Here is a 288,358-nt window from a genome sequence, read left to right on the forward strand (position 1 = left end):
ATAGGTTTAAAGACAATGAACACCCAAGGCAGAGACCTTTTCAGCCATCTGGAAAAGGTTGTCAAAACAGAAATGTCTTCAGTTGTTTATGAAAGGAAAAGATAGTGAGTGCCTGTTGTATCTCAGAAGAAAGGCTGTTCCACAGAACAGGGGCAGCCCTACTGAAAGCCCTGCTCTGAGTTACTATGGACTTCTGATATTTGGGGGACTTGAAAGAGAAGCTCTGCTGCATAGAGGGCTTCATATTTTTAGAACCAAAACTTGCCCAGGTAGCAGATTGGCAGCTGGTGCAAATCCCACAACCAAGGTGTTCTCTGCTGGTGGTAGTTTGCCACCACAAGTAACCTAGCCACTGCATTCTTTGCTAGATGGCACCTAATCTCCTAGTGGCTGCTCCCAATAGCCACTCCCAATGGTGTGTCAATCTGGTGCACCTTAGCAACCCATGGGCCCAAGGAGCAGTGGTATAGCATGGGTTGCCAGTGCCCGGGGCCATATGGAGGGGTGGGAGGAAAACAGATGGAGTATACATACACATTCAATATGCCTAATGGTGTCCACATCACCCAGGAGATTGCAGCCACAGAGATAAGAAAAGAATAATAATTCCATCGTCTGGAGAGGTCACTTCCTGGTTTGCATGGGGAAGCCATTTTCAATGGAGCCCAGTGACAGAAGCACACAACTGTCTTGAGGCAGCACCAGGTGTTGAAATTTTGCACCCCTAACAATTTTGTGCCTGAGGCAACTGCCCCTGTAGCCCCCAAACACTATGCTCTGCCAGGGAGTAAAACATAACCAAAGATAAGGGCCACAGACACCAGATTGTTACTGAAACAAATTGAAACACAATTCAGTAAATAATGCTGTTTTCATATAGAAAATAACATTGGGTTGCTCAACAGAACTTCCCCTTCCTCTCCTCTTCTCAAATGCCCCCATCTACTTAGCAGGATTGAGGCAACCCAAAAACAGATCTGGAGGAGGGGGGCATACAGGGAGGAGAGGGAAGGGAAATTCCACCTCTTGAGTTCAAATGGAAGTACTTTGTTGGATTCAGCCCATTATTTCATTTGAAGAAAGATGTAGGAACGACAAGGAAAATCAGCAGTATAATAGAAAATAATGTGGATTAAGAATGGCATGAGAATATCGTTATAACTGCCTTGATAAAGTGCTCAGAGTAATTTGAGTAAGAATCGTAGGCTTGCTTTTTCCTAGCCTTACTGAAGGTTTGGCCTCTTCGCAGATTCCTCAGTTCCCCCGCTCTGTTCCCCTAGTTTTCAAAAAGAATATCTGAGTTTCCAAGCATGACCTTTCATCTACCTTTCCTGACATTTTGGAATAAAGTTCGTAGTTACCCAGCCAGTGCTGTAGGTTAGGATTGTGTTCTTTTCAGATAGGTGAGAGCATATGAAAGAAAGTTGCATAGGAAGAATGGGTGTGTGTGAGAGAATGTATCTGAGCATCTTTTATATTGATCAGCAACTTGGTGGTACCACAGCCATCAGTTTTCCATCTTGCACCTACCTGGAAGAGATAATAGGAAAAAGAGAGAGAGATGTCTTTATGTCAGTGTGCACAACAAACCAAAAGAATACTCATTGAAGGAATTTATAATTTATAAGCAGTAATTTATAAGCAGTAATTTATAGTTTACCTCAGAAAGCGATTGATCTACTATTGTGGCTCCTCTCAAACAATGCAGATATTTTTTTCAGATTGCTCAGCAGGGAGTTGTTAAGGGCAACGGAAAGTGAAAGGAGATGTTTGATTTTTCTGGATACAACATTTTGACCTCTGTGATGCCAATAGGCACCCCAACCATGTAGGCATACATTGATGGCATAGTGATCCTATGGGAAATTGCAGTCAAATATAACTAGCAAGCTTAAGGCTAGTTAATGCATGATGGGGTTAAGACCACAGATCTGTATTCCTAGACTCAGCTAGGTCACACTCCTCACCTGGAAGGAGGAAAGTTAAGATTCCTCCTTTGTTTGTTCTTCTTTCACCACATGAAGTCACTGAGATAGGATGTGCCTGAGTTTGCTTGCTACAAGCTCAGACTGCGTAATATTCCACTATTTTGCTGTGTTTTATATCTCAGGAATTCTGCTTGTGTTTACTTGCTGTTGCATGGATAAATGCATGAATCTGACCTTTGGAAGTTTTGTAAGTAAAGCCGTTTTAAACTTATAAAACTGTATGAACTTTTCACTGTGAGATGGGTAGAAATGGGGAAGCTCTGGTAGCAACTAGAATGAGATATTTAAAAAGTCTAACAACCTATTATTCTCTTGCTACACTACTTTTGTGACTTTAAAGCTCTGCAGGGGCTTCCCTCTTACTTAGCCCCGTGTTTGAATGTAGGCCTTCAGCAAATTCTGTTTTTATTTAACCAAATATCGACAGATCCTTGAGTCTCTGTTGTGTAGCCCAAGAGGCAGGCACCCACTCTAGTTAGATACAGATTTGCCAAAAAGTACTTTAGAGGATTAACATTTTTTAATCTATTAGAACAAACAACCAAAAAGACTTTATATAAATTACAGTGGTACCTCTAGTTATGAACTTAATTCCTTCTGGAGGTCCGTTCTTAACCTGAAACTGTTCTTAACTAGAGGCATGCTTTCGCTAATGGGGCCTCTTGCTGCTGCTGCATTGCCGGCACACAATTTCTGTGCTCATCCTGGGGCGAAGTTCTCAACTCGAGGTTACTCTTCCAGGTTAACAGAGTTTGTAACCTGAAGCATTTGTAACTGTGATGTCAATTTAGTGGAAAACAAAGTTGCAAAAAAGTGTGATTTGAATAGTTCAAAATACTTAGGATTTGAAAAATGGTTCACTAGGGCGAATTTCTGAAACCAATTCCTAATTTTAAGAACAACCACAACAGAGAAGATCTTCAGTTCAAGTCACATTTCATTTCAATACCAAAGCTAATTGCAGGTGGGGAAATGAAAAGCCAAGAGTTACAGGCCATTGATGTGGAAAGTCACAGAGAACTCACGAGTCCTTTCTTTCCCTGCTTTCTTTGTTGAAGATGGTGACATCGATGATGGTAAAGTGATATGCTGAGGAACTTTTCCCTTCATCTCTGACCTTTCAATATAACTGGAGTAAGAATTCAGCACTAGCCATTCTGGAGAGCAGAACATAAGACAACACATAAGTAGCAGTAACAGATGGAGATCCTTATAAGCAAACCTTTGAAAAGAATAATCAACCTTTGAGCTTTTCTGTTTATTCAGTAATCTTCCTTAGGATATGTATGGGAACATATGGATTTTAATTATTTTTGTCAACAGATCACCTGACTCAGTTATCAGATCATTCCTGAGCAGGAACAAGAAAACTCTTCCCCCCCCCTTCCTCCTCCTCATCCTTCATAGATTTTATGAACGGCCTCGGTCCAGTATACCTGAAGGAGCGTCTCCACCCCCATCATTCTGCCCGGACGCTGAGGTCCAGCGCCGAGGGCCTTCTGGCGGTTCCCTCATTGCGAGAAGCAAAGCTACAGGGAACCAGGCAGAGGGCCTTCTCGGTAGTGGCGCCCGCCCTGTGGAACGCCCTTCCAGCAGATGTCAAAGCGATAAACAACTACCTGACATTCAGAAGACATCTTAAGGCAGCCCTGTTCAGGGAAGTTTTTAACGTGTGATATTTTACTGTATTTTTGCTTTCTATGGAAGCCGCCCAGAGTGGCTGGGGAGGCCCAGCCAGATGGGCGGGGTATAAATAATAAATTATTATTATTATTATTATTATTATTATTATTATTGGAATAAGAAAAAGGTATACAGAAATTTTTATCAAATATCTTTTTTGTCAAAGTAAAAAGTTACGTAATCTAGATAAAAGCACAAACCACAACAAAAGAAAAAGAAAGAAAAAACTTCCTGTTCCTCGTCTATCAGCTATTTGTAAATGTTATTCAACTCATCCATTCCAGTGTTACACCTAATAAAACCACTTTCTATAAACCAACATTACCTTCAGTCTTCAAACCCAAATGTCATTAGTTCATTTTCTTTTTCACACACAGAGTCTATAAGAGATTCCCAATCTTTAGTCAATGTTTCCCTGATTAAACATGTAAATTTCACCATCTCAGCTACGTCCAATAATTTTAACAACCGTTCTTCCATTGTTGGGAAACATGAGTTTTTCCATCTTTTTGTGTATAAAAGTCTCACCGCCAGAATCATGTCTTGGAATAAGGTCCTTTTTCTAATTGTTTGTCCATAAGTTCCAGCAGGAAGAGTTTTGGTTTCAATTGGAAGTTAACCTTCAAGATTCTCCGTATCATTGTTTGAATTTGTATCCATTTTTAATAGCTTTTTTACATCCCCCCCAAGCATGATAGAATGTCCCTTCATGTTCTTTAAAGGTAAAGGTAAAAGGTAAAGGGACCCCTGACCGTTAAAAGTCCAGTTGCAAACAACTCTGAGGTTGCAGTGCTCATCTCGCTTTACAGGCCAAGGGAGCCGGCGTTTGTCTGCTCCACAGACAGTTTTTCTGGGTCATGTGGCCAGCATGATTAAGCCGCTTCTGGCGCAATGGAACACCAACAACAGAGCAGCACACGGAAATGCCGTTTACCTTCCCGACGGAGCAGTACCTATAAATCTACTTGCACTTTTTGGCATGCTTTCGAACTGCTAGGTTGGCAGGAGCAGGGACTGAGCAACAGGAGCTCACCCCATCATGGGGATTCAAACTGCCGACCTTTTGATCTGCAAGCCCAAGGCTCAGTGGTTTAGACCACAGTGTCACACTTTAAACTTCCATCTTTAAACTTCCAGCAAGTATTTGGAATATTTTTATACATTCTAAATAACATCTGAGGGGTTAAATACCAATGGTACACCATTTTATTAAAATTTTCCTTTCAATCATATTTTAACCCTATAATCCCATATGCTCCCATTGTTCCATCTGTATATTATACCCAAAGTTATTTTGCCAATTTAATTAAACATTATTTAACTTGTTCTTTTTTGTATTTCAAATTTAAAGAGTAATTTGTACATTTTCACAATGACATGTTCATCATCTGTACACAACTATATTTCAAAGTCTATCTTTTTTTGTTCTGATACTGAAAGTCTTTTTATCTAACTTAAATCTCTCTGTAAGCTGTAAATAGCAAAAACTTTGGAGAATGTGACCTTCCCTTGCTAAGTAAGTGCACAAGAAAATTCTTCTGTCAGCAGTCAATAATTAGCTAGAAACTAAGTGGGAATTTTGATTATCTGTATTAAACAACTACCGTAGAGCTATAAAAGGTGGTTGTTAAACCATCTAGCTTTTATGGACTCCTCCTGTGGTATTTCAAGCAAATTACTGCATTTAGCAGTAAAATGACACAAAGTGCTATAAAGTTAACTACAATTTCATCAGATTCTATTATGATTTACTGATTTAAAAAATAAAAACCAAAATAAAATAAGGAAGACTTGTGGAAAACGTCACTGAAATTTATGCACATTCTCCCTGTTGCTTTTCATTGATCTTAGATCAAGCCTGCAAATACAGACACAGAAAGAACTATGAAAATGCCATTACAAACAAAAGCAAACCATCTAGTGGATGACTGTAGCTAAAGCAGGGATTAGTCAATGCCATGGCAAATGCAAACAGTGTACCTTTCTTGAACGAAGTAAGAAATCTGGCAAAGCAACGTGGAGATCACAGACTGTGCACAATCCACTGATAGAAAACAAGGGAAGGATAACATCCTGCAATATATACTTCACTGGTTTTTATTATTATCATTATTGTGCCGAGAGTAAATCATAAGTCACAATCAAAACAAATGCAAGGTACGTCAGGGTTTGTACCAGTGACTAGGCTTGACTGAAAGGATAGGACAAGCTATTTGAAATCCAGGTTCCAGTTGACAGACACAGACTAAGGGCAAAGAGTGGACTTAGGCAGAAACATAAGAGGCTGCAGAAAAAGTGTGGGAATCCATGCGGCATGGATGGAGATGGGACTACAAGTGTTGCTCAGTAGGATGTTGGAGAGATCTCAACAGGGAACAGAGAAAAGGCATTTGTTACAACTCAAGGGCCAAACCATTCAACTTGGTTGGACAGGCAGAAAGCCAAAGGTCTTAAAGCAGTCAGTTTTTGGAACATACGCGAAAGGTTGGTTTCTCATGCAATGCATTGGACAGAACTCCAGAAGAACACATGCTGATACCCCTGGAAAGCAACAGTCATTACTGCATAGATCAGATGCCCATTTCACTTCCCAGGAATATGTCTTTCTGAAAGTGCATTTCTCTTTTATAGATAGTATACAGATCATATCACAGCAGTGGGAAACCACAGATCCATGTACCAAATTCGGACCATCAGGCCTCCCCACGTGAGCCATGAAGTCATTTTGATCAAGCCATGGGAATAGAGGTATTCCGTTAAAGGGATCCATGAGGAGGTGCTTCTGTCTGGATGCCCACGCTAGGTCCATACCACTCCTTGAGATGGCACTCCACTGAGAGGTGGTGCCTATTTGATGTATACCGTAGGTCAACCTATGTAGCATCAAAATGTCGGTCTTTTATATTCTGCTGCCAACGTTAGTGGGCTTTACTGTTTTGTGCGCTTGTTGGCATCATAGTTAATGGATAGTTCCCCCCCCCCCCAAAAAAAAGCTCAACAACTTTTGCCTCTCTCCCTTAAAAAAAAGCTCCTCCCCCCTCCAATGACAATGGGTAGATCACTGCAGTCTTTTGGGAGTTGGATCATCCCACAGTCAGGCTGCTTGATATCTGTTGTAACCCAATGCCTTTGCCAAACAACTTGCATTTGTAATCGATTAAGGTGTGGTCTAATTTGAACCATATCATGTTGTCACATGTGGTCTTTGGTCAGCAGTAGCTCGTGAGGTGGAGAGCAACATGGCACCTGGACTTGCAAAAGATTGGCCAAGAGCCCGGGGGAAATTAAAGCAGGCTGGAACTCTATACATATGTACTAGGAAGTTCCCTGGAAATGAGCACATATTGGTTTCTTGAGCCAAGCATCACCTACTACAGCAACTCTCCAGCAAGGTATTTGCTAGCCCTGCTTACCTGAGATCTTTGAATCAGGAGATACTGTGAACTGAAAATGGGGCCTCCTATATCCAAAGCATGTGCTCAACTACTAGCTATGTTTCCTCAACACCACCCCAAATTCTGGTGCAGAACTCATGTGCAGTGATGAAAAGAATGCTGTGTTGGGATAAGCTGGGGTGAATAAACTTCTCTCTTAGCTCATGACTATCTACAAAATATTCACAGTGTGTTTAGTCAGGTGTTCAGACCCACTATGATCATGGAACTGCTTCCTGGTCAGTGTGCATAGGCTCAGCTTACAAACAATTTCTTTAAGGCTCCGGAGACTGCACAAGTGTGCAGAAGTGCAAAGAAATAACAAACCTTAATTGCAATGGCCTTGATGCTGATTAGCTTTATTCAAATGATGTGCAATGGAAATAAGTGGATGAGATTGGGCCCTGCAGCACATGTTCTGCTGAGCTGAAGAAAGTAAACTTTTTTTTCAAGTTTCAAGCATAGCCCTCCCATTCAGTGCTTTCCACCAGGAGCCGTCCTTGTCTTCTAGCTTCTTTGGGTATGTACCAAGACATTATCACCATCTAATTCCCACAGAAGTTCAGAAGCGAAAGCATTTGCACAGTTCACACACCAGCTTAATCATACAGAAAGGATAGCATTTGCATAGCTCATGCTGGTCCAAAGGACCATGTTACTCTCTAAGCCATTTTAACTCACTGTTGTATACTCAGTAAGGTGAATAGTCCTAGGAATAGTGCTACTTGAGTTTGGGTGTCCTTTATAGTGGGGGCAGAAGGAGGATTCTTCAGCCCAAGTGCCACATTCCCTCATCAGCAGTTTTTCCAGGAGCTACACATGTCTTCAGCAGTAGAGCATGATACTTTTAATCTCAAGATTGTGAGTTTGAGCCCCATGTTGGGCAAAAGATTCCTGCATTGCAGGGGGTTGAACCAGATGACCCTTATGGTCCCTTCCAGCTCCACAATTTTAAGATTCTACAATTCTAGGGTTAAAAGCAGGTGGTGCCAGGAACAAAAGTAGACAACAGAACAGATGTGACTCCTATCGCTGTATAGTAGGTGACATCACTGCCACCTAAAAGCCAGTTTTCTACTCCCCAGCACTGTTACATATCTTGCCATCCTCCACCCAGGCAAGTGAGAGGCATTATCACAGTTCAAGGTTACCGTATTTTTCACTCTATAAGACGTACCAGACCACAAGATGCACCTAGTTTTTGGAGGAGGAAAACAAGGAAAAAAAATATTCTGAATCTCAGAAGCCAGAACAGCAAGAGGGATCGCTGTGCAGTGAAAGCAGCAATCCCTCTTGCTGTTCTGGCTTCTGGGATAGCTGCGCAGCCTGCATTCGCTCCATAAGACGCACACATGTTTCCCCTTACTTTTTAGGAGGGAAAAAGTGAGTCTTATAGAGCAAAAATTACGGTACATTCCATCTGAGCAAATGCACTTGAGGAGACTCCTAGTCCTGATGGCTGACACTCAAGAGAGATCTCTACATAACCCCCAGCCATCAGTCAGTCACTGGGTTATTCAGAAGAGATACACCTAACAAAGGAAGGTTGCCTGACCATCTTAAGGTCACTCTTAAGTTTTGGGTGGAAGGGCCAAAGCAGAATGAAGCCTACAACTACAGCAGTTCCTTGCAACAGATGCCTTAAAAGATGTTTGAAGGTAAATGATCCTTCTAAGATACAGTTACACTGCAGGAAGCTTAGGGAGAATTGTTCTCTTCTTGTGTGAATTAATATTCTCTCAGTGTCTGTTGCTCTCTGCCTCTGGACACTGTAAATATGAGTGTCCCTGAGAAGGAGCCTAACTGCTTCAGCCCCTAGGTAGTTTCTCTTCACAGAATAAGTACTATGTCCCTGGGGTTTGCCAGCTGAGTCCTTCTGTTTCCTTTGCCAACTCCCATTTTCCCAAGTAGGTTATGATGAATGATGCCCTGAGGTACGCCATACGTTTGAGGGAGCCTTTAGAAGCAGATTTTCTGTTCAAAGATGGAGCAATAAACTGCAATGATTCTGGCACCTTGCACCTAGTGCATGCCAATTCAGATGCACAACTGACCCCACCAGAAAATACTCCCAAGTAGCTGTGTATATAGCACCTAGGCTGTGACCCAAAACACACTTACAGGAGAGCGTGTCCTATTGAAGAAAGAGTGATTTGCTCTTGAATAAATATGTATAAGAATAAGGTGCTCTAAAGTCTCTCCACATTTACTTAAGAATGAGCCCCAATTGTACATAGTGAGGTCTACTACAGAGTAAATGTGAGCCAGAAAGCAGACTTCATGTCAGCTTGCAGTGGCCCTGCAGCAACCATCACCTTTCCCCAAGAATGTTGTTCAGGAAAATTAGGAAGTTCCATAGCAAAAGTGTGATCAGTGATTCCAACCAATCAATAATACACCACCCATCTGGCTGGGTTGCCCCAGCCGCTCTGGGGAACTTCCAATAGAATAATATAATATAATATTATAATAATAATAATAATATAATATCAAACATTTAAAATTTCCTGATAAAGGGATGGCTTCAGATGTCTTTTAAAAGTTGTGTAGTTCTTATCACCTCAACATCTGACGGGAGGGTGTTCCACAGGTTGGGCACCACTACCGAGAAGGCCCTCTGCCTGGTTCCCTGTAACCTCACTTCTCGCAGTGAGGGAACCACCAGAAGGCCCTCGGCGCTGGATCTCAGTGTCCGGGCTGAACGATGGGGGTGGAGACGCTCCTTCAGGTACAAGGACCGAGGCTGCTTAGAGCTTTAAAGGTCAGCATCAACATTTTGAATTGTGCTCAGAAATGTACTGGGAACCAATGTAGATCCTTTAGGACTGGTGTTATATGGTTCCGGCAGCCGCTCCCAGCCACCAGTCTAGGTGCTGCATTCTTGATTAGTTTTAGTTAGTTACATCCTCACACATCCAAGAAGCATAGCAATTGCAATCACACACACACACAGACAAACATACTGTACCAAGATACCCTGCCTCCTCACAATGGTTAATAAGTTTGATGCACAGATCCCTTCCCTCCCCCGCTCCTTCCTTTTCGAATGCTGTTCCCATCATCTGCTCTCCAATATCCATAAGAATGCAAGTACTATTATTGATGGTGCATTGTGCCATGTTTGTGTACGGCAGCATTATGCTCCAGTACAATACATTCTCTTGGCTTTAACCTGAAATAGAAACCATTAATTGTGTCCACAGTATTTTGCTGTGTGCAACAACTTTTGTAAGGAAGCAAACGCTTTCATAGAAAACTTAAATTCCTCCTGTAGGGCACAAAATGAGATAGAAGGTAATAGAAAACAGACCATTATGGCAATATTTTAGCAACACCATCGAGGGAGGAAGGAAGGGAAGGAGAAGAGCAGCACTGGAAACTCAGTTTTACAATGTTGCCCTTTTGATGGCAGAAGGGACAGGCTAAACTGAATCAGAACTGCAGAGAGGTGTTTGCAGCAAGGAAGTTTGGGTCTTAAATGTCTTAGGATGCTCTCTGCACAGTTACTCTTCAATGGCACAAACCTTGATAGCAATTTCTCATTTCACCAGATATTTTTTTATGGAAGATACTGATGATTAGTAGTTGTGATTTATGGAACAACCCCCAAATGTTGAGTGGAAATCAGAATTCACAGGCACAGGAGGGCAGGGCCTTTTTGGTACTGGCCCCATGCTTGTTGAATTCTCTCCCTAGGGAAATTATAGAGAACTGGCTTTCAAGTAGACCCTGAAAACGTTTTTCACTCGCAACTTCTTCTTAATATGTAGCACTCTTGCATTGTTTTACTGCTGCTGTTTTAATGTGGGACTTATTCCCCATAAGAGGGTTTAAAATTGCAGCCACACAAAACCCCAAACTCTCATTAGATATGGTGGAATGGCTATCATGTCTAATAGTTGCCCAATCTGGGAGGTTGGTTACCACAGCATAGACAACAGTTAGGCTATCCCTGACCAGAAAGGGGCACAGCTGGGCCACCAGCCAAACTGGTAGAAGACACTCTACACCATCGAGGCCACCTGAGCCTCAAGTGAGAGTGAAGGATCCCAAAGTAACCCTAAGCAACATACCTGCTCCTTCAGAGGGAGTGTAACTCCACCAAGAGTAAGCCACCTCTCATCCACCCAGTCTAGGTAACCAACCCTCCCTAACTGTCCCTTAGTCTTATTGGGACTGAGTGTCACTTTATTTAGTAACATCTAGTCCATTACCAAGGCAAGACATCAGCCCAAGACATCACCACCACACCTGCGGATATAAATGAGAAGAGTCATAAAACGAGGGCTAGCAGCTGGGACTTCCAAGAGGCTGGGGGACTCTCTTGCTGTTCTTAAGTCTCCCCTGGATGAAAGATGATGGTAGTCTGCTGTGGATCACTTAGCCTGCAGAGAAGACCTCGCCCTCTCTGAACTGTATTTAGGTTATGCTGCAGAGTGTGGGAATGTTCAGGGAGGCAGGAGAGGATATGTTGTTTATTAATATCCTTCCTAACTTGCGCTAGCAAGTTCTTTTACTTAGCAGAGTTTACATTCCTCTTTTGACGCACAGCAGATAGCTGATTGCGGGCTTGTGTAAGCCTCTCACTGTCATACAATTCAGTATTGAATTGTATGTTCCTGGTAAGTTCTCTTTTATCCCTCTTAAAAGAATAAAGACACGACAAACATATTTAAAGTAAAAAAAAGTTTACTTACATTCAGTTCACAGTTGGATCCCTGAAGGCAGACTTAGTTACAAATGTGTACATTTAGATCTACCCCATATGGGGGAATAATTCCCAGCTAGCAGAACATTTCTAGCTAAGAAGCTGCTCCAACAAAGAAGGAAATGGAAAAGAGAGTGTGGCAGCATGCCTTGTTCTTTTGTTACCTGGACAGGTAAGGTCACGCCCACCTCTAGTCACATGCCAAAGGAAGGATGTTCCAGCCGAAGAGGAAACAGGAAGTTTTGACTGGCTGAACCAAACATCCCCTTGCATGTCCACTCTGGGAAAACAAGGAATGTTGGGTTTGACTGCTCTCAGTGGATTACATCCCTCACAGAGGCTCCTTGGTGTGCAGTAAGGCCAACAGCAGCAGCTGGGACTTAATTGTCTGTTAACTTTTTCTCCTTTTTGCTCTGTACTTATGTCTAAATCTAGATTATTTCTTTTGCAGTACTGAACTTCTTTCATTTGCTAAGTTGTTGGCCTTTTCCCTTGTCTCACTTCGTTGACATGCTTTGCAAACACTTTTCCTCTCCTCTTCCTCCACACACGCCTCTCAATGTTTTGTGGATGGGTGTTGTAAGCTGCTTTGGTGTCCAGCTCACAGTGGAAATGCAACATACAAAGAAACTCAACCAATTAATCAACACGTTTGGCTGTTCCAGCTGTGTGGGGGCAGTGGGAGAGGAATTTCAATGACGTCTCTTTCTTGCCAGTGGCGCATCTCATCTCCTGGGCTCCTGCCAAATCCTGTAGCTCCTCAGCAAGTGGCAGTGATAGAGTGGGAAAGTTCTCAGTGCTCTGTTTTTGTGCAGAACATTTTCCATTTCATATGTCCCTTGGTAACAATGAGTGCATGCCAAGTGCAAAATCAATTATTAGGCAACCTTGGCAGTTTTCAAGCTTTGTTTACTAAATACAAGTAAATTAAAGATGATAAATTAGATCACTCTCTGGGACATTAAAAAAAAATATCCAGTGCAAATGGAACTTCTACCTTACTTTGCATAAGATTTTTTTTTTGGGGGGGGAGAGGAATCCAACCGACATTTTTGCTCTAGAAAGTTCACATCTAAATGTCAACATGAGGGTGAACTGAGACTGTATGCCAGGGACCCTAGAGGAGCTGAAGCTGTATACCAGGAACAGGGAACCTGTGGTCCACTAGACATTGGTGGACTCCAACTTCCACCAGTCATGTTTTAGATATTGCTCTCTGTAGAGGGGAACCTGTGAATATATTGGCATCAAGTCATGAGAACAAAGAACATGTCACAAGGGGAGGGCACACACTTGAAAAGACCTTCCATTAAGTTGCTCACGTGCAAGCTTGGTCTGCAACCCACAGATGCGAATGGAATTCCACTGAGCCATGGTGAGTCACACTTGGTAGACTTCTGACCATTCTAATGGTCAGATGGAATTAATATGTAAGGGATGGGGAAATGAGCTCTCTACAAGAACACAGGAGTAGCCTGCTGGATCAAGCCAATGGCCCATTTAGTCCAGCCTGCTGTTCTCACAGTGGCCAACCAGATGCCTGTGGAAACCAGCAAGCAGGATTTGATCACAAGTGCACTCATCTCTCCTGTGGTTTCCAGCAACTGGTATTCAGAAGCATTGGTGAATCTGTTGTTGGACTACGAATCCCATCATCCCTGACTATTGGCCATGCTGCCAGGGGCTAATGGGAATTGGTCTCCATGAACACCAGGAGGGCCATACTTTCTCCAGCTTTGAATAAGGTAAACCCCAAGAAATGTAGTGTTTTTGCAATTAAAATGCCTTTCTGAGGATGCTGTGACCCTACAGTCATGAAAGTTTGTACCAAGGCCATGATAAGTCACCCTTTTTATCCTTCCCAACCACTGCTGTAAGCATTGTGTATTTGTGAGTTTCACTGGTAGTAGCGGTCATGGAACACAAAGCTGAGCTCTGAGGAGTCATGAATGTTGAATGGCACAGGTAGGTGGCCAACTGGATCAAGCCTCAAATACACATCGGGGAATGGGGCCTTCTTTCCTTGGCAAATTAAATTCCACATACCTGTATGTATCTAGCATCTGTTCCCACTGGTGGCAATCACAATTCAAGCTTTCGGCTGGTTTTTTTTTAAAAAAAAAACTGGAACATTAATTCTCTCTATTAACCGTAAGTTTGGAAAAGATGACATTTTGCAACTGACTATCAAATGTATTCTTTTATTTAAACATTAAGATAAAATTACAAAAGCTACTGAAGCAATGGGTCTATGCAGGGAAAAGAAAGTAAAAATAACTCAAATTACGCATGCAATCCTGAGGCTAGGCATGGTAATGCAGGAGTAGGTCCTGTTTAAATTCCATGGCACCTACTCCCAAGGAAGTGTGCAAAGGACTGCAGCCTGATGGTGTAAATCCTAGACATGTCTACTCAGAAGGAAGCCCCATGGACTTCAGTGGGACTTTCTCCCAGATCAATGTGTACAGGATTGCAGCCTTGATCATTCACCAATGAAGCAAAACATACTGGAAGCAATAGAAGTTTCCGAAAGGCATGATCCCCAACAAAATACTGATATAGCTATTGGAAACAGCTGGCTTTTTAAAAAAACAAACATAATTTCTCTCTCTCTCCCTCTCTGTCTTTTATTTATCAGAACATGACATCATTATACAATGCATTCTTTTTTCTCTCGAGAAGACATTCTAAATATGTTCGTATCACCCTAATGGAAATGAATACTAAGCGAATGAACAGTACGTTATATCTGGTGTAGCTGGTTCTAGTCTACTTTAAAAAATAAAAAAGTAATCTCATGCAATACATGTTTCGATTCTTCAACAATGATAATTAAGTGGTGGGGGTGGGGGGAATGTAGCTTGAATTTGAACAAAAGTATTTATTTCCCTGAAAGGCAAAATTCCTGTCACTTCTAATGAGCACGTAGGTAGTGGCTTTATTGTTCAAGTAATCAGTGAACCAGACTCTCAGCAAGCGCATATTAAAACTGGTCCGTGGGTTTCAAAATTCCTATGAGAATCTGGGTCAGTGGCATCATCTGTGCAATGAGAGATCTTCCACCAGGAACTTGCTACTGCATAAGTTCCACTGGAATGGGATAATGGGAATGGCTCTTGCACAACTCCCGTTTGTCAAGTTGCAGGTCCATGTGAAAAAGTCCCTGGAGTGACCAGTGTGAGTATATATGGCAAAATCATTGCTCAAAGCCCGATTTGTTGTCAACATGCTATTAGACTGGAAAACGGGTGGAATTTGGGGGGCTCAGCATTTCTGTCTACCTATAGGGTGTATGTTTTTATGTGTGCACATAATAAAAGTCAGAGTTCATCTATAATTTTAAATAGCCTTTAGGAAGCTGAAATGTTGGTAAACCATACTTTTTTCTGCCCCAAAGCCTTAAGACTAAGTATAAATATGGGCTGGATCTACACTGACCTGTATAGCGTTATTAGAACGATATTAGATATATCGTTCTAAAATGTCACAGGGCATATTTGTAAAATGAAGAACTTCTTACCTTTGTTTTTTGTTTTGCCAAAATGTTGTCCCTCCACTGCTGGTTGTTCTCTTGTCACATTGTAATGACACTTTATGAATGTTAAAAGTTGGACACCATGTGTCCATATGGTTATCGAAACCATTCCTTACCCCTTTCTTAACGTTAAAACCCATGAGTGTAAATCTGCCCAGGGTCTTGAGTTTCATTCAGCTGCTGACTATAGTTACATCTGTTCTTATGTTCTGTGCTACTATAATGGTCTTTAAATATAATACCAGTTTCAAAGTTGTCGAACTGGTTATGGATTGTGGGTTGTTGTGCGGTTTGGGGGAGGCATTTTAGTTTGAGTATTTGCAAGGAAGGGGAGGAGAAAACAAATTTATAAACAGTACAAATAAACAGCACAATAAATAGATTGTGGTCCCCAATAGTGCTGGGATCAAAAGTCGAACAAGATATACATTAAGGTAGCTAGCTAATTGAATTAGATTAGGGTTTACTTCCCTGATAAGGGCACTGCTTGATCTTGTTGCAGAATCTGGAATTTCTTGGAATGGTGGCAGGACAGTTCTGGACACACTGTAGGAGTGAGAAAAGGTGAATCTTGCAAGTGGGGGAACCACATTAGAAACAAGACCAGAGATGAGAAACCAATGTTTCTCCAGGGCTTGTTGGATTTCAACTCCCACCATGGCCTGTGGTCATGGACTAGACATTTGGAAAAGGTAATAAGCACAACTCAAAGTTCTTTCTGCCAGGTAGTGATAGGTGAACCTGTCAGTTCCAGTTTTTCTGTTTCTTGCTTCCCCCCAGCCTTAAGTTCCATTCTCCCCCATTTCCATATCAGTTTGAATCAAAATCACCAGCGTTTCAGTGCTTATTTTTCTTAATATACACGTTTTTGAATGCAATTTTGCCTAACATATACATCCTTTGCAAAGCAATTTCCCTAATACAATAATAATAGTAGTAATACTTTTATTTTTTATACCCCACCTGGGTATAAACACAATTAATTTAGGTCCCTTAATTTCACTGCACCCACTCTGAGCAGAACAACCCTCCTTTTCACTAATATGTGCATTTATATGCACGTTTTACTATAGTATATGCATTTTGGTACACTTTACTTGACTGGAGAACTGCATTGCAAAATTTGGAGAAGTGTGGATTTGAAAGCTGGCTGTGTTCTTATTGTGTTTCTGAAAGTGTGAAATAGGTAAATTTGCCTTTAAACATGAACTGAATCAAATTCTTCCCCATCCCTCCTGCAGGTGCCTGTTTACCATGAAAGCGGTGGGAAGCCATCTGCTTTAGGTGACACATTCCTGATGGGCACAACTTTCCTGCTTTCAATGAAGAATTAGCTGGTGGCCTTATTTTCACTGAAAAAGTGTATTAAGGCTACCAAGTCTTCTAAGTACCAGCCTTTGAAGCTGCCTAAGTCTTCTGAAGCTAGGAGGCAGCCACTAGATCATGGGTAGGCAAGCTAAGGACCGGGGGCTGGATCTGGCCCAATCGCCTTCTAAATCTGGCCCACAGACAGTCCAGGAATCAGCGTGTTTTTACATGAGTAGAATGTGTCCTTTTATTTAAAATGCATCTCTGGGTTATTTGTGGGGCCTGCCTGGTGTTTTTACATGAGTAGAATGTGTGCTTTTATTTAAAATGCATCTCTGGGTTATTTGTGGGACATAGGAATTCGTTCATTCCCCACCCCCTCAAAATATAGTCCAGCCCCCCACAAGGTCTGAGGGACAGTGGACCGGCCCCCTGCTGAAAAAGTTTGCTGACCCCTGTACTAGATATTTAGTGTGGCTTCATTCTTCCAGATAAATAGTTTGACATCATGGTCATAGGCTATAATCAAGAGGCTATTACCTATGTATGAAAAGAATCTAGACCTGGGTCTCTAAAACCTGCACAGCTCCACTATGTGAGAAAAATGAAGGCCGATCCAAGATGCATTCACTCTTCTCAATAACTAATCATTTCATACAGTGTTTCTCAAACTTGAGTCTCCAGCTGTTGCTGGACTACAACTCCCATCATCCCTGACCGCTTTTTCTGCTAGCTAGTCATGATGGGAGTTGTAGTCCAATGACAACTGGAGACCCAAGTATGAGAAACACTGATTTAATGACATAATCTAGAAATGGACTATGGATTGTGCTCACTGCAGGGATCAATATTCCCATGGTTAGTTTTCCAGAGGCACCAATAATATTTGGCACTGCTAACCATGAGGTCCAGGCATGGGGAACGTGTGGTTCCTCAGATGTTATTGGTGGACACCAACTCCCATCATCTTGACCACTGGTCATGCTGGCTGGGGCTGATGGAGGTTGGAGGATGACAACATCTGCTCTGCTGTTGTTCCCCATCCCCGAGGTAGGTAGAGCAATCACGTCGTACTTCACTCAAAAAGTACTGTGCTGTATGTCAGGAGTGTTACCTATTATGGCTGGGGTAAGGAGAAGCTTGCCACTGGGATGCCAGTCGCCACAGCACTCATAATCGAATGCCCGGCCCGGTTCTGAGATTTGCAGCTGAACATGTGAACTGCTTTTGCTGAAAAGGTCTGCCTTACCATGAAGCGATGTGAGGCAAGATGAAGCCTGTGGTCTCTGATCTGTGATAGGTGTCCCACTCAACCATGCACACGCAACCCAAGTGTACATATGTGGATCGCCACTAATCCAAAAACCTGCCAGGAGGAGCACAACACAAGAGATGGTGAACATCCACTTACATGTGCACAGCCAAGCTATGGGCCTGCAGGGTTCTGGATCCTAGTCAGAATACTCCAGAACTGACAAACTCCGAAATAACTTGTATGAACTTTTCTGCAACGGCAGAATCCACAGTCGCCACCGATATTTACATTCAAAGTATAAAAAACTGCAGATATGCAATATGCCCAAACAGTTTAAAAAATATACCCTATTTCATTTGTAAACTATCAATGCAAGTTACTCAGCAGCATAGAAGCCATGTCTCATGTCTTCTGTTGTCCTAGAAAGATTTGTGTCTGCTGCCGTTAATGTAATTGCCAGAAATATCTGAGGTTACATGTAGAAACAATCGAGGCAATGATATTTTTTTCTTTTTTCTTTTTGTACATATTGTTAAACATGCAAAAACTTCCTGAAGAATATTGCCCAAAGGTAGAAAGTCTTTTGGAACTCGAATTCTCCTTGGTAGAGTTTGTTTTTGCAAGTATGGCTAACACTTGATTCGAAAAGGTCCTTCCATTTATTTTGAAGAAGCATCTTTGATCACAGGCTCCCTGTTCAAATACGTAGCCCAATAGACTAAGTTAAAAGTTCCAAACAGGACCGGAAATACTATCCGGGACATCTTGTCAATCTTACTGATGCTGTTGTAGGTCTTTTTGTTTTCGGCTGGTTTTTCGGCGGGCTTGACTGGAATGGGAGCGGCGTTGGAGATTACTGCAGGGGCAGAGTCCTTTGGTAAGTTTAAGGTGGGGGTCATCCGTCCGGCAGGGTAAGTGTTCATGGCTCTGCTTGCCAACAATTCACGCTCTTTTTTCTGCAAAACAACAGAAAAACAGAACACTGGTGAAAAAAACAGAAATGCACACTTAGGACATGAAGAAAGATGAGGGCTGTATGCAGAGATTATGTATGCCTTAACACTGATAAAAGCAATTGAAGCGATTTAAAGAGGACTAAGCAGGTGTCTGTTTTGCATTCTTCTAGTGGATTCTTATCCTCGCTAAAACTGTAAGGGCACTTCAGATTCATAAACCAAGCAAAATAAATCCAGATTCTAAGAATACTTTCACAAATACACATTTGAAAACATGTAAGTGGGGGGGGGGTAGTGTTTCACCACATCAATCTGATTGTACGGCAAGCAAATATTTTAAAGCACAACTAATTCATCTTAATTCAGTTTGAGAATGCATCCTCTGGTTGGGTGTGTACAGAATTTATCTTAGCAAGAAGATACAGAGAGAATAAAAAAGGATTTTCTCCTTTACCATGCCTTAGGCTTGGAACTGGTCTCTTTCTTTCTTTTTTTCAAAAAAAGGAGAAAGAAACCCCATCCAGATATTTTTGGTCCAGGCCAAAAAAGTATAGCAAAAAGCAGTCTTGATCTCAGATATTTAGGGCCTGAGGTAGAGCAGCAAATCTGTCCCCCAGTCCCAATCCACTTGGCCATCTCATGCCTGTATAAGCATGCAAGGAAGGTCATGTTATTTTGGTAGAAATTCCCATGAGTTCCTTTCCCTCTCTAGCTATAACATACAATAACAGTAAATTACACCAGTAACCATTTCCTGCCCTTTACTGATGCTCAGAATCACCTGGTTGAGGCAGTTAGCTTACTCTATCAAATGGTAAAACTGGCCCCATGACATCCATTGTCTCACTGAAGACAAAGGGATAGTTCCTTTGCTTAAGTATCATTGTGAAATGTTAGGAGGACGATCCAGTGGAATGGCACTGTGGAAGATCACAGCAACAAGGACACTTCCTGTAGATTATGTTCGCACGATTTTTAACCAAGTCAGAGAGCTCCCACCTTCCTATTCAGGGTAACTATTCTATCTCTTCAAAGAAATGCATGTCATAGAATTGATATTGCTGGAAGTCCCTTGAAGATCATATAGTCCAATGCCCTCCAATACAGCAATATGCAACTGTCCCATACGGGGATCAAACCTGCAACCTTGACGTTATCAGCACCATGCTCTAACCAACCGAGCAATCCAGGCTACCTTCTTTTTTGCAGCCTCTAATGCCTTCTTGCCATCCCAGGCCCAGCTTCTTTTTGTGAAATAGTTGACTGTGGCGAATTCAATCAGTGCAGAAAACACAAAGGCGTAGCACACGGCTATGAACCAGTCCATCGCGGTAGCGTAGGCCACTTTTGGTAGAGAGTTGCGGGCGCTGATGCTTAAAGTTGTCATGGTAAGGACCGTAGTGACCCCTTGAAAAGAAAAGAAGGAGCAACTTTTAGAATTACCTGTAAGCTGTGCATGCCTTAGGTCAGCCTTCTCCAGCTGGGTGCCTTCCATATGTTTCAGACTCCCATCAACCCCAGCCAGCATGGTCAACAATCAGGAACGATGGGAGCTGCAATCAGGGGTGGACCTTGGTAATATGGCACCCTGTGCAAGGCCAAAATTTGATGCCCTCTCCAGCCCTCACAAGGGACGCGGGTGGCGCTGTGAGTTAAACCACAGAGCCTTGGACTTGCTGATCAGAAGGTCAGCGGTTTGAATCCCCGCAATGGGGTGAGCTCCCGTTGCTCGGTCCCTGCTCCTGCCAACCTAGCAGTTCAAAAGTATGTCAAAGTGCAAGTAGATAAATAGATACCGCTCCAGCGGGAAGGTAAACGGTGTTTCCGTGTGCTGCTCTGGTTCGCCAGATGCGGCTTAGTCATGCTGGCCACATGACCTGGAAGCTGTACGCCGGCTCCCTCGGCCAATAAAGCAAGATGAGTGCCGCAACCCCAGAGTCGTCCACGACTGGACCTAATGGTCAGGGGTCCCTTTACCTTTACCAGCCCTTACCCCACTTTCCCAAAGCTGGGTAAAAGGAACTGAGTTTTGGGAAGGAGGCAGAAGGGCTCTGGCAGGGTCCTAGAGCCCTCCTTCCTCCTCCTCAAAGCCTGGGAAGTTCTTGCCCCACTTTGGGAAGGTGGCAGGAGGACTCTGGGACTTGGCCCCTCGCCCCGGCCCCGGTGCTCCTACTCAAGGGAGTCAGGTTGAGGAAGGTTTGATTAGATGAACAGTGCTGGTTTTGAGCCTGGGACCCTGATATGAAGGAGGAACAGCTTTTCCCAAACATGTCCTCAGATCATCTTGGCAGGTCCTACTCCAAGTGTCCTCTCATCATGAAGTAGGGAGAGTGGCTCCAAGGGAAAGGACCTTCTCATCAGTAGCTTCCCATCTGCAGAATGCTCTCTGTAAAGAGGTTTTCCTGGTACAGTGGTACCTCGGGTTACATACGCTTCAGGTTACACACGCTTCAGGTTACACACTCCGCTAACCTAGAAATAGTGCTTCAGGTTAAGAACTTTGCTTCAGGATAAGAACAGAAATCGTGCTCCGCGGCAGCGCGGCAGCAGCAGGAGGCCCCATTAGCTAAAGTGGTGCTTCAGGTTAAGAACAGTTTCAGGTTAAGAACGGACCTCTGGAACAAATTAAGTACTTAACCCGAGGTACCACTGTAGCTACACTTTAGATTTTCCATCTTCTCCCAAACATTTCAACATCTTAAATACTGAACATCTTTTAGCATCTACCGACCTCACCAGCATTTCATATAAACACACCACTGGTTTTAGTTGCTGTGGGTTGATAGCAACTGATGAGTTTTTGCCTTGGAGGGGTGTTCTGCTGAAAAGCAAATTGTTGAATTGCAGGAATTGCAGTTTGATTTTGTTTTATCTTCCTTTGTATGCCCAATCCAATAAATATTTATTGCTTGTAGCCGCAGGCAATGGCAAATGCAGTAAAATGCCTATTAGCACAGGCCTAAAAACATGGATAAATGTACACCCTGACTTTCTATGTCACCTAGAGCCACATTTGCAATTAGGGGATGAAGAAATAAAATGAATAATTAATACTTCTAAAGATGGCGCTTGCTATTAAGCATTGATCGGCTCCTTGGAAATTGCAAAGCCTGATGCAGTGCGAGCGCCCCAATATATCAAATCTAGAGAAGTGCAATACCGAGGGAGGAAAATAGAAGTCATAATGTAGAATGAAGACCTAAAACTGGATACTAACAGCATGTGGATCAGCGGCAGACATATGCCTGCAGAGACCTTCCAGGGTATCCCCAGGGTGCCCTCCCCATGCTGAAAGCAGGATTGAAGGAAGCATTCAATTGCAGCCTGTAGAACAGGTTGTGATGTGTGCTTGGCAGCAGTGTGTGTGTGTGTGTGTGTGTGTGTGTGGTGTTAACAAGAGTTCCTCCATTAAACATATATGCCAACAAGTCCAAAGCGGTTGATGATCATTGGCCTACATGATCTGGGTGGTTCTGGCACTGAGGTTCCCCTGGCATGGTCAAAATCCATACAAAGTGAGTGGCAACTACTTCAATCAGGCAAGCTGCTATGATAAATGGGACACATGGTGTTTGGCTTCAGGAATAACTGTGTCCCCTTGCCCAAATCAGGCTGCAAGCTAGCTGAGATGTAGGAATGCAGCTTCCTGTCCGATGGCGGACTCTAATGTTACATTTCCTTGCTTCTGTGATTGAAGCTGCATGTAGGGCTGTGGCCCCCACTTCCTTCAGACCCTGATGGTGGGGCTGAGGGGGTGGAGAGAAAAGGCAAGGAACTGTCTGAGATAGAGGCATGCACAGGGGGAAACTGGTTGGCAGGGGAAGAGTTAAGCATTGCCTCCTACCCAATGATGGTTAGGTCACCAGAACACCTGGTTAGGGTTCTCCTTCCCCTGCCTTAGAGTAAAGGTCACTTAAAAAGAAACACCAGAGAGAAGTGAAATACTTGCCAAAGACTGTTCTAGCAGGGACAGATTCTCTGTTTAACCAAAATGATACTTGGGATAAGATCACCGTCATAATACAAGGAAGGTACGTCTGGATGACGAAATAGCCAATCTTCCTTTTCAGGTGAAAGTGTGCTCTCATTATTGTATATTCACCTACGGTGGCAGAAGAGGAGAAAACGACACACATAAGTTATCAACAAAAGCCAGAGCACCGGTTCACAAACAGCTGTCTTCTGTCTAGCAGTTCTTCCATATGACAATATTGGATGGTTCAAACAAAAGAAATGAACTGAGGACTTCTTTTTGTACTCATAAGCCACTGGCTGGGAACAAAAGCATACACACCATGCATTTAAAATGCTCCACTCCAAAGAATCCTCAGAAATTTTTACCCCTAGGAGAGTTACAATCCCCAGCACCCTTAACCACAGTCCCCAGGTCTTTGTGGTGGGGGGGGGGGCAGGCTGTGCTATAAAATAAGGTGAGGACAGAGTTAGAGCCAAGGAAGACCCATCTGCTTGAAGCTTATTTCTAAGCTGAGATGCTCCCTGGTACCCAAGCTTCGTAGACTTTGTTCATGATGTTTCAACTTGTGCTAGTACCCTGGCTACCTACCCAGTTGTTGGTGAAGAAGAGTGACCTTCCACGGTCCCGCTCAATCCATGTTGTGGCCCCACGTGGATGCTGCTGGAAAATGCTTCCCCATAAGTGTTTATTTATTTATTATGTGGAGCATTTATTCTGGAGCACTGCACAACTTATGGAGGAATCCTCATGCCTCTGCCACACATTTTCAGTGACAATTAGCACTGACAAGGATTCTCTCCCATTGTTGTGGAGGATCAATTAGTCTTTGTCCATCTAGTGCCCTCAAGAAGTTTTGGATTACAATGCCCATTGGAGGTGCCAATCACAAGATGTGCCGCACGCACACAATTTGAATGGCAAATTGTGGGGTGGGGTGGGCTCGACCCCCTCAAATATTTTATTGGGGCTGCTGAAGGGACCTAGGAGTTGGCTCCTATGATTGTGATCCGAAACATCTGGAGGGCACCAGGTTGGCAAAGGCTGCAGCATAGTTATTGTCACATGGAATCATTTCTGTGGCTTCCACTGGAGGACCTGGTCTCAAGGTCTGTATCATTTCCACGGAGAGTTCCTACCTCTTACAATTGTATAGCACGATGATCTACAGACTGAAGGCAATTACTGTGTCCCGAATTACTGTCTCCTTGTAGGTTTAGTGATGACATCACCAGGGCTGAACTCTGTGCAAATTTACTTTATGCAATCCACTACACACCTTAACACAGAATTTTCCTTTGATTCCAATAATCCATAAATATGTGGATCTATGCGCACCAGTAGAAAGGAGATGCCATAGTTTGCATAAAGGACTAATATGCTACCAATTTTTGCACCTGCTGAATACATGAAATGTTGTTCAGCTCTTAAAGAACATAGTAATTCCTACCAAGCACACTTAAGGAGCTCCAGACTGTAGAGAGATTGTATCTTGCAACAGGATTAACTCAAGGCAATATGTATATTTGCTGTGAGGAAAAACCTAGGTTAAAAGCTGAATATGCTGGCTGTAGTCTGGTTTAAAATAAATAAATCAAGTCACTCACTAAAACTTAGGGTCTCATTTAGGGGTAAGCAGGCACCAAATGGGAGCAAGAAATATATATATGAAAGTGTCGTCCCTTTTCTCAAAAAATACATCTGGCTTCCCAAAACTGGCAAGGCCTTAAAGTTCTGCATCCTTTGAGTCCAGGTCTTTCCATCTGAGATCCACTGCAGAATCTCTTCTTGAGATTGGTGTTTCCTAGCAAAGACCTGCAGTGGCTGTCCCAAAGGCTGGTTCCATGGAGCCTGGCCCCCCACCCCAAGTAAGCTGACCCACATGCAGAAGCAGCCCTCTGCATCATGCTCAGCCCACTGAAAGCAACACATTATTTCTTTATTGTCTTTCCTCCAAGGAGGCCAAGGTGGCATGCATAGTTCTCCCCACCCCCATATTATCCTCTCAACAACCCTGCAATGTAGGTTAAACTGAGAGTGAGCAATCGGCTTAAGATCACCCAACGAACTTCATGGCTATTCGAATCCCCGCCTCCCGGGTCTTAATCCAACACTCTGACCACCACACCACACTGGCTCCTTTGATTTCCAACAAACATATTGCAGGCAGTATCCATGCATGATGTGGTTTTGGATTTTGGACAAATCTGATTTCAGTCCCCAGTGAAGAGCAGAAGCAGCCCTCGCTGTGAGCACATCTGCTTCATATCACCCTGAACCTTCCACCTTCTCACCAATTGTTGCATGGTCTAAAATTAAATTGGCATATTATTTATAGGTTGTGTGGTGCTGTGTGTGGGGGGGGGTTGTTGTTTTTTCTTTTTAAGAAGCAATTGCAAAGGGGGGAAATGAGGCAGGAGCAAAATACGCAAACTGTGAAATTCTTTCACGGGTCTATGCTTGTTATTTTCAGATCCCACAGCTCTGTGGAAGGACAGAACATCTTGGAAATCCGTTCACAAGTAACCCCGATTACAGGCCTCCTGCGAGCTTGATGAAGCCCAGAAAATCCATAGCTGACTGATGCTTCCCCTGTGTAAAATCGGATTTTTGTATTTTGCTAATCCCTGGTTACAATCTGTGTCCTGCTCTTTGTGATCCACCCTGCAATCACAACCCAGCCCGCACAGATGTAACCTGGGACGTTAGCAAGGGGGGAAAGAAAGCAGAAGACGGGGAGGGGGAGAAAGAAAGGGAAAAAAGCAAACCTATTGATGTTGAAAACCAACATTTTATTTGCTTAAACCTTTGCAAACCTTAAGGGAGGCGGTGCCCCCGGGGCACTAACATTTTGATTTCTGCTACGAATCTTGCTGCTTCCTTGAGGCTGAAGCTGTTTGCCCCCCTTCGCAAGTGCCCTGCAGAGTAGTGGCCGAGTTGAGTCCCCTGGCACCCTGGAGCGCCCACCGCTCGCTTGGGATTGTGGTTTTGCTCCGAGGAGCCGCGCACGACCCTAGGAGATGCCTCGGCACGCGCTCTGGATCTTCCTCCTGGCGATTCTGAAGGCGAGAGGGGAGCTGCCTTTCATCGCAGAGAACAATGCCGCGATGATGGTGAACTGGTAAGAAACTCGGCCGCCTGCTGCTGCTGCTGCTACCTGCCCGCCCTGGTTCCATCGTACAGGTGCTCCTCTAACTTCCACCATCCCTCCTCCCCTGCCCCAAACAAAACGAAAGCTTTTTGACTTGTGGATCGGTGCGCGCTTGTTTTGTGGAGCTCTGGATGTGAGGTTTGGGGGGAATCGGTGCGAGCTTAGCTTTGATCAGACAATTGCCAGGTTTGTGGCGCTCCGTGCTAAGTTCCGTTCCGCCGCCGCCCCTTCCTCCTCGCCCACCCACCCCTTACTGTCGCCCTTTGGATTTCAAAAGCAGCCCGCTGGGCTCTCGACGGGTCGCCGCTTGGGAAGAGCTGCGGGCGCCTTTGCTGATGCGAACGAGGCAGCTTGGAGCTGTGCCATCGCTTCTCCTTCCCATTAGCCCCGTGTCTGCCTTTGTCTCCATGAAGGGATCCCTTAAAAATAGCCCTTCCCCTGATCGAACAGGCAGCTCCTCCGCCCCACCCCGGATCAGGCCCGGGGGACCCTGCTGGTTTTCCTTCGGAGGTCTGCGCCACCACTCCGGGGACAAAGGAGCCCCGCGTTTCCTTCGGCGGCGTCTCCCCGATGGGCGCAGCGTGCGGCCCCCTCGCTCCCTCCGCCCCGGGCGAGGTGCTTAGTTTCTAATTACCGCACAACGCCGTCCCCGCCTCGTTCCCAGCAGCGAAGGCGAGGCCGTTATGTAACCTGTTGCAGCCCCTCTGTCTGCCGCCCCCATGTGACTCCCGGGCCTCGGTCCGGGGCCGCGGCCCTCCCTCCTCCGCCCCCTCCGAACGCGCTGCAGCCAATCGCCGGCCAGGATTGCCCTGACATAGAACCCCGAGCCAGGCCGGGAGCGGGGGAGGGGGGGTCTCACGTGGGTGGCTGGGCGCGGGATTAAAGCTTCTTTAGTTCCCTAATGCTGCCACATCTGGCGCCTCCACTTCCAGTTAGGGAGGAAATGGGAGAATCCTTCGGGTTAGCGCCTCCTTTGCAGCCACGTGGTCCTTCGGACACGCTGCAAAGCCAGGCAACAGCTGCCACTTCCTCCCCCCCTCTTTCTACCCCGCCCGCCTCCAAATGCGTTTCATCAAACAAATCATTTTAAAGCTCGAGAGAGAGAGAGAGGGAGAGATCAAAACGCGTAGGCGGTTGTTCGCCTCCTGCAGGAGGGGAATAAGCCGGCACGAGCGAAAGCAGCCTCTGCAAAACGCGGGGGAAGCTGCGGGCGCCTCGTCCCCGGTTCCCCTCAAGGGCCTGCCTTTCCTTAGCGCCCAAGTGTCGGACTATGCTGCTGCTGCTGTTGCCGCAGAAGATTTGGCCTTTGGTGGAGCAGCTACACGAAGGCAGCCATCCAACAGGCGCAGCTTTCCCCTGGTTGTAGAGATGCGCCTCTTGGATTTGTGCTCATGCAGCTGTTAGAGACAGGGTGGAAAATATGGCAAGTTCAAGAGATATTCGAGGATTGATTTATGCTGCTTGCTAGGTGTGACCTGTATTCAGGACATGGACAAAGAATAGCATTTCCTTTGGATTGCTAGGTTGCTGTCACTTTTAGAGCAGGAGTGGGGAACTGTGGGGTCCTTCGGATGTTGCTGAACCCCAACTATCATCAGCTTCAGCTGATAGGGCCCGTGGGAACTGTAGTTCAACAGTATCTGGCAGGCCACAGGTTCCCCATCTCTGTGTTTCCCCCCACTGAACATAGTCCCATAGACTAAGCTCCTTTATCACCACAATACCTATAGCTGCCTTTGCGTACATACCCAAGCTTTTCATACCTTTTCACTCTGTATTAATTAAATGAGAATCACTACGGTCTCATGCACATGTGTAGCCAGGCACGGACTGTAGATTGGAATCCTCCTCCACACACCTAAAAGAGTGTGTGGTGTAGGCTAAGCGGCACATTCATCAGCCTAGATGTGTGATGGCCCAAATCGAACACAAGAAAAAGCATGCAAAATCAGGGAGTCTTTGCATGACACACTTGTGTCACACCTATGGTAGAGAAAGGCTGAAAATGCATGTGGCATTTTGGATCCTGGACGCTGTCCGAGCATGAATTGGGCATACCGCAACCTGACTGCATGCTCACAGTCATTAAAGCCACTGAATTGGTGGCGCACACATGCAGAGTTCTCACTTGAGCACTGCAGTATCCAGTGGTGACTTGCATGGGGGAACGAGGCATCACAGGTCAAGCGTTTCTGTATCAGCTTCTCCTCCTGCAGGGATGGGGAACATGTAGTTCTCTCTAGAGGCTGTTGAACTCTTGACTCTCATCAGCCCCAGGCAACATGGGGCTGGGAGTCTGGGATGATGGAAGCTGTTGTCCACCAAAATGGGAAGAGCTGCAGTTCCCTATTCCTGTCACTAGACTTTTCAGTGGGTTCTGCTCAAGCAAATGGTATACCGGTATATGCATGCTTCAGCAAGTATTGCCTCCTTTTCCAACCCACACCCGAACAAGGCAGCAGTGTGCAGTGGTTAGAATGCTGGGTTCTAATGCCCAGTTAGCCATGAAGCTTGCTGAGTCACCTTGGGGGCCTGTCACATCCTCTCAGCCTAACCCACCTCACAGGGTTGTTGTGAAAAATTAATGGCGAGGGGGAGAATGCTTGAGCTCCTTGGAGCAACGCTGGAATACAGATGCAATGATACATAAATATCATGGGCAAGGGAGCACCAATTATTTAATCCACACTCACTGTGAGAACAAAAGAGGGACCTTAAAAATGTGCCTGAAATTTCCAGAAGTAAGCTTCTCATTTTCCACATTGACTAAAACATCGGAGGTCCAGGTGGCTTCAGTGCTAGGAGTGCTTTCTACCAGCTTTGGCTGAGGTGCCACCCAAAGCCATTCATATAATTTAGGTACAGTGGTTCATGCCTTGGTATCCTCAATACTTGATTATTTCAATGCACTTCAGTCTGCCCTTGAAGTTGATCCTGAAGCTGCAGCTGGTGCTGAATGCAGCTGCTAGATTGCTGTGTGGAAAAGACTACTATTATCATGTAACACCTTTGTTCAGGGAATTGCAGTGGCTGCCAATATGCTACCAGGCCAAGCTCAATGTTTTATTTTTGGTATATGCAGTAACATCCTCTGCATCTCAAGACCAGGTAACCTGAGAGACCAGCTCTCACTCCACACCACTGTTAGACCACAACAGTCCACAACTGCTGACAGTATCCCATGGCTAAGTGGGTCAGTTGGCTTTCAGTGTCGTTGCACCATGTGTTTTTTTAATGGTGCAATACCAAGATAGGAAAAAAACCTGATTTTTTTCTAGCTTGGTATTGTTTTTGAATTTGTCCACAACCAGCATTTTGAATCTGCCTGACTCTTGTTTCATTCTGATATTCTAATGCTTCTGTGATGTGTTACTTAGATGTTTTGATGTTCAGGAATCTAAACTGTTTGCAAAAATAAACACATGAATTGCCAAAAACAGCATCCCTTCTCCCTCCTCACCTGTACTGGTACTGATGTTCTCAGAATCGACAGTTTGCCCCATCAAGTGATACTGGTTGAGCCTTGAACCATCTTCTGCTACTACCACGGATGCAGCTGGGCTGTGAGTCCACACATAGATCACTTCGGAATTGGGATAAGCATCTGGCAAAAAGAGCATGTGAGAAATTGAGTCTGGAGATTAATATTCATAGACTTGAAATCTTACTCGATAAGCAGGGCTTAATTCCAAAGCTCAGCTCCAGAATCTCTTGCTAGTGTCAGGATTCAGTCCTGCACACATTTTATTCTAACATCAATGGAGACTGAGAGCTTGGTATTTCCTCCCTCCCCACCTAGTCCTCACACATTCTAGATCTGTTGCATATTTTTGCTCTGAAAAACACTTTTTGAGCAACTGGTTTCTTTCTGAAAATAAAAGCTCATTATAGGTTTATTCTAGACAGCCCCATAGTGTGTCCATTCGAAAACGGGTGAAAACAGATGTAGGCAGTCCCAGCAATGGGGGCAGTATCCGCACCTGCCCAGTGACACTGTGGGTGGGTATATACCCAGATTGCAAGCACCACCATTCACCTGGAACATGTGCAGGGAGGAAAATGTGTGGATATCCTAATTGGGGAGGGTTTCTAAATGCATACCAAGTAACTGCCCCCACCTTTGCAGACAGCAGAATTTAGAATCAATCAAATGAAAACAGCTTATTAAAGACAAACATGGAAGATTCCAGGCTGAGGAAAACTACATATTTGTGCTACAAATGGGTTAGTGTGATGCATCCAAAGACTGAGGATATGCATGGTGACCAAAAGGGGATCTTGTATAGTGGCAGAGAGAGAAGGTTTTTGGGCAGAGTGTTTAGACACAAATCTCTCCCTTTATGGAAATTCAGCACCAGTTTTCAACTGTAATGGAAAATGCTCTTGTAAATGTATACCCTCTCTTATTCCTAGGCCTCGGGAACTATCATAATGTTTCCATATTTCATTACTCATTTAGCCTGCAAGGTAGTGACTACTATATCTTACAGATGGGAAGCGGGAGACTGGGAAACAGTCAATTTCACAGAGCCATTCATCAGCGAATGGCTGTGATGAGCCTCCAAGCATTTCAAAATTCCTGCGCAGAAGGCAATTCCATTAACATTCAAATGGTGAGCAGATCAGCACATGTCTTCTCCAAATTGCACAACAGGCTGCGACTTCAGAGCTTGTGCGCACCCTATTTATATGACAAAACAGCGGTGTGTGCGGTTGTCATGTGAGGTTGCCTATATGAATGAGATTTGCACGCCTGTTACAAAATTGATTGTAATTTTTCTTTTGCTCTGAAACAGTCAATCAGTATAAGGATTCACTAAACAGGAGTGGGGGTTTCTAAAATCCGTGTAGCTTTCAATATAGCATAGGGAAATATATATGTCAAGCCTCCATGGATTGTGACCAGAGCTGGCTCCGTTTTTTGTAGGTCCCAGGCAGTGGCTCAGCCATAGAGTATTTGCTTTGAATGCAGAAGGTCTCAGGCATCTCCAGGTAGGACTAGAAGGGACTCCTGTCTACAATCTTGGGAAGCTGCTGAGAAGGAGTAGGCACTATTACCCCTGACCATTGACCAGGATGGCTGGTTCTCATGAGGGTTGGAGTCCAACAATATCTGCAGGGCCACAAGTTTGGATTCTACTGTACACAGTACTGACCTTGATGGACCAATGGTTTGACTCAGTATCAGGTAGCTCAAGGAGTTCTATCTCCTCTAGGTTCCTACTCTGCCATATAATGACACAAGCAAATGAGCAGGGTGGCCTCTGAAGAAAGGAACCAGGTACCTGGGATATCATGTTCCCCCTGCCCGCTATATGCTATTGACATGCCAACTTGAGATCAGCAGCAGATGACCTGCAACTAGCTTTCTGTGGGGGGAAAGCAGCTGTGGAGGGCAGGACTTCGAGCCTGTTGCTTCAGAACCAGCCAGGTTGGTTGGCCTGGGGATTCTTCTCATTTCTTCTTCATCTTGTCTTCTTCTTCATTTTCTCCTCCTCCTCCTCCTCCTCTTCCTTCCATCACTCTGGTCATGGCACCACTGCTGTGCCCACCTGAGAGCGACTGCGTGACTTTCATAGCTTTATTTGAGCCTGTGCACAAGAAAGACCAAAGATGGCAAGTAGTTCCCTACAAGCAATGGTGGCCTTATTGTGCCAACCTCACTGCTGATAAGATGCCAGGCTAGCTGCTGCTACCCACCAGTCATATTCAGTAGTCCACCCACAGCCGGTACGCCTCTTGGGTTTTCTGTCTGCCTGGGGTTGCGAAGGCATAGGCATTGTCAGAATATATGGCTGGGGGCTATATTTGGCTTAGGACAGGGTGGGAGCAAACATTGTACAGGCCTGATTTAAATGCTGGAAGGAGGATATATATCAAGAAGAGCCTTATTGAGCAAATTAGGAGAATTAATTGCTACAAGAGCTGTATAAAACTTCAAGCTGTAGGAAGGTAATTGCATCACTCCTAAATAAGCAGCGCAGAATCTCTAAGGGAAAAAAATGATGCAGCTTTCAGCCTAGGAGTTAGTGTTTCCTTATGTGATTTTGAAGTATTTTAACAATGCAGCCTGTGTTATCTTGCACAATGTAAGGAAAAGAGAGAGGATGTTCAAACTTCATCATACTCTCTTAGCTTCCTTATGATTTTACGTCCATATAACTAACAATAGTACAACTGTAATTCAGGAAAACAAGTTTTTGGTACTAATTTGATATTTCGCAAAAGAGTTATTTGTACCAGCTGCAATTTTGATTTTATTTTAAAGGATATTCAAGGGACATAAAGAGGGGGTGCAATGTGTAATAGCCACAATATATAACAGCCAGATCCCTTGGTTTTTGCCTTCATGGTATTCTTCCCCTCCCCCCACCCCACAATAATAAATAAGTGAAGTGAGCACCTTAAGGTGAAAGGATTATGGCTATGAGGCAAAACGAGGCTATAACAATGTTCCCAAATGTCTAATTTATTAACAAATTAACAATTCCTGTTTTAAACCATTACAGTATAGGGAAACAAACATTGGGGAAGAAGAATACATAATTCCTACTCTTGTAACATGGAACACTTATTGGATGGATATGAAGTTGCCTGCAGGGAGTGGGGGAATAAGCATTTCAAATGGTAATAACATTGCCAAATTGGAACAGTCTTCCAATTTGACATATTTTGGCCTGAGTACCACTACTGGTGCAATTCGCACATCCAATGTGACTTTTACAATGCAGACTTGGCTTGCAAGAGTAGCCCCCTCCTCAGTTTTCCTGGATCTCCAGTACTTTCTGTCCCCCTTCCTTCCTTCCTCTTGCTCATTGATGTTAATATTTATAGTGGAATATTTATTTTTGGACGCAACATTTGATCTGGAATGAATCTGAAAATTGATTCTGAACTGCGCGTTGACAGTAGCTGCATAATTATCTCTCTAGGGGAAGCAGCCAGAATCGGTTATTTCGGCTGCTATTGTTTTTTCCTTTGTGCGCTCTCCTGCTACGCTTGCCGACTTATTGTCACTATAAATCTCGCTTTTTAAAAGGGCCCTAATGGCTGAGCATTGAAAGAGGGTGATTTTGAAGCCGTATCTTTAGAAACTGAAACTATACAGGGCAGTTTTAAATAGACTGGAGCTCTTGTAAGCATGACAACAGGGCAGTGACTTCCAAAGAACAATAAAGTATGGGAGCCCAATTGGGTGGAGTCCAGCATCCAAAATCATGTTACTTTGTTGCAGGTTTAACCACAAGTGTTGGTTCTAAATAAGGTTGCTCTTAAGTTGTGGGTGAACATATCAGACGACACAGCGATTCTTCAAACAGTTCTTGTTGATTCACAGGGCAGAACAGAACTGAACTGAAGGGTTCAGCCAGCCTGCTTATATAGAGCTCAACTACAAAACAACAGTAACTACTTTCTGTAACTATCCAATCACTGAACGTCACTTTTAATTCCTTATTTGCATATGCGGACCTGAGTGAAAACTATCTACAGTATCCCCCTGCTGGCCCAGGGTGAGAACCTCAGTACATAACAGTTGCCACCTTTGGTCAGGCAAAATATGGGACAGGTCAGGGGTAGGGATTGGGGGGCCCACCAAATCCTGCCCCCTTGTAGAGACGAGTTTCCCAAATTTGGCCTCCCTCACCACCCTGGCCCCACTCTTCCCCTTAACTCACATAGACAGGCAGGGGCCAGCTCCCATGGGAGACTTGAGCTACAGCTCTAGCCTCTTGCCCATGCTGGTGTCAGAAAAAGCTCGAGCATGGAGGAGGGAGGAGGAGAGGTCAGATCAGAGTGGCAGAGGGAGTCAAGTGAGAGCGGACTTGCACAGTGTTAAATCCTTTCCCCTTCTTTCTATTGTTGCTCACGCCAGGCTGGGCTCCTTGTCAGCTGCACCAACAGTGATGCAACCACCATTTTTGGCTGGCTGAACTCAAATACGGGAGGGAAAGGCATCCTGTTTGAAGTCCAAAGGGGACAGGAGACATTTTTGTCTCAAAACAGGGCAATCCCATTTTTTAGGGGCTGGTGGCAACCCTCATTCTAAAAAAGCTGCAATCAGGGCTGGGGAGAACTAAAGGTTGCATACACTTTCTAACAAATATGTAAATCCAAGTATCAAATTAAAATATAAGAGATTTATAAAAATAAATGTTATCAAGTTATTTTGTATAGTACTATGCATAATGGCTGCCACTGTTTTTGTGGAACAGCATCCATGCTGAAATATGACAGGCACGCACTGTGAATCCTATTCAAAGCTGGAGTTTCCAGCGGTGATAGTAAACCCCCATAAACCAGTTTGGCACAGTCAGTGACTGCGGATGAACAAGAGAAAGCATAGCATAGCAGACAGCTTCTGATAGTTCAGCTGAATGACCAAGCTCCAGCTTCTAGAAGAAGGCAAAATAAGCAAATCAATCTTATGATCTCCAGCCAAATGTGGGCTGAAGGAAAATGGTGTCGTTACCCAATTATTGTACGCAGTCAGAGCCGTGAAATCAAAGCCATCTCCAAACACTGCCAGTAGAGCATTTCATCTGTGTTATGTGGGGGATAGCCACCCCACCAGCCATTCTGATGTAGATCAATGTTTTTCACTTTCCCCCCATTGTGTGCCTTAGGAGGTTTTACTGTACATTGAAAGGCACAATATAATTCTCAAATAAATAAATAAGAAACGAAGATTGCTCTCACACGTGCTTACGATGGTGGCATAAGGCCTTGTATGTGCAAGAATCGTACGGTAAAAGAATGTCTATAGTCCTTGACTGTTTTCTTTGTTTACAAATTATTGGTTTGCTATTCACCTACAAAGGGGTTCAGTTTCCCTTTCTAGAAGACAATATCTTCTGCTAGGGACAAAGTGGTGTTTGGAAAACAAATGATTGATCAGTGGAGGCTGATTCATTTGAGTTTAGTGGGGCAGCAATCTACTTGCCCTTTCTGCCCTCAGTTAACTTTCTCTTGGCTGCCTTCTTTCTTACAGCTACAGTGGTACCTCGGGTTACATACGCTTCAGGTTTCAGACTCCACTAACCCAGAAATAGTGCTTCAGGTTAAGAACTTTGCTTCAGGATGAGAATAGAAATCGTGCTCCAGCGGCGCAGCAGCAGCAGGAGGCCCCATTAGCTAAAGTGGTGCTTCAGGTTAAGAACAGTTTCAGGTTAAGAACGGACCTCTGGAACGAATTAAGTACTTAACTGGAGGTACCACTGTACTCGGGAGATGCTTCTGCCTATCAGTGGCTCTGGCTCCACTTACTTTTTTGTTTGTTTGTTTGTTTGTCATCCTAGCAGTCCCAATGGGCACATCACCCCCTGTTTCTTTCAAGGGCAGCACAGTTTATGCTACTGCGGCTTTCACACTGCTAGCGCAACAGTGTTCCTCATATCAAATACATCAAGTGTGAACAATGTACCTGCATCTTTGAACACCCATGTATGTGTATCCAGTTCAGGTCAAGTTCCCACTACACAGGTGTGTATGCAGTGCATACTTTATATTTTTGTTGTTGTGGGAAACACTGGTTTACCTGCAGCGGTTGTACCTAAAAGCTGAGCTGAAACTGGGAGGGGAGAGACACATCATTATTTTTCTCATCCAATGGAAAAAGTGCCTCCCCCTTTACCCAATCATTAAGGTCCCTCAACAGTGACCGAAAACATCTGCAGAGTGCATTTCTGTTGTCAAGGCCCATGCTCTCTGTTTTGCCAATGCAGCATGGTTCCCTTGGCATGTGTGAGTTTCTTCCCCACACTAATTCATACCAGGGGCAAAGCGCCAGCTTCAATTGTCCATAGTGTTGTTAACACGTAGCCAGATCTGAATGCTGTCATCACATTCCCTGTGTGATCCCTGATTGTCTAGGATCACTCAGGGACGAAGAGACCCCAGAGGAAGGGGGAAAGCACTAAGTACAACCAGAAAAGGAAACCAATGAACGCACACCTCTGAAAAGCAGAGGGAAAAGGTACTGTTTGAGGGGAGCATTCTACAAACCCAATTGCCTCACATTCCCCACTGTATGTTTGTGGCAAAAAAAAATGGCACATCTCTTATCAACCATGCTAAAGATATTCTGGGTAGAGTTGACAGCAGTTCTGTTGTTCTTGCAAGAGTGTTTGACTTCTGCCCCCACTCCTGAAATTCCACAGCAGGATGCTCAACGTTGTGGGCTTTGGAAGTGGCAGATGCTGTGCCATGTCACGCTAACACATCTTGAGAGCTTACTTAATTTGATTTAAAAGCTTTATCTCTGCCCCAAGGCTGAGGGTCAGTAGCTTTCTCCTCTCTGACTATGGTCCTGCACAACACCAAAGAGGCACTAAAGTATTCAAGAAGACAAGGTTTTAAATGGCCTCAATTCTTGACTGGGTGGAAGTAAAAGCTACTCATTATAGAATGTGGATGACTGCTAAGTAACCAGTAATGCAGCAGCAATAGCTTCTTAACGTATACTGCAGTAGTAGAAGGAAATTGTTTTGAGTCTGCAGGCAAAATGCTGGGGTCACTGTTATCTCAGCATGGAGTACTTGGAATGCATGATACTATAAAATGCTTTTCAGACAGAGGGCTAATGTAATGTTTGGAGTTTGCAAATTCCAAACACTTTGTCATTAATAATGGAAATATTTTCAATGTAACAAAATGATACTTTTTTAAGAGGAGTGAAAGATGGGAAATGGTATAAAACAATACAGTGCACTGTACTTTAAACTGAGAACAATGCACATATGCAAAGTCAAAAATTCAAGTTTTGATTTGCAGTTTTTCCCACTGTTAATTACGTAATAATCACCGTCATTTTACTTCCTGCATCCCTCTGACCTCACTGTTAGCTGTCACTCCAAAGCCACACCTATCTCTTTAACTCAGAATTAACACTTCATGCATCTGATGATCACAGACTTTTATGCCTTAATAACACAGATAGTTTTTAAGCTGACACAATACACTTTTTTGTCTTTGCTGCAACAGATCAACTAGGGCTTGCATACATCTGGAATTTTCCAGACATTGCTGGGATTCTTCAAAAATGACATCTGGGCTGAATTTTCAGAATTCGGTTTAAATGTCTGGGAAAAGTCGGGTGTATGGCAGCCCATTTTGGAAGTGTTGATTTTTTTGGCAAATTTCCTATAAAAAGTTCAACAACTTTGGCAAAAAAAACTCGATGACTTTTTGTCCAAATTTTCTCTTGTGAAATATGACAAACCTAGTTCTGATCTTGCAAATGATTAACTCGGTTCAAATAAGCTCTCTGCAGATACATGTAAATAAGATGAACAGGCCTTATTACGGCAACTACTGAACAATACCAACACTATGTATTTTTTAAAAACAGTTTACCGTGGCCCTAAACACATCATTCTGCAAAGGATCCAAATATTTTTTCCGTTAAAACAGCCCTCACCGTTTTCAGTTATTTCTTAGCATGCAAGCGAGACTACATGAGATACAAATCAGAGATATAGAATATAATCAAAGTGACGTAGATGTGCACATTTTAACACCAAAACATGCAAGCTACAGAACCTTGTCTTGATAGGGTAGTTTCCTAGGAGAGTTGCATATACAACATTAAAGAAAATAAGGCAAAAGGCTTGCTGAATGTTGTCGTTAACTTCTTTGGAGCTCCTTCAGAGCCTTCCCATCCCCTGCCAGGCCCTCCTGGGCACGCAGAACTATGGCCAAACCAATGATTTGAATACATGTCCCATTACTATCCTTACAGCAGCATCAACAATAAAGACTTGCGTTTCAAATTCTAATTTCAGTGCATTTTTTATTTCACCCATGGAGATATTCAAGTGGAATGAAATATCCATGAGGGTTTTGCGAGAAAGATTCATAAGCAGGAGACAAAACTCCTGTGCAAGGACGTTTCCCTCAAGGCCCATCATGTATTCTCATGGAAACAAAGCTTTACAAGAGAGCTTTGTGACAGTTTCTTGCTTCGGTGGGCAAGACTTTTACATGTTCCACATTTTGGGAGTGGATCATTATAGCGTGCTTTGTGTAGGCCTGGCTTCCAAATGGAAGCTTTAGACCTGTCTCAGCACTTGTTTTCAGGAGGCTGACAACAGCTTACAGCTTTCTGTGCCCTGTATTGCTTCTTTTCTTCAGTAAGTGTAATTGCAAGTTTATACTAACAGCACATAAAGCCACGTCTTCTATTGTGTCTCCTACTAAAGCAAAGGCATACAGGTCTGTTTCTCGGAAATTTCTGTCATTCCTGTAACTCTAATAGTCATCTCTCAACTAAGATGATGGGCTTTTGATTAAAGGGGAAGTCTACCATCAATGTGAGCGCATTCAAACTGGAACCCAATACAAACATTTCTGTTGGCTTTTCATTGGCATGAGATTAAAGAAGTATATTTTTTGAATCTGAGGCTATTCAGTGAAGCAAACAAGCAGATGAGAGGAGCCACAGAGACAGGATGGGAGATAATACGATAAAACAGATTCATTGTTTAGAATTTCAGAGAATACAGGTACAAGAACAAGCAGGTACCTGATATCCGCTAACAACACAAACAGAAAAGTCCTCTTCAGGAGTTCAGTCTGAAGATACAGAGGCAAAAATTGTAGAAGAAGGTCCTTGGACAGAGGCAAGCATTGCCCCCCACAGCTATGCCAGCTTGACATCAGACTATGATGGTTTGAAGGGAACTTCTAAGCACATTTGGCTGGATACACTAAGAAGTTTCCTCATGACTGGGAATCCAGCCACTATCAGGCTTCCTGATTCCAAGAATGCTTTTACATATGTTCAGCTATATATGCTCACAAGCCCTTTTCAGACCTTCCCTCTCAGTGCTGGAAGACTAAAGCAGGAGGGTGTATGCTCAGTACATGTGGGGAGGTGGGGGGGGGGGGCTGCACAAGTGCCCCTGCCCCAGTTTTTGTCCTCCACATATTTATGCCAAAAGAGGGCTCTTGTCATTTTGTTCTGAATCTAACTGATGATATCATAGGGGAACCTTGGGCCAGTCACCATTTCTCAGCCTAATTTACCTCACAGAGTTGTTGCAAGGATCCAATAGGGAAGGGGAGAACCATAGAAGCAACCTTGAGCTTTTTGGATAAAAGACAGGAAATAAATATAACAACAAGAAAAACAGTAATTGTTCCTTATGCCCTTTGAAAGTCCTTCCCGCTTCTTCCTTGCTGCATTTTCTTTGTGGCTTTCAGCCCAGAAATATAACATTCCCTCTGACTAGTCTTAGGTCGAATCTACACACATATAAAAAATGTTGTGAAAATACTTAAGAAAAAACTTTTTGAAAAATATATTGAATTTGCAGTTCAGTCTGGAAAAGGGTTTCAAGTAAATTATAATGACCATTATTAGTTCTTCCTGTCAAGGTTCATATTTCCATTTAAAAAATTACTTTCTTTTCTGTTTGTTTTTTTAGATTTATATAGTAACTATAGGAAAGAATGGGAGAAATTCAATGTTACACTAAGTTCTTCAGCAGTTTACCAGTTGTGTTGCTGGAGTGACTTGTGCAAGAAGCCAGCATGGTTCTCGTAGCTGGTTGCACAACAAATTGCTGTAGCACCGACACTTCCAGTTGCACAAACAGCTTCTCCTAGCACAACTTTTGCACTGGATTTTGTACTACACAACCTTTATCTCACCCTTATGCCAGCGCAACAGCCCCTTGCATTGGCGGTCAGGGAATGCAAAATCCAGGCCAACAATCCTGTTTTCTTCTGGCTAGATAGTTGAACTCTATACACACACACACACACACACACACCAATTCTTGAAGCATTTTCAAAAAGTTATCAGGAAAAGTTCAAGCTTCTTCCAAAAGTTCTCTAAGAATAAAGGTAAGGTAAAAAGTTAAAGGACCCCTGGATGGTTAAATCCACTCAAAGGTGACTATGGGGTTGTCTTGCTTTCAGGCCAAGGGAGTCAGCATTTGTCCACAGCTTTCCAGGTCATGTGGTCAGCATGACTAAACCACTTCTGGTGCAACGGGACACCGTGACGGAAACCAGAGCGCATGGAAACACCGTTTAGCTTCCCGCCTCAGTGGTACCTATTTATCTACTTGCATGCTTTTGAACTGCTAGGTGGGCAGGAGCTGGGACAGAGCAACAGGAGCTCACCCTGTCATGCGGATTTGAACCGCCGACCTTCCGATTGGCAAGCCTAAGAGGCTCAGTGCTTTAGACCACAGCACCACCTGCGCCCCTCTTCTAAGAATAAACATCTGCCTCCTTCCAAACACTTCCCTGCCAACACTTTTGTTCCCACTCCTCTTTACAGCTGGCTTCCCTCCATGTGAGGCTCAAATGATAATTGGAGAAGGATACAAAATGGCAGCTGTCCCTTCTAAAATAGCAGAAAATGCAGCTTTAAAAGGGAGGAAAGAATGGATGCCATACCCAGGAGGAGTTTGAAGCACAACACATCTTATAAGCCATGATCATGGAAACCTGGAAGGAAGGAATGGCAGCTCTGGAAGCAAAGGCAAGTGTAACAGCAGAAAAGCTGGATGAAGCCACTGAAACTGCTTCTGTAACCATGGATTTAAGTTTGCAGCCAGAACAAAAAATAAATAAAAGGCTGCTTCAGGAAAATAAAGGCATTAAGTCTAAGCCTGAGGAAGCTGAAAACATTTAACAAAATGTTAATTTACATGTGTGCAGGTTTAAAGAAGGGGCAGAATGAGATAATATTACAGAATTTCCTGGGAATTATCCCCAGAAGATATGAAGAGAGTACACAGAGCACTGTCAGCATACCTGTGTGATGCAGGCCCCCCACAAACAATAAAGTTATGTGCTTCCACAGTTTTAAAAAGAAAGACAAGATCTGTACAGTTTTGAGAAATGTTGAAGAAATAATACACGGCAACAGTCCAGTCATGATCTTGCAGGATTTATTCTCAGATACTTTGAAAAAACGAAGCACAGAGTTGCGCTCCACAACACTCAATAACTGCAAGATGCAGGAAAAAGATACTATTGGGCTTTTCACTTTTGTTTAGTTAGTCCCTAAAGGAAACACCAAACTCTCAACCACCAACCACAAGGAAGCCACAGAGCTATTAACAACGCTAGAACTGGACTCTCCCACTTGAGCAGCAGGATAGTGAACCCGTTGGTAAAAATGACCCTGTTCAAGAGCCCAGGTGGGAGAGCTACAGCAAAGCCAAAAAACCATCGAAGAGAAAACTGGGACAAGGAAGAGGTGGCATTGCACATATTTCAGAAAGGTTACAAATGTCTAGAAAATAAGCTGGAACTAAGGCAGAACTATTGCAAGGCGAGAATGCAGTTTCAAAGGGGGGCAGAAAATGTTTTTATAGAAGCTGAAGCAATCAGACTGGAATGATCTGAAAACATAAACATCTTAAAAGTACCAGGGTGTTGGGACATGAGATTTAAAAGAAAATGCAGGCTTAAAACATCCTATCATTTACTTGATTAAAATGTTTCTTTTTTATGCTTGTGGTTTATTCTATACCCTTAGTGGTACTTGAGAATGTTGGGAATTTTATGCAGCCGATGCTGCTAGTGTGATTCGTATAAATCACATGAGATGTCTGAGAAGAGTGTGGGAACGGAAGATTGTCTTATCTCTTCCGTCTGAGCATGTTATTGTACTGTACTTTTACTTTTGCAGGACGCAACAGTTGTTCTGCCAGAGCTTGGAGAACAAAGACGTGATTACAGATTGTCTGTACAGAATGTAAATCAAATGTAGTTTAGATCTACGGATGTTTCTTTCTTCTTGCTGTATGCTGCTAGAAGACTTGTGTGCACTTTTCGTATGAAAAGTGTCTCAGAAAGGCACTCTGGAGATGAAGGAACATGCCATTCCAGAGACATGCCCACCGGGAGACGCTCAGAGGTCCTGAGGGGTCGCCGTTTCCCCAAGAGTGTTTTTCCAACAGAACCCTTTAATATTGAAAGAGGACCCATACCATGCTCTATGTTTTAAAGGTTTTTAAGGTAATAATTCAAATGTTTTTTTTGAATATTTCTCAGGGCAACCATGTTGAACAGTTTAAAGACGAAAAGGAATAAAAACTATGTTAGAAATAAAGAGAGAAAGATATAAGGGTGAATTTCATTCTTGAGCTGAACACCAACCCAAAGTTGGTGCACTCACTTAATTAAGACCTACTTAAACTTTCAAGCTCTGATCTATTAGAGGACTTAGTACACACACCCTTGTCCTAAGCTTCCTGCCTGTACATAGGTCAATATCAACTGAAAAGGTAGGTTAATCACCTAGGATCACTACACTTAAGGCTAATTAGTGTCACTAAGAAAGCAACAGATTTGTTAATTGATTCACAAAATACTGTTGTCAGATTTAGAAGGCCTTTATAAGCAATGGCAGATCTAACATTTATTTATTTGAAAGATTTCCATATAGGAAAATGTCCTCTGGATGGCTTACAAACTTTTTTAAAGAAAACAATTCAAACCCAGATTTCAACACTACTTATTCATTCTGGCTGACGTAGCAACATGCGTTTCTGCTTCAAAAATTTTTCTTTATCCAGAAAATTTGTCCAGATTATATACACTTTTGAATGAGAATTTTATAGCACAATTACTATTATTATTTAAAAAATGCCCTACTAGAGATTTTCGGTACTCAATCAAGAGTATAGAAAACTGGAAAACTTTACAGTAACAACTTTACCACAGCAAGTGTAGAATTATCACACTGTCAAAAGAGCGGCACACATTAGCAAATTCATCTTTGAGTGAGGTGAATGCAATATCATTAACACTATGTGCAAAATGTGATTTAGGAGCTAAGTCAATTGTCTGGGCAGGGGGGCTCCTTTGTCTGGATTAGACATTTGCTCAGTAGACCAAAGAACTGCGGTGAAATTCTCATTCTGACATTGCTTTGCTGGCATGACCTTGAAGGAAAGTCAATTAACCTCTTTCTGCTCCAAATATCTTGTTTGTATAAAATCATAATCATATTTACCTGCTTCTATTGAGCTGCTGGGATGCCTCACTCAATAACTGCACAATACCTATTGGGCCAGGGAAGGAGCTGAAGATTGCTACAGCAGACTGAAAGATAATCTTGTTGGAATTTCACCAGACTGGCAAAAAAGTATGGCCAAATATTATACGTAGAGGAGACCAGTCCAACTTCTGTTGGTGTAAGGCAGGGATGGAAAACTAGATCCTTATTAGGGCTGGGGAATATATTGCTAGATCACCCAAAACCGGTTTGAAGTCCATATTGTGAATCAGTTTCATAATTTTTGACTTGGCAATCCATGCAAAAATCACAATTTGGAGGAAAATGTGAAGCCAGCCTCTATGTAGCTCCATCCTTATTTCAGACATCCTGATACATCGTGTCAGGGAACTGACATCAGAGCGAGAAGCGGAGGCAGGGCTCCAGAGCGATGCCGGAGAGGGAACCAGCAAGGGGGAAGGAATTCAGCGTGACACCAATAGAGAGGAGAGGGAGATAGAGGAATCGGTGTCAGGGCTCCAAGACCCTTCAACCGAAACTAGCGGAGAGAGCGCTGGCACGCCCCTGCCTTCCCCTTACTTGCGCAGACGCGTTCCGCGCAGGGAACATAGGAGGAGACTTGGGGTCAAACAGCTTTTATGCTGGAAGAGATTCAAGAAACGCCCACTGACGGATTCTGCAAGTGACTAACAGGTCATGGAGGGCGAGCTCTAACCCTAAACATGATAGAGCAAGCAATCTAACTAATCTGAAGGCAATTTACGCACAAGTAACCCCCTCACAACCATTACACATCGGTATATTGCAATGTTTAGCTGATGATTTATTGCAATGTTGAAAACCAGATATTGCCCAGCCCTAAATCTACCCCATGGGACGCAGGTGGCGCTGTGGGTTAAAGCCTCAGCACCTAGGGCTTGCCGATCGAAAGGTCGGCGGTTCGAATCCCTGCGGCGGGGTGCGCTCCCGCTGCTCGGTCCCAGCGCCTGCCAACAAGCAGTTCGAAAGCACCTCCGGGTGCAAGTAGATAAATAGGGACCGCTTACCAGCGGGAAGGTAAACGGCGTTTCCGTGTGCGGCTCTGGCTCGCCAGAGCAGCGATGTCACGCTGGCCACGTGACCCGGAAGTGTCTCCGGACAGCGCTGGCCCCTGGCCTCTTAAGTGAGATGGGCGCACAACCCCAGAGTCTGTCAAGACTGGCCCGTACGGGCAGGGGTACCTTTACCTTTACCTTTAAATCTACCCCAATTCCTGTGGACAAAGTTTGACAGGTGTGCATGGCTGACCACTTGTCAGTCACTTGATATCACAATGACATCAGACCACCAGTTTATGGCCACGCCGCAATGTCTTTACCGTTCCACATTTGATGTCATATGTGACAGGATGTGTAGGGCAGGTGGGCATGGCTGGGCCAAAAGGGTCTTGCAGGCCAAATGGGGATGACCTATGAGCATAATTTGGCCCATGGTGCGGAGGTTCCCCACTTATGCTGTAGTGAGTATACAAACTTGCAAGTTGCATATAATTCCTCATGGGGATGGATAGGAAGACAGCTAAATCTGGAATGAGTCTTCTAAATCTTTGGTAGGCAATGTGCAAAGATTATGAAGACGAACCAAGAAAAGATACCATCTTCTTTCTTTTTGCATTGCTTGCTTGCTAACATCAACTTAGTAAAAAAGAAAAGAAAAAGAAAAGTAAAGGCAAAGGACCCCTGGATGGTTAAGTCCAGTCAAAGGCGACTCTGGGGTTGCAGCGTTCATTTCACTTCAGGCCTAGGGAGCTGGCCTTTGTCCACAGACAGCTTTCCGGGTCATGTGGGCAGCATGACTAAACCACTTCTGGCACAATGGAACATTGTGACGGAAACCAGAGCATATGAAAATGCTGTTTACCTTCCCGCCACAGCAGTACCTATTTATCTACTTGCACTGGTGTGCTTTCGAACTGCTAGGTTAGCAGAAGCTGGGACAGAGCAACAGGAGCTCACTCCACTGTGGGGATTCAAACTGCCAAACTTCTGATCAGCAAGCCCAAGAGGCTCAGTGGTTTAGGCCCCAGTGCCACCCGCATCCTGTTCTATCAACTTAGTAGTATCTGCTTGTCCTTGTACTGCTTGTCTGCTATCTAGGACATATGTGTAACTTCAGGGAAAGGTATCCTCAAAAGAGGCGGGTGGTAGTGTTTGTTTCCCTATCCCTGCCCCAGATATTCTAATATGAAAGGTAACATTTGTGGCTATCAAGAGTACACTTTCTAAAGAATACTATGTTCATGGTGACCCACTGGTCTGATGCTGTACACCAAGTTTCCATCTAGTCTTCCTTACATACTTTGGGTTATATGCAGTGTTATTCCTCCTCAGAGCAGACCCATTGAAACTGATGAATATAAATAATTTAGGGTTCTTAATTTCAATAGGTCTACTCTGAGTAAAATTGAGATAGATACAACCCATTACCTTGCATTGTCCTCCTGCTATTTGCCTGCCAATGGACTTTCTAGACTCCATCTCCCCACAAACTACTCTGCTGTTTAACTGTAAACCTGACTTCTACAACATGTCCCTCTGGCACACACACACGGTAAAGAGACTTTCACTAGGAAAGTCACTGTGAAGAAAATGAAGGTGAGGGAGAAAAAGGGCCAAAGAGCAAAGCCTCTGTTTTAGGAAGCTCAGATAAAATATTTTATATGAGAGCATGATACTCTTGAATTGGCTAATTAAATCCAAGTGTATCATGCTGTGGTTGTTTTTGTTTTCAAGCTGCCTGATTAACAAAGCAAAGGTTAAACATTTGCCGGTCCCTTCACGTTAGCATGCAGAGATCCCACTTCTGCTGTTGCACTTTATATTTGATCAACCCAGAAATCTGCAAGGCAGTGGGAGTTTCTGTCATCTGCATTTTTAAGAGCCAAGGTCGCCCAAAGGAAAACAGTCCTACATACAAAGTTGCTTAGTCAGAGCTTAGACGTGTTGGATTTTTTGAAATTTTTTTTTTTTTTTTGAAAGATGGCCTGCACTGGTTGAAAAGGAAACAAATTATATGGCTAAGGCTGAATTCATCAGCAGCTCAGAGTTGGAGGATCACTGAGCACATGAGTAATTTTATTGTCACCTTTGATTTTGTTTGACAAACTGAAAGCTCCTTATGAGCTCTAACCCACACCATTTGATGCTTTCAAAACACCACCCTGCATCCGAATAGGTTCTAAGAAACAGCACTTAGAGTTTATATTGGCTTTCTAAAACTCTTTATTGCAGGGCTATCCAAGGGCACCTCCAGACTGTTAGTGTTTTGTGGAAGGGATTCAAGGGCATGCTGGGAAATTTAGGTTTGTGCAATTAAGGTGGATCCAAGTGCTGTGTCTCCCTAATGCAACAAACCCACTATGTATATAAAAAAAGGACTTGTGGGGGTTAAAGAAAGAGATGGTGAAACACACTGAAAAGTGTGGCATGAACAAATGACTAACGAAAAGATGTATAAACACTACACAAGCCAATCAGGATAGATGTCTGATGTAGGTTCACTGCTGTATAAGCTCTTTGAACATAAATCAAAACAGATGCTCAATAAATACTGGATATAATCAAACCTTCCTGTATGCTATGCACAAACAAATTAGGACACAAGTTCAATAAATAGTACATCTGGAGGACCCCCAAGTATGAGATAGTCTACCAAAAGAATAAGGCTGTTGCAGTGGAGCCAAGCCTCTGGCTTTCAAAAGCAAAGCCATACCCTGCAAGTGTCCACATATTCCAGAGACATCCCCAGAATTATGAAAGCCATCCCGGCTTTTGTGTTGTATTTGAATGTCCCTATTTCCCCACTAGTGCCACTGCCACCAAGTTCGGGGATAAGGATGAGCTGGCCTGCTTGCTGTGCTGTGTCCCATTGGTGAAGTGGGGGGAGGGGCTGGGGGTTTCAGTTGGTGGGAAGTGATAAATGTTCCTATTTTCCTCTGAGGCGTGTTGGAGCGTATGCACAGCTCCTCCACTGTTGTAAAAGTACACTTTGAACTGTTCCTCTGATTTCTCTCTGTGGCAGCCAAGCATAGGAGTCAACTCCTAGGAGCCGAGGTCCCTTCAGCCCACCCAATATATATATGTGTGTGTGTGTGTGTGTGTGTGTGTGTGTATTTGAGGGGGCATCCCTCCAAGTTGATGGGGATTGTCATTCAAATGATGTGCGTACAACACATCTTGTGATTGATTATGTGGGGAAGGGCTTACCTGCCCCCCACAATATTTTATTCAAGTTTTCACCCCTGCAACCAAGACAGAGGGTTGCTGAAGAAGGGAGGCAATAGAAGAAGAAGAAGAGTTTGGATTTGATATCCCGCCTTTCACTCCCCTTCAGGAGTCTCAAAGCGGCTAACATTCTCCTTTCCCTTCCTCCCCCACAACAAACACTCTGTGAGGTGAGTGGGGCTGAGAGACTTCACAGAAGTGTGACTGGCCCAAGGTCACCCAGCAGCTGCATGTGGAGGAGCGGAGACTCAAACCCGGTTCCCCAGATTACAAGACTACCGCTCTTAACCACTACACCACACTGGCTCTCAATAGATTCCAAGTCTTGCTTTTTGAGCCCCAGTCCCCTGCAGAAGTATTTAGTGGCCTGCTGAAATGTAAACAGGTGATATTTCCATAGTTAGCTTTTAAAGGAAGGAGCCCTTGCTGCAGTTGCGAGATAAGGCCCAAATTTCTACCTGGATCCACCCCAAACCAAATTTGTCTTGGTTTCTACTGGAATAAGAGGCGAAATTCAGGCCGGCCCCACAATCAAGAGCAGAACAAATGGGTGCGGATCTTCTGCTTCGTTGCACTGACAAAAGGGCTGTGATTATGTTCACACTGCCACCTTTCTGGGTAAAGTATGCCAAGCAGGCAATGGCTGCTGTTGCCTCAAAGTACTTTGCCAAGATGGCTGTCAATCTGAATGGGGGGCTGCCATTTGCAACTGATGAGAAGGACATGCCTTGGTACTGCAATGTGGAAAGCATCATCAAAAGCAGCCCTTTGTGATGGCCAAAAATCAGTAATGTGCTTGGGTAGTTTGCCAAATAATGATCAGTTAAAAGCAGCCTTGTATTTTACCTGGTGGCAGTGAAGTTCTAAAGGGGAAGACCTGGGAAGCATCATGGCACAGGACCCAGGGAATATGGGGTGCTATGACATTAGTTTTTCCTGCTCTTATCCTTATCTGGTCATTTTGCTCTCTCTCTGTTCTTTCTCCCTGCTTTAGCAAGCAAACCTCTTGTTTTACTGTTCAACTGGCAGGAAGTGAGGGTGGGTGTAAAGTCTAGGGGAGGAGCAGGTCAGGATAATCTTCAAATATGTCACCTTCTATTGCTGCTATGGAATTGTTCAAGGGCTATGCATTTTCTTCCCATTGTCTCTTCTCTCTCTCTCTCTCTCTCTCTCGTTTTATTTGTCTGTGGTATCATTCTGGATGCTGTCAAGTGAGAACGTATAGACCATATGCCCAAAATATTGTGCTCTGGAACATAATGCAGCATAGATTCTCCTTAATCCCAGTCCTCTTTCTGGACCTGTGCATACCATATTGGATGGAAAAGGCGCATTATGGTTCTCCGCAAAGATAATTATTTGAATGTTTTGTGTCTCTGCTGGAAAAACTATAGAGAGCATTTCATAATAGTGCACATGTAAATACTAACACAATTTGAGACATAATGGAATGATCATTTCCACATAAATATAAAATCCCCAGGCACCTGCCGCACAGTGACTAGCTGCTCTGCTTGCAGCTCCTAATGAATAACTGTGCCACATGGCTGTTCTCTCATTTATGAAATAAAATGCATCCCAGGTCCCCTTTCTCACAGTCGTAACATGCAGTGAGTCGCAAGCCGAAGCACAGATATCGTGGCAATGTGTGGCACACTTACCAAAGGGAGTCTATTAACCTATTTTTATAGCACCTACAAAAATTTCCAAATGATGGTTGCTATTTTTAAAATAATTATTTTTATTCACTTTTAGTGGCTATGACCCTCAGCCGACTTTGCTTGTGGCTCACAGCACTACTGTTGACTGTGATCAATTTCTGTGAGATAAATCCCCCCCCCCCCGACTGCAAATGCCAAAGTTATCACAGTACAGTGGTACCTTGGGTTACATATGCTTCAGGTTACAGACTCCGCTAACCCAGAAATAGGGCTTCAGGTTAAGAACTTTGCTTCAGGATGAGAACAGAAATTGGGCTCCGGTGGCACAGCGGCAGCAGGAGGCCACATTAGCTAAAGAGGTGCTTCAGGTTAAGAACAGTTTCAGGTTAAGAACGGACTTCCAGAATGAATTAAGTACTTAACCCGAGGTACCATTGTATATAAAGCGAATGTGGTTTGCCATTGGAATGATTGCCTCTGGGGATTATCGGGAGTTAACTATGGAAGCTGGCCTGAGCCAGAAAAAAGTCCTTGCTAGTTCCAGTGCTTTTTCCCCCCTGGGGGTACTCAAGAGTACCATCACCTTTTAAAAAAAAAATGTTTAAAATGTGGAATAACTTCATGGTGAGTACTAGCCCCCTTTTTTCTTAAAAAAAAACACCCCAGCACTGACTAGATCAAATGTACAATGGTAAAGAACAGATGTAGGAAACCAAAGACAATGTCAGATCCTTCACATTTAGCTAAGTTACCCTTATGGTGCACAAAACCCCCATTAAAATAGGCTCCCTTGATCTCGCTCAAGGGACACTGAGGTCCACTTCCAGGGGCCATCTGGCAGTTCCCTCACTGCATGAAGTTACAGGGAACCAGGAAGAGGGCCTCCTTGGCAGTGGCGCCCTCCTTGTGGAACAACCTCCTATCAGATGTCAAGGAGATAAAGAACTACCCAACTTTTAGAAGACATCTAAAGACAGCCCTGTATCAGGAAGTTTTCAACGTTTGACATTTTATCCTGTTTATATATTTTTCTGGAAGCAGCCCCAAGATGGGTGGGGTATAAATTATTATCATTATTAAACACTTACAACTTCCAAATTTTAATGGGCAAGCATGTGCATCCATGGGGAAGTCTTCCAGCTGCATGGGACATTCAGCAGAGATGGTCAATCTGACAGAGAGAGAAAGAGAGACAATTAAGAGTTTGTTGGTTTGATTCACAGAGAAATATAGTTATGCCAGATAAACATGGATCCACATGGACCATTACACATTTAATAGATCATGCAGGAGGATTGCCAGGGCCATGTCACCCAACCTCACTCACTGCCATGTGGGCTGTCCCACCCATCACTGCCATGCTCCTCTGATGTCCATTCATTCATTTGTATGTGGGGAGACCTCCATCTGGTGACCGTTCCATGTGCAGAAGTCAGGGGAGCATGATGTGCTGGCATGGGGCAGCACTAGACCGCATGGCCCCTTGACTGCCTCCAATCATTCTTTCAACACATGGGTTGTATGAACCCCTTACTAATGTTGTGTGTGAGAGGTGGTGAAAGCACAGCCATATTTTCCACACCTTCTCGTGGGAATCAAATGATTTCTAAGTCACATACAGAAGCTTTAATAATGTATTGATGATGCAATAATTGTTTCCTTACCACCTTAAATTTTAACCAGTTTCTTAAAAACTTGGGGAAATAAAGTGTGGATAGCTCATTCTGTCCCCCACCCCCCCCAACGCTTTTGCTAAAGGCTTTTCTTTTGGCAAAGCAGCTGTTCTGCTAATCCGTAAGACTCCCTCCATATTTATAGTGGCTGCACCATTTCCAAGTACAGTAGAGGTAATGTTGATAATGACAACGTCAAATGAACACTTGAAGGTATGGAATCGTGAATGCCATTCAAATACTGCTAAGAGACTTTCAAAATCATAGCTGGGAAGCTATCAGGTAATGGGACTCTGAGAGACAGTCATGCTAGTGGAAGTTCGTGATAACTAGAGAAATATACCCTAAGAAGGATTTCCTAGTGCCACGTGGGGTGTTGCAATAAAATTTCAAGCTGAATCAGTGTTGGTTGATCAGAAACTCTGGTGGTACTTTAACTAATGGGGAGGGAGAGAAGATATTTTTCATATCATAACAACAGGATGGCTTGTTACTTTTAGACTGATTTATGTGTGTTCAGTTGATATGTGGCCATGTACACATGCATTGTGGTGACCCAGAAGTGGGCAGAAAAGGGGGCGGAATGGGGGAGAACAGGAGCAGGCAGAGGTGGAACAAGCTTATGTGCATGATGATCCAGAATGCAACTCCCATGCAAATCTGGAGTTGCCTGTACATCCAGGTACAAGTGTGAGCAAACCAAAAAAGCCAACAAGTTTAATGTTTCACTGTAACACTAAAACTATTCTCTCTGTTGTTCCCTGTGCTGGTCTAAACCGCACCATAATGACAGCATCTGAACTATAGTCTCGGGTTATTTCCCCCCAAATCTATTATTTGAAGAATTGACTTTCTGATCCAGGCCTGGTTAACAGCTATCCACTACAATCAAAAGAACACATTCTTGTGGGGCCTATATTAATTAGGTCCCATCATCTCATGGTAGTTCCAAAACAATCAATCGGTTTTCAAGTTGACTGTGAGTCTGTAAAGCAGGCATAGGCAAACTCTGGCCGTCCAGATGATTGGGACTACAATTCCCATCATCCCTAGCTAACATGACCAGTGGCCAGGGATGATGGGAAACATCTGGAGGGCCGGAGTTTGCCTATGCCTGCTGTAAAGGGTGGAAATAACATTTCTGAAGCCCACTTGCCATTCTACAACCATTTCCTTGCACCGTCTCCCCTCCCTCTTATTCAGTAGCCCATCCATCTATACAGTTGTCCTCATCTCTGTTCCCTCCATCCATCTATTCGGAGACAGCCCAAGACATGTCGCTTCCTGAGGCATAGCAGCAAATCGCCCAGCCCTCAAGTCAACATACATAGCACCCAAGGCCACACCCAAGCCCCTCTCCTCCTCCCTGGCAGTAAAAAATATACTGGTAATAGATTAGATAACTAGCCATTTGCTGCTCTTTCATGGAGCCCAAAATCAGCTTCCTAATGCATCCCCCTCACTCTGCATACTGGTACATAATCTATCTATTCTAGGTGAACTGGTAGCTTTATCTCACAACTAGTCAATATACCATTGGCAGAAACGCCTATTTCTGAAAAGTTATAAAAGCATAGCCTTGTAAAACAGCATTAATCTGCAGAAAGGAACAGTCGTCCCCTGAGCTTTCACACAAAACATTGTATGTGGCATGAAAACTTTTTTTAAAAAAAATAAGAATAAAAAATAAATCCATGGAAGAATTCTATATTCCCTAATCCAATCACTTTTCTCCAAATGTGTATAGTACTCTTAAAAAGATGTACGGCTGTAAAATATCTCTGTTAAAAAGAAACATAACCTAGAGAGTAACCAAGAATGTGTTAAAAAGGAGTTCAATGATCAGATTCCCAAAGCACTCAACTAACAAACCTGCATTCTTCTTTCCTCATCAACCCTAAATAGGAATTTAAAGAATACACAGGAGAGTAAAGTTTAGAGGACATAGGAGCCAATTCCTACAGGCCAGGGTCCCTTCACCCCCCAATCAAATATTTGAGGGGGCCACCAGCCCCAAGTTGATGGACCTTGCCATTCAAATAGTTTGTATGTGCCGTGTCTTGTGATCAATTATGTTGGGTGGGGCTTACCTGCCCCCCAATATTTTATTCAAGTTGGCATCCCTGGTAGAGGAGCTGTATCTGGTGCCTTCAACTCTGACCTTCCTGTGGTGAGCTGTCAGATCTGAAGAAACCTCGATTGTGTGGTGATCTTGTAGAGTATTCTCAGCGTGTTCAGATGACCATGCAAAGAATCCATTGTTGGATCTTTGACCTCATTGCACAAAGCTCAAGTAGGGGATAGGGGCAGCAGAAACAGGGACTTTGGGGACACCTAAATAGGACTTCTGCCACCTTAACTTCATGTCACTCGGTCATTATCATGACTTAGTATCAAGGTGCAACCACTATACAAGGGAGCTTTCATTTGTGTATATGGTGATGGATGATACTTGTTTCTGCTTGATGTTTTCTAAATTGCTTGAGATGCATATGAACCAGCCATGGAGAAGTGCCAGTCACATCCTTTTCACAGAGTCTCAGCTGATGTTACACACCCACAGCATGTGAGTGAATGAGGTGTTTCTAGCCTTTGGGAAAATTTCATGACAAAGTTTAGTGGTACCTTTTTTTTGTAAGGGTATGTAATAGGTTATACATTAAAGCCTCGTTCATTTATTTCCTATTCATTTATGCACAATCTAGAGAAACTGTACAGTGGGACCTCTAGTTGTGGACACGATCTGTTCAGGGTGCCTTTTGCACCCTGAAAAGTCTGCAACTATAGCGGTGCTTCTGCACAAGCATGATAGAGCACTTCTGCACATATGCAAAGCACGCAGAATGCTTCTGTGCATGCACAAAGTGTGCAGAACACTTCTGTGTGTGCGCGCACGGCGAAACCCGGAAGTGTAAGTTTGCCGTGTTCGCAAGCTGAAAAGACGTAACATGAACCTAATGCAACACGACGTATGACGCAACATGAACCTAACGCAACACGAGGTATAACACAACACGAGGTATGACATAGAAAAGAAATGCAACAGAATAAACTATGCTCTGTGGCTGTATTATGAGAAACCATGGTTTAGTGAAACATGCATAAGTTACAACAAGCCTCTCATCTCCTCCTTCTGCACAGCATAAAGAAATTGGGAAGCGTTCGTTTCTGTTTTTAGTCTACCATGGCTTCCCATGTCATCAAAACTGTGAACCATGGTTAACACAAACGACAGTTGATTTCAACCCAGCTTCAGAAACCATGGTTTGATGTTATCTAAAGTTTGTTGGGCCAGGCAACATGTCTGTTGCTAAAGAGAAAGCAGAAGTTTCTGAACTCCTCTTCCCAACCAGGCAAGAAGTTTAGAGGGAGGAAGCAAGCGAGCCCAGGACTTAACACAGCTTGTGAAAGTTATGCAAGCCATAGTGCCCCATACTGCAAGCAAGGGATTGTTGCATAATTTTTGCTGCCTTTCTGTAGGTCAGGGATTTTCATCACACCTTATCTATCCACGCAAAGGACAGCGAATGATTTAGTACAACAAAGAGGTCTTAAGATGTGACTAAAGATTTGGCTGCTGTACAACTATGTCAAAGAGAAGAAAACCCAAAAGTTGGCAATTGGCCAACAAAGTTGTAGACAATGAAGTTCAGAAACAAATGAGGCTGGGATATTTTAAAAACAACAACAGCAACATTTAACTTTTAAAAAATAAATAAAAATAAAGAGAAAACCATGCACTTTTTTAAAAAGGCAAACGAAAGATTGAACCATTAGTACCGTATATAGCTAAACTGATTGTCATTTATTTTTCTTTTTGTTCACTGTTCAGTTATTTTGGGTGTACCTGAAGTGATTCACTTTCCTCTAATTTGTTTTTTTAAAAATCCCCCTGGCTTGATCTCTCTCAGTGTTAAGTCCTTCTTAGAACTTAGGGGACTTCAGCTGTGCAAACCTTGCAGAGGCCATCTATAAGGAAATGCCTGCCACCCACTGGACTATATTTATCCACCCACCCTGTCTGTCTTCTAGCTTTCTGTTTCTCATACTCTGCAGCTCCTTTCTATGCCTTCTGTTGGTGGGCAGGAACAATCGCCACCCACCAGTGAATTTGTGATTCAGAAAATCTGGAGCCCCTGTTCATTTCCTACTCACGGTCACAGTCTGTGCCAATTTCCATGCTTGGGGGGGAAAAACCCGATCGTTACTATTTTGCTGTTGCAGAGCGGTGATGAAGCTTAATTACTATTTGTATGTTTTTTGTGTGAAGTGCTTTCAAAACTTCAAATGGCAAGGGCTGTGGAAGGGCACAAGTCTTGTCTTTATTATTGCTGGCAGGTGCCTTCTTCAGCACAGTGGGTAATTTAAGCCTTGGCGTTACAGAGAAACTTTATCACTGGCTTTACCTAATCAATGCAGAAGGGGAGCAGAGGCCCCTCCAGGCCTTATCTAAACAACAACAACAACAACAACAACAATTGAATAAAAAAAAAGAAATGTACAGATCATACTGGATCGCTCACTGTAGATCATAGAATCATAGAATCATAGAGTTGGAAGAGACCACAAGGACCATCGAGTCCAACCCCCTGCCAAGCAGGAAACATAAATGTTGACCCAGTGTGTGGCAGCTGTGAAAAAGGTGAATCCCATGTTAGGGATCATTAGGAAAGGGGTTACAAATAAAATGGGCAATATCCAAATGCTGTTACAGTGGTACCTTGGGTTACAGATGCTTCAGGTTACAGACGCTTCAGGTTACAGACTCCGCTAACCCAGAAATAGTACCTTGGGTTAAGAACTTTGCTTCAGGATGAGAACAGAAATCGGGTGGCGGTGGCGTAGCGGCAGTGGGAGGCCCCATTTGTTAAAGTGATGCTTCAAGTTAAGAACAGTTTCAGTTTAAGAATGGACCTCCGGAACGAATTAAGTTCTTAACCCGAGGTACCACTGTATACAAATTCATGGTATACTTCTGGTCTGTTGAAAACAATTTTGTTGATCTGGAAAAGGTTCAGAAAAGGATAACCAAAATTATTGGGCTTTGAGTGACTTCCTTATGAGGAAATATGGAGCTTTTTAGTTTGGGGGAAAGGCAAATAAGAAGGAACATGATCTTTAAAATTATGCAGAGTTTGGAGAAAATGGATAGGGAAAAGCTTTTCTCCATTTCTCATAACAAGGCTAGGAATTGGTGCCGATAAACTGAAGATCAATCCAGATAAGACTGAGGAACTGTTAGTGGGTGGTTTCCTAGACTGGATGGATGGGAGGGAGGTTGCCTGCTCTTGATGGGGTTACACACCCTCTGAAGGAGCACGTACGCAGCTTGGAGGTAACTCCTGGATCCATTGCTGTCGCTTGAGGCTTAGGTGGCCCAGGTGGCATGGAGTGTCTTCCATCAGCTTCGGCTGGTGCCCAGCTGCATCCTGGTCTGGACAGGCATAGCCTAACTTCTGGCGTCTATGCTCTGGTAACCTCTAGGGTAGATTACTGCAACACATTATATGTGGGGCTACCTCTGAAGATGGTTCGGAAACTTCAGCTACAGAATTCAGCGGCCAGGTTGCTCACCGGGGCAAGATGGTTTGAGAATATGACACCGATTCTGGTCCAACTGCACTGGCTACCAATTATTTTCCGGGCCTAATTCAAAGTGCCGGTTTTGACCTATAAAGCCTTAAATGGTTCATATATCTTTAGGCACCAGACAATAACTTTCTTCTATACCCAGGGCTTTGGCCATCAACTGTCCATGGCCTTTTAGAAGTGGGTGGGATGTTTTTAATGTGCATATTTCCTCCTTCTCACCCCCTTGGTTTTAATGTATCTATGTGGGGTGTTGTTGTTGTTTGCTTTTTTGTGTTTGGTTGCAAGTTGCTTTGGGTTGCTTGGGCAAGATAAAGGGAATGATTTTTCCCTTTACCACCTAACCAAATGTAATTTAAAATCTGTTTTTCCCACCACATCTTTTAGCTACTGTAAAAACCTTAGAAGCATCTATTATGTTGTGCATTTTGAGGTTTGTTTGTTTTTACTACCTAGAAGTCAATCATACATTTGACATATATTCAATCAAACAATTTAGGACCTTGGAAATTTAATGGAAAAGGCTGAGTGGGAAACATAATGTACCTCATTCCATACAGAAACAATTGGCACTGGATCATTAGCCTGCATGCAAAATACCCTTCCTTCCTTCCTTCCTTCCTTCCTTCCTTCCTTCTTTCCCTCCCTCCCTCCTTTCTCTCCCCCCCCTCCACACACACTCATGATCTTCAATTCATGCTACCACTTTTTAAATCCTTATAAGAAATCAAGCTGATACACAAAACAAGTCACATTGTTGTTTATGTTTGTGTGTGTGTGTGACAGCAGAATAAAAAATACTGGCCGATTTTCACATAATCTCTTAATCCTTTGCTGCCACACAAAATATTAAGCAACATGAGTCAAAAGTCATATTTTGGGGTGAGAGAGATTGGCAGATCCTATCTAGCCCATCTTTTAGTTCCTGATAGGCTCAAGTCCATCTCCCTTTCCTCGCGAGCCCCAAATATTGTCTCAGAGAGTGAGAGTTCAGTACCTAACAGGTTAATGGGACGCCTCTTTACCTCATGCTAGGTTTTTACTGCCTCGCGGGCCTTCTTATGCTTGTGTTTATGCGATTATATCAGGTGCTACCAAAACACTAATAACAAAGATGAGAAAAAGAAAAGGCTAACTCACCCCCCCATGCATTAAAATGAAAAAGCTTCTCTAGAAGCAGCTATTGATGGGAATAATGTCCGTACTTATTGAAGGGCAGCTGGGGTAGCCGCTGTTATACCCTACAAGGGATTACACAGCCGGGCTGGGAAAACATCTGGCATGCTAGTTTGTCTCTGCAGAGAACCAACCGATTTAAAAATTAAGGTAAGTTTGGTTTTTGTTTTTTTAAAGGAAGGGAAAAAATCAGCCGTGCTGCAGCAGCACTAAAAATAGCTCCTTAATTCCACACTAATTCGTTCTAATACCCAGTAAACATTACGGTGTCTATAAAGTTTCTGTTAAATGTATTTATGGGAGCCTAGAACCGAAGTGCACCTGATTCTGAACATCATACGCACATACATGAATGATGCACATGACACAGGCCTTGAAAATGTTCTTCTCCACTAACAAGCACAGCTACTGGGCCAGGACTTTGTGAGCAAAGTAATGCCTGTGGTGCCATCAAGTGGCTATTATACATATTGCACTCAGTTTCAGACAGTCCACATTTTACTTTATTTTATTTTGAAATGTACAATTAAGGCAGGTCGAATATTCCCATGTGCAAATGGCACCGACTGCTTGGTTATGGTTAATAAATTCAGCTTCCCTACAACCAAATTCAATGGCAAATAAATAACCAAGTAGTTTTGCAAAATGAACATTTAAAGCTAATCAGAGCATAGGTTTGCATCTTTGTTCTGCAATTCAACAAGCATAGTGGTTTTCTCTGAAAGAAAAGAATCCTGCTTATTTGCTCCCCACTTACATATCAGTAGAAATTTGTGTTTGTATCAATATTCTCATGCCCCCCCTTTCCTGTTTCATTTCTGATATGCTATGCAAATTAGCAATATCAGACAGAAATATTAATAAAAGCTCATTGCTGGTACTCTTCCTTTCTCTATGTGAAACCTTTAGGATGCCACAAAAACCAGAGCTGTTTCTGTTAGCATTTTGTATAGATTTTCCTCTTTGTGAAAGCCGCTTTTTCCAAATTTAGAAACGGACAATGCTCCCCTCTAGGGGCTGAAAAGAAAGATGCAATCTTAAATTCATGTTGCCAGTTTCCAAACACTTATTAGAAATCAAATTACTCCGCAAGTAACCATGCTGGTCACATTGTTTTACAATCAGCTTAGTATTTTTACTGTCCATTTGTCCAGCTAAATCAGATGTGTGGCTCAATTCTAAATATATTTACTTATTTCCCAGTAGTTAAACTAATACTTAGATTGCATTTTTATAATTAATTTTACTATCTCTTGGTTCATAAATGCTGAAGTAATCAAATAATGGGCATCTTAAGACCATTAAAAACATCTTAAACAGTTGCTTGGGTGGATGAACCAGGCATCATTGCTCAAACACAGGCAGGAAGAAAACCTCTAATATACTAAAAGATGCTTGGGTTAATAATATCTGGAGCACTGCTCTATCAGAATGCCCCACATAACACCAGCAAATAATCAAAGGCATGTAAAAAAATACATTTAACACAGTTTGGTCTCCTTTTTTCTCTTTTATGGAAGAACAGGATATTTTAATACTATAATAATCACAGAGGTATCTGTGGAGGGGCTATATTGATTGAAAATGTCTAGTAAACCAGATCGGTAGTTGGGTTCCTATTGAGAGTATTTGGCGAACCAACATGACAGGGATGAGGGATTGAGGATAGGAGTGATCATTCTGTGGTATTATGGCAGTGGGCAAAGCTGAAGTGTAACTTTTTAATAAGTATTTTTAATAATAATAACAACAACAACAACAACAACAACAACAACAACAACACATAGGCAGAACTGTCATAACCTCTCACCCAACACTTTCCCACGGAGCCAGCTCTCATGGGCAACTGTGTGTCTCTAAAGGCAGTGCAGCCCAGTCTGATTCTGAACTCGGGACGGGAAGGATTAGGGAACTTGATATCGATTCGGGGTTGGCACATGTCTTTTCCTGCCCTTTTGTCTGCTCAACACAGCAGATCATTCCAAAGCAGCCAAAGGGGCCAACCAAGATGTGTGCCTTTAGTTCTTGTGCGCATGTGTTTTTTGTTTTGTTTTGTTTTGTTTGTTTTGTTTTTGTTTTAAAAAGTGGGGGCACCAGATTGGCAGATGAACAGGGAGGTGTCCTGTCCTGTCTCAGCTCAATGGAAGCCTGCTGTATAGGGGCACTCACTCTTTGGGTACAGTCATGTTACATAAAGCAGAGTGGGGTCACAACAGGGGAGGCTGCTGTTGTCAGCACCTTGGACAGTGCCCTGCTAGTCTGAGCCTTATTATGCAGCCACTAGCTCTCACTTCCATACTATGAACTGCAAGAAGATCAAACCTCTCCATTTTGAAGGAAATCAGCCCTGAGTGCTCACTGGAAGGACAGATCATGAAGCTGAGGCTCCAATACTTTGGCCACCTCATGAGAAGAGAAGACTCCCTGGAAAAGACCCTGATGTTGGGAAAGATGGAGGGCACAAGGAGAAGGGGACGACAGAGAATGAGATGGTTGGACAGTGTTCTCAAAGCTACCAGCATGAGTCTGACCAAACTGCGGGAGGCAGTGGAAGACAGGAGTGCCTGGCGTGCTGTGGTCCATGGGGTCACGAAGAGTCGGACACGACTAAACGACTAAACAACAACAAAAAGCAACTATGCTGTGGTGTTTGTATAGAAACATATGAAGCTGCCTTGTATTCAATCAGGCAGACCATTGGTCCATGTTCCTTAGTGCTGTCTTTACTGTCTGGTAGTGGATCGTTTTCAGACTAGGAACATTCCCAGTGCTACCTGAAGATGCCAGGACTGAACCTGGAACCTTCTGCATGGAAAGCAGATGTTCTATTACTGAGCTACAGCCATTCTTTTATTAGTTATTATTATTATTATTCATTTGATTTATATACAGTCCTTCATTGAAAGATCTCAGGGCAGTTCACAGGATAAAAATACAAAAGCACAAATATATAGTTAAACCAGGTGCAACAAAACAATAACCTGTATACCACAAGATACATCTAAAAGGTTGTATAATATTAATCAGCTCAAGGCCTGGTTGAAGAGGAACATATTGGGAGTAATGTAGTACCTTCGTTCTCGAACTTAATCTGTTCCAAGAGTCTGTTTGACTCCTAAAAGTGTTCAAAAACCAAGGCACGGCTTCCGATTGGCTGCAGGAGCTTCCTGCACTCAAGCAGAAGCCGCGTTGAATGTTCGGCTTCTGAAAAACATTCAAAAGCCAGAACACTTACTTCCGGGTTTACAGCATTTGGGAGCCGATTTGTTTGTCAACTAAACCGTTCGAGAACGAAGGTAGCACTGTAGGTCTTCTGAGTCCAAGGACTACAGCAGGCAATGTATTCTGACCTGGTAGATCCCAGAGCAGTGGACAGTGACTCCTTGAGCAGCAATTCCACCTGACCTGAATCGTCCTCTGAGCTTGGGGAGGGGGTGATGGTTGAAGCCCAGGATGGTTGAAGCCCACACACATTTAAAGCAGATGACTTCAAAGGATCCTAGGAAGTTTAGTTTCCTCCTATGATTCCCAGTCGCAGGTGGCGCTGTGGGTTAAAGCCTCAGCGCCTAGGACTTGCCGATCGAAAGGTCGGCGGTTCGAATCCCTGCAGCGGGGTGCGCTCCCGCTGCTCAGTCCCAGCGCCTGCCAACCTAGCAGTTCGAAAGCACCTCCGGGTGCAAGTAGATAAATAGGGACCGCTTACCAGCGGGAAGGTAAACGGCGTTTCCGTGTGCGGCTCTGGCTCGCCAGAGCAGCGATGTCACGCTGGCCACGTGACCCGGAAGTGTCTCCGGACAGCGCTGGCCCCTGGCCTCTTAAGTGAGATGGGCGCACAACCCCATAGTCTGTCAAGACTGGCCCGTACGGGCAGGGGTACCTTTATGATTCCCAGTACACTTAGCAAACCACAGTTCCCAGGATTCTTTTGGGAAAACCATTGCTCTAGATGTGTACTGGATGTGCTTAAAATGTATTCTGTAGCGATACCCTTTAAGCCTTTACCTCCACCATGGTCCTAATCCAGATACCCATACAGTGGTACCTTGGTTGTCGAACTTAATCCATTCTGGGAATCTGTTCGACTTTTGGAACCATTTGAAAACCAAGGTGCGGCTTCTGATTGGCTGCAGGAGCTTCCTGCACTCAAGCGGAAGCTGTGGAAACCGCATCAGATGTTCGGCTTCCGAAAAACGTTCGCAAACCGGAACACTCACTTCTGGGTTTGCAGTGTTCAGAAGCCAATTTGTTCAGGGACCAAGCCATTCGACAACCAAGGTACCACTGTATTGATCTAGTCCCCCCTGCATTAATTTTTAAAGAGATCAGACACAGAAGGGTTAAATATGTGAATAATGTTGTATCTAATTTAGTGCTCATATCCCCAGTGGAGGGGTATTTCCAGCTCAAATTCAATCAAGAAAGGTACTACACAAAACTGACAGTCTATGAAAACTCCAACTTTGTGGCTATGGCTTTCTTTTCTTTTCTTTTCTTTTCTTTTCTTTTCTTTTCTTTTCTCTCTCTCTCTCTCTCTCTCTCTCTCTCCCTCCCTCTCTCTCTCTCTCTCTCTCTCTCTCTCTCAAAGTGACCATAATGGTTATGCAGAAAATTACAGCAATTGTGCATTATGGAATGGAAAATTTAAGTGCTGACCTTGTTACAAGTCTGCAATACTTGTATATGCTACTGAAATAGATGTTAGAAGAGGAGTGCTGAATTTAATTGAATGAACTCAGTTCATTTCACTTACATTAAATCTAAATTTTCAGTATCCTTACTGACTGGTGTCCAACATTATCTAGGCTTTACAATTTATTGAATGATTTTAATACCCCCACTCATATATTTCTATACGCATTTTAATTTTTATGTACATTTTAAAATGAAATGTGCGCGTACTTGCATCCACAGAAGCTGGAATTTCAATTCTGAATTGTAATGATCTCATAGAAATAACCTCCAGGGCTGCTAAACCATGTGGTTTGTCAAGCCCAAAACAGGTTTTGGGGGGTCACACTGAGCTTTATTATTGAACAAAGTCAGCCTGAATTTAAAAACAATGGAACAATTCTCAAGCATAACAAGGGCTTTCTCAATTTGCACCATGGTTACTAAATGTGAGGGAAAGTGACTTGCTAATATACACACAGAGAGAGACATTACACTTTGAAACCTGACATTTTACAGCTAGCAGCTATTTCTCTGAGGACAAACCCGTGCATGTTATCATTACTTTTTCTGCCAGTGAAAAATATCACAGGAACACTCATGATGAAAGGAGTGATGTTCTAAATGCAGCACAGCTCTGCAGAGGCATTTTGATATGATTATGTATTACTCAGGGATTTCCCAACCAAAAATGGAAGCAATAACACAAACGGCAGCCTGATACAACTCTTTAATTCTCATCTAGCACATAGATGAGATGTACACACATTGGGTTGTCCTCAAAACCCAAATCTGCCACATTCATTTCAGCACCCAAGATACCTAAACCCAACATTTCTGCTTTCTCAGGCTATCCTACCTCACAGGGTTGTTGTGAAAATAAGTTAGAAGCTGGAGGGAGCTCTTTGGATCCCCATCATCTGGGGATACAGATAAGATGAAGTAAGAATGAAATGAATAGGCTAGACGCTCTGTGATGGCCTGGGATTCAGACTCGGATGCTGTACCTGAGGAATCCCAGCCTGCACAGGATTCCCTGCCTCCATATCCAGCTGAGCCGGGGCTGGGGCCTGAGCCTGAAGGGTCCTCACCTGTGCTGGATCTTTAGGTGCAGACACCAGCTGAGTCTGCTCTGGCTCTTGAGGTGCTGCAGGACCCATTGCCTGCAGGTGCTCCACTCTCAGCCCCGTCAGGAGAGGCTGAGGTTGCCTCTGGGTCCAGTAACCCTCCAGCCTCTCCTGAGCTGCAGAGGCTCAGGGCAGAGAGGCGGAGGGAACTAAGTTCCTGCAGGAGGAGTGCTCGCCTCCAGGCCAGGAGAGGCGAGTCACCTGTAGACCAGGGCCGCCCTATGCCCTGGGGCATATAAAAGCCAGTCAGCACCAGTCCCAGGTTGCGGGAGCAACATTGTTGGTAGCCTGTTCCTGCCTGCACCCTGTCCTGCTCTTCTGCCAGAGTTCCTGACCTCACTCGACTCCCTGCCTTGGACCCAGCTTCAGCTTTGACGGACAACCTCCATACCGCACCCTCGACCTTGGACTGGACTTGGACATTGCTGCATGGTTAACCCTCGGGACCAGTACACTCTCACTCTCACAGAAGTTCTGTGAATGGCAGAGCCCTTTGTATTAGGGCAATTTTCTGCACTACAAAACTGAATATTTACAACAAATCTATCATTACATTGAAGGATTTTCAGAAGTTTTCGACAAGCTTTGGGCAATGGTTTAGGTAATGGATGGGAAACCATCACTTCCCAGTTCCCTTGCTGCATCTTCCCTCTGTGGTCTGCTACCACCACTGATTCCTCTTCCTCTACAAAATTTCAATCACCGTGACCCACAAAGCTACTCAGGAGGACTCACAACAAACCCAGCAACTACAGGTGCCACAGCAGCAGGATGCTGCAAAGGAGCCTCTTCCTACAGCCACTGTCGAAGAGTATCTATAGGACTGGCCAGCAGCATGGACCAGATACAGAGTGCAATGGCTAGAGTGGCCCTCTAGAACTCCGCTCTGGGCCTGCACTCTATGGCTTAGCGGCACACACACAAAAATGACTGCCTTCTAATCAGATGCATGTTTCTTCTTCCCATGGCATTGTGTCTTGCTGCTAAGTGGTGGCCCTTTTTCATCTGACTGCTGCTGTTGCTGCTTACTCTGTGCCCGGTACTGAGTCCTCGCAACTATGACACTTTGTCACAGAGCCAGAGTTTAATGAAGCACTTGCAGAGCTTCAGCTTTGAGGAGGGATGCATTTCAAGGCTACATTATGGCAGAAGACAATATTAAAAGAATTCAGAGACGCCGAGTTCTGCCTGACATGGGGGGTGGGGAAAAGGCTCATCACTTGTGCATGACATCATACATGCGACACACACATGTGAAGTCACGTGTGTTGGGAGGAAGCCATGGGGCCCAGCGAGACCCTCCACTACTGTGGTGAGGCCCTGCGAGGACTGCCACCACTGCGAGCAGGGCTGGCATACCCGACACCCACCTGTCAAAGTTGGCCTGTGAGGTGAGGGGAGTTAAAGATTTGGCTTGCCAAGTCAAAAAGGTGCCCCACTCCTCGGCCACTGCTTGATCTGGCAAGAGGCTGTATTTGAGAAAAGACTTTGTCTTCAGCTGCATGCCAAGGAAGAACTCCAGAGTGGAATTTTAATGGCAGAGAGTGGACGTGTAATCTGTGAGTTATTTATAGCCTCAACCTGCATGCAAATGGTGAACAGCGGGAGTTGGAATGTGACTTTGTAAACACTGTGAAGACTGAACAAAGGAAGATAAGAACTAACTCTCCCAGCACACCGGGTCTGAGACAGTAACGATTATGAAGGACTACACATTATGTATCTATCCGATTATGCTGGATTTACGTATAAGCTAAACAAGCTATAGCTTAGGGCTCCACTCTTTGGGGGGGGGGGCAAAAAAATTAAAGAAAAAAAACACTGGATGCACATTTCCAAAATATAAGATAAAAAACAAATAAAATAAAACCTACATACAGCAACAGCAAAATCATTTTAAGTTAAAGCTTAATAATTATTTCACTATTAACATACTTCTTCTTAATTGTATTTCAGTTCAACAATTACTTTGATAAAATACATATTTTGTTATGTGCAAATGGCTTTAGATACCTATTAGGTCCATAAATTACCATATAGCATATATTCAACACAAAAAGCAGCGACAATTTGTTGTTGACAAAGGACAGCTGGACATATAAAGGCCCCTATTACCTTCAGTAGCTTAGGGCCTCATCAAACCTAAATCCAGCCCTGACTACACACATGAAACACATTTTATATTTTTAAGAAATAACCGAGGTGCTGTCTGTAAGGAGGCAGTGATGGTCGGCTATAAGAATGGACAACAACAAGTGAAGGATAAAATGGATATTAATGAAGAGATGATGTGGCTACAGGAGGAAAAGATGGATATATGTTTACAACAGGAGCAGGAAACTATTAAAGAAATTGTATTAAATTAAAGTAATTTGGTTGGATTTGTAAGAATCTGGAAAACTAATAAAAAGAATTTGAAAGAAAAGGTGTCCCACCCCTAGCCTAGAGGCTAAGAACAGATTCAAGCACAGGGAAAAGAACCTGGCAGGAATGCTTCTGATTATCTGTGAATATATTCCCTCCGCTTCTGGAGCCAAGTGGAGTCAACCCTCTACTACAGCCTTTCTCAACCTGTGGGTACCCAGATGTTGTTGGACAACTCCCATCACCCGTAGCTAGCAAGGCCAGAGCTCAGGGATGATGGGAGTTGTAGTCCAACAACATCCGGGGATCCACAGGTTGAGAACCGCTGCTCTACTAGGAAGCAACACCTTTTGGCTTCCTCACTAGGAACCAGGGTTCTAGCGAAGCAGCGATCAGGCTCATAAAGGGTGGGGAAAGTCCTTCCCTGCTGCAAACCATGATAGGAATTGAGGAGGTGCTCTTAAACTATAATGGACTCAAAGGGTTCTAGGGCTCTGCTCTCTGAGGCAAGCATTCTCAGGTCACTGCACGACGATACTCTCTAGGATGTAGTGCCACAGCTAGAATTGCATCAGGTGATCTAAGTGCTCTTACAGATCTATACAGACAGAGATAGACTTTCAGGTAACTTGGTCCAGAGTTGTGAGTTGTCAGAGGAGGGAACTGGGAGAGCAGTTTGCTTAAGGCCACCTAGGAGGTTCATTGCAGGAGCTAGTTGTGAACTGGAGACTTCCTGAATCATAGCTCAGTCTCTTAGCCATGCTGTTACCAGCAATGAGAAAACTCTGATAGGTACAGAAACCTCACAGGAAGGTTTTTATTGTTGCTTCAGCCACTTCCAGATAAGTTTTGCAAAAGGATGTCTGCATCAGTAGAAATGTAATGGTGCTAGCAAAGTCACAATGAGCCAGGATGAAACTTTACTTGAGTTCCTAATGAGTTCAGGAGGTGGGAGAAGAACTCATAATAAGTTCACTATTACAAGCCCAGCCAATTCCAGAGTTTGCCACTATCATTTGTCATTAATCATATTTTACAGGCAGCTGTACATGATATGTAATGCATTAATTTTCCTATAGATTTTTGTCTGTGTGACCACACTTCTGATGCAATTGTTGCTCCTAAGTAACTATTACAGAACACTTATTTGCAATTAGAACAACAATAACAACAACAGTCAGGCAATAGTCAGGCTTAAATTCCATCCTATTTAAAAATAACCCTCCACCCCAGAAGGAAACAAGATCGTCGCATTTTTTAAGAATCATAAGCAGGATTTTAAGAACACTGTGGGGATGGATTACAACAGGAGAGAAGATTGGTGAACGGTGAGAATTTTTTATGATGCAGTTAAAAAATGGCGTTTCGCCAAGACAGGCTTGCCAGAGAAAGAAAGATGGGGGGAGGAGAATCAGGAATGTTGGAAAGAGAAGGAGTGTCGGAATTGAAAGTTTGACCTGAAAGAGCCCCCTGATCTATTTGATTTATTTGGCTAGCCTGGAAAAATAAAGGGCAGACCGAAGATTAACTTTGTTTACGGAAGAGTTGAACAGAGGCTGTCCCAGACTGATATAGCTTCTGAAGAGTACAAAACCCACGCAGAGATGCCAGCTTTCAGTCTGCTTGTGAGAATCATCAGAGATCGCAAAGAAAGGAATATATGACTACAACAAGATGAGAAAGAAAGTAATAAAGGACTATCCGGATTGAACTGGATAGAACTGATTAATTAATGCAGTAAAATGAGTGATGTCTGGACTTATCCGGAATTTTGGACTCATGCGGAGCTTGATATATGGGTACCTTCAAAAATTTAAAATTTGGCTTTATAATTCGGAACCAGTGTGATTTGAATAATGTGATGTGATTGGCCTGTTAATAAAAATTATTAAAAAAATAAATAAATAAATTCCATCCTATTTATTAGCAAGGAGAACAAAAAATAATAATAATCAGGCCACAGAGAGGCTTATAATCCATTCCACCACCTATACGAATTGCAGTGCAAAAGTATGTCTTTCCAATACCACTAGATCAGAAAGAACCAAAGCTATGAAAGATATGGATATTGATCTAACTCACAAAGACTTTTAAAAAGCACTCGCTTGATCTGAAAAAGGGCACCTGCTAAAATGAAGCCTCTCTCATGCACTCACCAAAGCTTTAACATCATGGTCTGTTAATTAGTAAAAGTCAAGGAAGAAAAGAAAAACCTAGTCTTTGATTGTTCAATAAGTACCAAACCAGTGACAGATTCAACTTTCTGGCTTAGATCAAAATCACAGCTACAAATACAATGGGAAAGTACCAGTCTTTTGGAAAGAAAGAAAGAAAGAAAGAAAGAAAGAAAGAGAAAGAAAAGTCTATTTTTCAGATTTTTTTTTAAAAAAAGATGGGCATTGTTCAGAAGCTGTATGTTAATTGCTAGTTATAAGGCATGATTATGCCTTCTGCTTTCTTTTGATGTTCTCATCAATGTATGCAAGAGAGTTTTTCCCCCTTGACTCTCCTGTGAAGAACACAGGGCAGCACAATTGGGGACCTATCACAGAACAAGCGTCAAAAGAAACCCACAATCTTCCTCCTCACCTCATTGTGTAGAGGAGAGTCCCATCATCCTCAAGGCGCAAAAGCTTGTTAGGAGTGGTCATGTTGTGGGCGATAGATTTTTTGCCATTGTGGAAAAAGGTGTCCGGAGTCCAGATCTTACTGGCAAGGAGGTTGTTCAGAGGCAGGCGTTGCATGGGACCTTTAAATTGAAGCCTTTCGTCTTTCCAACTTTGCCGGAAGAAAACATCAATAGTATATTCCTGGCGTAAAACAGAGACCATTGTATAAGTGCCGTAGCTGGTAAGAATGAACCAATCCTCCAGATTATTCTAGCAAATAGCAGCAGGGGACATTCAGAATCACAGCATTGCAACCTACCATTTCGGTGTCTGACACAGGGCCAAAACTGGTGACAAAGATGTCTGTTTTTACCTCTGTTATTCTCTCTACAACAAAGAAATGTAAACAATTAAGACTGCTCCATCAGTTGGCAATTTGCATCGAGGAACATCTAATCTTATAGAGATAGCAATGCAAAGAAGGGTTTTGCACTTCAGTGGCATCCTGACTCTTCCACTTAATGCTATGTGGCTTCTGGGCAATTACCATATTGTTTCTGTGTTGAGGGCAGCACTTAGCACTTTGTTAATGCTAAAGTTACATTGCAGAAGTAAGTACAGTGGTACCTGGGGTTAAGAACTTAATTTGTTCTGGAGGTCTGTTCTTAACCTGAAGCACCACTTTAGCTAATGGGGCCTCCTGCTGCCGCTGCACCGCTGGTGTGTGATTTCTGTTCTCATCCTGAAGCAAAGTTCTTAACCCGAGGTACTATTTCTGGGTTAGCGGAGTCTGTAACCTGAAGCGTCTGTAACCTGAAGCGTGTGTAACCCGAGGTACTACTGTAGCAGCAGTCGATCACCTTCGCCTACAAGACTAATGCAAGCGAGGAATTCGGCAATTCAGCAGACCTAAGTACATGTAACTAGGCACACGATGTGGCGCTCCTGAATGTGTGGGCTGCTTCAATAGATGTTCAAAGAGGGGTGCGGACACAGAGGTGCCCTTCCATTGAAAGAAAATGGGTCACTGTACACGCCATGTTTCTGCATGCCTGCATTAGCAGCCCAGTCCCCAGACACTGAGGTCCAGCTCCGAGGGCCTTCTGGCGGTTCCCTCACTGCGAGAGGCCAAGTTGCAGGGAACCAGGCAGAGGGCCTTCTCGGTGGTGGCGCCCACCCTGTGGAATGCCCTCCCATTGGATGTCAAGGCGATGGACAACTACCTGACATTCAGAAAACATCTGAAGGCAGCCCTGTTCAGGGAGGTTTTTAATATGTGACTTTTTAGTGTATTTTTCATCTCTGTTGGAAGCCGCCCAGAGTGGCTGGTGAAACCCAGCCAGATGGGCGGGGTACAAATAATAAATTATTATTTATTATTATTATAACCATCAGAAGAGTGAATGAAATGAGTGGTGTTTAGCTCTGGTACAAAGAGGACATTAATTATGTCTGCCCAGCTTTAAAAACAGCTGGACTGGTAAAATTAAATGATAACATTTAACAATGTCAAATTTCACAAGTGGCTGCATTTGTTAGTATTCACGTGGTTGTACTAAAAATGGATGCTCTGATCTTTTTCAACACTGCTTAAAGCTCATTTGGGGGGTTTTTTTCTCTCTCCCCTTAAGGATTCTATTCTATTCTTGCTTGCTTCGTGGAATGATAATGTCATAACAAAGCCTAGGTCATTAAGGCAAACGTGAGTTTTGCCAATTATTCAGCTTAGTAATTTAGATATGGTATATTGATTTTACATGACAAATCTTTTCAGATATCAGAAAATCCTAGAAATCTTGGTGATGTTTTCTTGGTAATGTGATATACATCACAACCTGGGGCTATAGTAACACTATCAGATATTTAGGTTATTGATTTACAAGATAGAGCATTCTGAGATTTGAGAGGCAACTGATTAGCAATTAACCAAAAACAGATACAGTGGTACCTCGGGTTACATATGCTTCAGGTTACATACGCTTCAGGTTACAGACTCCGCTAACCCAGAAATAGTACCTCAGAATAAGAACTTTGCTTCAGGATGAGAACAGAAATCGCGTGGTGGCAGCGGGAGGCCCTATTAGCTAAAGTGATGCTTCAGGTTAAGAACAGTTTCGGGTTAAGAATGGACCTCCAGAACGAATTAAGTTCTTAACCCGAGGTACCACTGTATAGGGAATATTCTATATGACTTCTATCCAGATATTGAAAGGAAGAACCTGTGATGACCCTGGGGTCAAACTCCACTTTTTCAGTGGATGAGGATCCTCTTCAAATGAAAAGGTATCTCTCACCGACGGCAGAGCTAGATATTGGGATAGATCAGTGCTTCCTATTTAAGGTTTATTCTGATTATGGTTGCTGCTAAAGAAGCATCTGAGCTTTTATGGAGTCTCCAGCCTGAGCCTATATATGGAGCTGTCCAGAGTATCTGAGTACTCAAACTATTGATGGGGTTGTGGGTGGTTGTGAGGGGCACGGCCTTGACAGTGGTGGCACCTTGACAGCTGAACTCACGTCCTGTTCCTGTTCCAATAATGCCTAATGGCCTTTAGAAAGTGATGGAAAGCATTCATTTATTGGGTCATTTTGCAACCCTTGACAAGTCATTCTATTACTTGGTCTCCACTACATTGTGGCTGGTGTTGTTTAATTGTTCAGTTTTTATTTTTTGTTGTTGCATTGCTTTAAATCTATATTGAAGCATCTCTGAAAATGTGGGATTTAAATAATAAACAGTATAGCAAGTGGCATTCATACAGTCTTGCAGCATAGCCACTATAACTTAAAATCAGTGTTCTCCTCCCACCCTCCCCAACTTCCTTGTCTGGTTGCAAGGCCGACGTACACACTGAGGAGGTGATCTGACTTCTCTGGGTCTGCCCTGAGAAGGATGCAACAGACTACAAACTCTGTGGGCCAGGGATGCTTTTTCTAACTTGAAAATGGGGAAATCTTTAACATACAACCAGTGAGAAAACAAAAGCACCAGGGGATTTTTGTGGCACTCTTCTGCTGCTTTCAGCACACTTTCTGGAAATCTCTTAACCATCTCCCACTGCTCCCTAAACACATCCTTGGTCATCTCTTACTGGGACATGGCGGCATGCTGTTTTAAGCATTTGTCCCTACAATGGCATGCTTGTAGGAACATCTGTTGTACCTCCCAGGCCTGGACGAAGCCTGTTATCATATCCATCCAGCAAACCGTCCAGAATCCTAGTGAAGATGGTGATGTTATCATTGGTATCATATTTTCCTGAGGCTGTTGGCATCTGTGAGAAGCTGCGAAAAGGGGGTGGGGGTGGGGATGGAGAAGACACATCAATAAAAACTGGGAGAGACAGCTAAAGAGTTAAAGGTTGTGTCATCGATCTCATAAGCATCTGAGAATGGATAGCTTAAACAAGGGCTGCAGGAAAATCCAATGGCTTGGTTGCTCTTGGACTTTGCTTGTCATGCACACAGGTGCCCCATAACATGCATAACACATGTGGATGCTGCATGGCAAAAAGCGTGATTCACCCTATTGTCAGGGCTTCTAGGTACAATTTGTTTCCTCTTTTCCAGGAGTAAATCAGAATCTACTGGCAGGTCTGGTGGTGCCTGGTGTCCATTGGAACTGATAGGGTGGAAGGCAGGGAGGCCAACAGTAGGTGGAGCCAGAGCCAATTACAGACAGAGCCATGCCCTGATTGGTTGTAAGTTCAAAGGCAGGCAGGTGGGGGCCAGCTGAGGATGCACTGAGATTGCTGGGGCAGTGTCGCCTTTGTTCAAATGGACCAGCCTCTGCTGGATAGATCAAGAAGTACTGTATTTTTTGCTCTATAAGACTCACTTTTCCCCTCCTAAAAAGTAAGGGGAAATGTGTGTGCGTCTTATGGAGCGAATGCAGGCTGCGCAGCTATCCCAGACGCCAGAACAGCAAGAGGGATTGCTGCTTTCACTGCGCAGCGATCCCTCTTGCTGTTCTGGCTTCTGGGATTCAGAATATTTTTTTTCTTGTTTCCCTCCTCCAAAAACTAGGTGCGTCTTGTGGTCTGGTGCATCTTATAGAGCGAAAAATACGGTAATTTGCAGCAGACTCCCAATTGTTTAACAACAGTGACAACAAAGCGTCTTCCCCTCCCTCCTTTTCTAAATTAAGCTGGTGATATCAGGGGTGGAAGTATAGGGGAAAACTGGAGAGGGGTTTTGTGTGAAAGGGCTGTGCATTCAGTTTTGGTATTGTAAACAAATTCAGTTTGCTCAGAAGCAACCTGCTCCTTAATTCTAAAAGTGTGTTGCACCACTCAGCCATTCTTTTCCACCTGGTTAGTAGATCTTGGGGTTCTAGCAAAAAAACAACTAAACACCACGAACCTGAGATTTGTTCACCCTTCTTTATCCATTCCCTTTTGGTCACCTTTCTTTGTTTCTCTAATAGTTCCATAAAGGCAGTGCTTTTTTTCTTAAAATATGTTTAGGGGTACTCTCGTTTTGACTCAGGAAAATGACCATTTTATAGTTCAAATTGGGGAAAATAAATACAGCAAATGGACAAAAGTACAAAGATTCACAAAATGTTTAGGGGTATGTGTAACCCCTGTGTCCCTCCAGAAAAAAGCACTGCATAAATGCATATGGTGTGGGAAACTGGCTTGTGGACTGTACCACTTCTGACTGTTGGTGGGCTCACAGGATTGAATGTTCCATTCACACATAGAGAGAGAACATAGGAAGCTGTGTCAGACCATTAACCTATCTAGCTCAATACTCTGCACTGGCTGGCAGTGACTTTCCAGGATATCAGGGAAGGAGTCTTTTCCAGCCCTTTCTGGGGATACTAGGGATTGAACCTGGGACCTTCAGCATTCAGAGGCTGGGTTAACAAATTGTTCCTCAACCTGATGAGGCTCATTTGACAAAAACAAGAAATGGAGCCTTTGGGGTCATCAGCCCGGTCCTGTGGGATTGTTATGCCAAAGCAATTCAGCAGGTTCCTTCTGATTAGACCAGGCATGGCCAAACTTGGCCCTCCATGTGTTTTGGGACTACAATTCCCATCATCACTGACCACTGGTCCTGTTAGCTAGGGATGATGGGAGTTGTAGTCCCAAAACAGCTGGAGGGCCAAGTTTGGACCATTAAATGCCAGCTGAAAGTATTTCTATTCCTCCAGGCTTCTGCGGGCAATTAAGAATACATCTTTCCATTAAGGCTGGTTTCTAATTTTATTATATATACAGTCATACCTCTGGCTGCAAATGTGATCGTGTGGGAGGCACGTTCGCAACCCCTAGCACTCGCAGCCTGAAGCACCGTGTCTGCACATGTGCATGATGCAATTTGGCGCTTCTGCGCATGCGCATGACATCATTTTGTGCTTCTGCACATGCGTGAGTTCCAAAACCCAGAAGTAACCCGTTCCAGTACTTCTGGGTTCAGTGCAGTCCGAAACCCAAAAAAGCGCAACCCGCAGCATTTGTAACCCGAGGTATTTTATTGTATGGTTTTATGTGTGACTGTTGGAAACTGCTCTGATATTTTTTTAATGAATAGTGGTATGTAATTTTTTTATATAAATAAATAAAATAAACCACTGGTCTTCAGCTGGTGGGTTGGAACCCACTAGTGGGACACGGCTTGATCTGAGGTGGAACTCAACAAGAGCACTACCACCATGCAAATGTATGGTAAAAGATTAAAAAATGGGTCCCCAAATGCTGGTTAGGATTAGAAGTACAGTATGTCCTGGGCCTGAAAATGTTGAGGACTACTGGAATAAACCAGCCCTTCTCCCTGATAAGAGGGTTTTCTATGTGCAGGGAATATTAGAGATACATTCAATCATATGAGTCCACACACATAGTTTGAAATAGTACAGTCTACAGACAGGTTTATCTCCCACAAGTGATATTTGTAAGCACCAGGCCTCAAATTCTAAGCCAGAGGGCAGGAACAGTCTTTCTATAATCTCTGTAAGGTGATGACAAGTCTCTTTCTCACCCCTACTCAGAACAACTTTAAAAACCGTCATTTTTTTCTGCTTTAGCATTACATTTCCCACCAAATTCCTAGACATTCTGCTGCACCCATTGCCTTCCTTTTCTGCTACTGCTGGACAGACTCCAGAATCTGAGATGAGTAAATGGAAAACATTTGCAGATATTTGCAGATAAGTAGCCGATGGGTCAAAGGCCTTCTTCCCTAAGTTGATCATGGTCACCGTCAACGCGCCGCTTTAATTAAGTTGCAGCCAGAGGATCAAATTCTGCCATCTGCTACACAGAGTCTTTAGCAACATTTTAATCCTATGAAATTGTTATTGCGAGCAGTGATGGCCACAATGTTGTGTAATGCCGAGCAAAACCATAATGGAAGCTAGATCTTCGGGGATCCAGTCCCATGGCCATTCTCACTTAACATGGACAATAAATGCCACTAGGATCGAGAACGGAACAGGGACTGCCCATAGCTCCTGTAGGCATGGAACTGCCACCCTGTCATAATTAGTGTTCTTAACAGAGGACGAGATGGTTGGACAGTGTTCTCAAAGCTACAAACATGAGTCTGACCAAACTGCGGGAGGCAGTGGAAGACAGGAGTGCCTGGCGTGCTCTGGTCCATGGGGTCATGAAGAGTTGGACACGACTAAACGACTAAACAACAACAACAAAATTACAAATGATTTGGAATAACAGTCACACTCTAGTGTTACGCATAATATAGTAAAGGTAAAGGGACCCCTGACCATTAGGTCCAGTCGTTGCTGACTCTGGGGTTGCGGCACGCATCTCGCTTTATTGGCCGAGGGAGCCGGCGTACAGCTTCCGGGTCATGTGGCCAGCATGACTAAGCCACATCTGGTGAACCAGAGCAGCACACGGAAACGCCGTTGACCTTCCCGCCGGAGCGGTACCTATTTATCTACTTGCACTGGTGTGCTTTCGAACTGCTAGGTTGGCAGGAGCAGGGACCGAGCAATGGGAGCTCACCCCGTCGCGGGGATTCGAACCGCCGACCTTGTGATCGGCAAGTCCTAGGCTCTGTGGTTTAACCCACAGTGCCACCCGCGTCCCTACACATAATATAATACTGCATTCACAGTCTCATTGAATACCAAGAACGATGGATCATATGGTCATCTTAAATTCTAACTGTTGTCAAAAGCATCTGCAAGATTTCTTTTGGCCATCATGGTAAAAGCTAGGGGTTTGCTTAGAAATTTAGAAACAGTCAATGCAGACCAGTGACAAAATCAGCTAATGTACTTACTGTTCCACTGGCCAGGCTGAAACACGGGGAAAGCTGAAACCCTTTGTGCAATTTCTCTTCTCTAAGGGCAGTAAAAGGACGCCATAAAGCATTTCCCCAATGGATTTTTAAAAAAACTGAAATGGTGTTTGTCTTCAAGGAGACATTAAGACTAGCAAAAGCCTATGATTCTTGTCTAATCCAACACTCTCATGCTCCCGGTATTTCCTGGAAGCAATTACATCCTATGTTATGTAATATAATATAGCACTACATTGAAAAACTATCTAAAAAGAAGGAATCCAATGAGCTTTCTAGAAGGGGAAGTCTGCATTGTTTGGTACCTGGATGGCTGACACTTCTTGGGAAGTGTGCCGGTGAATTCTCTTTCATTATACAAACTATTTGTGGTTTGAAAAGCTTTGGTGCAATTTTAATTCTGCCTAAAGCTGCTTATAAGGAAACAACTTTGAGAGAGAAACAGAATACGGAGAAGAACTGGAAGCCTAAAATGGTTTCTAGTGATTTCCAGTGCCCAACTGGACATCATATGCAAGCCTTGACAACAAGTAACCGCAGTCTGTCATTGTCTTCTCTCCCCCTCCCTGTCTCCCTGTCTCTCTCACACCTGTTTGTGTAATCTCATAGTAATAGGGATGGTGATGCTGAAAAATTGTGAATGATTTAGCCTACCATGTGAGTGATGTGAGCCTCCCTGCCACCCTGACATCAGATTTTATTTTGCTGGGCATTTCACCTGCCATTTTTGATGGTCTCAGTGAAGCTGAACTGATTGGACTATTAAATTGTTTTGGCAAGAGATGCAATTTGCTTGATTCAGCATATGTTTACCTGCATGAAATATGTGCTGTTTGCATTCTTTTTATTTATTTAAAATTCCAAGCTCAGAAGAAGAAAAGAGCTTGGCTCTGTCTAGAATCTGATTCCAATGTTCCATAACTATTATGGGTTTTCTCTGGGGGAAAGCATAGCTCCATTTGTGAGTGAGTCCCTGGAATGTGTTGATTGGTAGCCTGAAATCTCATCTCTTTGTCATGTTGGTTGGCAATAAAATGAAAGAGTACATTTTTTCTTATTGTGCCACTTGAAAAATCCACTCTGGGCCACTTTAACTGTTATCTAATTCTTTTACAGAAAGCCTTATTGCGTAAGACACAAGATGCAACTCGCATGCAGAGCATTACATAAAATGGTGTCTTTTTCACAGATGCCTTCCCCCGACTGGCTATGCTTCCCCAAGGATGACACCCCCTTTTGCACAGGGAGTGAAATGCATGCATGCATGTTATTGAAAAGCAACAACATGAATTTGGGAAACAACTTGCGATGGTGACTGTTGTAGTGAAGCCATCACAGGCTGTGTTTTGACATGTTATTAATCAGGAGGTTACTCTGGTGTCACAAGCAAGTGGCATGTTATGATCTGTGGTGTGTCAAAAGCTGGCAACTATCTTCAAAGGTCACACTATGGTAGCTTCACCACATTGGTCACCATCCCAATTGGGTGTCTATATCCACACTAAAACATCAACCAAGGTAGAGGCGAATCATTTTATCCAGAGTAGATTACTCATGGAATAGTGATGGATGTTTGATCTTTCGCAAAATGGGCTTACAACTGTTCCCCAAAAAAGTATTAGGCACATATGGTAAAGCAGATTCCAAAACTGACAAAGCAATCAGATGTCTCCATAATTTGGGAGCACTATGATAACACTGTATGCCAGAGCTCTCTCCCTGAGCAGGGAAGGCTCATCCAGAGTTGAGAACTCAAGGATCTGTTTAAGGACTTTCTAAGAACCTTCAGGATTCAGTGCTTAGCACTTCCTCAATACTTCACCATCCTTCATCCCACTGCCAATAGTTCCAAACAAGAAGAGTGAACCTACCATGTCTCCCAGTCTTGATGGCTATATAGTGCCTCTGTGATCAAAGGCACTATGAGTCTGAACATGGTGAGCAACAACTGCAGGAGAGGGCTATTGGGCTTGCATTCTGCTTTTGAGCACCCCATCTGACCGACCAATATGGGAGAGTATTCAGTCAAGCAAGAATTTGTGTTTGTCTGACTCAGGCTGGCAGCATATTGGTATGTTGGATTTGTGAAACTACAGAAAGGGATATGTATTATATCTGTATCCTCCAAGAAGCTCAGAGGGGCATTCTGCTGCACTATGACCCTAAAAGGTAGGTTGGGTTGAGCCCTCCAGGGATGATTGGGTATTAAAACCTAGCTTCCCCACATCCAAATCAAACACTCCAGGTACTGCACCAGACTAGTATGTGCCCTAGTTCCTTCTTTCCTTTAATACTTCTCTGTTCCACAACTTCAGAAGTACTGAAATAGAAAGCGATCACCAAAATTATTGGCGGGCGTGATTTATGTGGCTTGATCAGAAACAAAATATTGGGAGTTATTAGCTACTGGGAGAGTGTAGAGCTTTTCATCTGAAATATTAAAAAACAACAACCCACTGGTGAATGTTCTATGGGAAAGAATCTTACGTCAACGAAGTTAGCCCTTAATGAGCTCCTTCCATTTCTGTAATTAAAACCGATGGATTAGTTTTGACATTAAGTGAAATGTAGCTCCTGATACAAATTCTGCTTATCATTGATGACTCTGGGATGCATGGATCTCACCCGTGGAAATGGAGATCTCTGAGAGTGTCTCTTCACAACAGGGAGACTGAGTTTTTATGATTCAGTCCCTTTGTAAATTTATTTCCCAGGAAAAGAAGCAAATCTAATGAACAAGGAGGCAGAGAGAATACTTTACAATATCTTCATAAAGAAAGGGTACGGCATGAGGCAGAGAACCATTTTAAAGAAAGCTGAAAGTGCTTTCAGAGAGAACCATTAGCTGTCATGGTGTACAAATATCTCTTCCATTTGCCCCCGTTGCCTCAGGTCAAATAGTGTTTGCAGGTTTTTAAACAATACAAAACCCTTAATCAGGGGCCAAAGAGGAATGTGCAGTATACACCAAGCACAGCATCACTTTTCTAAAAACTCTGAAGAAAATGACTGTGGGAAGTCATTGACGAGTAGTGGTGCAAGGAGACTCACGATAAAATCCTTCCCTGACCCATGAAGCCTGTCACTGCCTCTCAGCTTAAGCTACCTCACAGGGTTGTTGTAAATATAAAATGGCAGGGGAGAACTGTGTATATTTCCTCCAACCCCTTGAAGGAAGAACACAATAACATATAATATATATCCCTGTTAACATCAGCAACTGTTCTCTGTCTTCAGCTTGCAAAAGTGACAAAAAAAGTACGAGTACAGTAAGGAGGGAGGGAGGGACACTTATATATGTCAAGTACTTTGAATGACTCATTCGGCTAGTGCCTTCCAGTTGGTTTGGATTACAGCTCCCATAACGCTTGACCACTGGTCATGCTGCCTGGGGCTCATGGGAGTTGTAGTCCAAAACAGCTGGAAGGCACCAGATTAGGGAAGGCTGTTCACCTCATCCACTGATGGAGGGAAGTGGCAGAGTATTGTCCTATTGCAGCATATTGTCTTTGCCAAAGACTGGCAGATGCCTCTCCCATGTTGAAGACTTTGAGCTATCCATCGCAATCAATCTCTTCAGAATGCCAGAATAATATTTGTTGCGTATCAGTGCAGAACACACACTTAAGAGCTTCCCTATCTACACAATGTCCAGCTCATGTCAGGGTGGAAAGTCCGTGATCTGAGTTGACATATTATAATACATTCACAAAACTGTCTTATATTTGAAGTAAGTGAGGGAATATGCAAAGTATCTTATCGGAGTATATCTGGAGCTCTCTGACTTTGGAAAACAGATATTAGGTTTCCTCAAACTTTTCTAGCAGAGATGAATGGTGGTGGTGGGGAGTTCCCCCCTCTCCCCAATTCTCAAACAATGTAGGTGCAGTTGCCACCACAATTTCATGTGTGTATGGATATTCACCACTTAAAACATTTATTGAAATGTATCAGTATAGCTTAGGGACCCTGGTGAGGCTGTGGGTTAAACCACAGAGCCTAGGACTTGCTGATCAGAAGGTTGGCGGTTCGAATCCCCACGACGGGGTGAGCTACCATTGCTTGGTCCCTGCTCCTGCCAACCTAGCAGTTGGAAAGCACACAGTGCAAGTAGATAAATAGGTACTGCTCCGGCAGGAAGGTAAACGGCGTTTCCGTGTGCTGCTCTGGTTCGCCAGAAGCAGCTTAGTCACGCTGGCCACATGACCCGGAAGCTGCACGCTGGCTCCCTCGGCCAATAAAGTGAGATGGGCACTGCAACCCCAGAATCGGCCACGACTGGACCTAATGGTCAGAGATCCCTTTACTTTTACCTTTATCAGTATAGGTTCATGAGTTTGAGGGGAGAGCAGCTTTGGGTGTACAGAAAAGGGGAGGGGGAAATAACCACCACACCTGCTTAAATTTGGATAGTTAGGTGTGGCTTTCAAGCATAGCCAGTGCATCACGCAGTAAATTTCTCTTCTTCAAAATTAAGAATTTTCAAGATATATATTTAGCAGCATTTTGAAGCTTCTGTCCTGATAACAAGATACATTGTGTATGTTTTGCTACAGTATTAAAAGCTGAAACTAATTTGGGAGGAACTTTCTCCATTGTTACAGCTTTGGATGGATGTTGCATTAAAAAAAAAAAAAGCCTTTTGAAGCATCACTATGCTGCAAATTTACAACAAACTTTCTTGTGGCTCTACTTCCTAAACGTTTATTTACCCCCAGGATTCATATTGTACTTCTTGGCCAAAAAATGCTATCCAAGTGGCTGGCAAATACTTTAGCTGCCTATGAATAAAAGAGGCCTCTCTGAATTCTACAGTGACTAGGAAGGCTATATATTGAATCTCTTATAGTACATTGGATTTTAGTTTACTGCTTTTACAAAATGCACTGTAAAACAAAAAGTAATTACAGAAGTGCCTGGTTGTGACAAACAACAACTCTAGGTGTCAAATGGCTTTGCTGAAAATGCTGCTTTAAATTATGGGACCCAGCCTTATGAAGATCTATAGGGCCTTTCTGAGGAATCCCCAAACATTTCACAAGCTAGTTACAAAACCGCAGCTAAACGAGGACAGAATTTCTGTGCTTTATTATGCACGTTTTCCACACATCCCTGCATTGCTGAAAGAATTGAGCATCAGGACAGTCTACAGCCAACATTGCAGTGAATTAGGAACTTCACCCCTGCAGTTGGTTACAGGGATTTGTTTGGTGAGTTTTACCAATTTTAAGAACTGCTTTACTGCAAGGATAAATGGCAGAATGCAGAAAGGCTGCCTATCCCTGCCGGGTTGGTCTTGTACTAAAACGCCTGATTTTGTTACTGTTCATTGGGAAAGCTTTATCCTGAATCATACATGAGGGCTAATTTTCCCGGTTCTGGCGTCTGCATCTGATTGTGTGTGGGTCTTTGTTTTTTTAATAGAATCAGAGAATGAAAGAAGATACAAGGCCAAATTTCATCTAGAAAATGTTGGCTTGCATTTAAGACTCATAATAGCTGAAAGGATGCAGATAGATAATTTAGTCCACTCTCCTGCTTTAAAATAGGATGAGCTATTCTGAAGGAGGAGGCTCCAAGTGGGAGCTTTGCAGATGAGCCACCAAGAGCTTTGCAAATGGGACAGCCTCTCTGGGATCACCTGAGGATTCTGGGTAGTGGTGCTCTAGCTGTTAGCCAGAATCAGGAACCACAGGCAATTCAAGGCGGACAGTCTAGCACCCTTACTGAGCATGCTCCTGGTCTCAGGTGACCCCAGAAAGCCAATCATTTGCCACTGCGTGTTCTAAAGCTCCAGATCTGCTGCATTCCTTCTCTTTGGGAAACTTGCTGCTGAGGGCAGCACACCAATCCACCCCAGTTCCTTGCCAGATCTTAAGAACTTGAGTGCCTAATGATGCTCACTCTTCAAAAGCACATGGAGAGGTGCAAGCTCCCTGTCTTGAGAAAGCTGATTCTATTCCTGAAGTGCCTTTAAAGGGGATTTGGATCAGCGGAGCTTGGTCCATTGGGGCAAATGGGGCACTGCACTTCCAGCCTCTGTCTTCCCTCAGCTAGTCTCCACCTTCATGCCTGTCATTGACTTAGCTCTACCTGCTGTTGGTCTCTCTGCCTTCTGCCCTGCCAGTCCGAATGGGCACCAGTGACCACTGATTTGCACATGGCCATGATATAGGCAGAGCAGGGTGTGTGAGAGTATTTCACATTTCCCTTTTCTGCACTTTCCCTGCCTTGCAGCAGCAACCTTTTCTCATGTTCTCCAGTGCAGAGATGCACAGCAGCCTGCATTTCTTTATATGGGAAAGACGTGGACCTTCTATTCTAAGTGGGCTGGAGAAACAAATAAGCAGAGATGTTAACTTTTTCTCATCCCTCTTATTCATCCTTTCTTCTTCTTCTTCTTCTTCTTCTTCTTCTTCTTCTTCTTCTTCTTCTTCGTCACCCTCCCCAAAGCTGCTATTTGGCTTAGTGAGATCTCATTTACTTCTCTTTTAATATATATATATATATATATATATATATATATATATATATATATTTATCATGAACCTTCCTTTCATCAACATACTAGGTTTGGAAACAGGGCACCCATTAAAACCACCTCCTAAATCATAAAATAGCAGTTAACAGATACCAAAATGCAACATCCAACAAAGGAAGAATCTTATAATAATAAAAAAAAAACCAGAGAGAGAGAGAGAAAACAGATTAAATACTCATCAATTTACAAAACTTCAAATACCCGGGCAAATAAATCTTAACTTGCCCCAGAAATGCTAACAGCATCAGTGCCTGTCATACTTGTAAGGGCACGTCCACAGACAGGGCACTACCAACTTTATTTCTTAATATCTAATTATATTAGTAGTCCAGCACTTTAACACTAAATGTGCCTGGTCCAAAGTCCCATGGCCAAGGTAAACAACTATTATTCCCTCTAGTTTCTGCTGTTCTTTTTTAAGAATTGGAAACTTCAGGCAAACCTCCCTTCCTCCCCCCGCCCCCAGCCCTCTTGGCTAAATAAGCCCCTAGCAATCATTTGCTCAGTACTCTGTTCAATATAATAATGAAGTTAAACAACACAAATACTGACAGACGCATGAACTGCAAAGCAGCAAAACCTGTGTCCTCACGTCTCTGGAACCTTATATAAAAGCAAAGACAGAGGGCCGATTTACAACTCATGTGACACGCACAAATCAGTTTTAGGCTTGTTTTGTTTGGCCTGACTTCCTACCAAGAGTCCTGGGGATTGCACTGCTACGTTCTACCTCCCCGGCTGGAGGCAGTATGACTGACTGCCAATTGCTGGGCATCACCAGTGGAGAAGGGGTTGTTGCTCTTAGGTCCTGCTTGCCAGACTGTAATGGAGGTGCTAAGATGGAAGCCCCTGCTAGATATCCCTAACCTTCCACACAGAACTACAACTACATGAATGTCCTGGGCAGATAAGCTTAATTGGTCTAGCCTTAGGGTGTTCATGCACCATACTTTACAGAGGACAGTCTCCTTTTAAAGAGCTGTCAGAGGACAAACCTCTATTTGAAGGCATCGTGTTTTTGAAAGCCCTGCCTGGGTCCAAGAACCATAAGCTGGGAGAAGAAGGACCTTGAAATTGCCCATCCACAATCAGCACCTGGACAGCACCCAGGTCACCTTGTCAGTCATCCTCACAATGGCAATGTGCATTTCTCTTTAAACTATAGGAATCACATGCATTTAAACATTATGCACAAATTTCTGTCCTTTTTATTGATGGTGTATCAATACAAACAGCCCCAAGCAAGAGTGCTAGAGGTTGGCTTCACCCTCACTCATTTTCCCTTTCACTCTTGTCTGCTGTGATCTTGGGAGCTATTGGAGAGGGCTTCCTTGGACAGTTCCTATCTTCCTTTCACATTTCTGCTCCGACAACCCTTATTCTTCACCACCCTGCTTCTTACACTACCAAGTAAGCAGAGATCAGTGTCCCAACTGCCCAGGCAACCAGAACAATATGTCACTTTCCTGTGAAGCCAGTGATCCAGCATAGCTCATCCCAATCCCTCCCAACTGGGATATACCCCACTATGAGTTTCTACTGTATTCTGGGCAATTGGCTGGTTTTGTCTACTTTGGTTTTCCATTTCTTTTGTGACTTCATCAAACAAAAATCTGAGGAGACAATCAAATACAAGGAAAACTTTTTGTTGTTCTCGTTCAAGACAAGGTCCTGAGGTCCAAGTATTTGCAACATCTGGCTTGGTTTGTTATCTAAAACATGAAACTTGACTAACCTATATTACATTGTTTTTTAAAAAATAAGATTCCTACAAAGCTCTGAGGAAAGGACAAGGGTGCATTAAAAAAAACAAAAAACTCCCCCACCCCGCAAAAAAAATCTCAGTACATTTCTGGTTAAAATTGATGTTCCACTAAAGTCCACTGGGGTTGCATTGTTAATTGCAAGAACACAAGAGTTTTCTCCTTTCCCTACAATAATCAAGTAAGAATGTAGCAACTCTGGATTTAACCTCAATGCTCACCTGTATAGAACATTACTAAAGCATTCCCCCAAGGGGTTCACCAAAAGTGTTGATTTGATTTCCCCCCCTCCACCCACCCAATTTTTCAAATGAAACTTTCAGATTCATTCAGTAGTAATTGTTCAGCATTTATATTGCACTTTTGAGTGGTTTTTCTTTCTTTCTGATCTTTGCAACCATTTTATAGGATGGGCCAGTATATTTCAATATTTCAAACAGAGAAGTGGGGGGTCAAAATAGACGTGCATCCAGTATGTAGCAGGCAGCTGTGTACCTTGCTTTTCCTTAACTAATCATCGAGGGAGAAGAGTCTGATTCCAGTGATGAAGACAGCTTTCACTCTCCCACCAAGAACTCAACGGAGATCAGGTCTCTTCGCTGCCCAAGAAAACACCCCCCCCCCATTGCTTTGCACACCTAGTTTGGCCCTGAGTCTGGAAGAGTGGCTTGCCTAAGGCCACCCTAGTGAATTCATATTTCCAGAAGTACACAGGAAAGAGTTAAGCAAATATAGATAGAAAGCAAGCCATTGCCCTAACAGTATTCCCACTTCCTTCAGCTAACCAGGGGCTTGCAACCTATGGGCACGCTTCCTTTCTGTTGATTTACAGCGATGCTGACTTTTGTGATCCCAGAGCGCTGAAATGCTGGAACACAAGCCTGGCTCTTCTTATGGAGGAGAGGGCAAGACCCCGGCTGCTCAGCTCATAAATCAGATCGGCTGCTTGGCTATATGAATCAAACAATCCTGAAGCTTGGGTTTCTCTCTTTTTTTGCCCTGAACAGGGCCAGCCCTCAGCATTAGGCAGAGGAAAGTGTCCACTGCAGGCAGCAATTGCTGGGGGGGGGGGAGAGGAGGGGGGCTGTAGCAGCAGTCCCCCCCCCCACCTACACAAATAATTAATCTTCATTCTCTCTCTCCCCCACCAAAAATAATAAAAGCATGAAGAGGATAAGGCTACACTAGTAATCCTCTATGGATAAAGACTACAAAATTATGGGGGAGGGGTGGAATTGTTCATAAACATAGGATATATTGCAACTTATGAAAAAATACTTATCCCTGCCCCCAGAGGAGGCAGACCTCTGTACCTGCGGGAAGGGCAAGCAGCAGAGTTGCACTAGCTATTTGCTGCATTTACTTATCTGAAATAAAACATTCCTTTAAAGCTAATTCTGCATATGTCCAGGAGCAGTGCTATTTTTCTAGGAAAAGAGGTGCTGGAGCTCACCATGAACCTCTTATAATGGCAATGGCACCCATCTGAGAGGTGCTGGAATTGAGTTTGGCTGGAAAAAAGCCCTGTCCAGGAGTACTGTGGACCTTGACTTGGAAAAGTGCTATTTGCTGCTGCTCGGGGGGGGGGATGTCTGGGACTGCCCTTGATGGTTGTTTAACCTTCTTTTCCCAAGCATCTTACTCTTTCCATCAGCCACCAACCACAAGGGGAAGTGGAGAAGGTGCCTTCAGGCAGAGGTCGGGAAACCAGGGATCTATGGGGCTTGCAGACAAGCCCCATAACCCAATGGGAAATGATGCACTGAGAGTGTCATTTGCCAGTGACGAGGGGACTTGCTCTCTGATTCACCATCTTTTGTAGGAAGGGAAGGGAACAGAGGAAGAAGGAGGGCCCAGGGCATTTGAGTCTCGCCCTGTGTGTAGGAGGACTAGACCAAAGTCCAGAAGGGGTGATCCATTCGAGTAGAAGGAAGGCTGACATTTCTGAGCTTCCGCCTCCCATATTGTCTACTTGCCACATCCCTGTTCCTAATGCAATCACTGTAGCAGTAAACTCAGGCCACGAAACATGCTCAGAAGAGTTAAAACAATGTGCTTAGGCATGATATAATGGGTCAATAGCCTGGGGAACTGAAGGTTGCTTTGCCCATTTCCAGAAGGGACAGAAAGCAGGTGTGTAAGTGACGCCCCCTTCAAGCCGATCCACGAAGTAGGGACTTGTGCATCTGCCTTGCTGCCTTTCGGTGTGATGCACAAGTTTTGAATACACATGGAGCATGTGCACTTCACTAATGCTTTAATTCCCCTTTCTGGAGGGTTCAAGCAGTAACAGGGAAAGCTAATGAGCAAGTTACTCATGCAATTATTTTGCTTGCTTTATCGTGTTTTCAGGCACACAGTGAACTGACTGGCTCACATCCCTGTCCCTTACAACTACATATATTGAAGAAGAAATAACAATGATGGCGACAGTAAAACACTCTGCATGTTGTGTGTCTGGTATTTTACATGAGCTCAGAAATATCCTTATATATTAGGTCCATATTGTTGCTATTTTACACATGGGGGAATTGAGGCTGGCAAAACCACAATCCTGATCACTCCAAATCCAGCATTCTCTCATTGTACCACATCCATTTCTTGGTATCAAGTATGCATTAGGATGCTTCTCTTAACTCCTTAGAACCAATTGTTTCCATTCATTTAAATAATAATAATAATAATAATAATAATAATAATAAGCATGTTACATATGGTAACTTACCCAAAATGACTGGCTAAACTCATAGAAATGCTGAGCAGAAAGCAGTTTTTGATCATGATAAAACCAGAGAACATCCCATTGTCCATTCCCAGTGAAATTATTAATAGAAGCAGCTGATTTTGCAGGGGTATACCTTTCGCCACCTTTGTTCTGAAACTGCAGAGGACAAGAGAGGCAGAAATGCACATAAGTGTTAACTTAAAGACAGTAACTAGGTCAGATATCAAGCAATACACCGCACATCATTTGTCTAACCCATTGGGGAGATATTCGAAACATTCCTCAAAGACCCCAAATTCGTTGAGAAGTGGAATTTACATAAGGTTGTGTGAGCATCTCTCTCTACATGAAGGATGTCCAAGTGTATTCGGTTACCCTGAGCTGCTTGGATAATGAGGACCCCAGCGTATTCGGGATCTTTTGAGGTTGCAACCAGTTCCTATAATTAAGTGCCTTTCCATAGATGTATTGATATAGCGATAGATCTGATCTGTGAGTCGCAAATCAGGCAAGGAAGTACTTGCCCTGCTCACAATGGAACATCCATGGCAAAACAAATGTGTGAAAACTACAAAATAGGCACTTAACCTTTCCTCTTTTTAATTATTATGATATGCTAGTGTGTGTGTGTGTGTGTGTGTGTGTGTGTGTTTACACACAGACACACTTCCCTCAGATGCCCTTTGTCTCACCTGGCTATGTTCTTAACCGCAAGAAGCTAGCTGATAACACCCTGGAAGTCAGAGTACACACATAAAGAACGGTACATAGAAAGCAAAGGCCTCATTTGCTTTGAAAGCCCCTTAACGACACACTAAGGAGTTGGGGAAATGGGGAGGGGGGCTGGCATGGCAACAAAATACCTGCTTGCAGGACTGACTGGTATTCCTTTATTTGCCTGCCTGCATACCTGCCTGTCTCCCCGTCCCCCCAAATATTAAAAAATCTCCTTATGACTGTATGCGAGGGAAGCATCTCTCCCTTCTCTTCCTGATCTGTCTGATCGGGATGCAGAGGTGACAAAACAAAGCAGCCTTTCAACTCTGGGCTCCTTTCCTCCCCCCCCACCCCACCCCCCGCACCTGAGACTAAAATAACCCTGCACTCCACCGAGCCATGCAATGGAAGCTGCGAAGGGAGGTTCTCCTCCGTTTTTCAAAGTGCTGTGGCGACCACCGAGCCCTAAGCAGAATTCAGGTGACCAGCGAAAGACACCAGGAGTGGAGATACGACCTGGCCCTAAGTATAGATGATTTTTTTTAAAAAAAAATTATTTTTTTGAATCCTCCTGGTGGAAAAGAGGGTTCCTTGCCTCCTCCATCGAACTGGTCCAGATCTGGACCAGCGGATGTCTCTCCCGCTTCACCTCCCTCGCTTGGCCAGAGAAAGAGGGCACTGCAGAGCCGCAGCAGTCCCCCTTACTTCTCAGCAAAGCCTCTCTGCCACTGATCTCTTGCCCGGGGATTCACACGCAGACCCGCGCAAACAGCCTCATCCCACTTTCCCACCACCACCATCACGGCCACCACCATCCCCACCCCAAATCCTATTACTCTCTGCCTAGATCTCCCTGCCAAGTGTGCATGCACCCCCCCCTCCATCTTCTGACCCAAGGAAATGGCTGTGTACCCGTGGCCGGATCCACGCAGGACAGGGTGCCTTGCAGCCCTTGTTGCTGCTCCCGCTCCCGCTGCTGCTGCTGCTGCTGCTGCTACTGCCTCTGCCGCCGCTGCTGCAATGAAGCCGATGGAGCGCCCGGTTCTCCTCTCGCGCCTCGCCGCGCTCTCCAACTCCCGCAAACTCCGGCGAAAGAGCACAAGTGCGGCTCTGCCTCCGGCTCCATCGCTCTGGCCAGCCGGGACAGAGGCGGGGGAAACCCTCCCCGTCCCGACCCCCCACCTTCAACCGGCGTCCGCTGAGCGATCCAAGCGGACGGATGGAGCGCAGCTGCGCCAGAGCAGCCAGGCCAGCCAGCAAAGTTTGCCTCCCTTCCCGACCTGCTGGCGGGCTTGAGGAACTGGGGGGTCGCCTCCCCCGAGCAGATCCACCCTCCCTTGCTCCCTTCCCTAGGTTCTCCTCGCCCACCATCCCTGCTCTCCTGCGGATCTCGCCTGCTCCGTGGAGAAGCGCTCACCCAACCGCGAGTTCGCCGTGCAGCCAAGAAAAGCTTACCAGCGCTGGTCCACCGCGTGGATTTCGCCTCCCTTGCTGCTCTGCTTTTGAGCTGGGGTTGCCGCGGTGATCCAGGCTTCTCTCTTAACAGAGCATCTTCCACCTCGGCGCCCAAAAAGCGTGGTGGTGGTGGTGGTGGTAGCGGCGGGGGGAGTCTAGAGGGGAGTCAAAGGTAAAGATCCAAGTAACAACCCCCGTTTCCAAGATTGCTTGGATGGCTGGGGGGTGTCTCTTTGCTCCCCCTCGATCTCCCCTGGTCCCCTCCGTCACCCCTAGTCTTCCCCTCGTAAAATCCACATGGCTTCTCGCTCGGCTTGTAGTCGAACGGCTGCCAAGCAGACGCGCGCCAGCAGAGGCCGCTGCACGCATGGCAGAAATAGCCCAGATTAATCACCGAGTCCCTTTCCTTACACAGGAGAACTCGAGACTGCTAAGGCAAGCGCTTCCTAAATTGTGCTGTTTCGAAGGAAGGGGATTCCGAAGGCAAGGGATGGCTTCTTGCGTGCTGAACTGGGGCTTTTCGGTTTGGGGAAACTTGAATGCAGCGTAGAGAGGGAGAGATCTTTCATTTTGTCCATGCGCGCACACACAGGAGAGAGGGCATTTTCAGTATGCAAAATGATTTCCAGCCTTTTTTTGTTCTAAAAAGTGCTTGCTTAAAACTGATGACATATTTGTTGCATTTTGTAGTGGTAGATATGTGTTGCCGCTGCTAGGATGGCAACCCTGCTCAATTTACTTCTGAGTAAACATGATTAGGATGAGGCTTCAAATGCACGTGCAACTTCACCATAGTTAATCAAGGTTTCTTGGCAACGGGGTCTATATAATACATATGTTTACATGTGAACATAAATGTATACATGCAAGCAATGCAATGGGTGGAACAACCTTGAGATGCAAACACAAGATGATAAAGGTGATTTAAACAGATACTGGTTTTGATCCATACTTAGTCATGCTTAGAGTGGGCCCACTGAAATCAATGGGTTTTGTGTTAGTCATGGCTAATGTAAGAACCATTTATTTCAATGAGCCTACTCTAAGCAAGATTAAGTTGGGAGCCAACCTAATATTTACTAATAGCAAAAGGATGGTGTTTTCTGAAACCCTGTAAGAGGTGAGAATGTCCTTCGCTTCAGTGGATTGAGCTGTAGGTCAGACAGCTGATTCTCACCACCTCACCCCACCCAATAATAATAATAATAATAATAATAATAATAATTTTGTACCCCGCCCATCTGACTGGGTTTCCCCAGCCACTCTTGGCGGCTTCCAACAAAGATTGAAAATACATTAAAGTTGTTGCTACCATCAAGTTGCCTTGGGTGAGTTCCATTCTTCTTACAACTTCTTTACACAATTCCTCCCCTGCAAGCATTTTACAGAAGCAGATATCTGGACACCATCATGAGAAAAGGACATGATGAAGGCTGAGAGAAGAAGAAAATGGCACACAATGCAGGAAGTAATTTCAGCAAGGGAACTCAAACTTTGTATGTCCAATAACACAAGTAGAAACCACATCAGTGGCAGATGCTTCATTACAAGGGGTCTTAATCCTAAAGATGTAAGCCCAACCACACTTAACCAAGTCTCATTCAACCTAGTGAGCATGTTCATGGGTAAACATTGATAGGCTTAGGCTATAAATCACACCTGCACTTTCTGAAAAAGAAATCAGAATTATCTCTCACAAACGTCTGGATTTGTGCACATCTGTTGTTGTTTAGTCATTTAGTTGTGTCTGATTCTTCATGACCCCATGGACCAGAGCACGCCAGTGCACATCTAGATCCAAGCAAATTTGCGCTTGTTTTTTCCTTAGGTTGCAATGTTTTCACTGTTCCTGCCAACTGTGAGAAGGAGCAGAGAGATATGGCAAAGACTGAGCTCTGTTCCCTGAATGCATGCACACGAGTAAACACACACACAAATTGTGTTTCTGAGATTCCACCTTACATTAGGTTCATGTTTCCCAGTTTGGAATTATGTTGTTGTTGTTGTTGTTGTTTGCAGTTAATTGAGCCAGATGGTTGCTTTTGACAAGAATACAGTTGAGATTCTCAGAATGCAAAAGTCTGTGTCCGGTATTGAGCATCACATTTTGCAGTTCAGCTGCATGATACACAAAGCAGTAGCTTTGTCGTGGTTGCCCTTGCCCTCCTCTGGGCTTCATTCTTGCAGCTGTATGGCTTGGTTTCAGCACAGTGGAACGAAATGCCTGGCCCTGTTGCTGAGGCCTTTGGACTTTGTAAAACAACAACAACAACAACAGCAAAAGGAGTTCCTCTGTACGTGTACAGAGCATATTCCCTTGCTTCAACCACAATCTGCCTTCAACCATCACACATGTGGAATTAGAATACAAGCTAGCCTGGTTTTGCATTTCCCAGTGTCCCCACAGTCCTGGCCTCTGTTTCCTCTCTCAGCAGTCCTAACACAACACCTTCTAGCTGCTTCTCCTCCCCATCACTGCCGCTTTTGGCTCTTGTCAACTCTTCCATCCCTTGTTGCTTCCTCCTTTCTGGTCTTCTGCTGGTACCTGGTTCCTTCACTGCATCCCTAGACCTGACCTACAGTATCCAGAGGTCCTTCAAATGGAGCTCCTGCTACAGTGAATGCTGAATGCTCCCCAGATTTGGCTACCTTGTTGGCATCTCTAGGGCTTCTTCATATGTTCTTCAGCTCTTTCCATGTTGCACTCTCTCTCCAGATATGTAAGCTATGAACTGATCTCATTGTGTAGAAGGCCTCTGTGCTAGTGGCCAGGACCATAGCGCCATGTCACAGCATCTGCTTTGCATGGAGAAGGTCCCAGGTTCAAGCCCTGACATCTCCAGGTTGGACTTCGCCTGTTTGCCCTAATGGTATAATTTGGTATGAGGCAGCCTCCATTGTTCCTAGTGCTAGAAGAAGGCAGGAAAAGCTCATCCATGCTGGGGAAGTGCTGTAGCTCAGTGGTTGAGTAGATGCTTAAAGAATAATAATAATCAGGGCTTTTGTTTAGCTGGAACTCACCGGAACTCAGTTCCAGCATCTCTCAGGTGGGCGCCAATGCCATTCTAAGAGAACAAGGGAGGCATTCATGGTGAGTTCTGGCACCTCTTTTTCTAGGAAAATAGCACTGGTGATGATGATAATGATCTATCCCATCTTTCTTCTAAGGAGCTCAAGGTGGCATATATGGTTCTCCCTTCCCATTTTAACTCAGAACAAACCTGTGAGGTAGATTGGACAGAGAGATGGTGACTGGCCCAATGTCACCCAGTGAGCTTCATGGCCGAATGGGGACTTGAACCCTAGTATTCCAGATCCAACCACACTGACTCTACTGGTAGAAGTTCTCCACTTTAGTTACTGGCCTCAGCTCCTAGCGATAGGAAATTGCCCTGTCGGAAACTCTGAAGAGCCACTGCCAATCCATGTGGACAATAGTCAGCTTGATGAACCAATGGTCTGGCTCGATATAAGGTTGCTTCTTGAGAAGACCTTCCACGTGAAGAGCTGTTAATGGAACATAGGAAGTGGACCAAATATTCTGAGGCTGAGATAGTAAAGGCCTTTCAGAAATCTGTTCTTGTTTTTGTGGAGGGAGCTGCTTGTTCGACAAAAGTCTCCATGGACTGGGAATCATGCCCTATGTCAAAAGTAGCCTCTTGTCCGATGGTGTACATTTCAAACTCTTAGCAACCTCACAGCAGCAGGAGAAAATGTGTCTTCCTGAAAACCTGGAAACCCCAACTTAGGTTGACAGTGTGGATGGCATGCAAAGCTTTCTGATAGTCTCATTTTTATATCTATTATGCATTTTGTGTTTTTATATTGTGATTTTATGTTGTGAACCACCCTGAGACCTGCAGGTATAGGGCAGTATACAAATTTAATTAATTAATTAATTGATGATGATGATGATGCAAGCCTCATAGAGGTGTTAATGTTTCACTCCCAAGAACTCTTACTAAGGAGCAAGCCCCACTGAGCACAGGGGGGGGGAGGAATTACCTTTAAGTAAACATGTATAGGATTACGCTGTACAGTGGTACTTCGGGTTACAGACACTTCAGTTTAAAGACGCTTCAGGTTACAGACTCTGCTAACCCATAAATAGTACTTCGGGTTAAGAACTTTGCTTCAGGATGAGAACAGAAATCATGGCGCAGCAGCAGCAGCTGGAGGCCCCATTAGCTAAAGTGGTGCTTCAGGTTAAGAACAGTTTCAGGTTAAGAACGGACTGCAGAACAAATTAAGTTCTTAACCCGAGGTACCACTGTATTGTGGAAGGATGCCTGGAAGCGCACACACACAAAATGCCAGATCTCCTATTTGGCAGCCTTATGCACAGTTACTTGAAAGCAAGTTCTGTCAAACTCAATGGGGCATCTGCAGAAACACGTAGCGTTTCACTGCAGGAGTGGGGAAGGGGAATTTCTGCAGCTGATTTCTTTGTCAGCTCCTACACAACAAATTCCACCTCCTAAAAGAAAACCCCAATTCTATACAATTGTTTAAAAGTACAGGAGGCCTCCACTGTACATTTGCTAATAATGGCTCTATAATCAATGTATATGAAAACAGAAACAACAATAACATGAATTATTACTACTAGCAGGAGTATTAAAAACACCCTGTAATTTGTTGCTCTTTAAAGTGTCACAGGGCTAACATGGCTAGTCCTCTGGAAATTGTTACTTTTTCCACAGTAGACACACTACGGCCACTTCTTCATAATGATAAGACAGCCAAGGTCATCTCTTTCTGACAGCCTGTCCGTTCGCTCCAAGGAGAGTTGACTGATGAATATTATCCTTTCTGCACTAGCCACAGGATTCAGGCCATACCAATTTTCTCTTGGGAGTAAATGGGCTTTGCTTTGGTGCCTTCTGCTGCTCACAGATTCAGAAGGAAAACCAATGAATTTTGCCAGGTTAATGCCATGAGAGAGCATGCCTACCTATAAACTGCTAAATTCTCTATTGAGCTCCTAAAAAAATAAAAATAAAACTCTGCATAGTCTTCTATATGGATGAGGATATTATGCAGCAGCCCATATAAGAAAGCGAACCACTTTCTAAACAGCAAGTTTGTGTTACACATACAGAAGACATTGGCAGGGAGGATATTACAAAGCACCTCACTAATATACACAGTTGACATTCTTAATATAAATTGGAACTATGCAATGTTTAAAAAGAGGGAAAGAGGCAGATTTATATACTGACATTTCTTTTAAGGTGCTGAGTTGATTTCAGATGCCAAACTGTAAAGACAACTGTAAGACACCTTACCCGGAGAATAGGACAATGAAGAAATAATGCATTTATAAAGAAAGTGATGCGTTAAAGGTAACGTCAGAAACTTTATAGGATCCAGGAACTAGGTCAGGTATAACTGTGAATGAAAAACCACAAAGCAAGCACAGTTTGTGGCCCAATTCCATAGCATTCAGGTAAAGCTCACCTAGGTAGGATGACAGCTAGAGTTAAAATGATGAGTAACAGTCAGTTTAAGTATCCCAGCTATCCTTCCTTCTCCATTCCATTGTGACACAATCTCTTGATGTGGCCCAAAGTGATAGGGCAGTTTCACTTGCATGTGGATGCAAGGAAGTGATAGCTCCCATTTCATAGAATAATATAATTGTAAAGTTGGAAGGGGGCACAGGGGGTCATGTAGTCTAACCCCCGGCAATGCAGGAATCTTTCACTCAATGTGGGGCTCGAACCTGCAACCCTGAAATTAAGAGTCCCATGCTCTAATGACTGAGCTATCCAGCTAATCATTATAGTCTAGCCTAGAGTTGGGCAGGCTTGAACCCTTTAATATCCATTGATTGTTGTTGCTGTTTAGTCGTTTAGTCGTGTCCGACTCTTCGTGACCCCATGGACCAGAGCACGCCAGGCACTCCGGTCTTCCACTGCCTCCCGCACTTTGGTCAAACTCATGCTGGTAGATTCGACAACACTATCCAACCATCTCGTCCTCTGTCATCCCCTTCTCCTTGTGCCCTCCATCTTTCCCAACATCAGGGTCTTTTCCAGAGAGTCTTCTCTTCTCATGAGGTGGCCAATGTATTGGAGCCTCAGCTTCACAATCTGTCCTTCCAGTGAGCATCCTTCAGAATGGATAGGTTTGATCTTCTTGCAGTCCATGGGACTCTCAAGGGTCTCCTCCAGCACCATAATTCAAAAGCATCAATTCTTTGGTGAACAGCCTTCTTTATGGTCCATCTCTCACTTCCATACATCACTACTGGGGAAAACCATAGCTTTTACTATACGGACCTTTGTTGGCAAGGTGATGTCTCTGCTTTTTAGGATGCTGTCTAGGTTTGTCATCCATTGATTAAGCTCATCTAACTGAGCTGGATTCTAGCTGATATGTGAATGTACGATGCCTGTATCAGATTTCAGGCTATGCAAGCATAGGCTATGTGTGCATGTTTTAGAATAATAGAATTGTAGAGTTGGAAGCGACTGGGAGGGTCATCTATTCCAACCCCCTGCAATGCAGGGATCTTTTGCCCAACATGGGGCTCAAACCAACAACCCTGAAATTGAGAATTTCATGCTCTACCAACTGAACTATAATCTTGACAGGATTATGGCTTTGGCATCCATACTTTTATTGGGCAAGCTATGTCGATAAGGTGGCAGATATCTGGAGTTACTGGGAACGACTCTTCAGGCATGGCACAGGAAGAAAAGGAAGGCATCACCATCACAGCTGTCAACGTTTCCCATTTTCAAAGGGAAATTCCCTCATTCCGAATAGGATTCCTTGCAAGAAAAGGGAAAAGTTGACAGCTATGATCACCATGGAGTCAATCCTCTTTGGAAAACACTTGTTTTATGTTCTACAGCACCTGCCCAAAACAAACTGAGATAAGAATCTAGTTCTGGCCTTTGAAATTTCTTTCCTTTCAGAGATTTAAATCAGAGAGTTTATTTTACCCTAGATTTTTAATGTAGGTTAACTAAGCATAGAGATGAGATAGCAAAAAAAGGGGGGGGGGAGGAAAGAAAACCCTCATCATTAAATAAAAATTGCAAATAAGGACGCTGGCCTAGAATTTTTGTTTTTCAACTGTAATGGAGGGCCATTGTATAGTTCCCTGCTCCACTTTCAACTTTGATCTAATCTCACATTCACTTCTTTGAATGTGTCAGATCTTTCCCTCAGAGTGGCGTGGCTTAGAGATGAATATTCATTCAACAAAATCAAGAGAGAAGTCCTAATGAGAAAGGTTCTGGAAATTGGATAGCAGTCTAACGGCAAGGCGGCTGTCGATTTTTATTCTTTCTTTCTTTTTTTGTAAACTTCTCAGAAGAAAATGGAAAAGTGCATCCCGCTGCAAAAGGGAACATTTGATAAATATCAATTTAATTTTAGGAGATTGTGCTTGCCACGAGAAATACCAGCTTACAGGCACACGTTGCTAAACCCCATCTGTTCAGTCAGCATTTTCCTCCTGTTCTTTAAGAGGAAGCATGATGCATAAATAGGTGCAGTTGGCTACTGGGCCATTAGAGGGTACCATCATTCCATAGAAACCTGTGCTAAGCAGTTCTGATCAGCAGGCCTGAGGCTTGCTACCAGTAAGGCCATTTGAACTGATGGTGGAGCACTTGCTCTGCCTGTAGCGATGGCAGACTTTCTATGCAGAGGCTGGCAATTTGAGCCTTTGCATGCATCTCTCTCCCTCTCTCTCTCTAATTGTGACAATAAACCAGCAAAAGACAAAAAGCAATTTATCAGTGACAAAAACATGACATACATTTCATTGGATTTCATCCAATTATTGTTCCCAACACTGGAGATAAAATAAATATTCTGGTGTGTGGTTTTTTTATTTGGGCATTTATGGCTAAATACAGGCTGTCAGTTTTCACAAAGGTATTGGGGGGGGGGGGGCTAGGATGGCGGGGAGCAAGGTTCACACCTCCAAATCCTAGTCCACCTCAGCAACCACTTGCTTGTGGGGGAAATGTGTTCCTTGTGCTTTGGGAGGTGCGATGCTGCCAGCTTAACTAGAAAAAAACACACCTGGCCTCCTCATGTATCTTTAAATGCTAGCTTGATCTGTAGAAATCAGTAGGCGAACCTTTCATACAATAGACAGAAGCTAACTGAGGAAGCTGGTTTTATAGCTTCAGGAGCAATGCTGGTAATGGGGGGGGGGACAGAGGGAGAGAGTGAGCTATACAATATACAGAAAACCAGATCAGAATAATGATCATGATGGATGGGGGAGAAATGCAGCTGAGTTCACATTTAAATGTCGAGCTCACTTAATTTGCATTTTCCAACACGAAAACGCAGCTGTCCTTCAAAGTTTGTGCCTCTACAAATTTCGCGATGCGGTTCTCCAGCCATGTGAAAAACACATATACTTAAGTAACAGTTGCATAAAAATGCATATATTCGTGTAAATAACACACAAAACTGCATTGGATTAGGGGAAATTGCTGTGCAAAAATGTGCATATTAGGGTAAATTCATCCTAAAGTGCTGGTGAATTTTCTGAATGACTTGTTTTAATGCAAACTGATGTGGACTGAATTTAAGATTGGATAAATCTGAAAGTGAGAAAAATGAAAATTGGCAATTGGGATGCCAGAAATGTTTCCTTAAAAGGGGGGGCAGGTCCTGCTATATCAAAAATGTATTCAACATGAGGGAGTTCAGGCATTTCCTTTTGCTTCATCACAAGAAATAATTGTTGCTATTGAATTTTACCTATCACAAAATTTGTGTTGGGTTTGGAGAGTCCTGCTTCACTCAAACCATGGATTATGAGGGAAGTAGACAGACTTCTTGATAATATTAGCCCACTTTTCATTGCATTTCTGTTTCTGCACATCTGTAATAGCAAAGTCCACTAAACATACTTTTTGATTCCTGGTGCCTTCAGTTTGATAAGTTCTGTTGCCTCAATGTTTCGACAGCCAAGGGGCCTCCATTAATCTTGGTTGTGTTGTTTTTGATGCTATACTTTTGTTTATTGCATTGCTCTGTGCCGCTCGCTAAAACTTCACGCAGGCTACAATGTAAGGGTTTCTTATTTTCTGCTTCTGATCAGCGCTGTGAGCTAATAATGATTGGTGACCAAAATTATTTGTACAGATGAGATGTTCGGCATAAGCTTTAGTGCTGACCTGCCATGCTGTCTTTGGCTTCAACTGGGAAAAATAAGCCTTCAGAAAACTGCAGAGATGTTTATTCTAAAGTCTCTGAGACAGAGCTTCCCTTCTGCATTTATTGGCACGTGTTATGTGTTAAGATGAAATAAAGGCACTCTGCAATTCCAAATTCCACCAAGGCTTCGCAAATCGGACTGCTACAATTAATGTGGTTTTAAGGGGGAAAGAGTTTTCCGACAGATCAATCTATAATTACTTGTATTGAAACTGGCTATCTTCCCACTCACCAGCCCTCCAGAAAAGAAAAGAAAAAACTTGACCAGCTAGGTTGTAGCTTAAGGCAGTGTGACATTTTGGACTAGTTATTTCTTCAGCAGAAGAAACTGCTGTGGAGTAAATATCAACAGAATGGAAATATGTGTGTTAATCCATACACAAACACACACACACACACACACACACACACACACACACACACACAAAATGATTAATAATGGAACATTGCTCTGATACCTCTGTAGATGAAGGAAATCAGACTCTGCTAGCCTAGCCAGCATCAGATGTGGTCTACTTTTATTTTTAATAAAGTGGTTTTGGATTTTAAATCCTGTGAAAGTATCAAACCCTGGTCAGTTGTTCTACTTGCCAGAGGACCAGCTCATTCTTGAAGTCAGGATTGGGAAGCTAAAGTAGAGTATTCCATCTCTAGCAGGGGTCCTACTTTTTCATGCTTGGCAACTGGGAGGTCAACAGGAGGTCACAGTGAGTCAGATTTTGACTGTCCAATCTTGCCAGATGTGTAAAATGCACACTCCTCAAAATATAGGCTGAAATATGAGTACAGGCATGCTTGTTCTGCATGACAATGCTATTGTTAACAATACAAAATGCATTTGATATGTGGATGCAAAAATATTACTGGGGGTAGTACTGATGGACTATACACTGTTAAGACTCCTCTAAAGTAATTAGAGTCTGCAGTCTGCAGTCAAAGACTTCCCTACTTATTTTTAAGGCATCCCTTCCTTATTTTCAACCCACTGCCTCTCATCTCTGTGGATCTTGGTTCTCCCTATGACCACAACAATGTCTATAAATCTTGCATGCAATTTCCCCAGATATCCTGACCCCTTAGACCCTTCACTTCTTCTGTTTGTTTCTCACAATCAAGTCCTTCTATCTGTAAGCCCCATGTGAAATCTTGCCTCCAATCTAACTTCCTGCCTCCCTCAGAGCACCTGTGTCAATTCTATGTTCCATTTCCCCACCATCAAATGGAGCATGTAACATTCCATGACATCACAGCGGCCCAGCCAATAGCTTTGGATGGGGTGAGCTTGCAGGTGATAGGCAGGCGGGCTGCTTTAACTTACTTAACTATTAATAAAATGTATTGTCTTGAAATTGACCGGTAATAAACAGGGATGGACTCTTGCCAAGGTCAAAGGATTCTGCACTGCTACTTATTCTTGTGTGATATAAGGAGGCCTTCAGGCCCTTGCTCTTTTCTACAGAACAAAGTCTCTGTAATTTCATCCTTGCCACAAATCCTCGGATTGTCCAGAATGGCACTTCTGAGCATGTGTATGTGTCATATTTTATCTGTCTCAAACTGAGAAAAGAAATAAAAAACCCTGCTATTTTTGTTTGCGTTGGCAACACCATCATTCCCTGTCCTCATTTCGCACTCCTGCTTGTACCCAGGGCAACTGACTTGCATGCTCTCATCACCACACAGCAGCCTTATCTGGGTGCACAAATATGCTTATCTTCCTCTCCCCGTTCCCCATAACATCTTTTTGGAAAACAGTGGCTTTAACATTAATGCTTGCTTCAAAGCTACACTTCATTTGGAAGCTATATTAATAGATCAGTTTAGCTGTCAAAGAGACATAAGCAACCTGAGGCACTCAGAACAACAAAAGCAGAGAAGACCACAGCACTGCCCTGACGCTCCAATCAGACATTATCAGTAATAGATGAGCATATTGTTGCATTCTGGAGTTATTTTGCCTCCTTAGGAATAATTTTATTTCAGGAAGCTCACACCACCAAGACTGAAACCCTTGCAATATTCTCATCCTAAATTTTCTTGCAAATTCAAAATGACAGAATAGAACCTATCATTATTATTATTTGACTGTTGTTGTTGTTGTCATAGATTATTTTAACAGCAATGGCTTCGCCCTCAAAAAATTCTGGGAGTTGTAGTTTGTTAAGGGTGTTGAGATCCACAAGGAGACTCCTATTCCTGTCACAGAGCTGCAATTCCCCGAGAGAAATCAGTCAGATGTGTGGAAAAGCAGAAGTGAGATTTTGCTTAACTGAACGTCTAATTCAGAACGTAAGATCGGATTTTCGCAAGGCCCAGACACAGAACAAGGAGAAAACCTCTCAGACCTGAGAGAATTAATTGGTGCACAATACAATCAAGATATGGGTCAAGCAAAAATGTGGGTGAGCCCCTAGTCTGAAGTCACACAGGCTGTTGGTGAAAAGCAACAGACAAAATTTTGCTCATCAGCTTCACTGCATTTGGGTTACTGAGTTAAAGTTAACCTCTTGTTACTCTTACACCACATTGTAAGTCTGGTGTGGATGAGTGCTTTGGAGGAAAACAGAACTGGCGGCCTTTTTTCTCATTCAAGATAGCATGGGTAAGAATGCTTTATAAGAAAGTGATATTTCCAAGGCCACCAGCATGCCAAGAACCAAAAGAGTGATAACAAACAGTGGCTGCATCATTGCTGCTGTTTCTGTTTAATTTTACATGACTTTAACAGGATTTAAATGCTTTTTATTGGCCTGTAGCTTCTGAACTATCCCCATTGTGTTGGCTTCCTTCCTTTCACGTGCTCCTCCATTCCAGGAAATCATGGCAGCGGTGGTTTTATGGACAGGAGAGTTAGAGCTGTAAAAGAGGGCTGTTGCTGTGTTTGTGTTAGGGAGTCAGGTACTGCTGTGATGAGTGACCTTATAAAATTCTATACAAGCGAAAATATCAACTCTCATATTGCTGAGGGCACCTTCATGAGTGAAGCACTTTGTCCTTTGCTTTAACACACACCAGTCCACCCTTTTCCTGCTTCTGTCCTGTTTCTTAACGTACAAAAAGGTCACAGGCTCACTGAAGAGAAAGAAAGGGCATTTATATAAAAACGTAAGAGGAGGCCTGCTGGATCAGACCAAAGGCATATCTGGTCCAGCATTCGGTTCCCATACTGGTCAGCCTGATGTCTCTGGGAAGCTCCAAGTAGGATATGAAGGCAATAGTGTTGTCGTGCTTGTTGCCTCCAGCAAACAACAACAACAACAACAACAAATTTTATTTATACCCCGCCCTTCCCAGCCAAGACCGGGCTCAGGGTGGCTAACAACCGATATAAGAACAAACTGATTGAAATACAACTTAAAAACAAGATTAAAACACAACATTAAAACATTAAAATGCAGCCTCATTTCAATGGAAACTCAAATCAAAAATGTTTTTGGGTATGAAAACATCAAGTCTTCACCAAGGCTAACTATCCAGACTGGTCTGGATAGTGCCATTCATTAGAAGACTGTTTCTAATAATGAAAGCGAAAGAGAGCCATTATGATCACCAGCCATTGAGAGACTTGTCCCCCATGAATTTGTCTCATTCCACCTTGAAGATGCCTGCTTCGTAGTGGCCCAAGCAGGAGAGGCTGCATATCTCTCCCCAATGTGGTGGTAAAAAATGGGCAGGGGGGCATCCACAGGTACGGAGCATTCATAGAACATCATCAGTCAAACCTTTTACCTGTATTTAGTTTTGGGTTTTTTTATCATATTCATAACCTGATCGTCAACCCCAAAATTCCAAGGGGAGAAATACATAAAATTAAAACTAAAGTCAAACAATAATATCAAACCAGGCCAACATAAATCCCATACAAATGAAACGGCAACAGTGATAAAAAAAATCAAAACAAAACATTTTATAGCCATGTTTAGAGTGCTGGGATAGCATTATGGGCGTGAGTCACTGTCCTTGGTGCTGAAATAGTACAGCAAGGCATGGCAGCGTCACCCTTCTGAATGAACCCTAGTCAACTGAATCCAGCAGCCCATTGTGCACACAGGAGTTCTGGTATGCACATGCATCTCAGGCATGCAAGGCTTTCCCCATTCATTTCAATGGAGGGAAAGAGTTTCCTCTGAAGGTCGTAAGGAGATGTTTTCTATGTGCCCCAAGACAAAGCCAGTAGCTGCATGATTCACTAAAGGTTCATATCAGGCTCTTTTGGTTTTGAGTTGGGATTCCATATGCAGTTTGTTTGATTGCATTTACAGTGGTACCTCAGGTTAAGAACTTAATTCATTCTGGAGGTCTGTTCTTAACCTGAAACTGTTCTTAACCTGAAGCACCACTTTAGCTAATGGGGCCTCCTGCTGCCGCTGCGCCGCTGCTGCACGATTTCTGTTCTCATCCTGAAGCAAAGTTCTTAACCCGCGGTAATATTTCTGGGTTAGTGGAGTCTGTAACCTGAAGCGTATGTAACCTGAAGCATATGTAACCCGAGGTACCACTGTATATGCAATCCTTTTCTGTAAGGAACTCAAGGCAGCATACATTTAATCCCCTCTTCCCCATCTTATCTCCACAGTAAGCCTTTGAGGTAGGCTAGGCTGAGAGAGAGGGACGCGGGTGGCGCTGTGGGTAAAACCTCAGCGCCTAGGACTTGCCGATCGCATGGTCAGCGGTTCAAATCCCCACGGCGGGGTGAGCTCCTGTCGTTCGGTCCCAGCTCCTGCCCACTTAGCAGTTCAAAAGCACAATTAAGTGCAAGTAGATAAATAGGTACCGCTTTCTAGCGGGAAGGTAAACGGCGTTCCGTGTGCTGCTCTGGTGCCGGTTCGCCGGAGCAGCTTCGTCACGCTGGCCACGTGACCCGGAAGTGTCTGCGGACAGTGCTGGCTCCCGGCCTTTAGAGTGAGATGAGCGCATAACCCTAGAGTCTGTCAAGACTGGCCTGTATGGGCAGGGGTACCTTTACCTTTTACCTTTAGGCTGAGAGAGTGTCCCAAGATCACCCAGTGAACTTCATGGCTGAGTGGGAATTTGAACCCTGGTCTCATAGGTCCCTGTGTGACACTCTAACTATCTAGCCTGCCCTCTTCTGAGGTGGCTGCAAAGTCCATCTGGAGTGCCAGTCCATTTACTGTAAAGTGGATTAAAGCATTCTGCCATCGCCGCACAAAGAAAGGAGGGGAGAAGCACTTGAAACAGACTTTTTGCAGATTGTAAAGTGATGGATAAATGTATTGGAAAGTGTGCAATGCATGAAAGACTTATGGGAAGACTTGTAAACACCCCATAAACAAATTGGGATGTATGCCTGATGGATGCCCATTGTCATGTAACCTGTAAACAAAGCAGAATGAATGCTCAGTGGAGACTGGATATAGTCTAAAGGTTTGTGAAAGTAAATCAGAATGAATGCTGAAGAAGCATCTCATATGGCGGAGCATTGGAGCGACTCCATTGAATGGTGAAAGCACACAGGAGAGGGAGGCAAAACCTACCTAATTTGGGTTTTCCCCCCTACTACTTTTGCTGATCAATATACTGATGTTACCAGCTGTGAAAACTCTCACATATTCAGGATGTCTCTTCCTGATTCCTTTGGGAGGGAATAAAATAATAATAAATAATATTTAGTAATAAATATGACTGCCCTTAAACCCCATTTGAAAATTTCCCAGAAGCCTCTGTTTAGAGGAAACAAAATGGAGGATGACATAAATCTTTGGTTCAATCAGGAAGAACAGTCAGCACAATTTGCATCCAGCTCCAAGCCCGTTAGACACCTTGGGAATCCCTTGTGGTGTGGATAGGATACTTCCTGGGGCTGATTTTTGTTTACCTAAAGCATCAGACCCTCTGTTCATTGTTCAGCATCTTTCATCCGTCCTTCTGAAGCAGCAAGGATATGTGCATCAGTGCAGTGACTAGAAGTTTGCCCAGGAAACAGGAAATAGCATCCAGGAAAGAAGATTTTATTTATGAGCCCGCTTCTCGGCAGTAGCCCAGCTGAACACATCACAACTACGAATGAGTTCACCTCACGCCATGGGCTACAAAGCACCACAAGCTCATTTCACAGCTAGAGAAAGTGAGTCATAGTCTGAAGCTTCGATGAGAAGGTTGAAGGAAGTGAACCAAACTTTCCTAAGCGCTGAGCTGATGATACGTTAGCCAACAGACAATGTCTCTTTGGGGGCTTGTACATGATAGGATGAAATAAAAGAAGTAGGTTAAGCCATAGCTGAGGTCAGCAGTACCACAAAAAGGCCTTGTGTATGCCAGTCTTCTTAGCAGAATATGGAAATTGCACCATGTTTCTGGGAGTGGGGTGGAATGGCTGCAGCATCAGAATGTTACGCTTTTCCCTAGAAAGAGACAAAAAGTTGCTAGCCAGTCTAGCAAACCACAGGTTTTCTCTCACAGGTTGGGAGAACAGTAACAGCAGCAGCCTGGTTGTGACTTAGTGGAGTACTATGGTTGCTGAATCTGAGTTTTCATCTAGGAGAATTATGAATGCAAGAGGTGGTGATGGATGTAGAACTGTGCTGGACTTAATACTGAAATATGACCTGCTTTTCACTTACCCTTGAATCTGAGTTTCTAGTATACTGGCTGGGGTCCCAAACGGATTTCCACACAGCGGTAATTTAGTGAAGTCTCAAATTAATTTAGAAGTCCCAAATTAAAAGTTTTCACATTGAAAGGTACACTCCTAGTTTGCACTTGTTATAACACAACTGGTACAGGGAACCTGTGGCATTCTAGATGTTGCTGGGCTAAAACTCACATCTTCCCTGACCACTGGCCATGCTGACAACACTGGGGCACCAAATCCCCGATTCATGCCCAGTATATTGTGGTTTCCCAAGCCATATAGTGAACATGATCACTGCCACCAGAGTTACACAGGAACACATTGCAATATTATTTTTTGAAGTAGAAAAATGCATCTCCCTTTTTTCGATACGGGCAAAAAAGCTCTGCTCCAGGTAGAAAATCTTTTTGCCCTGTTTTCCATCTTCGAAGGTAAAGCAGATTTTCATTTGGTTCATTCCTCCAAAGGACTCGGGTACTATTTGAAAAGGTGCTAAATGCATCTCTGTGCAACTAAGAAGTTGTTTTGGGTCTAGGAGAAGTAAACTGAACCTCTTTTTTTGTTTTGCCAAAAAGTTATATCTAAAAGCAACATAATGGTATGGTGAAGAAGAAGAAGAAGAAGAAGAAGAAGAAGAAGAAGAAGAAGAGGAGGAGGAGGAGGAGGAGGAGGAGGAGGAAAGGGGAATGGCCTAACATGCCCCCAATTAAAATAGTACACTGTCAGATTTTCAGAGTCTCAAGGGCTCTGACTAAGTAATCTATCTTAAGAACACTTTTCACTTTTAGCTGGGATGTTTCATGACTGTCAACATACTAACGTATTAAAACATATTAAATCACTATCACTAACAAAAAAAATCCAGCTCCATAGGTAATGTGGATGTCATTGTTAATCACTATTGCATGTTTTGCAAATTTCCAAGTTTAAAGGCAATCTCAGTGACTTTTCTTGCTCTTCTTACAGTAACAGCTTTTTTAAATTTCTGCCGTCTGTTGAAAAATGCAATATGGTTTGCTTGCTCGAAGTCATCTAAATGTTAATGATGTTACTGTTCCACAACCACCTCTTCAGCCAGACTTCCCCAACCAGGTATCCTCAAGATGAGGATCCTCAAGATGAAAGTCCTCTGAGTCTCTTGTGGCAGGTAGTTCCACAAGCTGGGAGCTGCAACTGAGAAGGCCCTGTCCACATTAAAAAAATAAATTCCTATTTATTGACAGCATAAATACTTTAAAAATTCCTTTCATGGGTCAGGGAAAGCCCCGGCAAAAAGATAAGTCTTTATAAAACTTCTGAAGCAACTGATGGTTGCCACTTCACATTTTGGAGAGGAAAGGGGAGTTCCACAGAACAGGGATGACAGCAGAAAATGCCTGTTCAGTTTCCTTGCTCTGTTTCTATACATTTGCAGGCTGGACTAGGAGATAGCTGCTTGTGCAGCAGGAGGGAATCTGAGGACAAACCTTACTGTAGGTAAGGTAAAGGTAAAGGACCCCTCGATGGTTAAGTCCAGTCAAAGGTGACTATGGGGTTGTGACGCTCATCTCGCTTTCAGGCCATAGGAACCAGTGTTTGTCCACAGACAGCTTTCTGGGTCATGTGGCCAGCATGACTAAACTGCTTCTGGTGCAACGGGACACCGTTTTGGAAACCAGAGTGCACGGAAACGCCATTTACCTTCCCACTGCAGCGGTACCTATTTATCTACTTGCACTGGTGTATTTTCAAACTGCTAGGTTGGCAGGAGCTGGCACAGAGCAACGGGAGCTCACCCCTTCACGGGGATTCGAACCACCAGCCTTCTGATCGGCAAGCCCAAAATGCTCAGTGGTTTGGACCACGGCGCCACCTCCACTGCATAGAGTGCCAAATGAATAATATTGTGGTTTGGTTGTATTCATGGCAAGAGCAGTGTGCTTGGAAACTATGCAGAACCAGGGATTTGACCTATGTGCTAAAACACGAAGAAACTATAGTTTGCCAAATTAGATATGCAGTGTGATTTTATGAGAGACCACTATTTCTGCTGTCAGTCAAAGGATCTCTCTAAGACTAAATGGAAGTGGGTTTCCTCATCAATTTATATTCATGACCCACCAACATCTCTTTGTGCATCTGTCATTCAAAATCAAGACACACACACCCCCCCCGCCCAAGTGTTAGAAGTGCTATATAAATGTTTCATGTTAATAAATGGATTATACACACAGGGCTTCTTGGAAGCTGAGGAAGAGAAGCAGAACATGTAGTTGGAAGTTGTATTTATTATTTACAAGATTGATTAGACAGCTTTCCCGAAAGATCAAGGCAATATATGACAATTCAATAAAACAATCAGATTAGAAACAACCTTTAAAAATTAAAACATGAAAGGTTATGTGCAGCAAATGTCAAAAACATAAGCTTTCAAAGGAAGGACTTGAAAGACTCGAGTATCGTTCGCAGCAAAACAGACACACTGTCAAGTCTTGTTTATTCCTTGCATGCAGGATTAATTATACTGGACGGATAGCAAGTCATTTATGAAAGACGGCCTCTTATCCCAAAATGGTGTGTTAGATTTCTATTTTTTTTCCCTCTACAAAACTGTTTGTACATAAAGAGATACTTACACTGGAAGACGTACTGCAACATTAAGTTCAGCAATTAGATGTGGAACAGAGTCCCATGAGAGGTTGGGTGGCCATCTGTCATGGATGCTTTAGTTGAGATTCCTGCATTGCAAGGGTTGGACTAGATGACCCTTGGGGTCCCTCCCAACTATCCAATTCTATGATTCTAGGAGAGGAAATGACATGTTCAAAGTATGGTAGGGAAGGTTTTTAGTGTTATATTGTGTTTTTATATATGTTGGAAGCTGCCCAAAGTGGTTGGGAAAACCCAATCAGATGGATGTGGTACAAATAATAAATTATGGTGATGATAAAATCTCCCACATTAGCATGACTAAAAGAGGCTCTATCACAACAGAGCTCTGCTGTGTGGTTATTCCGAAGGGCCATAGCTCATTGGTAGAACTCATACTTTGCATGCAGAAGGTCCCTCTATGCGGGACCGATAGAAAATCCAAATCGTGTAAGCAATACTACGCCAAATAGCACAACGGTTTCACTTGACATAAGGCAAGTTCTTGAGAATGTGTAGATCAGATCTAAGATGCCACAAGCATGAGATTGCCCAGAAGCAGTTGCTGTGCATTGCTCACAGCTTGCAAGACTTGGAGGTCCTGGAAACCAGCAGGAAAGTCCATTTTGTGACCAACATTGTGCAATGTTGGTTGCTGTTTTAATGACATGTAAATAATCAGGCGATAGATTTCCACAAAGACACTCTAAGGACTCGGCTACATTAGTAAAAATAAAATGGTATAAATATGTTATAACACTGTGACACCAGATGGTGCTGTAGAGCTGAAATTGGAACTCGGTGAAATTTTTCCATTGTGAGCTTTAAAACGTTTTTTTTCCCCCAGAGCATTTTTTATAGCTGTGTAGATGCAGCCTAAATCCTCAGTCGGTGTTTTCTTCTCCTAAGCAAGCAGACCCCACAAAGGCTGATAGAAATCCATTCTACTTGAGAAAGGAGAGAAGTGATATTGGGCTGGATTACAATTCTGTTAGTTGGAATTAGTTCCTGTTGAAATCAATCAGAAGAACATGTGATCCAACAACTAACTTACACTGGATCCAGCCCATCGGGGTGCCAACTTGAATAAAATATGGGGGGGGCAGGTAAGCACCAACTCACATAATTAATCACATGACACAACACACACTATTTGAATGGCAATGCCCGTCAACTTGGGGGAGCCCTCAAATATATATTTGGGGGGGGGGTAAGACACCTTGGCCTCTAGGAGTTGGCTCTTAGGCAGACCATCGTTTCCTTACGTATATCTTTATAATGATTCAGACCAAAAAAAGTCATCATCCATCTACCTGAACACATTTTTCAGCATTTTTAAAAAAGATAAAAGTGGAACATCTCCACTCTGCCCATGGAGTTAAATATATTCCATTATATTCAGGCCCATTTAAATGCTCCTCACTCAATTATATATGCATGTGTATTTATATATATGTAAAATATAAATGGTGTTAGTTCTTCTGCATCACTTCTCCAACAAAGTGTTTCCTCACTTGTCCACACATTGCCAAAGGTTCACTCTGCAATTTCTCTGTACTCCAACACTTGATGTTAAGTAGAGGGGAGGAGGAGATAAATAATGCTGTTATTGACACAGTGCTGAGCTAGAGGATCTTTAGATCTGAACTTTTCTGATGTTTAAATAAGTGTTACAGACACAGAAGCACACCCCCTGTGGCTAAGATTTGAAGCTTTTAAGAGTTCCCAGAGGAAACAAATTCTAAATAGCTGAACTGCACTTAACTATGAAAAAGAGCATGTCGCTATGGTCATGTAAATGATGCTCTTTGAGTGCAGTGCGGAGCTAATATGGATGCAAACTAATTGTGAGAGGGGACCAATCCACATGCCAGGTTCCCTTGCTCCATTGGACACATGAATACTGAACCCAAGCTATGGTGAAACATGTTGAGAAAAGGCACATCTAACTACACGACTGTTATTCTTGGCACATCTAACTACACGTCTGTTATTCTTGTACAACCCAGTAATGACCTTTAAAGGCAATTGATGCCACAGGTGCATGATGTCCATGGCTGCTGCAGGGAGGACCGACAGAATGGACACAGGAGACTGGTATTGGGTTGAATTAGACCACAACTTTATCGATTACAGGATAGAGTAGGTTTGGCTAAGACACTGGGCATGTATTCTGCATCAAGTTGCCTAATAGCAGGCATAGGCAAACTCCAGCCCTCCAGATGTTTGGGACTATAATTCCCATCATCCCTGACCACTGGTCCTGTTAGCTAGGGATGGTGGGAATTGTAGTCCCAAAGATCTAGAGAGCCGGAGTTTGCCTATGCCTGCTAATAGGAACCAAGTGAGGTAGACCCTGTAATAGGGAGTCATCCCTGACATGGATTGGGTGCCATTGGGAGAGGTGTATTGGCCCATCAGTCCCCATGGGGACTCCCAGACAGCGTCGCCCCTCCTGGCCCCTCTAACAGGGTACCCCCGCGACTAAGGATCCAGCTGAATGCCTGCCAAAGTTGTGGCAGTTGCTACGAGGTAGGTGAAAACCTGCAAGATGGCCAATTTGCTTTCTCCCTGGCCACCCCCCCCCCCCAGTATTGCAGGAAGATGGAATGTCTCCTAACATTGTGATGCAATTCTCTGATCAAAGACATGGACAGAAATATGTGCATTAAGCATGCATATATATTTATGGAAATAACATACAAAAGTATTACGGAGAATTGTGGCTGAACTGTTAGGAGAAACTGTGTACAAAAGAATGTGTACATTAGGAGAAATGTGCAGTGAAATGCTGACAAATTTTTCACAAGGACTGTTTTGGTTTTTCTAAACTACAAACTGGAAATGTGCTGAACTGAATATTGTGTTTCATTTATCCCTTGTTGGGAGTCAACTGGCTGTTGAGTTAGCAGATGAACTGAATTTAAAAGTGAAGTGTTTACTAGTTATAATCACATACAAGTTGGAATGGATGCATATAAATCTGTAATATATATATATATATATATATGTGTGTGTGTGTGTGTGTGTGTGTGTGTGTGTGTGTGTGTGTATACACCCACAGCTGCATAAACCAAAAGCAAAAGACCAACCTTTAGAGGCAGTAAAGAAAGACACGACTATTTGCTTTTTTTTTTTTTTTTTTTTTTTGCTGCAGAACAGGCTTTAAATAATATACCAAGCTGTTGGTAACTGCTGTGGAAGTTAACAAGCCCTATTCCGTCTCCAAATACATTGGAGGGCTTTTCTAAATTCATGCAAATGTGAGTGTATATGCTTGAGAGAATATGCACAAATAAATCCACATGCTTAAGTTGAATATGGTGGATGAACTTTTATCCTATCTGGTTGAACCCTGAGGAACCAGATGGCTGGTCGGAATCTTCCAACAGGGCCAGCTGCTTTTAGATGCAGCTGGGCTTCAGCTAATGCCCTGCTGTCCCTGGACGAGGTTTTCCAGGGAGAGTAAAATAATGGTCTCTCAGGAGGGCATCAGCTGAAAAAAGAACAGTTGGCATGAGAGAGGAGGATGAGAGTAGAAGCAGCAGAGGGAGCGACTCATTCACATTATGCCAGTCAGCCAGAACTATCCTTACAAGGCATTTTCAATGTCAACGCAGCAGTGGGAAGTGTCACAAATTGAGAATAGACTTCAGACAGGATGGGGAATAAAGAACTAGCTTTATTTTCATGGCTGTGACTGTGAGCAATGCTAGATTACCCCAGAAAGGAATTATATTGAAAAACAGAATGAACTGGAGCCTCCATAGACATATTTTTGGCTGTTTCTGCATTGCACATTGACCAGATATATTAAAAAGTGACATTATGGTCTATATTTCTGTGGTGGTTGCAGTTGCACGCCCTGCGAAGGCTGAAATAACCAACCAACCGATCTTAAAAGGACTTTTTGTAAAGAATTTCTCTGTCTTCTATTTCCGAAGGACAGGGATCAGCAGGCTGAAGAGGGTTTTGGCTTTCCGGCAGCAGGATTGGAATAGAATCATCAAACTGAATCGTATAATTGTAGAGTTGGAAGGGACCCCCGAGGGACATCTAGTCCAACCCCCTGCAATGCATAGCTATCATCACATTAGAACTAGCTGGCAGCAAAACAGCACACACACACACACACACAACTAGAATCTCTGTTTCTCGTGACATAAATTATCAATTGTCTAATTGGAAATGTCCAGTTGTTCTGATACAAACCTTCACAGCTTCTTCCCTGAAGCAAGAGGTGTTGAGTGCCTTTATTCAGTAGGAACTGGTAACCTTTTTAAAATAAAAATAAAAATTGTAATGTTTCTCCCAAATATGTCATACTGATGGTTTTGTGATAGAATGTCAGATTATGTTTACCACTGTATTTATGGGGCTAGAGAATGTGGGTGGGAGAAGCTCTTTAGAAGTGCAATAAAGGACCCATGAACATTATTATATTATAATCCCATATAAGTTAAGCATCAAAATTACTTAAAAGCATACTGAATGCTTTTTGTGTACCCAATAGGGTTTTGTTTTTGTTTTTGTTTAAAAAAATGTTTAGTCAGAACCATAAGCTCCTCATACATAAACATTTCAGGAAACCTGATACACACATATATCCTTTATGCCTTAGAGAAAGAGAACTGTAAATTTGTATTAAATTTAAAACCTCTTCAATGTGATTTCAGCAACTTCCAGCGATAATTTAATCAGTGCCAGAGTGTTTTTAATATCCCAAAAGTTTTAAATGTAACTTGAATATTTTGCTTTGGGTATTGCAAGAGCTGATTCTCTGTAATGGGTCTTTGGGCTTCAAGGCTAATCTGCTTCTATCTGTTTGTAGAAGAAAGGAAACGTTTGCCTGAAATGCTGTAATCATATAGCTGGCATTGAACCTGTAGACACGAACAGCATTTAGTACATACTGGACTCTCAGTCCAAAGAATTACCAGTCTCTTCCATTTTGAAAGCAAAATGAGATGCATTTAAGCCTCTACTGGATTTCAGCCATACTCTACAGACTTTAGGATACTGTGCAGCAATATCAAACCATTGAAAGTGCCAAGATGGTTTCAGCTTAATTTATTGACTGTGTTCATTTCATGGATTGGAATATTAGGGCCACATTTATTTATCTATTTATTTCATAAAACGTATACAGCACTTGATTGAAAAGAAACCTCAAAGCAGTTTATATAAAAGAAAAGAAATTTAAAAATCAAGAAAAAAGTACAACAGTACTTTAAAACATACAGAATTTGAAATACTAAAACAGATTAAAATTACCTCAACTTGCTAAGCACCTGGGTAAAAGGTAAAGGTAACTAACAATTTTAGGTCTTACAAATGCAGATTAATTGGGGTGAATGCTATACTGGGCTTGGTTATGGAAAAGACAAGGGCAGACCGCTTTCCTGTGTTCTGATGAAATACCTCTTAGAAATGTCTAAGGAAATAAATGACAAATGGGTTAATCTACAATTTTATTTATTAATTTGGGAAATAAATGTTTAAGTTGTTCTGCGCCACAAGGCTGCTAAGGCAGAGCACACTTAAAAACTGTTAATTTACAGGCCATAACCCAATGAGAAAATCAGAAGACAGCAGGCTGGCATGCTGGAATGTATGGGCAAGTAAAGCATTGCTCAGCTGGCACCAATATGACATCAGGGTTGGAGCCAAGTGAGCTTCTCTGGGTAGGGCATTCCAGATACAAGTTACCACAAGTGAGAAATCCCTGCCAGCTGACTTCTTGTGCCAGGAGAACTCAGTAAAACATCTGCTGATGACCATGAGGTTTGGGCAGGAATGTGTGGTAGGAGACAGCGCTTCTGTGTCCCAGACATGAGCAGTGGCGGCCGATCCCCCAAAATGACATAGCTCTGTGTGCTTGTAAAGCTGACTGCAGAGCAGAGTTGGAAGGGGAATGGGAAAGAGTGACTGTAGAAAAGAAAAGAAAATAACCCATTTAGTGTTGCCCCCCTCCTCTACAAGGATACCATGAAAATTGATTGGCAGATAAAGAGGTACCTTGGAAAGCTACCCCTCCAGAGTGATTATCAATGCCCTTTCTAACAAGACCGAATTGCGGATATTTGTCTCTTCATAATGGAGAGAGACTACACTAACATGAGGCCACTGATATCCTTTAATTCAGCTCTGAATTAAAGCTGACTTTTCTGCAGCTGAAAAAGCTGCACTGTAATTAATGGTTTGCCTGAGGATCAGCCCTGATATAGCAAAAAATAATAATAATCACATCTTGTATTTTCTGGAAGGCAACCTGAAAGCATGTTTTGATACCGGTCCCAGCTTCCTGGGTGCTCAGTACAGGTTAAACACAGCAGAGTTCCCTGTATCACATTAGTAGTGTTTCATTTTATTCTCTAAAGTTGAATCTGTATCCTGAGTCATAAGCACAAATATAACCCATTAGCTTTCTCAGCAACACTGATGGCAGCAACAGCAAAACCATATGTTCTCCATTTGATTTACCATCAGCAGCAACTGCCTGGCTGCCCACAGTTATTCTCTGCTTAATAATATTGGCTCATAATAAGTGAATATCTGCTATTAACTAACATGTGAAGAATTTTTAATCGGAATCATGATGCCTCTGGTTTTGCGCTTCTATAAATCTCTTCCTCCAGTGCTGCACTGTTGGAAAACTAAAAGAATTTCCCCCAGTGTGTCAAAACAGAATAGCTTTGACTTCAAGTGATGTCAATTACTGAGCAAGCTTGAGGGTGTGTGGGGGGGGGGATGAAACAGAGCATCTAACTGCATGCACACACTCTTTGATTTTTGTGCAGTGATCAGTGATAGACTTTGCTAAGCTGCTTCTCTGGATTATTATTTTTTTGATGCTGCTACATCAATAAAAACTTCAGCTGTAATTTATCCACTTCATCTGTGTTGCACTGTGGTCAAAATGAATGTGTCATCTATGCCTTAGATTTTACCATCAGTTACTTTATGCTTGTCTTACTGCTATTACAGGCCAGTCTTCTGACTACTTTCCCATCTTTTTGCGTACTCTTCTCCAGTGTGGTGTAGTGGTTAAGAGCGGTAGTCTCGTAATCTGGGGAACCGGGTTCACGTCTCCGCTCCTCCACATGCAGCTGCTGGGTGACCTTGGGCCAGTCACACTTGTTTGAAGTCTCTCAGCCCCACTCACCTCACAGAGTGTTTGTTGTGGGGGAGGAAGGGAAAGGAGAATGTTAGCCTCTTTGAGACTGCTGAAGGGGAGTGAAAGGTGGGATATCAAATCCAAACTCTTCTTCTTCTAGTTCATCTTGTCTCAATACAAGCCTGCATTACCTAAATGTATTGAGTGTCCTGGCAAGCAGGGAACTGTGTACTTCAACAGCATGCCTATGTACCCACAGGCAAGCTAGGCCATATTTTAACTATATATGCCTGCGCTTTCTCGTGTACTCCCCTCTCCCCTCTTTTGGCACAGCTGTGAGATAAAAGGCATTTGCTTCCCGTTTCAACTAACCAAGGTTTGTTGTTGCATCCAAACCTAGACAAACTGTGGTTAGTGTTAAAAATGGTTTCTGGAACAAAGCCAACTTTGAATCATGGCCAGTGAAATACTACTGAATAAACTGACTTCTTCGTGAATGTTTCTGTTTTGTGGTTCTAGAAAAGGCTTTGGCGAATGAAAGGCAGAAACCTTTGCTCAGTGAGTGACTCCAGGTCTTGAAATGAGATCTGTGTGGGATGTTAGTAGGAAAATGGGGCAAAGAAAAGGCAACTCTGACGGGGTAGTGTGTCCTAGACCTGGACCTGTCTTAATTCTTTTATTGCCTTTTAACCTAATGTCCCGAGCCTATTTTGGGGCCATTATATGCTTTATATACATTCGCAGTAATATCGCTTTGAACTTTGTTTGGTTGTTTGTCTCTAGCATTTTTTATTTTTATTTTTTTTATCCTGCTATGGCTGTATGCTAATGCAATAAAGGTTTGATTGATTGGGGCAAAGAAAAGGCAACAGGAAAAAAATGGAAACATAGACTTAATGAATCATTTCTTTCTTATTTTTTAGGAATGCTGTGGAAGAAAACAAAAAACTCTATGCAATTTATGACACAAGGTAAGTCATAAAACTGTGCAAAAACAAAAAAGTGCAAAAAACAAAACTGAGATATTAAAGTTTGAGATTCTTTAGTCACTTGAGAAAAATCAATTCAATCATTTAATAATGCCAATGGTTCCAACTATTTTCAAATTTTGGGGCTCCGATTTGGAAGGCATTTAATGCTTCTCTTTTTTCAAAATATAATAAACAGATATTCTGAGGTCTAGAAGAACTGTGTGCATCTTTTCATCAAATATATATAGATATAAAACTAAATATTGCCTTGGAAATCTGCATGTCTGACTAAAGAAAGCTTGGAAGAAGGAGCTGATTTACCCTACCAAGGAACTTAAAGTATTTTATTCTGAGCTACTCTCCCCCACCCCACACACAGGTGAAATTATGGGTGGAAAAGTTGATGGAGGAAAAAATTTTGAGCAGAAAACTCAGAGAATAGCATTAAATAAATCCTGTCCACTTTGATTTTATTTGATTTACTGTATTTCTCAGTTACTTTTCATTCAAATGAATCTCAAAGTGGCTTACAAACACTGAATAACAATAACAGAATGAACATAATAGAACAAATACAGATAAATCATATGAAATAACTAACAAATCATCAATAAAACAATCACAATCTATTAAACACTATTAACAACACCGCAATTAAAAATAATCTGAACATCACAATCATAGCAACTCTAATTAAAAAATCAATGCAGCATTTATAAACTATCAAACAATATTAATATTAACAAAATAGCAGCTAAAAAAGACAATCTAAGCACTGTTCAGTTCATACACAGACTGTATTTTGAATTACTCAAGTTATTCCCTCTTCCTCTCCTTCAGCTCACAAACTCTGAAACTTCTTTCTAAGTTTAACTGGTTTATTGTTTTGTAGTGCCAAATAACAATAAAACCCACCCACTTTCTCCCGCCGCTTTTCATCTGCCCAAACTTTCAGACTCCCGAGGCAGCTTTTGATTAAAAACAAAACTGGGGAAAAGAAACGCACTACTGTATATCATGTCTAGTTTGGCCCAGAGAGAGAGGGGAAAAAATATTGAAAATGATGTATGGTTTTTGTTTTTTAATCAGAGCACATGGCTATTCATAGAAGCTGACATTTGCTTTCCTGAGAACTTGTATCTGTGACTGATAGGTTTTGGGCAACTTACCAAAATGGGGTTTATAACATACTGGCTTATCAGACATAGCAATGGGTATTGTTGCAGGAGTACCACACGTGTTCTGATGAAATACATTCTTTATTTGACCATAAAGTGCACACCTAGGCATAGTTCAGTTCTACAGGCACAGTAATATTCTACGTAATAAAGTTATGACACTGACACCTGTCATACCATATGCTCTAGAGAATATTAAGACTGCAGTGGAAAATTCCATTTATGATCTCAGTGTACAACTGCACTGATTAATTTCCCAGGCCTGAAAAGCAAATGCAGTCTTCATCAACAGCCATGAAATTACCGTAATGTAACAGAGTGCAGGGTTGGTGGGTGGGGGGAATCAAACCCAGCAAACTTAATACAAACAAAAAAACCCTGGTCAGCAACTGGTTTCCTTGGGGGGCGAGTTTGAGGTAGGAGTAACTGGTGAGGCAACATCTCTGCTAACATCTTTTAAAGCAGAGGTGGAAAGCCGCAGGCCTATTGTCAAAATGTGGCCCTCCAAGTCTTTCCATCTGGCCCTCAGAACTCTCACGAGGCCAGGCATAGGCAAACTCTGGCCCTCCAGATGTTTGGGACTACAATTCCCATCATACCTGACCACTGGCCCTGTTAGCTGGGGATGATGATAATTGTAGTCCCAAACATTTGGAGGGCCAGAGTTTGCCTATGCCTGTACTAGGCCATTTCCTCTTCCCAGGCCACACCCTTCACTGGCCCCATTCTGCACTATCCTTGGCCCATGCATTAGCACAACTCAGTTCATAGAATCATAGAATCATAGAGTTGGAAGAGACCACAAGGGCCATCGAGTCCAATCCCCTGCCAAGCAGGAAACAGTTCATTAGAGCATGGTGCTGATAATGCCAAGGTTGCAGGTTCAATCCCCATATGGGACACCTGCATATTCCTGCATTGCAAGGGGCTGGACTAGATGATCCTAAGGATCCCTTCCAACTCTATGAATGTTTCTAGCTGGTTGGGCTATGTCCTTGAATTGTGATACCTTAAGGGACAGATGCCAAAGAAGTCACGATTCCTTTTTTCAATACTTTCTTCACAGCAGTTGCATTTACTCACTACAGTAATATTGTAATGCAGCATTTTTATTTTATTTTTTAATCCCAATGCAGCTAAAGTAGTACCAGATTTTGCAATTATGCACATAACTGGAAGAAGCCCTAGAGCAGATTAAACAAGTGTTGTCCACTCTTTTCACTATATTAATCCAGCTTTGATGAGCACAGGTGGTCTTAAAATGATTAACAGAATTCCCTTATTAATAACCTGTATGTATCTTACAAGATAGTATTGCTGTTAAGTCTGGAGCACATCAGAGGAACAATCCAGCCAAAGTTAAGCTCTTTAACTCACCCTTTGAAACACGTGCTTAGCTCCCACACATTGAAATCATATTTAACTATGATTGCTTTTGTTGTATTATGCCCTATATAAAGAAAGTGTGAACACAGATATTACATTTTAAGCAATGAGGCTAGTCCATTTGGGGAAATTGGCCAAGGTCCCATCAATGTTATTCAGTTTCCACCTGCCTGCCTTTTTACTGACAAGCAGCCTGGGGGGGGCACAGCCTGTCAGCTTGCTCCTCCTTAGATTCAGTGTTTCCCTTATAAAACTCACCTAGGAGCAGAATGGGAACAAAACTATAATTAGTTGATTGTGCCTGTTATTGGCTGTGGCTCTACCTACTGTTCAGCTCCCTCCTTTCCATCCCACCAATACCAATAGCCACCAGTCTCCACTGATTTCAAGTGGAGCAGAAGCAGTCTGGTCGTGACATTGCTCACCTTGAAACCCTTGCCTTGAGATCATGCTCTGGGGGATGGAAAGATTTTGCATGCTTCAGGCCACAATGGAGGAAGACATGCAATTATGGTTATCTAGTATGGCTAGTGCCATGCAGGAGGCAGTGGAAGACAGCAGTGCTTGGCTTGTTCTGGTCCATGGGGTTACGAAGAGTCGGACATGACTAAACGACTAAACAACAACAAAGTGCCATGCTAGGACTATACTGACCATTTCTTCTGAATAGAACCAAGGTACGATTGTACTCTTACTGATCCAGTGTGTTCAATTTGCCAATGTCTTTGTAAGTCTGATTGCAAAGCCAAAAGTTCATTCCTTGCCCAAGAGTATTCACCTATCATGAATGCTCTTATTGAGAGTAACATATGCCTCTTTCAAATCCTGATGAACCAGCATACATTGGTTTACAGTATGGCAAGCTCACCATTTTTGCCCAAGAACATCCCCTCCCCACAATAGATGTGTACCAGCAGTGCCATTTAGGAAGGGCACACACCCCTGTACATTTTGAATGAAATGTGAATATTCCACAGAAGCATCTCTTTTTTTCCTGGAAAACTCACTGTTTTCGTGCACTCAGTTACTATTGTTATGATGCATGAAAACCGTGCAGTCCTAGGCACATTTACTCAGGAGCAAATTTCACTGATGTCAGCGGGACTTACTCTCAAATCCTTATAGGACCGCAACCTACAGTCGTACCTTGGTTGCCAAATGCCTTGGGACTTGTACATTTCGGCTCTGGAACAATTGAAAGCTGGAAGTGAGTGTTCTGGTTCTTGAACGATTTTTGGAAGCCAAACATCCGGTGTGGCTTCCATGGCTTCCAATCAGCTGCAAAAGCTTCCTGCAGCCAGTCAGAAGCCGCGCTTTGGTTTCAAAACATTTTGGAAGTCAAACGTACTTCCAGAACAGATTCCATTTGACTTCCAAGGTACAGCTGTATGTGTTTATAAAGCACATTGCCTTCTCCCCTGCAATTTAATGCTTAGCAAGCTTTTTGTTGTTTCTGATAATCCAGTCTTCTCCCACCAACCAATCAGAACCTGATACCTCTTTTCTCTTCACTAGTGAAATCTGTAATGGCACACACAATGTGTACCTCCTCTTTCTCAAATTGTTTTACATTGTTTCCTTGAAGAGAAAAGCACACATGCATGCCATTTTGCCAAAAGAGGATAGGCAAAGACCTGGAAATGAGAATTAGCCAGCTGAATTGATAAGAGTAACAAGATTCAGCTTCTACCAGAGGAAAACTCGCAAGTCTCTGGGTGGCTTCTGGTATTATTCCACCGCTTTTAAAAATTCCATCTAAAAAAACACATGCCATCTTATGTTTAAATAATATCAAATAACACATTATGATGGTTTCAAATTTGTAAAGGATCACATGGAAGTAAGAACCCAGAAAAGCAAACAAATGCTCTATATCCATAATAAAATAAACCTCTCCCCCCTAACAGACTATCAGCAAGCAAACAGAAATTTCACAGCAAAGCTAAATGGGAGAAATAACCTTATAATTATAACAGATTTTACACATCTTACACAAGTGTTGATTTGTTCACACCTCACATTTCCTTCCAATTTGCCTATATAGGGCATTACTCAGAAACACAATGTCCGATGATGATGTATATTCCCTTAATAAGAAACCTCGTTCTTTTTTTAAACAAGAAAAAAATATATCTTCCAATGCGTTATAGATTTCAAAGACAAAGCTGAATATGTATGAGTTGGAAACTATGTAGAAGGCTGGGTAAGTGGAGCCAAGATAGTCACGTCTCAGTTTAGCCTTATTCTAGGTCAGCAAGATAGGGCAGAACAGCTGCATTAGTAGGCATAATATCCCTGAAGTCAGGCAAATGTGTGATTATTTAATGTTATTGTTATATCTCAGAGAGCTGAGGCCCCAGGTCCCTTATGGGTTGCCAGGAGCTATGGCACAAAACTTGACAGTATCACAGATTATAGCGACCACAAGGAGAACTATCCAGCCTGTTAAGTATTCTTCCACTCTTTGTGGCCAAAGCTCAGTGGTGCCAATGGAAGCTTCCCTGCCTTGCCCAGATAGCAACTTGGAGGGAGGGCTTCGAGGGGACTATGGTGCAGGAGAAAAGAATTAAACCCACCTCCCCATGTGGTACAATCCTAATCCTGCCTGAGGCCACAAGAGTTGCTATTGACACTTCTGCAAAAAGAAAGAAAAAAAGAAAGGCAATTTCAAAGCTGTCTTTACATGTTAAACATGTGAAGGGGTTCCATGTAAGTCAGAGCAGAGCAGAGCAGAGATTCAGGCTTGTAGCAGGACCTTGGAGAGCTCCAAATAGAACCAAAGCCAAGTCTAGGCCTGGAGAGGAGTATAAAAGCAGGAACCATTGGTTGCTAGAGATGTCTTGTAAAGACAGGTCTTTGACCCAGCCTTTCCCTGACTGTATCCTGTTTTATATGTTTGAATCCCCTGAATCCCTGTTTTATTTGGTTTTATATACTTTTATATGTTTTCATGCCATCGTTTCATCGGCTTTATGTTGCAGTTTTGTTTTAATGATATTGTTTGCTTTGTATTGTATACAAATAGAGATTTCAAAAAATATTAAGCAGCTTATAAATGCTTTAAAATAAATTAAACTGGCTACAGTAAAAAAACCCACACACACCCAAAGAGGGCTACAGTGACAAATTGCTTTGCTCTCAAGGCTGGAAACTAGGGAGTTGTGCCAAGGGCTACTTGCAGCGGAGAGGGTTTTGAGAGGTGGCACCGTCCATAGAAGGAAGTGCCAAGCCTATGGGGCAAGAATGCAGAAAGGACAGAGCAGACAACCTTTGCAATGCCCAGGGTGGTGGAGCTAGAGAAGCAAAAATACCATAAAAAGGGATGTAACAGGCTACAAGATCAGAAAGCCCTGCAGGGCAAAGTCATGGGAGGGGGTTGAAGGTAAAGTGAAGGCAGAAGTGCCAACTTGGCCCTGTGACCGTGGGTGCATGGCCCTGGCACCGAAATCTGTGGGTGCCCAGGCCCTTCATGGGGAATTTTGTAAGAGCTCAGGCATCCAGAGGGAGTTGGCACCTATGAGTGAAGAAGCTTGCACTGCGTACAGGAAGAGGGCTGCTGCAAGAAGGGTTGCTGCTGGACTCACCTTTGGGCTGCTCTCCCACGGCTGCCATCACCTAGCGGTCTGTGGAGCATGTGAACCGACCTTTCATGTGGGGAAACCTGTGCCAAGAAAGGACACCTTCTTCCTGGCCCCAGGAAGGAAGGAAATGAAGGGCACCAGGACTGATGGATGGCGCATGAAGTCCTTGCTCTTTCACCTTGCGGGTTTATTTATTGTGCGCATGTGGGGAAAGCAGGGTATAAAAGAATAGAGCAGAAAGAAATCTCAGCACATAATTACAGAATGGCAAAGTCGGTCATCTAGTCAAACCCCCTGCAGTGCAGGACCCTTCACTATAGCATCCATTCCCTGGTGGTCTAGTGGTTAGGATTCGGCGCTCTCACAGTTGCGGCCTGAGTTTGATTCCCGGTCAGGGGAAAGAAAGAAAAACTGTAGCATCCATGACAGACAGACAGACAGACATACCCACACTGGAAGAATGGCAGATGCAACTGATAGACTATATGGAACTGGCGGAGATGACGGGCAGAATCCGAGACCTGGGAGAAGAACTGGTGGAGGAAGACTGGAAGAAATTCAAGGACTATCTACAAAAATATTGTAAATTGTATGATTGCTAAGAAAGATGTAAGATCAGCAAAAACATGGCTTCAACAAACTAGTTATAAAGAATATAAATTTAAATTTAATTGGAAGATGAAAAGATAAATTTGGGATAATTAATATTTTATGATTAAGCTTCAATAAGAGTATGTTAAATCCCAAAATTTGAGATATTAAATATTGGAAAATTATATTATATGATTTAAATCAAGTTAATAATTTGCTGGTAAAATTTATGTTTAGAAAGCAGGAACAAGAGATGTGAGGAAGTCCAAAGTTGAGACTGAAATGTGGATGATGGAAAATATTATGTTATTATGAATGTCTTTTATTGGTTATACAAAATTTAATAAATATTATTAAAAAAAAAAAAAGACAGACAGACAGACATCCAACCTCCAAGCAAGAAAAGTCCCCAACCTGCCAGCAGGAGCAGTTTATGAGGGGAAACTTCGTAGCCCAGCCCCTGAGGAAGCGGCCCAAACTTGGGCTGCTTTCCTAGGCGCTTGGAGGCCCACTAGCCGCTGGCAGCCAGCAAGGCCAAGAGGGGGCGAGTCTTGGGCGCCGAGGGCGGCTCTCCTCGGAGGGCCTAGCCCCTCGGCTCCCCGCCATGCCCTCGCTCCGTCCCCTCTAGGTGGCCCCGCGCTGCGCCTCGCGCCTCTGAGGAGAAGCTGCACCTGTGGCTGCCGCCGCCTGTCCCACGCCTGCTTTGGCGCGCGAGGCTCCACCCGGCTCGCGCCTGAAGGCGCGCCCGGCATTGGCGCGGTCGCCAGCCGCCGCGCCGCCGCCGCCGCCTGAGTGGAGGCAGCACTAAGCGGAGGAGGGCGGGAAGGCGGCGGCTGCTGCTGCTGCTGCTGGTTCCTACCGAGGTGGCCTCAGCTTGGCCCCAGGCGCCCGGCCACAAGGGCTCTCGGAGGGTGCCTGCGTGGCATGGACGGCGCCCAGAGGAGCCGAGCAGAGTCTCCTGGCGGGAGAAGGCGGCGGCGGTCCGAGCTCGGCGCCCTCAGCTCGCCGGTGCCCTGAGCGCCAAGTCCGAGCCGCGGCGAGGCGTGTGGGGAGTGGGGGGGGGGGGGGAGGAGGAGGACCGGGCGGCGCGGGGTGGGGGTGTTGGGGGGGGCAGCAGTTCTCCTCAGCTGCCTCTCTCTGGCTCTCCTCAGGAGCTTCGCCTCAGCCTCCTGCGCTGGGCGGGAGGGGTGGGCGGGGGGAGCGTCGGAGGAGCGCGAGAGAGGCAGGCGAGGGGACTGTCGCCTCCGCCTCTTCCTCGGCGGCTCTCGGGCAGCCGGAACCGCACGCGGCCGCGGCGGCAGCTGCTGCGGCGGGAAGGGAGCCCGGAGCGGAGGGATGTGGGGCTTGGGACGAGGCAGGATCTTCGGCGTCTTCTCCGCTCCGGTCCTGGTGGCCGTGGTCTGCTGCGCCCAGAGGTAGGAGCGGCGCCTGGCGGGGAGGGGAGGGAGGGGACGCCGCGGGGGGGGGGGGGGAGGGCTGCGGCTCCACCAGCCACCCGAACTGACCAGAGCTTCTTTTTCTGCCCCCCTTGCCGACCTCTCTCTCCTTCTCTCTCCTTCGCCTTTCTTTCCCTCACCCCTCCTCCCCTTAATCGCTTCACTTTTCCTCACCCCCCCCCTTTTTATTTATTTTTATTTTTATTTTTTTAAAAAACCCTTCGCATCTTTTCGGACTTTTCTTATCCCTCTCACCCTTTTCAATCTCTCAACCCCCTCCCCCCCTTTTTCAAATTTCTCCTCAAACTCCTCCTTTCCCCCACAGTGTGAGCGATCATGGAAACATGTCCTTCGTGAAAGAAACGGTGGATAAATTGCTGAAAGGCTACGACATTCGCCTCAGACCGGATTTTGGAGGTGAGTCTCTGGTTTGGTGTCTCTTGTTCTTGTCTGTCTCGGATTCTGTGCGGGTTTTTTTGTTTTTTGTTTTTCCTTGGGGAGGGGGGGGGAGGAATATTCTTGAGAGAGAGAGAAGGGGAAAAAAAACCCACATGTTTCTACCAAGTGTGGGGCCAAGTGACACTGTCTCCTGTTCTCCATTAGGCCCCCCAGTGAACGTGGGGATGAACATAGACATTGCCAGCATCGACATGGTGTCAGAAGTCAACATGGTGAGTAGGTCTCTGGTGACTTCGGCATGGACATGGCTGGGAACTTACTGTGTTGGATGTACAGCTTTTTCCATGGTCCTGAATCTCAGTTTTGGTGATCACGCTCAGAGGCAGAGGAATCATGGAACTGGAGAGTTGGATGGGACCCCAGGACCACCTGATCTAGTCTGCATCCCCCTCCAGGAAGCTGGAGTGTGCTTAGGAGGGGCAGTAGGTGGAAGGGTGTTGAATAAGAGGCCCTTTCAGCCAGAGAGCACCTGGGCTGAAAGTTTTGACAAGTGCCGGAAACAAGCAGCTGCTAATCTTCGGCATTTTCTGTCGGAGGTGACCCTGGCCCCTGTTATATATACATTGAGGTTTGTGATGCTACTCTTTGCTGCTTGGCGAGGACCGCTTGTTGATTTGAGAAGTTGTAATGCAGCAAAAGCCGGTCTAATGGCTGGCTTGGGTGTGTCATACGCAGTTAGTACTTGCATGTGGGGGTGTTCAGTTGATGGCAGCAGAGTAGACTGCATGCTGAAGGGGATAAAGCAGGATTTCAGAGTGCTGTCTCAGGTGCTGAAAGGGAACTTCTGTTGCACAGATGCATCTGTTGTTCCTGCTGCTTGCTGGGATTGCAGATGTCACCCTAATCAGAGTTTTAAAACTGCACTGCTTGTATTGTGTGTGAAGGAGGCATTGCACTGTCTAAATCATGACCTGGTTCCACTTAAAAAACCCATGCTGCTTGTCACCGCTGTAGAGCATGGAACATTTCAAATAATAAGTGCAAATAACTTTGAACCAAGTAACAAATGTGTGGCTTTGCCATGCGGCAAATGTTTTTGGCACATGAGAACTTACGCTGCATCCTATTCCCACTTTCCTGGGAGTAAACCCCAATGACGTTAATGAGGCTTACTTCTATGTGTACGTTTGCACTGTTAAAAGTAAAAGATATATCACAATAGAGCTGGGATCTCACTAATGAGCTGGTTAGGGAAACTTTCCCCCCAATATTAAATGGGATATATGTGCAAGCACTTTATCGTATTTTGCAGTCCTAAATATACCTTGTTGAAATGCTTCATTTGCAAAAAGAGATCTCTAGAAGACTTCTTGTAAAAACTATGGCATAAATATCAAACATATCTAAAAGTCTCAAGTTAGTATAAATATATTATACTAATTGGGGTTTTTACTTTTATTTATATGTTCTTTATAAACATGTTGGGTGCTATGCTGTTTGAAAATAAATAAAAGAGAATGTATCAACAGTGTTTTAAAGAATAAACAGAATAGAGGAAATATTAGAGAGAAAATATTTTAAGATGCTTTCTAATCCTCTACTAAACTAGATAAAGTAGTTTTTTTAAATCCCTTTTGTTGTGCTTCTTTGTATGTTTAGAATGTGTTGTTTAGATTGAAATTATTTGACCCAATAGATTACTGTATTCTTAATACAATTATGAGCAGAATAAATTACTTTTTTGTGTTTGGTTGTTTGGAAAATCTTAAAAGGTGTGGCTTCTGCAGAAGAAACAACTTGATTAAAATATGTTGATTAAAATATGTTGACATATTACTTGTTACTTATAAGTTAAAAACATCACAGTTATTTACTATTGAACCCAATACCTTTACAGTCACTAAATGATTTTGACTGACAGATTTATTAAGTTTAGAAGTTATTTGTGTTTCTATAGTTCTTTGGTGATTCATGATGGTCTCAGATAATACAAGAGGCAGGTTTGCTGATCTCAGATGGGACACTGGTTCTTAACACAATATTGAACGCATTACTTATCTGCCCTGGAAAATATCAATTGTGGTTTCTTCTTTTTTCTCTTATGCTGTTTTATATTTAGTACTCCAATCCTAACCAAATTTTCTGGGGAATAAGGTTACTTTTGGATGTGATAGAGAAGTGCAGTGAACAGGAAACACAAATTAAGTGTACTTCCTGTCTTTCTGTATATCATCAAATTAGAAACAGCTTCCCATTCCAATGGGTGCTTTCCAGTATTAATCGTGCTTAGATAAGAACTAGTGAAATCTCTATCTACTGTGAGTATGACTTATTTGGCTATCACCCATTGATTTTAATGGGCCTTGTTTCTAAGTACTTCTGTGTGGGACTGTATCCTAATGCTTTGACAGCTTAACCTATTATCTACACTTCTTTTTGAGTAGGTGTTTACTGTTTTTCAACTTCAGGAAATGCTGGTGGATATTTTCAGAGTATTTTCTTCAAAGGGTGTTGGCCAAAAATAGCTGAGGAAGCCTCAACTGAAATTAGAAGGAACAGAATACACAAGAGTAATTGTTTTGTGATACAATGCAAACTTAACACACGTGTTCTGTACCCTCAGTTGCTGTAAACTCAGGGCAGAGATGTGGTCCCAACTCTGTGTTTTGAGGTAATGAGGATTCTGGAGGAAGACCATCCAGAAGGTTAGCCAGGTTTGTCTTACAGCACCTTGAAGACTAACAATTTGATGATGGCATAAGCATTTGTAGACTACAGTACATTATCCAGAGTTACAGATACAGGTATACATAGTGGCAAGGAAGAGGATTGTAAACAGTGAGGTCAGAAGGAAATTAAATTCAGGGAAGTTCTGCAGTTCATTTCCTTAATTCTTAAGGTTTTTTGGTGCTGCAAGTCTCTTTGTTGTTTCTGGAACAAGAAGCCACTTGGAGCAACACCCTCCTAAGTACACCAATTCAAAGCTGCAGGTGCCTTGTCCATTGTCCTCCCCTCACCCTCACAACTGGGGAAATAATGGAAAGCTGTTAGGGCCAGGGTGGGATTTTCAGAGAAGACACTAGCTGCTCCTGCTAAATTTGTAAGCAGGATGTGATGAAAACATATATTGTATATCCTCAGCTCAATTAGATCTCCAATAAAAATAGTCGGGACTGGAGATTTTTTTCAGGTTGGCAAATTGGTATAGCCATAAGTTGAATTGGCTTTAAGTTGCCTGAACTTTGCTGCTGCAACTAGTTATAATAAAATGTCTATACTGCATTCCCTGCCTCCAGTATTTGCAGAGAGTGCATGGAAGAAAAGACCTCATTGCTCAATTATGGCCCTTCCCCATAGTAATTGGTAAACAACTCTGGAATCTATTGCTGTTTTATATAGTCTGCCACAAAGTACCTATAATTGGAAGAATATATTTAGTTTTAAATCTGTACCTCCGTATGCCCAGTACTTAATCACATTTATTCATCAGTGGGTCCTGAAACATTGCAGGGTTCTGATTTATTAGGCCACATCACATGATGAATGGGATGTTTAAAATAAACAGCTTAAGTAATGAATACAAGCATGACAGGGACAGAACATATATTCCATCTAGTCTGGTACCCAGTTAATTGATTATCCTAAGAATCCCTTGACAGCTACAGATGTAGGTTGAAACGTCTCGCGCAAATGGCTATCTACTTCATGTTATATGTCCTGATTCTTGAGACACAGATTTGAGCTCAGGGACTCACTTCAGAGCAGGGCTTATGTCCCCAAAGAAGCAATTGGTGACATTTAATTTCTGCAGTTGTGCACTCTGTTCTACATACAAGTGAGGTTAGTAATTTGTTTAGAAAATGGGAAAATGCCAGTCATGGTTGGGAGGTGGTTTATTGTGTAGTCTAAGTTGCTGTTGCTGGGTGAGAAGTGAATCTGAGCAATGCGATACAGGGTGTCGGGGTCTTCAAACCCATTCTGCTGTGAAAACCACCATATGAGGTTGTGGAAAGGGGGTACAGTGAGAGTTCCCCAGTCTATCTCCTGTTAAAGGTGTTTGGGACCATGGCTTTATAGAGAGAATTAAACCATGTGGAAATCTTAACTTACAGCTAGAGGGTGCAAAGAAGGGAGCCAGAAACTGACTTTTGTGATAGATGGGATGAATGTGAAAAAGTGGGGGGGGCATAACACAAGGACCCCAGCAATGAGATGTACAGTACTGTACATCCTTGTGTGATTCCTGTTACCGTTTTCGTTCCAACCACAATTGTGCTCCCTTCGCAAGTGTTGTACTTCTCTACACTGGAGTAAATGGTAACTAGGGGTGAAATCCAACAGTGCAATAAGTTTCAGCTGTGCAATGGAACTTCCTCGCACTCTCCTCTCCCTGTGTGCCCCCTGTGCCCCCTATAAATATGTTCCAATGGGTTGGGGAAACTTCCAGAATAGATTCAGGGGAAGCACAGAGAGGGGAAGTTCCACTGCACAGCTGAAACTCTGTGTGCTAGCAGAACTACTTCCCCATTTGCTTATATGGGAGAAAAGAAACAGTACAGATGGTAGCCCATTTCCTTTGCGGCATGGAACTTGATGGAAACTACTGGGAAACAGATCTGCTCCTTTCTGCATGCCCTCTGCCTCTTTGTATAATGCATAAGCCACTTGCAGGTACTTAAGTGTGATGGAACTCTGGGAGCTGCCATTTCTATGGCAGGGGTTCCCAAACTTTGGTTTCTGGACCACCAATGGTCTGCAAGCTTCATTCCTCTGGTCTGCAGCATATCTGTGTATTCGTGGTTGAAGATGGGAGACAGAACAGCCATTGCATTAAATATTCATAGAGGTTTTTTTCTAATTTGATTGCTTTTTTCATTACTTATATTGTATTGCAATTCAAATTCCATGGAATTCAAATTGCCCTGCAATAAAATACACTGTATAAGAAATAAAATAAGCAATTAAAATCATACAGCATCTAGCACAACACATTACAAATTCTACCACAGGCAGAAAAACCATTAAGAGGTCCAACAAGATGATCAGCAATTTTCAGGTGATCTGTGGCAGGAAAAGTTTTTGAACCACCGTTCTGTGGTATCTCTGGTAAATAAAATTTATTAATTACAGGCAATTTGATTTTACCAGAAACCTCGTTAAAATGTGCACCACTAATATTTACTGTGGCTTGTATTTGATGAAATCGTGCTCATGTTGGACCCTTTGAAATCATTCATCTTAAACATGACTAACTTAAATTCGTTGGTTTTAATGTGTCTAGATGAAGCTGTTTTCATAACTAAAGTGTGTTTCATCATCCTTTTGGGACTCTCTGCTTGTCAGACTATATTTTCATATAATTAAGCTTCAGGATACTCCAGAATGTAAAGATTAGTGCTTGATTTAAAACAACATCTTTTTTTTTTACATAACACAATTCTGAAATGAATATATAAGCGGTAGATCAACCATCATATTGGTTGTCCACGTTAGAATTATTAATTAGATGCATGTAATACCAAGATGATACTGTGGTTTTTAAATTTTTAACCTCAGTAATTATTAAAGCATTTCAGGCACACTCTTTAAACCTGGTAGTGGTAATGATACTAATTTATTTGATTTAAACCTAGACATTGGAATCAGCTTTTTGCATAATTGGTCTATTAAAACCTGAACTCTACCTTAAAGATAGAGGATTAATGTATTCAAATAAATCAAATTACTAGAACTGTTTTTACCATAGTACCTTAAAGGCAGCACACAATTTGACTGTCAATTATATTATAGGCTTTGTTACAAGTATTGTAGCACAGCATATATAATCAAATCCAATTCTTAGCATATATATATATATATATCACAGCCTATTATAAAGCTGCAAATGTAAACTTCAGTTAAGTAAAATGCTAGCTTATGGAGTTCTAGATGCTCAACAGGAGTTTATTTACATTTTAGAATTTTGCCTCCTTATGTTGAAATGGATAAAAATAGGACATTTTCTCTAAGGAATTGTCTGCTGCTAGATATGATTTATGGAATAAGAGAAGAGTGTTTTGAGTGGGCCTGTACTAAGTGTCTTCACTTGAGGTTTCTTTTCCCCGAAAAGATGTCCAGAGTTATGTTGAACATCTGCTAGGGATCAAAAGGTAGCTTTAAATAGCCTTCCAAGATCCTCTACAATGTATCTCAAGTTTCTATACCTCTCAGTAATGCTCTAACTACCGTATTAACTCAAGTCTAATGTGCCATCAAATCTAATGCGCACCTCAGTTTTCAGAACCTTGGAACCCCCAAAAGTATTTGCTGGTGAATGTAAATGCACCATCAAGTCTAATGTGCACCTTAATTTTTGCAATGTAATTTGGCCCAAAAAAGGTGAGCATTAGATTCGAGTAAATATGGTATATGTCAATCAGCTGATGGTTAGGGGGTCCAGCAGACTTGGCAGAGCTTTTGTTACATATCTAGCTCCATCATCAAAAAAGAACAGAATAGCACCTTATTACTTGCAGTTCTGTGCCCTGTTTTAACCTCCCCACTGAACCAAAATGATGTTCAGAGATTAGACTGTGTTTTTTAGATGTCTCCTTCCTTTTTTTCAGATTCGAGGCATTAAAGGATGGTGTTGAGCATGCTAATAATGTATCTATTTCTGAGTAAATGCAGTCTGATTCGTACATTCAATAACCAATGTAAAATTGAAAGTAATTAGGGTTTGCAAAAGTAAGGTTGATTTGCAGTTGAGAATCAATTCTTAGTAGCTGGCTTAATTTGTCTGTTCAACTTGCTTAGAATCCTTTGGAGACTGCACTTAGTCTAGAAGATGAATGTTTTTCCTGATCTATACCAGAGCGAGCATATAGGACACACATTTTATACAAGCATCTCTCAGCACACTAAAATGCAATAATAAGGTGGTGCTACTAATCTAGGCAATGGTGAAAATTTAAGATAATTTATATGGAAGTTTATCTTCAGCAAAAGAGTCTTAATTTGGTGAGTGGGGGAGACACTATGGGTTTTCCAAGATTTGCTAGCTTCTCCCAGGTCAGGTCATCTTGTTACAAAAGCCTGACAGTGAAGACTCAGGGGAGCTGTTCACAGCTATCCGAGTACATTTTTGCTATAAAGTTATTGAAGATGGTGAGGTTAAGTGTGCTTTGCTGCAGAAACAAAAACTGGCAAATCTAGATCAACCAGACTGTTTCAAAACTGGTGTAGCTATGTGTTTGTGAGAAACATATACTGTATGAGCAGCTTGCTTAAAGCTCCCCCATACTGTGCTTCTATTAAAACCAGAAAGAGTGAAGTAGCATAAGCTGTGACCCATGTTATTTATATATTTGTTTCAAGAATTTATATACTGCCCTTCACCTAGGAGTCACAGACATAATAAAATCCACGTCTTTAAAATGAAACATGCAGGTCCCACTATACAAACCTAATTCGTTCCTGGAAAAATAGTTCATAAGGCAACTGTTTGTAGAATGACCTGAACATTTCCATCATTTAAGGGGGAAATTCCATTGAGTTTCTGACCCAGAACAGTTTTGCATCCAAATTAAAAACAAACAAACTAAAAAGCATAGATTGGTGAAGGATGGCAGATTAGATTACAAGCAAACTTCTATTTCTCTCCATGTTGATTCAACTTGTTTCCAAGTTCAGCCATGTAACATGAATGTTCTCCTTACAAAGGATCAGCCAGACTGACTTCCTCTTTATTAGAATCATAGAATTTTAGAGTTGAAAGGGACCCAGATGGCCATCTAGTCCAACCTCCTGATTACTAGATTACACATATACAGATGGCCATCCAGCCTCTGCTTAAAAACCTCCAAGGAAGGAGAGTCTATAGCCTCTCATGGGAGTCTGTTCCACTGTCAAACATCTCTTACTGTCAGAAAGTTCTTCCCAGTGTTTAGCTGGAATCTCCTTTCTTGAATCTGTTGCTTTGGGTCCTAGCCTCTGGAGAAAACAAGCATTTGGCAGGCCACAGATTGCCCATGTCTGAGTTAAGGAATGCCTTCATTTGGTTACATGGATCCTGGTGTGAATTCACCTCTCTGGCATTTGGCTAGGACCTTAAGAAAAAAGTTATCGACCTTCATTTCCCCCCCCCAAAAAAAAACTTCAAGGTTCCCAGGAATTATTGCCCCAGCCTAAACGCAGCTCATTTCCTAATTACAGAGAGGGCGAGAAAGAGAATATCCCAGGATTAAAGTAAGAGAAGAAAATGTAGGATTAATTCTCACTCTCACATCCTTTCCAAATGTTTCAGCTTTAAGGCATCTCCAAAACATGTGAACTAAATTGGCAGAAAGTTCCTAGGCACACACAGGCCTCATTATCACTAAGTCCAAGATGGTACAATTTGACAGAGCACCAGTGTATTCTTAACAGAGTGTTTGTGTTCCAGAGCTGCACATGTAAGGTAGTTAAATTAATAGGGGGGAAATAGGGTTGGTTTTTTGGAATCTGAATACTTTAAATCCAAATTCTTGGATTTTATTTATTGGATTCTTGCAGTTTATTTATTTACTTTATATATAAGAGTAGTTATAAACCGCAAATTCAAGAAAAAATATCAAGATGTTATACAGTAAAAATAAAGTTCCAAGTTTACCAAGCCCTGGGTGTGTAATTCCAATTCCAAATGCTGTAACACTCATGATGGGATCACTTTGGTTCTGATACTGTATATTTCTCCATACATCTGTATGTTTCCTACCCAGTTTTATTTGGAATGTTAGAAACAGATTTAACCAAAGAAGTTAAACATGGTCTTAATAGAGAAAAGTTCATGTTTGTGAAGTGTGTGGTTGGCTTCAAAAGGGATGGATGAGAAGATTGCCAGATCCACAACTAATAGAATCATAGAATTGTGGAGTTGGAAGGGACCCTGAGGATCATCTAGTCCAACCCCTGCAGTGCAGGAATAGGCAGCTGTCCCATACGGCGATCGAACTTGCAGTCTTGACGTTATCAGCACCATGCTCTAACCAGCTGATCTATCATTTCTCTGAAGCATGGGAAGGGGAACGCAAGCACGGTCCCATTACATACCATACTTTTCTGTGTATAAGACGATGTTGGTTTTTTTACCTTAAAACAATGCTTAAAAATTGGGGTCATCTTATACATGGGTATTGCAGACGGGGGATGGTGGAAATGATTTCTGTCTTGAGTAGTAGATTGTCACTGGTGTTATTGCGGGTGATAGGCTACTGTGGCAATGTCCGCTTGCAATTGGGCACTGCTGCAGCAATGCCCACTTGAGATTGGTCGCTGCTGTGAGAATGTCCTCTGGCAACTGGTCACTGCAGCAGCAATGGCTGCTGGTGATTGGGCTCTGCTGCGGCAATTGGGTGCGTGATTGGCGGCTGCTGGTGTCGATAGGAAATAGGATAGGAGGTTTCTGCATTGCGTTCAATCGGAAGCATTTGGAATTTCGGCAAGCTTTTTTGACATTCCTCCCATTCTGGACAATCTCCCCCCATTTTCTTAATATTGAGTCCCCAAAATTAGGGGGCGTCTTATCCACAGGGGTGTCTTATAGACGGAAGAGTATGGTAAATGTAAAGCAAATTTGAGGATTCCTCCTCAAGGAAAATATCTGAGGAACTTTGAGGGAAGGCAAAAGGAGTTTGTATAAATCTAGCAACGTTTCCCTGTCCTGTTCCTAACCCTAGCCCCAATGTAGGAGTGTGTGAACTGAAACTTGTTTGCCATGAGTGCAGCCCATGTGTGATTATGTTAGTTACATGATGTCCATAAAGCATCTTCAACAGCATTTATTGTCACCCTAAGCTAGTATATTCATAAATCAATAGATCACCAGCTATTATTGTTTTAATATTTTAGTGCCAACAGTCTGCTAGATTTGGTACTGTATGTACATCATCATCTAATTGATATGTTAACACTCAACCTTGACAGCAACCTTAGCAATATTTTAGGAGTCTGTCTCCCTGTTGGTACAGCTGCTGAGATCTCTGCTCAAGCTTGGTGCCAGCTTAAATGTGTGATGGTGAGAAAATGTTTTGCATTTCCCTTTTTAATTTTGTTGTTCCCGCAAAGGTTGGTGCTGGATACTGATTCCAGAGGATAGTCTGCTAACAGTTTATGTTTACTGATAATTATGGATTCATTTAATTAAACGCCTACATTCCTGCATTTTCAGAAATAGTAAAGTCATTAAGGTTGAGCCAAATATAGAAGATCTAATAACATAGCTTAATAATTAGTATATTAGATATAGCGTGGTGATACAACTTTAAGAAAGTTGAGAGTTAATCACATCACACTGATAGATTACCCTGAATATTGGAGGGAATTGGGAGTTACATATGGGAATTAATAGGAGGCTGGTTAGTTTTTCACACTGGAGCAAGCTTACATGTCACTTCTCCTTCTGTTATGGTTTGTTTTGGGGGGTTTTTTTTGGCTCTAACTGTATTTTGTATCACTTATTACACAATACCACAGTAGCCTACATGAGAGGAGGAAAACAGAGTGCTTGATCTGAGTGTTTGAGTCTTGTGGCATTTCTCCTTCAGTAGTCGAACAGAACATCTATGTATTTCTGTACATGAACAATTTTTCCAGTGCTCTCATAAGAGTGCTCCACTTTGGGCCTTGGGGTTGTTGGAAATCCCACCAATGGTAGTTCAGCCTGCTTGAATATTTGGCGAATGGATTGGAGTGGTCTGTGCCAACCATTGCCCCTTTCCATCTCTGCCAAATCCATCTCTCTTTTCCAGTCCAGTGCAAGGGGATTTTATATTGCACTTCAAATCTTTTAAATGCTGGTGCCCCAGGGTTACTACATTTTAAAATGTTGGCCCAGGGAACATGATAACAGCCACCAGAAGCAGCAATTTAAAACATTCTCCATGGATAAGGTTCCTTGTTTGTTGACCGTCAGCACCAAATTCCTTAGTACTAATTCTCACCTGCATGACTTAGCCATGCTGATTTGAGAGTTGTAACCACCTCATGAGAAGAGAAGACTCGCTGGAAAAGACCCTGATGTTGGGAAAGATTGAGGGCACAAGGACAAGGGGACAACAGAGGACAAGATGGTTGGACAGTGTTCTCAAAGCTACCAGCATGAGTTTGACCAAACTGCAGGAGGCAGTGGAAGACAGGAAGACATGGTCCATGGGATCATGAAGAGTCAGACACAACTAAATGACTAAACAACAACAACAACAGGAGTTTCAGTCAGGTGGCAACAAAAGAATGGACTCTTGAAAGTGCATTCTTGCTCTTGAGATATTTGAGCATTATCTGAGCAGTTTTCTTTCTACAATTGAATGAGAGAGCAACAGAGAACTCTGGATAACTTTGGATAACTCTGGATATGATCTCAGACACAATCCTCTGTGTAGAATGTACATTAAGTAAATTTGGGCATATATTTCTTACTCTTTCAAGAATACCTAAGCTATATAGCTATTGCACATACAAATATAGCTTGTGATAATTTGAAGGGCACTACATTTTTGAAGGGCTCTTTATTGACGTTTATGTCTGATTGCTGATTTTGGTGTTTCACTGTAGAGTTTTTTTGGTGTGTGTTTTTGGAGGAATCTTTTATCCTTTGAAAACGTAATGATATTAGGAACCACTTAATGCTGCAAATTCTGATTTAGTAAAGAAGATTTCTTTTGCTGCAGCTTCTGTATAGGGTATATTTTATGCAGAATCATAGAATTGTAGAGTTAGAAGGGACTCTGTGGGTCATCTGGTCCAACCCTCTGCAGTACAGGAACCTCAGCTAGATCATTCGTGGTCATCCAAGCTATGCTTAAAAATCTCCAAGGATCTCCAAGGAAGGAGAGTCCACTGCCTCTCATGGGAGTCTATTCCACTGTTGAACAGCTCTTACTGCCAGAAAGTTCTTCCAGATGTATTTCACATTCACTATTCAGTGAATACAGCAGCCAATCTTTGTTGCAAATGAGGGCTGTGTATAGAGAATGGCACATTATTAATTTGCCGCTCTGTGATCTGAACTATTACAGAAAATGATCAGATCTTGTAAGGGTGAAGGAACACTAACAAAGTATGCCATCTCTGTTTCACTGCCATGTAGTCTGGCTGTCAGCCTGCCTGTCATTTGCCAGAATTATGCAGAAAGGGGAGAGAGAGAGAGAGAGAGAGAGAGAGAGAGAGAGAGAGATGAGTTAGGTATCCATATAAGAAGAGACTGTACAGATTATTGCAAGTCGCTGGTTGCTTTTTTGCCTTTAGGTATCAGATGTGGCGGTGATTGCGGAAGACACTAGAATCAAACAGGATTTTCTGAAACTCATAGAATTTGCAACACCAGTTCCAATGTAATATTTAGAACAGAACCAAGAGGGGTGGGGGGTCCCTAAAATGGTTGTTATCACTCAAAAAGTTACCACCTCAGAAAGGTTTTGCTAGCACTCTTTGTATTTGAATACCTCAAATAAACCCAAACTGTCTGTTCATCTGTAAAAAGGTAGCACCACACAGTGTTTAAGCATGGGTAGGCATAAAGAGTTTTAAATCCCTAGCCACATTATGCAATAGATAAAAATAGACTTATCCATTAGGATATTAGAATCACTAGGCATCCAGACGTAAAAGATAATAATGTATTTCTAAAACTGTCTGAGCTGTCTTTCTTTATCCTAAGAAGGTATGAAAAGACAAGGCATATACAGGGTGAGTCCTTTAAAAGAGGCCCTGTGGATACAGAGTACACATGTTCTACAGGGCCTCTTTTAAAAGACTCACCCTGTACTTGCATAGTTACCAATTCTTAGAAGTCCATTTCTTCCAAAGAGGCCTGGGAAGCAAGGGATCTGCATGGGGCCTGTGACTGGCAGCCAAAGAGAGCAAGAAATTACTTCACAGCAGGAAACTCCATCTCAGTCTGGATTCTGAATCTTCCAGGAAATAGGGATCCCAACACTTGGCCAAAGGGAGTCCATTGGAACATGAACCAATCAGCGCTGTAGTACAAGCCAGCAAGATTCCAGACCTTGTGAAAAGGAAATAGGAGCAGATTAAGGCATGAATGACACTGTGCAGCCCAACCTGTACAACTTCACTTCTATCCAGTAATGAAGCAGCTTTGTATTTAATTAAGGGGTGGGTGGGATGGAACAAACTGAGAGATAATATATGGCCGCAACTTGGAAAGACTTGGTTAGGGTCAAAGATTCAAACGGTCCTTTCCTGTGTGTGACAAAACACACCCATACTACTTCTCTGTTGTAAATGTTGTACTTGACTTTTTAAAACGGAAGACAGAATATTAAACAGGGCAGTAAATGTTGGTTACATGGGGGAACAGGGTCTAACTGCTATAGCCAGCATGTTCTTTCTTCTGTTTTAAATGCCGTTATTCAGGCAGGACAATTTTGTGTGTGCGTAGTTGTTTATTAATTTTAAATGAGTTCTGTCTGTAGCTACAAGTCATAGGAGCTGGAAATAATTTTTGTTTTTTAAATACTCCCTTCAGTTTTGTTTTGTGAGCAACAGAGTTCTGTGATTACCGTATTTTTCCATGTATAAGCCTAGGCTTTGCGCTAAAAAATAGGTTTAAAATTGGGCCTCGTCTTATACACGGATAGTTCTGAGGGGTGTTTTCTTAATTTGGAGTCCCCCAAAATTGGGGATGTCTTATACATGGGGATGTCTTATACACAGAAAAATATTGTAATTTAAGAACCCAAGTCCTGCTTCGGTTTCCTGTGAAAACAGTATTACAGAATTTCCAACATTGACAGATTTTTGTTGCTGGCTTCATGCACCCAGTAATGTGGAACTTTTACTTGTCTGGTGCTATGAGAGGTTTCATATTAGGGTTACTTGTATCTGATTGCAAGGGGAAGAATCAAACAGCACCCTCCCTCCTTTGAATATCTGACAGTCTCAGTTCTTCTCCTTTCTTGCCCAGGAGTCACTTAAGCTCATCATGCAACATGGGCATGCCTCATATCAGCATCCTGTAAGCCAAATACCAGGCCCCATTGGCCCAGCAACAGGATTTTTAAATTATTCATCCTTTCCAAACCTGGCTGTGGATACTAAGCCACTAGCAATGGAGGGAACCGGTGACACTTTGAGGAGCGCGCTGGATGCCGATTTTGGGGGCTTAAGGGGCATGCATGTGAGTAATGTGCTCCCCAAAGATTCCAGGGTGAACCTGGAGATCCAGAAGGTCTATGGTGCCTGAAAAGAGCCCCCCCCCCCGGCGATACAGTCTTGAAAGAGACAGTGTTGTCTTGGTGGGTAGAGCCTCAGCACAGGGAACAATCGTCCCAATGACAAGTTGCTCCAGAATCCCTCATTGGCTAAGCGGCAGGCTCCCCCCCCCCCCAAAAAAAGCCAAAATCTGAAAGAACCACTTCGAGAATATTGCAGAAAGAAAAAAAACCCAACTTTGGAGTTAAAAAAGGGAGTCCACTCCAGAATTGGTCTATATATTCAAGCTGCATGGGGGGGAAATCTGACTGAGAAAGACAAGGTAAAAAAATAAGGAGCCTGCTATGAAACCAAGTAATAGGGGGAGCTCTGATAATGGAGACCAAACAGTATAAAGTGAAATCAGGATTTAAAGACCCCTGACCCGTGTAAAAGACTGAAGATTCCAGAGATATGAAAAATAAACAGTAAGAATTTATGGGGGGGAAGAAAACTGGCAGTGTGTAACTATCTCTCCTGCTTCTCATTCCTTTCCCTCTGTCCATACTTCTCATTTAGCAGTGGATTAGAATCAGCACACCATGCATAACCACGCACTGGAGAAATAACTTGTCCATTGTAATCTGCATCTCGTGTGCCTCATCACATGCTGAACAAATTTTCCTTTGAAGAGATGATGGTCCAGAAGAGAACCATCATCGGGGAAGTGTCTGTGTTGCCTGCAATAGAAATAGAAATTAGGGGACCGAACTTTGAGATGGAGGGTCATCAGCAACTGAGGAACGAGGAGGAGCAGGGGAACAGGATGAAGAATTAAAAGTATTTAGCATCATGTAGTTGCTGGCTTCAATAGCATTCCTCCATCCTCGCTTTCTAGCTCCCTGCCTAGCTGCCCGTCTGCAACAGAAACTTTGCCTGCTGATGGGGCTTGCTCACAGCATCCTTTCCCCAGAACCATGTGGAGACGTTACATGGAGAAGCCAAGAGTCGGGTTAACAGCATTCCCTGCAATGAGGCCAGTTAGCAACACTGCTGTTGAAGGTGTTTAAAAACATTTAAAAACAAAAAATGAAGAGGGAAACAAACAGCAGCACTAGCACTCATGCAAATCATCTTAAAGTTAAGATGGTGAGGTGACCCATTATGCTCAAATCTCCAGCAGTGATGATAGTTTGTTTGGGTGAAGTGAGTCCTGCATAGTGAAGGAAGATGATTTAATATTCTTGTGTCCCAACTATGGAAAACAATGAATAGCAATGAATACTCCAGCTGTGTATAGGATTGTCCCAGTCAGTTTCCAACAACATCGTTTGCAGAGGTCATAGGCCAAAAGTCAAAAATAACTTCTTTTGTATAAAAAGCAAATTAATGCTCAGTAATTAGAAAGCACATTGAAGTTTGATCAGCTGATCTTTACTGGGGGGGGGGGCATGCTCTGAGTTTTGGAATGGAATTTCTAGAAAACAGACACCAGGTGCTTTGATGTTATTGTAAAGTGGCTCCTTCAAAATCCATTTCCCCCCCCTGGCATGTCTGCCCATGTAGCATTGTAAATTGCTTTTAAAATTACATAAAGGAGCTTATGCTTCAAAATAGAAATCAAGAGCTTGCATAAATAATGTTCTTATCCATTAACAAGAGATGTGTTCTTTATCTTTGCATTTAGAAAAGCTATAGTGCTTCATCTTGAAACTAGAAGACCCATTTGCAGACACTCGATGATCTTGCCCTCCTATCCATCACAGGAGGAGAGAGGGTTTTTCTGTAGGGTGGATAGGTGCTGTCCTTTCCTCCCACATTTTAGAATAAAAAAAGGGAGATAAAATGCATTAATTCATGGGAAAGTGAGAATCACGCAGGAATAAGCTAGTTTTCTTTAGAAAGGAGAGAGAAAAATAATGTACCTTGTGGAAGAATGGTGGACCCTTTCCAATGCTGTCTCCCCTCTTCTCTCCTTGAGCCTACACAAGGGCTTCCATGCCTTTGCTGTGGGATATGGAACTGTTTAGGGCATAAAGCATTAATGGACAATTGCTGCTTTAGCAACTCAAAAAATGATGTGGGTTGGACTGAAATGATGATGAGCAAAATGCTGCCCATGGAATGGGATTTACCTGCCTCTCTCTTTCCTGCTGCACCACCCACTCCCACTTTCAAATATACCAGGGGTTTAGGTACCTTGGGATTATAATGTGGGGTATGGTTTGGGGGCGGGGACTGCAGGCAGATGGGAAATCACAGACTCCTCGTTGCCTAAGTACAATGGAGCTCTAGGCACTGCTGGATTCACACTCCCTATGTTAGGGGGAAGCAGTTGGTATTGCTCATCACCAATGCAACAGCATTTCATTAGCAGGGACTTGTCCAAGGACAGATGATGCTATTATATTTCTAAAGCTAAGTAAGCCTCGGTTTGGTCAGTGCCTGAATGTGAAAGTTCCTAGGCGCATAAGGCGATGGAGATACACAGTGATGAATAAAACACAGGAAAGATTTTAATGGGGTGAAATAGGCCAGAACTGTTTTGATTACTGATGTAAAGTGGTTTGGCAAAGGCATTGGGTAATTATATGCCCTCAGCCAACCCACTTGCTGGTTGAACCCGGTGATGGGTCAGCACTGGTACCCCTTGGCATGGATCAAGTGTGACGTTCCTGTCAGTGCCACCTCTTGGAAGGGGTGCCATGGCCCATCAGCTCCACGTAGATCGCTCAACATCAGTGCCCCTCCCCGAACCCTTTTAATGGGGTACCTTAATGATAAAGGATACCACCCAATGTGCTATCTGCCAAAGTCATGACATTTGCTATGAGGCAGGCGAAAATCTGCAGATGGGCCAATTAGCATCCCGGGGGGAGGGGAATCCTCCCCTGGAAAGCAGTGACTGAGTTTTCCATAGCATTGTCCTCGAGCTGCTCAGCTGAGTCACAACTGGGCTGAGCCACACATACAGAAATGGGCAGAAGGGTGGGTGATCCAACGACAACTGGCTCCACGTGGGCAAGAGGCCAGACACCAGGCGCCACTCCCCTTTAATTGGGGAAGATGGTCCCGTCTGCTGCCTGGCCTCCATCTTCACCTGGACCACCAGTGCTCACCTGATTGGCTGGCCTGGGGAGCCTGCTTCCCTCCAGGAACTGTGCTTAAAGCCTGTATTGTCTTGAAGGGAGGTCTTGTGCTTCCCACTCCCTGCCCTCTCCTATACCACATCGCACTAAATTCCCACAATAACTGGTCCTTATCTTGCAATTACTGGTAAATACCGTAATGGAGATCCTTCCAGATGTCATGAGCTTCCAGAAGATGAAATGAAACAGGCTTCTTATGCATCCATATTATGCTGACAACTTTAGCAGTATGGCTGGGACAGCAGTGGGGAGAAGGGAACAAAATGGGATGGAGTAGAGGCAAGATGGAGACTTAAGGAGGAAGACCTGGAGCTCAAGAGGTGCACAGAGGAAAGGTATGGAGCAAACTATAGACTAGAACCCACCCATCTCGCAACACCAGTGTTTTTCTTTCTGGGGTTACTCAAGGATATTCAGTACCATCAGCACTGCCCAACACCACCTTGGGAGATGTGAGGGGAACGAAGTGGGACAGCTGGGCAAAAGTAGATTGGAAAAGAGTGGTGGTGAGTGGATCAGGAGGAGAAATGAGTATGAGGATTATGAGTGGGGAGAGGCTGGGTATACCACATGGGAGAACAGCAAGAGTTGGAGTTTTCCATCTCTTCCCTCTCTCCCAAAATTATGCCAAGTGCGAAATTTCTCTGATCAATGACTAGTAATACACAAAACATTGCTTAGTAATATATCTAATACGATTGCCCAGTAATGCATATTCATTGTCAGTTATATAGTGCTAGATAGTAATATGTAGTAAAATGGAATTGCTTGCTGGAGGGAGGAAATCACATTTTTCCACTGACAAAATAATGCATTTTGATTTCTGAGATAATGTGATATTGTCGCATTAAAACCATATTCTCAGGGAAAGATACCAGGATTCCCCGCTGCAACTAACAGTTGTTCATTTATCATCTAGCTACTACAATACACTCCCATTTTCTGAAAAGGGACACAATTGATTTTGAAGCTAGCAATAGACTCGGATCATATTGTCCTTTTTGTCAGTTAAAATATTTTGTCTTATCTCACCTCAGTTTACTTACTCTTAAAGTTTGAAGTCGCTTTAGTAATGGGCTTATATATAAATGCCTGGTTTTGGTTTTTTGTTAACTGCAAAGGAAAAGTGCAGTTTGGGATGGCTACTATTAATCTTAATTTGACCCTTGTTAGCTGAGCACATCTAGTAATAATTCAGATGCATAACTGCTTACTAGTGCCTTCTTCACAATGCTGAAATGGACTTTTTAAGAGCTTAAGGAAGCACTTGGATATTTTATTTCAACTGAATTTGACAAATGCAATTAATTTTTTCTGTTGACAATCCATTCCTAAACTTTTTTCCCTTTACAGCATGATGCTGGAGAAACAATTTAGAGCCCTGTGTGCATTCCGATGCATGCAGACCTTTTGTCTGACTAGGATTTCTCATTTTATTTAGCAGACTGGGCAGTTCCAGATGGAGAAATTGCTGAAGTGAACAGAGAGGTCACTGTAGCTGGGAGAGCTTGGGTCACTCAGTGGAGCTCCTGCGCTCATAAGAGATTACTGGTGTCTGGTGTGTGAGAGGGTATATGCTGAGTGTTGTGCGGCCTCCCATTACACATATGCCATGAATTGTAAAATGGGCTTATGCATATACATCGGCTACACACCTTCTAATTAAGAAAAGGTGTGTCCATATCGTGCATATTGGACCAGTGTGTAAAGGAATGTGTGTGTATAGCCCAAATTAACATGTTATGCATATATGCAGTGGGGACACATGATTTCACTGCCCATTTAAACATTCAGTATACATTGTTCAGCAAAAAATGTAAATAGGCCTTTGGCTTGTCAATATATTCATTTTAGTCATTGTCTGCAGAACAATGTGGTTAAAGAAACCTATTTCTCCTTGCCAGATTTAAAAGTAGAAAATGGTTGATTTTTGCCACAGGCACAGTTCTGTCTGATACATCCACTTTGAACTATTCTGATCTTTGATAGAAATTGCATTTTAATGTCAAGCACTGAAAAGAGTGTGTTTAAAACCTTTCCACTTTTGCTGCATAACCTGTATTTAGTCATTCATCATCTTGGACACTATACAGAACCCAGAGAAATGTAACTTTCTGCCAATGAGAGCTTCTTATATATAGATATCATACTGTGTCACCTGAGAAGGTTGTAAGTGTGTGTGTGTGTTTAGATTGCTGCATTTCCCTTTAGAGTACAAAGAAGTGCATTTCAAAGGAATGTGGCAGATCACACATGTGTGCACTTCATAGTAGTACAGTATGCATGCAGTTTGTTCTTGGGTATCTGCAATGAAATACAAAGTACAGTGGTACCTCGGGTTACAGACGCTTCAGTTACAGACTCCGTTAACCCAGAAATAGTACCTTGGGTTAAGAACTTTGCTTCAGGATGAGAACAGAAAGCGTGCGGTGGTGGCACGGCGGCAGCAGGAGGCCTCATTAGCTAAAGTGGTACCTCAGGTTAAGAACAGTTTCAGTTTAAGAACGGACCTCCAGAACGAATTAAGTTCTTAACCTGAGGTACCACTGTATAGCATAAGAAGCCACACTTGAAGATTTGTTGTAGGGTACTTTGTCCACTGTTGCCACTGAATTGTGGGCACCCTCAGCACACACATAGCAATGAGTTATCTCCTCCAGTGTAAGATAAATAGCGGAACCAAAAATAGAATATTATGATGAAGTATGTAGCTTGTGACAGACCACTTCTGAGGACTACAGTTAATGCTCAGAGACATTATGGTTCCTGTACTGAGAATTTGCAAGATGGATGTTATCAATTAATATTACTGGTACATGCCAACTGAAAAATGGTTTATCTTTCACAAAAGACAAATCGTTGGGATGATAAATAATTGGATGTGATGTTGATGAAGGCAATCAAAGTATAGAAGAGCTGGCCCAGCAAATAATGATAAAAATGTATAAAAACATTTTTTATCATGTATAATTACATTTTTGACCATGTTTTCACAAGGATTACATCTTTTATGTTCTTCTTCTTTATTTAGTAATCCTTTATGTTAAAAATAAAATAAAATAAAAATGATACTGCTGCTTGCAGTGTGAACTTATTTTTTTAGTTTTGTTTTTATTTTCAACATGCCATTTCAGTTCACACCTCCTTAATTCAGTCAATGTAGCCTTCAGTATATTTGGAATTCATATGTGAGCATGTGTGCGCACAGCAGCCAGATGTGTAGATTGTACAAGCATCAGGAATTGCTGTGAACAAAACTGAGGCAGTGAAGTACATTATTCAGATGTAAGATGCTACTGCTAATGGAAACAAGGGTCGATTCCTACAGAAAATACTACGTTTCTTGTGGCTTTAAGGACGCGTGTCAATCATCATATTACAGTTCTGTGGCTACCATGGTTTTGTTTATGTGCATGTTATGTATCGCCTTGCATTTCCTAGCTCCTCTCTTTGGCAACAGTCCTAGAACCTCCTATACCAGAACAACTGAATATATCTGTCAGAGCTGCCCCTAGGTCCCAGCTCACAGAGGACCAACGCCAGGCTGTCGTTATGTACAAAAGTCTTTATTGAGGTTCAGTTTCCATTTCCAAGCCGCAGCGCGCAGCTCTACGTCTTAACCCTTGACCGGCGAAGTACCGTCTGAGTCTCCTCCCCTATGACACCAGTTTAAGATCCTAGCCCTGCTCCACCTTTTACGCTGCTCTCTCCTCCTCTGGGTCCTCCTGCCCGCTGGGGCATTGCCCTTTCTGGCCTCTTCCGACGCTGAGTCGCTTAGCTCCTCCCCCTCTCTCCGGCGGGCTTTAGGACCCGGTTCCCAATCCTCATTCTCTGCTGTCCCGCGCTCCTGTACATTTGAACTTGCCTCTCGCGCCAACCCAGTGACCTTCCTCCTGACCGTTACACTACTTCTGTCACTGCTTCCCTCTTCCAGGATACTGGCCGGATTTGACCTCCCCTCCGTTGTCTGACTCTCCGATGGAGGTGTGGTCATCCCTGCCTTATCTTCTCTCCCTGGTGGGGAATGCACTGGCCCCGATCCTTGGGACTCTTCCCCCCCACTCTGCTCTCGTGGGGAAGCTGGTCCTGATTTCCAACTACTGCTCTGGGAGTCCCCACTGCCCCCTTGCTCCTGGGACGTTCCCCTTGGGAACCCCCTACCCCTGGCCACTGGCGCCCCCTTCTGTGAATCTTCCGATTCGCTGGAGAGGCTCATGGAATCCCTCGGTCCACTGTCCTCTTCTCCTACGCTCCCCTCGGATTCTTCCCCTTCGCTCTCCATCTCCTCTCTTCCCTGTGCCTCTGCTCCTGAACCCCTGACAATATCCAACTCTATATGAAATATAAATAAATCTATAGGGAGGCTTAGAGCCTAACAGGGCTGCTTACCCGCATTAACACCTTACTGCCCAAGCTGAGCCTTATTTCGAACCCGTAAGGTTTAAATAGAACTTTGATTCATTGCTTCCCATCCTCTCCTTTTATATCACTATTAGGTCTTTCCCTTAATTTGATACTCTCCAGATGCTGATAGAATCCCATTAGCTATCAGCCCCGGACAGGATGGTCAGTGGCCAGGGATGATGAGAGTTATAGCCCCAAACACCTGAAGGGCACCAGGATGGGGAAGGCTGCTCAATTATGTATGCTTTCCCCTTGTTGTATATGAATGCTTGTGATTTATCCCTGTGCAGATGTTTAATCTATGTACAGATGTGCACACAGAGGGGGTGAGATTGGGATTGTGCCTGCTGTGGCCCCACCTCTAACCTCCATATGTCTGAGGTCCTGTTTGCAGAAGACCTTACATGTGGATATCCAGACCTGTGTAAGTTTTGTGCCTGTGGCCTGAACACACTTTATGCAATTAGAGAGCTGATGTCAGGATCATCCCATCATGGCTTGGGTGGATGGGAGTTGGCGTCAACAACAACTGGAAGGCAACACATTGGCTGCCTCTGACTTATACATACTGGGATGGATATGTGTTGGGTATATTTGAGTAACAGCTTGTACTCAAGCAGGTTGGTGCAGTAGAACTAGCAAGTGCTGTCCTCATCCCTCTCCCCATGATCATTTGTCCACTGAGTAATAATAAACTTGTGAACAGGATTTATTGAATTAAGTTACAAACTCCTTAAGGGGTGTTGCATGGGCAAAATTATGTCAAAGATAATGTCGATTTCTGGGTTGTTCTTTTTCAGCATTAGCTTTTGGCAAATGACACTAAAATAACTCTCACTGATACACTACTTATTCTTGAAAAATGTGTTAAACATTTGGTTTGAGTAAATGAGGATCTTCAGAACTTGCTATGTTTGTAGAAACAACAGCAAGAACCAGCCACTTGCTCCACAGCCTATGAACTTTGCAATGTTGAGTGGTAAAAAAAATAATCTGCATTTCTCAGTCGTGAGGAGAAGACACTGTACAAATGACTTTGGATTATACTTTCCCTTGTTCACTGAGGCAACATTTTATATATAATGGGTCTCCCTTGTACCTTACCTTCATTTATATTTTATCACTACTGTGTTCTTGAGACCTACCAAAAGCAAGTCAGTGCTCAGGTCTACTACCATCCCCTTTTATTTTTACTTCCACTAAGTCTTCTTCTTCTCAGCCTTTGGCTTCCATTCATCCCCCCCCCCCCCGATTACTATATTAGCTTCAATTCCCCCTCCCCAATTAAAAAATTAAAATTATTCTGCCAAAAGGAGTGTCTAGTCACTTGTTTTGACCACTGGTGCTTATATAAAGATTTCAAATGAATGGTAAGATTACATATTCTTCACCAAGTAGATGTTACTGCTCAGAGTCGTTTCCTGTCACTCTCTCTTAATAGTTGCATGTGCTGAAGCTTGAGGATTAAATACTTTCTGATACAGATGGATTTGTAGCTTTATGTTTGCAACTTCAAAACCAGCAGATCAGTTTGACTTTATGGAAAGCAGATCTCCCAAGGTTCTTCTGTTCCTTTCTTGTCATTAAAATTTAAACAATTCTTAAAATGCCTAGAGAAAAATGAAAATTTTTGACTTGGCACTAGGAGGCACAAAGCAAAGTCGTCAGCCACGAAAGTGAAGCCTGTTCCAGTTTTATTACCACAATAGAATCATTTGATGTGCAGGGAAGCTATTGTAGGAGGAAAATGCTTCTTGAAGTATTATTTATTCATTAACAGATGTATAACCCTCTTTTCAAGAAAAATTCTTTCCAAAGTGGTTTACAAAATATATCTCAAAGCACTGTGAATCAAATATAAATTAAAACTGTATTTAAAACAACTACTTTAAAATATCCCCCAAAGCCAAGGCGATACAAATATAATAATCCAATATAACATAAATAAAAATCACCACAGCACCATTATTATGGAAAAGTGAACTACCAATCATTGCAGGCTATAGCTGAAAAAAAACAAACCAGCCTGTGAGGCTCATTGGATTGAATTTTACAATTGAATGCTGACCCTGAGGTATTTAGCATGTTAAAAATGCTCCCCACTGAAAAGCAGCACACTGAAAACCATTTAAATTTCTATTTGTTAAAGTTATATACCAACTTTCATCCAAAGAGCTCAAGGTGATTCACAAGATAAAAATACAAAAGCACAAATAAACAGTTAAAACAAAAACGTAACGAAATAACTCCTCATCCCACAAACACATTTATAAGGCTGTAGAATCTAAATCAGCCAAAGGCTTGGTGGAAGAAGAACGTTTTTGCCTGGCACCTTAAGATGTATAATAAAGATACCAGACGAACCTCCTTGGAGCATTCCACAAATGGGGAGCTGCTACAGACAAGGCCTGTTCTCGTGTTGCTACCCTGCAGGCCTCTCATGTAGTAGGCACATGAAGAAGGACCTCAGATGAGGATCACAAAGTCTGGGTCAGTTTATATGGGGAGAGATTTTATATTGTCAAATTTTCAGTTTTAATGCAATACAGTCATACCTCGGGTTGGATGTGCTTCGGGTTGAGTGCGTTCGAATTGCGCTCCACAGCAACCTGGAAGTAACGGAGCCTGTTACTTCCAGGTTTCGCCGCTCACGCATGCGCAGACGCTCAAAATGATGTCACGCGCATGCGTGGAAGTGGCAAAATGCGACCCGCGTACGTGCAGACGCACCGTCGCAGCTTACTTTGTGTTCAGGATGCGAACAGGGCTCCAGACGGATCCCGTTCGCATCCCGAGGTACCACTGTAATAGGTGTTACGAGTCATAATTATATCTACAGGTGAGCTGCCATGTGTTTCATGAGCGACAGTTTTCTAACTACTGTCAGTACAGGTGCACATTTTGTATGTTACACAGAAATTCAACCCTGGCTGTACCAAAGCATGCATTATTTTGTCAAGGTTGTTTTAGTTCTCCTGGTAAGAGCACAGTCAGCATATAGGGCAGAACTAAACATCTGGCCGCAGCTGCTAACTGGGTCTCTAGAAATAAAACCAGGGGCAGGTCCCAGGCTGTGAGCAACTTCAAAAGATAGAATCATTTCACTGTTGCTTTTTATTTTAGTGTGTGTGTGCGCGTGCTCGCGCGAGCAGACACACACACACAATCACTTGGGCACTGTTTAACCCTGGGATGGGGAGGCTGTGGATTCTCTCTCCCCCCCACCCATGTTGCTAGACTGCTACTTCCATAATCCATGATTGGAGTTGAAGTCTAACAATGTTTGAAGGGCCACAGATTCTCCATCACTGGTTTAGAAAAATGTCTGTCCCCCAAAAGCTGTTCTTTCACCCACTATCCTTGGCCCACCTCCACTGACTTTACACAATGAAGGTTAGTTACCTCATACTTCTTGTCACTTGAGTCCAGCCACAGGAAAAAGAATGGTGTCTACTGGAAAGTACGTCCTATGTTTTCCTCAACACAGAGCTTCATCAGCTGGCTAAGGCTTGTCTCTTGAGGCGGGAGGTACCTTATTGTCAATAACAGAGCTCTTAACTGCCTCTGGTCTCCTCATTGAACTTAGTTTAGACTTGGAGACTTATGGTAGGGGTATGATGTTCAGTGGGTGGATTGGACTGTGTGGCGTTAGATGTGAAGCTGAGAAATGTTGAGATGTAAGCAACATGAGCCATGTAAGAGAAATGGGAGGTGGTCACTGTGCTTTACATAGAGGCTTTCTGTTTCTGGCTTCTGTTTAGAGGTTCAAGAAGGCATAGTTTTCCATTCCACCCTGTTTTAACTGCATGTTTCTGTTCCACTATCAAACTATGCAATTCCATCAAACTATGCAATTAAGTTGTGATTATGTTATTCCACCCCGTTCATTATTATTTTTTTTGTTAAAAGACCAGAAGCTTTTTTATTAGGTATTTTAGGTATTTTAGGTCAAGATCTACCAAAACACAAGAAGAATTTATTTATGTATTTGACAACAGTGGCCAGAATCCTATTACCTCAAAGGTGGAAAAGTGAAGACATACCAACTAAAGAACAATGGCAAGAAAAGTTGATGGAATATGCTGAAATGGCAAAGTTATCTGGGAGACTCAAAGATAAGGACAATAATGACTTTAAGAAAGATTGGGAACCTTTCATGATGTATATACAGAAACAATCTACTGAAATGAACTCGCTTGCAGAATTTGACTAAGCCACTTACAATTGACAAATATAAATAGGGGAAAAAAACAAATATGAGGGCTCACTTTGTGTTTTCTGATCCATTCTTTCTTATTAATGTATGAAATTATAGATATATTTAATAATAAAGGAGCTGAAAATAAGGAAGAACCAACCCTGTCCTTAGTTGTCAAAACGAGGGTCTGTTTTAGAGCCTGCTTGCTTGCTTCTTATCCCTGGAAAATTCAGCTCTCTTCATTTTAATGCACAGGAAGCACTATGCAAATAGGAGGAAATTCAATCAATTATGTATTGCTTGTGCGTGGAAAACAACAAGAACAGCAAATACCAATCCTGTCCACTAAACTGATTTCCATTCTGGACATGGGATGAAGAGCCAAGCATTGGCAGTTTCCTCACCCGTTTCCATTTCCATCAGGATTCTCCAACATCCTACTTGTGCATCTGTGTCTGCCAGTGGACCCCCTGTGTTAGCATCAAAAAGTACATTCTAACATTGGCTAGAAAATGTTAAGGTAAGGCTGCATTGTCCAATGTTCTCAGTTGCCGTGGATGAAATGTGCAGAGCTCTTTTGAAAAGATAAGCAAGTGAAATCACATTTAAAGCAACTGTCAAGGATCCCATGGCATGCTGTACTCAAGCTCTTTGAAAATCAAGCCACATAAAATTATGATGCATTTTCTTGATGGTCAGTTCTGCAACTTTATTTTCCAGCAGGGAGACAGATTTACATTTCTTTAGACTTCTTCTCTGAAACTTGCGGTAGGACTACAATGCAGCCAGGTGCAAACAGCTGCAGCATGCAATTCCTACAGTTGACTTTGGTGCTTGTCCCACTAAGTAACTTTTACTATGCCTGCGGGAGAAGAGCTGGAAAATGCTCCAATAAACACTAACTGTGACAAAATATGGGCTTGTAAAATATGTAGCAACACGGATTTATCAGAAGAGGTGATTTAATACCACATTTAATCTGCAGTGCAGTGCTGTATTTTAACAAAAGAGGAATAGTAGACATTAGGATACCTTGGGTTATAGATAGGTAAGGCTCTTCCCCCCACCCCCAGTTCTTTCTTCCGCTGGCACTCCTGTATAAATTGATGAAACATACATGGCTTCATAACCATTATAAATCTGCAATATGTGCACCTGGGGTTGAAAGAGGAATTGAAGAGGGCATGATTCTTAAACCGGGATTGAAAGCCAATTATTGAACATTTTCAAAATTAGGTTACAAAATAGTAGGGGTTTTAAGAGGATTTGCGTGGTTGCTTTTTATTGCCTCACGGACACACATAAATAGTGCTTCTGCTTAAACTTTTTTTGTGTGGAAGAGAATTTAGACATACAACCTTCAGCTGGAGTGCCATTCAAATGTCAGGAAAAAGCCATACCACTTGAATCTTCTAAAATTATGAAGGACATCCTAATTACTACAAACTGAAATGATTGGTTTGTAGTCCTTGAAAGCTTTGAATCCAGTTGTGCATATGAGCATTTTGGGGACAAGAAAGGAGATTTGGTGCCATACAATGTCTCCTGACAGCCCTGCTCCCCCCCATTCATTTTTCTATGGTTGTTTGTAGTTAATATGTGTTCATTCTCCCTGCTGCTCCCCTTAAAGCCTTTTTCTTTTACTGCATGATCACCACCAATCAGGAACCATGTACAGAGGGGCATAGCAACATAATGCTATATAGCCACTCACATCTGGCTACCTAGCACAGTCCCTGATAGCAAATGAAACAGTTTCCCTTCTTATTCAGGAACGCAGAAACACATCTCTGCATTGCAAAGGTGGTGATAATGTTCCTTGTGTTTTTTTGTGTGCTGTGCTCTGGTGCTTTCATTGCCTTCCTCAAAGAAGAATGTGGCAAGGCAGGAGCATCAATAAGTTGGCTTGGAAACGAGGACACATTTCCGAGCTTTACTCGCACTACACTTCAAATCTGGGCAATTAAACTACTGTAGTGCATCATGGGAAGAAACAGAACATTTTCTAGGTGCTTTAGCAATGCAGGGGCATATTCCCTTCCTACACACCCCTGCAAAATGGGTAAATCCATGGGCCTCTGTTTGAACTCCTGTCCCATCACCTTCTGAAAAATGACTTCCCATTCTGTGCCTGAAATTTAAGCTCAAGACATTTTTTCAAATGTAATTAAAGTTCCAAACATTCCACCGCATTCCCCCCCAGCCTAAATCTAGGAAATTTTTGCACGTATGCTTGCAAAATACATGGTTTAACTGAACGGCTGTAAAAAATAAAATTTAAAAGTGTCTTCACTTTCCCCTAAGCTAAGATTTTGCTACCTTCCAATATCTCTCTGATAAAGTAGAGGGCCGAGTCTGTTTTGGCAATGGCAGTTGTAATCCACCACAGTGGAAATAATCTGCAAAATGGGAAAGGATTGCCATGCACTTCTGGAGAAACAGATTGAAAGCCACTTGGGCCTCAGAATGGGAGTCACCTGAGCCCAATGACTCTCATGAAAAATATGTAGTGCTTTCCCCTTATTGTCAAGAAACCCTACTTTCATGGTTATATCCTGTGTGAAATACAGAAGGGTTCTAGGCACAAGTAATACTTTACATTGAAGCTTACAAATAGAATAATATCTCATTAGAATGGCATATGTGTCTATTTCCTAGTTTGCTCCCTTCTTTTCATCCAGCTGGAAGAAGTCTGTGCCAGCTTAACCTGAAAGCGTATCCTAATCCTTTTATTGTTGGCTCTCTGTCTCCTTTTTCTTCATTTTGAAAATAAAATAAAATAAAATAAATGGTCATGCTTGATCACCAGGTGATTATATTTCTGTGGTTCGTGATCTGAGTTTCAGAGAAGACATTTTTGGCTTTTGGTTTTCAAGACTTCTCAGATGTATGTTTGGGATATCCTCTTGTTGTTGCTGTAATGTTTTTCTATTGCTAAGTGTTGCTCTGGTGCAGCTACAGTGCAGTTCTGCTTCAGGATATATATGGCGAACGACAATATTATGGCATCACTTAAGGACAGAAAACAACATTAGCCCCTGTAGAATAAAGAAAGCCATTGAGCAAGCAATGCAAAGGTCCCAGCAGATACTTTTTCATTATCTATGAAGCAGTGGGGCAAATCCCTACAGTTCCATGGAACTAGACTACACTAAATATAAATAAACAAATCATGAGGGAGGGAGAGGAAATAAACCACAAGATTAACCAGTAGAAAAGAATTACCTAAAAATGTGGGTTTTAATATGCTTGTGGAATACATTTCTCATCTGCTGAAAATATTACTGTGTCTGAATCTTTTAATATGACAACTCATTCTTTTTTTTAAAGATTGCATCTACTTGATGTGTGACTTTTTTTTTCACCTCCAGAGTAACTGCTCTCATGGAGATCCAATTAACAGTTTGAAAGAGCAAGGCTGCCATTAAGTTTCTAACTTTACATGAACACAGTAATGATAGCTAAGGTAGCGCTACAGCACTATTTATATACTTGGCTGAATAATTTGTATGTTTGTGCTGACACACAATTAAATTTTAATAGGCTGAAGTGAAAGTTCATATTGAAAAGTCTCTAGTGTAAGTGAAGCAGCCTGTCGTTTACTTGTCTGCTTCCTCCCACCACCAGCAGTTTACACTTTGGAGATTTTAATCTGGTCAAACTATATTTTTGCAAAGAATTAAACTTCTTCTTTCACCTCAACCCTTACTTCAGGTCTCAAGCTTGACATTATTTCACCATTATAATAGATCATACTCGAAAGGAACAGAATTAGCTGAAGCACAGGGATTTTTGTAAGTGCTTTGCATCTATTAGCAACACAAAGTTGAAAAACAAGTGTGTGGATTTTTTGTTGTTGAAATGCATCAATGTAATAGGTTTTGCTCTGAAGACCTCCCCACAAATTTTAAAACTGCCTTCTGCTCATGAAAGGACTCACTCTAGAGCACTGCCTGAGAATTGCTGCCTTACACACTTTATCTGCTGGACCTTATAAGTGTTATCTGTGTGATAGCACAGCATATGTCTGGCAGCAGCTATATTTGCATGCAAGCACGGTCTGTGTTTTTGGGCCAATGCATACTGTAAGATCCTTTCAAATGCTGTGTCCACAATGTGCTGTGAAATCTGCCAGCCCATGACATACTTTTCAGGGCAATTATGTTTTGGCTGCCTCGAATTGAAACTCATCGGCCTGAGAATAGTGAAAATACAGCAGTGTTCTAGCGAATCCTGCCTTGACTTCTTTACTGCTGGCAGGCTCTCTGTTCAAGAAGAATGCTAAGAGACTACATCTGCCTAATATGTAGTCACGATGCCTTCAGAGCAGAGTAAAGCATACAGGATAAGACTCCAAATTATGCCAAAGAAGCAATTATACTGTTGGCCTGCATCAGTAATGCAATATATATTTGTGCTCAAGTCTCATTAAAGTCAAAGTCAGTGATATCTAAGTGCATACCTAAAGTCGGAAATAAGATTTCGATCTGCTCCTCTCAGGCTGGATTTGTGGGTCTGGCTGCAAACTTGATGGCGTTTGTGCCAAGAGAGCCGATGCCTATGTTTAAAATTCTACCACTCCAGATAAAATGTGTTTAGACCTTGGTTAGCGACTGATTGCTGAATTGAACAAGTGCTGAACGACTAGCAGTGTTTACCCTGTCCACTGATTCACTCCTATGCAAACAGAAAGTCCCTAAATTAAATCCACAACACGGCTAACGCCTCAAAATTTTAATCAAATTGTGCCCCTCTGTATTTGGAATGTAACCTCCACGTAAGTTGCAGGCTTACTGCATAGTAAGCACGTTTATTGTACATATGGTTGCAATCAGATGTTAAATCGTACACATTCTGGGAGGTATGCCCAAGTCTCCTTGTCTTACCTACATGTACAGTAGTTTTAGATTGGCCACAATCCGAATTGGTTCCAGGGGTTTACCTAGGGGGTTAGTGAAACAAGCCACCACCGGGGGTGCAGACACAGGATGGGTGCAAAAATCACCCCAGATTGCTCCAACCAAGGAGAAAGAGTTAGTTGCGTAGGGTGAGATGCAGATTGCCTGGATGGCAACTGAGTGGTTGGGTTGAATGGACAGCTGGGATAACAACCGCCATCTTCTTCACACTCACTGCCAGCAGGGGATGTTAACTTCTTCCAACTCCTCTGTCTGTCTCTCTATCTCTCTCTCTGTGTGTGTGTGTGTGTGTGTGTGTGTGTGTTAAACCCCTGCTTCCCTGGGGATCCAACTAGGCCCTGCTTGCCTGCCTCTTTCCCTGCTTGCCACTCCTGTGCAGGACTCACTCGTCTGGTGACTATTGTGGAACAGTGATTTTTTTGGGAGGGGAAGGGGGTTGCTGATACAGCTCCCTGCCAAGGGTGCAAGGGACCCTAGGTACGCCTCCAACTGGTTCTTAAATTTGGCTCACAAATTTGAATACAGGAGGTCTGTATATGCTGTAACATCGAGCCTATGTACTCACCCATGAGAAGTCAATGTTTCTTTGCCACATGATCAGGGTTCCCATAACAAACCCGTTTTGAGATATAGTTGGTTGCACATGACATCACAGATAAGGTGGGATAACATGTAAGCCTGGACCCACTGCTTCTCTTGGTACATGTTCGGTATGTTTATATGACTGATGTAGTAATTGGCCCCATTTCTGCATGGAAGCTTGCCCAATGGAACAATCTCCCTCTCCTCCTCCTTCTGCACACAGTTCTGGGGGGTTCTCAGGATTCCCTGCAAACCGATGCAGGGGGTATGCAGTGGGAAAAGGGGACATTCTCATTGTGCAAGTGGAAGTCCTTCCGCAGGGCTTCCGCTAATAGGTTGCATTAGGTGAAGCCCACTCATTGTAACTCAATCCATATGAAATATAGCCAAAATGGAAAGAAGCAAATATTTAAAATAATACCACCTCTCTTTTTGCTGATGTTTGTAAAGTGAAAAGGGAGAAATCAGGGTGTGTGTTTTTTAATGGAGTCAGTATTTGCGTTTCAAATTCAAATATTAGGAAAGATTTCTTACATAAGAAGTTGATAAAATCATATTGTTGTTGGTTAGATAATTTTATTTATTTCAAAAGGATGGCACACAGTAGGAATATAGTACAGTCCAGGAGTGGTTGGAAGATAGATTAGTTGCAGGGTTTCTGACTCTTAGTTGTCTTAAAAAAAGAACAAAAGCAAGGCTTTCCCCCGCATCTCAAAGTAGGTTGCTGAAATGTGTGGGGAAGCCAGGAGTGGATTTTTGTGTGAAAATACTCATGAACTCAGAGCCTACACCATATATTTAAAACACATGGTTCCCACCCTCTACCAAATCCTGGGAACTGCAGCTTGCCCTTTACATAGCAACAATTCCCAGCACCCTAACAGTTTTGCATCTGCTGGCAGCTGGCGGACCTCAGTGGTCCTAGTGGAAAAGCAAACCAGATTCCAGAAGCATAAAGCCTGCCCAACCCTGGGATGGTCAAGATATGTTTAGAGCAAAGTATCTAAAGATTTATTAACAAATGCTGCAGTAGCCTTCCAGATGATAGATCTACATAGGATTAGAGTAGCAAAGCACACTAAAATAGAGGGGGGAAAACATTATTGGATTACAACAGCTCAGTGCCAGGTATTTTATGTGGAGCACTACATGAAAAAAAACAACACGAGATAGTTCACTCAAATAGAGTTATTCCTGACCGTAATTTGTGAGGCAATAATACTTTTGATACCTCATAGATTCCAAAGTGACTCTGTTAGTACAATTCTGGAATTTGTGGCTTGCAGTTTGCAGCTCTCTAAATCATATTCACCTAATATAAATATTCACTGTCCTCAGAATACTCTATTAATTTTCTGCTTAAACTGTTGCTTTCCCTTAACATTAATCACTTTAGTGGAATATTTACTCACACGGTATTCACTGCAAGAGAACAATCAGAGCACAAAAAATAGCATGTGGCATATATGATCATCCATGACCTATCAAACTGGTGAGGTTAAAAACGTAGTTAACAACCAGAAAAGTAGATAATAGATTTAATAGATATAAATACAAATTTCCATATCAATTGGGAAAGTGAAAAATTATTATTATTTGTGAATAAAAATGACAAATATAGTAGTGGGACAGTGAAATATTAATGCCCGTTGTTTCCACCTCTAATTTCAATTTTTGAAATACTGGTATTTGAGGTAATATTGCAATTCGCTCAGGACAAGTATTGAATTGTCATTGTGGTATAGTGGATAGACTAGCGCTGACCTTGGCCCAGCGAGACCATGGTTCAAATCCTTGGGTGATCGTGAAACTCACTGATAGCGTTGTGGACCAGTCGCAGTCTTTCAGTCTAATCTGCCCCACATAGGTTGTTGTGATGATGAAATATTGGTGAACCCAGGGGTGCCAACTTGAACAAAATGTTGGGGGGCAAATAAGCCCCACCCCACATAACTGAGCACATGACACGGTGCACGTGCGCCATTTGAATGGCAATGCCCATGAACTTTGGGGGTCCCAGGCCCCTCAAATATTTTATTGGGGGAGCCGAAGGGACCTCAGTCTCTAGGCATCTGCTCCTGTGAATGAACCACCAACACCCCCCTCAGCTCTTTGTGGAGCTGCTGCTACAACTGCTAAAAGGAATAATTGTCATAAACATTTTTCCTTGATATTACCATCCCTAGAGATGTTTTAGTGATGCACAAGTATATTTTTGTACTCACCCCACTTCCTCTCATACACATTTAGTTTTTCCTGTAGGTTTCATTGTTGGGAAAATAAAGTTTCCTAGAATATTACAGTTTTAAGTACCCAAATTAAGCTGTCAAACCCCTTTCCTGCATGTCCTTGTCTTGGATATACTGAAATCTTCCTGAACTCTGTGTTTTGCATTTTCCTGCTTAAAAGTATTGCTCATACCTTAGTTCCTTATCTGATGTACCTTCTGCTCAACTGAACAGTTCACTGCAAAAGGGCCAGAAACCATGTCTCTAGTATTTTTTATTTAAACAATGTGTGCTGCCTTCAATTCTGGTAATCCTGCCTGCATATTACTATGAATTCAATAATATTGTTTAAAAGTGTCACTGAGGTAAGCATTCTAGAAACTACAGTTTTCAAAGAGGAAGTGATTAGAGAGAATGGGTGGAAGAAAGCAGCAGAACCTAAATATCATGGCTGGGCAACTATCTGACCACTGAATCAGGCTACCAACAGACTTCAGTGGAATCAGGACTATACAGGTGAACTCATCAAAACTTAGTGGCAAAAACCATTTAATTTAAAAACATGGTGGCTGCTGAATCAAGCCAGTAGTCAGTTTAGTACAACATCCTGTTCTCACAAAGGCCAACCACATGCTTATGGGAAACCTGCAGGGTGGACCTGATTAAAAAGTTTTTTTAAAAAAAGGTAAAGGACCCCTGGACAGTTAAGTCCAGTCTAAGGTGACTATCTCACTTTCAGGCCAAGGGAGCCGGCATTCGTCCACAGACAGCTTTTCGGGTCATGTGGCCAGTATGACTGAACTGCTGCTGGCACAACAGAACACCGTGATGGAAACCAGAGCACACGGAAACACCGTTTACCTTGCCGCCACAGCGGTACCTATTTATCTACTTGCACTGGGGTGCTTTCGAATTGCTAGGTTGGCAGGAGCTAGAACAGCACAACCGGAGCTCACCCTGTCACAGGGATTTGAACCGCCGACCTTCTGATCAACAAGCCCAAGTGGCTAAGTGGTTTAGACCACATCGCCACCCTGAGTACAACAGCACTCTCACCTCCGGCCATTTCCAGAAACGTATTCCCAAGCATACTGCCTGTAGGCAGAGTATAACCATGATAGCTAGTAGCCAATGGATAGTCTTATTCTCCATTTACTTGTCTAACTGTCTTTTAAACCAAGTTCCATAGTTCATGCACTGTATGAACTTGGTTTTGTCTGTTCCTTTCTAACAATCACTATATGTTCTGTTTCTCCATGCCATTCTTAATTATAATACACTTTATAATACACTATAATTATAATTCCTTCCAGTAGCACCTTAAAGACCAACTAAGTTAGTTCTTGGTATGAGCTTTCGTGTGCATGCACACTTCTTCAGATACCTGAAGAAGTGTGCTTCAGATATCTGAAGAAGTGTGCATGCACACGAAAGCTCATACCAAGAACTAACTTAGTTGGTCTTTAAGGTGCTACTGGAAGGAATTTTTTTTGTTTTGACTATGGCAGACCAACACGGCTACCTATCTGTAACTATAATTATAATGTTTGTTTGTTTGTTTGTTAGATTTATATACCGCCCTTCATCATAAGATTTCAGGGTAGTTCGCAGAATAAAATGCAGGATAAAAACAGGTATAAAATTAAGGAGGGGCAGCAATACAATAACCCCCTCCCTTCACAGACACATTTAAAAGGCTTTGGAATATTAATCGCCCAAAGGCCTGGTTGAAGAGGAGCATTTTTGCCTTAAAATATATAATGAAGGTGTCAGGCAAATCTCTCTGGGGAGAGCATTACACAAATGGGGAGCCACTACAGAGAAGGCCCGTTTTCATGTTGCTACCCTCTGAACCTCTTGCAGAGGAGGCACATGAAGAAGGGTCTCAGATGATGAATGCAGAGTCCGGGATGATTTATATGGGAAGAGGCGGTCCTTCAGATATTGCAGTCCTGAGCCATTTAAGGCTTTATAGGTCAAAAACAGCACTTTGAATTAGGCCCGAAAGCTAATTGGCAGCCAATGCAGTCGGGCCAGGATCGGAGTAATATGCTGCTGAAACTGTATTGTCCCAATGAGCAACCTGGCCGCTGAATTCTGCACCAGCTGAATTCTTCCAAATCATCTTCAGAGGCAGCCTTACATATAAAGCATTGCAGCAATCCCACCTAGAGAGGTTAGGCTGTCTCTTTGCTCTAGACTAAAATGCTCCAAATGCTATAACCTTTCTTTGTAGGTCTTCTCCAGACCGTTGATCATTTTGGTTGCCCTTGCCTGAACCTATTTCAACTCTACAATCCCTTCTATGAGGTGAGGTGACTAGAACTGTATGTGGTACTCCAAACATGGTCACAACGTAGATATGTATAATGGCATTATTTATATTGGCAGCTTTATTTTCAGTTCCTCTCTTAGCTTGGAATTCGCCTTTTTCACAGCTGCTGCAAACTGGGCTGATGCTTTCACTATGACCCTACTAAGGTCTTACTCTTGGTCATTCACTGCCATTTCAGACCCCATGAGCAATCAGGAAATTAAGGTATTGTGGACTTCCGGGTTAGCGCGATCTGGTTAATGGCGGATTCCCTCCGAGCTCCGGAGGGAATCGGCTCCGCTGGAGAAGGGTTCTACCGCGACGGCGACGCGGGGACCCTCAGAAACCGCAGGCGCTGAAGCCTGCGGACTTGGTGACTCGGCGGGCACCTGAAGCGCCCCCCCGACCCACGAAGAGCCTTTTTAAAGGCTGCGGAGAGGGTACGGGGAGCGGCGTGGTGCTGTGAGTGGATCGCTACTGCAGTGGAGCGAAGCCGCGAGCCATGGCCGGAGACCGCTGACTTTCTTCCCTGAAATTCGGACTTTAATTAATCCGTGAGTAGAATGGAATTTGGACTTTAAAATTTCTACCCTTGAATTCGGTACGATCGGGGGATGTGCTAAAGGGAAGTCCGCACCCCCCTGCTTACAGAAGATTTAAAGCAAGGATCGGAGAACTAAGGTGGAGAGTTTTTTCTTTTTGGTGTTTTTTAAAAGATAATATTTTCATGAATTTGACAGAAGAAGATTTGTGCTGGAGAGTAAGAGTGGAATTTTAGAAGCTTTTGTTTAACCCCCCCCCCCCCCAGACCCGGGAGTGTCCTGTATGTGAGCTGGAGAAAAAGGAACAAGGAGTTTGACAGCTGTCAAAGGAGCTGTCAAACGGGCAGTGAAAGTTAAAAATCTTATTATTTAACACCTTTCTGGACTAAATTTGTTATATTTGAATTAAAGTGGTTGGGAACAAAGTAGTGAAATAACAAAGTAACGGACTGTTGGGAAAAGACTATTAAGTAACCAGAATCCCCCTAGGGGAAACATTGAAACACTACAATGGCTGCAGATGGAAAATTACAGGCAGAGATAGAAAGAATGTTTTTTCTCGTGGGAAAGTTGCAGGAGCAGACTACGGCTATGAGTAAACAACTTATAACCTTGAACTCTAAAATAAGTGACTCTGCTGAATGCACAATGGACTTGACTGGGAAAAAATCTGCAGCTGAATTAGAAGAGATAACTTCGGAACAGGAGGAGAGGGAACAAGGGCCAGTACAGATGGAGAGTACCAACCAGAAGCCTACATTGTCAGAACACAAAGAAGAAGACCTTTGGATTACAAATTTGCGAAAGATGCGAAAGAGGAGGGAGGAAGCCCCTGGAACACTTGGAATATTTGAATTTAAAAGAAATAAGAAATATGATTGGGGCTTCCTCTTTGAGTATGGATTAGCTGACCTTTCGCAGCAGCTGGTACCAAGTACTTTGGATGGAAGAAAATCTGATGAGACTGAGCTAGAACTCCTTCGAGACCCGAGGACCAACAAAGAGGGCTACCAACAAAATCGGCAGAGAGAGACTGACAGAGATTTAAAGGCCTCAGATGTGAGGAATCCAGGCTAAAAACTGTTTTTGTGGACATGGGGACATTGGGAAGGGACAGAAACCGGGGCGGGGGGGGGGAAGAATTTTTAAAAATATGTTTATGACCTTTGTGTTTGATTATTATGACCTATTTTTAAGATAAAAGGGAAATTCGTGGAAGGAATTCGAGTCGACCTTAGAAAAGGATTTAATGTTTATAAGAAAACTGGATAAGTAAAATTTGGCCAAGTAATAAGAATTAAGTATTTCTTTAAAAATATATATATATAAGGATGAGAGATATGAACTTGCTGAGCTAATTTAATTGAATTAGGATGTATGAAGGGGGGGTAGGGGGAGGTCAAGAACTGGGGTTAGGAAAGTAAGGATATGAAACTTTATATGTGTTGTCTTTGTCTGTGTGTGTGTGTCTGTGTTTATAAAATGTGAAAACTCAATAAAAATTTTATAAAAAAAAAAGGAAATTAAGGTATTGTGCCCTTACATGAATCACTTGTTTACACTGAATTGCTTTTGTCATTTTAACGCCCATTTACTGTGTTTGGGGGACGTGGGTGGCCCTGTGGGTTAAACCACAGAGCCTAGGACTTGCCGATCAGAAGGTCGGCGGTTTGAATCCCCACGACGGGCTGAGCTCCAGTTGCTCAGTCACTGCTCCTGCCAACCTAGCAGTTCAAAAGCACATCAAAGTGCAAGTAGATAAATATGTACTGCTCTGGCGGGAAGGTAAACAGCGTTTCCGTCTGCTGCTCTGGTTCGCCAGAAGTGGCTTAGTCATGCTGGCCACATGACCCGGAAGCTGTACACCAGCTCCCTCAGCCAATAAAGCGAGATGAGCACCGCAACCCCAGAGTCGGTCACGACTGGACCTAGCAGTCAGTGGACCCTTTACTCTGATTGAGAGGTCCTTCTGCAGCTCTTTGAAGCGTGTCATCCTTGAGAACAATCACAATTTAACTCATGCTTCTTCATACAAAACTAAGTTGTTGTTTTTTTAAAGTGCATGTAGTGGATCACATGATTAAAATGCACTCGGTAAAATAGGCATGATCACTTATCAGAAACAACAAACTAGACATAGGATTCACCCAATTTCCTACATGGAAGTGTGAAATTCATCTTGTGTGAAACAGTCCTAAATGACTGTTTAAGTTACAGGGTGAATCTTAAAGTCTTTAGCTCTTTTTTAGCTATTCAGAAGTTCAGGGATAATGAATGTGCATGGGGAGGAAGCAGTTGATGTCTGTGACTTTCCAAGGCAATTAGGGACCAATGGAACATAAGTAAATCTCCAAAGGTTATGCTCATAAGAAAACATACACTTCATCTAAATTTCCTGAACTTCCTGCTATATGGGGGAACAGGGCAAATCAGTGTTGTGTGGTTATCTGTAGTAATAAAATCCTACGTATTGCTGGCTATCAGAGCACAAACTCAGTGTAAATCCGTAGGTTCATATTTGGTGGGACCATCCTCTGTACACTGATATCGCCACAGCATACTTGGTCAAGAATGAGAAAGTGGCAAGGTTGGGGCTGCATGGCTGTGATTGCAAAGCCAATCTGGTGCTTCGGCTGGTTTGTTCTCATAGTACCACCCTCACTGCTGTTCTCCCCAACCCCACCCCAACCCCATCCACATAAACTGCTCCAATGCTAATGTCAGGAGAATGGTTCTGTGGTTCTGTCCTATCATTCTGGCCACTATTTGTATGAATCGTGTTAAGAGCTGTCACCACATCCTACCTAGGACTCAGCTATACAGCTGCAAATCAAACGTTTTAAGTGCAATATACAATGTGACACTAGATGGTAATGGTGAGCCTTATGGGAAATTCAATGTATTTTTTTAAAATGCTTTTTTTAAAAAAACATTTTCAGAGCTTTTTTAAATGTGTGTGTAGATTCCACCCTGCAGTGAATTGCTAGACCTACCTTTTTCCTAGCGGAAGAGAAGAGACCTTAATTTAGTAAACCCACAAAAAGTAAATCCACCTTCTAAAACCCATATTAGGGCAAAACCTGTCAAGGACTGGCTGGATGAAGAGGAGTGGCGGGAGGAAGCTGCCGAGGAACCCTCAAGGGAAAACCCAGAGTAGGAAGGCTCAGAGCCAGGGGATTGGTGGTGGGACACAGAGGAGCTGCCATAGGGAAAAGATTGGTGGGAAGAGGTGTCAGAAACTGAAGGGTTTAGTGAGCAGGAAGAACCTGTGACAGGGAGCGGTTCAGACTCCAAGGCTAAAGCAGAGGAGGTTGGTCAAGAGGCTGCTAAAGAAGCCAGGGAGTCTCCCCCTCCTGCTGTGACAAGCTCCCCTTCCCCCCAGTCTCCAAGAATGAGCAGAGTAATGCAAACAGCAAAACAGAGATCAGAGGTGCACTGACACAGTTTGAGACTGCTTGGGAAACATCTGCGAGAGGGGGAGCCTTAAGGCCTCCAGCCCTGACAACTGTTCCAGAGGGGCAAGACCTCCCGGGAAGTGTTGCTGAGACCACTGGGCTGATTTTATGTCAGTTTCCTTGAATACTTTACTGAAAATGGACGCCTGGTTCTTTTAGTGCTGAACTGCGCCTGACTCCAGACCTGACGATACCTTTCTTTGGCAAGTCAAAATACAGTACAAATTTTTGAGTTTTCATTATGCTAGATAGCAAACAAAACAGGGGGGAAGGGAACAGCTGGCTTATATGTCTCCAAGAATTTGAGGGTGGCGCTGTGGGTTAAACCACAGAGCCTACGGCTTGCCGATCAGAAGGTCGTGGTTCGAATCCCTGCGACGGGGTGAGCTCCCGTTGGTCGGTCCCTGCTCCTGCCAACCTAGCAGTTTGAAAACACGTCAAAGTGCAAGTAGATAAATAGGTACTGCTCCGGTGGGAAGGTAAATGGCGTTTCCGTGCACTGCTCTGGGTTGCCAGAAACGGCTTAATCATGCTGGCCACATGACCCGGAAGCTGTACGCCAGCTTCCTCAGCCAATAAAGTGAGATGAGCGCCGCAACCTCAGAGTCGGTCATGACTGGACCTAATGGTCAGGGGTCCCTTTACCTTTTTATTCTTTGCTGATTCTGCCCAGCAGCCTCTGGTGGTAGCTGTGAAACCTGCAGAGCACCTAATAAAGCCTCATTTGAATATCTGCTACATACCCCACCCCGCTAATTCCATACTGAGACCGAGATCCCTTTTCCTTGTTCCCCTCCCTTTCTCTGTTTACCATCTAGCCTGATGGAGAGTTCTGGAGAACTCAAAAAGCATATTACTATTTTCTGACATTTTCGTTGGCCTAATATGGTTTGGTGTAGTATTTCCTGGTGCATTTTTTATAGCGAGATTGGCATGCATAAGGTGGAAGAGGGAGTGTGTTAATTTATAGCAAAGTCCTACCTCTCCTCAGGGAAGTATGGAGAAAATTGTCTGTTAACAAGCCTTGCCTGCTAGGACTGCTGACCTTTAAAGCCCTAAACGGCCTCGGTCCAGTATACCTGAAGGAGCGTCTCCACTCCCATCATTCTGCCCGGACGCTGAGGTCCAGCGCCGAGGGCCTTCTGGCGGTTCCCTCATTGCGAGAAGCAAAGCTACAGGGAACCAGGCAGAGGGCCTTCTCGGTAGTGGCGCCCACCCTGTGGAACGCCCTTCCAGCAGATGTCAAAGCGATAAACAACTACCTGACATTCAGAAGACATCTTAAGGCAGCCCTGTTCAGGGAAGTTTTTAACGTGCGATTTTACTGTATTTTTGGTTTTTATGGAAGCCGCCCAGAGTGGCTGGGAATGCCCAGCCAGATGGGCGGGATATAAATAATAAATTATTATTATTATTATTATTATTATTATTATTATTATTATTATTATAGGTGATTCAGTTTAATCATTGTTTCTGGCCCCGGGCATTGCCTAAATGCTCATGCCAGTCCTAGAACAGCTCTGCTAAGAATAACTTGCTTTCAGTCAGAAGTGGGAAATTAAACACAGCGAGGGAAGAAGCATCATGGTAAACAGAGCAGCAGAATGCTAATAGGATAGGTCATGTGATAATTCTTCCTAAAAACAAAAACACAGCACAGTGCCTTCAGCTTAATCAGAGATTAAAATACCAGAAACCTTGAGGGTTCTCTGTGGTAATCTCTGCAGCGCAACTAAAGAAAATGGTTATGTAGCTTCAACAAGCGTTGCATGTAATTGCTGTTTTACTATGCAAGAAATTTTTGCTTATTTTGTGCTGCCTCAACACTTCTCAGAGTAAAGCTTCTATTTAAAATATGAATTGACGTTTTAGAGGATAAACAACATACTAGATACTGTTTAATTAAATGCATTGGCCCAAAGTCATCCTTCATATAGCTTTGCTGACTGGCTTCATAGCAATTTTAGCATGAATTAATTGGGGGCCTTGTTTCTATATCATGATATTGTTATGCATGTTGCCGTTTTACTCTGACTGGCAAAAGCTATTAATGGAAAGGAAAACAGCTTGCCCAGCCCCATACTATAAATGTGCTAGTGGAATAATATTTTTAGCCATTCTGTTGGCACAGCAACTTTCCTAGAATATGCAGCCTGAAGAGGATATAATATACAGTAACACTATTGGCATTTATTTTAGCTCATTTCCATAACCTATTGACCATGCTAATTCTCCCTGTTGTCCCAGAGTCAATTGCTAAGTTTGAAAAATTCTATATTTCTGGGAAATTTGGCTTCCTTCCCTTCAATCTTTTTCTTTTCTTGTTTGCAAACTTTTACACTTCACTGGTGCAGAAATGTACCAAAGAATTGCAGGATTCTTACAGTTGTTCACCAAATGTTTTAAGCCAGAATTCATTTCCACTTCAATCTTAAAATAATCATAATCAGGAATGGAATTTGAAGGCAAACATTTACAAGTTGCAAAACCTCAGATTGTGTGGGGTACAGAGAAGAAAGAGGTAACAAATTGTTGGCAATCCTTCTTGTGACTTGATGGTGAGTGGGATTCCTTGTTCATAATGGAACTAACACTCTTCCTAAATTAGCAGGTTTTCAGTCTAAGGTTGCTCTGTACTGCTTTTGTTTCTGTCCTGTGCCAAGTCCATCTACCTCAGTACTGTCTGCACCAGGGTTTGCCAATGTTTTTGGACTCATGGGCACATTTTGCTGACATCTATGACTTTCCGATTTGAATTTCGAGAGAGTACTTGTGGGTGCCAGTCACCAAATGGCAGCCGGGTACATGTGGCATAAGCTCTAATGGCTGCTGTGGAAGCATTACATGACACCAAATTAGACAATACAGCTATGGTTAAGCTGTCCCCATAATATTGGGTGGTATTCAGTGAAGCTTTACACAGAGTAGACCTATTGAAATTAATAGACCTAACTTAGGTGGAATCTACACACATATTAAAAAATGCTGTGAAAATGCTTTAAAAAAAAGTTTCAAAAAATACATTGAATATCACATAGATCAGTTTTGCCATCTAGTGTCGCATTTGTATATTGCACTTTACAACACATTTAAAACGTTTTATTTGCAGCTGTATAGCTGAGTCCTTAGTCATTAATTTAAACTGGTTTACTCTGAGCAAAAATTACTTGAATGCCACCTTGTATTTCTATGCTAGAGAAGGCTTGTGCTGTTGAATTCCTGCCTGTCATATAGCTGTTGAAGGCACAAGAACTTTGTTTTTCCACAGTGCCAACTCAAAACCAAAGCCTAGACTGCCCCATAAAACAGGAAGATACTTACTTCTGAGTGGAAATATATGCCATTGTATAAGTTATCTATGCAATGAATTCTTAATGAGTACTTGGTCTTCAGTTCCTGGACAGCATGAGACATATGGAAGCCTCTTTGCAAAGTTTTCTCATTTGTCTTTGGGAGAGAGGGGTGATTCTTTAACATCCACCCACACTTAACTGCGTAACAGTCTTTACAGAAAATAATTTCTGATGATTATCTGATCTCAGGCGAACCCAGCACAGGAAAGCTGCATCCTGGTTGCTAGGGAGAAGGGAAGGGAGATTCCGTGGTCTATTAGAAAATAAGACAGAAGCAGGTAAAGTACACCAAATAGAGAGCAGCTCTTTAAGACTCCAGGCATTCCTATTGCCTGGTGTCCAGACAACTCATTTATCAATCCCAGCTTTGACTGCACTCATTGGCTAAAAGCACGGACAGGTGGAAGCAGCCAGGCTGGCTCATTTCATAGAAACTGTTTAGAAGGGCGTTTATACATTTTGTTTCACAGCTTTCTTTCTAGGAGGGCTAGAGACTAACAAAATAAAAGCTCAGTCTGGAGCTGCTGTCTGTAGGTACCAGTGAAGGCCAGCAGGCACCAGGCTGGTGACCCCCAGTGCTTTGTCCTCAGCAGTCTTTCCCAGGAGTCTTTTACAGGCTCTGTTGAAATAGCAGGGATTGAACCTGGTACCTTCTTCCAAATATTAATTGCAGGCACTATCCCTAGATCCAGTGCTGTTTTTTTCTAGAAAAAGAGGTGATAGAACTCACAATGAACATTTCCCATGTTTTCTTAGAATGCCAGTGACACCCACCTGAGAGGTGCCAAAACTGAGTTCTGGCGAGTTCCAGCTCAAGAATTTTTTTGCCCAAATCAGGTGGCGCTGTGGGTTAAAGCCTCAGCGCCTAGGGCTTGCCGATCGAAAGGTCGGCGGTTCGAATCCCTGCGGCGGGGTGCGCTCCCGCTGCTCGGTCCCAGCGCCTGCCAACCTAGCAGTTCGAAAGCACCTCCGGGTGCAAGTAGATAAATAGGGACCCCTTACCAGCGGAAAGGTAAACGGCGTTTCCGTGTGCGGCTCTGGCTTGCCAGAGCAGCGATGTCACGCTGGCCACGTGACCCAGAAGTGTCTCCGGACAGCGCTGGCCCCTGGCCTCTTAAGTGAGATGGGCGCACAACCCCAGAGTCTGTCAAGACTGGCCCGTACGGGCAGGGGTACCTTTACCTTTACCTTTAGCTCCCTACACCGATTGATTTTGTTTCTGTGTTATATTCTGCAACAGACTGACGTGACTATCAGATGAGTTACCCACTAAAAGCAGAGTGGTAGACTAGCCTCAGGAGAACTAGACTATGCTCTACTGACTTCATTGAAGGTACTCTGGCAACATGGTGTAGTAACAGATTCAAGAACATGGCCTGGAGGCTGGGGAAGGAAGTTTTAGATCAAAGGAAAGCTTAAGAAGAAACAGTGATATTTTCAGCTAAAGTGAAAGGCTGATGATGGCGTTTTTTTAAAGAAAAAAAGTTTTGGGGTGGGGGAGTTGGAATTAGGTGCATCTGCACGACAGCTGAAATACATTTTGTATTTTTCTCAGTCAAACCTACGTACCCATTTGTAATTTTCATGCAGTTATTTTATGAGGGTTTATGAGACTTCTTTTTTTTAAAAAAAAAAAAAACAACACTCTGCCTTTACTAATCTAAAATTCTGTAGCTCTGAAGGAAAATTATGTTCCTTTTAGTACAAGCTGCTGTTCTTATGACAGCAGGGGCCAACGAGTTAAAGCCCTTGCTCTCCAAGCCAGGGTATCAGTCACTGTCAGGCGTGGAGAGTCCTTCCCTTCCTTGGGTAACTTCGCAGACAAGAATTAACGAGCAGTCAGTTATTCAGTCATCAGGTTGCATGCAAAAATTCACATCTCTCCACAAGGAGAGCAGTTGGCTACTCTAAATCCTCCCCCTTCTGTCTCCAGCAACGTCCTGAGTGCCAACTGGAAGTTACTCCTTCTCTCTGCATTCTTTGTTTTCTAATACAGATGGACCTCCTATTTCTTGGGGAGGGAGGGTCCCCTAAACTAATGACGTCTCTGCTGGCTGTTCCTTCCCTTCTGTTTCTCTTTCCATTATCTCGTAACTAGGTAACTCCTGTCTAAGCTGTTCAGTGTCTGTGTCTCTCTCTGCTCCTGAAACTGCTGGAAACGGGGGGGGGGGGGCACGAATCTTCCCCCTCCTCTTCCTCTTCAAAGAGGAGCTGATCTGCCTGAGAATGCATTCCCCAATCAGATTCAGACCATTCCCTGACAGGCCCCCTGCACTGGTAATTTGTGAAACGGAAATCTTGTACTCAAGAGCAAACCACAGAATTGAAGCTATTAACATAGTGTATCATTTGGCTGTAAGAGAAGATAGCATGGCCTTAGCTTCCAGCTTGGAAAGCACTACCCCGGGAACTCTTAATACTGGCTGCGACTGTTTCCAACTGTGAGCTGGTTCAGATGTTTAACTCTCTTGCATTGGTCTGCTTGCATGATCAGTGTTATTGCAATGGAGAGGTCAGTGGGCAGGGATTTGCGGCTTTGAAGAAATCCACAGAGTCTGAATTCTAGGTGATATAAGTCCCTTTCTCTAGGGCTATTGTGCATGCATGCTTGTTGGTAAGATTTAATGTATTAACTATCTAACAAGCCGGGGTGGGGGGGCGGAATTACTGTGTTTGGCATTAAAAAGGTTTCACAGAATGTGCTAGGCAAACTTTCTTGGGGCAAGGGTGAAGATATATTATTAGGTGTGCTTTCTTGTTGCCCTCCTCTGTGCTTGTGATGGAGGGGTACCCTGAAGAAGTTATCCACAATTTAACTTAAGGTCCAGGTCAACTCACATGGTAGAGGCATTCCTTCAGGCATTGGGGCCCCAAAGCCATTTTATAGGTTAATACCAGAACCTGAGGGACGCGGGTGGCGCTGTGGGTTAAACCACAGAGCCTAGGACTTGCCGATCAGAAGGTCGGCAGTTCGAATCCCCATGACAGGGTGAGCTCCCGTTGCTCGGTCCCTGCTCCTGCCAACCTAGCAGTTCGAAAGCAAAGTGCAAGTAGATAAATAGGTACTGCTCCGGCGGGAAGGTAAACGGCGTTTCTGTGCATTGCTCTGGTTCACCAGAAGTGGCTTAGTCATGCTGGCCATATGACCCGGAAGCTGTACACCGGCTCCCTCGGCCAATAAAGCGAGATGAGCGCCGCAACCCCAGAGTCGGCCATGACTGGACCTAATGGTCAGGGGTCCCTTTACCTTTACCTTTTTACCAGAACCTGGAAATGCGGGTTAGACTTGCAGGCAAGCAAGGGCCAGCATAATATGTTAAGAATGCCTGACCCCCTATTAGTAACCTTGCTGATTTTGCACCATCTTCAAGGGCAGCCCAGTGTGTAATGGAGTGCAGTAGCCTAGATGGGATGTTAACAGAGCGTAGATCACTGATGCGAGGGCAGCAGATGAGACAGCAGTGTGAGATGCTGAAGCACTCTTTATACCACGGAGGCCACCTTTGCTTCCAGTTACAACAGTGGCTCTAGAAGTAATTCCTGTTAGGATATTTCCGTTCCACCTTAAAAGGGAGCAGGATGTTTGTGTCACAGCCTGCGTATTTCCTGTTCACAGGATGTTTCTGTTGTGTCTATGCTTTCGTTTCTCTCTCTGTGCCTGAGACACCGAAGCAGGCAGTCATGTTTTCTTTGTTCTGACCAATGCTGAATAAAATTGTAAATAATGCTCTCCTGCGTGCATCTTTTGCTGTGCGAATTCTGCTGATAGAGCGTGCATCAGCTCTGGAATGTGGCAAGCTATTTCTGGAGCTCATGACGCTAATTAAGTGATACTGCGTTTCTACGGGAGGTCGATGGACGTCCGGAGACAGCGTGGGGTCATGATGGCCTTTGTCTCCCTGGCAGTATCCCAAGCTCTGGACCTTCCCCTTCCAGTGAAGTGCAACCGCTTCAGAATGGGATGAACACCAATCATCCAGACTGAGCAAACAGCACCCACAAACGACACCTCTGCCTTGTCTGGATTTAGACTCAGTTTATTGGCTCTTAACCTGACTGTTACCACGGTCAGGCACTTACTTAACATCTTGTTCACTAACGCGTTTCGTGATGCAAGGAAGCCGAGATAAAAACAATGTACGGATAATAAATCAAGCAAGCACGAGGCTAGGAAAACCTGCTGAAGTCCACACAAACAACTGCCAAAAGGTACACTACTTCTGGGTGAATTTGCTTGCCAAAGACAGCTACCGTTGTGTGAGTCACAAGCAAGCAGGGATAACCTTGTTCTCCCTGTTTGTTCCAATAGGGTAAAAAGTAAGAGTAAATAAACCCTGCAGTAATAAAGCAATCTCACACATGCAAAAGAAGCCTGTCAGCCTTTGACTTTTGTTGTGAAATGTTTTCTGGAGAGGAAGAGTAACCAGCTCAGAGGAGCATTGCATGTGCTTTTAATGAAAGGGCTGGTGCCATGCTGTTTTTATTGTAATTTTTTGTATGGGTTTTAATAGATTTTTATATACGTATATAGTTTTACTTCTAACAATGTTTAATTTTTTATTGATTTTTTTTCTATTAAAACCATACAAATAGTTACAATAAAAACAGCATGGCACCAGCTCTTAAGCAGCCAGTTTCCAAAAGCCTACTGGAACAAAAAAGCCATCACTTGTTGGCGGAAAGGTGGCAAGGAGAGAGCCAGTTTAGCTTCTTTAGGGAGGGAGTCCCAGAATCTGGGAGCAGCCACCAAGAAGGCTCTCTCCCACGTCTTTTATATTATTATTTTATGTCAACCAGTTAGAAAGCGTTTTTAAAAGAAAAAAGCTTGTCTGTAAAGCTTGTTAAATAAATAAATAAAATCATGCACCTCAGCTTCATAAAGTGGAATTTTCTGGTTCTTCTGACCCAGATTCAGATTCTTTCCATCCCATTTCTCTTTCAAGTGTTGTTCTAGAAAACTGCCTAGGTGTGTACTAAGTATTAAGCCAGCTAGGCTTTCAGGCTAAGCCAATTATGTGACCCTGCCATCACCTTAATTTACTCTTTGACTACTGTGGTTTGTTTTTAACGTGAGACGTTGCTTGGATCCAATCAAAACTTCACATTCTCTCAGTCAAATACTGAAATGTATAGTCTGGATGATATTAAGTGCTTAATAAAATGGCCTAACGTGCTTAATAAAATAGCCCAAAATGACTTTAATTACATGAATTCTGCTGTGATAATTGCACGGGGAGCAAACTCAAACATTAAAACTACCTCTTCAGGCTATGCGAACAGCATTTCCTGAATTCTATTAGAACACTACACAGTTTCTTCCTCTCTCAGAAGAAATTGCTGTAATTTCACTTTGAACATCAGTTTAATATGATGCTTCTTTTAATCGCTTATTTGCATTCACGCTCCATATCAACCTAAAGGTTTTCAGTAATAAGACAATTTCTTTTAAATTACAGTAAAGTGATACAGAAATAAAATATAACAAGCTCTGGAGCTGGGACATATATTTTACTAGGAATAGAAATTTTAATTTCTTTTTTTTAAAAAGTCAGGTAAATATCGAAATATATGCACCTCCTGTAAGTAAGCCGTTCATGTTGTATTAAGTTGTTCGACCATCAGTAATGCCTGAGTATAGTGAAAACTGATGCTTTCTTTGAAACAATTCACTTTTCCTTTTAGAACCTCCCCCTAAAAATAACTTTCCTATTCAGCTCGATTATTGAGGACCATGTCAAGGAAACATTTTGGCTCACCTATTGTACTTCTGTAACTTTCTAAACCCTACTTTCAGGCTAAAGAAGGCAAGGATGCCCCAGCTCTGGTTCACTGTTTAGACAGGTCAATTTAACGTCCATGTTTGCACAATTAGATAGCCTAGTAAACTGTCATATCCACAAGGTTCAGGCACCTGGACACAATTCCTTTACCCCCACTTTGCTTCTCCCTTTGCAAAAACTGCAGTTAACCATACATCCTCTCATGTCCAAACCAGGAAACTGTAGTTAATGGCTTCCAAACAAGCCAGGATCTGGAAGCCAATTTTAAAGCATGGCTTAGTATCCTGGCTTGAGCAGAAGGCATTAGCCATAGTTTCCTGGTTCAGATGTAACTTCTGTTTCCTGGCTATTCCATTGCTTGCGTGCAAGGAGGAGCACAGAGGCTGTATGTGGTTGCCCGAAAAACTCATGCATATATTTGCTTATCAAGCCAAGGTTTGATTGTGCAAATGCAGCCGACGTCTGTGATGGTGACCTAGAAGTTCTAAATGTATGAAAGGAGTCGCATATAGGCAGAGGCCTATATTGACTTCTGTAATGAGGAAGCATTTAATGGAAAATGCCTGTGTCTTTGTGGAAAGATTAGGAAGCCTGCACAATAGTATGTGATTTACTTATTAAGATATTTTTGTACTGCTCTTTGCCAAAAATGGTGACAGGACAATTTACAACAATATACCTATTTCACTATAATTCATTTTGCTATAGAATCATGTTCATGCATGTACAATCTTAGAGCAAGTTCACATAAAACTTTTTCATTTACAACAGAGGACTCTCAAATGCCTGCATAATATGAAAAAAGGCTTGGTAAGAAGGCAAGGATTTCTTTTTGTGGTCACACTGACAGTTTTCTTTTATATATGCATACATACCGTATTTTTCGCCCTATAGGACGCACTTTTTCCCCTCCAAAAATGAAGGGGAAATGTGTGTGCGTCCTATGGGGCGAATGCAGGCTTTTGCTGAAGCCTGGAGAACGAGAGGGGTCGGTGCGCACTGACCCCTCTCGCTCTCCAGGCTTCAGGAAGCTCTGTGCAACCCTTGGGAGACCAGCTTGAATATGCGCGGGCTCCAAAGGGTTGCGCACAGCTGCCTGCACCCCCGGGGGTCGCTCAGCTCTGCGCGACCCTACGGAGCCCACAGCGAAGCCGCACCGGTCTCCGAAGGGTCGCGCAGAGCTGCCTGCACTCCCAGGCGCAGAGCTGCCTGCATTCGGAAGCCTGGGGCGTGTCTCCCTAGGCTTGCGGATAGCAGGCTGTTCTGGGGGCTGGGGTCGGGGGAAGCCCGGGCTTCCCCCGCGCCAGCCCTGCGCCTGGGGGGAAATAATTTTTTTTCTTTATTTCCCCCCCCCCCATAAAAACTAGGTGCGTCCTATGGGGCGGTGCGTCTAATGGGGCGAAAAATATGGTATATGAGTATATGTATGCATTCCAGGGTATTAAGAAAATATTTAAATTTCTTAAAATAGGTGGTATCCAGTATAATGAGAACTGATTCTACAATTGTATTTATATAACCTTTTAAAAAAAATTCAAATCATAATTTTGACACATTAGTGTGTGTTTTTTCTACTTTGCAAAAAATATCTGTCCTTATAAAAGTCACCAGCTACTGTATGAAGTCCAGAATGTTTATGTTGAAATGAATTTTATCTAACTGACAGAAAAAAGAATCTCAAATGGAAGGCAGGTTTGGCCTCTAAATATATCTGATTAATGATATCAAACTGGCATACAGCTCTGTGGTGCTATAGCTTTAAGCAACAAGATTTTCTGTGCCACAGCATTTTCTGTTCACCTACTGAGAGGCTGCATGACAATATTGCTGTATATAACTATTAGACTTAATTACAATGGCTTTACTTTGCCTTTTATAATGGCAAAATGTTCGTGGCTAAATATAGAACCATCCGCTTTCTAATGTGGATGCAACATCTGGGAAACCTTAGGTTGTGTGCAGCTAGTTATTTAGAAGTAGACCTAGCTTATTTCTGCAGTTAAGTTCAGTTCCCTGTACAGTAAGATGCCTGAAGTATCGGAGCAACACGTTTCTTCCTCGTGTTCCTCTCCTGTTTTTATATTATATTCTATCTGCTATTTTTCTTGGAATGATATTTTGGTCCCAAACACAGCCTAGCAATCCTCAGTACTAAAGGCAGCTCCCATTGTTTGGTCATGCTATCCTGCCGTACGCTGTGCTTGCCTATTCACCGACAGTTGCTGTGGAGCAATATACTCAAATTATACTGAAGGCATTCTGATTGGTCTGATACCTACATCTTACCTTGCTGCATCTTCATATAAAAAAAAAAGGACAAATCAAGTTTCTAGCGTTTGTTTTATCATTCATTTTGTCTGAGTTATTTATATCCCGTTTTTCTTTCTCAAAAATCCAAAGCTTTCAGAACAAAATTGAAAACAAAAACATCATGAGCACATTAAAAAAAAACCCTTCTGTGCAGCTCTACACCTCTTAGCCGCTGGCTGTGGGGGCCAAAATAGTTTTTCCCTTCTGCTTTCACTGTGCCTTTCCCCCAGACATTTTTCACTCCATCTGGAAAGCCATATGGGCCAACCTTCATAAGCCCAGTGGGAGTTGGATACAACTTCTCAGATGTGCTTCACCTGCCTCCCCTTTTTCTGGCACCAAGATCTTTGGTGAGTAGTTAGAGGACCACCTCATAGACAAAAGAAAGACGCAGCCTTCAGCCAATAAGGAGGTGCAAAACCAGTCTCCCCCCCCCCCCGCTCCCCAAAGACAGCTCTCTGGGGCCCAGGGCTTCTCTTCTTACCTGCCTTTGTGGGGTAGTCAGGACAGAACTCATGGACATCAACCTGACGGTTCAGGGGGCAGAACCTTTGACCCTTCAAAGTTCCCCAAGTAGGAGGGAAATCCTCTTCTGTCTGGAGCTGTTATAGCATTGGTATAGCATGTGGGCATGACTTGGATTGCCTCTGGCATGGATATGGCATAAGTGTGCTGTTGCTCTGTGTCACTCATGTCCCACTGAGATCTCTACCCAGTTTTAGGCATTGAACTAACATAAAAATATCTGTGGAGGGATCTGGAGTGCTCCACCAATGTATTTTTAATGGTAGTCCACTAACATGACAGTGTTCCCCCCACATCTCCTTTAACTGTATTTCCCCCCTTTTTTTTAGTATAGGGTTGTGCCCTGAAAGTTGCAATGGTTGTCTCCTTCTCTTAGCTAAAACAATGGTGTACGGAAATGTATGTGTTTTAGGGTTCAATGTATAAATAAGTATAATTGTATAAAAGCCTTCTTTTGCTCATTTCCTATGACTTTCAAACTGTCTACCTTTGCAATGGATTCCAAAACTGTGCGCTGTTTTCACAGCATTATTCTGTCCATTCTTTGGGGCATCAGGTACGCCCTTTGACTTCTACATTGAGTGCAATAACCCCCCATGTTACTTTTAGTAAAGTGTGGGTTCATGTAGAGCACGTTCCCCACCCGCCCCCGTACTGAAGATTGCTAAGGGCGAAGCTGAATTTATTAGTGGCAAATAGGCTGTTGTCCATTACGATTAATGGTATACCTCTGTACTTTAAAAATTTTGCTATATATATGGTATCAGTTTACTCTTATACATTGATGGAGCTACTTCAGAGTCTGTGCGTTGTTTATCAGCCTTTTAACACATCAAACTTACAGTGCTGATGAAACTCCCAAACTGCGCCTCCTGCAATATCATAAACAGGCACAGCATAATTTTGAGCATCAGTACTGTTGATAAAGGCAAGCAGGTTTTGATGAGCCAGATTCCCTTGGAAGCATCATGCATGCTTCTTTAGTAAATCAAACTCAGGCAGCATAGGAACAAAGGACAGCAGAACTTGCCTCTCATCCCATCCTCATTTGCTAATGAGGTGTGTTTCCCTGCCTACAACTCCTGAACTCCTGAACAAAGGTCTTATTTTTTTAGGCATTTTGTGCTGAAACAAGCAATTTGAGTCAATATCATTTTGCCAAACCAGCAAGCACCCACAGTGCCTCCATCTTATCAGGATTCATCTTTAGTTTACTGGCTCTTTCCCAGTCCACTACCATTAATTGTAGCCAATAAATATTGATAAGCATTCTGGCCTCCAAATCTTATTTTGCATGGTTCCCAGACTGAACTAGGTTCAACGTTCTCTCTTTCTCTTTCTCTCTCTCTCTCTCTCTCACATATATATATATATGAATGAAAACAACCTGGGTTTTTGGCATCCTTTGGGCAAGCTGAATCTTGAAAACGTGAATCTGAGCTACATTTGAGTCTGCATTTAGCCAAGAGTTACAATTTTATTATTTTACTGTAATAATAAGGCCCATGTGGATCAGGCTTGTCTTCAGTTCTTTATCTATCACTGATTGATCGATCTATATTGTATGCATGTATGTATGTACCGGTATGTATATATGTGTGTATGTATGTATCTGTGTGAACTAAGATTGGGGTTTTATCAACTGCTCTTGTTCATTTACCAAGCATACTAGCTGTACAGATGTGCTGTATATAAGTGGAAAGATGGGGATATTTCTTTCCTCCAGTTGCCTGGGTTAGGATATAGCCTTCATTATAAATGAGCAATCCTCTCCAAACAACAGGTGAGCACTTCCTGGTTCTGCTCACTGCCCATTTGTTTTTCACAGTATACAGCAATTTGTGGTACACAGAGCAACCTTTATTGATACACATGAAGTATTTGCACTATCTTCATGTGCCACTGTAATCCTAGTAGCATTATGAAATATCTAATGAAGTGCAAGACATCAAACTCGAATAGGGACCCTGAAAACAACTCATCTTTCCTCTATTCTGTATGGTAGGGAGGGAAAAATAATTCGATTTCCATAGAAGGACGTTGGGTAACTGTCAGTCATCAGAATTGACTAAGGAAGAGAATGAGGTTGGGTTGCACCAGACGCATTATGCTGCTGCAGGTGAATGCAGAGTTCTTTCTCTTCATTTTGCTCAAATATAACTTTTGCCGAGGCTCCAATACTCTCCCCCCCAACTTTCAGAGAATATGTTAGTTGCTCAAGCAGCCTTCTTGCACTTGTTTTGACCACACAGGCTGTCAGCACATGATCAAAGAGACATTACTCCTGAAACACTGACGATATTAGGCATTTCAGGCTTTGAAGCGAGTCTTCAGCCAGTTTTGTTTTGTGGTGTTATTATTATTACCATTATTTTATTAAATTAAATTTGTATACCACTCTTCATCTGAAGATCACAGAGCAGTTCACAACATTATTATTATTTTAAATAATTTTTATTAAAGATTTTCTTGGTTTACAAAAGTACCTTCATCGTCTCTTTTTTTCAGGTTGTAGAGTGTTTTCTACAGATCGGTTACATTTGATGTGAGACGTTAGTGTTGTATACAGAATAAGGTTGGGGAAGAAGAAGAAAGGGGAGAGACCTCTCTCACTACCAAGGAAATATAATAGACAAACAGAAAGAGAACCTACCCAAGTGACGCTGACATAAAACCCCCACATATACACTGAGTAAAAGAATATAACTTCACAACATTATTGAAATTTTAAGTCGTATGTTGACAAGAGACACTTAGACTTATATGAAGGGCATGGTGATTTTAAACTACCTGTTTTGTAAAGTATATTGCTGATGATGATGTGCTGGTAAGACCGATAGGACAACTGACATTTTTAAAAATGCAGCAATATTGGTTTCAGTGTCAGGGACAAGTGTCTGCATCATCAGGGCAAAAGATCATGTGAAATGTTTACTACAGATACATTTCGAGAATAGGATTCATGGTCATGAATCGTATAAAAAAATTGGTACAGCCTGTGCCTTTGCACATAATAGTTGCTTGAAAACACTAAATCTAATTTATTTATGGACTGATCTAGATTCCACCCCCACCCCCCAAAAACCCCCATGAGTAGTGTCTGTGATGATACAAATAAAGGTTATCACCTGTTTCAAATGGGTATGTGCTGAAGAATAAGTGAGAAATGCAAGTGGAATTCTAGGCCTGTGCTCCTGGCATATATATAGTTTCACTTTTCTGTTCCGTTGCTTCTTGAGCAAACATGTGGCTGAAGCCTTCAAGGACCCATTGTATTACTTGGCCACGTGCAAAAACGGGCTTCTCATTTAATCAAAATATTGCACTCTATAGTGCTAGATCCACTTTACATTAAATGGATACAGTACTTACATAATGTTCACAAAAATAGAATACACATTTTAGGGTCATTAAGCCTTAGAATTCAACTATGTTTGACATACTGTACAGCCTTAAGGCTTTGGTAATTTAGATAGGCAGTATCTGTATAACATAGTTGTCAAAAACTGATGGTACTCTTTTTCTGTAAATATACATAGCATGGACTGCAGAAGCCCTGCATTTCCATACACACAAAAATATTAACACAAAAGGTTAAATAACTCAGTTTCTTTTTGGCTCACTCTAATACTTCCTTATTAATAGCTCAATCTGGTTCTTAGGTTCTCTGTTGTAGAATGGAAGGAAGTCTATCCTACAATGTTAGCTAAAAATTGGCCTCCAACTCCTTAGTTTTTAATCAAGCTTGTGTTTGCACCAGGGCAGCTAAAGCAGCTTTTTAGGATTATTGCTGGACTATCAACATGTGAATGAGGGCTTTTTGAAGTATCATGGTTTCTGTCTACAGTCTAGTGCTTTATTTTGAATTTGTGGCATGCATACTCACACACATACAATGATTTGCTGCCAAGGAAGAGAGAGATGACAGTAAATTATCTATTAATGCTTCCATCAATATATTAGGTAATATCTGCTTTCTTGATATGAACTGTTACATACTTATATGTTAAAAAAAAGAAGAAGAAGTGTTCCCAAACATGTTTATTAGCCTCTCATCCTAACTAAGCATTGTTTACATTCAAATTTTTCTTGGCATTTCTTGCAAAAGTAATTGATCACAAAGCCATCAGTAATAATAGAGTGTTTGCTTCATACATATAAAGCGAGGGCGTCTTTCTCTTGGTGCAGGGTATTGCCATTATTTATCAGTGGGCTAGAACCAGTGACATGTGAACTGCTTTCTTGCTTGCAGCTTTGAAATGTGGGCTTTCAAATTTGTAAGCTTTAAGAAAATGATTCTAATAAAAGTTGTTCGATATCGGTCATGGTGATGGATGTTCATCTGCCACCATAGTAATGGAGGGTGACAAATTGGTTTATTTGTTTCATCATGAATAGGACAGAGGACTTATCCCCACCTCTGCTTGCCCTACCACTTTCCCTGATCTTTAGTGCTGAATCAGAACAAAGGCAATTGGTTTTCCTGTGGATTGCCGTTTGTTCCAATTCAGCACTAGAGAGCAGGTTTTCCAAGGGAAAGTGGCAGGGCAAAGGCAAAACCACTTGAACCCATGCCCATAAAGCACAAAAGCGGAAGTGTGGACGAGCCCTGAGACAAAACATAAGGCTTAACTTTCACAGGTTGCAAGGTTGAATCTCTGCTTTTGATGATCCTGGGGGTGGGAGGGGCATGAAGATGGGTGATATTTACCCACCTTCTTTACCCAAAAGGCCATACATTCAGGAGTGAATTGTTTACATTTGCACTTGAATAAAATACACATGATGTTTTTCCCTGAATAAAATACACACAAGGTTTGCCTCTTTGGACGAAACATATTTGGCATCTTTACGTAATAAATTACTAATTTAACTTCGCTTGCTTGCTTGCTTGCTTCTTTTACTGGCCTTTTGGTGTCTCTGATCTTGTAGAATGATGGAAAAACTTCAGAACTATACAGGTTAATTAAAGAAAGCCATCCAGTTGCCAAAGCCAGCCTCCTCCAACCTGGTGTTGCGTGTTGAGTCCCACAGTGCCACCCCCCAAAATAATTCACACTTCACACATCAATTTTTGTTTATGGTTTTTGGCATAATTTTGGCCACAACTTTATTCAAATACAAAAAATGTGAGTGGTTGCTTAGGCATTGGTTATGACTATCTGTCCATGCCCTCAGGGACAGAGCTGGCCTTCCGGACACCAACGGAAGCCAGAGTGGGAAACAAGTATTGGGTGAGAAATGAGGCTGGGAATCAGACCCACACTTCTCACCCTCATGTTCCGGTGGGGCTTGCACGGCCCAAGTCCGGCTCCACGGACAAGGACGAAAAGAATGGCAAGCCCCTGGATTCCTTTAACGGAATTCCCTTTCCGCATCATTTGGAGGGATAGGCACTTACCCCTCCAAGCACCAATTAACCAATGCCTAACCGCCAACCTTACAAGTTGTGACGATTTGCTACGCAGTAGGCAAAAACCAAATGGCACCAGCCAATCAGCCAAGTGGCAAAATTCCTACCAGGCCCCCGCTCCAAGGCGAACGACCCCATGACAGGCATAGCAAGGTCAAGCGATCAAGAAAAAACCACCCTATTAAAGGGAGGGAGGGCGGGTGATCCGGTGCAAAATGGCCAAGAGGACGTCCCCATGTCTGGCCCCTATATTTAAAGCCTCTGACCCCTCCTCCGAATTGGCAACAATCAAAATTCCCCAGCAACCCAATTAACCCCTTAAAGGCTAGGGTTGCTGACCAAATTTGCCTAGTCATGGCAGGGTGGCCTGTTCCCCCAACCGCAACACGTGCTCTCTGTTAGGGAGAACACGCTTTGCGTGTTGAGTCCCACAGTGCCACCCCCCAAAATAATTCACACTTCACACATCAATTTTTGTTTATGGTTTTTGGCATAATTTTGGCCACAACTTTATTCAAATACAAAAAATGTGAGTGGTTGCTTAGGCATTGGTTATGACTATCTGTCCATGCCCTCAGGGACAGAGCTGGCCTTCCGGACACCAACGGAAGCCAGAGTGGGAAACAAGTATTGGGTGAGAAATGAGGCTGGGAATCAGACCCACACTTCTCACCCTCATGTTCCGGTGGGGCTTGCACGGCCCAAGTCCGGCTCCACGGACAAGGACGAAAAGAATGGCAAGCCCCTGGATTCCTTTAACGGAATTCCCTTTCCGCATCATTTGGAGGGATAGGCACTTACCCCTCTAAGCACCAATTAACCAATGCCTAACCGCCATGGAGCCTCCAGCTCACCGCCAAACCACTCACAGACCCAACCAAGACCTCAGCTTGGCCACCACCGCACCTATCCAAGCCTCATTCCCAGAAGCATAAAGGTGCATGCCATCAGCTCGGAAAAAGGATGGCGACTTAAAAAGAATCTCAGGGTGAGAAATCACATCTCCACCCAGCCCAAAAATCTTTTTAGATACAGCGGAATTGATGCGTTTTCTGGCCCTTTCAGTGGCGGCTGGGCAATGACTGCCCCTCCACACGCATCGTTGCAAAAGCTTTAACCAAAATATTTTAGCTGTTGGCACCATTGCCCGCAGTGTCTCCAGGTCAGTCAAAATTGCAGCACGCAGAGAAAAACAGTCCATAGAAACCAGGTTGTTCTCGCCCAGCTGCACCACAATACCCTTCACGTAGCAACTGCCCCTGGATCCGTGGCAGGAGCTCTGACCAGCGCATTCCCTGTCTGGACAGCCAGGACAACTGAACACGCAGAGGAAGGCCAAGACCTGGACCCGCTCTAAGATAAAACAAGCAAAAATTGTAAGACACCAATAATGTTAACGAACATAACCTTTTAATGCATTCGATTTCCCACAACCTGTATTTTATTCCCACTGCCTTATTAACACGCTTTCCGGCCTACTCGGTGGTAGTTTGTCTAGGCATTGGTTCACGACTAGCTGCGCCTGACCTCAGCAGGGCAGCACTGACGACTGGGCCCCACCATACCGTCAGTACCAGCAAACATTGTCGGGGGAACAATGAATCCCAAGGCAATCGCATCCCGACAGGTGTCGTTCCCCCTAGGGGAAAGATGCACCCCATCTGCCCTAAAGAGGGCAACAGCCTTGAAGAAAATAGCAGGGTGCAATATTACAGAACCACCTAAAGCAAGGACCTATTTTATTTTATTTATTATTTGTTAATTTATTTATTTTATTTACTTTATTTTATTCTATTGTCCACCGCCCTTATTAACATGCTTTCTGGCCTGCTCAGTGGTAGTTTGTCTAGGCATTGGTTCCCGACTAGCTGCACCTGACCTTAGCAGGGCAGCACTGACGACTGGGCCCCACCATATCGTCAGTACAAATAAACAGCGTGGGGGAGCAATGAAACAGGATCAGATTCAAGCTCACCCCCAAATGCTCCCAGGGACTCTTGTGTGGCCCTACCCCTAAAAGGGGTTGACAAAAGCATAGCGAATCCTTGGATTCCCTTAATGGAATATCTTTGCGCATTGGAGGGGACAGGTGCTCCAACCCCCCCTCCAGACCACCTTGAACCAATGCCTTAAATTATTATGAGTCCAGGGAGAGCTGCCATCAACTCAATCCAAGCCCTCTTGCATGCAGGAATGCAAACTTAAGCTGGAGGAAGACAGCAAACATTCTCGCCCAGCTGTACCACCAGCACTGCGGGAGGACCTGCACAGGTCACCCTCGACCACACCAAAGGAAGGATCTCCTCCCAAAGCATTCCCCATCAGGACATCCAGTAAATGTTCACATGGGCAGGAAGACTGAGATGGCGCCCCAGTCCAAACTCGTCAACATGCTTGCCAGCCTAGTGTACGATGCTGTGACCCAAATGTGCACAGCTGCTCCTATGAAAAGGAAATAACAGACAAGCATCAGCACAGACCTCATTTGACACTTCTTGATATAACCCTTGTCAGCGTAAGACTTCCAATGACCCGTATTCACAATCCTGTCTACTGACAGGCCCCCAGTCTGCAGCCTTTGCAGCAGTCCTATTCGGAAGGAATAAGGCATGTTCAGCGGTAAGCAAGCCGCAGGCCGTAATAACTGGTGCACGACGTAAGCACATTGATGCCTGGCTAACGGGAACCCATTTTCATGCACTAGGAGCGGGCCAGCCCCCAGGGAATGAAAAGCCAAATATTCTGTTATCCATAACCGGGCAAGGGCCCTCCTCACCTGTGGCGGGAACCCTGATTGTGGCACTCCTGCCCACTAAGTCTGTTTTAGAGTTCCCGATTCTAAAGACAAGCTCCAAAGGATAAGGAAAAGTCCTGAAGCAATAAGCCTCCAGACTCTCAGCCCCATGCTGGCACCAACAACCATTTTCCTAACCCTCAGTGCGAAAATGCAATGGACTACTGAAAGGAATCTCGCCTTGATCTTTAACCAGCAGACAAGTTTTAACTTGTTGCAGATACTACATAGGTAAAATTGACCAACTTCCTGCCCACTGTCCTATGAGGTTGGAGCCTATTCCAACCTTCCAAGGCCCTGCGCACTACAAACTTTATACAAGGGTCTCTGAAAATTAAAGCTTCAGTGTAACAGACATTGCAGCAGACTGAATTCTGATAGTTATAACAGCACGCCCAATCTGCAGCAGGTGGACCAAATACTGCAGGATCTGCTCAAAGGATGGGGGCTAATTCATCTGAATGGCCGAGGACTGCAAGCTTAAGGCTAAGAAATCCATCCAGGCCATCCCATAAGAGCTAAAAGCAGAAGGGGAAATGGCTGCTGCTCTCTGTAAATACTAATTGTTGTCAAAATGCCACAGGTGGTCTGGAAAAGTCTGGCAACAACTGAGTCTGGAGCCCAGGATCTGAAGCGCTTCATCTGAAAATGGGATAGAGTGTCAGCAACATCATTAGAGGATCCCGTAATTTGGAGAGTAGGAAGCACAGTATTAAACCTTAAGCGGCGCAGCTCGAAAACGTGAGCGGAGGGGTGGAGAATCTGCTGGAGCGTGAGGACCGTTTTGCCAAAACGCTCACCACTACCTGGTTATCAGACCAAAAGCAGATCCGATGGTCACTGGACTCCTCGGGCCACATGTGAACTGCTACTACAATGGGGAAAACTCAAGAAAAGTTATGTCACATGATTGCCTCACCACACCGGGCTTGAGGCCATAGCTTTGCACACCAGTGGCCCTTGAAATAAAACCAAAGGGCAAAGATCCAGCAGCACCAGCATGAACCTGAAAATCCCTAAGCGGGTTCAAGGTATCCTGCCATGGCAAACTACTATTGCATACATTCAGGAATTGCTACCATCGCCTGATATCTGCCTTCACCACACTTGGTAGGCATACACAAAGGTAAGGGGACCTCAGGCAACCTGGCCTAGTGGGAAGATTAATTAAGTGACCCAGCAAGATCGGATCTGATGAAGCATCACTTGCTACAGAGGAAGTATTACAAAATAACTTCCTTCAAGGCAGACAGGTTCTCCATAGGCGAGTGGTTTGTTTTAGCAACGATATCCACTGGATCCCTAAATAAAATGGGAATGTGGGCAAAAGGTATTGAGCTATTGCTTGCCAGCTTCCAGCTTCCAGCGCTTGGGCAGGGGGCATCTTGTGCTGCCATCATGATATGTAAATTTACAGGGCCGACGCTGGCCAGAACCCCTAAAGAAGTCCTGACAAAGCTGCCGCCAAGCCAGCTTCCTTTTCCGACACACACTCTGTGCAATGCAAAAAAAAAAAAACACGCTCTGTGCAATGCAACTACGCACTCTGTGCAAGGCACACACAAACCCTCTGTGCAATGCAACTACATACTCCGTTCAATGCAACTACACACTCCGTGCAATGCAACTACACACTCCGTGCAATGCAAAAAACACGCTCTGTGCAATGCACACACAAACCCTCCATGCAATGCAACTACATACTCCGTTCAATGCAACTACACACTCCGTGCCATGCAACTACACACTCCCTGCAATGCAAAAAACACGCTCTGTGCAATGCAAATACACACTCCGTGCAATGCACACACAAACCCTCCGTGCAATGCAACTACGCACTCCGTTCAATGGAACTACACTCCATGCAATGCAACTACACACTCTGTGCACTGCACACACCCTCCGTTCAATGCAACTACACACTCCGTGCAATGCACACACACTCCTTGCAATGCAAAAACAGACTCTGTGCAATGCAACTACACCCTCCATGCGATGCACACACATTCCGTGCAATGCAACTACACACTCCGTGCAATGCAACAACACACTCAGTGCAATGTAACAATACACTCCGTGCAATGCAAACACACCCTCCGTGCAATGCAACTGCAAATCTCACACGCAATGCAATGCAATTGCAGCCCGTGCAGCACCATGCCCTGCAATGCACAGAGCAAACTACAATGCGGGCACGCAAAGGTGCTTTCTCCCACTTGCATATTGCAAATGTGGCGCCCATTACATCCCTCGCAGTGAGGTAACCACCAAAAGGACCTAAGTGTCCAGGTAGAGCAATGGGGGAGCATGCAGCTGTCCCATACAGGGACCAATCCTGCAACCTAGGCATTACCGGCACTATGCGCTGACCCAGTGAAACCAATGCTTATAGACCACATGGGAACACTATTCAGGCCGGAAACGCTTCCAGGCCATCAAATTCTAGGGCAAAGCCCTAGGATCACCTGCTAGGCCAGGCATAAATTCCAGTGAAATAGGAGAGTTGAGGTAGCCCACAGCTTGTCCAGGTACCCCTGCTTGCCCTTTTAGAGGGAAGCACCCATTCAAGAAAACCCAAAGTTCTTTTATCACAAATGGGCAGAACTACCCAGCATCAGAATAGCCTAAAAGGAGCAGTTAGTTTTGTTTTGTTATAACAATGGCTAAGAGGGGGATATGAACCTTGTCTCCCAGGTCTTACACTTTAGCCAGTAAGCCACAATGGCTCATCTCTAAAATGGCATTCGCCACTATCAGGGCAAAACAAACTTAAAGAAAATAAACTTGTTCAGAAATGGCATAGTTCAAGAGCATATACAGAGTGCTCATAGTCTTTGGAGGCACAGAGAGCCTCTGGGGCCCTTTGTCTGCCTCAGATATACATTAGGAGCAACTGGGCCTGCAAGCAGATACATTCGTATAGCGAGAATGAGTCACGTGGCAGAGACTTAACAAGTAACTGCTACCTGTAGCAGACTTAGGCTTGGAAGTTAATGTGCAGGGCGAATAGGCCTCCCTGTTTCTGCTCTTGAGAATCTTAGTCTCATGGCAATATTAAAGGAAGCCAAATTAGTGCTCCCACCCAAGGCTAGCTTAAAATTTGGCCAACAGCGCTGCACACACTCAAATTAAAGCCAACCTTCGGGGATACTATAAACGAAAGTGATTCCAGCTAGGCTGGGAACAGCCCTGACTAGCCCCACAATTAAACAGGCAAAATGGGGGAAACCTTTTGTGAAAGAAAGCCCCTAACGGGGGCTCTTTCCCTATTGGGAAAGGCAAGCCACGGCTATAGGGAGAATCTTCTCACAGGGCAGGGTAAGGGGTGGGGTGGGAAATCGAACAGGAAAAGGGGGGGAATTAAATTATTTAAGGGACTAGAGAGGATTAAAAAGAAAGGGGAAATAAAGAAATAAAGAAATGTAACCAGACAATGAGAAGATTGTCCAAGTGCTCCATGTGATCCGGTGCAAAATGGCCAAGAGGACGTCCCCATGTCTGGCCCCTATATTTAAAGCCTCTGACCCCTCCTCCGAATTGGCAACAATCAAAATTCCCCAGCAACCCAATTAACCCCTTAAAGGCTAGGGTTGCTGACCAAATTTGCCTAGTCATGGCAGGGTGGCCTGTTCCCCCAACCGCAACACGTGCTCTCTGTTAGGGAGAACACGCTTTTTGGACTACAACTCCCATCAATCCCAGCTAGTCTGGCCTTAGTATAAAACATCTGGAGGGCAGCTTCCCATGCAACTTGCAACACAACAGTTTTGCACCCTCCATTTTGGTAATACAGGCCAGTAGAAATGGGGAATGGGAAACTCCAACCACTGAAGGATACTGTAAACCTAGTAACTAAGTTGCATATATAGATTGTCCAAGGGATGCGTCTAAAGATGGTGTAGTGAGAATGCTCCCCCCCCCAACATGGCATTTAATATCCAGATAAGGGAAGGCATGCAAAATCTTTCCTAACCTATTCCTTCTGAAAATGTCCAACATTTTGTGCCCTTAACAAGTGAAGTAAAAACCATGTTTTACCTTTCTTTGGGAAATTTACCTTGGTTTTTTTTGGTCCTCATCACTTTTCTGTGTCTTCATACAATGAGATTAATTACAATCTTTTCTGTGTCTCCATACAATGAGATTAATTGGAGTCTACAGAGACTTCCCTCTTGTGTACCGTGGGAGGGTGATAGAATTTGCCATCCATAGTGATTGATTGACTGATTGATTGAAGGAATGAATGGTATACTCTGTCCACATACCGCAGAAACAGAATATGGCACGTGTTTCTGTTTAGGAGATCCGTATTTTGCTGTGAAAGGTTGGTCTGTGCTGTATTAATGCTGCTATCATTTTATTAGCACCAGGCAAAGCCTGTATTTAAATGTATAACATTTATTTAAAGTGACCTAAGTAATGTTTTCTTTTAGAGCTTGTAGTTTTATGCCCATTGTATGGGTGTTTCAATCTTATAAACATAAAACCTGATTTTCCTTGATACCATACACATCATCCTACATGTGTAGGACTTAGGGGCCAATGTACACTTTACAGCTGCTCTGTGTTCTGGCCAGTAAAATTATGGAACAGTAGATTGCCCCCACTTGCAGTCACCACCAGAATAGCCATAACGTGTAAATCTGCCAAACAGGTAAAAGAAGAAGAATAAACCTAAAATGTGTTTCTCTTTAGATGTGAAATGAATAACTGTGAGGTATGCAAGGAGGATATGCTGTTCTCCACCACTCCTAGCTAAGGATAATTTAATTTAGGTTTGGGTGTGGAAAGAAATAAAAGACTGAAACAGCAACTTGAGCCTGCGAGTGAGATAGGCTTTGAGGTACAGATTTTGGCTCTGTAAGCTTTCAAAAAGTGTCTTTTTGGTGGGAGGGGACGAGACTTCCTTTCTCTGGCAATGCATCAGTGGCAGGACAACACTGCCATGACTTGGGAAATGATCCCACTACCAAAACAACAGCATCCAGTAGGAATTCTGCACCAAACTCCCGCTGATATCAGTAATGGCAAATGCTCAACTCAAAATAAAATATTTGCCACATGATGAGCTATTTTACTGTGACAATAGTGTCATGACCTTGCAGTTGCTGGCAAGACTGTTTTGAGTACAAATGTACAGGAGCAAGAAGTCTTAGGACCTCTTTCTTGTGTCAAATAGGTTTCGGGGTGGGGATTTTTTGGGGGGGAATGAATGAATTCCTATGCCCCACAAATAACCCAGAGGTGCATTTTAAATAAAAGCACATATTCTACTCATGTAAAAACACGCTGATTCCTGGACCATCTGCAGGCTGGATTTAGAAGGTGATTGGGCTGGATCCGGCCCCCGAACCTTAGTTTGCCTACCCATGCCATAGCAGAACATGGAAGCACAAGATCTAGTTATCCCCCACTTTAAGAAACAGGTATAACATTTTAGCACATAAAGGAGGTAGCTAACACCCAACCTGTTATACTAGCATGGATTATTCATCAGTATTAATTAGCAGCGGCAATGCAGAAATGCAGAAGAGAAGACTGCAAGTTCTTGAAGATGTACAATATATATTAAAAACTAATTTTAAAATATAAACGAAATAAATACATGAACAACAGTATTACAAAACTAATGTCTTTGGTTGTTTCACATACACCTTCCCTGCTCTAACCAACTTGTATCATTGCAGCTAGACAGGAGTGAATTGTGTCATGTGACATTGATTGCTTTCTTCAGCTTGAGATGGTTGTTTCTGATGCCTTAAGAAATAGGTGTTGTCATCTACAACCTACAGCAAATACTATCAGGGCTGGGGAATGTTCTCGTTTCTGTTCAGACAACTGCTGAAGCATTTCATGTTAGCATTTAGAAAGAAGTCATCATTATCCTTGGGAGACTAATCAGTTTCATGTATATTTCACAGCATGAAGTCCTATTTGCACTATCATTATCCTGAGATAGTAACTCCTGAGCTCAGGACATTCTAAGATTTGTTCACATGCTCATATGAAGGGAAAAGAAAGCTGAATGTTTATTTCTATTAGGTGATGGTTTACTATTTCAATGAGAGAAACAAAGACCTTAAAATGACCCAAGATTTAAATCAGGCACAGGCAAACTCGGCCCTCCAGATGTTTTGGGACTACAACCCCCATCATCCCTGACCACTGGTCCTGTTAGCTAGGGATGATGGGAGTTGTAATTCCAAAACATCTGGAGGGCCGAGTTTGCCCATGCCTGATTTAAAAGGCCTTGAATCAAGCTTGTGTTGTTTGGGTCATCAGTGGACTGCTAGTAAGCTGGTACACAGCTGCTGGGTATTAGAGGTCTAGATTGGCTGCAAAATGAATGGATGAGTACAATACCACAAATATGTGTTGGATTTTAATTGGGTGGCACTGCTAACTTCATAAACTATCCCCATAACTTTAAGATGGTGATGATTTAAGCCAGTGTAAAGCAACCTGCTAACTCCTTTTGTCGTGTGAGTCAAAACCAAGAGGTAAGCTGACAGAGTCCACTCCGATAAAAACACTGGGATGGGACTCCATCAGCAGTAGGCAGTGAGACTGGAAACCAAGATGGCAGTAGATGTATTCATCCTCTGGATTTAGCCCATTAAGTCAACAGAGGAACCCTGATGTTTTTCCTTGAACGGTGGACCTCCTGCAAAAAGTTAGTCATCTCTGCAGATAAGATTGGGAACAACTTTTTTTAAATCCAGCTCACATCTATCTTCAGAAGTTTGGAACATGCTCCTATCTTCTTCATAATGACCATATCTCTCCCAACCACTTTCCTTGACTTCTTAGTGCATATTTTCTAATCTTATGTAGGGACTACAAGATTGGAAAGCATGCCAAGTTCAGTAATTAAGGCATTTAACAGTCACTAGGTACCATCCCATTTATGGCTCTCATTCTGGGACATACTGAATATTTTAGTGACCTTGAAAAATCAAGCCCAGAGTCCTTAGTCTTAAAAAAGAAATAATCACATTAAGCAACCAGTTAATTAGATCTCACTTAATTAGCAGGCATACTCCTAATAATTTTTTGTACTTCTAATTAGCTTGTACTGGCTAAGTCTCATTTAATATCTTATTCCAGTTTAATTAGAATTTTTCCATAAATGGGATTGATTTGGTGCTTACTAGGAAAGTTAAGATAATACCTTGCCATAATACTGTCAGTTATGTAACTTTATTCTGCTAGTTTAATATTTTTTTCAGTGTTAGCTGCTCTGAATCTTAAAGTTGGAGTGGGTTCAGAATCAGAATATTTTGGATTGTGTTCAGCTAACTTTAACTCAGAATAGATCCATTGAAATTAATGGACTTAACTTAGTCATATTCATTAATTTTAATTGGCATACTCCATGTAAAACTTTGCTGAATACCTCCAATTCAAAAGAGATTATTATTGTTGATGCTTAAGTAACAGTAATTTAAACAAGACTTCAGCAAAGAAGAAATGAATGTTTTGTGTATGGTATTGTCAGAGCTGCCTCTAGGTCCCAGCTCACAGAGGACCAATGCTAGGCTGTCGTAATGTACAAAAGTCTTTATTGAAGTTCAATTTCCATTTCAAAGCCGCAGCGCGCAGCCCTACGTCTTAAACCCTAGATCGGCGAAGTCCCGTCTGAGTCTCCTCCCCTCTGACACCAGTTTAAGATCCTAGCCCTGCTCCACCTTTTCCGCTGCTCTCTCCTCCTCTGGGTCCTCCTGCCCGCTGGGGCATTGCCCTTTCTGGACTCTTCCGACGCTGAGTCGCTTAGCTCCTCCCCCTGCCTCCTGCGGGCTTTAGGACCCAGTTCCCAATCCTCATTCTCTGCTGTCCCGCGCTCCTGTACATTTGAACTTGCCTCTCGTGCCAACCCAGTGACCTTTCTCCTAACCGTTACACTACTTCGGTCACTGCTTCCCTCTTCCGGGATACTGGCCGGATCTGACCTCCCCTCCGTTGTCCGACTTTCTGATGGAGGCGTGGTCAGCCCTGCCTCGTCTTCTCTCCCTGGTGGGGAATGCACTGGCCCCAATACTTGGGACTCTTCCCCCCCACTCTGCTCTGGTGGGGAAGCTGGTCCTGATTTCCAACTACTGCTCTGGGAGTCCCTGCTGCCCCCTTGCTCCTGGGGCGTTCCCCTTGGGAACCCCCTACCCCTGGCCACTGGCGCCCCCTTCTGTGAATCTTCCGATTCGCTGGAGAGGCTCATGGAATCCCTCGGTCCACTGTCCTCTTCTCCTACGCTCCCCTCGGATTCTTCCCCTTCGCTCTCCATCTCCTCTCTTCCCTGTGCCTCTGCTCCTGAGCCCCTGACAGGTATACAAGATGTGAATCAGAAAGTCTAAAACATGATATTAATATAAGTGAATGCCAGCTGCTGGAGAATGTAACAAGTGCTACAAAACAGCAGCATAAACATGCTGTTTGCAAGCCCTCTTGATTTTAATTGTATTCTCCAGCAAGAACACACTTGCTTCTTAGCAGATTTTGTCTTACTATAAAAAATAATAATGTGGGAACAAGCTGACTAAAATTGGTCATTTCTTAAATTCTATTTAAAAGGCTTAAGCAGAAGCCTATGGAATAAAAAAAAGTTTCAGAAACTTGGCCAGCTCATTTTCTGTGTTATTAAATGTCCTTTTAAAATGAATGGAATAAAAACTGTGCAGACATGCATAATGCATAGTAAACCCCGCAGTTAACTGGAGCTGACACTGAAAAGGCTTTGGCTATAAGAGTCTGTCTATGTTATTGTTTTTATTGTGCAGTAATTGTGTCATTCCTACTCAATTACTGTGGGCGTTCTAACCATCTCTCTGCCTGCTAGTACATCAGCTTCAGGGCAATGACATTTTTCCAGCACTCAGGCAGCAGCCTATCCCACACCCACCCAGGTACTCTTGCCTACTACCATAGCAAGTAATAAGTGACATTACTCCAGCTTCCACCATCACCACATGCAGCGTCGTATTGCCAATTCATGAACCTTTTTGATTTTTAATTTAATTTTTCCTGTTCAGTTAGTTGGCGGCTGCCTGCTTCCCCATATCCCAAGCACACATCTCAACTTTAGATAAGCACCCTAAACAATTATCCTTCAATGCTATACAGTTATACAAGTACCAAAAAATGCAAGGACCATTGGAGGAGAGAGACTGTAGGCAAGCGTTTATATGCTAATGCTAGAAACCTCTGAGCCTGATGGGTGAATTGGAGCACTTGGGTCTTTGAGGATGGCATTGTCCTATAGCAGGCACAAAGAAAATCTGGTGGGATGGAGATACCCAATGGGACACAATTTTCCCTGGATAAAAGCTCTATAGGAAGGGCAGAAGTGGTGTCTGTCAAGAGTTGTTCAGCGGAATCCCTGATCTGGACCTTGTGTAGAAATAAATAAGCTTTCCATCCCCAAGAAGGAGTTTCAAAGTTTTACTGCCGAACAGTCTTATATACTAACTACAGAGGATAAGTGTTACAAAGAAACAAAGTTAACATATTGCAGGCAGTATGGTTCAGTCCTTTATGCAGTGCAGTAAACTTTCCTCTCTCTGGTCCCAGAGAGAGATCCTAAGCTTGTTCATCATTGCAGAGCTTAGCTTCATCTGCCAGTGCTTCTGCTGGCCATCACTGACTTTTCAAGTTTCCTCTTCTGCTTTGAAAGATGTGCAGCTGGGTTTCTGGAGATGAGTCATCAGGTAGCCTAAGCCTGTGAAATGGAAAAATGTCAGCTTTTTGCTTTCACCTAAAGTAGAACCTCTCACTTAATGTAAACCTCTGTTTTCCAAATGCTAACCTCTACAGATGTTTTAACCTCAGCATGTACAAACATTTTATGCACATTAAACTTTTAGCTTTAACAGTGTCACTCTGCAGGTCAAAGCGAGCATTGAGTCCAACAAGCTAGAAATCCCAAAAGGGCAGACTCCCCCACAGAATCATTGTGGGTGATAATATTGGCCCCCAAGTGTTATTTAGTCCTAGGGATGTCCTATTGTCCCCCTGATCAAAATGTTCAGGGAGATCATGAGATGATGAATGAAACCAAGGAAACATTCAAAAGAAGAGATGTTGTCGTGGTAGCCAAATTTTTTTTGAAGAAGTCTCTTAAGATTAATAAGGAACCAATTCAATTCAAACAACAACTAGTTCTCCTTTACTGATTTTTTAAAATTATTGGCCGCATGCCTCTCAGTTGTACAAAAATAGAAAACTTTCTCTGACCTCCATGTTTCTTCTTGGTTGTATAATGTTTGGAATATTGCTCTTCTAGAAAAAATAACATGACATGTGGGAGCCTCATGCAAATCCAGATTCTTATTTTTCTTTCTTTCTAAATATATTAAAGATAGATTTTAAAATTATACAATACAGTCTCAACAAATAAAAGAACATAGCATTAAGATTATGGTGTCATTCTGCATGGTCTTAAAACATTGGCAGTCTGTATAGGTCCTCCACAAACAGGTTTGTGAGGTTGTTGGAAGAGCTTTACTCCCCCCCCCCTTTGCATATGAAAAGAAGGGACACCAGGTTCACAAATGTATTTTCCTTTATAACCCCATTTGAAACTCTCCTAAGGCCAGTTAGTCATTCTGAACTAGCTATATCCCAAATATTATTGAACCATGTCTCAAGAGTTAACTCCACCTGGGATTTCCAGTGATACACTATCATCACTAGACGTGTGGCTACCAGTAGGAAAACAAGTACATCTTTATGCTGGGTAGTAGGGCTGGAATCTGGGTTTAGTTAAAGCAGGGCTAAGGCTGGGTTTGGCAAGAGAGTTTATTTAACCATCTTTGCGATAATATCAAAGACCCTGGTCCAAAATATATACCGTAAATAATTTTGCAATCCCACTAAGCATGAAAATACGTTCCAAGGTTCCCATAGCCTCACCAATAAAGGGTGTGTATGTGTAGGGATTTATTGATTTGGGCTAGATGCACCAGAGTTCAATACCACCTAAGAATGACCTTCAGATAAGCTTCCTGAAGGTGAGATGAGATAGTTCTTAAGGGTGGTGTCCATTCCCCATATAGTGTTCTACAAGCATACTATAAATCAATGAAACCATGCCTTTCATATCACAATGGGGTTCAACACACCTTGATTCAAATATTGCAAGGAAACAAAATCCTTCCCCTCTTTCTCTTACATGTTTTGCAAAGGAGCAGCACTGGAAAAGTTGAAGCCAATTAGGGTGCAGATCTTTTTGCCTTCCCTTTAGCCTTTCTTTTGTTATTGCTTTGCCTTTGTATATTAAGTCTCAAATTCTATACACTCCCCATTTTCCCATTCTTTATATTGCCAATATTGTATCTGCCACAAACAAGGATAAAACTTGAAAGTCTTAATACCACTTCATTCACTTGCCCAAGCAAGGAAAAACCCGTCATCCCTGACTGTTAGCTATGCAGCCTAAGGTCCACAAGTTCCCATCCCTTATTTAGAATAAGAATAAGTAATGAGGGGGGTAGCATTTGTTTATAAGATTAATATGCTATGCTATATTATAGTTCATGTTTCAATATTTTCTGAAATTTAAATTTGGCAGCCACTTAGTCATACTAGTATGCCATACACCTGCATATAAGCACACCTATAAACTTGCTGAAAGAGGAGAGCGCAAAATATGGTCTGAAGCTCAACATAAAAAAAAAAAACCTAAGATCATGGCCACTGGTCCCATCACCTCCTGGCAAATAGAAGGGGAAGAAATGGAGGCAGTGAGAGATTTTACTTTCTTGGGCTCCATGATCACTGCATATGGTGACCGCAGTCACGAAATTAAAAGACGCCTGCTTCTTGAGAGAAAAGCGATGACAAACCTAGACTGCATCTTAAAAAGCAGAGACATCACCTTGCTGACAAAGGTCCATATAGTTAAAGCTATGGTTTTCCCAGTAGTGATGTATGGAAGTGAGAGCTGATCACCAAAGAATTGATGCTTTTGAATTATGGTGCTGGAGGAGACTCTTGAGAGTCCCATGGACTGCAAGAAGATCAAACCTATCCATTCTTAAGGAAATCAGCCCTGAGTGCTCTCTGGAAGGACAGATCGTGAAGCTGAGGCTCCAATACTTTGGCCACCTCATGAGAAGAGAAGACTCCCTGGAAAAGACCCTGATGTTGGGAAAGATTGAGGGCACAAAGAGAAGGGGACGACAGGACGAGATGGTTGGACAGTGTTCTCAAAGCCACCAACATGAGTGTGACCAAGCTGTGGGAGGCAGTGGAAGACAGGAGTGCCTGGCGTGCTCTGGTCCATGAGGTAACAAAGAGTCAGACATGACTAAACGACTAAACAACAACAAATAACAAATAAACTTGCTGTCATTTAGACAAATACACAGCTATTTGGTCAGTATTTTTCTACTCTGTGTCTTTATCCATGGATAGAGAAATCAAAAGGAAGAAATCCAAGAGGATGGGCTGGATGTTTAGAACATAGCAGATGCTTAAATGAGGTTCATGCCAGTTGCTTGGATGAGTCCAAAGTAAGCAGCTTGTGCTGTGGAGCCAGATTGCACGACATTGTTTATGTTGAAGCTGTAGCAACTAAGGCCAGAGCGGTTCTGGAGCACTGCTGTCAGTTTCAGTGCTTCACTGACAGGAGACCAAAGGAAGTGGCTTGACAACTGGAGTCTTAGTCATAAAAAGATACGGTGCTCGGGCTAGATTTTTAAATGTGAACAGCATAGCAAACGGAACTCAAAATGCGATAGAAACCTTCCTTCCCACACCAGAATCTTAAACGAGATGTCTCACCATTTTTTCTTTCAAAGGGGGAGGAAAAAAACCTTAAAAGTTGCTTGGCACACAGTGTGAACTATTAGAGTCTAAAAATCTTGCAGCATAGGAATAAAGTGCTTATGAGAGTAAAGCCTTCAAATAATGTAAAGGCTTGACTGACTCACACAAAACTTCAGCATTTAAGCCTTGATCCTAAATGTATTTATGTGGATCAAAACAGCTTCTCTTTCCCCATTCCTTGCGGCCCGGGAGTAGGGGGGTGGGGAATGCTTCATGAAATGTAAATTAAAACCTAATACTGGCGTAGTTAATTTGACTCCAGGCACAGCTGCCCAGAACAATAATAACTAAAAGGACAAACTATAGGGAATAGATAAATGGGAAGATACCAGTACAAGAGGAATTCCCCAGCCTTCCATTCTGCATACTGTCTGTTGTGCTGGGATTTAGGCATGGCTAAAGAGGAAGAAGGGGAGAATTGTGGTGGTACAAATAGAAGGAACTGAAATTGAGCTCAATCTCAATCCCTTTTCATGTGTACCCACCTATCAACACCCGTAATGTAGGTTTAGCACACACTACATCTATAGTGACTACATGTAATTTGCCATCTAACATTCTTTTGAATGAAAAGCCACCAAGTCACAAAAGCCACCATCAAAGAGGATTGACAACAACACTACATTGCGATGGATGGAGAAGAGGGCAAGGTTTTAAAATACAACAAATATATCAAATTGTGCTTTGGGTGGTCTAATTCCCCAGCAAATGAAAGCATCTGCCTCGTTTGTATGATTAAAATAGCGGCATTTGTTATGGTTTGTTAATCTAGCTTTCAAATGTAAGCATGGGCATTTTAATTAGCTGTATACTGTTTGTGTGTTAACTCATTTCGCATTCGTTTCATGCAAGTCTAATTTATCATATGTGTGTTCATATTCTGCATACATAGGCACCGAAAGATAATAATTAGGAACATCTGTTAACATTTACCACAAGCAGATGTTAAACAAATTACATTGTTTATATACTCAGCATCAATTCGGAATAAGGCCTATAAGTATTCCTCAGTGTTCAATGAATTACATGTTATTCACTAGTACAGTTGTACTCTTTCTTTTTTTAAAGATATATATAATTACTTACAAAACACTTAATATGCTGTTATGATAAAAATGAAAACAGCAAGAGTTTCAGCTGAAATTTCCACATTCTTGAGCCTTCTATAATTAAAAATTAGGTGCAAACTTGGATTATGCTCCTAGACTGCAATCATGAGTTCATAGAGAGACAGAGAGATGATTTAGAAGTCTACCTCTTCCAAGGCCCCAGGTGCAGCTCAGCTCCCAGACTTCACAGCAGGGAATTGAGGTTGACCAGGCTGGTCAGTTGTCCTATGTGTAGTGTGAAAAGCACCCCTGCTTGTGGGAAATTTATTGCAATGGTTCATTCAGTGCAGTGGTGGTATGTAGAGGTGGAGATGGTACCACTTGGCTCCTATGGGGGGCACTCTGCAACCTGAAACTCTTCACATAGGATTGCAGCAGGATTATTATTAATAATACTTATTAACCCCTCTTTGGCATGAGATCCCAAGGCACTCTCTTCAACTGCCAATGCCCAAACTTCTGAGGGCAGTGGAACAGCCGAGAGGACCTTCTTTGCTAATCTAAACACCCATCAGGGTCTTGTAGGGAAGGAGACAGTCTCTTTGGGGCCTAAGTCATTTAGGACTTCAAATACTAATGTGAGCACCTTCAAAGGCCCTGGAGATGAACTGGCAACCAATGCAACTGTTTTAAAACAGGTTATATGAATCTAAATGGACTGCTAGCTAGCGTTCTGGCCACTGCAGTTTGAAGTTTCCAAGTCGACTGCGAGGGCAGCCCCATTTGACCATTTTGATACAGGATTTTTTCCCTGAAACTGCAGCATTCAAAGATTGGCTGAGAAATGTCTGTCTTCTTTTGAAGTTTATTTGGATGGCATTGGAAAGCTTGAAAAAAATATGGTTTGAGTTTACTTCAAAGATGAGATGACAGCTTCAAGGAATCCTTTCCCCCTGCCTCCTCTTGCTAAAGCAAAGCAAGGCCCTCATCTGGCCACTGCTACTTCAGATTCAGTCACAACTGTCTTTGAACATTTTGTTCCTTTCTTTAAAGTGGTTACAATGATTCTAAATAATCTATCCCCTCGAGAGTGTTAGCTTAAAAAGGATATAAACTTTGTGCTGCATAAAGCAATTTCAGTGCTTTGCTGAGCCTAAGGTTATTTGTCTTTCGAATGGTAGTTTTCTTGGGTATTTAGCTTTCTGGTCCTTTTTTTTAAAAGAGATGTCGTCAACAGTCTCAATCTACTAGTTATGTCTTTCTCCTGATGTTTCCAGCCTGGAATGGCTGGATCCTGAAAAATGCCACCTACACATCTCAACTCCTTTAGGTTGCATTGCGATACAGAGTCTTTAAATGCAATATTCGAGTACCTTTGCTATATCTTTGTGTATCTGTTTTATGTGGGAATCTTGCTTGCGCAAAGCTTCCTGCAGAAAACATGTAAAGGATAAATGACAGTGGTGCATCTTTAAATGCTCTGTGATTAGTTGAGAACAGACCATTCTACTCTTCATTAGCTAGCCTTTGCTTGCCACTTCCCGTACAGTATCATTCCCCTTTCACTGCACACTTTGGTGTGTAGGAGAAAGAAAGAGGAAAGGAAATGGACATATTCCTTCAGTCACTGAGTTTGCGGTCATGTGCACAATTATCTGGAGGTAAGCTCTATCAACCGTAGTAGATCTTTCATCTGAGTAAACATGTATACAAATGCACTATGAATCTTTTGAGATTCATTTGGACCATTTTAATCAGGAAGGGAATTTTGGTGTCCTATCGCTATATTCATAGAGGTAGTGGCTAGGGTGCTGGACTCAGACTAGGACTGCAATCTTGCATCAATTACCAGGGAGTAAGCCCCATTGAACTCATTGGGACTGACTTCTGAGTAGACATGTAAAGCATTGTGCTGTGATAATGAAGAGACTTCTTTTTTCATTTCTTGTTTATTTTAAAATATTTATACTGCTTCCCCAGGCAAAGGCCATCCAAAACAACTTACAACAATAAAAGCTGCAATGATTTGGTGGGGGGAGAGAATCTGAACTGCGTAAGACCTAAGAAATTTCCCCATAGGAATCAATGGAAATCATTTACTTGTTATGTGACTGCTTGCCTAACAGATGATTTCATGAGTAAAAAATGTGTTCAGATCATGAGATCTGTGTGTATTGTCTTCTGTGTGATATCTTCTGAGCTCCAGGTGTATGACCTTAATTTCCTAAGTTGAAGGCCACTGACGTTGCCTGGCATCAACTAAGGAAGGGCAATCTATGTATTTATTCTATAAATAAATCCATTGCTCAGGAATTTTCACATCAAATTACAATTTTGTAAATTATATAAAGAAACTACTTTTAAAATAATAAAACCGTATTATAAGTAAATAAATTTCTAAAGTTCCTTACTTATAAGCCTACCTTAAGAACATTCCTTTGAACATGGATTGTTTTTATGTATTTGTTTCCAGTACCTTTTCACAAAACATTTTACACAGCAATCAATAAACATAAAAAACAACTTATTTAGAATGTCTGCTGAAATTGAAAGGATTATTTTTAGATTATTCAGTCATTAGAACTGCGCTGGAAGCCCCAATAAGCCAAATTATTGATTAGAAATAGTAGGCATTTTTTAAAAAATTATGACCAATTTACATTTTCTCACTAAAGCAATATTCCAGAATGCAACTTATAACTGCAGGAATAGCTCCTTCAGTGGACAAGCTTTTATATCATTTGGGCAACAGGAGACTGTGGCACAACAAAAAGAATCTCATGTTATTGCTCTGTCTCTTCTATTTCCATGCCTGAAAGCCTAGTACTTTGTGGTTAGTTTTTCTTCCCATGCCAAAATGAAGATATTGTGCCTTTTGTTGCTATGCCAACCAACCTTCTATTGCGTGCAGTATCTCTTAACACTGGTTGATATGGCAACCTTTCTCATTACACTTATACCCACCAAAGAGGTTGTTGGCATACTTATTCACACCAAAAGGCATGCACTTTGGGAGGCAGCTTTCATTGTGCTAGAGACCTGCAAAAATGTTGGTGTGCCACTTGGCCTTCATTTGGAGCCAACACATTTTCCAACACTAGCTAAAAATATGCTCTGAGGTAGGTAAAACAAGTCAAAATTAACTGTCCTGCTCCTTTACTTAGAGAAGCACAACAGAGATAAGTAATTGATTTGGCACTGACCTGTTACTATTCATAAAGGTAAAGGTAAAGGGACCCCTGACCATTAGGTCCAGTCGTGACTGACTTTATTGGCCGAGGGAGCCAGCGTACAGCTTCCGGGTCATGTGGCCAGCATGACTAAGCTGCTTCTGCTGAACCAGAGCAGCGCACGGAAATGTCGTTTACTTTCCCGCCAGAACGGTACCTATTTATCTACTTGCACTTTGACGTGCTTTTGAACTGCTAGGTTGGCAGGAGCAGGGACTGAGCAACGGGAGCTCACCCCGTCACAGGGATTCGAACCACCGACCTTCTGATTGGCAAGTCCTAGGCTCTGTGGTTTAACCCACAGTGCCACCCGCGTCCCATACTACATAGGTAGCAAGGCAATAATCTGGGAAACTTTGATGGTCATGTCTTGCAACACAGAGACTTTCAAATTATTGGGATAAAAAAGCTGATGGGAACATTTCCTCTTTAAAAAGGTGTATTCAGTTCAAGAAAGTTGAAAGGAAATATCCTTGTTCCAAAGTTCAAAGTTAGTTTTATTGCGGCAAAAGCCAGCGACACAGAACACCACAAGGTCAAACAAAAAGAAATCAACAACAGCATAAAAAAAAAAATTACACAAGGGAACTTCGCAGTGTGCCATTCAACAAAAGAGATTTACACTTCCTGATTGCTAGAGTGGAAATTTGGCCACCTCATATGATATTGAGCTTGAGGAATCTTCCAGAAGGTATTCCAAAGAGAACAAACCTTGTTTTCACTCGTGTTTATGTATAATATATCCTGTTACATATGAATAAATGCACAGGCACCTTCAGAATAGAAACACGAACCAAACTTTATTTAATAGACTTAACACTGTAACTCCCTGTTCTCTCTCTCCCCCCCTCAACTTCTTGTAAGAACTTTTCTTTGTGAAGTGAGCTGCAAAATAAAAAAAACAGAATATTGGGACCATCTTCCTCATCTAAATAAATGTAATTTTATTCCAAATTGGAAATTGCTTTAATAAGTTGATAGGAGTTCCTTTCCAGTTTTTACAATGCTGATTGTAAAATTATTGAGATTGTAGAATTTTTTATTTTTCTATAATGGGAGAGCCATGTTTTCTCCTCCAGCTTTGTTATATAATTTTATTACACTGCGATAAATGATAAAACAAATATTTTATGGGTGGCATTGTGTGTGAAAAATACAGTGTGGCAAAGTTTGGAGAGGTAAGCACAAGTGTTTCAGCATTTTATGTATTTAACTATTTGTTCATAGAGTTGTATGGTTTTGAAGGCTACTAGTTTATGAAGTCAGCATGAAAGCAGCTTCATCTTCAGTTACTGAGCAGGAAGCTCTTCTCTCCTCTTTCTCAAAAATGGGAATATGATGGAACTTTTAGGAGAGTACAAGATAGCTGTGGCGTGCCTTTCCTGCCATTTATTCTTTTTCCCAGCGACACAGAGTTCTTTTAGACTGCTTCTAGTTTAATCAAATTACTAATATTGCACTATAATGTGGTTTTGGTGCTACACATATACCTGTGGGTTTTAGTAATCTAGTTTTTGGTTCCAAATTACTTATTAGAGGCCAATAAAAATACTTTGCAATTTTATTACTACTAAAACCAAGCTTTAATTAAGCTATAACTGGTAGAGAATGCATTTGTTCCTATCCTCTACATCAGAAATTGCAGAAAACACCAGGGGGTATATTGTCCTTCTGACGATGCACTAATAGAAATTGTTCATGAGCACTGAGAGCGGAATATAACTGCTTTTTCTCTGAACAGTAGTGACAATCATTCTCCACCAAAGATAGTTTTTCATCTTGCAGTATTGTATCGTGTCCCCTGAGAAATTCATGTCTGATTTGGGATTCTGAAAAATTCAGATGGATGCCCAATTCTAGTGTAGCTTCATTCCCATGCTTCCTTCCATGCAAGCAATTCCAAAAGTGTTCCCATAGAGGCAAATGTTACACCACACAAGGCAGTAGCCCTCACAAAAAAATATTAGTACGGTAATTTATCGGTGCACATTTGAGGAAGAAAATAAAAAGTTGAATCTTTCCCTACATGTTTTCTTTTTAAAAAAGCAACAACCCAGTGACATTTTAATTACACAGAATCGCACGGTGATATGCAACAGAACTCATGTTGAACACAAGCTAGGCTTAGAATGAAGTGTATCAGACAAAGAAAATGTACAAAATTGATTTCAGAAGTATGATATATATGACTTAAGTTTCTTCTCTTCTCTCCACCAGGACTACACACTAACTATGTATTTTCAACAATACTGGAGAGATAAAAGACTAGCCTATGCTGGGATTCCTCTCAACCTTACGCTTGATAACCGAGTAGCGGATCAACTATGGGTGCCTGATACTTACTTCCTAAACGACAAGAAATCATTCGTGCACGGTGTTACTGTTAAGAATCGAATGATTCGCCTTCATCCAGATGGTACGGTGTTGTATGGCCTCAGGTATGTAGCAGCGTGATCGAGATTTTTCCAGTATTGGTTTTGTGCTGTTGACCTTTGTTCCCTTGGTGTTAAGTTATCATAGACCCTCTGCCACCTATCGTGCATCCTCTAGCGTTTCTCTAAAAGATTCCCCCAGAGAATAAATGACGTTGCTAATACAGTGGTACCTTGTTACTCAAACAGCTTGGCTCCTGAACAAATCGACTCCCGACATGGCTTCCAGTTGAGTGCAGGAAGCTCCTGCAGCCAATCAGAAGCTGCGCCTTGGTTTTCAAACAGTTTCAGGAGTCGAACGGACTCCCGGAACAGATTAAGTTCGAGAACCAAGGTACTTGGTGCCAGGTACTTTTGCCAGGTTTTCTTTGCTTCAAAATTTAATCTACCAACTCATATCCAAGTATCTATCAAACATTCATTTAAAAGCATGTGGTCTGTTGAGACTTGCTCTCCAAGGTCTAGTCATGTGTGAAACTTAACTCCTCATCCTTCCTGCTCTTTTACCTCCCACCCCAACAGAGTATACATTCCCTCCTATCTCTGGGGTTCTACATAGCAGTTCCCTCAGACAAACATGCATTTCTGGTCTCTTAATGCCATTGTGTTAGTGGGACAAGGAAAAGTGTGTAATATATTTGATGTGGAATATCCAAAGCACTGATAATGAATCACAAGGTAAAGCGAAACTCCTATTGAAGTCACCATGTGGGAGGCTGCTAGTTAGGGCTGCTATCTCATGAATCAGTTCAGTCATATAGAGAGTCTCCATATCAGTGCCAGCAGGGGAGCTTTCAGTTGATCACACTGATTCATATGATAAGCAGCAGTGCCCAGGAAAGCACATGCCTGTAGCTTGTGAGTATGGTGGAAATAACTCAAACTGGGCACCAGTGTTGGGTGAAATCAGGGCACAATTTTATTGACTAAGCAGCATGTCAGAATCTGCCCTTATTCACCTCCCAAGTCAGATCAGAGTTGTTTGTACTAAATGTTCATTGATTCAGTTCACATCAAATGCTTCATTTTCAAAACATTTTTACACTCCACACTCTCCCAGAAACCCCTGGACTTGACAGATTGAATCCATGCTGGAGGGTCTCCTCTGTAAACTTCGCTCACTTTGGCCAGAGAGGATGGAAATTACACAGGGAAACACAGAGCTTCATTGTGTACAGAGTGGCTCAGAATTCAAAACACAGATCCAAGTGGGCAGAGCTCAGAGCGACTCAGAAACAGTTTGGAATTTGTTTTTAAATTCACGGATACTGATACCGGGGGGGGGGGGGCATGCACACCTTTATTTGAGATTATGAAGCCTAACAGCTCCCCAGCACTGAAGCAATAAAATCTACCACTTCCGTAATATTGAAAGAGGAAGCTGTACAATTCCTGAGCTTTCCCCCCAAAAGATAGAACTATGCAAACCCTGAATTAGTCCAAAAGCATCAAGCCTGAGAAACTACCCAGTCTCAGAAATAAGAAGCTGTGTTGCTTGCTGTGGTCTTGTTTGTGAAAGGATCAAGATATATGAAAAACACATTCCGTTTTAGTGAAAGCAGGGTTCGTTATGTTTTCATTCCTGCTCATTTCGCAGAAAAATATGAGCGACCCAGAGCCTCTCTACTACTGCCTCAGTAGCCAGTACTATAATACCACGGTGTTGCATGCCACCCCAATATCCAAGCGTTGCAAGATTCCAGGGGTTCCAGCTTCTTACCCAGGATTTGTTTCCTTTTGGCAATGAGGCACAGCAGAAACTGTGGTGTCTTTAAGAGCTTATGCTGGAGGGGTTCACAGCATGAACACACCAGAATGGGTCTTGTTTCTCCCATAGCTACAGCCTTAAGTTCAAACAGAAAGCAAATGTTGCTCTCAAATGTTGCTCTGGTTCTCTCTCCAGCTTGCTGCTTTACTTCTAGGTCACATCACTGCTCCCCAAACTCTCTACTTTCAATTGTGGCTTTATCCATTGAGCATAGCTGTCAACGTTTCCCCTTTTTTAAGGGAAATTCCCTTATTCCGAATAGGATTCCTCACAAGAAAAGGGAAACGTTGACAGCTATGCCATTGAGAGAAGGGGCCCCACCAATCTGCCATCTTGTACCAAGCCCCTTAATCTGCCTTAACACCCTAAATTCCCCTTAATGTCTCATCACCCAGGTTTATCACCTCACCAGGAGGGTAGTCTGGCTATTCCAAGAATCTGAAGCCTGGATTAAATTCTAACATTTGTTAGATCCAAGGAGAAGAGGGGTCTGGCACCCAGTTTAACAATGCCATACAATAGCATATATATAGACCAAAGCCCAACAGCAGCAGTAAATAATGACTCACTGTTAAGTTGCTCATGTCATGCCAACCTTTAATTCAGTTCAACAAATAAACACAAGCTCTGAAGATAAATTGCTGAAAGCAGCAAATCTCTTAAAGAAAACAAATGCTTACATTATCTCTTCAGATTGTAAGAGCTAATTCTATTCTATCCGCAGTTTCGTATTGGAATTTTATTAAACATGTCGAGTAGATGTAAATTACAAAGACTTCTGTGGAAATTAAATCAGCTCAAGGGTATTTACTTCAAACTATTTTCAAGCACTAGTTTGTTGTATATGTCTAATTATATAACTAATAATATTAATCTAAATGATATGAAACTGTGACGTGTTGTACAGAGTTTAAAATAATAATAAAAACCTTACCAACAGCAGCTTTGAGTGTTGCTGCTATCTGCAAATTCAGCCAGTACACTACTTGTATGCATATTGTTCTTCAAACATGGCAAGTCTTGCTACTTGAGTGTGGAAATTCCACTCATTGTGCTGGTGTAAGACAGTTGTGGCACTTCACAGCTTGCTGCTGGTGGCAGACTGATTCAGAGCCTCCCAATGGCTGAGGGGAGACATTCCCCTCAGCCATGGGGAAATCAAATTTTACCCGCTCACGATGTCAGCCCAATTGTGGGCAGGCTTTAGGAGGTACCAGCAGGGGGAGTGGGCAGAGCCAGGTGGAAACTTGGTGTTGTTTCTGCTTGGGTCCACTTTAAAGGGGCCTGCCTCCTCGCCCGGCAGCGCAGTCTGCACTGTGAAATAAGAATGCATTCAGATGCTTGCACTTCTTTAGCAATTTCTGAAGACAGTCACAACAATTGCAATTAATGGAGATTACCTACTTCTAGGTGCATGCAGGTCAAGAGATTTGTTGTTGTTTAGTCATTTAGTCGTGTCCGACTCTTCGTGACGCCATGGACCAGAGCACGCCAGGCACTCCTGTCTTCCACTGCCTCCCGCAGTTTGGTCAGACTCATGCTGGTAGCTTCGAGAACACTGTCCAACCATCTCGTCCTCTGTTGTCCCCTTCTCTTTGTGCCCTCAATCTTTCCCAACATCAAGGTCTTTTCCAGGGAGTCTTCTCTTCTCATGAGGTGGCCAAAGTATTGGAGCCTCAGCTTCAGGATTTGTCTTTCCAGAGAGCACTCAGGGCTGATTTCCTTAAGAATGGAAAGGTTTGATCTTCTTGCAGTCCATAAGACTCTTGAGTCTTCTCCAGCACCATAATTCAAAAGCATTAATTCTTTATGGTCCAGCTCTCACTTCCATACATCACTACTGGGAAAACCATAGCTTTAACTATACAGACCTTTGTTGGCAAGGTGATGTCTCTTCTTTTTTGGCAAACAGCATTATTGGAAAAAACTGACACAAAAATTCTAAGCAGCAAGAGGTCAAAAGAAACACAACTATTTCTGTGCAGTCTGGTATGCCTTAATTGATTACAGAATAACAGAACAGTGTCCATAGTTTATGGCACAGTCTGGTGTGCATGAAGTATGTATTTTAATTTTTCCCTTCCCCTCTTCCTATAAATTCCAATTGTTACTGATACAAAATACCTTTTACTTATGGTCGTCAATCTAAACAATACATGTTACCAAATAGTGTTCCATTTCTGCAGTTTCCCAGGAGATAAAAAGTCCTATTCAAATTCGATGCCAGCAATACTTGTAGTGTCCCACTGCTCCTCTAGAGGGATTATAGTAACTCAGTTTCCTTCCCGATCACACCCAACAGTCAAAGTAACTTATTATTCCTTGTTTTAAACAATTTATATCCAATTTGTAACAAATGTGACCAGCAAAGTCCTCGTAACAAAGTTCTCTTTATGTTCTTCCGCTTTGACAGCTCATTTGACAGCTGTCAAAACCTCTATTTCTCCTCTCCCAGCGCTCTTACGGATCGCTCCCGGGGTTTCCGGGGGGGGGGGGGTTGCATTTTAATTCACATTTCCACTTTTCTCCTCCAACCCAGTCTTATAATTTTCCATCGCGAAATTAATAACTTTATCAAAAAAAAAATTTCACTCGATCTTAGTTGTCAAATCCTTTGCTTTAGCTCCTCTACAACAGGGGGGAGGCTGACTTCCTTTTTGCTCCTCCCCCGCTCGCTCCGAATTTAAAAAAAAAAAATTCCCCCTTTTTAATCCAAGTTCCAATTACTCACGGGTTGTTCTTTTAAAGTCCAAATTTTCAATGGAAGAAGTCAGCGCTCTCCGTCGAATGGCATGCGGCTTCGCTCGGCAGGAGAAGCGGAGGACTCACAGCACCACCACCCCCCTGTCACCCGCTCCGCAGCCTTTAAAAAGGCTCCTTCGCGGGTCGGGGGGCGCAAACGGTGCCCGCCGAATCACCATGCCCATGGGTTTCAGCGCCCATGGTTTTTGAGGGTCCCCGCGTCGCCGGCGCGGTAAAAGCCAGCCCCTGCCGAGCAGGCTCCCTCCGGAGCTCGGAGGGAGTCCGCCATTCGGCGATGGCGCCAACCCGGAATTCACCCAGGTTAAATGATTTGCATATTGACAGCATGGTTAGCCTTATCCTGGGCTATAGAGGGTTTGGCTCAAGTGTTCCGCCGCTCAGTTCTGCTACATGAGCTGCCCACCCACTGCCAAGACACAAATGTCTCCCCCTTCCACTCACCTGATGTGCAGGTGAAGCCCATTGGCAAGGCCCCCACCAATGGAGTCGAGTGGAAAGCCCCAAAGCAGAGAGGCTGAATTGACTCAGGATCTGCTGGATCCTGAGTGGGTTCCACAGTCATGTTTGGCTGGTATTGAGCCCAGGCCAGGCCCGATCACTGCACCAGCCTCAAGCTGGCCCAAGGATTATCTTCCCCTGCAGCTTCTGCCACTGCTATGAATAGCAGGACTGCAGATATAGCAGTGTCTCTGTGGCGTCACAGATGCAGAGGGGGGTTGAATTGTGGCCTTATATTTTTAAACTTTTAGGTAAGGTTTTTAAAAAATTGTATGGTAATGTATAATCCATATCCTGTTCACTCTCCAGAACCCATTATTTTCAATATTTACAGGTGGAGACTAGGCACTGAGCTATGATTACTTGCATTAGATTATTCACCCTGTGAAGGAGAGAAGGGTCAGATTCTGGTTGAAGCTCTGTACTTTAGCTGTGGGTCTGCTTTTCTTTCCAGATGATGAGTTTCTGAAGCCGACTCTTTAGATATACAGTAGTACCTTGGTTTAAGAACAGTCTGGCTTAAGAAGGATTTGGTTTACAAACTTCGCAAAACCGGAAACTTTACCTTGGTCTAAGAACAGAATCCAAATGGTGGAAGGCCACCAGCAGCGGGAGGCCTCATTAGGGAAAGTGCGCCTTGGTTTAAGAATGGTTTTAGTTTAAGAACTGACTTCCGGAACAGATTAAGTTTGTAAACAGAAGTACCACTGTACTGCAGATTTTATGTTCATACAGAAAGAACTCAGAAAGACAAATTCAGACATAATTGTAGGCACCACACACATATTTAAAAATGTGGGGTGTAGATAACAAAAATAACTTTCTGTGGATAATAAAAACGACTTTCTGAAAACTATAATTGTCTGTACAATCCTATTCTTTCCCACCTTTCCCTTCACCCCATTTTAAGGTGGTTACCATGGTCATGAGCATTGTGAATAATATGTCAAGCCACAGAACACTTAGATTTCCCGAAGTATAGTCAGCTTGCACATTTTCAAAGAGAAAGGTCACAGTGGCTTAAGAAATGGACAAAATGTGAGATAAACACAAACTGACTGTTCAGTGTATTTACTTGTTTATTTATAACATTTATGAAGAGATAAGTATTAAAACCAACCCAATATTTCCAAATGCATTTAGGCAGGCAATGTCTACAACATTTGAAAACAATTAGCCACTGTTTGATAAGGTTTCTACTTTAGTTATATTGCAATAAAGAATCGGTCTTGTATTGTAGTCAGGTATTGCTACATAGTTATGCATTGAAAGAAAGAAGAATAACTGTTCCTTCCTTTCTTTGATACATAACTTCCATAAACACTGGCCTAGGTTTTGAGCTGCTTGGTTTGGCTTATTGCAAAGATGCTTGAGGTAGCCCTTATCAACACAAGCTTCCTGTAAACAAGGGGAAAGGAACGTTTAAAGGTCCTTGAATGTGCCATCAACAAGTGGTAGAACATTCCTTTGTGAAGATTTATTTGTAAAGATGAAATCCCTAAACTCACTTAGCAGGGAGTAAATCCCATTGAATTTTCTTAGAATTAGTTCTGAGTACCTTGGTTTAAGAACAGCTTAGTTTATGAACAACTTGGATTAAGAACGCTGCAAACCCGGAAGTAGGTGTTTTGGTTTGTGAACTTTGCCTTGGAAGCAGAACATGTTCTGCTTCCTGTTGAGTGTGTTTCATTTGTAAATTGAGTCCTGCGCTGCTATGGGATAGCACACCTTGGTTTAAAAATGCTTTGGTTTAAGAACCGACTTCCGAAACAGACTAAGTTCATAAACCAAGGTATCACGGTACACAGAAACAGGAATGCATTACAGAGTTTACAGTGGTCATATAAGTGTAACTTGGGGCTAAATTTTGTTATACGTATCTATTTTTTTAAAAAAATAAATCCTTGACTATGCTGCTCCTTCCAAGTGTGCAAGCTGTGCAACATTTTATACAAACAATATAGGAGTATAAGGAATACAGGCATATAACTCAAAACCACAGAGAAAAGCACTGTACCATAAGTATTTAAAGTGTGTTTGCCCACATATATTCATTTTAAAATGCATGGAAATGCACGATAAAGGCTAGGAGCTCCCTTGATTTATTGAAGCAAATCATTTTATATTTGTTTGCTTAAATAACTTGATGCAAGCAGAAAAGCTCAGGTCTTTTATTTGTCCAGTGCACTAAACTGGAACTGCTTGCAAAACGATTCCACTTCTTTAACAAATTAATAGGATTATATAATTACCAGAATGGTGCATTTTAAAACAAGCTTGATTGGCCCTTAGCTTAAGGTAGCATGCTTTTCAAAAGGGGGATCATTTGGTGTTACTTGTACATGTTAAGTCACAGCTGCTGCTGTCATACTGGAGAAATACAGTCTCCCTGTAGTAAATAGTCTTGAGCACCTTGCCTGGGGAATTAGCTGGGTGCTAGCAGATGTTTGGTAAAAAGGAATTCATCCCTGAAGCCACAGACCAGCTGCAAAGGCACTCTTCAGAAGCTGTTCCAGTCCTTAAGAGTTTTGTTAATATATTTTTTTTATCCTGCATACTGTAATGTGAACCCTTGAGAAATCTTTTGCAGCTTTTTCTCCATCACCCCAATTCATCTTCCATTTGGCTCATCAGTCTGTTTTCCCTCATTCAATGAAATGGTTTACTTTGAACTTCATTGGACATGTTTGCTGACAAACTCCATAGCAAGCTCCCATGATCAAGCCACAGAGTAGCAAAATTTCTAAGTCAATGCATAAAGCATTATATTTAAGCACTTGTTTAAAAACCACACATTAAGGTTGCACCTGTGCACCCACTTACCTGGGAGGATGCCCCATTGAATTCAGTGGGATTTGCCTCTGAGTAGGCATGCTAACTGAACTTCCACATGATTGTTGGTTATAGTCTTCTGTGTCAAATCAGTTTGATCCTCAACCTGCATGTGTTATATTAACAAATAATGCCTTTGGTTCTAAGTAGCACTGTGTTGTGATGGAGATAGTATGGAATGTAGCAGTTTTCTAATCCAACCAAGCTTTGCCCACACTGGACCACCTCTTGCAGCAAGTGTCAGCCAGTTTGGTGTAGTGGTTAAGAGCAATAGACTCGTAATCTGGGGAACTGGGTTTATGTCTTCACTCCTCCACATGCAGCTGCTGGGTGACCTTGGGCTAGTCACACTTCTTTGAAGTCTCTCAGCCCCACTCACCTCACAGAGTGTTTGTTGTGGGGGAGTAAGGGAAAGGAGAATGTTAGCTGATTTGAGACTCCTTCAGGTAGTGGGATATCAAATCCAAATTCTTCTTCTTCTTCTATATCTCAGCCATCTGCATATTATTTTAAAAGCTCAATTATATGCAAAATTATACACAACCCCACCTTATATAGTAGGTATAAGCGTCTTGCCCCATATGGTACTCTATTCCTTCATCATCATTTTATAAATAACAACACAGAAGTAATTTGTATAGAGTTATATACATTGTTGCATGTATCTATTTATGTATCTTTTTATTTACTTTAGGAAACCTGGAGTGTATATGTGTGTGATATACATGTGATATGTAAAGGGGGGGATCATGTTTTTAGTGGAAATGGTAAAAAAATAATTTGCTTCTCATTGAGATTAAGGAGTAAGGGATTAGAAAAAATGAAAACAGTTGTAAGATAAGCTTGACATCAAGGTTTGCAGAAAATTCCAGGCCTAGTACTTTGTTCAAATTTGTGTTCCAATTTTTCAAAACTGTTCTTCCCCTGAAAAAAGGGTTTCCATTTTTTCTGCCCCACATTTTAGAATTTCAGTGGGTGCATCAGAAGATTGAGACTTGTTAAAAATTAAAGGGGGTGGGGTGCTCCTCTGCAGAGAAAGTAGCTTGTGTTCAAAGTGCATCCTCCAGTTCTTTGAATATGGGTGGCTTTCTGTGAAAAGAAACGAAAAACACTTTTCAATAGAAGGAAATTGGGTTCAAAGTCCTGGAGGAAGCGCTTTGAATCCTAGCTGCCGCTTCCGGTCCCCTCAACTGCACCAAGGAGTTTCTGAAGGGGAGCTCTCTTGTGTAACTGATAACTTGCTGATTATTGGGGCTTCAGCTGTGCAGGATCCTCTTCAAGCAAAGATAAGCAATTCACTGTTGGTGCTTTCAAGGAGCCCTGCTCTGTGCTTGGAAGTCCAAAGAACTGGCTGATAGGTGCCCACAAACTCCTTTTTGTCCCAGCCACATCTACCCGCCCCACATAGGATGAAAGGTGCAGGACAGGTGAGCATGGCCTTGCCCAAATGGCCTGATGAGACAAATGGGGAGCCCAGTGGGCCACAGGCTGCCCGCCCATGAGCTTAGTCCTAGTGAAGGAATAGCAAACGATTCAGTACCTCTCTCACATTACTTATCAGTTCCTGTTTTTCTTTTCTTTTTAATGTTATATTTATTTAAGGGACTGTTGATTTATTGCTCTTATAAAGTTCCTATTGTTGCATTTTGTTTCAGAATTACAACCACTGCAGCTTGCATGATGGACTTGCGAAGATACCCATTAGATGAGCAGAATTGTACACTGGAAATAGAAAGCTGTACGTACACATAAAAGTACTTACTTTACTAGATTCAGTTGTGTTGAGTATTTTAGCACAAATTATAATAATTTTAATTTTGCTGCTCAGTTATTTGTTTGGTTTCCCATTCACATTCATGCCACATACTGAAGTCTCGGGATGGTACTAGGGCTGGCATAAAGGGCTGACATTGTTAGGCATTTATTGAAGGCTGCACCTTAGCAGGGGTCCGCTGGCAAAATTCAGATCCCTATGCCCTTTTCTATGTCACTGCCTCATCAGCTGCCCTCTCCAATCAAGTGAACAGTGACGGGGCAGTCACCTGACCTCTCTCTCTCTGGTTGGTAGTATGGATTGGGCCCAGAAGGGCAAGGCAAATGAAAGGGCAACAGCGTTAGAGATGAAGAGGAACAGTTCCTGTGAAAGGGAGGCCCCCTGAACACACACACACACACACACACACACACGGAAGCTGACACTGGATAGGACAACCTAGGACAAAATATGAGTTTCTTAATGTTAAATCTGTTGCATATGATGCAGGCAAAACTATGGACTTTCAGCTTCTATTTATGCAAATCAGAAGGTTAAGCAAGTGTTTAAGTTCGCCCCATTGAAATCACTGCAACTTAAAAGTGTTTGGTTTTTGTTTGGATCATGGCCACTGTATTCCCTTGATTTTTGCTTTTTTTAATTTTTTTATTTTTGCAGGGATCTTTTTCATTTTCGCATGTAGAAAAATAAATAAGTACATAAATATAGTAGCTAAGTTTCTATTATTTGTGGGCATTAAAAAAAAAACCAACCCCAAAGGCATGGAAAATATAATGCCGTTCTGATTAGGCAAGAGCAATGACTGGATGCTTATCTACAACACAAGAGAACTAGTGTTCATGTTTTAATCAGATTCAGTTTGAGGAAAGCAAGCACCGAGATTCAATTTGCTTTCAGTGTGCTTTATTATGGATGAGTGATCTTGCTATGCCCCCTCCCCCCTCTTGGGCTGTCAGATAGACCTACTTATGATTAGAAGTTCAGCTTCATGTAAGAAGTAAAACCTCTCTCTCCCCCATCCAGTTGTTTTCCGTAATTGGAGTGCTCATATCATTTAAATTTGTATTTCAAGAGCCATCGCTTTCTTCTACAATGCAAAGGGTATAGGGAATTTCTCCACGCCTAAAATATCAATACATGCTAATGAACACTTTTGTGTAAATTACGCTTGGCCTGCTACCACTTTCCTGTTGAGGTTACGGGAGTTTTGCCATGGATTTCAAAGGAAGAATTAGGCCATCTGCCTCGAATTTGTCTCACAGCACTTCTAAAGTCTCTTTCTCAACATTTTTCAGTACAGTACAACTCTAGCATTTTTTTAAAAAAAACAAAAAAATTAGTTCTTCAAATAGTGTTTCAGGATACATCTATGTCATTGTTATTTAAAGGATTGAATATTAATTTTTAGTGCATCCAATCACTTCAGTACATGCATGCCAGGGTGCTTCTACCTTCCCTGGCCCTGGTAGTGGTTACATTGCTGGCATTGTAAGGCTGGCATGAAGATTGGGTTATTTTCATCTTGCTTTCAGTGCAGATTGTGCTAATGAAGGGGGAACACCCTGCTTTTTAATGGTCCATTTCCAGTGCTCCTGATTGTGCTTCAACACAGAACCACAAGTATAAAAATCTGAAGCACAGACCCTCTGGGCTCACCGTTCGAAAGAGATTGGTCTTGATAGAAAGAACATCTCTATATCTAGGGTTGTGTTCAATACTTACGGGGGGGAGGGGAGCTGCAAAAGTAGTCCCTCAAATCATAAACGTTAGTTGTCGTCCACTCTTTTTTTTATATATATAAATTTTTTTTTTAGTTTTCCAATTTTATAAAACACAACAGAAACAACATACAAACAAACACATAAATTCATAGTTTCTTAACCTTATTTTCATAAGCCTCTTTTCTCGGACTTCCCCATACCTTCCCTTTTTTGCATCCTTTTTTATTTTTAACAATTATTCAACAACCCTTTTAGCCAATTAAATTTAAATTCATTCTCCTTTTCAATTTCACCCTAAATCAAACAAAATTTACCGCTGTAATTCTACATCTCCCTCTCCCTTAGCATTTTAGCACTCCTCAATTTTATAGTAGCTCTTAAGATATATTCTGAACTTCTTCCAGTCTTCTTCCACAGTCTCTTTCTCTTGGTCACGGATTCTGCCGGTCATTTCTGCCAATCCCATAAAGTCAATCACTTTCGCCTGCCATTCCTCCAGCATGGGTAGCTCTTGTGTCTTCCAATATTTTGCTAGAAGAATCCTTGCTGCCGTAGTAGCGTACAGAAAAAATTTTTTATCCTTCCTCGACACCAACTGGCCGACCATACCCAAGAGAAATGCCTCTGGTTTTTAGTTGTCGTCCACTCTTGTTCGTGGCTTCTTCATTGTTCGGTCTTTAGTCCTGTGGGTCCCATTTTTATAGCTTCTTCTTCACATAGGCAGCATATATGCCATTTATTTAAATCTCATTTGCCTGCCCTCCCAAAAGAATCCTGGGAATATTAATTTTCTGCAAATTGTAGTTCAGTGACAGGTGAAGAACAGCTCCCATGATTATTGGGGGGGGGGGTGATTTAAATGTGCTTTAAATGTATGGTGTATATGTGGTCACAGACCACATGATCCCAGCCAGTCAAGGATTGCATGATGACGTAATGACCCTATTTAACCAATAAGATTGACCATATATATGACCACATCACATGGCTAATTCAGAGTTAGGACAATGGTTTCTGTTCTTACTCTGAAGTGTTCCTAAAAAGAACCTCCAGTTTTAAGTCTTCTTTTTTTTACTATCTGTAACAAACTTATTACATAAGACATATTATTTTTGGAGGTAAGTTCTTCAGGTTGTGCAGGAGCTACCGTATAATAAACATGTATTACTATGGCATCAGTTCTTAGCATGAAGCCAAGAATGGGATTTATTTATTTTTGTCCCTTTAAATATAAACAAGAAAATAAGGATAGATGACACATCTGATGGGCAGTTGTTCTCATCCTGGCAGCTGACAGATGTTTCAATTGGATCTAACGAAAAGAGACAGAAGTAGTGTCTAATAGGCCCATGGCCAGCTTATTGGTTTCTGAGGGATTGACGTCTGTAGTAGCCAGATAGTTGCATCACATTTATTAGTCAACAAAACTTGGTAAGAAATACACACTTGGCTGCCCCTGCTCTACTTCTTGAGAGGGAGTGAATTTGTTGCTCTTCTGGGGCAAGGAAGACTCAAACAAAATTGTGCCTTGGAGGAATGCTGTTTTATTTTTTGAAATTGTTGTTTATGGTTGTTATCTTGTGGTTCTGTATTGCTTGTCCTCTAACAATGGTCAGTTTTACATTTAAGCACCCATGATTCTAAAGCATTTGTGCTTTGTTGACAGATGGATACACAACAGATGACATAGAATTTTACTGGCGAGGTGGGAATAATGCAGTCTCTGGAGTGGAAAGAATTGAACTTCCTCAGTTCTCTATTGTGGAACACAAACTTGTGTCCAGGAATGTTGTCTTTGCCACAGGCAAGTATTTCTCATGCTTTGAATGCTCAGCATCATTAGCTCTCTTGCATATGCCCATGTCTCTATATGGCCATAGAGGTGACAAAAACTGGGTGGCCCGATCATAGTTTCGAAAATAAAGGACTGGAATAAAAGACAACTGCAACATTCCATGTTTTTGTGATGGTCTAGAATAAAGGATATAAGTATGAACATCCCAAACTACTGTAGGGGCTTGCGGGGTGTGGGTGGGATGCTTTGGCAAAGCAAGACTGACAACCAAGCACTTTAGAGGCAAAGTCCTTTTACTTGGTGATTTTAGGAATTTGATATGAAAACATTTTGCAACATCCTACCTACCATTAAGGGACGCAGGTGGCGCTGTGGGTTAAAGCCTCAGCGCCTAGGACTTGCCGATCGAAAGGTCGGCGGTTCGAATCCCTGCGGCGGGGTGCGCTCCCGCTGCTCGGTCCCAGCGCCTGCCAACCTAGCAGTTCGAAAGCACCTCCGGGTGCAAGTAGATAAATAGGGACCACTTACCAGCGGGAAGGTAAACGGCGTTTCCGTGTGCGGCTCTGGCTCTGGCTCTGGCTCTGGCCAGAGCAGCGATGTCACGCTGGCCACGTGACCCGGAAGTGTCTCCGGACAGCGCTGGCCCCTGGCCTCTTAAGTGAGATGGGCGCACAATCCCAGAGTCTGTCAAGACTGGCCCGTACAGGCAGGGGTACCTTTACCTTTACCTTTACCTACCATTAATGCTGCAAAATATGAACCATACAGAACAGACAGTTGGGCATAGTAGTATTAAAAGTGAGAATAATAAGGGGCTGTAAACAAGAGCAGGGGCAACACTTAAAGGTCAGAAACTGACTGAAATGGTACAGCAAAAATAATTCACTCAGAAACAGCTTCATGAACCAAGCCACCAGTCTGAATTTTCCTGATTAAATTGTTTTAGGAGAATTGCCTGTATAGGCAATTGTATAGCCAAGCTAATGGATAAACATGGTAATGGAGAAATAAGTATAGGCAATTGTATAGCCAAACTAATGGATAAACATAGTAATGGATAAATAAGTATTGATCCCACCCCCCATAAAAAATATTTCTTTCTTTTTTTAAAATTATTAGGTTTTTATGTCAGGTTTTTGTTCTAATTATGAACACTGTAACAAGTCCTGACAGAATTCACTATTTTGATAATTATTTTTAAGATTTAGGGTTATCTAATTTAAACATCCATGAGCTGGGATCAAGGGGAAGAAGGCTATTCCACCATCTTGTGGAGATGACATCACACACACATTTACAGTAATATGTGAAAATTATTTTGCAAATGTTAATTAACTATATCTCTGTTCTTCACAAAATTTCAAAAGGTAACCAGATCGGTGTTCAAGAATCACGACATACTTTATCTAATATGCATTAGCTTCAATGTGAACTCACAAAGTGATTTTTATTTGAGGTTTTATAGGTAACAAAACAGCCCATCAAATGTGTTTTTGCTTCTGTAGAGGAGGAGCATATTCTGCCTTTACTAACGTCATCAATAGTTACATTGGAGAATATATATAACTAACTGTTATTTCCCTTGTTTTCTAATAGGTGCCTATCCAAGACTGTCACTGAGCTTTAAGTTGAAGAGGAATATTGGATACTTTATTCTTCAGACCTACATGCCCTCGATACTGATTACCATTTTATCGTGGGTGTCCTTCTGGATCAATTATGATGCATCTGCAGCAAGAGTTGCTCTCGGTATGGAATGAGGATGAATGGGGCATTACCCTGTCATATCCTTGTAGGAGGTTGTTACAACAGCCACATATTTAAGCACAGGTGACAAAGGATTGCATGCAGATGGGTGAGTGGACTGGCACAGGAGGGATGGAGCACTTCCCAGAAAAGAAACAGGCTGTCAGATGAGGGAAGTCCCCATTTCCACAAACAGCGAAGAAATGCAGTAAGTTGCTACAGCTACAGTCCCCAGCAGGCGAATAAAGACTTTTCACAGACTGGGCTTTTTTTTTGCAATCCTGTGTTAGAGCTTGCCTCAGATCAGAAGTGGTTTGCCCAGTGGGGTTGGAACCACAGCAGTAGCCTCCCAGCAGCAAAGCAATGCTGATTACTGGTAGCAGGAGGTAAAAGACAGTGACAAAGTTGGGGATGCATAACCAACAGAGCCAATCCATTGCTCACACCACTGTATGTACGCAGCCTCAATCTTGCCACTGCTTCACTCGTCCTGGTAAGCAGTAGTGGCTCTGTTCCCTTTGCTGTTGAAGCAGTTGGGTGATGCAAGGGGGACCGAGCCGAGAGAAGGTTTCTGAAGTCCAAGCCCTTCTCTGATTATCGAGCTGGCTTTGTGGGGGAGGATGAGGAGGGCAAAGGAATATATAGGCCACTTTGCTTCCTCTTCTTCCTCCCAGTTCCTCATGGATTCTCCCTTGTTACATACGTTTACAGACATGGGGTAACCCAGAATAAGATCAGCACTGAATTGCGTGCAGTCCCATTGTCCACTCTCAAGTGTAAAACACCTGCTGTTGGAACATCAATAGTTTTCCAGCTATTATCTGTTCAAGGAACTGTTTCCATATCACCTGCCACAGAACACCTGTGCTTTTAAGTGGGTTCTTAACAACAACAACAACAACAACAGCAACAACAATTTTATTATTTATACCCCATCCATCTGATTCTAAAGTACACATGCCATTCACACAGGACACTTGCTAGAGCTTTGGAGTTTCGCTTGTTAGGGTACACATTTCAGATAGAATTGGTGGGCCAGCCAACTTTCGCCGTTACCACCCCTTGGTACAGAGAAACCCATGATCCCCCCTTTGAAAAGGACTGGGTTACATCAGTTCTCTAAGCTCAATTGATTTCAGTGAAAATCCCCTTTCTAGCTCTCCTTTATATCTCCTTTCATCCTTTTTAAGGACTTTCTCATATCACAATTTTCTTTTAGGTCCGGAGAAAGTAGTTATATAACAAATCATTTATAGGTATTTCAGAAGCAAACTGTTCAGTAAAGAAACTGTCTTACTTCAAACCACTTTGGTTGTAATAGGTCAGGCATCCAATAAATGTTGGATAAGATCTCTTTGTGGAATTCACAGACCTATGAAACAAAATACGAGGTCCTTGAAGGGAAAGACAGACTATAAATGTAATAAACAAACAAATAAAACAACAGCGTTCCCTCTCTTTATTTTGCTGACTCTTCCACAACATCAACAAGCTCCTGGAAATGGCTTTTAGGGGGGAAATGCATGAAAGATCTTAATATACTTGCCTTTCTTCCTGTTTTTAGGTATTACAACTGTGCTTACTATGACAACGATCAACACTCATCTCAGAGAGACTTTGCCTAAGATTCCCTATGTCAAAGCCATTGACATGTATCTCATGGGCTGCTTTGTATTTGTCTTCTTGGCCTTACTTGAATATGCTTTCGTCAACTACATCTTCTTTGGAAAAGGCCCTCAAAGGCAGAAGAAACTTGCAGAAAAGACTGCCAAAGCAAACAACGATCGCTCTAAGTTTGAAAGCAACCGGGTAGGATTATTCACATCATCTACTAGCCTGTGTTGTTTTCAGTTCCAAAACACCACTATGGAGCAGTAGGATTAAGTGTACTTACCCTCCACGCTAAGCTGTATCATTGGCATCTGTAGAAACCGCAGCCACCTCCCTCCCTCCCTCCCTCCCTCCCTCAGTATGAATAGATCCTTAGTCACATAAAACACTCCCAGTACACAGAGAGTTCAGAAAGGGAAAGAGTGAGCAAAACATGGTTCTGGTAGGCTACAGGTTCACATACTTTATTACCATAAGCAAAATTGCTAGTTCAGGATTCACAGGCCTGGGAACTTCTCTTCCCATCACTAACACTTAATGCAATGTATTTTGCCCCAATTACCCTTGCCGTGCCTCCAGGATAAGGGAAATGGCCAACTGAATGTGTTTTGTTACATACAAAAACTACTACTTCCACCACTGCTTATTATTTCCTTTTAGTTCTTATACAGAATGAGAAATAAGTCATGGAGTCCAGACTTAAAATGCTGTCAGCTATTCTTTTTTTTCAGACTAGGGAAGATGCAGGGTTTTTTGTATGTTTGGCAGTTGTTTTTAAGTGTATCAAAAACAAAATGCGCATTTATTCAGTAGCAAAACCTCCGCTCATTTCCTGCTGTATGCATTTGTACAGGAAATGGTTAAAGGAGTGCAAGAAGACAGCTTTTCTTCACGAGGTTTGCCTCTGAATTCAAAGGGCCCTTTACAATGTGATATTAATGGAGTTATATTTGGTTGATGCAGATCATGGCAACTGGCATAGTAAGAGATCGAGAACCACATATTTCGATGTGAAACTGCAAGCGCATAGCTAGAGCAGTGCCTCCTTTTGTGTTGTGCAGGAGAGAAAGCTAAATATGAGATCAATGTTTAGACATTTAAGAAAGGCTTTAAGTGTGGTGTTTGTATTCCTCAGTGTACTGATTTGTTTTTTTACTAGTTCTATTGTTACAAGTCACCACATTGAGAATTTTTAATTGATGTTTATCTAAGGGCAGTGTGTGTGTGAGAGAGAGAGGAGACATGTGCCTCAAGGCACATGCAACATTATACAGTTGTATAGGTCCTCTCAAGCCAATATTATAAATGGTGTCCCAGCATATTTTGTTGCTATGTCCAGGGAGGAAAGTGGTATTCTTGTCACCCACTTTTCTTAAATGGCTAAATGTGTTATCTATCATGCGATCAGGGGAGCACATCCAGGCTTACATAATTTCTTCTCCCTACGTACTTTTTTTTGACCCAATCTGAAACTAGTTTAATTGTCCCAATGACTTCTGGGAATTGTTTTGTTTTTGTAAGTTGTGTGTGGGGTTAAATACCAATGTGCTCTAATACAACAAATACTAGTATGGATTAAATCAAGCAAAATAAAAGGAGAGATACCATATTTTTCGGTAAATGGTCTATGTAAACCCAGCAGGTAAGAACAACTGACTTATTTTGTAGGCTGTCACACAAATAATTTTGTGACTAATTCCTCAATCTCTGGTTTTCCATCTTCTAGAAGTGAACTGGGCAAATCTTTTATATATATATATATATATATATATATATATATATATATAATTTTTATTGATTTTCCAACATAAATTTAAAACAAAATAACACACACACATAGACATACAATAACATATAAACAAGTATAATTTCAAATCCTCTTTTTCATAAACCTTCTTTCTCGGACTTCCCCTTACCTCCCCCTCTCTGCATCCTTGTTTTAAATTTTTTCAACAACCCTTCGCTCTAATTAAATAATAACTTATTTTCTTTTTCAATTTCTTCTCCTAATTCATCAATCAATTACAGCTATAATTCTATTTTTTTCCTTTCCCTTGACATTTTAGCACTCATCAATTTTACAACAGTTCTTAAGATATACTTTAAATTTCTTCCAATCTTCTTCCACCGTCTCTTTCTCTTGGTCACGGATTCTGCCAGTCATTTCCGCCAGTCCCATAAAGTCAATCACTTTCGTCTGCCATTCTTCCAATGTGGGTAGTTCTTGTGTCTTCCAATACTTTGCTAAAAGTATCCTTGCTGCTGTGGTGGAATACATAAAAAATGTCCTATCCTTCCTTGACACCAATTGGCCGACCATGCCCAAAAGAAATGCCTCTGGTTTCTTATGAAAAGTACATTTAAGTACCTGCTTAATTTCATTATAAATCATTTCCCAAAAGGCCTTAATCTTTGGGCAAGTCCACCAAAGGTGAAAGAAGGTACCTTCAGTCTCGTTACATTTCCAGCATTTGTTATTGGGCAGATGATAAATTTTCGCAAGCTTGACTGGGGTAATGTACACCTGTAAATCATTTTCATAATATTTTCTCTTAAGGCATTACATGCCGTAAATTTTATGCCGGTGGTCCATAACTGTTCCCAGTCAGCAAACATAATATCATGAACTGGGCAAATCCAAACTAGGACTTCTGGGCATTCTTCTAAGCAATGGGGCAACAATATTTGTATGAGCATCTAGATAATAGGGGCAATGTAAAAGCACATGGTCTATGGACTCTCTCTCCACCATTACAAGGGCAGAGCCTTTTGACAAAGGGGATTTTTCTGTAGCCCCCCATTTAAAACCACAAATGGAAAGACAGCACACCTTGCAAGTGTAAAGGCCCTCATAGGACTGTACTTCTATTGTGAGGTTCATTATCTCCTCCGCCCCCCGCCCCATTATATCTGTATCGCCCTTTACAACTCACAAGGTTCCTTGGCTGAGAAGCACAACACTTAAATTGTGATATAACCAGGGATATTTATAGATTGTTTTTTCATATGAAGCCCCTGAAATTCTGCTGGAACCTATAATAATTCACCAAAAAACTTCTCCGAAACTGTGTGCTGCCGTACCCCACCCCACTCCTGTGCACTTCCACCCAAATGTGTGCATGCTTTGTTGCTAGAGTTGTGTTTAGAAATGTATGCAAAACTTTACAGCAGTAATTCAGGGAAGTGTTTTATTGAAGCTTTGCAACTGTTCTTTATCAACATGAAGGCTGGTTTGCACATTCCACTTTTTTGGTGATGTAATAACTCTCCACTCAGTAACTATCAGGGTGTAAATCTATACCCCCATTGCTGGTCTGCTTATGTTATTCCCATGCAAGCATCACTGTCGAATGAGGTGTTGGATGAGCAATGCTTAGAAAATACCTGTCTCCCAGTTATTAAGGAATTGAAAGAGAAATGTGGTTTCCAGTCTTTCTCTGTTAAGTACGTCCTGCATGGTTAGCTGAAAATCCTGTCCCTGGAAACAGAGTGTTCCAACCAGGAACATTCATTGTATCAATTATTATTAAAAAGCATTGCTCACTTTCTCTAGCCTCAGATCTTGGGAGTTAGGGAGATACGATGGTGCAGGCTGTGTGATACTAGGTCCTCAAGTTAGTTTGAATTTGGCCTGTTGAATGACCATCTGCCATTCTTGTACTTGGGAAAATATTAAATATATTTAAATAAATACAGCTTTCCTCTGGACTGAGAATATATACAACAGAACAATGTTAGTGAGCTCTAAAATTGAGTGGTAAAGGAAAACCTGCACATGTTTCGTACCGGCCCCTTAATAAGAGCCATTTATTGAAAACATGTCACCAGTTTTAATAATTCAGCATGCAACTTTTTAAATTGGCAATGAGCCCATCTAAATTTTTACAAGTAGAATTCTTAATATTCACAGTGGCAAGGACGAACTTAATAGTGCAATTTCTGTAGTATGTGGAAATGAAATACAAAACTTTCCCCTTTTAATTTTCTGATACACTTCACTAAGATCTTTAGCAGTATTTGTTACACTGTTTCCAGGATGTTTATTTGGACTTTAGTGTTTTTAAAAATATGTGCTAGAGATGTCCATTAAAGTTAGGTTAAGTTAGATTTGGGACGCGGGTGGAGCTGTGGTCTAAACCACAGAGCCTAGGGCTTGCTGATCAGAAGGTCGGCAGTTTGAATCCCTGTGATGGGGTGAGCTCCCATTGCTCAGTCCCTGCTCCTGCCCACCTAGCAGTTTGAAAGCATGTCAAAGTGCAAGTAGATAAATAGGTACCGCTCTGGCGGGAAGGTAAACGGCGTTTCTGTGCGCTGCTCTGGTTTCACCAGAAGCGGCTAAGTCATGCTGGCCACATGACCCAGAAGCTGTCTGTGGACAAACGCCAGCTCCCTTGGCCTATAGAGCGAGATGAGCGCCGTAACCCCAGAGTTGTCTGCAACTGGACCTAATGGTCTGGGGTGCCTTTACCTTTAAGTTAGATTTATTGAATTTATGAATTGCTTCCAACAACGAAAGTCACAAAGCAATTTACAATAAAAGAAACAATTATTTGAAAGGCAAGAATGGCTAATCAAGAAAATTAAGTAACTAGACATTTAAAAACGGCTTCCGTGTAAATTCTAGTTTCCCTCTTTTTAGCATTCAGGAGGTCTGGTTATCCTTCACTGAAAATAAAACGTAGACAGTGTATGTGGATTGCAAAGTAGTTTTCAAACGTTCTCACTAATATAACCAAAAAAGGAGGGGAATCCATTCGAGACAATATTAAAAGTGGCCAAGTGACAGTGAGTCCACAATATTAGCACACACTGGAACTGGCATAGGTTGACTTTTGGAGCACAATCCTGTTTCAAGGGGTGATACAACTGAATGTCTAAGGCCAATCTATATGGAGTTCAAAACGCACAGAGCCCAGACCATAACAACATAGCACAAGGTTAAAATAGTATGGTTGAAAAATCCCAGCTGCCATGGGCTAACATTGTCTTAATATACAATGTTTTGATCTGATTCTAAAACCGCCTGCTTCCATAAGCAAGCATTTGGAGAAGGTATATTGACTGTTGCATAAGTACAGTGTCAAAACTCATATTATCCCAAGCCTTGTGGGGATGTTATATCTGCATGAAAAAGCTAACGTGCAAAGACAAGAGAACCTGCAAATGGAATATTGTGTCTGCTAGGGACTTGCCTGTTTGTCTTATTCCCTGGCCAGGAAATCAGTCAGTTTCTTCTATATTGCTCTCAATCTAAGCAGAAGGGTCCCACAGCTAATTTCTGGGATCTGACCTTTTTGTGGATCACTATATTATAACATCTTCTGATGATAAAGCCAGATCAGATAAAGGGTGCTACACATTCTCATTTTGCTACCACAGAGCCCTTGTTTTAAGTTCCTGTGCCACTTCAAGAGGGAAAAATGGGGAGAATGGTAAAATGTAAAGTAAATAACACTGTGCAATTGTGAACGGTATCAAATACACTTCAATTCCGGGACCCTTAAAATTAATATAATATTAAACAATTAAATTGGATTGAAATGATTCAGGGACCATGAATTGCCTGCCATTAAATTCACTTTCAAAAATTCCGCACAATAAAAAAATATGTTGAAATTGGCATTAAGAATGAAATGAGAAGCCTGCTCATTTTGATACAAGTTTGCTAAATCATTTTTTTTTAATTAATCTAGACCCATAAAACAAATGGGAGTTTTGCCATGAAATGACACTTCCCAGACAGTACAGTGACATACTTGTTTTCCAAAGCAGAACAAGATAAATTTCTAGTAAATATGTTGCACCAGAGTGAATAGTATCTTCAGGAACCTCTGGTTATCATTACGTTTTAGGAATAAAAAAGAGCAAGTAGATTGTTCTCCCTAGTTGAACTTGCACACTCAGTAATCCTAAAGCCAGGCAGATGTGATCTGAGGGGCTCTTAGGCGTGGTATGCTCTGTCACCAAAGAGGCCTGCTACTAGAACTTTTATACACACTCACACAAACACGTACAACCATGTTCTTCTGGCAATGGGTATGGGAAATGGGGTTTTCCAGGGGAATGTTGGGGGCAGCCAAGCACTAGTAGGATCCTAAGTCTCCTCGTTCCCCTCACATGCCTTCAGCTATGCTGCAAATGAAATAGCCGATTTCTTTCCATTTACCACAACTGGGGGGGGGGGGGATAATAATAGAATAAAAACCGCCAAAGAAGAAGACCTCCCTACCCTGGGGACTTAGGAAGCCCTTGGGAAGTAGTGGTACGTCTGCTATGTAATCTCACCACCACCGCAGGATTGTGAACTATACATTTGATCCTGTTTAAGTAGGCCAAATGTTACATATTTACATGTCCGGTGCTTGAGTAACTTTTACCCAAGGCAGAGCTGCATTGGGAGATAAAAGGTGGAATGAACCTCCTGTTTTTAGCAATGGGTCAGGGTATTGTGGTTCACTGCAATTGTGCCCATATGTGTGCCAGGGAAAGGAGAAAGTGATACTTTGAGTGTTGTACCAGTCATTCCTTGCATGAGCAGCAATACTCACTTGGGACCGGAATTTGCCCATAGTGTTAATGGCTTTTCTGAAGGATCATTATGTAGGTAAAGCGACTTTGTGAGTTCTACAGCAGATGAGTAGCCTGCATCTGTATCAAATGCAATTTTGAATATTGATCAGAACTTACAATACAATTCAGTAGTGAAAGTGGATTTGCTCTTTAGCCTTTTTATATACTGTTGTGCTCACAGGAGCGTGCAAAGGTCTAGGGGGATTCCTCATCCCACCAGCAGAGACCCATCTGTGTTAAACGCCCTCAGGAGAGAACCCTCTTGAGAGAAGCCTCTCTGATCTGCATCCTCTGAGGTCCTGAGGTGTGACTACCTGGCTGACTGGCTAAAGCTCTGAAAACAGCACTCCAGTTACAGAATGAGTCTGCATTGCAACATTTTGTTTCAGGCCCTGCTTGTTTTATATTTATGTTATTGGCACGATTCCGAATCCTTACGACTTAATATGGTAATAATGTCCATTTTCATGGGGAATAGTTAAGCCTTCCATGCTAATTATTTTATTTATTTGTTTGTGTGTTTGTTTTAAAAGCAGTTGTATACTGCTATTCATTGAAAAAAAACCCAAAGTGGTTTATAACAATAGAGCAAAAAAAACCCGTACAATAAATAAAATTAAAAAGTTAAAATCAGACATCAGTTAACTATTATGGAAAGATGTATTGTTAATTTCCTGCATAGGCCTGATGGAACAGAAGAGATTTCAGCAGGCATTTAAAACTTGGAACAGAAGGTGCCCTCTCTTCTGAAATAGAATTAAATATTTTTATTTACTGGAAACAATTATGAACCTCCATCATTATGAATTTGTTTCCAACTAGGTGGACATGCATGGGAATATTCTGCTAACATCCCTCGAAATTCACAACGAAGTTGCAAGCAATGAGATCACCACAAGCGTCACCGATCCTCAGAATTCAACAATATCCTTTGACAGCTCAGGTATCCAGTACAGAAAACAGAGTTCGCATCGAGAAAACCTTGGAAGGCGTACATTGGACAGAACTGGCGCCCACACAAAGAAGAGTCATTTACGGAGAAGGTCTTCACAGCTAAAGATAAAAATTCCTGACCTAACAGATGTGAACGCCATAGACAGATGGTCAAGAATGGTGTTTCCATTCACATTTTCTCTTTTCAACTTAATCTACTGGCTATACTATGTCAACTAAATTGACTTTACTTCTTTTTTTTTTAAAAAAAGACTTCAACAAGTTAAATATTAATTTGCCTGTTATTTTGTATGTGTACATAAGAACTTTTACACTATATATATATAAATATAAAATATATATAAATATATTTAAAATCCTGTTTATGTGTGTACATATATTGTGAAAGAATGTGTATTATACCCATTGTGCATACACATATGTACTATATATATACACACACACTCTGTACTTTTGGAAGATAACGGACAGTTTAGCAGAATGCGCATTAAGTGATTTTTAAAAAATAAAATAAAAAGTATGGAGAGGCAAGTGCTCTGAAAACTGTAGGTTTTGATAAATCTAAAAGTCATTTAAGACCACCCAAATATTTTTCAGACCTCTGCAATTCCATATTTATCAGAATTATGTGATATTGTTTGTGGAAACTTGACTGCTCATTAACTGGTAGAATTAACACTGGTACACTTTCTCTAAGTTATATTTCCTAATCATTGAACCAATGAACCTAATCAATATTTTTTAATTTTTGTTTTTGCTAATGGTTTGTGTTTTATATTTTAGCAAAGATCAGTTTCCCTATCAAAAATGGGCATCATCTTTTTAGCGATCACTTGTTTATTCTCATGTAGCAAGTTAAATCTTGATCAAGAGATCAGTTTGCTTCACGTTCATAGGATTTATGATCCTTAAGAAGCTATTGAACGAAGCAAAGCAGCCTCTTCTTATGTGATACAGTGCATTATATAATGTTTTAATTTAATATTCCAATTACAGTATAGGATTATTTTGAGGAGAGAATCCCTACAGCATATTGTTACTGGAATGTTGTTTGAAATGCAACTGCTGCTAACATATTTAGGATCTATTCTGATCTATACAGGGTTATCAAATCTTCTCCTTTGCAGGGGTACTATAATCTGAGGAGATTCTTTCTGAGGAAAATTTTAGTTATACATTGCTCCATGTTCTGCTGTACCTGCTTCCGCTTTGCAAATCTTTTCCATGTTACAGTAGAGCAGCCAGGCAGAACAAATCAGTTCCACAAAAGAATAGATAAGGTTTATATATATATATATGTAAGCTTCTCTGTGCCACAGAGCTTTTCAAATTTCCAGAATGCCAGGCAATGGAGGATATGATAATCTTAGCCCATTGTTTCTTTAATTATTAGTATTCCAGTGATAAACTAGAAGACACCTCAGGTTAAAAACGAAAAGGGAAAACCATGCATTTACGTTACCAAACATTCTTAGAACATGATTAATGTAAGATATATTTGCATAATATGCATATATATGAATAATTTACCCAATTTTCTTTCTAGTGCTTGCTACTGTGACTGCATGCTATATCATACTTTTGTTTCTGTGATGTTACAGCTTTCCCTTCTCTAGAATTAAACCAATATAGCACTTCTAATGTATAAATTCAATAACAGAACATTTTCACATCTATTTTGTACATATATATGTATATACACACTAAAACTGCTAGTATAGCTGATATGCTACATTCACAAACCATAAATAATGGAGAACAAATGTCTTGCTTCAGCATTAAATGCATTCAGTCATTTTCCTTATGCAAAATGTTCCACTTTTGTTTTCCTGTAGTTAGAATGCATTCATATCAGTGCTGTTAACTTAGCATACATGAGATGAATGAATATCAAAAGGAGCTTAGAGAAAACTGGATGAGCAGGAATTTGGATGTAAAGTTGTAGGTGCAATTTGCCAGTTGTATTCCCCATTCATTTTATTATGGCAACTTCCACTAGTTGGGTTGCACTGGAAACATTTTGTAGCTTCATTATATGGAAGCAACCTCTGATTCACCTGCCATACCGTTAAAGGGCCACTTTCCATGTTACAGGAATGCTTTTTGCATGTCACTCCCACAAAAAATAATATACTATAGAAAAGGGTTTTATGTTGAGACTGAGCTAAAGCCAGTCATACCTGGTTTCATTTTCACATGTTGGAGAACACCGTATATGAGGGGGAGAAATGGTATTTCACATAACTGGCCTAGTGATTTGGGGGGGAAAGTTTTACCTTGATATGAAAACAGAAACCTGCAGAATTATGTTTAGTCTCGGCTGATACCACACCTGCTATTGAGACAACATGCAGTGCTATTTTTCTAGAAAAAGAGGTGCCGGAACTCACCGTGAATGTCTCCCTTGTTCTCTTAGAATGGCAATGGCGCCCACCTGAGAGGTGCCGGAATTGACTTCTGGTGAGTTCTGGCTCGAAAAAAAGCCCTAGATATATGCCAGGAATCCAGGGCAGCTTGCTAGAGACCATGGCTTTCTTGGAAGAATACGTATTAACTAAAATCATGCCAAAATTATTCTTAGTGGACTGGTTCATTTTATTGCCTAACAGAAGCTGCCATTGAAATTATAATATGAGCCTTTAAATCAAAATAGGAATCAAAATTTCAGCACGGCTGTAGTGTTAAAATAATAATAATAATAATAATAGAATGTGGAGGCTTATACTGAAGTTCATAAACTTATGAAAGATGGGAAGGGTTGTCTTTTTCGTTTTTTCGTTTTTTGCTATGAATGTAAATAAAGATAATTTTGTGTGAGGGTATCTCGATTGGTCTATAATGCTGAGATCAAAAGTAACGAGCGAGGAATGACAGCAACCCGTAATGACTTCAGGCTTCAACAACAATTTAGACAATGTTATTCACAAACTAATTGAGATGAACTATATATCTGTAACATTTAATCTGAATCCTAAACATATTAAGCCGAAACACATCTATAAAACCTACCGTATTTTTCCATGTATAAGATGATTTTTGTAGTATTTAAAAATGTTAAAAATTTTGGGTCCTCTTATACAAGGATAGTGCTGAGGGGGGACGGGCAATTGTTGGCAACCGCGAGCAGGAGATTGTCAGCGGCAATTGGGTGGGTGATTGGTGGCTGTGGCAAGGCCTGCTGGTGATTGGCTGCTGCTGTGTCAATTGGGCGGGTGATTGCTGGCTGCGGCAAGGCTGGGCAACCTCCCCCTATTTCCTTAATTTGGGGTCCCAAAAAGTAGGGGTCGTCTTATACACAGGGGCATGTTATACATGGAAAAATACAGTACTTTGTGTGTGCTTAGGATTACAGTGGTACCTCAGGTTAAGAACTTAATTCGTTCTGGAGGTCCGTTCTTAACCTGAAACTGTTCTTAACCTGAGGTACCACTTTAGCTAATGGGGCCTCCTGCTGCCGCCACGCCGCCGGCGTGCGATTTCCGTTCTCATCCTGAGGTAAAGTTCTTAACCCAAGGTACAGCTTCCAGGTTAGCGGAGTCTGTAACCTGAAGCGTTTGTAACCCAAAGCGTTTGTAACCCGAGGTACCACTGTACAGCCTTACTAAGCAATCCAACCCTGCCTTTGCACCAAGCAGGGGCAGGGGCACTTATATTAGATGGAGTTACCCCACTGCTCAACCCTGGTGGCCTCTGCCTGCAGAGTGACAACCACCTTCCTCCACTGGTGTGGAGCTCTACTTCCACCAGCTAGACAGTAAGTAGGAACCCTCAAAATGGGGCGTTCCGGAGACAGGGAAGGCAGAACCAGCCTGGGATCTGCTGGATCCTAAGCCAATCCTACTGCTATCCCATGGGCCCAAACTGGACCTGATTGTTATGCCAGCTCCAGGCTGGTGCAGCTGCATGCCTCTCCTGCTCTTCTACCCTAGCCATTATGGGCTGTACATGCTGTGGTGTCTCCACCTAGCTATGGCTGGAATTAGCAGCTTTAGTGACTCTGGTGAGATCAAGAAAATTGAAAAACAGCTTTGGTGGATGAGGAACTGCTACCAGAATAAGCCTGCCGAGGAAGCAAGAGTGCAATCCCAAGGCTCATACAATGCTACAGAGCGTCGCATGTAGCAAAACATTTGAGGGTTTTCTAGGGAAGCCCAGCGGAGAATTTGGATGGGACTAGTGAAATTTCTTGAAAGGTTTTCCTGTTCCTGAACTCAGGCTGCTACTCGAGCAAATTTAGCCTTGTCTTTTATAGCTTTTTACATAAAATTGTTATAAATTATTTGCAGGCCAACAAAGCATGTTTGTTATGAAAGGCATTGGAAAGAACATAATAAACATCATGCCAGATCCGGCCAAACACCCATCTAGTCCATCATTTTGCTCTCATGTTGGCCAACCACATGCCTCTGAAAAGCCCTAGAGTAGGAACAGGGGTCTTCCCATTTGTGATTCCCAGCAGCTGGTATTCAAAAGCATTACTTCCTCCAATAGTCGAGAGGGAATGTAGCCGTGATGACTGGTATCCATTGATAGCCTTATTCTCCATGAATTTCTCTAATCCTCTTTCAGAGCCATTCCAAGTTGGTCCTTATCATTGCCATTGAAACAGTGTGCATTATAAAAACAAAAAAATCCAAAATCAAACACAGGAACACTAGCTCTAGGAACAATAGCATCAAATCAACAAACCCTAAAACAACAAAACAGTGCAAACTCTTCAAAACAACGGAACGGTCTCGTCAGAAAATTGATGGGTATCATCAGCATTTAGCACTTTCTCTAAATGCTCAAAGCTATGCATCACCCCACTAATTTTTCTAATGTCACTTTGTAATAAAGGCCAGGATTACAGATTACATTTTTAGTGCTGTGCTGAATGATCACCTAGTTTAATTTTCAATGTCATAAGTGGTCTTTCAAGGGATATAAGCAGTCTTTAAAAATAAAAATCCATGCAGTACTGATCTATCACATATTTTGTATAAGAGCCTTGTTGGATCACCCAAAAGCCTATCTAGTACAGTGGTACCTCTGGTTACGTACTTAATTTGTTCTGGAGGTCCGTTCTTAACCTGAAACTGTTCTTAACCTGAAGCACCACTTTAGCTAATGGGGCCTCCTGCTGCCGCCACGCCGCTGGAGCATGATTTCTGTTCTCATCCTGAAGTAAAGTTCTTAACCTATTTCTGGGTTAGCGGAGTCTGTAACCTGAAGCGTCTGTAACCTGAAGCGTATGTAACCCGAGGTACCACTGTATAGCATGGTGTTTCCACAGTGACCAACCATATGCCTATGGGAAGCCTAGCTCAATGGTACTCTCCTGCTTGTGAATCCCAATTGATATTGGAAATTAGTCACTGATAGCAGTATCCTCCATAAGTCCCCTTTAAAGCTATCTAAATAGGTCCTTCACCAACCAGAAGATTTGGGTCAGACCCTGGTTCAGTACTTTTGAGTAGCAGCTCACCTCTGTCCAATATACTTTCACATTGGATTTTTGTTTTTTGTTTTGTTTTGTTTTGTTTAAAAAAGGAAGAGGAACTTTTTTATTAGGGGACAGAATTGGATGAAATTTGCAGGCAGAATAAACCATTCTGAAGGCCTGATTCCTGACACATTTCGGAATGATAACTGCAGTAGTCTTCTTGTAAAGGCAACTGCTACTTAATAACTTAATCTCCCCTGCTGATTTGTAGTCAACTGATCTGAAAATTGGAGAAATGAAAGTGGCACCCCAGGTTAAGAAAGAGTTCAAGGGATTCTTGTGCTAAGCACAACTGAAGTTGTTTTGGAGTGCAAAGAGCTAAATGGCATTCACTTTCTATGTAAAATAATTCCCTCTGATTACAACCTTGACCAGCCAGTTACAGTGGAGCTCTCTGCCACCTCTCCTTCCTATCCTGATTTATTCCTTAAGCTTCAAGACATAAGTTGCTCTTGCAAAGCTGATCCTTTCCCCCCCAAAAAACCCGGCTGGGCCAGCCCACCCATGAGGCAAGATGAGGCAACCACCTCAGGCAGCAGATCCACAGGGTCAACAGACCCTGATGTAGATCTTTATTCCCCTCTTGTTCCTGGTCTAGTTCTTCTCTCTCCCCTTCTTTCCTGGTGGGGAGTGAGGTGCCATTTTATGGTTCGCCTCAGGTGCCAAAATGTCTTGGGCTGGCCCTGAAAACTGGGATTGGGGATCACTGATAAAACCATTTCTCTGATTACAAGCTAAAAGTGTCAGTAAAAAGCTTTCCTGCCCTCTCCTGATCCTGGTGTTTGCTTTCAGCTAGTCATAAGTTTTGATTTGGCAAAGCTGCTCCCTCTTCCCCCTTGCATTTTCCTTCTTCAGGAAGCTTAGAGACATAACTTCGCATTTTGTGAAAGCTGGCCTGCACCATTTCTTTAATGTCTGGATCATTGCAGCACCACAAAATTCTTCTGTCCAGTCTTGGACAGATCCTACTTTGCCTCAGATTGGTTGAGACCGAATCCATTCAAAGCATCGCACCTCCGTTTGGGGTTCATCCAGATCAGGCACACACCAGATCTGGCAGGGAATTCTCTCTAGTGACTCTTCTAGCATACAGCTTCATTGGACAGCCTAACTATTATGAGATGAGGAGAAAATCTAATTTCTATGCACTTCTTACACACCATGCATAATTTTATATACTCTATCATGTTCCCACTTACTTGCCTTTTTAAAAAAAAATACTAAAATATTGTAACCTTTCCTCCTAGGGGAATTCCTCCAGCTGCTTCATTATTCTATACCTATTTGCGGCCACTGAGCTCTGCAGCTTCAGGGTCGTTTTTGTCTTTCCCCTTTACACCGTGATCTCAAGCAATTGGGGATTACACAGTGAATCTGTTAACATGACACATAACTAATCAGATTAAATTGATGCCATTGAGAGCATCAAACGAAGCTCTTCTGTTGCCTGTGCTCTGAACAGAAGAAGCAGGGAATGGAATGTGTCTCCATTGCCCAAGATAATGGGGACACACTTCCTGTCTTGCTACATCACATTCCCACTTCACTTCCTGCCACTACTGCATGGTAAATCCCTCTTCAGTTTGAGTTGTGTGTGGCTGTCTGGGCCAGGATGTAGGTGGGGAGGCAGCTTAGGATGTACAAGCAAAGTAAGGCAGTGTGGGTAGGGAATTTTCTTACTCAGCTGTGCATACAGATAAATAGGTCCTCCATATGTCCTCCATATGTACTCCACTACTTTTAATGTATCAGGATGCACATGTATTTTAATTCATATGCTGCTCCAGCTAGTCAGCTGTGCATGACTGAACTGAAGGTACGTAAAACTTTGTTGCCTTGTCCCCAATTCTCCTTGACACCCCTTTTGGTCCTTCCCTGCTTTTTTCTAAGGGGAGTGAAAACTCAGCAAATAGGTCGTGCTTTGCAGGAGGAGTAGAAACGTTTTGAATATTTTCCAACCCCTCCCCAGATTAAGCAGAAGATTAAATGGAGGCTGGAGCAACAGATTTGAATCGACAGTTTTTCTTTACTAAGAAAGATACTGTAATGGAGGAGTTGCTCTTATGGGCAATTTGGGAATTGGTTAAATGAAGCCAATAGAAACAGAGGTACTTCTTCAGCTTGGACAGGTGGGGCTGCAGCACCCTGTCCCCCCAAACTGCAGAACCAGAGTCTCCCCCCCCAAAAAAAAAACCCACTAGTCATAACAATCAGATCACTCTCTCACCTTTTCCGGGGTTCATCTTCGTTCTTTGTCTATCTTGGCCAATCAAGTGTAAACTTACATGCATTTAAATCAGCAACCATTGTATGTTGCTCACTACGGTCAGAGCCATCTCCTAGGGGCTGAGATCCCTCCAGCCCTCCCAATAAAATATTTGAGGGGGGCCAGACATTGATGGGCATTGCCATTCAAATTGTGTGCATGCACTGCCTTGTGATTGATTATGTGGGGCAGAGCTTACTTGCCCACCCCCCGCAATATTTTATTCAAGTTGGCAGCCCTGCTTGGTATCATCCCTGTCTGTAGAGGGAAAACCCACCCCCACATTTTTCATTCATGTTAAGTTGTGGGTGAACATATCAGATGACACAGCGATTCTTCAAACAGCTCTTGTTTATTCACAAGCCAGAACAGAACTGAACTAAAGGGTTCAGCCAACCTGCTTATATAGAGCTTCACTACAATGCAACAGTAACCACTTTCTGTAACTATCCAATCACTGAATATCAATTTCAATCCCTTATTTGCATATGTGGACCTGAGTGAAAACTATCTACAGTATCCCCCTGCTGGCCCAGGGTGAGAACTTCAGTATATAACAATTCAGTTCCTTTCCTCGTAGAGAAATCTTTTACCAATTCCCACTGAAAATTGCATGGCAGGACTATGAGTCCCAGCAATACTCCAGTCCCCCACTTCTCCTTGCAATGGCTTTGGTGATCGCACAGCAGATGCCGGGAAGTACTTTAGCCCTTGTGAACTTTGGCAAGTCTTCTTAGGAAAAGATCTATATTAAGGTAAATGCCTTGCAGTATTACGTTACTTGTCTTTGACAAATCCTCAACACGGCAAGCCTGGCTGAGCAAACAATACGGACTGGGACTGTTTTTGTTATGAATAATTAATAAACTTTTTTTTTTAAAAAAAATGACATTGAAGAACTGAATAATTATAAAGATGCTGCTTTTCGGAAACTTATTAGATAATACCTGCATGTAAGCAATTATAGAGGGTTTCCAAAACTTGGGCCTCCAGCAGTTCCCATCATGCCTGATCACTGGTCGTACTAGCTAGGGATGATGGGAGCTGTAGTCCAAAAACAGCTGGAGACCTGAGTTTGGTAAACACATATTTATAGGATTGCAGTCTTAGGAAGGGAGTTGTGATGGATCAAAGCAGGAATTGGTATGTTAGTGAGAGTGGGAAGGAGGCCCATCAGGTGAAAATAAGGACAGGAGTCCTACCAGCTGTGTCTACTGAAATGTCCTCTTCTACATTACAAAGGTACAGGATCTCTGCCATGTTTTGCCTGTGACCACCAGAGAAAGCAATGTGATCTGTAGAGCAATCCTGTGTAGACCAGTTCAGTCGGGCTTATTCCCATGCATGGACTTGCAGCCTTGTACTTATTTTCTTCCTCTGCTGATAGGCTCTGGGCACCCCTGGCTCCACCTACCATTAACTGCCTGCTTTTTGCCCAAGGTTGGTGCAATGCATGATGGGCAACCCACAGGCAAAGTGCACCCAGTGGACTCCACCACACTAGCATGTCCATGACCCAGCTGTCAGACCACCTATCGTTTTGACATTCCCACAATGTTCCTTGTAAAAGAAGCTGACGGCACTCTGCAGCCATTGTGTGGACAGCACTATGCCTCTTGTGATACTTAGGATTTCATAACCGTGTGGTGGCTGAGGCTGAAAGATAACGGCTTGCTTCAAGCCAGGAAGAACGATTATGGCCTAATGTAGGGATGGGGAGCCTGGGGTCCTTCAGACATTCTTGGACTCCAACTCCCATCAGCCCCCGCCAGCATGGACACTTGTTAAGCATGATGGGAGTTGTGGTCCAGCATTATATGAAGTGCTGGAGGTTCCCCATCCCTGATCCAATTGGAGTTTTGAATCTGGATTCCCTGGCCCACCGCTTTCCCTCTTAGCAGTTGTCCTACACCAGCTCTCTGTGGCCCCCTATTTACAGTGTATGCAGACAGGTCAGGAAACGAGTGTGTGCTCAGTTTAAGACACATGTGATTTGCAAAGATTGGATGCTCTGAATAAGTACCCTACTGATCCTCTCCGCTTCACACAGAACCCGTGTGTGTGTGTGTGTGTGTGTGTGTGTATACTGCTTCATAGGGATTGCTAGCATTACCCTTAGTTGTAACTACGATATGATAGAGAGAAATGTGGTAAGGTCCTGATGCCATTTCTTCCATTATTACATCAGTATCAGGAGAAGGCACGTTTACTGAATTTCTTCCTTCCTATAGCAGTTAAAGGAGCACCTGTAGATAGGCAACTGTGCTTTATGTAATTGGAATTGTCATGTCATATATATATATATAGCGCTATCATTTGACATTTTCAGGAGTGCAGTGGAATATTACCCAAGCAACACATGAACAAATTGGGACCCTTCACAAATAAAGAAAAGACAAATATTTAACAACATGCATGAAACAAAGTGGTGGAAAAACATCACTGTGAATTTTCATTCTTTCTTTTTTTCTAGAAATATTTGTAAAGGGGCAGAGAGGAGGAGAAGGAAATGATGGTATGGAATGAGCTTATTGTTTTGAAAAAAATAGAATAAAATATATTTTAAGAAGGAAAGAGAGTATTATGGATTTACATAGCATTGGATATATTGTTTCTTTTTCAAAAGGAAAAAAAGGCATTAGCATCATGCAAGTAAAACCTTGTTTTAAATTATTGACTAATCTGCTTTCACCAGTCTCTTAATCAACAGCTTTTTTCTCCAAGTCATTCCTAATGTTAAGCAGAAGTAGAGGATATGAATTTCAACCTACAGATGCAATATTCTTTTTGTTAGGTATTCAAAACAAATTCCATATTGCCTGAAGAAGAATAACCAATGCCATCAAGAGAATTAAAGGAAAACAACAGTAGACTCAAAAAGACTGTTGCCTTTGGGCATCAAGTAAAACTCTGTAAATAAAATGTTGTTTGCTTTAACATGATTCCCCCCCCCAAGGCCTTTCATATATATATATATATATATATAAATTAATGTAACTTTATTTCACATAGCAAAATAAAGAGGGTTGTGTGTTACTTGTTTTTCTTCTCAATTTGATGCTGCTTCTTTCTGCCCTCTAACCCTGCACAGCACTTAAGTAAGAGAGTAGCTTGACTAAAATCCAAGGGGACCACTATGAACATAAGGACCTAAAAAGATCCCAGCTTGATCAGACCAAAGGCCCATGTAGCTCAACATCCTGTTTTCCAAGAGGCCAGTCGGATGCCCATTGGAAGTCTGCTGGCAGAGGCTGAGCCCAGCACCATTCTCCCCACATGCAGTTCACAGAAACTGTCAGTCAGGACTTGTCAACAATCCCACTTGTCCAGCGCCCAGAAAGCACAGCTCTGAGTGGTTTTCCCATGCTTTTTAGACATTGGTCCAAGCACAGATGGACAGTGGTGTAGCGTGGGGGGTGCAGGGGGGGGGGCCGGCCGCACCGGGCACAACATCTGGGGGTTAGGGTTAGGGATAGGGTTAGGGGGCGCAAATCCAGGGTTAGGGGGCGCAAATTACTTGCCTTGCCCCGGGTGCTGACAACCCACGCTACGCCACTGCAGATGGATCTACTATGAAACTAATGCAGCTTAAGCCTTAAGCCCCTCATCCTGCAGGGCCCCCGGAAGTGAATTTTGGGTTTAGAAGACCGAATTTGAGTTGCACGACTCCAATTGAATAGTTTTTGTTGTTGTCTACAGGTCAAGGGATGCAGTTTAACCCACAGCGGGTGGAGCTGTGGGTTAAACCACAGAGTCTAAGACTTGCCAATCAGAAGGTCGGTGGTTCGAATCCACGCGACGGGGTGAGCTCCCATTGCTCGGTCCCAGCTCCTGCCAACCTAGCAGTTCGAAAGCAGTCAAAGTGCAAGTAGATAAATAGGTGCCGCTCTGGCGGAAAGGTAAACGGGGTTTCCGTGCACTGCTCTGGTTCGCCAGAAGCGGCTTAGTCATGCTGGCCACATGACCCAGAAGCTGTACGCCGGCTCCCTCAGCCAATAAAGCAAGATGAGCGCCACAACCCCAGAGTCGGCCACGACTGGACCTAATGGTCAGGGGTCCCTTTACCTTTACCTTACAGTTCAACAGACCCCAACGTTTGAGAGTCAGTAGCACAGATCTGTCAGTATTTTCATTCTTTCCCATTGCTGGATGTGTGATTGTTACATCACATGTCTATGTTTACATTCCATGCTTGGAAAGTGTGGGAAACGGAAGCTAGTCCTATCTCTTCCATTGTAAAGGTTTGGTGATCTGTCATGGAACAACCTCACTGAGTAGACAACAGTGGTTACCCAGATGTTGTTGCTGGCCGAGAAGGGGGCCCCATAACAGTTCGAGCTTTAGGACCTCAAAAATGTAGGTTTTTCACTGGGTCCAAGTGGTTTCCTCCTCGCCCCACCCCATTCCCAAACCAGGCTCTTTAGGAGCAAATGCCGATCCGGAGAAAACCAGAATTGCTGTTTGATCTGATTGAACACTAAAGAGCGGTTTTCCGCTGGCGAAAGCAGCAGGGTGAGAAAAAGTGTGGATGAGCCCTCAGAGACACACTGTTTCTGATAGTGGAGGCAAATGACTACTAGCCATTAAAAGTCTTATCTTCCATGAATTTCTCTAATCCTGTTTCAAAGGCATCCAGGTTAGTGGCCATCGCCACACCTTATGCATGTGTGGGTATGTGTGCTTGTCATCTGAGGCCCTTCTCTACATCCCAGAGAGGTTCAGACGGTGGTAACAAGACAACAGGCCTTTTTTGTGGTGGCTCCCCAATTGTGGAATGTTCTCCCCAGAGAGGCCCACTTGGTGCCATCACTACAAGTCTTTAGGCACCAGGCAAAAACATTCTTCTTTACCCAGGCCTATGACTATTAAATAATCAACAGCCTGTGAAAGGAAAGTGTGGGGGGAGTGGAATGTTACCATTATGATTATTTTACTATTAGGCTGTCTGTCATTATGTTTTTTTAATTCTGTTTTTACCAGTGATCTTCTGTGTTGCGTTTTTAGTGTTGTACACCACCCTGGGATATTCTGTTAAAGGGCTGTATATAAATTGAATTAATAATAATATCAATAGATATAGATATAGATAAATAGTTGTGGGCCAAAGAGGAAACTTTGTTCATTTGCAGCACCATCCTAGACATGTCTTCTCATAAGTAAGTCCCATCTGCATGCATGTCCACATATTTAATATTGGTTAGTATAATACAGCAGCAGATTATTCTGTCAGGATGATCGTCACCCAACCATCTGCTTTTACATGTGCAAAGCTGGCCGTCAAAGTCTGATAGAGGCTAATGTACATGACATTGTGGGGGGAGGGGGAAACGGCTTGGATGAAGTAGAATCTGAATGCAGGCCCAGCTGTTACAATGTCTGAACAATGGCAGCTTGGTGACTTAAACATCCAAATATTTGACTTTTATATGCAGATTTGGAAATTGCTTAATGAAAAATCAACTTAAAGAAGGAGTAACTTTATTGAACAATCGGAAAGTCTTGATACTTTATGCTGTTTCTCTTTCGGCCAGAATTGATAAATTATTAGATGGCTTAACGTGCCAATTCTTCCAGCCCATTATACTGAATTTAATTCTTCATTACTGTCATCTTTCAAATTGTTTTCTGAGAGAATCGCCCAGTAGAAATGTATTGCACCGAATCCTCATGCCCGATGACAGATTTTCTTACGCACAGAAGTCACAGAGTATTCAGCAGGAGGAATAAGCAGGAGCAAACTGCACACACACGGGAGGAAGCTGCCACTCATTCGTACAGGTAATGAAGTAAACACAATTCGTATTATGCAATTAGGGCAACATCTATTGCCAGAAGCACTTTAAAGTATATTTGCAAGCAGTGCAAACTAAGGCTGTGCGAGGACAATGGGCTTTGGGTTCGCAAATAGGACAGGAATCAATGATGGGATCACCCTTTCCAAAACGTTGCAGTCTCTGTAAGATGAACGGCTACCCTCCTGCCACCATGTTTCCCCCCCCCCCCGCCCATCACATGTTTATGCATGCACAAGGCAGGATGCAGAAGCAGCCATAGCACCAAATTCAGATCAGCCCCATTTGAAAACTCTTGTTTCTCCGCATCTGTGGGTCAGCCGGAGACTGCATTGCCACTGTTTCTGACAACATACCTTTCTAGGATCTGATCATTTTCAATGAAAGTGGGAGATATTTCAGCACCTACTCTATCATTTTAAAGTCCTCTTAACAATAAAGACAATCTATGGCCTTTTGGGATGCAGGTGGAGCTGTGGGTTAAACCACAGAGCCCAGGACTTGCCGATCAGAAGGTCGGCGGTTCGAATCCCTGCGACAGGGTGAGCTACCGTTGCTCGGTCCCTGCTCCTGCCAACCTAGCAGTTCGAAAGCACATCAAAGTGCAAGTAGATAAATAGGTACTGCTCTGGCGGGAAGGTAAACGGCGTTTCTGTGCGCTGCTCTGGTTTGCCAGAAGTGGCTTAGTCATGCTGGCCACATGACCCAGAAGCTGTACGCCGGCTCCCTCGGCCAATATAGCGAGATGAGCGCCGCAACCCCAGAGTCGGTCACGACTGGACCTAATGGTCAGGGGTCCCTTTACCTTTACCTTTATGGCCTTTTAAACTTTGCAGGGGTATTGATTTTGTTTGTTATTATGTTGTGTGTTTTTTGTGTTTTTATGTTGTAAACAGCCCTGTGATCTAGGGATGAAGGGCGCTCTAGAAATTTAATAAAGGAGAAGGAGAAGGAGAGGGAGAAGGAGAAGCCCTGAGTGAGGAGGTACTGGTGTGAGACCTCCTTCCAGGTTGTTTTTTGGCCCTCCAAGAAAATAATGGCTAGGATACAGTAAACGCAACAGTTGGTGGATAAAAGTTGTATGACTTCTGAAAGCTGTCAGATTATAAACTCTTATTTTCCTTTTTGTCTACACCGAGTGCTCAACAAGCACAAGCGTTTGTGGTAATCTGCCTTGTGGCTGCCTTTAGCACTTTGTGTTTTACCAGCTCAGCTAAACAGAAGAAAATTGCTCATAAAATGTTATGTTTATTGTTACCAGAGGGAGGTGAGAAGAGAAAGGGAGCAATGCGCTCTACCACGTTTATGACAAAGCCTTGTTGTTATACTACATGCCCTCTGAGAAAAATTGGCAAAACAAACATCTTAACATAGCTGGCGCAAGGAAACATGGCTTGTCCAAGCATACTTTGAGTAAGAACAAATCCGTCTTTTCCTTGCTCTGAGAGTTCTCTGATCTATTGGTTTGAAGACAAGAGAATGTCAGCATGATCTCCCCAGATCCCACTCACATCCCAAGCAAGAACTAATTTTCATGTGTGCCTGTAGAGGCGGCTCACACATTCTGAAGTCAAGTAGTTGTGGTGGGAACAGCAGTAGCAGCATGTAGGAGGAATTAGAAGGATATGAGAAGAGTCCTGCTAGAAAGATCTAGTCCAGAATTCTGTTCTCACAGTAGCCAGCCACTTATGCTTATGGCTAGCCTACAAGCAGGATTTGAGTGCATCAGCCTTCAGCCCAATTGTGATACCAAGAAACTAGCATTCAGAAATGTACAGCAACCAAGAGTGGAAATAGTATGCAGTCATCATGACTAGTAGCGCAGAGGCCCAATTCTGCTGTCCACCTAACTGGAAGAGTGTATGCAGTGTGACAATAAAAACGAGGCATATCAAAGCCAGTTATTCGTTTCTGTGCCCATGCTAAAGTAGATCCACTGACCGTAGGCACACATTTTCTTCGATGCGGCATTTTTAGAAATTTGATTTTTCCACAGGCAGGAACTTCTACAGAGTGGCACTCTTCATGGCATCATATCAGGAACACACCAGATTACAAAAGAGAAGAAATATTAACAGTATGTCAAAGTGAGTGATCAGCCTATTGGTCCAAGCCTGTAAGATCGCTGATGGTGCAAGCATTCTCCTGCCTGCCCCTTTCTTCCAGCTTATACCTTTACAGGAAAACTTAAGGGCAGCTCTCAGAAAAGTGGCCATTGCCCAGTTTGCTTTTTCTGGACCTGCTGTGCTGTTTTATTAATGAAGGAATGACTCAGTCCGTTTCTGCATAAGCCAGAGGTGTAAATAACAATCAGTTAGGAGAACTTCTTAATCTATCCTGAGAATGTTTGCTTGAAACAACTCGTGTTATTTTTAATGAACGACATGTGGTAACTGGAGAAATCTCCAGGGGGATGTTAAATGCTTGAAGTGTTGTAATGATGAGGACAAGACTTGCTCATTAAGTTGCGATGATAGCGCTGTGATTCATTATACATGAGCCTCCACGCAACATTTCTAGCAGGGAGTCCCAAAAGGAAGTAGAAGGAAAGAGGAGAACTAGAAAATGGAAGCTGGAAGAGTTCGCCAGCCTCCTTGAAGTCTCCCAGCAAAGAGCCAGGAGATCCTGCTGCAAGTTCAAGGCTGTTGAACATTTGTTGTTATTGGCACAGATAATATCAAATCATATCATAGAATCATGGCTGGAAGGGACACTGAGGGACATCTACTCCAACCCCCTGGAATGCAGGAATCCTGCCCACAGCCATACTTGGGTAGGCTCAAACCACAAACCTTCTGGTTAACAGCCAGATACACTGACCCATTGATGCCTCAGCAGAAGGAGCAATAGGGTCCCAAGTGCAACAGAGCTGTCTTACACATTTTGAAGTAAGCAAAGTAATGTGCATTACAATTTAAAGAGGGGTCCCTCCGTTCGAAAGTAATGTAGCGTACTGTTAAACACCATCCCAATCTCCAAATGGGGAGAGACTCCACAGGTTCCAAGTGCTTCCATTTCCTTAGAATGAAGGTCATTGGAGATTGTGGACTCCTTTAGAATATATGTTTTTATATACATATATACAACCTGAGTATAGGATGGAGGTGCTCACAGCACCAACACTCCAAAAGGTTTTGCTTCTTCATCACCAGTATGGATCCAGCATAGAGTAAGTATGTCTCTGTGTCCAGCTTCCAGCTTGCTTTCTGCTCAGCTCTCACACTGCCCAATGTTCTACTTACCAGTTAGGTGAAGGTGGGAGAAGGCCCACCCATTTCCTCAGATGATGCCATCACTTGGTGGTATCTCTTGCAATCCGACTTGTTCTTTTGGGATGCTGATGAGGACAAATAAGTGGCCAGCTATTGTTTTACATAGAAACCTGTCTGACTAGTTCAGCAACCTCCTCTTGCCAGATTCCAACCTCACTGGGTATAGGGCTCCAATAATTGGGAGGGACTCGAGTCATTATCCAGACAGACACACCCTCACACCCCCTGTAACCTAAACAATACATTGACATCAAAAAAAAGGTAGGTGCAGTGTGTTTGTGTAAGATCATGAAGTCCAGAGTCGGAAATGAACTAGCTGTACCCCTATTTACTGTGATCTAGGAAAAGTCACAAATTCTCATCTTCACTTCCCTTTATGTAAAACAATAACACTGGTGACCTAATTGCAGTGTGTGACATATAATGGCCACAACTCAGCAAAGCACCAGGCACCCCTGATCTCACTGCTTATTTCATTGTCTCAAGGATGACTAACCACTGTGGTGCCATGAAACAAAAGGTTCCCAGACTGAAATGTCATCTCTGACATACTCCATGGTAGGTTGTCATAGGTACATCACAGTGCTCCCCAACCCCTTTCCCCCCATCTGCAGGATGAGGATGATAGGACAGGGTTCGTGTAAAGATTACTTCAATCATGTGTGTGATGTGCTTTGGAAGGCCTGGAAAAAACTATGTAAACGATGATGATTCTTATTAAATTTGTGTGACACTGTTATCAATATTGTTTCCATGTAGATAGACTCCAGAAATACCCTGGAATTGAAATAATTCCTCATTGCATTAAAAACCTCTTTATAATACTGTATCTATTTGTGTGCAAATGTGAGTGTGTGTGTCTTGCTGTTTATTTAATGGAGGGAAAAGCGAAACATTTTAGAATCACGTACACAGCACTATTCCTTGAGGGTTGGGCTAAATTATAGGTAACTGAGTTTAAGTGCTTCCTTTTCCTTAGAGACATTATCTTTTATGTACTCCGACAGAGGCCAGTCAGGGCTAAGCAAAACATTCAGAGAAGTTTATGGTCAGGGCAATAGGATGCTCAAGTCGTTTCTCAGCAAATTTTAGCGTGCAGTGAGCTGTCTGTGAGCAGGGATAGAGCAAAAGATTGCTGTGATGTATTTATTTTTAAAGTCAAATGCGTCTTCACCCATGCCTTTGAGGTTTCTTTTCATTAATGATATATTGCTGAGTTCTCATTCATAGATAAAAGTGGGATTTTTTTTTTCCTTCTAAAAGACAAACCTGTTTGAGAATTTAACATTTGAACCATTGGTGGCACAGGAGAACTGCTAACACCGCTATCTTATACGAGCAGAAAGGCCATAGCTCAGTGGTACAGCCCTTGATTGGCATGCAGAAGGTCCCAGGTTCCTCTGCATCTCCAGGTAGGGCCGGCAGAGACCCCACTCTGAAATCCTGAACAGCCACTGAGCTTGATCGACCAATGGACTGACTCTATAAATAGTAGCTTCCGATGTTCTTATGTCTATATTCCTATGTTGACACTGTCCCAGGCTGTTTTGGGAGGGAGGGCTGGATATAAATGGAATAAATAATAAGCAGAAGTAAGCCCCACTGCTTAGAGTGGAACTTACTCCCAGGAATGTATATGGAGGAGAGTGATTAAGATAACAATGGACCTGGAAACCAAGCTTTATTGAGGAATGGTTGACAGCACTAGGTATATTTAGCCTGGAGAGCAGAAGACTGAGATATGATAGCCATCTTCAAAAATCTAAAGGGCTGTCACGTTGAAGATGGAGCAAGCTCCAGAGGATAGGACCTGATCCAATGGGTTCGGGTTACAAGAAAGGAGATTCTAACTCACGGCTAGGATTAACAGTAAGAGTTGATTGACAGTGGAATGGACCACCTTAGAAGATGCTGGACTCTCCTTCCTTGGAGGTTTTTTGTTTGTTTGTTTTTGTGTTTTTTTTTTTTTAAAAAAAGGTTGGATAGTAATCTGTCAGGGATTCTTTAGTTATGATTCCTGCACTGGAGGAAGTTGGACTAGATGACCCTTGGTGTACCTTCCAACATGATTATTCTATGATAGGTTGGTGTGTTCACTATAGTATAGGACTGTAGCCTTGATGTTATAGCTTCCTATTTGGATAAACATGTTGGAAAATAGTTCTGTTGTTGTTGTTTATTCATTTAGTTGTGTCCGACTCTTCGTGACCCCATGGACCAGAGCACGCCAGGCACTCCTGTCTTCCACTGCCTCCCGCAGTTTGGTCAAACTCATGCTGGTAGCTTTGAGAACACCGTCCAACCATCTCGTCCTCTGTTGTCCCTTTCTCCTTGTGCCCTCCATCTTTCCCAACATCAGGGTCTTTTCCAGGGAGTCTTCTCTTCTCATGAGGTGGCCAAAGTATTGGAGCCTCAGCTTCAGGATCTGTCCTATAGTTCTACTTAGTAGCAAAACTCTGACAAAAGTCCTGTTGACATGACCACCATTCAATTGCTACCATTCATGGGGAAGGATAAGTTTCTGGTGGGTCAGTGTATCCGATCTGCTATTCTAAAGTGGAGACAGGCCAAAAGTTATCTAAGATTTCATGGAGGCAGCACAGCTTGCAAGCAGCAGGTGTATAAGAAACAACAGCACAAAGTCAGGAGTTAATTGATTTTTTTCCCCAGTGCTGAGCCCCTGCAGAGTGCAGCCTGCCACCATGTTTCACCTCCAGAAAAAAACAAACCCAAACCCATATGCTTAACAAAAAGCTGGCTACGTTCTGGCTCGAGAAAGCAGTTCTGAACCCCAAAGAAGCAAATCATGGTTTGGGTCATAATGCACATACTTTTGTCTTTTCCTTAGTCAACTTGTTTTCTATGCATTGCCCCAACAGCTCCTGTTGGCTGAGGGACAAACCAGAGGACAGGAATCAGGCAGATAATTGATTCAGTTCACATTTTAAGACAGACCTACCTCATTTGTACTTTCTGAAACAACACATGAACTGGAACACAACCATCATTTGAAATGCACACTTCTCTGAATTTTGCAGTGGAATTCTCTACCCACCCAGACTTTCAGGATTGTGCTATAAAGGCATCTAAATATGTGCCAATAACTAAATTGGATTAGAAATGTCCCATGCAAAGAGCACGCAGTCAAGTGAAGCCAAATATGAGTCTGGTGATATTATCTTTGACTGGAGGCCATACTTGAGTGGTAGTGTTCATGCTTCCAGGCAACCAGTTTATTGATCATTCATTCTGATTTATTTGCAGGGAGATTAGATGATGTTGCATCATCATCATCTAGTTATATGCCACCCATCTGACTGGGTTGCCCCACCCGCTGGGCAGCATCAAAACAAGCAGTATTCCTCACTTTCCAGTGCATCTTCTCATCATTTTCCTTATTGCAAAAAGGCATGGGGGTTGTTGCACAAGACCTCCCAATCCACTATAATTGGATTTGCCAGCATGAGATGGAATCCTTGCCAGCCAAAAATAGTGACAACCAGGAAGCAGTCCAGGATCCATCCCATCTCCAGGTAAGGCTGGGAATGATCCCTGCCACCAACCCTGAGCAATCACTGCCAGTCCCTGAGCTAGATGGAACCACAGTCTGACTTGGGCTAAGGCAACTTCCTCCCTTCCTATGTCTTGACTTTGTGTCCATTGAGAACACACCATAGAGTCAAGGGGACACCTATCCAATCCACAAGGAAAGCGGAAAGAAACAGGGGGTGTTAAAGCTCGAGGGGATTCCGTAAAGACACGTCACCTCTTTAAAACGTTGTTTTGCTTGCCAAACAGTGATAGACAAAACAGCTGTGCGGCCACCAAAAAGTCAGATTTCTCCAGCTGCGGCCTCCTCAGCTGCATATAATCAGCTGCTAAGAATGTCTTGCGCCGCCAGAGGCAAGAAGGAGCTTTTAAATTGCAGGAGGGGAAAGTTCAATATTAGAATAAATCCTCCTAATGCTAAGGGTAGTTGGGCAATGAAATAAGTTGCCTACAGGAAATCTGCAGGATCCATTCTGATCATGCCTTTAAGCAGCTAGTAAGCAGCAGAAGCGTATGCAGGGGAAAGCTTCAGGTACGACAAACTGGGCTTTGTTGCCGAGATTGAACAGAGGTCCCAGGAACCCTGAGGTGCTTCCTAGTCCCTTACAGTGAAATGTCTTCCTTTCATTTCTTTCTTGCCAGCTGCTGTTACCGATGGTTGCCTGCCCAAGAATGACCCAGCCACTAAAGGAGAAGGCGCTTCAGGGAAATAATAGTGATGTCAAGGTCCAGGCCATTAGGGATAATTTGGGTGTTTCCGTGAGCAGGGTTCTGAGCATCAGGACAGCTGGGAGAAGCAGAGGCGCTGACCCTATGGGGCACCTTTTAAGTACATTGTTTTGCTTTCATGAACATCAGAATGGCAGGAAGAAATATTTTAATTAACCTATCCCTCGGCTTGCTGGCTCAATGTGCGGTCTTTCTCCCCCCTTTGAAGCAAGGAGCTTTATCCCCAGGCAAGACCTCACCATCCTGCACCCCCCCCTTCCCTGCCACTTCCCCTGCCTCCACGCCAACTCTCCCAGCTGTGGTTGAGTTGGAAAAATCCACCTTGACAGACAACCAGTCTCTCTCAAGAGAATCTCTCCCCCTCTCCCTAGCCAGCCTGCCAAACCAGGGCTTTTCAGAATGTGTATGTATCGATTCCATCATTCACACTCTAGAAGTAATTGCTCCCTCTGAGCATGTTTATAGATCCATACAAGCTTCTGGTTCCTTGCAGCATGTCACAACAGCTCAAGATCAAGAGTAGAAGGTTTTCTAGAACACAGAGGCGCTGGTACAGAGAGAGTTCTCTTTCAGGAAATAGAGCAATCTCCTGGAATCACACAAACCAGAGACTTCTTTGAAATGCAGACAGTTCATAAAGGCTTACCAGTAAGTGAATTGCTTGCTGTAGGGTGATGCAGAGTATACAATGTAGACTCATCAGATTGCCTGGCCACAAGCCAAGAGTACTTGCACACAGCAGTGGGTTGTGCCATGGTCAGCCATTGGAGGGGATGGAGTTCTTGCCGTTGTGTTCTCCTGCCATGCCCCACAACAGTTTCTTGGATTTCTGAATGACTCCCAGGTCCAAAATTCTTGCAGATCCCTGGCTATGCATCATTTGCCCAGACTAAAGGCTGGCAACCCTAATCAGGAACCATTGAAGCATCAGTGGCAAACTGTCATGTATGGATGAAATGGCATGGAAATGGCTGGTGCAGTCATCATTTAGCAGCTAGAAACCAAAGGCTGTGAAACAAACAGTGATGTAGCTGATCAAAGCACTGGGGCAAGAGTATACTTTTCAAAATGCATTAAAAAAAACACTAAAAAATACATTTTAACACTTGTTAAAGTGTAGTTGTTGTTTTTACCTTAGTGATCCATCATAGGCTAGGAAAACATTGCACATTTGTGTCAGTTGGAATAGCATCATCCCTGAGATATTCAAAACCACCACACAACCTCACTATGGTTTGGCAGGGCAAATTTCCTCTTTGCTTGACTTCCTCAGCAATAAATTAAGGTTGGACCTCTAATGAAAATAAATGGATCCCGGGTTTCCTAACAAGTCACAGAGACAGCAGGAGACCTAATAGCAAATAAAGCATCACATTTATGGCTTCATAAAGTGGAAAAACAGTCACTATGTTATTGGCTCGGTGGATGTTCGCATTATCTCTCCATATCTAATCAATGGCTAATTGGTGAGACTTTGATGCTCAGGTAACAAAGCAGAGCAACAGGTGTGCCTCATATTTGTCTGGTAGGCCAGGAGTGGGAAAAGAGCCATATTCCCTTTTTGAGGGCAGCCTTTTGAGGTCCACATGCTGGTGGTGATCAGGAGCAGCGGGCCAAAGTGAGTATGGCAATGGATGCAACTCTTAATTTTGTATAGTTGGTTACATCCCAGGCCAGGCAAAAGTCAGAGGTTTCTACCAACACATCTTTCCATCCTTCCAATGAGACATTCTAGTTAAGTAGAAGCACTCAAGTGGGTATGGCTTGAGGAAGCCTGTTTAGCCTGAGAGTGTCTCAAGGGCCAAAGAGAGAAGTCTTGGGGGCCACATTTGATCCCTGGATATGACCGACCTCTGCAGTATGTAAGTGTTTGCAAAAATTACAAAAATATCATATGTGGGTGCCAATGAGTGGGGGTGACCACCACTGAAGTCCTGCTTATGTCTGGGAAAATCTAGATGTATGGCAACCCCACCAGAAGAGGTCCTTTTCAGCCATGGCACCTTTCTGTGGAATAGGGAGATAAGTCTGGCATCAAACCTGATAACTTTTCGGTCTCAGGGAAGACCCTTTTTTGTTGCCCAAGCTTCCCAACAAGTCATCTAAACAGGTTTTAATTGATCTGCTATTTTTATCCCTTGGTTTTCCTTTTGCTTCTTTACTACTGATATTAATCCCCCCCCCCCATATTTTGCAGTGGATATTGTTTTTATGGTCCTTGAGTGGTTTTATAAACTAGTAGACATTGTATAAATGTTTCCAATGAACAAATAAACATAAGTTCCAAGAATAACATTTGGCAATAATTTTGCTTGACATTATTCTGAACCTGCAAAATGGGTGAGATAAGCCATACGATAAAACTTTGGCATTCCTTTTTTAAATCAGTCCTGGCCATCATCTTAAAAACAGATAGAATCATAGAGTTGGAAGGGATCTCGAGGGTCATCTAGTCGAACCCCCTGCAATGCAGGAATCTCAGCTAAAGCATCCATGTTTCTAGTGCACATGTTTGAGGAGGAAAACCACAGCAGGTTCTGCTAAAACAGAGAAGGTGAACCAATGGCCTGCCAGATGTTGCTGGACTCAACTCCCATCAGTCCCAGCAAGCAAGGTCAATAATTAGGGATGACAGAAGTTGTAGTTCAACAATGTCCAACAGCCGCAAGTCCCCCATTTTTGTACTTAAAATCCAAAAGCAAAAGAGCAGGAAAGGGTAACTCAGCTGCTTACGGCTTTTCATCAAGCAATTTATGCCCCATTGATGCTCTGGAGCAATAGTCATGCAATAAGCTACAGTCTGCATCCCGTCTATTCTCCATATGGGAGAGGGAATGGATCTGCTGCAGAGTATTTTCTTTATGGGATCAGGGAGAGAAGGATCACATCAGATTAGACAGACTTGCCACATGATCCACAGTCATCCGAAAAATAATTTAGTTTTTAAAAGAACACAGAAGGAGAAAAGGGTTCTGCTGTTCACTCCCTTGGCAAGGTTGAGGCTGCTCTATAAATATGTTCCCCATTGAGGAAAGAATTCTCATCTCCTCAGCGAGGAGAGTGTTTTGACAAAAGTGCGGAAAAGACATTTGGACCTTTTTAGTTTAGAAAAAAAAATGACAGATGGAAAGAAAATGACACAGCAACACAGTTTGGAAGCTTGTGAAATTATGAATAATGTGAAGCGAATGGAATTTCTCTCTCTGTCTCAAAATGCTCATTAAAAATCAGGGTCATGCCAGGCAACTAGAGGGCACTGGCAATAGGCTCTGGACCATGCATAGGCAAACTCGGCCCTCCAGATGTTTTGGGACTACAACTCCCATCATCCCTAGCTAAAAGTACCAGTGGTCAGGGATTATGGGAGTTGTAGTCCCAAAATATCTGGAGGGCCGAGTTTGCCTATGCCTGCTCTGGACTGAGTAAAGCGAACTTTCCTTTCTACAGCATTGAATTCACAATGACAGCAATCCTGGGCTGTAAGTCCTGCTGAACTCATGGGGTCTTCTGGGTAGACATTCTGTGTATAGGGCTGTGCCACTAGGGTATTTGCTGCCACATAAAATGGTGGTAGCAATCCATGGCATTGTCCAGTCTTTTCCTTTTTTAAGTTGTTGTTGTTGTTTAGTCGTTTAGTCGTGTCTGACTCTTCGTGACCCCATGGACCAGAGCACACCAGGCACTCCTGTCTTCCACTGCCTCCTGCAGTTTGGTCAAACTCATGCTGGTAGCTTCAAGAACACTGTCCAACCATCTCATCCTCTGCTGTCCCCTTCTCCTTGTGCCCTTAATCTTTCCCAACATCAGGGTCTTTTCCAGGGAGTGGAAATTTATCACACTCTGCTTTAATGAAAACAAAACAAATGAGGTACCGCTGCGACGCTCTATCTGGCAAGGATTTTGAGTGCTTTCACAACATCTATCACCGGCACTAACACTTCTATAATATTGCTATTTGGGAAGAAAAATGTGGACCAAAATGAATAGCAGCTGAATAAGATTTCGCAGATTTGCATGGAAGGAATCCCATCACGATTACAGGAAATACATTGGGGCAGGATCTATAAACCCATGGGAGTACCACATAACTGCATGCATGCATGGCTAGTGTCCATGCTTGTTCATAACTCCTCCACATGAAGTTGCGCATGACAGACAGCATGTACGATCAGATTTCTGGTGGAAGTCTTCCTTACCCAGCTCTGCCTCCCATTGATGTAACAGATTTGCACAGGTTTTAAACGCAAGAGGCCACTATTCTGTTTGTGAGGTTTTCACAGGGTTAGACATGCATTTCCAGATTTTGAATTTGGCCTCCTCCCCCTTACCACCATCACCAGACTGCCTTGTAATTCTGTCTCTAATTCCATAATCTACTTCTCCTAGGGCAAATCTACACTTGTGGTTTTTAACGTTAAGGAATGGTTAAGAAATGGTTTTCATAGCGTATTTGGACACATGACACTCTACTTTTAACATTTACAATGTGTTATTAAAATATGACACCAGGGGATGCTGCAGAGCAACAAGCAACAGCGATTTGATGGGGGGGGGACAAAGGTAAGATACAGTTTAATTTATAAATATGCCCTGTGATGTTTTAGAACAGCGGTTCTCAACCTGTGGGTCACCAGATGTTGTTGTACTACAACTCCCATCATCCCTGAGCTCTGGCCTTGCTAGCTAGGGGTGATGGGAGTTGTAGTTCAACAACATCTGGGGACCCATAGGTTGAGAAAACTGTCTTAGAATGATAGATCTAATATCATTCTAATAACGTTAAACATGTCAGTGTAGATCCAGCCCTAATTATTGGATTTTCTGTTCCTCTTGAATCACAGCAATATGATCCAAAGAGTCCATTGGTCACAGCTTCATGACACAAAAAGATATAGTGGCCGACTTGAAACAAAGTTCAGTCTTGTAGGAAGGTAAGCTTCTGCCTTAGCCAGCTCATGGGTCTACCTAGCTCAGTATTGTCTACGCTAGCAGGCAGTGACTCTCAGTTCTACCTGGACATATCAGGGATTGAACTTGAGACCTTCTGCATGAAGCCAAGGGGCATGGAGGACCAAGCAGGTAACCAAACAATCAGTACATTCATCATCCCATGGTGCCATCACACACTGAGAGCAGAAATGAGCAAATCAGTCTTTTCTGCTCCATGTCACCTCTTGGATGCGTCCACCCACAGTTTGGGTTGCCAGTTTCTGTATTATTCCACTCCTGTTGGTATTGAATACATATCTATTAATGTATTTCCATTCAACGTGTGCTTAAAGAACTTATATTGATATATTTTCTTTTGAATCAAGTACATCTTCAAGTATGAAAGACGGTAGATAGTGAAGTTCCAATCTGCACATTTGGTAGGTGCAGATAAATATATTTTTATGGAGTTCAGAAAGATCAGATTCCTCAGGCGTTTCTAGTTGAGAAGACTTGTTCACGGAACTGACTGTTCAATTGCAGTTGAATCCTCTGCAATGGATAGTGGTAAAAACCATTTGCTTTGAGCTCACAGCACATACCTGCATCACTCTTCCTTTAATGTTTGGTGTGTGTTTAAAATGTGTCTTCTCTTCAGACTCTGTTATTCTTTTCTTGGAAATTGTTGGAAATATTTTCTTGGCTATGTTCATGTTCAGTCTAAAAGGCTCATAAATGCCTGAACATGTGTTGACGGCAGCAGACAAGGGCATGTGAAAAAGCCTATCATAATGCACAACACATTCCCAAGCTACACCTGGTGTTCGTGCACAAAAATTGTATATACCAGATCTAGAAATGATGGAGATATGTTCAGCCATAACTACTACTCTTAAGAGACCTGGCATGTTTGACTCAACTTTCCCTGCTAACCAAATCTTCTCACTCTCCCTGGCTGGGTTTTTCCATCAATCCTGAGTGTAAGACTGATGTCTGCCATCACAGCAGCGCTTTGGGAGCCCCTCCCCAGTCAACCAAAGGTGGTATTAGAAGTGTGAGCTTAGTGACCAGTGGGGCTGGGGGAAAGAAAGATGGAGAGAGTGGGTGAGAGTGGCAGGGATGGAGGGATGGAGGGAGGCAAATGAACCAACAAAGGAGGAGGAGGAAGGAAGAGAGGCTGAGCAGAGCTGACCTGCCCCCAATTGCTGTGGAGGAAGTCATTGCAGGAGCATGAAAGGTGATGAAAAGCAAACATTTTGAGTTTCTGGTCCATGTTCTCTCCTGGCTTCAGAGGTGCTGACACAGGTCCTTCCCAAGGGCACAAGGAATTGGGGATGGGGTGGGCAATACAGTGTCTTGCCAAGGGTGCAAGGGAGCCTCTGTACCATGGGTAGGCAAACTAAGGCCCGAGGGCTGGATCCGGCCCAATTGCCTTCTAAATCTGGCCCGCAGATGGTCCGGGAATCAGTGTGTTTTTACATGAGTAGAATGTGTCCTTTTATTTAAAATGCATCTCTGCGTTATTTGTGGGACCTGCCTGGTGTTTTTGCATGAGCAGAATGTGTGCTTTTATTTAAAATGCATCTCTGGGTTATTTGTGGGGCATAGGAATTCATTCTCTCCCCCCCCCCCCAAAAAAAAAAATATATAGTCCGGCCCGCCACAAGGTCTGAGGGACAGTGGACCGGCCCCCTTCTGAAAAGGTTTGCTGACCCCTGCTCTGTACACCTCTGTATGCTTCAGTTTGCAGAAGAGGTCAATGCAATCTGGTTGTCCCTGCCCACACCTTCCCAGTCCAAATCCAGCAAGAAGAGCAGGGAAGACATTCAAATGGTGGTAGTGGTGGTGACATTTAGATTCCTTACTCATTCACTTTTCACCTTAAGGTCGAAGGGCAGGTTACAATTATGTACCTATAGAAGAACCCATTAGGCTTAAATTAAGTGCTGGAGTTCCTCAGCACTGCTCCCCACACACTCAACAGACCGGAGTTTAGCGCCTTCTAATGTTGTTTGGGACAACATTAGAAGGGACGCAGGTGGCGCTGTGGGTTAAAGCCTCAGCGCCTAGGGCTTGCCGATCGAAAGGTCGGCGGTTCGAATCCCTGCGGCGGGGTGCGCTCCCGCTGCTCGGTCCCAGCGCCTGCCAACCTAGCGGTTCGAAAGCACCTCCGGGTGCAAGTAGATAAATAGGGACCACTTACTGGTGGGAAGGTAAACGGCGTTTCCGTGTGCGGCTCTGGCTCGCCAGAGCAGCGATGTCACGCTGGCCACGTGACCCGGAAGTGTCTCCGGACAGCGCTGGCCCCTGGCCTCTTAAGTGAGATGGGCGCACAACCCCAGAATCTGTCAAGACTGGCCCGTACGGGCAGGGGTACCTTTACCTTTTTAATGTTGTTTGAGGGCCCATCCCTCCAAAAGGAGGCTTTGAAGATTAACGTATGAAGGCATCTTGGATAAAGGCAATGCCATGCACATTTCAATGAAACCACTAGTTGTCAAGTGCAGCATTGTCTGTCTATAACAAGATGATAGATGTCGAGTTAAATCTTCCACAGATGCTAAAAAGCAATGATGAGGAACCAGAAAATCATACATCTTCTCAAAGCTCAATTTACTGAGTGACAGCTTTTTAAATGCTTGTGTTTTCCCCCTGACACACACACACACACACACACACACCATGTGCACTTGGAGCCGATACCTAAGAGTCTATTAAAGGGCATCTTTCCTTACACAACTGGGGAAGTTTACAAACAGGCTTAAAGAGATTCAAAATGAGCTGGCCCAGCAAATTCAATTGTCGTGTTTGAGAAAAGAAAAATGCTTTTCCTATTGATTGGAAGGAGTGTGGGCAGGAGAAACAAAATGGAGATGTAATAGGATACTGATGCTGCAACAACTCCTCCCTCACTTTTGCAAGCCTGTTTTCAGGCTGAATATCGGGGGCGGGGGCATTTTTCATGATTTCTCAGAGAGTGGGGGGAAACAAAGTATATAGGAAGATGCCTCAAACCGTCATTGATCCATCTAGTTCAGCACTGTCTAACAGTGTTTCCCAAACTTGGGTCTCCAGCTGTTTTTGGACTACAATTCCCATCATCCTTGACCACCGATCCTGCTAGCTAAGGATGATGGGTCTGTAGACCCTAGTTTAAGAAACCCTGGGTGCTTTAATCTGTCTATGTGACCTCCTCCTTACTGCCCAGCTTTCGGTGAGCAGGTCAAACAAAATTGGTGATCAGGGATATCCTTGATTCTGTCGAAATGTTGGTTGTTGCTGCCGTTTCTCAAAATTAACACAATTGATTCTGGCGCAATAAGAATTCAACAAACCAGTAACGGCTCCATTTATGTCTATATATATATAAACACAATTTCCAAGCTCATTTATTCTCCTGAGTTGCACTTGTAAATGAATTTGGAATGAGCGAAGAGTGAAAAGCAGAGTGAGAAAGTCTCACTGTCCCCTCGCTCGCTGTTTTTCACAGGGAGGCTAACAATGCAATCCTATATATATTGAATAAGAAATATCTTGAGTTCGACAGGACTTCCCCCCAGGGAAATGAATATAGGATTGCAGCCGAGGACTTGTTTATTTTAAGAAAACCTTTTCCGTTTCATTGGCATATCTTAATTACTAGTTTGGCCTTTTCACAATGATCCCTTTTACGCTGACTTTCCTCTGTGCTAGTTCTTATCTAACGTTTCAAGGAATGTGATTATGTCAGCTTTTGTTTATTTATAAATCTGGTTGGATGTAAAAGATAGAGTTGCCAACTGACCAGCTCCTCCAAAAAAAAGATAGACTGACCTGCTCCTATCCTTCTTACAGTGATTCCGTATGCAGAAATGGGAGGGCAAAGCTATTCATCTGCCCATTGGTGCAAATCTCCCTTTAAAGTGGCAGCTGCAAGAATCTCCTAGTGGTGCAGCGATAAAACTACCAGCACATTTGCAAAGCTAAGCAGGGCCCAGCCTGGTTTCAAATTGGATGGGGAACTTCATGTTGAGATTCCTGTGTTGCAGGGGGTTAGAGACTACATGATTTGTGGGATCCTTTCCAACTCTACCATTCTATGATTCTAGTTGTACTGAGCAGCAGGCAGAGAGCTGTTTGAGAGTGAATCAATAGGTTCACCCATCCATTCATAATGGGAGCATTATGCATTTGATCCCCAAACTCCCTTATGAGGCAACTTGTTCTGTGGCTGAGCAGCATTAGGAAGAACGTTCTGGGGATTTGAGCAAGGGCAGATTGAGTAATATGGTGCCCTAAGTGAGGACAATTTTTTTTGTCTCCCTCATATTTCTTATTTTCACAATAATTCCATTATTATTATTATTATTATTATTATTATTATTATTATTATTATTATTTTGCTCCTGCTCAGCTGGGGAACTGCCTAAATCCAGCACTGACTATGAGCTGTTTACAGTGGTACAAACTGCCTCAGATTATGAGGGACTTGTTTTTCAGTCGCCTCTCAGGGATACTGGCCACATCTACAACATGCATTTAAAGCACTCATACTACTTCAGCAGTGTTACGGAAAAATCTAGGTGCGAGGCTGCTCAGTCACCCAGCTCGTCGGGCGGAGCCCACGGGTCCCTGAGGAATAAAGGAAGGATTCCTGCCACCAACCGGAGCAAATAGCTGTAGACCAAAGTTTATTGCGCAATAGGTTCAAAGAGGAAATTTGAACCCCGAGGATGGGGTGACAAAGAATTTTAAAACTTTCCCACCATATTCCAGAATACAGTTCGTACAGCATCATTGCTACATCACTGACATGTCACAAAAGGGGAGGGGTTAACCTTGGCAAACATGTCCAGACAAATCCTTGGTACAAGATTAGCATAAGCAGACATGGCAGGGCAAGATTCAGGTATAAGATTAGCATAGACAAATATGTCTTAAGTACCCACCACCCAAAAGTACAATAGAACTTTCTTGGCATGTCTGGAGCCTGAGGCGAGTCAGGTGATGAGATTTGGCTTCCTTTGGGTAACAATGAGCCCAGCAATTGTCACCTCTGGAAACTTCCTGGAGTCCCTTTTCAAGGGGAAAATAGCTTTGGAATGGAGGAAACTGGCAAAGGAGATGATTTTATATTATTTTTAAACCTAGGTAACTTCCCTGAGCTGTCAAGTTGAAAGGATACATTCAGGCATAATATTTGTGACATTTAACTTTAAAGATGTGCCCACCCCCCGTAATTTCCGTAACAGCAGCCATGGCATTCCAACTCACAAAGAACCCTGAGAACTAGAGACTGTTAAGGGTTCTGGGAACAGCAGCTCTCAGCATAATTTGGGGGGAAAGCGTGGCTGTTAAAGTGACACAAATGTCCTTTAAATGTAATTGTGAGGAAGTGACAGCTCTCGCTCCAGATTTCCTGCCCTAGATGATCACGGAGGTCCTTTTCAACTCTGATATCTGAGTCTATGATTTCTCAGCCTGGAACAAAACAAAGAACTCAAACCTTGCTGTTGGTATCTGTCTGGTATCTCAAGAGACCATGGAGTATGTCTCTGGGGGTGAAGTCAAATCACTGTGTTTACAGCACGGAAGTGACTTCCCTGGGGAGCAAACAGGAGTGAAGGAAGGAGAACCAGCAACTGATGCGAGGGGGTGGGGCAAACCGCCGGTGGCACATGTGGATGCACCATACATACGGCACATGCATGTCACCGCTATGTAGAGCGCATGAATGCGTGCAGCCACGTACGGTGCATGTGTGTGCAATGTATGTAGGGCGCATGTGCAGTGCCGTATGAAGCGCTGCTGCACATGCACCACCTGGCGGTTTGCTGATGGCGCCACTCAAGTGCCGTACGGATGATGGCAGAGGGTGCAATCACGAGCAGAGGATCCTCCACAAGTGGCTGTGGCAGGCCAATTGCAGCGGCAGTGGTGCGAGCCCCCCGCAGGGTGCCTTCTTGTCACCCCCCATCAGAGATGGCACCAGGGTCGGGCCGCCACACTGTCCCCCCTTCCTCCACCACTGGCTGCAAGCCTGGGCTGTGTGCATGGAGGTCTTGGGTTGCTCGGGCCATTATCCTTCAAAAAAAACAACCTTTCTTCACCTTGCTGAGAGCCAGTGTGGTGTAGTGGTTAAGAGCAGTGGACTCGTAATCTGGTGAACCGGGTTTGTGTCTCCGCTCCTCCACATGCAGCTGCTGGGTGACCTTGGGCTGGTCACACTTCTCTGAAGTCTCTCAGCCCCACTCACCTCACAGAGTGTTTGTTGTGGGGGAGGAAGGGAAAGGAGAATGTTAGCCACTTTGAGACTCCTCACGGTAGTGATAAAGCGGGATATCAAATCCAAATCCAAATTCTTTGCTGGTGTGGTCCAAAGGAAAGCAGAGCAATATATTGGGCACCAGCTTCGCACCCAAACCCTAATGTTGTGAATACAGTGGTGCCCCGCAAGACAAATGCCTCGCAAGATGAAAAACCCGCTAGATGAAAGGGTTTTCCGTTTTTCGAGGCGCTTCGCAAGATGAATTTCCCTATGGGCTTGCGAGTTTTTTCCCTTTTACCCCCCTTTTTCTAAGCCGCTAAGCCGCTAATAGCTGCTTAGCCGCTAAGCCGCTAAACCGCTAATAGCCGCTAAGCCGCTAATAGCGCTAATCCGCTAAGCCGCTAATAGGGATGCTTCGCAAGACGAAAAAACCACTAGACGAAGAGACTCGCAGAATGGATTATTTTCGTCTTGCGAGGCACCACTGTATGTAACCATTTGGCCAGGACAGCAGGATTCTCTCTTCCTCCTTCTCCTTCTTTTGGTATTTGTACCCGTCCCCACTCCTAAAACCTTGCTCGGAGGCCCAGTCCGCATTTATTTCCAAACCCCCAAAGATGGGGGGAGAGCACTTAAACTGAAAGTATGCTTTACTTTGTGGCCTAATTCACTCCTTTCCTGTTACTTCTCCTTTTCCCCCCCCCGGTCTCTTGAGTGCATTTGAAAAGCTTGGGGAAAAAATTAAACTCAAAAGAAGTTTCCCTTTGCTTTAATTCATGCTTTAGAATTCTGTTTAGTTACCTTGCTTTTTAAACTTCATTTCTCTTCCTCATCTGTACATTTTAGGAGGGCTGGTAGAGGAAAACACTTTTAACAAGTGATGCTTTGGGGCAAAATTTGTATTCATTTGCTTCCCGTCTTTAGGCACTGTGTTTCCATCACTTGTAAATCATAGAAAGTGACTTCTGGTAAATAAAAACCACGAGACATGCACATTAGTGCCTTCATTTAAGAAAGAGCAGCTCATCAGAAAAAAAAACCCTTACTGGATGATCTGCAGGTATTTGAAATGGAAAAGAGGGGAATGTCACATTTAGGGAACCCATAGGGAGAATTTGCCTGAATAGTCTTATGTCAGCATTCATTGTCAAAAGCACAGAAGGGACCTTGAACCAATAAGCACTTTGCTTATTGGTTTATTGTCAGCTGCAGTGCTTATGTTGCATTTCAGTGGAAGCTATTTCCAAACAGCTGGGGGATGGGGGAGAAATTTGGCTCCCTTCTAATTTGAAGGCAGTCCTACTTTGCGTGGCGAGTTCCCGCCCCCCACCAGGATAAATAAAGACACGAGACACCATAATGTAAGGTTAATTGGGCGAATTAGGCCACAACTTTATTGAATTCAGGAATGAGAGGCATTGGCATAGGCATTGGTCCTAACGACTATCCGGCTCCAGCCCATTTGCTGGAGACACGGGGAAGGGTTAACCTTATATCGGGGGAGACTCCCGCGAGGCACGTCGACTAGGAGCTCCCCCGGGTCACCGCTCTGGGGCGTGCCTTTGGCCCACACCTCCATAGGCTTCGGACAGGGCCACGCCCCCCGGGTCCTTTAACGGACCACCCTTCGCTCGCTGGGGGGAGGTGATGGCGTTCCTCCCCCCACACACATCGTCTTAACCCCTTCTTACCAATGCCTACCGCCACACGAGCAAACGCTCGCCGCCAATACTCTCATGCCTGAAACCAATCCCTTATCCCCATAGCTATATCCTTCAGCCAAATATCATTTCCTGCATCAGACAGATGCACGCCATCAAACCGGTAGAGGGCCTCACAGTTGAAACGAATGCCCGGGTGTCGAATGACCTTTCCCCCCAGGGCTGCCACTCTACGCACCACCGCCCGATCCACGGCTTTCCTTGCCCTATTTATGGCCATCGGGCACCTGCAATCTCTCCAGAAGAGGGCGAGCCCCCTCCGCGCCGGCCCTAAATAGGGCAAGCCACGCCCCCCCAGCCAACCAGCTGATTGGCTGGCTGGGGGGGGCAGGCCCGACGGGGATTCCCCTGCTCTCGCGGGGGCTGGAACCAGCCCCCGCTCATGTGGGGTGGGCGTGAAGCCCGCAACCCCACCTCCTGGGGCAGGCCCGGAAGTGGCTTTCTCAAACAATACGAGAACTAAAGCAACATTATCCTTCTCAAAGCCTTCCACCATGAGGCTCAGCTGCCAGCCTGACCCACACGGTGGCTTTGTCCCATGAGTTAAGGGATAAGGGGTGATAGGATGCCATGGAATTCTACTCAACATTGATCCGGAGCAGAACTCCAATATATAGTTAGCAGAGTAAAATCACATTGCAGGATTCCCAATGAACAGACCAGAGGCAATTAATATTTCATCCAGCAGAGCTTTACTGCTACTGAAGGCAAATGAGCATAATGGTCACAAATCCAATACATTCAGGATTGGCACTGTCCATAAGAAATCCAGTTGCAGCAGACGTAACTTAAACTTACAATAACTTATAATAAGTCTAAACTTAAACACTAAGCATGCTATGTACAGAACACCACACCAGAAGGAAAAGAGATAGAAAGAGAAAATGAAACCCAGGCCCCTTCTGGCCTATATTTATAATCAGCTTGACCTTGACAGAAAGAGATAAGAGAACCAGTTTAAGCCAGCTGTATTCAGCTTCTCGGAAAGAATAATCCAAACATCATAAACCTTCTGTTTGTTTGTTTCACACACAGAAGCTTCCAGAACCCTCTTGAATTAAGTAGAATGGGAAAGATCTCTACACATCAAAACAATACTTTCGGCACAAAAAAATGCAAACTGACAGTTAAGGAGTGAAGGAATCAGACACCTGTGGATGGAATTTGGCCTACTTGAATAGGCAGAAACTGAACATCAAGCAGGAACGTCAGTGTTCAGATGGGTTGCTGAAGGGCCCCTGATTCCATTTGGGTCTTCTGCCTCCCTATCCCTCCTCACAAATCTGATTGAGGAGAGTGTTTGACAAATGGGGTGCTGAATTGAAAAGCCCCCCCCCCCGGTTGCTCGCAGGTGGTGGGTAAACCTGGAGGGTGGCAGTGATTGACCTTGGGGGTCTCAGATTTCAGCCGTGCCCCATGCAATGGTAAAATTTGGTGCCCCTCCACCACTCACACTCCATTGTAAATCATACTTGCAGCACCCCTGGCGGCACCCCAGAGGCTCCCTGCCCAGTGCGACTGAACTGGTCATGCTCCCCTAAATCAGCCTCTGAGGAGGGACTTTTCTGTGGTGGCCCGCCATTTGCCCAACACTCTCCCCAGCCACATTTGTAAGGATTGACGTCCTTAATCTACCCATCCAATGCAGTTCTCCTAGCTTTTGAGAGACCAACACTGGCAATGTGCATTCAGAAGCATGTTCGGTTTGCATTGTATTAGACACATTCGGCCGTCTGTGGACCTCAGCAGTCATGGTGAAGGCATGGCCAGGGCGAAGGCCTCTTATATACCTGCTGGGATTGACAAGGCATCTGACCCTCACCTGAATTTCATAGCTCTCCTGACGAGTGCTTTGGTCTGCAGCCACAGTGTGGAATTCATAGAATCATAGAGTTGGAAGAGACCACAAGGGCCATCAGGTCCAACCCCCTGCCAAGCAGGAAACACCATCAGAGCACTCCTGACATATGGTTGTCAAGCCTCTGTTAAAGGATGAGATTGCCCAGGCACTCCAGTTTTCAAATTAGGCCCCAGTGTTTTTGTTACAATCCCCTTCTCAATTAAGTAATCAATTTTAATCTAGAATTTAAATTCTCAAAACTTTCTTATTTGTTAATTCGAGCAAGTAAACTACTGCTCTCACTTCATTACAAACAGTACTTCTACCTACAACACCCTTGAGCAAACCTGCTCCTCTTCCTTTCACATATATTTTGTTGCCATTTGCAACTGTAGCTGCCTCTGATTAGTTATCATTTAACTCTTTGGGGAAATAATTAGCATCACACGTCATGTGCATGGAAGTTGCCGAACCAATTAACCAACTAGAAGGATTACTGTTAATAGCACCAGTTTTCCTATAACTTGATATTGCTGGATAGTTCTGATGAACTGCCAAAGCATTTTTAATTTGCTTTCTGTTGTCACCATGGAACTTTTCTTTATTAGTGCCACTTTGTTTTGTACGATTCCTTGCAAATAAAGGAAAACAACTTTTCTGCCTGTACATGTTGATAATATAATTTTGGTTACTGAGAACAAACAAGATTGGGTGCAGCCCTGGCCAGGACATGGGCATCCTGACTGTGACAAAGGTGACCTGTGTGCTTGCTTGCTTGATTTACAGCTGTTGGGAACTTCAAGGTCTCTGCTCTCCCTTCTTATGGTGTTTTTACTGGACCTGGAGACTCCAATAGAGAGCATTCCATGTCAAGAAGGAGGGCAAGTTGGCATCCTATCAAATGACAGGGCAGGAGTCACACAGAGCAAGGCCTTTTCACTGGTGGTGCCCATTGTATGTATCGCTCTTCCCAGACCTGCTCTCTTTTGGTCTGTATTTTGGAGCTTTATAATTTAGGAAGACTTTGGAAGAACTGGTTGACAAGTCTTGTCAGTCGCTGACGTATGAGCGGATTTTATTTGCTGCTATTCTGGGCTTCTGGTGCACCAGGGTTTACACCAGCATAATAGAATTGGCCAGGATGCCAGAAGGGATACAATTTAAGAGCTTTCTCCATTATCTGCACAGCAGGGGGTGTTCAGTCAACAGTGCAAAGGCTGAGCTGATGCTGGTTACCTGCTTTCAGCAATAGGGGTCGCTGTTTGGTAGTCCCCAATTGATTAGCTGTCAGATTCTAGAGCTCTTAGGTAATTCACAAAATACATAGTCCATTCATAAAACACAGTGTTCATTCATAAAGCAGTAACATAAATCTCCATTGCTACATATTGGGTGTATATTTCAGCGGTTGAACGTACAGATTTATGGCATGCTGTAGTGTAGTGCTTATGTGATTGTGAATAAAAGGTGGCTGGGCTCATTGTCTCAGGGTTGGGGGTGGAGAGGTGACAAAACTGATTTCCAGTAAGCCCCCTCCCTTTATTTCCATAACAAGTCCTTGAGTCTGTACTTGAATAGTGACACTAGGGACCTAGAAGGTGCAGGGCTCGTCAGTCCAACCCCTGCACAGTCTCATCAGGGCTGACCTTAAGGCAATTGGAGCAATTTAGCCAAATTGGGCCCCACTTGCTGTTCCTAAGCCCCCCCCACACACACACCAGGGCAATCTAGATAGATTTTATTTATATCTCTAAGATTTTGCAGACTTTGGCTGTGAACTGGGGCCCTACCAAAAAAAAAAATCAAGTTGCGCCCCACTGCTTCAAATTGGGCCCCACTGGCTAGCCCTGAGTCTCATAGTTGCTGGGCCTGAGTTGCGCTGCCCTTGCATGAAGTCTTGGGTTTGCAGTTTTGGGAGAGGGGAGACTGCTGCACTGGGGAGCAGGCCGGCTGGTGAGGCTCCCTAGATTTAGAGGCCCAAGTTGCCCTGCCCTCGCATGAAGTCTTGTGTTTGCAATTTTGGGAGAGGGGACACTTCCCACTGGGGAACGGACTGGCTGGCAAGGCTGTCTAGATTTAGAGGCTCTAGGCTTCAGCCTACTTAGCCTATACAGCACTGGCTTCAGTTGACTATGGAAGCCTGAAAAGACTTGGGAAACCCAGCTTTAAATACCACTGCCCCTTGCATGGCCACTGCTACCTCTGAAGGTTGCATTAACAGTGCAGCCACACTCTTTCTGCCCCAAACAGCCAGCCAACTCATCACAAAATGGCAAAGCCAATATTTCCCTTTACAACACATGGCACCTTTAAGGCCATTTCCCTCCCAACTTCCAGAGGTGCTGCCTATGTTGCTTGGTACTCGCAGCCTTCCAGTGAGTGAGTGTGAAAATATGACACCTTGAAGAAAATGAAGAATAGCTCTGTAAAGATTTGCAATGTTTTTTCCCCTAGAAAAACATGCTTCGGAATACCTCTGCTGTGGTATGGATAAAGTTCAACTCCTTCATTTTTATGGGTACCCGATAATTGGAAGAAAAATGACCCCCGATGAAGACCAAATGGCCCAACATTTACATTCATAAACCTGAGTGAATATCAATTACATTATCAAATATTACACAAAACATTCTTCTGACTCTCCCAGTGTCATTTGCTGTATAAATTGGCCTATTACAGAGCTGCAGACTCTGAGATACTATCAGGGCCCTTCATTAAGGTGCCATGACTGAAATGTGGAAGCTGTCACTGGGCAGAAAATGATGGTGCATGGGCACCATAAATCACAATTTAACCCATAATAGCCTTCAGCTGAGGCCCTCGCCGTGTCATTCGTTTCATTTCTGAAGACATTTAGTGCCATTTATGCTAAGAAGTTTGCACACTCAGGCTTATTAGGATGGACCTAGCAAACAAGGTGGTGAGGAATCCCTGTTCCCTGTTGACCTCGCCATCCCGATAAGGAACAACCATTTCCATAAAATGCTATCTCCTTTCCCCTTGAAAGTCAACAAAACGGATTCCCACAATGCAAATGAGTTTTTCCTAATGGATATTGCAGCAAGATGGTGGCTGAGGAGAAAATCGATTCTCTCCATTTGCCAGACTGCTTCTGACTATTACCTGCGCACCACAACCTGGCATTTTTTTTTTTTAACCCACAACATTTCTCTCAAATGGGGATTCAAGTGGCCCCACAGGTGTCCTGGAAAAAACAGGACATCCCGTTTTACCTCATGAGAGAATGGCAGCCATTTTGTGTGACATGTGATTCCGTACCACAATTCCTCCCCCCCCCAAAGCACTTTTTGTAGGGCCGCAGTCTCCTGCAGTGCTCCAAAACACACATTTTGGGGCACCATGACCCCCAAAAGCACTTGGGGGAGGGAATAGCTGCACAAAATTGTGGGACATCACAGTGTCTAAAATGGCCACCGTTCTCTCACAAGAGAAAATGGAAATATGGCATCCAGGAAGCTAGCACCCCAGTTTTTGCCTTCAAGGTGTTGGAGGGTATGTATATCTAGGTGCACCATTACAGTGGTACCTCGGGTTAAGAATTTAATTTGTTCTGGAGGTCCATTCTTAACCTGAAACTGTTCTTAACCAGAGGTACCACTTTAACTAATGGAGCCTCCCACTGCTGCCGCACGATTTCTGTTCTCATCCTGAAGCAAAGTTCTTAACCCAAGGTACTATTTCTGGGTTAGCAGAGTCTGTAACCAGAAGCGTCTGTAACCTGAAGCATCTGTAACCCGAGGTACCACTGTATTACACAATACTCAAATGAGTGAACTCTAAGCATCCAACAAATAATACTGTCATATGTGCCGACTATTGTTTGTTGGCTTTAGGTGGCTCCCACTTTAGTGGTTTCATTGTCTTGACATATCTCACTCTTCCCCCCTCTTCTTCTTTGCCAGATATCTTTCCTGTTTACTAAGCTGTACAGTAGCACCTACCATTGCTCCAAATGGCAGCTTTTGCAGCATGACAAATACCTGGTGTGATGGATGCTATTGTACAAACTGAGCAGTTTTCATCTGGTCGCCTCCAAGGGACACCAAGAAAAGTTTGTGGTGGGGTCATGAAAGGCATGGCAAGCTGCCAGCGGTCTGAAGCATCACGGCCATATTTCAGCATCTCTGTGAAGTCTCTATTGCCTTATAAGCAACAAGTCACATGCTACATTTGACCTTCAAATACCCCTGAGGAATTTTGCAAGGAATTCTTGAGGCCCCAAACTGTTATCGGGTTTCTTTCTCCAGAGATTGTTAAAATGTTGCAATAAAATGTGTGTGTGTGTGTGTAGATAGATGATAGATGATGATAGATAGATGATAGATAGGTGATTGATAGATAGATAGATATAGATCTATCATCTATCTATCATCTATCATCTATCTGTCTATCATCTATCTATCTATCATCTATCTATCATCTATCTATATCTATATCTATCTATCTATATCTATCTATCTATCTATCATCTATCTATCTATCTATCTATCTATCTATCTATCTATGTTAAAAGGTAAAGGTAAAGGTACCCCTGCCCGTACGGGCCAGTCTTGACAGACTCTGGGGTTGTGCGCCCATCTCACTTAAGAGGCCAGGGGCCAGCGCTGTCCGGAGACACTTCCGGGTCACGTGGCCAGCGTGACATCGCTGCTCTGGCGAGCCAGAGCCGCACACGGAAACGCCGTTTACCTTCCCGCTGGTAAGCGGTCCCTATTTATCTACTTGCACCTGGAGGTGCTTTTGAACTGCTAGGTTGGCAGGCGCTGGGACCGAGCAGCGGGAGCGCACCCCGCCGCAGGGATTCGAACTGCCGACCTTTCGATCGGCAAGTCCTAGGCGCTGAGGCTTTAACCCACAGCGCCACCTGCGTCCCTCATCTATCTATGTTACTTCTACCTTAAATCAAGCATATCTTTCCCAACACCACCATTTTCCAAGGCACATCATAGCACTGTTATTAAAAGTCCACTTCCAGGTCAGGTTAAGAGCCCCTCATCCTCCATTCTTAAAAAAAACTAGCTTTCATTCACAAGAAAGTAGGTAGCCAGCATTGAGTATCCCAGTCCTATACCAGGTCAACCAAAAGCCTTCCCAGCAGATAATTTCAGTTCTGTCTTAAATAAGAAAAAGTGCATGGATTGGGGAAATGATCATCACCTCTAGTGGTCAGGGTTACTAGAAGCCTTGTAAGTCATTATGACTGCAGATTCTGGGTGTCTTTCACACAAAGACTGGATCTCCCATCACTCCTAGAAACAGATGCTCAGCAGGTGACCATATTCATATCTTACTAGCTCATGAGATACCCATAGCAAAGACCTGGGGTCAGACAACACCACCCTTAGCCGATACTGATTCCTCTCAATAATTCCAGTCAGACTTCTCACTTCAAACTGACGTAGCTTTTCTTAGATTTCTCAGTTAAGCAATCAGCACAGCAGTGATCAATAATTATGTGCATTTGCTGCCTGTCTGGCAAAACCAGAATGCATCCCTGAGGGACTCTGGGGGAAGTATTCTAAAGTAAATGATGGTGCTACAAGACCATTTACTGACAGAATGCATGCGGTTAATTGATGACAAGGAGCCGTTTAGTTACTGGAAGCATCCCTCCCAAGCTCAGCTTGGTGCAATGTGCAAAGGAGACTTCATAACTAACGGCACTGGCAATTTAAGGAACACCAACTGCAAGAATACATAAGAGAGAGAGTGTGTGTTGCTTTGAGACTGGCAACATTTTTTCCCCCTGTCAGAGTGGGAGACCTGCAGTTACTCACAAAGGTTTGATTGCAAGCATTTCAGCATGAAAATGTTTGGTGAAATTTAGTTAGGGTTAGCGAAGCACATTTGTTTTCAAGTGTGTGTGCATGCAAACACAACATTTAACACCTTCACAAGAACTAAAGGTGTTCTCTGTGTGAGTTTCTTCACAGGAACAAAATGTGTTCTTCTTCTTTTTTACTGTACTGTTGCTAGTTCTGCCCAGAGCAGAGTTTTAAATACCACAGTGGAAGCAACTCCTCTGTTTGGGTTTGGGTTTTTTGTTTGGTCATTTTCTTTTAAACTTTTAATAAATCTGTAATTTTCCCCCTGCTGAAGTGCAACGCACTGAAGATCAAAACATCTTCAAAGCCCCTTTCTTAAATAATTGATGCTATATTGCAAATACTGCTCAAATTATCTCCAGAATTAAAACAAACATTGAGATTTTTCAAAGCCGCATTGAAGCTTTCGTCCAAATTCTCTTAACTAGTAGTTATGTAAAGAAAGAAAAGAAATTGAAAGTTGGATGAGGAAATGAAATTCAGCATATGCAAAAGGAAACAGGGGAAACAGATCTTGTGAATGAGTCTTCTCAAAGCCAGAAGCCTCCAGATGACTGTGGCAGCTCTCTGTTCTGACAGCTACTACGGTCACCAAAGTATAGCTCCCTTCCCTGGCACACTCTCAATCAGTGTTCTGTTTTTCTCTGTTGCAAGAAGCCCAATGCTGCTGGAAATTGTCAATTAAGTCAATTGTGTTGTTTTTACAACTCTCAGAAATACAAGAATGAAAATTCTAAAATCTGGATTACTTATGCTTGACCAAACTCAAAAGCTTGCATGCTATTGTGTGTTATTTTAGTTGGCCTAATAAAAGTGTTGCCCTAATTTGGACTTGGGATTTTTTTCTTTGGGGACATAATGGCTACCTTAAGCTTTTAACAATGCTAACGTAGCCATTTGATTCAGACATCACCTTCAGTCACCTTGTAGACCTGAGCGTATGTGGCGGTAAGTGAATTTAAGCAGTAAAGTCTTGGGTTCTATATACATTTTTTAAAAAGTAAGTCCCATTGAATTCAGAGGTGTAAAAGCTTAGACTCTAAATATTTCACATGAGTAAAGAAGAAACACCCTCTGTAGCTACCAGTTTCTTTCCTAGAACCAGTATATTGCATTGTTTATTTCTAAGTTGAGGCTGTTAGGACCTGTGTTTATACTATTTCATTCAAAGTGGAGCAGAATTTATTAGATTCACTAGTTTCTTTGGACTGCTCTATAGAAAAAAAACTGCTTTAAAAGCACAGATACATGCAGTATGTGCATGTATATGCACACAGAGAGAGTGACAGTCTTGAGGAAAAGTCATGACATTCCAATAACTGGATTAACATTTATCTCTGGGCATTTCCGAAAACCTAGTTAATGGGATAAACTATACCTTTCATCATCACAGACGAACTAAATTGTGTACCATTAGGCTTAATGTCTGATTAAGAAGCATGTGCCTATTTATCTATCATTGGCTCACGACGCTGCAAAATTCTCAGCACTGCAAATATGATTTTGGTGGTGAGCAATCATAATCTGTATGTATATATATATATATATATATATATATATATATATATATAAACAATTTCACTAAAACAGTTTCATTACCTATCTTTATCCCTTTCTGCTTCCCTGATACAACCCTTATAAATCACGAGGCAACCCAAGTAAATTATTGGCCTGTTTAATCAAAGATTAGAAGGGAAATTAATTCCATCTACCTCCCCTTGAAGATATCTCCAGGTCAACAATTTATGAAACTAAAGCGATTAACTAGATGATGAGGGAACTCTGCCAGAAACTGTGCATGACTGCTCCAGTGGGATCTCTAAATACCATTAATACTTTTTTCAATAAAAGTAAATCTCTTTTCATTATTGCCAAACATGGTGTTCTTGTAAGCCTGGTAGCAGAAGGGCTGTAACTTAGAGAGCTATGGAGCTCAGATGTAGGCATTGAATGGACACAGAAGTTGAAGCTTCAGGCTTCTACGGCGCATTAGAGTCCTCCAGTGTGATGCTTGTTACCCTTTCCAGACTGCCAGCAGAAGCTAAACTTTAATTCTATCAACAAGGAATGAAGAGTTAAGTGTCAAATCGCACTAATCACCCCGACTTATGAGCTGATATATATAACGTATTTTTTGCACCATAACACTCACTTTTTCCCTCCCAGAAAGTAAGGGGAAATGTCTGTGCGTGTTATGGAGCGAATGCCTGCGGGTGGCGGGGGGGATCTGCTGCAGTCGTGAGCAGAGGATCCATGGTTCCCCTTCCTTTCCTCCTCCGTGATTACAAAGCATGGATCCACATGGATCCTCAGGATTTTTGCATTGGGCTACTCCAAACTCACTGTCAGATCACATGTCTGTGGCCACAGCATGAACCACAAAAATCATATATCCACTATTTCATTTAGAATATTTTTTTTCTTGTTTTCCTCCTCTAAAAACTATGTGCGTGTTATGGTCTGGTGCATGTTATAGAGAGAAAAATACGGTATATACCTTGGGTTAAGAACTTAATTCGTTCTGGAGGTCCGTTCTTAACCTGAAACTGTTCTTAACTTGAAGCACCACTTTAGCTAATGGGGCCTCCTGCTGCTGCTGTGCTGCCGCTGCACGATTTCTGTTCTCATCCTGAAGCAAAGTTCTTAACCCGAGGTAATATTTCTGGGTTAGCAGAGTCTGTAACCTGAAGTGTATGTAACCCGAGGTACCACTGTAGTCATTTCTAAGACTTGTGCCAAGGATCCCTTGCAAATATGCAGTAACTCTTGCTGCTGCCTTGATTCTGGCGATCACAGGTTTATTGAGGGGTGGGCAATACAGGGGGAGAGGTAGGTAAAAAGGTGAAGGACCCCTGAATGCTTAAGTCCAGTCAAAGGGGTTGCGGTGCTCATCTCACTTCAGGCCGAGGGAGCCGGTGTTCATCCACAGACAGCTTTCCAGGTTATGTGACCAGCATGACTAAACTGCTTCTGGCACAATGGAACACCGTGACGGAAACCGGAGTGCACGGAAACACTGTTTACCTTCCCGCCACAGCGGTACCTATTTATCTACTTGCACTGATATGCTTCTGAACTGCTAGGTTGGCAGGAACTGCGTCAGAGCAATGGGAGCTCACATCGTCATGGGGATTCAAACCGCCAACCTTCCAACCAACAAACCCCAAAGGCTCAGTGGTTTAGACCACAGCGCCACCAGTTCCATGAATGCAACTTGGAATCAGTGCATGGGTGCACAGAGACCAAGGACCAGTTTCCAAAGGCTATGTATTAATTAAATTCTCAATCTTACAGCAGATTCTTGCATGCTCTGCAGAGTTATAGTTTCCAAAAGAGAGTTGTGCTGCCTGACTAGATGGCCGGTCTAGCAGCAGAGAGGGATGGTGGAGCAAGACTGTCATGGGAGCTTCATGCTGCTTCTTGGAGCACTGCAGAGGACTTTGCCCCCAAAATGTGTCTGCCTCCAGGTTTCTTGCCCTTTATGCTCTTATTACACGAGTAACATAGGTGCCAACTCCCTGGGGCCCTGGGTGCCCGAGCACCCACAAAATTCCAGCCAGGCACCCACAAATTTCAGTACCTGCATGGCACCCACAGCCCCTTCCTGCTTACATCTCTCCATGATCCCCGTGATCTGAAATCATGAAGGGTAGGTGGCTAAGAATTACAATGCTAATGTTAGAAAAGAGCTTAATTTGATGTTTTCCACAGTATTCCATGAATCCAAGAAGCTCTTGAGAAGGACATTTATTTGAAGTGGCACATTGCATGTCAAGAGTGACACAGCATCAGCATCTGCGTTGAATCAAAAGGAGGCTCTCTGGAGTGAGGCAAAATGCCATGTCTCCCATTGGTGGACCACTGGGGATATAATTGCCCTCCTTGCTCCTAAAATTATACCCACAGGAGTGCAAGAGTAGGCCATCTGTCAGGGTTAACTCTATTATCTAACAGCTTCACTCCAAGTGGTTTTCATCACATGAGCTAATGGCTTTCAACTAGACACTTGAACATAACACTATTTATTTATTTTCAGCTGCAGATGACAAAGCGGCCCCTTTGGGTCATGTGAGCTGGCGAGGCTGTAGCCAGTGAGGCAGTTTGCTAGGTGAAATTGCTGGCTACTGCAGCATGACTATAGAGGTTGGAGGGGCCTTCCTGTAATTACCTTTAGATGCTAGTAGGCAGAGGTGTAGGATATTGCAGCCAGCATGTTGCCAGATTGGATGGTTGTCCCAATGACATCAGTAGCCTGTGTCCACAACAGGATGACTTGCAGTGTGTCAGCTCTAACTCCCTATGCCTCCATCATCACCCACAATGCATAGCCCCATCTCTAATCACCAACCTTTAGCACCCTGTGGTTTAGTGAATTATCTCGGCAGCCACCTGTGTTTCGAATTCCACATTAGCAATATATGGATTATAAAATCACACAGGTATTAAATAGAAAACGAGCGAGGTCCCAACTAAAGAAGAATGGCAACTGAAACCGATGGAATATGTGCAGCTCGCATACCTAACATATAGAATAAGAGAACAAGAAGAGCAAACGTTTAAAGACGATTGGAAAATGTTTATTGAATATATGGGGAGAAGCTGTACACTTGAAAACATTGGCAGCATTAAGATAAATTTAACAGTGTAAACAAGTTTTGATGGATGTATTAATGGAATACTCAATGGTTTAGTTTATGTAAAATGTGCAGGGATTTATGATATGCAAATTGAACCATGGAAAGAGAAGAAGGGAAGTCGTTGACATTTTAAGGTTGTTTAATGAATATTTTAAATCGTAAAATAGAAAACTTAATAAAAATTAAAGACAAAATAAAACCACACAGGTGTTTGACTTGCGATATGAAATGCACTCTCTCTGCAAAACTGTGTGCCACTACAAACCTGGTACTTTTGACTTAACCCCTTGAGTCATTGAGGCCAGGGTGGTAAAACTAATTTCATTCATACCTTATTCAAAGCAAAGCCCAAATCACAGGATTTGGGTAAGGTGGATTTACTAGGAGAGACAATGTACAGTGCAGGAAAAATCCAAAGTTTCCGATCACAATTCCTTATTCCCGGTACAAGAGGCAGGAATGAACTGAACTTGATGCTCTACTACATGAGGTCCTTTAGATTTTAGCACATGAGGTCCTTTAGATTTTGTTGCACTCCTGCCAGCCCCAGCCATCATGGCCAAAGGTCAAGGATTATGGGAATTGTAGTCCAGCAACATCCCAAGGCCACAGGTCCCCCATGCCTGGGGTGCACTGACCAATGGAATCAGGTTTTCATACAATGGTGTCATTGGAGAACTAGCAAAATATCATGAGCAAAGGTGGAGGGGGACAGAAATGGCAAAAGAGGGACTCACAGGAGTCTTTGCACTTGAGTTGTGGGTGCCACAACATGCTTGCATCCAGCTGTTGTGGAAATTAAGCACCCACAGGGAACAAGGTTGGGTACAAGAGTACCGTTAAGAGGGTCAGGGGGTCACTCCTCCCTACCCTTCCCCTATGTTTGAGACCACGTGATTATTCCAATCCTCAAGAAACACCCCTCCCAAATCAACACAAGCTGTACACTTTGCTCTTAACATTCATTGTTGTTGTTTTTAATTTTGCCATTTTATTTTGAATATCTCCAAGAGTTGACCTTTGAACTCACCAATGACTCTCGCCTCCCATGGAGGCGTCGTCTTCCCTCAAAATGGTGCACGTGAGTGAGTGGGTGGGAGGTGGGGACTGAATTGCTGGAGCAGTGGCTGGAGCTGTGGCAGGAATGCTTCTTCTGTGCTAGCTAGTGCGGCTCAAGGCTCATTTGGGTCCAAGTTACCCATGTAACATAAAAGCTTCTCTCCCTCTCTCCCTCTCTCTGTTTCTGCTTGCCTGGGAGCAACGGCAGCTCTTTAGAAATGAGAGCGCCACAGCATCTACTTCCCATCCTGGCTAATTATTCTGATTTTTTTTGGTACAAGTGACTAACAGCTGATTTTTGACATCGTCTACACTTCCTGTCACTCCACTGACAAATTCCTTTAATAAGAAGAGCTGGTCTTCCCCGTGCAGCACATCGCTCCATTGTGAGGAGGTTTCGCAGCAGCTGTGAGGATTATGAAAGGGCTGAGACCTCTCTGCTGTTTGCTGGTGCTTTCTTGCAACGGATCCAACAGCAGCTCAGAGTTAAATCCTTCCATTTGAGCTCCTTTTGCCTGCTCCTGTAAATAGAGGCTCTCGCTTTTCAGGCAGCCTTTAGATGAACTAGGAAAAGTCAAGCCAGTTAATGTCAGGGCTATAGTCACAGTGAGTGAGTGAGTGTGCTGCTGCTGCTGCTGCTGCTGCTTCAGCTGGGCCCCTTCAGCAAACATCCCAGGCCCTTCTTTTCCCTTTTGAGAAGTTTCACCCACATTTCATTTTTAAAAGTAGGTCTCTAGAACGGAAGGATGAATCTGTCCATTTTGATCCTTCTCAGCGTCTCCTTTTTTTTGCAATTGTAAGTTCCGTTTTTCACATTTCCACAGCAATATGCATTAAAAAAAGGGGGGTGTGGACTCCTAACAAAAATATGTCAGCATTTTAGTGTGCCTTTTTCTTAATGACCACATTTTTTATATGCAGTTTCGACAAATATATCTGCAAGCACTTTCCCCTAACATATTTCGGTACCTTTCACTAATATGTGCATTTTAATGCAAACTGCAACCTAATTTGTGTAAACATTGTTGCATTGGCAAACTCTATTGCAAAATTCGAGGTCTGAAGGACCACTGTGTTTTGGCCATTTACTGGTTGAAGAAGTGTGAATTATGCAGTTTCTCATTACAATGCAAACAAAACCAGATTTCTCTCCCATCCGTGATTTCTATTCCCCTTTTTTATATAAGGTAATATAAGGACAAGCAGGCAGGCAGCATTCTGCATCTCAAGCGCATGGATTTTTCTGAGGGCCACGCTCAGATTCATAGCAGGCAGCTCAGTAACTTGTGTTTCCTTAACTGACTACAGCTGGAGGAGGTGGATTCTCATTGTGAGGTAAAGGTAAAGGCACCTCTGACCACTAGGTCCAGTCGTGGCCGATTCTAGGGTTGCGGCGCTTATCTCGCTTTATTGGCCGAGGGAGCCGGTGTACATCTTCTGGGTCATGTGGCCAGTATGACTAAGCCGCTTCTGGCGAACCAGAGCAGCGCATGTAAACGCCGTTTACCTTCCCACCGGAGCGGTACCTATTTATCTACTTGCACTTTGAGGTGCTTTCGAACTGCTTGGTTGGCAGGAGCAGGGACCGAGCAACAGGAGCTCACCCTGTCGCAGGGATTCGAACCACCGACCTTCTGATCAGCAAGTCCTAGGCTCTGTGGTTTAACCCACAGTGCCACCTGCGCCCCTCTCATTGTGAAGGCAGCCCCCAAAAAGGGGAGGCTGTTCTCGTCACTCCCCTGCTGAGGTTGGAATGGAACTTGTGCCACCACTACCTCCCCTACATTGCTAGGAGCTTTGGCGGGGATGGAGGAGTCCCCATTAGACTGCCCCACCCACTTCAGTCTCAGTGGGTTGGTGAAGAGATAAGGCTCTCCGCCCCACTTCTGGCCTCCACAATGAGAACAAAGACTCTCCACCCCAGTAATGAATGAAGGAAAAACAAGACCTGTAGTTTCCTGCTATGTTTTCAATGCACATTTAGTTGGGCTCTCCGTCAGTCCAAATCTACTCTTCGTACTTGACGTTTTGTACTTGAGTAGGTGCACCTGTGTAATAAATAAGGTCACTGTGCCAGCTTTGAAGGGCATATCCATGCATTGTTAGGTGCATGCCCCTGTAAAATGCTTCTAGATAAAACAAAATAAAAAAATTCCTTCCAGTAGCACCTTAAAGACCAACTAAGTTAGTTCTTGGTATGAGCTTTTGTGTGCATGCACACTTCACACGAAAGCTCATACCAAGAACTAACTTAGTTGGTCTTTAAGGTGCTACTGGAAGGAATTTTTTTATTTTGTTTTGACTATGGCAGACCAACACGGCTACCTATCTGCTTCTAGATAAAGTTCTTCCAACCCATTTTGTAGGAAGGTCAGAGACAGACAGATAGACAGACAGACAGAGAGACAGACAGACAGAGAGACAGACAGAGTCTGGCTACAAGTCACTAACACGTTTCATAGCTGAGTAGGCATTTGAACCTGTAGCTTCCTAGTCGTAATCTGGGATTCTCTGCCATTCTGTCACACAGGCTCTCCTAAGAAGGAAAGTCGAGTGAAGCAATGCAATGCAAAGCATGGAATTGTTAGACACTGTGTTTGAGAAACAGCATGGAGCTGTAGATACTCCTCCACAGGAGCTGTAGATACTCCTCTAAGAGTCAACCTGCATGCTCTGTTGTTGTAGTGTTGGTTTCTCAGATTGCCAGTGCAGGGGACCTGGTTCAGAACTTGGTATGGGAGATAGGAGGCTTGGGTCCTTTTGCCCCACTGCAGCCTTAGTTCAGATCAGGCAACTTTGCACCTGATATTTGCATGGAGAAGGAAGGTCCTATATCACCCAAGGGGAGTTTCCTCCCCCCAAGTCCAATTGCAAGCACAGGGGTGGGGGATGAGGCTGGTCTGGATCTGGACCACAGCAGGGTCTGGTCCCCTGTGCTGGCAAGGTATAAAAGAGAAACCTAGCAGTGATCATAGTTCAGCTGATAGAGTGTGAGGCTCTTAATCTCAGAGTCGTGGGTTTGAGCCTCACTTTGGGTGAAAGAATGCTGCATTGCAGGGAGTTGGACTAGACGGTCCTTGTGCTCCCTTCCAACTCTACAGTTCTATGATTCTATGATGGATCATCATCATCATCACCATCATTTTTTATTTGTATGCCGCCTTTCCACAGTTAAAAAAACAATGCTCAAAGCGGCTTACAGCATAACAAGATTTTTGTTGTTGTTGTTTAGTCATTTAGTCGTGTCCGACTCTTCGTGACCCCATGGACCAGAGCCCGCCAGGCCCTCCTGTCTTCCACTGCCTCCCGCAGTTTGGTCAAACTCATGCTGGTAGCTTTGAGAACACTGTCCAACCATCTCGTCCTCTGTCGTCCCCTTCTCCTTGTGCCCTCAATCTTTCCCAACATCAGGGTCTTTTCCAGGGAGTCTTCTCTTCTCATGAGGTGGCCAAAGTATTGGAGCCTCAGCTTCACGATCTGTCCTTCCAGTGAGCACTCAGGGCTGATTTCCTTCAGAATGGATACATTTGATCTTCTTGCAGTCCATGGGACTTTCAAGAGACTCCTCCAGCACCATAATTCAAAAGCATCAATTCTTTGGCGATCAGCCTTCTTTATGATCCAGCTGTCACTTCCATACATCACTACTGGGAAAACCATAGCTTTTACTATACGGACCTTTGTTGACAAGTTTTACATAACAAGATTTACATAATTACAAAAGTCATAAACAATAAATAAACCACATCAAAAAAATACACAACCAAATGGGAAACAATTTCCACATAAATCAAAATCTAAAACTAAGAATACAGCATTCCTATCAGAGTTTAAGATGACATAGATGAAAAACAAAAACAAAACAAAACAGAGCCCTCTCTGCCCAGCAGCAGCAATGGCAGCAGTCCTTTATACAGCCCATCAGGCCCCGCCCTGGGCCAGGTGGTGAGTGGCAGGACTGGGGCCCTCAGGCGCTGAGCAGTGGAACCCTCCTGGATGGTAGCCACAGCAGCAGTTCTTATAGGCCTGTCAGGCCCTGCCCTGGGCCAGTCACATTAACAATGCCCTGTTAAAAAGGGGCAGCAGACAGCTGCAATTCTCTCACTCTCAATGAAGTTTTTCAGTGGTTTAGCAGAAACTGGCCAGTTTCTGGCCAGCTCTGTGATCAATGTCCAAGGTAGTTTGGCCCTAATTGTAAAAAAACACACCTCCTGAATACTTTCAAGTCAATATATGTCCTCCCCTTCCTCATTTTTGGTAGACCATGCATCATTTCCACTGGACCAAGCTACTTCCAGAATGTGCCAGAACGCTCCTGGTATGCAGCGCTGCAACATGACTTGCAAACGTGAACATAATTACGGTGCTGCATTTCAAGCCTTGTTCCTATGAGTGAGAGATTCTCGCAGCCGAGATTTAAAAGGTATAATGACACCAACATTAACTCATAAAGACTTATACAATTCCCTGCTCTTTGTGTATAAATTTGTCAAACCCGAACTGACAGCAATACAAATGGAGGTTATTGAAATCCATTTCCCCCCAAGCAGACCACTAAATCATTTAATTTTTCTCTCGCTAGACAAAATCTAATACCAGAGGTGTCTAATTGCTGGGGTTATATATTTTTCTTTCAACTTTTGACGTTCTAATCTCTGCTAATAAGCTTCCCATCCTTCTTAAAGGTGCAAAGTTTGCATGATGAAAAGGAACTTCTTGCCGTGCAAGGCATCGCAGATGGGCAAGATGTTATCAAATCGCTGCTGACACGCAGTCAGCCTTATCCAGCAAGGCAGTTGCAGGGCCTGAGTTCATGCTGACACAAAGTGTGGATGTTCCTTTCAGTCTTCTTAATATATATTTCCCCCCCCAAAAAAAAAAAACCCTTTAAATGCTGTACAACCTGGGGGTTTTTTCAGCCAGAACTCAGTTCCAACACCTCTCAGGTGGGTACCATTGCTATTATAAGAAAACAAGGGACACATTCACGGTGAGTTCCGGCACCTCTTTTTCAACAAAAATAGCACTGTGTACAACATACAAACAATAAACAGTATCCCTGAAACAGAAATATGGCATGCAACAAGTAAAACAGTATCCCTGAAACAGTAATATGGCATGCAACAAGTAAAACAGTAGTATAAAAACATATAAAAACAGGGAAATCATGGCATTCAAACACATAAAACAGGGCTTGGTCTTATGCAGGGGTCAGCAAATTTTTTCAGCAGAGGGCTGGTCCACTGTCCCTCATACCTTGTGGGGGGCCGGACTATATTTTGAAGGAAAAAATGAACGAATTCCTATACCTCACAAATAACCCAGAGATGCATTTTAAATAAAAGCACACATTCTACTCATGTAAAAACACCAGGCAGGCCCCACAAATAACCCAGAGATGCCCTTTAAATAAAAGGACACATTCTACTCATGTAAAAACACTCTGATTCCCGGACCGTCGGGAAGGCGATTGGGCCAGATCCAGCCCCTGGGTCTTAGTTTGTCTACCCATGTTCTTATGGATCAGGGAAAGTCAGGGCAAAATGATAAGTCTTTACAAGACATCTGAAATACCTTGATGGCTGCTGCTTCACATATGACACAGAGAAGGGCAATCCATAGCACAGAGTCACCAGCAGAAAATATCCATTTTTAGGTCACCACCTGAAAAATGTTTAATGCATGCGTTAGGTGCAGATGTTGCTAAACCCCCAAGTTGCACTGATAGCCTTCCTCAAACTAGTAAATATGTTTTAGACTACAACTTCCATCATCTCCAGCTATTGTCTACACTACCTGTGACTGATTGATGAAGATGGTTGGGGCTGTTTCACACAGAAACACAGACATGGACGTACTTTAGAAACCAACAAACAGAGCAGCAGGGAAGAACAACATCCCATTCCAAAGATGCCAACAGCACAATAGCCACAGAAGGGAGTCCATGCTGGAAAATCCCATGCCATTTCTTTTGGCATCATTGTGAAGGGACCGTATGCTACATATGGATGGATGTAAACATGTGGGGCAATTCCATATTGTTCTAGGATCATATGGAGGAGACGTAGGGATAGCAGAAAAATTTCATTCAGCTTACATCTGTCTGATGTGGCAAGTGTCTCTACTGTTGAACAAAATTCAGAGTTCAGTAGACAAATACGGAACTAAAATGTGTGGGATTTGCTTGTGAACACTTCCTTAGTTTTTGCATAAGCTGGAAAGGCTTTTCATGCTGGAAGGAAATTTTCAGAGTTAGCAAGGCCTATTTCCTCCCTTTGATTACATATTCACTTAGACTGCAGTCCACTGCTCACTTAACTGGTAATGTGGACTGCTGAACTCCATGGAACTTAACCTTTGTACAGGACTGTTGCTGTCTTTTGTTTATTCAGAGAGGCAAGGATGAAATGCCAGCATTTTTGTGGTCACGTGACATGTCTTCTCATCCCCTTTCCTCCATTTGTGAACGTTCATGACAACACCAGGCAGTTATTTTCTTGGTTATCAAATGATGTGCCGTGAGAGGATGTAACATTCTTGCATCTCTGGTGCATCCCAAAGGAGCCTGGGGTTGATGTTATGTGCCTCGAGAAGGAACGTGGCGATGATGGTGATGATGCATTGCTCACGAGTCACCATTTGCCCAACAATTTAAAGCTAGGATTGGGGTGGAGGGGGAAAATGGGTAAGTGCATAATATCTGCATAATATAAAGCAGATGATTATTTGGAAAGTTGAAGATATTCTTGGTATCTGCTATGCAAGCTATAATTGAGAGAACAAAAGATTCTGAGCTTTATGGTTTTTAAAAAATTAAAGAGAGAGAGAGAGAGAGAGAGAGAGAGAGAGGAAAGACGCAACTGGATATTTAGCAACCAGGAAGTTGTCTGTGAAAAATCCCATTGAACTGCTCAGAGAGTGCTCCCATCCATTGCGCTGGAGCTTATGGAGGAGAATTACCCAGTGCGTGGTGCCCCAGGCCTCGGTGAACCTTTATTATGTCATTCAGTGCAAGAGTATCATTCTAGAGGGATGACGAGATGTATCTCACAGAAACGTGGAATTGTAGAGTTGGAAGGGATCCCAAGGGCCATGTCAGTCAGTACCCCTCAGGATCACACAATAACCGACCAGGCTTACTTTTGAGTAAAGAGAGGATTGTGATTATGTACCAATACAGATGTTAGTGGACTCCAACTCTCACCAGCTCAATGCATCTCAACCAATGGTCAGGAATGGTGGGAGAGGCTTCTCTTGTACACTTACTGGTACTATAAGACTCTTAGCATCATTCATCTGGCAACCAATTTGAGCTACGAAGCTGAAGCTGGTATCTTCAAACTGAGGTGCATATTGATAAGAGACTGTTCTGCCTCTCCCTCTCCCTCTCCCTCTCCCTCTCTTTCTCTTCTCTCTTCTTTGGTAGTTTATTATTATCCTTTCTCGTTCTCTCTCCTTGGTAGTTTATTATTATATTCTCTCTGACTGTGTTTTGGTAAGAATTTTATACTGATGAAAGGGAAGGATAGTTTGAGGACCTCGTGTGAGAGGCAGTTAAGGGGAGATCTCACAGGGGAGGAATGAGTCCAGGTGAGAGCTGGGAGGGCATACCTTCCTAGGTAGGGGGTGCAAGTTAAGGTAAAGGTAACGAACCCCTGGATGGTTAAGTCCAGTCAAAGGCAACTATGGAGTGTGGCACTCATCTCACTTTCAGGCTGAGGGAGCTGGCGTTTGTCCACAGACAGCTTTCCAGGTCATGTGGCCAGCATGACTAAACCGCTTCTGGTGCAACAGAACACCTGACAGAAGCCAGAGCACATGCAAAAGCCATTTACCTTCCCACCACAGTGGTACCTATTTATCTACTTGCACTGGTGTGCTTTTGAACTGCTAGGTTGGCAGGAGCTGGAACAGAGCAATGGGAGCTCACTTCATTACGGGGATTTGAACCGCTGACCTTCTGATTGGCAAGCCCAAGAGGCTCAGTGGTTTAGACCACAGTGAGAGGGGATTTTGTAGTTTCTGTTTCTGTTTCTTCTTTGTTTAGTTTCATTCTTTTCTTTATTACTTGTAGATTAGTTTGTTCTTTTAATTGTATTGTGAAAAACCTCCCCCCCAAAAAAATGGGGGGGGGGCTAATTTCCTCCATATCCTGCAAATTAATCTACGCAAGTGACATTAGCTAAGCATTTCTTTGTAACGAGAGACCACATTGGATCTAAAGGATGCTGGGGACACACTCAGATCTGCTGCAGAATAAATCCTATCCTTTCAGCAGGATGGAGGGGTTTTATTTAAATAAAAACAGCAAGATATAAATGAGCAGGGACAAAAGATGTGCATTTATCATGCAAAGCGTGGGGAGGTTATTCACATAACCAAAGCAAAATTTGATTTGCAAAAAAATATAAGATTGCAACGCTTCTTTTAAATGAAGAAAGGGGGTACCACAATGAGAAAGCCTTTAAGCTGGCACTTTCATTTAAATCAAGGTTGGGGAGCCTGTTGCCCTTCGGATGATGTTGGACACCAATTTCTGTTTGCCCCCCCCCCCCAGTATGGCCTGTGGTCAGGAATGGCGAAACTTCTAGTCCAACAAGATCTGGAGAATCACAGGTTCCCCATGTTTGATTTGAAGTATTGTGCTGATGCGGCAACTACTGAAGCTGCATTCTGCTTACTGAAGAAAAATGAAGCCACAGAGTTCCTTTCGCTTTGCACATGTCAAGCGCTGCCATGGGCTATGAACAAATGCTTACTTCTATGGATGAATGGGAATGACTTCCCCCTTACTGACGCCGTAGATCCAGGCCTGAACCTACTAGATTGATAAGCGTTCAGATTTGATTGATAACTGTGCAGTTATAAGGCTGAAGAAGAGCCTGGTTTCACCGAGGGAAATGGGGGTTTTGCTGCAGGAGAGGAAAGCCTATCCCAGACATTTCTAAAAGTAAGAGGGGGAGAAAGAGCGATGTCCATTTTAGCACTAGAGAGGACCAGTGCGTAATGTCTCAAGAAAAGATGAATTAAAAAAAGCAAGGACATGAACAGATAACCTGTATGGGGATGGAACATAGATACACGTGCTCTGTTTCATTTAGAGCATAATAACTTAAGAAGGGACTGATAGGTCAGCCCAGTGACCCATCTAGTCCATCATCCTATTCTCACTGTGGTCAACCAGACGCCTATGGGAAGGTCTTCACCCCACAGCACTCCACATTCCCAGGGTTTCCAGCAATTGGCATTCGGAAGCATACGGGTTCCATCAGGGTTGGTAGCCTTTGATAGCTTATCCTCCATGAATTTGTCTAATCCTCTTTTGCACCATCTTGGGTTAGTGGGCACCACTGCCTCTTACAAGAGAGAATACCATAGTATTTTATTGTCAATCCTGAACGTTCCAGCATTCCATGTCATGGGCATATTGCAGATAATAATAATATAATAATAATTTATTATTTATACCCCGCCCATCTGGCTGGGTTTCCCCAGCCACTCTGGGCAGCTTCCAACTGAATATTAAAAACAATACAGCATCAGACATTAAAAACTTCCCTAAACACGGCCGCCTTCAGTTGTCTTTCAAAAGTAAAATAGTTGTTTATTGCCTTGACATCTGCCGGGAGGGCGTTCCACAGGGCAGGCGCCACTACCGAGAAGGCCATCTGCCTGGTTCCCTGTAACTTGGCTTCTCACAGCGAGGGAACCACCAGAAGGCCCTCAGTGCTGGACCTCAGTGTCCGGGCTGGATGATGGGGGTGGAGATGCTCTTTCAGGTATACAGGACCGAGGCCATTTAGGGCTTTAAAGGTCAGCAACAACACTTTGAATTGTGCTCAGAAATGTACTGGGATATTAATATTGTGCAGCACAAAGCAACTGGGTGCATAAAAACGGACTCCTTTTGGAATAAAACATTTTCCGGGCCCATAAGTGTCATTTAAAACTTTACTTGCAGAACTTTCTTCAAAACAGAACAAAGACAATAGTGGTACATCCAAAATACTTGCATACAATATCTTGTGCATGTCCAGCACAGGATCAGCTCCTTACAAAATATGAAATAATTCCAGTGTTACGAGAGAGGGAGAAAAACTTTTCTGTATCCACTCTTGTCAGACTTCAGGAACTCAGCTTCCTCCCCCACCCCTTTGGCACTAGATAAGCAGAACAAAGAGAAAGGAGTCTGTTACCAGTTAAGAGCGAGAGATCACAGTGAGAAAACATAGTATCCATTCCTAGGAATGAAGGTGCTCCCAATTAAGGGTTCCACCCACTTCCTCCCTGGTCATCCAAATCACTACCGCGTCTTGCAACCTGATCTTGCAACCACTGTGCTCTCTGTGCTGCCACCTTATCTGCTCTTCTTGGGCTAAGAAGATGAACACTTTCCAGCAACAGCAAGTCTATTCTCTCTCTCTCTCTCTCTCTCTCTCTCCAAGGTTCTCCTCCTCCTAGCTGTTCCCCACCCAGTACTTCCCAGCTTCTGCCTTCTGAACTATGTCCCTCTGCAAACCACTGTTCCAAATCTATACTGTCCTCCTGCTCCTGGGAAGATTCAGGATCCTGATCAGGAGTATTAGTGGGGGGCGGGGGGCTCCCACCATTCCTCCTCAGTGCAGCCCTCCACAGCATGGTCCCTGACAACTCTCTCCTTAACATAAATAATTTAATGCACTCAATCATGTCACCTCTTGCGTGCCTTTCTGCTGAACGAAAAAGTCCCAAATGTTGTAACCTTTCTGCATGGGGGGGGGGGATGCATATGGAAAAAGAGCACACAGGTCCTTCAGAGTGCATTCACATAGGGATTTGTGTCAGAGATCTGGTGCGCCATCCCTGTCAGCAATCAGGCTGGATTGAGGTCATATTGGTCCCCAACCTGCTGCCAAAGCAGACCAAGCTGCACATGCTGAAATCCCTTAATCCGCACAGCTGTTAAGGATGCTGAAGCCCTGTCCTCTTTTTAGCATCGTGGCCATCATCAAGCCATTCGTTTGCATCTGTTGCAAAGCTAGTTTGGTTAGTAGGCACTTCCAAAAGGAGCCTTCTACATCCCATGCATTCAACATCAATCAGCGATGTGTGAAGGCTGGGGCAGCCCAAGCAGCTCACAAGGGAGCAATAGGAGCAGGTTTCCATTTCCTATTGTGCTGCCTATAAAGGTTATGTAAGGCTACTTCTCTTGCAAGTGTCAAGTTCTATTTTCTTGGATTTTACCTGAGGTAGCCTGGAATTCTTTTCGCAATGAAGTCTTCATCTTTTTAATCTGTAGCCAAAGTATATTGTATATTCAGGAGACAAGGAAGTGACTGAATCTCCCTCTGGCTCCTAATTTTGGGGTTTTTTGACATGCCGTCACATTGAACAGGATGGGGGATGTCTGCTGATCGCTAATGAGAAAAATTCACAGTGCACATAAATATTCGCTTTGAGGTGTAGCGAGTTGACTGCTGCTGATCGTACAGCAAACTTTGGTCAACAGCAGGTTAATCAACTAAAAGTTTGGTGGCTTAATTGGTGGGAGCTATTTTAATCAAATTGCTTCTGAATTTATATTCCTCGGTATCTTTTAATGATGGATGCCATCAGACTTTGTGCTTGGGGAGAAGACTAGGCATGTTCACAGTATTCAGAAGATTTATGATGTTGGCGCTTATTAACCTTCTGCAGCACTCCAGTGATTTTCAAAGCAGAGCTGAGTGGGATTTTTATTTTATTTTTTGATATGGTAATGATCTTCACAATGAGATCCATGACAAAAGAGATCTGAGGAGGTATGACTAAAGCTGCCTGCTAGGGCTCTTTGAAGATCCCCACATTAAATACACAGAAGCCAGGCGAGAAGTTCTTGTCTGGGCAATTGAATCCCTTTTTATATACTATGCAGAGTTATTCCACTTTTTGAAAATAACCTGTGGATAAGAACCACAGGACCAGTTTAAGATGGAAATGTATCACGAGGTACATTTTCGCAGGGTGAAGTGGTTTTATGGACGTTTGCTGCCTAAGGATTTGGAAGTGCACCAGTTAAAGAGAAAAGGCGGCTTTGATTTTAAATGCTGGGTATACCTGGGTGAGGAGTGGTTTAACAATCAACCCCTCTTCACAGGGACCTCTGGAACTTGTAGCTCTATGAGGGGAATAGGGCTCTTCCAACAACTCCCAGAGGTTTTAACAAACTACAGTTCCCAGAATTCTAGGGAAACCATGACTGTTTAAAGTGGTGAATTGTACTTTCAGTGTATCGTATACATGTGGCCTTTAGCTCGTCACAGAGGGGTGGGAGGGAAGAGGAAGGAAGAGGAGTAAGGAAGAGCCATTTCCCAGAGTCCAGTCATGCGGTTCTGTGGGATTTTTTCCAGGGGAATAATAACAAGAATAATAATTTATTATTTATACCCCGCCCATCCGGCTGGGTTTCCTCAGCCACTCTGGGTGGCTCCCAACAGATTAAAAACTGAATAAAACATCAAACATTAAAAACTTCCCAAAACAGGGCTTCATTCAGATGTCTTCGAAAAGTCAGATAGTTGTTTCTTTCCTTGACATCAGATGGGAGTGTGTTCCACAGGACGGGTGCCACCACCGAGAAGGCCCTCTGCCTGGGAAGCAAAGTACAACATGGAAAGGAGTAGCAAACGAGTCTCTCACACACAAAAAAGTGACTAATAGTGTCTGTAAACAGTCGGGTCACGTATCCACAGCAGTGGTCTGAGGAAGAATGACTGCTGAGATGAGTGCAGAGAAGAAACGCCATGGTGCATCTGCAGCAGCACAACCGGACACCTTCATCTGCCGCAGCTGCAACAAAAAATGTCTCTCCCATATTGGTCTCTCCAGCAGGCGCTGTAACTCCCCAATGGTTTGACTTGAACCACAAAGGTGCACAACTTCATTATCTCCTGAGACAGACAAATGCCAACAACAACAACAAAACAATGCCTCCTGTTTCAGGTTCCACAAATGCTAGAAACTCGATCTCTTTTTCGACAACAAAAGATGGGAATTTTGAGATTATGGGTCATTTGCGGGGTGGCTGCCCCTCTTGCCCTCCCTCTACGGACTCCAATGAGTCCTTCTCATGTGGGACCACATCAATGGGTGGAGTCACTGTTGTTGAATGTGCTCAGTTCCGCTTAAGAATAGCTCTTCTCCAAAAGTACTTGCTGATGACAACCTATCCAGTATTATTTAAATTAAAAATTTTATATTGCTTTGTGTCAGACTGCACAACAGATAAGCTGAACAGAAGAAAAGGCCATGATAAAATTCAAATGTATGGATGAACATCAAAAGTGTAAAGGAAAACGTCTCCTGTGATACGGATGCATGAATGAACAGGGAATGTTTTCGTCTTTGCCAAATGAATGATACTCTGCAAATGATGAAGAATATTTGCCTACCGTTGAGGTAGATAAATGATTCTCTTCCTGACATGTGCATCATTTAAACAAACACATTTCCATTCCATGTCTCACTAGTTCCTATGTCTGGCCTGAGGAAAATGGAATCGATTAAGTGTGAATGTTTTTCATTAGGGTGAGTGTACTGGCTCGAACAGAGAATGCAGATGTCAATGGATGGCTACAGAAAATTGCTATCTGTGTCTAAAGCTTTGACACAGAGAGA

General features: G+C 42.9%; 2 protein-coding genes and 1 long non-coding RNA gene across 6 annotated transcripts; 2 read left to right on the forward strand and 1 right to left on the reverse strand.

Moving 5' to 3' along the window:
* Nucleotides 1-13,903: 13,903 nt before the first annotated feature.
* On the reverse strand, nt 13,904-89,034 carry GABRA5 (gamma-aminobutyric acid type A receptor subunit alpha5). 2 transcript variants are annotated; one of them, XM_079972869.1, is made up of 10 exons: nt 88,578-89,034; nt 86,406-86,561; nt 71,265-71,386; nt 68,421-68,488; nt 68,082-68,302; nt 49,984-50,066; nt 29,452-29,595; nt 22,817-22,969; nt 20,063-20,274; nt 13,904-18,867 (listed from the first exon to the last, which is right to left on the reverse strand). In XM_079972869.1, the coding sequence occupies exons 2-10, from the start codon at nt 86,489-86,491 to the stop codon at nt 18,571-18,573; spliced, it is 1,386 nt and encodes a 461-aa protein (XP_079828995.1). In that variant the 5' UTR covers nt 86,492-86,561; nt 88,578-89,034; the 3' UTR covers nt 13,904-18,570. The 2 variants fall into 2 exon arrangements, with proteins under 2 accessions (XP_079828995.1, XP_079828996.1); XM_079972870.1 differs by lacking the exon at nt 88,578-89,034 and adding an exon at nt 88,035-88,449.
* On the forward strand, nt 25,628-229,612 carry GABRB3 (gamma-aminobutyric acid type A receptor subunit beta3). Of its 3 annotated transcripts, XM_079972827.1 has the most exons (10): nt 25,628-25,961; nt 115,036-115,083; nt 123,581-123,672; nt 123,859-123,926; nt 203,105-203,325; nt 212,836-212,918; nt 216,342-216,479; nt 218,067-218,219; nt 219,781-220,025; nt 227,220-229,612. In XM_079972827.1, exons 1-10 carry the CDS (start codon nt 25,861-25,863, stop codon nt 227,568-227,570), a joined length of 1,500 nt encoding a protein of 499 aa, XP_079828953.1. In that variant the 5' UTR covers nt 25,628-25,860; the 3' UTR covers nt 227,571-229,612. The 3 variants fall into 3 exon arrangements, with proteins under 3 accessions (XP_079828953.1, XP_079828954.1, XP_079828955.1); XM_079972828.1 differs by lacking the exons at nt 25,628-25,961; nt 115,036-115,083 and adding an exon at nt 122,982-123,234; XM_079972829.1 differs by lacking the exons at nt 25,628-25,961; nt 115,036-115,083; nt 123,581-123,672; nt 123,859-123,926 and adding an exon at nt 200,605-200,776.
* A 36,021-nt stretch (nt 229,613-265,633) lies between these two features.
* LOC307214398 lies at nt 265,634-267,491 on the forward strand. Its single transcript, XR_013838038.1, has 2 exons — nt 265,634-265,665; nt 267,105-267,491. It is a non-coding gene; the product is annotated as an uncharacterized lncRNA (long non-coding RNA).
* The last annotated feature ends 20,867 nt before the right edge of the window (nt 267,492-288,358 follow it).

The sequence above is a fragment of the Podarcis cretensis genome, assembly GCF_951804945.1.
Source record: "Podarcis cretensis genome assembly, chromosome: 4".
NCBI lineage: Eukaryota > Metazoa > Chordata > Lepidosauria > Squamata > Lacertidae > Podarcis > Podarcis cretensis.

Bases quoted from the DNA above. Each gene is read 5' to 3' on its own strand.
- GABRB3 (XM_079972827.1), top strand. From the start codon at position 25,861: ATGCCTCGGCACGCGCTCTGGATCTTCCTCCTGGCGATTCTGAAGGCG. The intron at 25,962-115,035 runs GTAAGAAACTCG...CTTATTTTTTAG, and splicing joins GCCGCGATGATGGTGAACTG to GAATGCTGTGGAAGAAAACA. The intron at 216,480-218,066 runs GCAAGTATTTCT...GTTTTCTAATAG, and splicing joins GAATGTTGTCTTTGCCACAG to GTGCCTATCCAAGACTGTCA.
- GABRA5 (XM_079972869.1), bottom strand. From the start codon at position 86,491: ATGGACAATGGGATGTTCTCTGGTTTTATCATGATCAAAAACTGCTTT. The intron at 68,489-71,264 runs GTACAACAGATG...TCTTTGTTGTAG, and splicing joins GCTTCGTCCAGGCCTGGGAG to AGAGAATAACAGAGGTAAAA. The intron at 29,596-49,983 runs GTAAGTGTTTAA...TCTTTTTGCCAG, and splicing joins CCCATTAAAATTTGGAAGTT to ATGCTTATCCCAATTCCGAA.